The 271,379-nt window shown below is 30.8% G+C and overlaps 8 protein-coding genes across 10 annotated transcripts in view; 3 read left to right on the forward strand and 5 right to left on the reverse strand.

Annotated features, from left to right (window-relative positions):
- LOC129618687 (uncharacterized) overlaps positions 1-4,099 on the reverse strand; it is a 12,105-nt gene extending 8,006 nt beyond the window's left edge. Inside the window, exons 1-2 of the mRNA XM_055533593.1 lie at positions 4,027-4,099; positions 2,364-3,380 (exon numbers count right to left, since the gene is read on the reverse strand). Coding sequence (XP_055389568.1) covers positions 2,364-3,380; positions 4,027-4,099 — 1,090 coding nt within the window. The remainder of the gene's footprint in view (positions 1-2,363; positions 3,381-4,026) is intronic.
- An 8,312-nt stretch (positions 4,100-12,411) lies between these two features.
- On the reverse strand, positions 12,412-15,263 carry LOC129619315 (V-type proton ATPase catalytic subunit A). The gene is made up of 5 exons (XM_055534557.1): positions 15,118-15,263; positions 14,650-14,742; positions 13,696-14,598; positions 12,868-13,640; positions 12,412-12,785 (listed from the first exon to the last, which is right to left on the reverse strand). Exons 2-5 carry the CDS (start codon positions 14,723-14,725, stop codon positions 12,693-12,695), a joined length of 1,845 nt encoding a protein of 614 aa, XP_055390532.1. The 5' UTR covers positions 14,726-14,742; positions 15,118-15,263; the 3' UTR covers positions 12,412-12,692.
- Positions 15,264-49,273: 34,010 nt separating this feature from the next.
- Positions 49,274-52,399, forward strand: LOC129608395 (small nuclear ribonucleoprotein F). Of its 2 annotated transcripts, XR_008696892.1 has the most exons (3): positions 49,274-49,691; positions 49,750-50,085; positions 51,369-52,388. XR_008696892.1 is itself a non-coding variant. In XM_055519916.1 (2 exons), exon 1 carries the CDS (start codon positions 49,376-49,378, stop codon positions 49,640-49,642), a length of 267 nt encoding a protein of 88 aa, XP_055375891.1. In that variant the 5' UTR covers positions 49,274-49,375; the 3' UTR covers positions 49,643-49,691; positions 49,750-52,399. The 2 variants fall into 2 exon arrangements, 1 of the variants encoding a protein (XP_055375891.1); XM_055519916.1 differs by having other exon boundaries at positions 49,750-52,399.
- On the reverse strand, positions 51,454-59,158 carry LOC129618693 (uncharacterized). The gene is made up of 2 exons (XM_055533607.1): positions 58,520-59,158; positions 51,454-51,582 (listed from the first exon to the last, which is right to left on the reverse strand). The coding sequence occupies exons 1-2, from the start codon at positions 59,156-59,158 to the stop codon at positions 51,454-51,456; spliced, it is 768 nt and encodes a 255-aa protein (XP_055389582.1).
- Positions 59,159-96,392: 37,234 nt separating this feature from the next.
- LOC129612386 (uncharacterized) lies at positions 96,393-125,024 on the forward strand. Its single transcript, XM_055525986.1, has 5 exons — positions 96,393-96,727; positions 115,139-115,187; positions 123,643-123,787; positions 123,841-124,531; positions 124,602-125,024. Exons 1-5 carry the CDS (start codon positions 96,601-96,603, stop codon positions 124,877-124,879), a joined length of 1,290 nt encoding a protein of 429 aa, XP_055381961.1. The 5' UTR covers positions 96,393-96,600; the 3' UTR covers positions 124,880-125,024.
- A 3,021-nt stretch (positions 125,025-128,045) lies between these two features.
- Positions 128,046-231,780, reverse strand: LOC129608301 (guanylate kinase). 2 transcript variants are annotated; one of them, XR_008696891.1, is made up of 5 exons: positions 231,519-231,780; positions 204,595-204,715; positions 204,344-204,490; positions 192,018-192,532; positions 128,046-128,579 (listed from the first exon to the last, which is right to left on the reverse strand). XR_008696891.1 is itself a non-coding variant. In XM_055519762.1 (4 exons), the coding sequence occupies exons 1-4, from the start codon at positions 231,547-231,549 to the stop codon at positions 192,151-192,153; spliced, it is 681 nt and encodes a 226-aa protein (XP_055375737.1). In that variant the 5' UTR covers positions 231,550-231,780; the 3' UTR covers positions 191,872-192,150. The 2 variants fall into 2 exon arrangements, 1 of the variants encoding a protein (XP_055375737.1); XM_055519762.1 differs by lacking the exon at positions 128,046-128,579 and having other exon boundaries at positions 191,872-192,532.
- On the forward strand, positions 129,305-134,820 carry LOC129618706 (uncharacterized). Its single transcript, XM_055533645.1, has 6 exons — positions 129,305-129,314; positions 129,694-129,856; positions 130,307-130,357; positions 131,112-131,301; positions 131,487-133,215; positions 133,691-134,820. The coding sequence occupies exons 1-5, from the start codon at positions 129,305-129,307 to the stop codon at positions 132,495-132,497; spliced, it is 1,425 nt and encodes a 474-aa protein (XP_055389620.1). The 3' UTR covers positions 132,498-133,215; positions 133,691-134,820.
- Positions 151,025-153,207, reverse strand: LOC129608228 (uncharacterized). The gene is made up of 3 exons (XM_055519631.1): positions 151,829-153,207; positions 151,680-151,769; positions 151,025-151,598 (listed from the first exon to the last, which is right to left on the reverse strand). Exons 1-3 carry the CDS (start codon positions 152,169-152,171, stop codon positions 151,156-151,158), a joined length of 876 nt encoding a protein of 291 aa, XP_055375606.1. The 5' UTR covers positions 152,172-153,207; the 3' UTR covers positions 151,025-151,155.
- Positions 231,781-271,379: the final 39,599 nt, after the last annotated feature.

Here is a 271,379-nt window from a genome sequence, read left to right on the forward strand (position 1 = left end):
ATGAAAATCGTTTAAACCATTCCATAAAAATTTCTAAACTGCCAAGTTTCATGAATTTAATTTTATTATTTTTCCGATTATTTAAAATTATTTTTTGGAATTATATGTAAGCTACCCAAATCTGTCAAATCATGCTAAAAGAACTCAAAGGATATGTGTGCCTTATGAAGCCTTATGAATTTAACCTCATTATTTTTCCGAATATATAAAATTTGTTTTGGAGTAGTATATTTAAAATTTGTTTTCTGATAGCTGAATCTGTCAAGCCATTTCACAAAAATTTCAAGAATATAATATCTGCGCCATAATCGGACACACCACTGCCAAATTTCTTCACAATTAGTTTTATTTTTTCAAAAATTTAATATTAAGATTCACTCACAAATATTTGTATACAAAAAACTCCCTCAGTTAAAAGAGTTAAACGGTATGTCGTCTTATTTTAATTTTTATACACATGCGAATTTTTGGAAGAGAGAAAGACTGCGCACAGTAGATGTCTTCCTGTTTTTTTATAATGTATTTTTAGACGCGCACAAAACCATTTTTTTCGTAATTAATTTTGCGTAAGACGCAAAAAACCTTTTCAGTAGTTAATTCCAGCACAAGGTAGCAAGAATGGTGTATCCATATTATTAAAACGAAAAGATAAAAAAAATGAGTATTAAAATTCACGTAATATGTTTATAATTTTTAATAAAGTTGGATCAAACCAATGGTTTGTATTGTAGCACTTTTGCTTTCAACAAGTGAAAATACTGTTTTTAAATACAGTATATGTATACCTACCATATTGTTAAAATTATTTTCATTCAAATGCGAAATTATTTCTAGGATTAGAATGAACGATTTATGCAGTCTTTGAAATAAATCAAAAGCTAATTTAAAGAGAGGTTAACATAATGTTCGATTTTATGGATTAATTGTGTGAGTTAAGAAAAATAGTTATATTTTTTAATGTCATGGAATTTACCTTTAGCTTTCAAAAATTAAAATTTTACAAATTTCGAGAGGTAATAACTTAAGAGGGGGTGAAGATGGAAAAAATGTTTTTTCTAACGAAATGAATTATTTATTAGTTTCTAAAAGCTGCTAAAATTTGAGGCTCCTACAACCTAGGATCTAGAAGAGAAATGACATCAAAAATTTGGAAAAAACGAATTTTATATAACCGTATATTTGAACGACAATTCTGTTTTTTTAAAGTTTGACTATAGTATGCGGCGATAGGGAAAGCAAGCCACTGCCTTCCTGCAAAATTTGAAAAGTGCTTATGGTTTCACTGCAATAAATAGTCAAAAAATGACATTTTTAGAGTTTTGGGGGGAATACTTTCTAGAGGGGGGAGATAGGTAAAAATTTTCTTCTACGGAAATAATTTTCTAGTAAAGATCTATTAAATTTCATCTTTCTATATTCAAGAATGTAGAAGTTTTGTAGTTCAGCCTTCTTTGAAGGGTGTATTAATTTTGGTATGGAATTTGTAATAACTTGAAGGAGTCTGCTGCGGTATAGATTTGTATTTTTGTTCAGCGTAAAATTCTGCGTTGATTTAAGCATGTTCGTCCATCCGATAACTCAAAAACGAATAATTCAATCGACACCAAACTTTTACAAGTTTTTTTCTCCCAGGGACTGCTCTTGTAATTGGACTAATTTGGACAATGGGTATGATACCCGAACCCATTATGTTAAATAACCATTATGTTAAATAATATAAAAGACTAATGTAGTTATTAATATCGAATTAGGTAAGGGTGTGTCCAATTACATTTTACATTTTTCCGAAAATTTTAATGAAGTAGCTGCACTGATTCAATACAATTATAAAATCAGTTTCATGAAAGTTTACAGTTGTGTATCCAGTTATAGGTCACATATATATCTGAAGTTTATGTGATTACCACACAACACTTAATTTCTAATAGCATTAGCACAACACTAAATATTCGAGTAATTATCACAATTCGAAATATTTCAAAATAAGTTTTTAATATTTATGATTACCCTTTTAAGACAACTAGTTTATCATAGTTTATCATTGATATAATATTATCAATTTCGTAATTCAACAATAGAAATGCTTTCTTGCGATTTAATTTTATTAATACTGCTTTTCTTTCGCTATTATCGGAAATTTGCGACATTCGCAAGATTTACATAGAAAGCGCAACCTGAACACGGAACGTTTTATAAAAAATTTTTGAATAGAATAGTTTTAATAGTCTTGTAATAGTTTTAGTTTTCACATAACAAATATGATACTCAATGTTTTCAATAAACTTTTGGTCGTTAAGGTGCGTTACAAATTAAATTTTTACGGCAAAACAGAGGAATCAATTTTCAAAATATTAAAATTTTACCTTCGTTGTTGTAATCGGTTATTATCCCAAATTCATTCAAGTCTGTTGATTTGTTGAATGGTGGCTGTAAGGTAATTGATGGTTTGTTAAAAGTTACGGCTGGAAAAAAAGAATTGTTTGACGGTCTCCAAAATATGTTGGCATTTGTTGCAATTGTTGGTAGAGAGAGTGAATTTTGCGCTGTTTCTCTGGATAAAATAGGAGGTGCCACAGCAACAAGTGTATAATTTATTCTTGGTGTAATTAATGAGTCCCGAATTGTATTAATTTTTGATTGTATCTGCGGGTTTGGTCTAATAATATATGGAACTTGAAGTGACACAATCAACCTGCTTGGAAGTAAAAAAGGTAGAGATGCATCCGAGTTTCCCGGTGCAATAGGAATTTGCGTCAAAGTTTTTCCAATTTGCTCTAGAGGAAATGCAGACGACAGTGGAACTGGAACAGTTGTCTGAGAATTAAAATGAACTTGCCCTCTTAATGGCGCTTGTAAAGTAGAAAATATTTGAACAGGTCTAGCTATTGATATAACAAGAGGATTATTTAAGTTCAATGGTATTTGCTGATTGACTTCTTCATCATATTTTGCATATACCTGTTTGGGTAGGTAAAATTGTGGATAGTTTGCAGAATAAGTGGAGATTCCTCCGGGGTGAATAAAATTATGTAATGGAGTTGGAAATAAAATTTGTGATGTACTTTCAGGAATAAATTGCAACTGTTCCCTGAATAATCCATTGTCTGGATAAGATTCGAATGCTTTGTATCCATGATTATAGTAATCAGTATGAATTTTATTGTTGTGAAATCTTGAACGTTCTTTGATTGCTTCGCCTGTCAGAAAAAAACTTCGTTGTTTACCGTATTCTATCTTACTAGTTTGCCTTGTGTTTACAACAAAAAAAATGGCACTTAATGTTAATAAAATTTTCATTGTTTTATCACCACGTGTAAGTTCAATTAAATTAAAATTATGATCCAATATCCAATCTTGTTGAGTTAATGTTGTATAATATACTGAAATTGTTTAAGCAAGAGAAAGCGTTTTTATTAAACTAATAAAAAGTAAGAGAATACGCATAACTCAAATATATGTATGTACATAGTATGATTGTCAATAATTAATTAGTTTCTTTCACCAAAACTTGCAAAGAAATTCGATAAATTAAAGAGAATGTTACGTTCTTTACAAAATTACGGAAATGCATTTATCTCAAAAGATTTTTTTGTTAAATTAAGAAAAAATTTTCCTTTAAATCTGAAAACACACATTGTTGTAATATACCGAAATACATATATTCTGTTCGCAACATCCACATCTAATCAAAGCTGATTTTCTTTTACTTCTGATATGACAGTATGTGAGAAATTTTGGAGCACATAAAAAAAATACAAAAAAAAAACATCTTAAAGCTAATTAAAAAATAAAAAATACCATATATTCTCAGTATATTTTGAATAAATAAGGCTTCTAACTTATGTTGATTATGTACATGTATTTTACCTTATCTTTTATTTTACAGAAATTTTTGTAAATTAAAAAAAATGTAAATAAATGAATAAATTTACAACATGTAAATTAAAAAAAAATTAAATAAATAAATAAATAAATTTTATACTAACTATAAATTGCATGATTTAACTTTTACTAATGTTAACTTACCAATGTTTTTACCAAGTATTACTGTAAATTTACCAATGTCTTTCATTTTTGAAAGTTGCAGGTTAACGAACATTTTCTGCTGTCAAGTCATATATTCATTAACATAAATAAAGTCCTCATTCAATTAGAAAGAAAAATGTTGCTTAAAAACATACATATACATATAGTTTTCATTCTTATTATTTTATTTCAAATCAAACTTAAATTTTTTCGAAGCCGCACGAAAATGACTTAATCAAAGAAAACTACATTTTAGCAAAAAAAAATATATTAATTTTTTTAGCTCAAAAAAATTGGCGAAGGAACAGTCAAATCATTTTAGTGTTGCATTTGTACATACACATGTATATTATGTCGAAGTTTTTGATTAGTTAGAAATTTTGATCAATGTCTTATAAACTATGTCTTCATTTTGAGGATGTTGTTGCATGTAAACTTTTTAACAAAATCTTAATAACAATCCAAAAATATCAATTGATGTCATTTATCATAATCCTGGTTCAACAAATTATATTAAGTTCTATCACAAAATAAACTTCAAAGAGTGGTGAAAATTGATAAAAAAGCTATTATATAATTTATTAGATTTGTGATCCAAAAACATGCAATTATATTTGGCACTAGGGTGAAATTAATTACATATATTCTATGATGTATGAATAGTCAAATTTTGAGAATACTATTGCAAATGTCGTTGTTCACATACAATTTTAGCATATTATACTTTAAAACTTTTGTATGTACTCTGTATTAGAAATTCGAAAAAAAAAACTGTTCCTTTCATTTTTTTCATGTTTTCTTTCCAGCTGGAATTTTCTAATAACAAATAATTAACATTCACCTCACAACTTCAACTTTTAATTTTTCATTACTGTATTACATACATAAATAGTTTTTAAGCTCTTTTCCAAAAAATTTTTGAAAAAAAAGTGCTTATTACTTTCACTGTGTCCGTTCGTCCGTCGGTCCGTCTGTCCACCCGTGGACATGTTTACAAAACTTCTGCAAGCTTGAAGATAGAAAACTGAAATTTAACATTTTGTAAAGAACATTTTGAAAGAACAAAATTTACATTTTATAAATTTGGCATTTTTTAACTATTTGTTGCAGTGAAACCATAAGCATTTTTCAAATTTTGCAAACGCAGAAATATAGTAGTAGGCTTCTTCTACTGCGGCATACTAAATTTGAACTTTAAAATAACAAAATGGCCATTAAAATTTACCGTTATCAAATATCAGTTTTCTCCATGTTCCTGATGTGTTTTCAAATTTATATAAACGCAGGAATTATATTATAACAGAAAAATTACATTAAAAAATATGTTTATATTTCTTAACTCACGTTCTTAATCCTTAAAATCGAGTATTATTTTACCTCTTTAAATTCATGTGTGCCTTACTTATAAGACTAGATAAATCGATCATCCTAAATATAAGCAATCCCTAATGAAATAGTTTCGCATATGAATAAAAGTAATTTTAATAGTGTAGTACGTACATATAGATTGATTAATACTGCTTCTAGGTTTTTACACTTTTTGAAAGGAAAAGTGCTACAATTCAAAGCATTGGTTTGAACCAACTTTATTTTATTTTTAAACGTATGTAATGTTTTGCTCAAAACGCCATTATGTACATACTATGAATAATAAAAGAAAGCCGTTTGTAAAAGATTGTAATATTTATACAAAATATATTATTAGTTTATAATCTTCAAATATTTTTGAAAATAAGCGATCTCTTAAAAGGTAAGAAATTCTGTTGGTTTTATGGGGTTTCTTATGCAAAACTAATGATTTTGAAAGTGGTTTGGAAATTGGGGATTCAAAAAAGTGACGATGATCCAGAAACCTCAGTCACCTCAATTCACAATAAATAACAATAATTGTGGTTGTGTAAACGACCATTTTCAAACTACAAAAAAGGACTTTTTATCTAAAGAAGCAATGTTTTTAGTGTTTATTTCTTCATAAAATATTATATATAGTTTTATTTCTTATAAATTGTATTTCATAAGTTACTTCACTGTTCCAGCATATGAAATACGTATATGTATAATACATTGCGCTCTGTGACGATAAATAGTTTTAACAAAATGCGACGCAAACAAAATTCCTTTTTCAATGCAGGTGTACTAAAATATTAAAAATTCTTTTAAATGCTAATTAAAAAAAGTTTTTTAATGCTTTTCAATGCTAATTTAAAAACTTTATCAAAGGGCAATTTCCAGTTCCTAAAAAATTTATTTATTTAAACAGAAAATAAAACGTAATAATCCATTGAAATTATAATTTAACGAAAAAAGTCAATATTTTTACATACATATAGACAGAGTGACTCAAAAAGATATAAAAAATATACCATTGCTTAGAGGCTCAAAAAATGGGTGAAACTTTTGTTCCGGACTAAGCGCCAAATTTCAAGAGTTCCCGAATTAAAAGGATTTTAACGAATTTTCATGAAATTTCTGCTTATCCGATTTTTTTTGTTTCAAACTTACAATTCGAAAAAGATGAAAGCTTCAAACAAACAGTTTTTGAAAAGGTAAAGTAAACTTCTTTACACTAATTAGCTTTTAGTTAATATGCCTAGAAAAATGTAATTTTGCCTCTTAGCAGAGTTTCAATTTGTACCGGCGGAATTATACGAAAAGTTCGTCAGAAACTTATGATAACAAACTTGAAACAGAACTTAAATACTAAATTTCAGGAAATTCCATCAATTCGTTCTGTAAATATAGTAAAAAATCTAAAATCGGCACCCAGATCAGATTCCAAGCCCTGATTTTTTAATTTAAATATTAAATTTCAATGAAATCGGTTAACTATTTCTCTTTATATATGCAAAATTTTATATTTGGCCAGTAATAAACGACCCGTTGGTCACGCCTGATTTCTTCAAAAGTTAGGAGATTTCGCGTACGGTCAAATGAAGCTTATATATGAAATTGCAAATAAATCTGTTGATCAAAAATGTAAAACAGACCCGTTAAAAGATCCAATTCCCGAGGCCTGATATATCTCAAAAGTTGATCAATCCGTGACATAGTCGAAATAATATAAAATTTCACTAAAATTGGTTCAGCCCAAATTGAGATACACGCGAGTTATGTCAGCAAACTCAAATGAAGTTAATTCGAAAAACGACACTTCAATTCCGTCGCCTTTTTCTTATAAAATTTATTAAAATTTTCCTTTAAATCAAAATAAAATTCCTTCCCATAAGTTTCGCAACTCTTATTTTTCTTACTCTTGTTATTCTTTATTCATTTATTTTATTAAATTTGCATAACAAAAAGAAGATCGTCCTGCAAAATTTTTTTTACCTTACATGCATACATAGCAATATATGTAACGTATGTACATACAGTTAAAGGCACATTACTATGTAAGCAAATATCAGTATGTACATACGATTAACATATACATTTTTAAAAGCAAAATAACTACGTACATTATGTGTATTTACGTACATACATTATACAGATATACATTTTATATTAAATGAACATTTGCCTACACATAACCTAGGTGACAAGACTTGTGAGACCTGCGTGCCAAATTTTTCAAAATTATATATTTTATTATGCAAATGTGCCGAAAAGTTTTTATAAGGAAATTAAACTAAAAAATAACTTTATATATGCTTAAAACAGTTAAAACTAGTAATATTTGATGAGAAAGCCTATAAAGTTTGTCATGTAAATTTGCCTGTGTATTCACCTAAATAAAACAAAATTATTCATTTTCTTTCATCAGAGATTCAACTACTTACGTATTTAAATTGTTAAAATCTTAACATTAGTAGTCAATTGATTAAATTATATTTGCACAGGCAACCAAATAAAATTTAAAGCTCTTACAAACTAAAGTTCGTTGGTGTCGAATCCCTTTTTCCTAATTCTTATCCATTTATCACTGATAACCTCGTTCTCTAAAGAGTAAATGTAGGTTCAGCGACACAGCCTTCTCGTACGAAATGTGTATGTAATATGAACTAAAGACATGCCATAGTTTTTTTGCAAAACCTAATTCTACAGCCACAAATCCAAAAATAATAACATTTCTTGTACATTATATGAGTTTATGTTATTACGGAGTCTTATATAAAGATGTCATATTCATATACATACTCCTATAATCTGCAAACAAAAATCAAAGAATATCTACGCAAAAAGTAGTTGGACTCTCCGTTTACATCACTCACCAATTTTGGAATGATTCGTATACTTTATTTTTTCCTAAATAAAGTATACGAATCATTTCTGTAATTAATTTCAGTACAAAGGAGCAAAAATGGTGTTATAAAAGCGAAGTGATTTAAAAATTTTAGTGTTAAAATAACCCTAATGAGATCTTTATAAGAAAAAAAGAGCACAATTACTAGAGTTATTAAGAGATTTAAGCTCCCATTAAAAGAGTTTTTAAAGTATAGAACTCTCATACCAAAACTCTTATAAGCCATTTATAAAAGTGTTACTAGAAAGAAAAAGCAATACATTGTAGAATAAATATTTCGGTCTTTCTTCGAACCTTATAAAAAATATATCTATTCTATATCTATTATATATCCATTCTATTTTTAATAATTATTTTCTTAACAAAAATGAAACAAAATATACATATGTTTACGTATATAATATGTAACCAATAAATATTTGTATTCAAAAATTTAATATAATAAAATTATAAATATGGCAAATTAAAATAATTTTTTTTGTCATGATTATAAATTAAAAGTTCCTATTAAAATTTCATTGATAAAAGTTGATATTGTACATCGTAAAAATAATTAAAATTTAAAAAATTTTTATACATATTTTTTAACCCTATAATATCTTATTTCTTTTACATAAATTTTAAAATTTAAGAATTGTTAAGCAAAAGATAAATATACTAATATGCATAAATTCCAACTAAAGCTTTATTATATTCATATAAAACTATAATTTTGCATTTCATTAACTTTAATTTAATAATTTCTGTACAATTAATATTTTTCGGACTTTTTTTCCAAAAAAAAGAATTCTCAGTACCATTAGGGTTAAAATTTAGATAAGGAAAAATTACAACACTAAAATGGCCGTGCCTAACAACTAGATTTATAAAGGAATTCTTTTAAGAACAAAATTCTATAAGAGTTGACATCTTATAAAGTATACTTTTTGACAGTTAAAAATTTTTTAAGGCTTGCTGAAAGTGCTGAAAGAAATTTTTAACACTACAAGTGCTAAGTCTTTATTATAAGAACCTTACGAGAGTTGCATAAAAACAAAAAAAGAAAAAAAATTATGAGAGTATTGGAGTATGATATGAGAGTTTTTTGAGAGTTTTGGTCAATTTTTTAGGGTATTACTTTTGGAAATTGTTACTTGGGATGTCCAATGTCTATCAATTTAAATAATATTTTTTCAAAAATTTTTTAAATTAAAAAAAAAAAATAAATTCTGTTTCTATATGTTTCTGTTTTTATATTAAATCATACTATATGTATGATTTAATGTAAAAGAAACTGACATAAATAATAATATTGATAACACAGCATTACGTTATGAGACGTAAGTGCTTCCTAAAAACAAAAGTTCTGGTTCAGAATTAGTTTTTAAAGAAAAAATAAAAAATTCTTCATGTTATCAATTTTTGTTTCACCTATAAATTAAAGAAGAAATTAGAAAATTTAATTATTATTCAACAATCAGACATTAGAACTGCATATATTATGAATAATATATAAATAAAAAAAATGGAGAGTATAATAATGACAAGGAGGGACAGCGAGTCCAGTTGTAGCAGCGATTATAGCACAACAGATTTTGAGATATCGACAGTTTAGCTCGTTAGAACTTCGAGTTAAATATCAAATTCTGGAGTTGTCTAAGCAAATATCCTCATACAAGGACTCGGAGGGCAAAAGCAAAGAAAACAGTAAAAATTTGGGAGCTTTATAGATTTGGGAGCGAAAAAAAAAAACAATTTCTATTGTTTTTTAAAAAACAATCATTTAATTTTTAATATGTTTTACTATCCATTGATATTATAAAATTCATTTTAGTATTTTTATTAGATGTTTTGCTTGCTGATTGATCTCCTTTTTTAATATCTTGTTTCCACCCCTTTGTTTTTTTTTCCAAGGTGAGTAACACCCTAAGTGTTACTTTTCTTGGAAAAATAATTTTTAATTTTGTCCATATTTTTTTTTAATTTATAAATGCGTGAAAAAATATTATTTAAGTAAATAGACATTGGACATAGTGAATAATGATGATAAGATTCACATTATTGTATTAATTATCTTATTTAATTCTAAAAAAAGACTAATTCTAACCCTAACCTTTTGTTGGTTAAATATATTTGAAGCAAATACGCCTCGTTACATGGTGCTGTGTTATCAATGTTTAAAAAATAATTCTAAAACCTACCTTTCAAGCTTTAAGAACTTTTTTAAATTTAAAAAGATTTTAAATTTTTAACGGCTTTCCTTTACCTCCCAATATAAAAAACTTAAAATATTTACACTTTTAAATTTAAAAAAAATTAAATTTAACGGTTTTCCTTTTAATCAAGACAAAAAGCTTAAAATATTACATGAATCTTTTCAAATTTCAAAAAGATTTTAAATTTAACGTCTTTTTTAAAAACTTATAATTTTGCCTTTAAAAAACTTATAATTTAACCAAGGCAACCACCTCCTCTAATAGTTATTTTTAACATTGCATACTTCAAAAAGCTTTCTTCGATTTTCATCATCGCATACGGTAATACTCCGCTTACTTTTACCCAAAACAACAACCATATCACATCGTTGCATACACCTAGGATGACACTTCCGGTCTAGAACCCCCATATTCTAACATAGTTGTGTAGGTAAGAAAGAAACAAAATATTGTAAACAAACGAGTGTATCAAAAACATTGAACTGAAATAAAATTAAATTAAGTTAGGTAAAAATTTTGTTATTTTTATTTTGATAATAACAAAATTTATTTTCGTTTTAATAAAGTTAGGTAAAAAATTCGAATGTATGAAAGCAAAAGAGTATGAAATTTCATGTATGAATGTACACATGCATATACCTGGTACAGTAAATGCACAGTATCAGGTAGTGACACAGATATAAAGTAATTTATTAAGAAAAAAAGGTGTATGCATACTGATTAATACTTTATGAAAAATAATTATTACCGATTCATAAGAAATATGTTTTAAATTTATTAAGATTGAAATGAAAATAAAAAATTTAAAGATAATTTATTTATTTATTGATAATTATTAATTACAAATGCTTAACACTAAATATTTAAAATATTTTCAAAATTACATATTTACCCCTCCACATCTTTTGGCAAAAAAATGAAATTTTCGTGTCGGCTTTTTTTCCTCACTCACAAAATTACATCCCAAACACTTCAAATAATGTTTACCCATTATTTAAAAAAATATTTATTTCACAACTATTTAAATTTTTTTTAATATTATACTCGTACGTCTTTTCAAAATTTATTTTTATTATTTTCCAAAATTATATTATATAAATTATAATAATTTTTTTTAAACACTTTTTTTCCGCTTCGCTTTTATAATATGAATACACATTTTTTTCCACCTTGTGCTGGAATAAGTTACAAAAATAAAAGTCCCGCTTTTAAAATTCTTAATTTTTTTTCCTATACTTTATGCAGGGAAAAATAAATAACTCCCGCTTTTAAAAATACATTATAAAAAAACATCTGTTGCGTACTCTTTCCCTCTCCTAAAAATTCTTGTGTATAAAAATGAAAATAAGAAAGTATACTACTTAACTCTTTTAGCTAAGGGAATTTTTTGTATACAAATATTGGTGAGTGATTGCATTAGTGTGATGTAAACGGAAAGTCGAACTACTTATTAATAGATATACTTTGATTTTAAGAATTTGGAAGCAAAATGCAAACGGATACTAACGGAATGGAACGAGTGGAACTGCTTCTTAAGTAAATGTACTTTGGCATAAACTCCTGTAATATAAAAATGTGTGCGGTGGGAACGCACATAATGCAAAAAAAATTAAGATGTCTTGTACATTATAGAACTTTATGGTCCAGACCTTGATATTTTTGTTGTCAGATTACGACAATAATAAGCCGTATAATAAAAACAGCAAAAACAAAATGCCAAAATAAAATTGACATCTCAAAAACAGATTGTTGCAGCGAAACGTTCTTGTTTTCAGAACTGTTTTTTCAAGGTTTTTGGATTTTCTGTTGCAGAATAACGCTGAAAACATAAGAACTACTTTTCAAGACCTGCAATCTTTAACTAAACCAATGCGACTCCAACTAAAGTAACTTGAAAAAATTTATTAATTCTGTTTACATGGGAAAGTGCCCAAATTTAAAACATGAAAATTACTTTGAATTTAAATGATAATTCTTTTTGATTCCTTTCAACTTTTATTAATAACTTTTAATTTAAATTACACAAACGAATTACAATTCTATTTCACTTTTATACAACAAAGCAAAATATTATAATTAGATTTAAACAAATTTCGCTAAGAAGCTACATTCGGTAAACACACATTTAATATTTTTATTTAAATTTCAGATAAATATACATATCAACAAATAATACTATTAAGATTGTGTGCTTATTTATACACATAATGTTTTAAAAACTCTTAGATTAATTAATCTTCCAAATTTCTGAATGTTTGTTGCATATCTTCATGAAGCTGGTCAAAATCAGCTTTAATTTTTAACTCGCCGTCTTTAACTGGATCCTATAATTTTAAATATAGTTATAAATAAACATTGTTTTTACAACCTTTGTAATTTAAAATAAGCCAAGAAAAAATATTTTACCTTGAATTTCATTGACGATAGTTGATACATAATATTGCCCATTGAGTCTCTAATAACGTTCCAAGTTATCTTGTTTTCCGATTGTGCAGTAGATTCAACAGCATGACGAGCTAAATCATAAAATGCGATTATATTTTTTAACATACCTACTGTTTTGTAAAAAGGGCAAAAACGATCATAAGATGAATAAGAATTTTGTTGTAAAAAATCATCTTTTAATAATTTTGCGACTTCAAGAGTTATCTTATCAGTTTCAGCCAAAGAAGCTTTTCCAACAAGTTGAACAATTTCAGAAAGATCTTCCTCTTCCTGCAAAATTTCTTTTACCTTTGTGCGTAGAGGGACAAATTCCGGAAAATTCTTATCATAAAAATCATCTAAGGCACGCATATACTTGCTGTAAGAAATTAACCAGTTTATCGATGGAAAATGTTTACGCTGTGCCAACTTCTTATCCAAGCCCCAAAAAACTTGAACAATACCAAGTGTTGCAGATGTCACAGGATCGGAAAAATCGCCTCCAGGTGGTGATACAGCACCTACAATAGAAACAGACCCCTCACGTTCCGGATTTCCTAAACATTTCACACGACCAGCACGCTCATAAAATGAGGCAAGACGGGCCCCTAAATATGCTGGATAACCAGAATCAGCGGGCATTTCAGCTAATCGACCCGAAATTTCACGAAGAGCTTCTGCCCAACGCGAAGTTGAATCAGCCATCATAGACACATTGTAGCCCATATCTCGGAAGTATTCCGATAGGGTAATTCCTTAAAAAAAAAACTCATTATTTCTAAATCCTATACATAAAAAATGAAAATTTACCCGTGTATATAGACGCCTCTCGGGCAGCAACTGGCATATTTGATGTGTTTGCGACTAACGCAGTTCGTTTCATAATACTTTCTGTTACTCCATCGATTTCAACAGACAATTCAGGAAAATCTCTCAATACTTCAGACATCTCATTTCCACGTTCACCACACCCAACATATATTATTACGTCAGAATTAGAATATTTGGACAAAGCTTGTGAAATGACAGTTTTTCCACAACCAAAAGCTCCAGGTATGGCGGTGGTTCCCCCTTGAACACATGGAAAAAGTGAATCAAGAACTCTTTGACCTGTTAAGAGCGGGTAATTAGCAGGCAGTTTTTCTGTTACTGGTCGCGGTTGACGAACAGGCCATACTTGCAACATAGTATGTTTGGTTTTTTCGCCGTCAAATTCTGTTTCTAGAACTACATCTTCCACGGTATAATTTCCTGGTGGTGCAATAAATTTGACAGTACCTTTCGCTTTTGGCGAAACTATCATTTTATGTTTCACTAAAGTATTTTCATGTACAATTCCGAACAAGTCACCACCTGTTATGTGAGAACCAACCTTTACATTCAGAGGATTGAACTCCCAATGTTGAGTACGCGACAAACAAGGAACATTAATTCCTTTTGGTATATATATTGATTCTGTTTTTTCATTTATATCCTTCAGGGGTCGCTGAATACCATCAAATATACTTCCCATAATACCTGGACCAAGCTCAACAGACAAGGGCTTTCCGGTACGAAGTACCGGATCACCTACTGTCACTCCTGACGTTTCTTCGTACACTTGAATTGTAGCCATATCGCCTTCTAAGCGAATAATTTCACCAACGAGTTCGTAATATCCTACGCGAACCAATTCATACATAGCTGATCCTGACATTCTCTCAGCAGTTACGACTAATAAAGAAAAACTTTAGTTTCTTCATTATTTTGAAAATTTATTTTTACCAGGTCCAGAAACTGCATAAACACGTCCATATCTATTTTCATTATCTTCATCGTCAAATTTTTTTAAGCCTGTCATTTTTGCAATTTGGGTATCTACAGAAATTTAAAAAAATATATTTGTAATTCAATTTCAAACAATCAGTTTTTCACTATCGCAGGTCATGTGACTCTTATGAGAAAACTAAATGTAAATTACACAAATTAAAATTTTCACCTCATAGCTTCCATTCTCTATGTTTAGTAATTTTTGCATTTATATTTAAGTAATTCTATATAAGAAATTTCAATAATTTCATGCAATTTTTAGTTTTTTTCAAAAAATCAATAATATGAAAAAATTTTTAATAACATGCATGGAAGACTAAAACGCTAATATATTTTTCTACTTGTAAGATATTTTTTATGTATATTATCTACAAAATAGATTTAAGAGTTACAAATAAAATATTATGAAAAAATAATACTTACTTTTTTACTAAAAAATTAAATTTCTCCTTATCAGCCAACCACGTAATGTTCAAATGATTTCCAAATTAATTTTTCAATAACTATGAAGTATTTGGAAAATTGAATCATAAGACTAAACTTAAATGACAGCAAAAGTGTCAGCTGACATTTCGTTATTCAACTCTTGTTCTATTACATTCTGTTCACAACAAGAGTTTGTGTAATCTTCAATACAGTATAACACCAAAAAATTCTCAGAAAAGCGAATTGATTGTTCATTGCATATATACGATAGGGCCTTTTAAAACACTCGTATTTAATTTGTAAAATAAATTCATCTGACGCACATTTTCCTACGGTTTTTAATATAAAAAAAATAATGTATATTAAATAAAAAAAATTTTATTCTTTATTTTCATCTGAAAAATAACGGATCTAATATTAGAAATTAATAATGAATTAGAATATTAATAAATAATAGCCCTCGAGACTAGTTCAAAATTATGTAACTTATTAATTACATAATTAAAAATTTATTCACATAATTTTTGACAACGTCAAAATATGTGTTGAAATGAAAACAATTTGTCAAAAAATTAAATAATAATATATTGTGAAAAAAAACACACTCACGAGACAAAACTTACTTTTTACTACTGCTAAAATTTAATACAGTCTTAAAAGAGAATTTTACTATTAGCAAAAAGTACACATAATTAAACTATCAATCCAGTGTAAAATTTTAGATATGAAAAATTTGTACGAGTTTCTCATTTTTCCCATAGCCATCTACACAACTTTTTTAAGTATCGCTATTCTAAATTAATATGCCTAATCCAAGATCCGTCGTAATGCTTACTTTAAATACAAAATAATACAAAAATGGAACTCTAAAATATTAATTTGGTATTTTAAGATCCATTTTTAATAAATGTTAAGAGAGAAATGAAAATAATAACATTCTTCGTAAATAATTCGTAACTAGTTATAGCTTTAATATAGGTAACCATTTTCAGTTAAGTTTTAAAATAAATAATTCAAAGTAGTATTAAAAATTATTAAAAAGTAAATTACTGTAATTTATAATAAAATGTGTGTAATTCACACAAAAAGTTACTGCATCTAAATCAACTTATTCTAAATCAAAATGAAGTTTATTTAAAATATATTAAAAGCTGATTTGTTCACTATAGTTTTTTTTCATCTGAAAAGTAATTTTTTTTGTATAATGTAAATGTAAATATAAGCATTATGCAAAATTTTATTTACATCAAAATTCATCGTTTTTCTAATGGATATTTTATTTTTCCAATAAGATTACTGATTTTCTCAAAAGTATTTTTAAATTACTATTAAAAAATTTGGTATAAAACGTTTGGTATAAGAATGCTTCTAATATTTTGAAGCCCTTGTACTAACCTTAGAAATAAATGTTGAATTAAAATGGAATCGAAATGAACGTTGTTCTATTTACATTCTATTTACGTTCAATTCGTTCCTTAGATGTGATAAGAAATGTTAAATCGACTCCTGGTTCAGTTTTCGGAGTATATTTGATTTGTCTATAAAAAATATCTAAAATTTTTTTAAAAGTACTAAAATACGAAATGTTAGTTTCTACATTGCTATGTAAGTTTCAAGTTTTATTAAACATTTTCCTTGAAGCTCTTAATTACCTTTTTATTTAATTCTCTAAAGTTACTCATTACTCAATAAACCTGTTGGCAAAGTACTATAGAAATAATTAAAAACATTTACAAAATTATATTTTTCATGTAACGTTGTAGTACTTTCAACAATTGTATATTATGTTTTAAAATAAACTACATATTAAGCTCTTGCAACAGAAAACTTACTCATTTATAATTCTTCTACACTTAACTTAATAAGGTTATACCGATATTTAAAATAAATTACTTGTATTTGACTTTCTTTCTTATAAAACGAGTTCACGACAAATTTATAATCTCTTACAACATTAGGAAAAGTTACAATTTTTTACATTTTTTTATATACCTTAAGCAAAATTTAATTTATATTAATGTTTAATTTAAATAAAATTGAACAAAATTGTCATTAAAAACTTTTTGGCTTTTGCTTCTGATCAAAATTATTGCAACAAAAATCATTATTTGCAACTTACTTGCAACAAAACCCAACACTTGCATATACTAGCAACAAAACCCAATATGTCTTGTTTATCTTTAATATTTCATTATAGAAAGGCTTAAGCTCATTTTTTTATCGAGTATACGAGTAAATAATATAAATTGAAATATGAGTGCTGAATTACTATAGACAGTGATTACGGAGTCTTGAGAATAAAGATGCCTGTGACAGAATATTATAATATATATACATATTATATCCTATTATATATATTATATATATATATGTATATATTCTTTTTCAAATATACATATATATATGAAAAAAAGTGAACGAAATGAACGATGAACGAGATTTCATAATCAGTCAATTAAAATGAATAGTTCGTTCAGAACAAATCAATGAGATGAACGATATTTCCAATCGCTAATATCGATACTACACAAATGATTGTCATGCAATTTACAGAAACTTTCAAACTGTGTTTCAATGTCAAAAATGATGAAATAAAAAATTACAAATCTTCAAAGAAGGATAAATTTTGAAAACTTTGGATTGATGAAAAGTGTTTACAGTTAACAAGCGCAAAAAATTATTGGCATAGAAAACATAAAAGTTTTGAATATGGATTATTTTCGAAATAAATATCGTTATTGGCGCAATAAAGTAACCAAATCAAACGTAATAAAACAACAGCGATATGACTATTACCATTTTAAAAAAATATAAAACTACTGCTCAAAAAACATGGAACTACTTACATATATAAATAGAATCATATCCAAACGGACATGCAGAAAATGAAAACGAATTTTTTGAAAATGAATTGTCGCATGAAAGGTTAATTGAAATTAATAAATTTAATGAATTGTATTGCAATATAGGTGCAGAAATGGTAAAAAACTATGATTCCTTTTATTTTCCGCAAATTAGAACAGGTTCAAAATTCTGTCTAAACAAAATTGGTGTCAAAAAGGCGCTTTAACTAATTAATTCAATGCCTATATCTAAAAGTGCAGGAGCAGACACTATTTCTTCTTTTGTAATAAAACATTGCAAGAATGAAATAGCGGTTCCCATTATGGAATTCATAAATGCACTGGCATGTATTATGCCAGATGAGCTAAAGATTAGTAAAGTGATTTCTATTTACAAAAGAACTGGTGATAAAACAGATATTAATAAATTTGGCCCAATTTCTTTAACATTAAGCATAAGAGAACTAAATGAATATCTGAAGAAAAACTTACTTCGGTTAGGTAATAAAATTGCAATAGAAAATCCAATACAGATTCGGCTCTTTTTGATGTGGTTTCTCATATCCAAAACCAAATATCGAACAAAAAAAGGTGTGTTTAGTGAAATACTTTATTATGAATTTTATTTAACTGATTGGTGTAACAGGTCGAGAGGTCGTTTTGTTTTAAAATTATTTCAAAAACCGGAAACGGTACACCGAATGCGAACAAATCAAAAGTAAATAAGCTCTGTTGAATTTGGCGTAATACATTGTAGTTCGATGGGCCGGGGCTATTCTCATGTTATATGAGTAAACCGCAATTAATTGGGAAAATGTATATGTATGCAGACGACATTATATTAGTATATTCTGAAGATAACTATGATAATTTACAAAAAAAGGCTAATGAAGATATGTCAAAAATTGCAGTTTGGATGAAATTGCATAAGCTCAAAGTTGTTACTAAAAAACTAAGTACATGCTGCTCTAATCAGAAACAAGAACAATTAATATTAAACAAAACAGAACGCCATTAGAAAAGGTAACGTTATATAAATACCTCGCAGTAATTGTTGATCAAGATTTTGTCTGGAGTACACAAACCAATGAAGTTATTAAGAAAGCTTGTAGAATTGCGGGTATGTTTAGAAAGATCAGCAATAGAATACCAGAAAACTTAAAAATGCAGATTTGTTTTAGTTTATTTTATAGCAAAATTTTTCTATGGTATACCAATTTGGAGTAACCCTTTTGCGAAAAATTTAGATATACTTGCTGCATGAGGTGCAAAATAAAGCATTGAAAAATCTACATAGACTGCATCCTAGAACACCTACTAACCAGATACATAAAAAGTATAACATTTTGAAAATAAAAGATCTAATATACATGCTACAAGCTATTCATATATTCAATATTCAAAAACAAAACATCAAGTCAAATGTTAAATTACACTCAACTGATGACATTCATAATTACTATTTACGTAACGCAAAGAATAATCGTTTCGAAGTTGGACTATAATTACAGGGGTTGTAGCCTCTTTTAAATACAGATGCACTATTTTATAACAGTCATCAGTTGGAATAAGAGTATGTCAACAATAACGAAAAACATTTTTCTGGATGGATATTTAAAATACCGCTAATGTCTTTATATTTAACAAGTCCCAATGATAAGAGGGAAACTTGAAAGCACGTCCTTATTTTTATATAGGCTTTTTTAAATCGAAGGGGCTATTTTTTTGAGAAGAAATATTAAAATAAATTCACACATATTAGAAAGCTGGTAAAATTCGGAAAATATATTTTAAAAATAAATAAAATCTAATAATATAATCACAATTATTTTAAAATTCATGAAATACATGGAAAAAAAGCGGAAAAACAACAAGCACAACCTTCGCTTTCGACGTTTTATATGTTACTGAAAGCATTTCATTATTTTTAAGTGAACAGCTTTTTTTTCTCATAGGGTAAGTTCACTCAAGATATGGGAAGTAACTGTGGTGACAAGTTGAAAATATAGTTAATGAAAGATAATTACCAAATATTGATATGAATACATAGTAAAAAAAAAATTTGAAGAGGAAATTAGAAAATAATAACTTAAATACAATCAAATATTATTTTTTAAATACAAATATTATATACAGTTCTAAATTTTACCTTTATTTTTATTTGAGAAAAATTTTTAAAACTTAATATATTACCTAAGTAAAAAAATATTTAAAAGGTTTTGGAAAAGACAATAATATATTTTTATGACCGGATTCGAATATCTTTTTTATTTTTGAAATAAATAGTATCTTACGAATAGCAAATGACTCAAAAACTCCGATTGCAAAATGACAGGTAGTAGGTACTGATGTAAATTTTTGTCCGTTTACTGTTAAGATTCATACACAGGCAGGGTCATTTTATAAATTGATTGCTCTTGTTTACCTGCTAATAAAATATGAAAGAAGTGCACAACAAAATTTTTAAAGCACCCAATATAACATGTTTGAAATAGTTTTAAAATAATTATTTAAAAAAAAATCTGATGTGGTCAGCACATAACCGACCGCATTGTGTATTGTCTAGTTAAATGAAAGTGTTACAAAATATTATAAAAATGTCTGTTAAATACTTCTTTCCAACTTTTAGGGCATTAGTAAGCTTGTAGTTAACATACTTAGAAAAATGTAAATTTGGCTCTTAGTAGAGTTTCGCTTTGTGCTACCCGAATTCCCTGAAATGCTCGCCAGTTAGTTTCGGTAACAACCAGAACTCAAATATCAAATTTCAAGAAATTCCATCAACTTGTTCTGTGGATATGGTGAAAAATGTAAAATCGGCCCGCAAATCAGTTCTCGAGCCCTGATCTTTCCAAAAAAGTTATATGTTCATTGCTTTAATATGAGGAATTCATATATTAAATTTCAATGAAATCGGTTGATTATTTCTCTTTATATACACAAAAGTGTATGTTTGGCCCGTAGTAAACGTCTAGTTGTCGATGCCTGATCTTTCCAAGAAACTTACATGTTCATTGTTTTAATACGAGGAGTTCATATATTAAATTTCAATGAAATCGGTTGATTATTTCTCTTTATATACACAAAAATGTATATTTGGCCCGTAGTAAACGTCTAGTTGCCGATGCCTGATTTCTTCCAAAACATACGAATTTTTGCGGACGTTCGAGCTGAGCTTATATATAAGATTTCAAGTAAATCGGTTGAATATTTTCTTCAAAATGTTCAAAAATGTAAAACCGGCCCGCTAAAAAGTGCAGTTCCCGAGACCTGATATATACCAAAAGGTGATCGATCCGTGCCATGGTGGAAACAAACTTACATATAAAATTTCATCAAAATCGGTTCAGCCGAACTTGAGATACACGCGTGCACACACAGACCGACAGGTTGCTAAACATAGTTTATTTACACTTCCCTACTATGGAGAAGTATGTTCCCACCGAAAACTCGATATGTAAAATTTGTTGCCATCACATAACCTATCTATTGTTTACACAATACGGTCGGTAAAAATTGATTGGAAGTAGTTACACATATTTTTTTTAATAACTAACTAAAATTATTTGAAACAATTCTATAAGTAACGTATAAATAACCGAAAGTAGATAATTCAAATTGTTGAAATGTGTCAACCTATATTACTTTTATTAATATTTTATGTTAGCCGGCACTAATCAACTTACCTTATCGGGAAATACAAAATGTGCATGAAAAATCATACATCCTTCCTCATTAACATTTGAAACCATACTGAAATATGACTTTGAAATTTGTTTTAATTTTTTCTTTCCTCCTACCATTCTTTCTATTTCGTGCAATAGAATTTAAATGGGAAGCTTTTAAAAAAAAATTTTTAATTTTTCAAATATATTTTCTAAATTTTACCTGCTTTATAATAAGTGTGAATTTATTTTAATATTTCTTCCCAAAAAATAGCTACTTCGATTTAAAAAAAATAAGGTCGTGCTTTCAAGTTTCTCTCTGAGCATTGGGACTTGTTAAAAAAGATTTTTTAAAATGTTAAACTATTTTTTACGTAAAAAAAGAAAAAAATGATAAGAAATATGACACGAACAGTAGCATTTAAAGAAAAAAACTGGAACGAAGCCAAAAATTCGTAATATTTCGACAAAAAATTGAGTATTGGGACTTGTGAGATAATGTTGCTAAGATACTATTTGCTAAGATACTATTTATTTCAAAAACAAAAAAAATATACAAATCGGGTTTTAAAAATATGAATGTTTTTCAAAAATCATTTTAAATATTTTTTTACTTAGGTAATTAATATATTAAATTTTAAAATTATTCTCAAATAAAATTAAATTTTAAAGTATATTTAAAATTTGTATTGGCAAAATAATATTTAATTGTATTTTAGACAATATTTTCTAGTTCATACTTGATATATTTACTATATATTCAACAATATTTAATAATTATCATTTCATTAATTATATTTTTAACTTGACATTACAGTTACTTCCCATATCGTGAGTTAACTTACCCTGTAAGAAAAAATAGCTGTTCACTTAAAAATAATGATATCAGTACAAAAAAAATGTTGAAGGTGAAGATTGTGCTTGTTGTTTTTCCGGTTTTTTCCATGTATTTTATGAATTTTAAAATAATTGTGATTATATTATTATATTTTACAGATTTTTTAAACATTTTTTCGGAATTTTATCTGTTTTGTAGTAAGTATGAATTTATTTTGTTATGTCTTTCGATTTAAAAAAAAACTCATGCTTTAAAGTTTTTCTCTTAGCATTGGCACTTGTTAGAAGACATTAACATATATTATATCTATTTTATAAATTTTTCATGTGTATACTATATTAATTAAATCGATATACTTCATAATTCATAAAAGTTATTTCATACGCGCATTCTTTTTATCTTAAAAGTCCATATAGTTCTTTTCAGTTATGTATGTGATTTTAGTTATATTGGGAAATATTTTCACATTGTTAGTAAGTAATTCACTGATTTACCTGAACTACCACATTGGGAGCTTTAAAACTTATAGAATTGTTTTAATAATATATTCATTACGTTGTTTTTATATAGGGGAACTTATTATGAGAGAGCTTAATGACGTATTTTTTATAATGATTATAAAATTATAAAATCGCTATCATAATTATAAAACTTAAAATCAAATATGTATAGGCTTAAATTTTAAATTAAAATCTAATAAAATTTTTATTAATTTTATTTTAAGTCGCGTATTCTAGATTAATACATATACATAACACTATTTTTTTTTATTCAGTGTACAATCATTTTTTATTCTCATTTCTCTCACATATGTTGTCTGATTTACTAACTTTAAACAAAGCTAGTAGGTCAGACTGGAACTAGCTTTGAAAAAAAACTTACAAGAAAGAGTAAATTCGGATATGAATCTTGACACGGAAGAAGATTTGGGGGCAGCAACTCAGCAGATAATGAAGGATATCAAAATGCCGCATGGGAAAATACGAAGTAATGTGTAAAGCGAAGAACTTGTTACAATTTACCTAGAAATATGCTGTCGGTGATTAAACAAAAGCGTTCAGCTAGAAGAAAGTGGCAACATTCACGAGATCCGGTAGATAAAAACATATTAAAAACCAGAACACAAAGTCTGAGGAGATTAATCAAGAATGCGAAGGACGAATTTGTGCAAAAGTATCTACAAAAGTTTTCTGCAAACAAAGAAACAAAACACTCATTGCGGAAAACAACGAGCAAAATAAAAAGACAAATTCAGCATTCAGCGTCAATCAAAAAAATCGATGGAACGTGGGAACGTAGCGACAAGGAGAAGGAGAATACTTTTGCTGATTACCCTTACAATACATTCACACCCAATAACATCGAAACAGATTCAAAGAATTAAAAAAAGAAATAAAACCATTAAAGACAATAAAACCATAAAAGTCCAGGTTTTGACTTAATCAAGGCCGAGGTCCTACAACATGTTCCAGAAATATTGCAAATTTTTCTGGTAAAAATTTTAAATGCGGTTCTTAGATTCAGATATTTCCCCGAGATTTGAAAAGTAGCCAAAATAATAACGATATCACCGGGAAAGCAATTAAATAAATTATAGGCCAAATTCTTTGTTTTCAGTCATCTCAAAGTTATTTGGAAAATTATTCCTGAGACTGCAACCAATAATTGATAGTAGAAACATTATACCAAGACATCAGTTTGGATTTAGAAACCAGCATTCAACAGTTGAACAAGTTCATAGAATAACTGACGTCACAGAAAAAACTCTGGATGAAAATGCACCTGCTCTTCGGTTTTCCTGGATGTTGCGAAAGCATTCAACAAAGTATGACATGAAGGACTTATATACAAACGGCAGGCCATGTTACAAAAAAATTATGTTGAATTAATCATTACATATCTGAGGGAACAGCTATTTTAAACCAAACAGGTGAAGATACATCAGAATTATGAAACATACAAGCCTCAAGGCAGTATTTTGGGGCCGGTGCTTTAGTTGCTTTATACCGGCGATATTCCGGAAAATCTGTATACAGTTGTATACAGATTTACTTGCCGGCGCGAAAAACCTAGAGGAAGCAGTTGATAAACTACAAAGAGCTAACAACAAAATTTCCCAATGGTGTAAAGATTAGAAGATCAAATTGAATGAAATTAAGTCTTCAAAGGTAAATTTCACTTATAAAAAAATTTGTTCACCTTAGCCAGTTACAATTAATAACATTATTATACCGCACGCGAACTCTGCAAAATATTTGGGAATCACACCAGATGCAAAGCTGAAATAGAAGGAGTACGTAAAGATAAAGAAGGAGAAACTGGACATCAAATGCACTAAGTTGAATTGGCTGATTTGTAGAAAATCTTCGCTTTCACCGTATAACAAAACTTTGGTTTACAATCAAATATTAAAGCCAGTGTAGGCATACGGCATTCAAATATGAGGCTGTGCCAAATAAACCCATCTCAAAACTATTCAAATGTTACAAAATAACGTATTGCGCAACATCGTCGGCGCCCTTTGGTAAGTTCGTAATACAGACATTCATAAGGATCCCTTTTATAAAGGATGAGATAAAGAAGAAGGCTTCACGCCATAGGTTTCGCTTATCTCATCATGTCAATAACGAAGTAGCGCGATTAGCTGACGATCAAAATTTTGTTTATCTTCAAATACGACATAAACGGACGAAATCGTTTGAACTGTGTTAGGTTTAGATTTATTATTCATAAAGTTTCTAAATGTTCCTATTGGAATTTTGTGAATCATAGAGCTCTACAAAAGCTTTCGACCGCCAAATTTGTATTAATAGTTAGTCTTTAGTACTAGTTTTAATTTGTAAAATCTGATAGGAAGTTTTAGTGCTTTCGAATGGTACATTCGAGATTGAATGTATCATTTCGGTGATTTCCTCCTATCAAAAAAAAAAAAATTGTCTCACATGGTGGTACGAAAACAACGGAAAAAACTCGAAAATATATTTAATCAAAATTATAGTTAAAATTTAGGGTTGAAATTTGAATTTACGAAATGTTGCTAAAAACATTCCAAACTAAATTTTCATATAAAAATTATTAGGCTTTATTAAATTTTTTCTATAGAAACAAAAAGACATTGATTCTTTAGAAATTTCATTTCGCCAAAAGTACATAGAAAAAGAACAAAAGGATTTAGTACCGGAAGTGGTAATACAATTACGTTGGAGAATCCACCATCTTCGTTTAGGAGGAACGCGAAAACTCGGGATTCGCCACGTATCTGATGTACGTATTTTAGGAAACAATTAAGCTATGGAAGGTGGATTACTCAAGCGCCATAAACCAAGAAGGAAATAAACATAAGTGAAGCTCAAGCCAAAAAAAGCGATGATTAGAATGCTGACATGTACAAAAAAATTAACCAACTAGAACAGCTCTGTGCTGCTTTGAAAAACAAGGTTCTTCAAATGAGGACAGAATGAGAAGCTTAAGAAAGAGAAACATGGTCAAATTACAAGCAATAAGTCTAATGGTAGTAGTCATAAAGAAAAAGACGTTACACCACAAGCAAAGCAGGTGAGGTCAATCTCAGTCGCCTACTCAACAGATGAGGAAGAACTCGCCAGAGATACGGATTGCATCCTAAAGGAAAAGAGGTCCAGTGAAAAAAGAAAAGCGATCATCGCTGAGAAGACGGATGTTCGTGATTTTAAAAATCAATGTGATGTAACGAAAAACTCTTGGCTGCCATAAGTAAATATAATCACATAGGGTCAACATTAAAAAATAAGGACATCAATTATAAAGTTGAAATGATGAATTATAATTAATTTAAGCTCATTGTAAACTCCGGGAAATCTTCACCCCAGTTGTAAACGGGAAGATATAAAAGAACGTTTAAACTCTACTGGTTACAAGATGTAACCAATGAAATTAAAAAAATAAAAGAAAATGTGAAAAACATTATGGTGCCTCTACTGCTGTTTATGTTAATGTCCTAAATGACGAGGAGATGAAAGAAAATTTATGAAAGCGATCACATAAACAGGGTGAAAGTTAGGTTAAAGGCACTATTCCGAAATGTAAAAGGTGTCAAACGGGTATACACTAAAATTTTTGGCAGAGAGAATGAAATTGTGTTAAATATTGCAGATTGTAGTAAACTAAGGAGTACTACAGCAAAGTGCTTCAATTGTCAAAGAGGCCCACCTAGCAAACTATAGGCGATGCCTTGTAGCTAAGGAACTGTAAAAACGTAGCAATACCAACAACAACAACAATTTGAAGAAGAATCCGGACCGGCTGCCAAGGCAATTCACTTCAGAAATAGTATCAAAAGATGTAACATACAAGAACGTTCTCCAAACGAAAACAGATGACATGTTTTGTATAAAATGCAAAATATGGTGTAAAACATGGTAGATATGACAGACAAAATCTCTCAGAGGTTGATTTTAGAGAGCGAGAGAAAAAATTTAATACTAAAAAACCTGGTAAATGATGACACGAGGTAATTTTAAAATAGCAACATGGAATTGCGATGGTATTACAAATAAAAAGGACATGCTTGAAGTTTTTCTACATACACAGAATACAGACGTGTACCTCTTAACTGAAACACATATGACTTTAAAAGGCAGGATTCAGTTTCGAGGTTATAGAACTTGCAACTCTAACCACCCTGGAAATATACCGAAGGGCGGAACAGCGATAATAATAAAAGAAAATATAGTGCATTGTGATCTGCAGCACATACAAGCCGAGGGAATGCAAATGACGGCGGTTCAGATCACTTCGACTAAGCAAAAATATAAAGTGGCTGCATTCTCAAGTAACAATTTCCAAGAGTAATACCCAAAAAAATTGACCAAAAATCTCAGAAAACTCGCATACCACACTCGAATACTCTCATAATTTGTTTTTCTTTTTTTGTTTTTCTCATAAAAAATTTTAATTCTCATAAAGTACATATGTCAACTCTTACAGAATTTTGTTCTTAAAAGAATTCCTTTATAAACAAATGTTAGAATATGACTAATAAAATACGCAAAAAGGGACGAAAAAAATATGTTTATAAATTATACACTGCTTTAAGCATTAAGTTCGTTTTCATAAAATGGAAAAATTCAATTGGAGAAATCTAAAGAGATCATGTAGCTTTCGAAAAAAGTCCAGAAAAAATATCTAGAGTTGAAAGCATCATCGAATTTTAAAAACCTGATGTAAATATAAAAGGTTCTAATTGCTATCAATCAGACATAATCATGCCTGACGATTCTACAAATTCACAACAAAATAACAGCCTTTTTGAGCTGAGAATTATTAGTGCCAACTTCATTTTATGTGTTACAAACGGAAACGAATAATGATATACCTGTAAACACTATTCGTTTAGGAATCCATCATTCTCATAACAGGAATTTAATTCTCATAAGTTTAGTTGTTAGGCACGGCTATTTTAGTATTGTGATTTTCCTTACCTAAATTGTAATCGTAATGAGACTGAGAATTCTTCTTTTGAAAATAAGTCCGAAAATTATTTATTGTACAGAAATTATTAAAATTAATGAAATGCAAAATTATAGATTTATTTGAATATAATAAAACTTTAGTTGGAAATTATGCACATTAGTATATTTATTTTTTGCTTAACAATTCTTCTTTATATTTATTTTTTGCTTAACAAATTTCAAAATTTATGTAAAAAAAAGGAATAAGATATTATAGGATTAAAAAATATGTATAAAAATTTTTTAAATTTTAATTATTTTTAGTTGGCGTTGTTGTGTGATTATAACGAAACATAGAATGAATAAAATAAGTATATAAATAAAATTTTTGAAAAATATGTTATCAACTATAATTAGACTTATCAACGGCTTACACAGGCATAAAATTAACTATAAATATTTTTTTATTTAATAAACATTTTTTTTTAGTTGACTTCCCATTCTTTATTTTACCGATGAAAAATCGTTTGTTGCTTGGAACTAACCATAAATCCTTTAATGTACAAGTCATCTTAATATTTTTGCATTTGTGTGTATAGGACAAGTTTTTAAAAATAAACAGACTATAACTTTTCTTTAGTTCAGACATAAATTTCGTACGGCAGGGCTATATCGCTGAGCGGTAGAATAATTTATTTGTTATTTAAAATTTAACTTTACTTTAAATTTAGTGAATTATTCGTTTTATTAAATAAAATTTTAATTAGTTATTTATGTTATTAAATAAAATGAAGATTTATAATTTATATTAATGCAATTTTTTTTTTCGTAATATTTACGTTAGTATGGAGCAAATTTTGTATAAAACAAAAAATTTACGTAATAAATTGGTAAAATTTGGTGTATTTTTTTTTAAGCTTTTATTGCATGGATATTTAAATAAAATATAATAATATATTTGATTACGTTTATGTAAATAGAAATGCTCCGAAGGTGGTGCGTCGAAGGATGCGGAAGCTATAGTCTACGAGGAAAGGAGAAGGTAAATGCTATGTCTACAATTATTTTTCCAAAGGACGAAGTTGTCAGGGATAAATGGATACCAGCATTACGAAAAAGGAACTCGACACCAACAAGGTATTTTTAATTTGTAAGAGCTTCAAATTTTATTTTGTTGTTTGTTGCAAATACAATTTAATCAATTATCTACTAATGTTTAGATTTTAACAATTTAAATAAGTATGTAATTTAATCTCCAATGGCGCATTGTACTTAAGTATGTAATTGATCTGACCAATGGTGCAGTGGTTATTACACTAGTTCTTTAAGGCCTCTAGTCTTCGGGACTAGAAGGGTCTCGAGTTCAAAGCCCCAGGTCACTATAAAAACTATACATATTCAGTATTATACACTTTTATACACATTACATATAAAAATAAAAAAATTAAAATTATCTAATTACCATATTTCAATAATATCCAATATTAAAAAATACCACCAAAATAAAGCAATAAATATCAATAACCTTATATATTTAATATAAAGAAAAAACTACGATATGCTATGATTTTACTCAATGACGTGAGAAACTGGATAATGGTTATCTACAATGTTGTGCACCAGTCCTACGCTCCTCCCAAGAGGGAAGTAGGATAAAAAAATAAATGTTATTTAATCTCCAATAAAGAAAAATAAAAAAAAAATGTGTTATTTTAGGTAAATACATAGGTACATTTATGTGATAAAATTTATAACTTTTTCATCAAATATTAATAGTTTTAAGGAAAATGGATTAAAAAAATTATTTTTTTATGTAAATATGTTATGTTGTTAATAAAAAAAGTGAATTCAAACATTTTTTTGAAAACAATTTTTTTTATTCGCTGTTTTTGTTTTACCTGAAAAATGTTTTGTTATCTGTAGTGTATTATTCTAGTTTGTAAGAACATGAAATTTCATTTTGTTATTACTTAACGGAAAAAAATAATTTCTGCATATATTTCGTATTTAATCGTATATTATTATGATGATCAATTTTGAATATACCGTATGTATGGATTAGTATATTGTGTATTGCGAAATCTTATATACATATCTGTATAAGATATTTGTATATATCTTATTTGTATTATAGATATCTGTATAGATATTTTTGTTGTCAGTTTATTGATTACAAACATTAAAAACATACGCAACAAATAAATTTTCAATACAGGCATATATTTACTGATTTATTCTCAAAAGAATCGAAAAGGGAAGACTAATTTATGAATTGAGATAAGATAATATGTATATTATATAATATTAATAGACAAATTCAAGCCATACATATTCGAATTACAGAATCTGCATTCAATACACATTCATTTTCTGCTTTTTACTGCTTTTGAAATTGTAAAAGGGTGAGTACGTATATCTATAAACACCATTAATGAATGTCATTTATAAAATTAGTAAGATATCATCAATCCATTTAAAACCTTCTAGATAATGAATGTACAATAAAATATAGATGTGCCCCCGGATCCCTCCCACCTCCTCCACTAGAACCAGCCCGAGTTCTTCAGAAACTGGACAAGGTCGCATTTACATTCGCTAGGTTCGTAGCCCCTTAAAAAATTAAGACGCAAAAAATCTACGCCTGGAGTTCGTCAACGCTGGACGCGAGTATAGCAAGCGGGTCACCGTTTCTTCCTCCTCCATGTTACAGCAGCTCTGTTTGCGGGCGACCCATCCTCCTGGTATGATCGTCAATCAGAGAGTGTCCAGTTAAAACGCCTATCACCGCGCTAAAATCCTCCCGCCGGACAGATATCAGATCCCTTATGCAACGCAAGCCTCGTTTTGGCCACAACTTCCTTGTCGCATTATATGTTGTTACATTCGCCCATCTGAGGTTGGTACGTTCTACCGCTGCATTGGAAGCCACCAGCCTGTTGGCTCTTAGAGGCATGCCGAGGTTCTCCTATCCAGGTAGAATTCCGAGGGATGTTCCATGTCTCGCGAGTTTATCCGCCTTACAGTTCCCTGAAATTCCACTGTATCCAGGGGACAAAACCAAGTTTAACTCGAACTACCCCGCCATAAAAAAGATTTCAACTCCAAATTGCTCGTAGTAAACCTCCACACTTACCCTTCTGTCAAGCTTCGATCCATCCCTGTAAAAATGGATGGAACCATCCTCGATATCAGCTGCTTACCACCAGCTTTCCATCTGCAGGGTCGAGGTCACAAAGTTTTTCCCTGCTAAAGGATTGGCGTATTCCACCAAATTTCGAAGGAGTAACGCTTGGAACCGTTTATCTCCTACTGAAAATAACTAGCTCTGTCTTTTGTAGGTTAACGGTTAGCCCACAGCCGGCGACCCTGTTCGAAACGACATTAAGGGCCCTCTGCATCAACACATTTACGGCATAAAAGTGCTTTCCAGATACGGCCACTGCCAAGTACTCTGCGTAGGCTACCACTTTATAGCCCTCGCCCTCCAGGAGTATCTACCAGAAATTAATAAACAAATCTATAATAATTTTTTTTTCTACTAGGTGGAAAAATCTCGAAAGACGAAGAAGGACGGCTCTATCTGCCTTTTTCCTCCGACAGTGGGGGAGCGTGACTCCTACCCTAAAAAATCACCTAAATTCTGAACGGATAAAACTGGTCCTACATACCAACTATTACCTCCGCGCTAACTTGGTTTTTCCGTGCAGGAATTAAATACCTTCCATAAGGAAATTGGTATTTCGTGTTAAATCGAATGGTCTTGTTTGTTTAAGTCTTTCTGTCATAACGCCATTGTCTAGTAGCCGGGCTGCTTCCATATTTACATGCTGCTCTAGACCAGCCCTATGCCTTGTAGCACAACTCCTAATTTCATCCACAGCCAAAGGAATTCCTAAGTCCCTGTGGATATCACTATTACGTATATACCATGGCGCATTTACCATGTCCCGTAGAACTTTATTCTGGAAGGTTTGAATTTTGTTAATGTGAGTTTTCTTGGCATAACCCCATAGTTGAATGCCATATCGAAATATTGGTTAAATGATTTGGTTATAAATTAATATCTTATTATCAATTGCCAAAGTGGACTTACGACCTAGGAGCCAATAATTTTCTTTATTTTTATTTTCTAATTCTATGTGTTTCTTTTTTATTTGCTCTTTCCACATTAGCTTGACATATAAAGTCATTCCTAAGTATTTTACTGAGTTATGGATCGCTACGTTCGTTCTATTTAAGTTAATTTGTGGTGGGTTCACTATTTTCCGATTGGTGAAGCGATTTTGCTTCATTCAACTTCATCCTCCAATCGCTAGTCCACTGGCTTATTTTGTTAATTGACTCCTGTAATTTTTTTGTCGAATTGTCAATGTTCGCTCCTACTGCTAATATTTAAGTATCGTCAGCAAAAGTGGCTATCGTAGCATTTTCTATTTGTGGCAAATCACTCGTGTAAAGCAGGTACAACGTTGGGCCTAATATACTGCCTTGAGGCACACCTCAAGAGGCATATCTTGTTTAATTCTAAATAATCTATCAGCTAAGTGAGATTTCAAAATTTCTACAAATGACGATGGTAACATTTGCCCTAACTTAGGTATAAGGCCCTTGTGCCACACCTTGTCGAATTCCTGTGCTACGTCTAGAAACATAGAATAGCAGATTTCCTTATTTTCCAAGCTTTTTTCTATAATATTACTTATTCTATGGACCTGGTTTATTGTAGAATGGTTTCTTATAAAACCAAATTGATGGTTTGGTATTACGCCCCTATTTTCTATTATTAGCTTCAATTTCCTTAATAGCAGCTTTTCAAAAAGTTTAGACATCATTGGTAACAGTGAAATGGGCCTGTAAGACATTATTTCCCTCAAGGATTTCCCGGGTTTCGGCACCATGATTACCTCCGCGACTTTCCAAATACAAGAAACATACCTTAAATCCACAGCTGCATTCATGATTTTCGTCAGATGTTCCGATGCCCCGTCTGGTAGCTCTCTCAGTACCTCCGCAGTAATAAGATCAAAACCTGGCGATTTTTTCAACTTCAGGGATTTTATCTCTTCCACAACCTCTAATTGAGTAAGTGGAGCCATGCTGTCTGCTTCATTTGCGATAGATTCTACCAAACCCACATCTGAGGTTATTCCGTTTGGCGTGAATATGTTTTCCAAGTGATCAGCAAACAATTCGGCCTTCTCTATATTGCTCCTCACCCAACTGCCATTTGCTTTCATCAGTGGCGGAGCGTGCCTAATCGGCCTCTTTTAACTCCCTACCGCCTTCCGTAAGGAATAATTCGTATCCCTCGTAGCTGACAAGTTCTTTATATAATTTTCGTATGTTGCCGATTTAAATTCTTGGATTTTTCTTTTAAGCACCTGGGAAAGTCTGTTTAAAATAGTTTTATCATCAGGGTGACGCGAACGTTGACATCTACGTCTGGCCCGTCTCTTTTCACCTACTAAATCAGTTATTTCTCGAAGATAGCTATTTGCTGTCGGTTTGTACTTTGACATTTTTGTATTGTTCCATGCAGCTATTTGCATGATTTTAATAAATCCTTCTAACTCCACATCTAATTGCTCTCTTGATTGTATATTAATATTTACGTCAATATTGTTTATTATTTCGTATCTAAAGCTCACCCAATCTGTAGTGCTATTTGTTAAACTGGGCCTAAATAATGTTTTAGTTATTTTTTCACTTTGTTTTAATATGGCACCAGAGTGATCCGAATTAAAATTATAGTTATCTTCAAGGCTTAGAAAGTTTTCTGATATTTTTTTGGTTATAAAAAAGTCAATAACATCAGGAATCTTGTTAGTGTCAGTAGGCCAATAAGTAGGAATGCCAGTTGAGTGATAGCAACAACCTAGATCTTGAATAGCTTTTCTTAGCTCTCTACCTAGTTGAGGTGATTCTAGAACGCCAATCTGTATGTTTGGCATTATAGTCACCTCCTTTTAGATATCTGTGTCCATCTGTACAGAAGATCTTTAAAAGTATTTTTCTCAATGCTGCAATTTGGTGGACAGTATGCAGCACCAACACTAAAGTCCTGTTTAGTCGATTTAATTTTTATCGAAATAAGCTAAATTTCAGCCGTTTCTATCTTGAATTCTTCATTATGTTCTATACTTTCGTTTATTAGTATTGCACTACCTCCTCTTGGCTATTTACTGGGATGTACCGCTTTATAGCAATCATAGCCCCTTATTTTAAGGATCGTGTAATATGTCAAATGAGCCTCCGACTGCAAACAAATATCTATATTTCTCGTTTTGAGAAAGTCCTCCAATTCTTGTTTCTTATTAAGAACATCATTAGCATTCCAAGTAACTATACGTACCTCATTTACTTACATCTTTTCTTAACTTCTTTGGTGTCCCCGTATACATCTCAGTGTATGCATTTTCTAATTTACACTTGTGAATAAGACACTCCTTTTAACACTTTACTAGGTGCCGCTATTCTGTCTATTTTTGGAGTTCTGTGTTCATTAAATTTAACTTGGTTTTGTTTGGTTTTATTCTTTTTCAATCTTTTTTTTTGCAATTCTCTTGCAACCAAACAGCCTCGATAGCTATGAGGGTGTGCCTCATTGCAGTTCGCACATTTGGCTGAACATGATTACCAGCACATTTTACTAGCCTCTCTTTGGCAAAACTTTTGTGTGTGTCCAAATCTAATATAATAATTATATAAAACGTTTTTATAATAATTATTATTAATAATTAAGTTTGTTTTATATAATTATTATATTATATAATAATTATATACATAAAACAAACAAAATAAAAAAATAACAATTAATATGAAAATTGTGTTTTAATAAATCGAAAAAAAAATTAACAAAAAGTAACAGGAACTTTTTTGTGATTTGTTAAAATAGCAATTAATGCTCCATATGATAGAATAAAAATAACAAATCGAAATACAGTTAAAAATTAAACCAAAAAAATGGTTCGTGAAAACAATATTTTATTAACTTTGAAAAAAAAAAAAATAATAAATAAAAAAAATAAGTAGTGAATGCCAAAAAAGGAATTAATTTACTATACTGTATTCGAGTTATTAACATTATTATAAAATTGCATTAACACTTCAACAATTAAATATACAAAATAATAATCATAAAATAGTACTCTCAGGCTTTACCCTAAGTGATGTGGTAAGGGAAGCCAGAAGTGTCCCAGAATTCACCGGTACTGGACACTACAAGGTATCTAGCTTCATCAACGGAGTTAAGTCGTTAACAGGGATGTTAACCGACGCAGAACACAAAAAATATGTACTGAGGATATTGCCCGGAAAAATCCAAGGGCAAGCATAATAACAGTAACAACTTTCAAAATAATAGAAATTTTTTTTCGAATAATAGCCGAAGTTCTCGAAATTTTTTTTCCAAATGACACAAATGCAAATAGAAATACTAATTTTGATAATAATAGAGGGCGAAATAGTAATCGAAATTATGAACCAATGGAAGTCGATTACAATACAACCAACCGCAATAAAAACTCAAGCAGACGTAATAATAATACGGAAAACTTGTGTAACATAGAAAATTTTCGAACTTCACGCCTCCCCACCCATAGCAGAACTTACCATAGAAAATATGAAAATTGATTGTCTTGTAGATACGGGTGCTGCTACGTCAGTAAATATTTTTCCAGTAGAAAGGCAATCGAAATTAAAAGTACCCATTTGTTTAACTACCTTAATAGAATAGAATTATACAGTGCGAAATTATCACGAATTTAACGAAAATACAACGATGAGTTGGAAAGTTTTTAATTTAAAGAATATGAATTTCGATGACATTTTAGGCCAAAATGTACTTACACCAATTGGTGCTAGGATCGATTTATTAGAAAATACAATCGAAGTTAATGGTATTTAAACCAAATTTAAATATGCTTGTTTTTCAATTAGAAATTTTAAATATAAACCATTGTGATTTATTTGAAAATTTAAAAACTGAACATATGAACACTGAAGAATGAAAAATTTTAAAGAGGATACAATAATTTATTTTATAAAGAGGGAGATACTCTTACACATATAAACGAAGTAAAACAAAAAATTATAACAGAACATTCACGACCAATATATTCGAAAACATATCGTTTTCCTAAAATACACGAAACTGAAGTGGAGAGATAAGTAAAAGAAATGATCACTCAAGGTATAGTCCAACCTAGTAATTCCGCATATAACTCTCCAATCTGGGTGGTTCCAAAGAAAATGGATAACTCAGGTAAATCTAAGTGGAGAATCGTAGTTGATTATAGGAAATTGAAGAAAATTACAACGGAAGACAAATTTCCTATTCCGAATATGGACTCCCTTTTTGATAAGTTGGGTAGAGCTCAATATTTTTTTCCTCTTTGGACTTGGTGAAAGCGTTCTTTTTCCAATTTTAGTAGATGAAAAAGATATCTAAAAGATATCGTATGCTCTTTGGGCTGAAAAATGCCCCCGCTACCTTTCAACGCGTCATGAACCATGTTTTAAGAGATTTAATAAGTAAAATTTGCGTCGTTTACCTGGACGACATATTGATTTTTTCAACTTCTCTACAGGAAAAGTTGGAAGCAATAAACATTATACTTAAACGACTACAGTACAATTTAAGACAGTACAATTTAAAAATACAGATTGACAAATGCAACTTTTTTTCAAAAAATACTGACTATTTAGGTCATACGCTCACACCTAATGGTATAGGGCCTAATGACAATAAAGTAAAGGTTATCAAAGAACTCAAACTACCTACGACTAGAAAACAGATAAAAAGTTTTCTTGGAATCGCAGGGTACTACCGCAAAATCATAAAAGATTAGGCTGCGGTAGCTAATAACTAATTATTTGAAAAAAGATAAAAAATTGACATTCATAACCAAAATTACGTTTTGTCTTTTGAGAAATTAAAAGAACTTATAACGAACTTATAACGACTTTAAGGTATCCAGATTTTAAAAAACAATCAATACTAATAACGAATGCTTCAAACTTCGCAATTGGTGCCGTCTTGTCACAAGATGGACACCCAATTTGCTTTGCAAGTCGAACTCTTAACGAGCATGAAACTCGTTAATCTGCGATAGAAACGGAACTTTTCGCAATCATTTGGGCAACCAAATATTTTCGCCCATACTTATGTGGCACTAAATTTATTATTAGAACGGACCATCAACCACTTACGTGGTTACATTCACTCAAGGAACCCAATTCCAAATTGCAACGTTGAAAAATCAGGTTAAATGAATATGAGTTCGACATAGAATATTTAAGAGGCAGCAGAATTAATACAAATAAACAAGAAATGAATCTAAATGATATATCTGAAAATGTAAATAACGAAAATGACACTGACATGGCTATAATTCATGGTGGCGTCGAAAATTTGGGCAACCATATAGTTAATAAATAGTTTACACAAATTCACATCATTCCTCAAAAGGAACGTGAAACAGGAAAATTATATGACAAGTATAAATTAATATATATCAGAAAATGAATTAAACGACAATAATTACTTGAACGACCTATTACGTCGTGTAATAAAAAAGGGAAAAATTGGTATTTTTTCAAAGTTGGGTAACGAAAAATATAATATACTACAACAAAATTTAATCGAGCTATTTGGAAATAATAATAATATAAAATTCTATAACTCCAGCAGAAAATATAACTCAAGCAGAAATAATAGAAAAAATTTTACAACGACTCAAACCACCGGAGTATAATTGAAAATTTCAATCAAATTAGAAAAAAATGGTTCTTACCAAAAATTAAAGAAATAATCCATAAATTTATAAACAGTTGCAATAAATGCAATAAAGCAAAATGTGATCGTCACCCACAAAAAACTAAACTACAAATAAGTGAAACTCCTGACCAACCTAATGTTATTGTTTGCGACGATGTTTTTTATTGCTACAAACTGACCTTTTTAACAACTTTCGACGAATTTTCGAAGCACTTACTGGTTCAACATTTACCTGACAGAAATGCTTTAACTGTTATAGATCCTTTTAGAACTAGATTTGCTATATTTGGAAAACCCAATAAACTTGTACTAGATAACGAATTTAATTGCCTTAATATGAGAGATTTTTGTAGGGAAGGAAATATCGAAGTTCATTTCACATCACCTAGATCCCACACGGGCAACTCGGACATTGAGAGAGTTCATGGTACTCTTAACGAACATCTTGGAATATTTGAAACAACAAAAGGCAAACTAAATACAATTCATAAAGTTTTTTTTGCGGTGGAAAAATATAATAACTCAAACCACTCAACAATTGAAGTTAGACTCTGTTTTACCAGAAGACTCTGGTAAAATTAGAACATATACATCTAAATAGAATTAGAATTAAATAGTCAAGAACCTTGAAACAGAAAGGTACAAAACCGCCCCAAGGTATATTCAGATCGAAGGTCGACGGGAAGACAATAAGTAATATTCATCCTTCTAGAATTAAAAGGAAATTTAAATTCATTTTAGGTCAAAATACAACACCACAAGATCAAACCTCAAATACAAGCCCACAAGTATAAAATTTTTATTTTAACATTTTTGCTCCTTTTTATAAACTCTACACAAGCAATTTTGCGGTTAGAAAAACTTGACACTCAGGGGAGGTTTCAAACCCTTCAGTTACACGAAACTCCTTTAATACCAAATTACACGAAAATACTTCACGTAGTAGACACAAATAACTTGCAAGAGACGCTAATAAAAATCAAACAATCTATCAACACATTTTTCAAAGGTCCTGAGGACTAATATATTATTAAACAATTACAAACCCAAGTAAACAAAACATCTCATAACATAAAAACACTTATCATACATAGAAAGAAACGAGGTTTGATTAATTTTGGAGGTTCTACATTAAAATGGTTATTTGGCACTATGCATAACGATGATCGAGCTGAAATCGAATTACATCTTCACCAGGTGGATCTAAGTAACCATAATTCAATAGCAGCAATAAACCACCAAGTCAAAATTAAACCGCCAATATATTAAACAAATTCGATTCTTACAAATCTTAAATAATATTAATATCCTAAATCAAGGAATTAATACAATACAAGGTAACCTAGCATTCGCGAAACACGGAATTATGGCTAATTCGATACTAACATCAGATGAAATAGAACATTATGAAATAGGCTCATTTAAATATCAAGAGATTAAAAGTTCAATATTTCAAAAGGATGGGAAACTAATTTTCGTTATCTCAATCCCAAATTTATCTGACCAATTAGCATAAAAAATTAAAATTTTACAAATACCTAACGATAAATTTGAAGAATAAATAAGAGATAAATTCGAATTTCATTACACACAAAAATAAAATTTTTATCGATGAAAATAATTTGTACGTAAAAAATTTAAAAATTGCCGACAAATGTATTTAAAATTTAGTTAAATCTAATGTACTAAAGAAATGTACTAAAGAAATTGAAACAAGTAAAAACGTTTCACTCGGTATAAACCGATTGAATTATACCCTGCACCTTCCGTTATTGTATAGCAATTACTTGAACCTGTGAAATTATTCTATAGAAACTTCACGGACATGTCTGACCTATAATTGGACATCCGACTGCCAAGTTTCATGAATCTGACTATAATTTTTCCAAATATTAAAATTTAGCTTTTGGAGTTGTATGGCACGTACCTGAACCTGTCAAGCAATTCCATCAAAACTTCACAAATACACCTGATCTATAATCAGACACACGACTGCCAAAGCTCACGAATCTGACTTTATTATTTTTCCAAATATTTAAAATAAGCTTTTAGACTTGTATGGGAGCTACTCGAACCTGCCAAGCAATTTCACCAAAACTTTAGATATATATCTGACCTATAACTCGACACACAACTGCCAAGTTTCATGAATCTGACTTTATTATTTTTCCAAATATTTAAAATAAGCTTTTGGAATTGTATGGCAAGTACCCGAACCTGTCAAGCAATTCCATCAAAACTTCAGAAATATATTTGACCTATAATTGGACACATGACTGCCAAGTTTCATGAATCTGACTTTATTATTTTTCTCAATATAAAAAATTTGCTGTTGGAGTTGTATGGCAGCCACCCGAACCGGTGCAGCTATCCCATTATAATTTTTAAAGCATGTGTAGAATATAATTGGACACATGTATACAAAATTTTAAATTTATAGCTTTATTAGTTTTTGAAATATTTAAAATAAACTCTTTGAGTTGTATGGCAGCTACCCGAACCCGTCGTCCGAATTAGTCCAATAACAATAGGGCTCGTCCTTGGCACAAAAGAAAAAACTTGTGAAAGTTTGGTGTCGATTGCATTATTCTTTTTTGAGTTATCGTGCGATCGGACGGACGGACGGACGGACGGACGGACAGACGGACATGTCTAAATCGACGCAGAATTTTACGCTGAGCAAGAATATATATATGTCCATACCGCAGATGACTCCTTCAAGTAGTTACAAACTCCATACCAAAGTTAATATACCCTTCACGAAGTGCAGGGTATAAAAACTTTAAAAATTATCTAAATATCTTCAAACAATATATTAGTAAAAAACGCAGAGAACCTCATATTAAAAATCTCTGTTAATAATATTACTTACATTTTAAACAAAAATTATCTAATTACATTTAGTAACTATTCTACTGTATTTACAATTAAAGAAAATTATATATTTGAGCATATCATGTTACCAAGCTATCTAAATATAGAAGAATTAAAAGCAAACTTAAATGATATCCGCTTAAAACAAATTGAAAACATAAAAAAAATTGAAGAAATCAAAATGTCATTTGAAAATAATAACAAAATTTTATATATACTAATTGTAATTTTGCTGACTATAGCATTAACTATACCAATTTAATATTTTGTAAAACAAGGGAAATCAAAATGCATGTAAACCCAAGTAAACAAAACATTAAATTAAAAGTTCAAGAAAATGCTCTAGGATTAAATACTAACCAATTACCAACCCCATCAGGAAATCCAGGAGGACATAACTTTTTCCTGATGTGGAAGCTTAAGAAGGGGGAAGTTATATATCCTTTTCCAGTATAGACAAAATTTCAATACTAATTAAGCAAAATTTTTTATTTTCTTTACTTTGTTTTTCTAATTATATATAGCATTTCAATATAACTCAAAATATACTTTTTTTTTTCTTGTCTTGTTTTTTTTATTATTTAAATCACACATGTTGACTTAAGCTGTCGTACTAAGAGTTATGTTGCGTAAATAATGAAAATAGAATGTAATATCGTAGATTGTAGATTTTAAGGGAACCGAGTGGGACAGGAGTAACCCCCCAAGCCACCGCAGCCATTCTTGATTTATTCTAGCCTCCCCACGCTCCTGCCTATAATATCCCCGTCCCAACCACAAAGCCGGAGATATCCCTAAGGGAGTTAGACAACAGTTCCCGAACACTTAGGGACCCATGTCCAAGACAATTGCGGCGCCGAACAGTCTGTGCAGGACAGTCGCAGAGAATGTGCACTGCGGTGTCATCGCCACCCCTACAAAATCTGCACAGGGGGAGCCCGACTTCCCAAGCCTATGCAGGTGGTACTTCAATGGGCACTGCCCCGTGAAGAAATTCGCAATAGTGCGAACCCGGCTCCTGCTCATCCCAGCAACTCTGCGGTGAATCCGCTGGAGCACGCTGGAAGAAACACCTTCGCATGACGGCACCCCTTCGTGTCTCGCCAGTGACGGCCACATTCCGCCGCGAGCAGGCAGACAAGCCTGGCCCCCACGGCGGAGGAAGGCAGACCGCAGAAAGGCAGCGGCTGCACAAAGTCAGCAGCAGATCCCCTCCGCGCCAGCTCATCGGCAATTTCGTTTCCCGCACTGCCACTATGGCCCGGCACCCAAATGAGCGTGACTTTGTTCTCCGATGCCAATTCCATAAGTGCAGCCAGGCAGCCCCAGACCAGCTTGGATGTAAACTGAGCTGAACGAAGCGCCAGCAGTGCAACCCTGCTATCCGAGAACACATAGATAGTGCGGTTTCTATACCCCCTTTCTAAATTGATTCTCAGACAGATCTATATTGCATGTATTTCGGCCTGGAACACCGTGCAACACGAGTAAAGGGTTGCACATACAGGCGTGTCCGGGCGGACACCGTATACGCCCGAACTCACACCCGACTCCGTTTTGGACCCATCCGCATACCACACGCTCGAACCCGACCCAAGTAACGGGCCACCCCTATCCCACGTCCATCGAACGGGAAACAGAACCCTGTACTTGTGGTCGAAGTTATACCGCGATAGATAGGTATCCGACATGGTTATTCTTAGATTCGGATCGCCCTCAACGAAGTTTCTGTAAGTCCTGTGGACCAACTTTAGCCCTGCCCTGCCCTGTATGGGGTGTTGTCAAAAGCTCCCTCTATATCAAGGAAGCAGCCAACTGCCACCTCCCGCACTTCCAGTGAGTTTTCAAGAACCCCCACCAGACTCTGCAGAGCGAGCACAGTAGACCTTCCTGACTGATAGGCATACTGAGATTCATGCAAGGGATTGCTTCCCAGTGCATCGTCCCGTATAAATCAATCAATCACTTTTTCCATTGCTTTCAATAGAAAAGAAGTAAGGCTGATTGGACGGAAAGACCTTGCGTGGTTGCTTGGTCGCTTACCTGCCTTATGATTATACGTCACTTTAGCCACCCTCCAGGTCTGAGGAATGTAACCCCACGCATAGCCCCGTCATCACCTAGATTTGAAGGACCTGAAAAAGAAAGTAGCCTATCTAATCCAGCCCATCGTGAAGACCAGATGGGATCGTTGCCAGTCATCCCTCCTGGGCCAGGATGCCCTCGGTTCAATGACCGCATTTGAGTGATTCCGAAGAATCTCCGAGTCAGGAAAGTGCGTTGAAGCCATCAGCTCCAACGTCTGCTTCACGTTCTTAGTCATGGAGCTATCAAGCCGTTCCATTAGGCCCAACACGCTGGTATACTTTTTGGGAAGCACCTTGTGAAGACGCGCAATGTTGGAGAATTCATCAATGCCCTTGCAGAACGCCCTCCACGAAATTTTCTTCGCTTTCCTAATTTCCTTATTGTATTTCGTGAGTGAGCTTTTATACTCTTCTCACGAACCCGACGCCTTGGCCTTATTGAATAGCTGTCTGGTCTTTAGTTTAGGTCTTGAAAGCTCTTTGTTCCACCACGGGCACTTCCTATTGCTCCACCTCGGCTTAGCGCGGCAGTTCCCATGGTAGGCACTAGTAATATCCGCCGTCAGAGCCTTGCTGGCCAGTTCGATATCCATCACCGTTCTGACAGAAGCAGGAATGGATCCAATCCTATCCATGAAGAGTGTTTCGAATTGACTCCAATCTGTGGATTGGGGTACCCGATACATTTCTTCTGCCAGGCCCCCGGAGACCATGATATCATACCTGATCTACCTATGATCGAACATGGATGTCTCATTTGAGATTTGCCATCCACTAACCCTTCTACCGATAAACTCAGTGCAAAGGGTGATGTCAAGGACCTCTTCCCTAATTGCATTTATGAATGTCGGCCTATTGCCCTCTTTCATAACCATTAATTTATTGCTATATATAAATTCAAGTAGGCATTCACCTCTTTTGTTTATATTACTGCTTCCCCAGACGGTGTGGTGGGCATCGGCATCACTTCCTATTACCAGTTGGAAGTTCCTCCTTCCACAAAAGTCCACTAGATCTTTCAACTGTTTGTCTGGGTGGGCACAGTCTCCCGGGAGGTAGGATGAGCACACAATGAACTCTGTCAAACCCCCGGAAGACTTCACCTTCACCAACGCAGCTACCTGATCCTTAGAACAGTAATCTGCAATGGGAAAATACGTTAGCCTTTTACTATACAAAATGCAAGCCCTGGGCCTGCCCCCAATTGTATTATCATACTATAGCTCACCTGTTAGGCCCTTAACCTGATCCTTCACTATGTAAGGCTCTTGGATAAGGGCGATATCGAGGTGATCCTTTATAAATCTATGAGCTAAAACATCAGTAGATGTCCTAGCATGCTGTAGATTTATTTTGATGCCCCTCACAGCCATATCATTTAGCCCCTCCAACACCACATGCCGAAGCTTCCCAATGGGCTTGGGCCCTTTTCGTTCACCCGGGACGCTTGTATCCGGCGCGCTGGTCGATGGTCCTTCCGTTTCTAATGACTTTCCAATGGGTTTTGGCTCTTTTGGTTGGCCTGAAGTGCTCGTCGTTATCGCGGTGGTCGTTGGTTTTTTAATTTGTCCTGCCCTGCCGCTAGCACCCTGAGAGGATTTTCTTCCTTTTACCCGAACGGTAACACGGAAGAAGTTCAAAAAAAGTCGGAACTCCGCTTTTCATAGATCTTCCAGTTCGGAATCATCCACGCAAAAGGTGATGGAGCAGCCCCCGTCCTTTTTCTTATCCATCCTCAGCATCCTCCAGGAACTCATCTTGAGGCTATAATTTTGCTTCCCTATCCTACTAATATATTTGTCCCTGGAGAGACTGACGGTTGTCTCGTCCTTTGGCACGTAGGTGACGCAGACATGCTGTTTGGGCATATCGTCGCCAACCAGTACCACGACGTTTCAACCGTCCCAAGGCTTTCTCTTCCTGCAGACACTGGTTATCCACTCCTTGGTGTTTTGATTATTGCATGTTACGAATATCCATCCATCCTTTTGCAACGCTGCAGTGAATTGTGGATGAGAATCCACAACTTTATCCATTTCATCCATGATGGCTACTTTGATTTTCCCCATCTGGTATTCGGATAACCTTTCCTCAGGGTGCAGTTTATGAGTGATGGCCACCTTGACCTGTGCTACTGCATCCCAATAAGAAGTCATTTTCGCGTTTTGTTGAGGAATATTCCCAGGGATCTTTTCCTCAACATTGCCCTTCATCGACCTCTTTTTTGAGGGCCCTGCATCAGGGGTGTTGCTTTCCGACCTTTCCCTCTTCTGGTGATGGTCAGCCACAACACCCGATCCGCAGGCCTTCAGCTTTTCTAGCCTTTCCTTCTCATATCTGCGAGCTTGCTCTGGGGACATGCCATCCCTGATATAAACCGCGATACGCCGCTTGGATGCACCAGAGAAAAATTGTTTTTTTTCCCTGATGTCCAATCTTTTCAAGTCCTCCTCAGTTTATTGGATAATAGGTCCAAGAGGATCCTGATTATCCGTCTTCAACGGTGACGCCGCCTTTTCCTCTACTGGCGTAAGAAGGAGCTCCTCTTCTGCGTCAGTCGAGAGAAGCTCTGGTTCCGCAGACCCTTGAGCACTAACTGTGTTTGTATTACTGTTGTCCTTAGTATTGTTGTTGTTGTAATTTTCACTGTTGTTATTGTTGTATTTGTCACAGTTGTTGTTCTTTTTGTTGCTGTTGCTGTTGTTGTTATTGTTTACGTTCTCCATTTTTCTTCCCACGAGTAGCGCGGGAAAGTATAGTCACACATGGCAGAGCCCGGCATACTATGGGAAGACTCGTTTAAACTGGAGGGCGCCTGGTATTCAGAGTCCGCATACTAACGACTAAGCTCCCCCTTAGCCACGCAGTCATCGGCATATGCTGTTCCACCTTAACTTGGGACGCCTGTCGTCAGCTGACGTATAGATATAGGGCTGAAACTCACAAAGCAAGAGGTTCGCCGCGAAATATGACCACGATACGAACGTAACTTTGATCGTTTCAATCACCCCTTTATCCTCCGCCATTACCGGCGCCCACAACTAGGAGATGACAGTGCGGTTTTGGGCCCCAGAATATAATATTACAAACATTTAAAATAATATTTTTTTTTTGTTTCTTGTATAAAATTTTTGCATTGAAATTGTCGCCTAATAAATTATTCCGTGTGAAAATATTTCTAAAAAAAATAAAAATCTAATAATTTCGTGTGAAAATATTTTTAAAAAAATAAAAATCTAAAAAATAATTCTTTTCAGCAAATTGGTTAATTTAAAATAAAAAAAATAAAAACAAATTTTGTTTTTAAATATTTTTTTTTTGTAAAAGCAAGGAAAAATTATAACTTGGTTTAATTTTTCATTTCTTAAATCAGAAGAAAAAGAAATTAATAAACAAATCTATAATAATTACATAAAACAAACAGAATAAAAAAATAACAATTAATATTAAAATTGTGTTTTAATAAATCGAAAAAAAAATAATAAAAAGCAATAGGAACTTTTTTGTGATTTGTAAAAATAACAAATAATACAAAAGTTGTATTTGCTGCAATTAAGGAAACTTCAATGTAATGTATACCCTTCCGATACGCATGTTGTGCTGGCATAAGTATACGTTTATCAATTTTTCCAATATCTTTAGCAGAAACGATTTTAGACTGATTAGTCTAAATCTTTTGGGCAACTGTGAGTCCTTCTCCCAGTTTTAGGAATGAAGACCACCTTGGCAACATTCAATGATTTTGGAATGTAGGTTAGATCTATGCAACATTCGTCACTATATCGTTCGCACCCGTCGACTTGAAAAGATCAAAACTGCGGATAGTCTAAAGAATTCTTCTTTCGGAGACCACTTCCGAAATAAGGATTCGCAAGCGTAACTATTCGTAATAGACTCCCCCAAGGATCGGCAGAACTGGCTCACTTACCAAGACCTTTCTAAGTGTGGAGGCCTCCGCAGCCCCGCCAATCTTTCATCAAAACTTTTTGCAAGAATATCTCTGCGGCCTTCTCAGTTGGCGCTTGTATTTCCTGAGGACATCCTTATATGCGCCCAAATCAGATGACACCTGCTGATCTCTGCTAGGTTGAATTGATTTCTGTATTTTTTTGAACAGCATTTAACTCATAGGACTTCCACTGCGGGTTTTTTTTACCTCTCAACCGAGTTAGTGGACACGTCACCTTAGAGGCGCCATTTATGAGCCCGATAAGCGTGTAGACCACACTGTTCAGGTCCCCGTTGTCTCAGGAGAAGATAGGACCCCAGATCCCAAGAGATCGCTTAACGAATCTCTGAACTTTTATGAAAGTCAAGGGAGCCTCTTGAATGTTCAAGGCAAGGATTATATCTATAACTTTTTGTCAATTTTTAGTAATAACGGGTAGTAAAGAAGGGATCTAAGCCTCCATTACATAATGTAAGGTTAGTACTAAAAATAAATTCTAAAAGTGACCAAACCAAATAAGATTATATAGACTTAAAAAATAACCTCTCAAATCATTGTTCGAGCTTCCTCAGATCTCGTGATGCGCATTGACATCGCTCCCAATAATCAGGTCGGTCGAAGACTTATCCTTCTCCACCAAGTCCTTCAAATTTTCGAGCGCAAGAGAAGTTGGAGGGCATGATGCCACCACCTTCAAGACTGTCTCTCGATGTCAATCGAAATCGACGACCACTTTAAGGGTTACAGAAGAGAACCCGTAATGAAGGACGAATCCCTGCTTCTCCAAAATTGCCAGAGATTCTCTATTTATTATTATGGGGGCCTGTCGGCAAAGTTGATTGTTGGCAAGTTGGGATTGCCCAATCTGATCATTTCTAGGATGATATCCGAGTCCGACGGCTCAGCCGAAACCCAAGCACGAGATCGTGAGACAGGACTCCAGATCCCAAGAGATCGCCATACTGATCACACGTGTTACGAAGAAAGGGCGTCAATCTAGGCAGAGATCCGCTGTACCTAGACAAGCTTAAATAATCCGGAGGGCGCCGGATATCCAGATGCTCCATTAGTCACTAAGCTATTTGTCTGGGCCGCCAGCCAAGCTACATATCGGCACGGGTTGCATAACACCTTAATCCGGGCCAGGGGGGATTGGGAGCGATAGGATATAAAGGACAGATAGGTCCTAGAAAAAAGTTTGATTATCTTTTGTTTTCAGGCCTCATAGTTTAGTACAATATTTTCCGTACTAAAAACCACGTAAATTATTCAAAGCTGAAAAAACTAACAGAGTTAAGTAGATATTACCAGATAAGATTATATAGACTTAAAAAATAATAAGCTTGACGAAGTATTTTTTGCCTATATCTGGCATTATTAGTTTACCTTCATGATATGTACAGAATAATTATTGCGAATCCAGCTGTTGCTTTTATCATTAGTAGTGCATGACGCTGTTTAACATGCGAATGTCTTAAATTTTGAAAGCTTTAAATTAAGAATATGCATTTAAAAAAAAACAGTATTTTCACAATATTTACTTATGAAACGAAATCATAATCTGAATTTTTGAGTTTTTAGTGAAGCTTTCATATCCTTCAAGATAATAGAATTTAGGTATTTTTCAGGAATTAAATCTTATTCCTACTTTAATCTGAAAATATTTATCACTTATATTTATTTGTATTAAACTTATTTTTAAAGTATTAAAAAACGTCATTGAATGTAAAAATACAAAAATACAAAAAAAAATTTTTTTTTATATTAAGGCCAAACTTTGTTAATTACAAAGTTAAACAAAGCAAACCAATTTTTAACTTCAGACAGCGTTTACGATATTATAATTCAAAATTATACGATTGAAAAGAATAAAATTTGAAACATATCAAAAACAACTAAAGTTGACAGAATATCTGACTTAATCAAATTTAATTTGTAAACACTATTTAAATTGGTTGCACGATTTAGTTGTCCAATTTGTAATCGGAGTAGAGTTTGAAACAGAACATAATTAGTTTTCATTAGTAAACAATTCAAATTTTTCAGATTTTTAATGAATTACATAACGAATAAACAAAAACCATCAATTTTATTGAAATTTTAACAATTTTTGCTTATAAAATGTCACAAAAAAATGACCACGAAGGAAAAAAATTATTATGGTGTGGTTTAAGCTGTGAGCAATTTTTTATGTTGCGTCATAGTTTTAGCGTTTGTATATCAACAAAATGTAGGCATTCATAATTGAGATTTTCATCAAACTTTTGATTGGCCAAATAGTAGAAATTGCCGATTTCAAATATTGTTTACCACTATACTTTCCTATATTATATTATATGTATGAGCTTAACATAATAATTGTCGAAAGAATTCCAAAACACTAACAGAGACGAATTTTCTATCAATTCCCAACGAATATCTGCCAATTTAACAGACATTGAAGTGACAAATTTTAATATAAAAACATATTAAATTGAAAAATTGTTCTGAAATAACCCGTATCAAAATTTTTTAACCTAAAATTTTTCCTTAGCTTCCTTAAAAAACATTTTCTATTTGCCATTTTTTACAAAGGAATTTTCAGAAATCGTAAAAGTTATATCGACCTTCAAAAAAATTAAAGAAACCCACATCCCTATTATATTGTAAAATAGATAACTTGCTAACCCTGAAATTCTATATTGTATGTGCATATGTGTGAATACGTTTGGAATTAAGACATTTCAGCAAGTATTATTAAACACAAATATTTTAAAATTTTTTCCGAAGAATAACTTAACAACTGCATAAACATGAGTACAGCAATGCCCATAAATCCCAAACCTTTTTTAAATGGTTTAACTGGTAAGCCTGTATTAATAAAATTAAAGTGGGGTCATGAGTATCGTGGTTATTTGGTATCTGTTGATGGGTATATGAACATGCAATTAGCTAATACAGAAGAGCATATTGGAACTCAAATTACGGGAAATTTAGGAGAAGTTCTCATACGTTGCAACAATGTTTTGTATATTAAAGGAGTTGATGATGACGATGAAGAAGGAGAGATGAAAGACTAAAAATTTGTTCATTCTGTAATCATTACGTACATGTTTAATTAATATAAATGTGATTAAAATTATAAGAAATAATGGAATTATTTATTTAAATTTATTTCATATTATAGTGACCAGCTTTTTAACAATATTGAGTACATTTATGAAACTTCAACAATTATTATTACCTATTAGTTTACGTTGGGATTATTAACACTACAATCTAAAGATTGATGTTTTATGATGTGAGCGAAAACAATAACTGAGTCAGATAATCTAATTGGGAATATTGAATAGTTAGGTTTTTATAGGAAGTGTGCAATTATGTCGCCTTGTGTATTTTCGGAATAATAAACACCCACGTGCATATATACATGGATGTCTATGAAAATTTCAATAGATTTATTAGTTTCCCGAGAGCGTTACATGTTATGAGAAAAGTACATACTAGTGCTATGAGCCATACGGTAGGTACATACACTAAGTTTTCGAGATACGACATTTCGAGTTACGAATTGGTATAAATTTAGATCATTTTTATTCGGCTTGCTACGTTATTCCTGATACGACAAAAATTTAAATATTTTTTTTTGTTTTTGATAGATTTAACCTTTTTTGAATAAAAATCTATACCAAATTTAGTTATAAGACAAGATCAAAACACATACTTCAATAATGAACTCTTTCTAGTTAAAAATGGTAGTTAGTAGTTAAAACTATGATTTGAAGTGATATACATACATACTTACATACATATATCAACCTAATTAAATTTTATTTTATTCATTATTGTCACAAAATTGAGCTTTTTGGTTTCGTTATTATATTTTGTTTAAACTTTGTTATCTTTTTTTAAAAAACAGGTCAATTGTATCATAAAATAGTATGTCTAATTCACTTTTTGTTTCCACACATTTTTTTTCCTCCCCAAACGACATATCGAATTGCGAAATAAATTTCTGGTCCTCTGCTCGAGGACTTAGTATATTAATTACCGCGTCGGTAGGGAATGCATAATTGGTGAAAATACCAAAGCATATTGGCAGTGATAAAAATAAATAAGCTCCGCAAATAATGCGATGTATCTTCTGAATGATCTTAAGACTTCTACGGGTGGTTTTTGAAGTAATAACCTAAAAATCAATGCAAGTAAATGTGCACAAATGTGCTACTCCATACAAAAGCGGCCACTTTTTACAAGCTATACTTTGAATAGCCAAGCTTTTAGTCGAGTTGATTCAATAATGGACATGGGTGTTTGCTTCGATAACAAGTTATCATTCATAAACCACTACAATCATATCATATGCAGATCATAGGTATCATTAAACACTGGTCAAAGGAGTTTAAAGATCCTTATGTCTTAATTAATTTTTCAGCTTATGAAAACTGACTTAATCTCTCCCTAACTCTAACTTTAGGTCCCGTTCCCCTGATCTTTTCATGGTTCCTTTTCATAGGACCAATTATGAGGATGCTGCGTTTATGCAACAAACACGAACACAGACTTGAGTTTTCACTAAAGAATGATACATTGAAAAAGCTTCTATTTACTTATAGCTAAGTATAACCCTTTTTTTATACAACGCAGTAATAATACTAATAATAATACTAATAAATTTTATTTTGTATAATTTTTAAATTTAATTTTTAAGTCGAAAATTTTTTCCGTCTAAAAAATATGTACATATATGCACTCTTTAATTTTAAGTTATGTAAAATCTTTGAGCTAAACATAAATATCTTGCAGAAAATTCTGGCTCAATGCGTAGACAACAAAGCAGGCTATTGGGATGTTGGTTGATTTTTGAATGTACTATCCTTAGATTTTTATTTTAAATACACATATGTATATTAGATTTTGTAACATGATGTTCAGCTGCTTTCGAATTTGTTAAAATACATTTTGTAACAAATTCGGACGCGAAAAATGATATAGCTATGGGTAAAACCCTCTTGGTACTCTATAAAACAAAATTTACATGAAATTCATATTGTTCAAGAGTTGATGACTTGGGAATTCCAACTTTTCAATAGACCCAATAAGCTAAAAAATTGCTCAATCAAAAACCATTTACCGTAGGTTGGTTGACATGTATAATAAATTAAAGCTTATCTAGCAGAATTAAAAAAAATATGTGCCTAGGCACTTGAATTAAAAATTTTCTAAAATGCAGAGTTACAATTTATAACAATATAAATTTGAAAAAATAATTTTTAATTATTGTAGTATTAAGTTAAGTATCGTATCCACGTTAACTAAAATATTGCACGCAATATAAGTACATTTATGTATTCATATAAGTGTTTTTACAAAAATAATCTGCGGAAAAATGTTTTAACTTAATAATATGTAGATATGTATATATGTATTTGCAAATATTCTAAAAAATGTTTATGATATACTGCATGATTTTCTGCAATTTTAAATAAAATAAAAGTATAAGTGTTAGGTTTTTATAAACATGTATTTAACTTTTTAATAATTAATAAAAAATCTGGTAATAAACTAAATTAAACATAAATTTGCAATAATTCAGTTGAAAAAAAAAATACAGAATTTTATTTTCTTATATTGTAATTTTTCGAATCGTCAGCTAACGGATTTTTTTCTGTTGTCTGGCTGAAAATGTTGCATTTTTTGACTTAAAATTAGCGGTGTCTATCCTCTATATGTTTTGCCAAACATTTAAAAAAAAATACCCGTTTTCTGAACAGATAATGATTTCTAAAATAAGAACGCAATTTTCTGTTGTGTCCCATTTTAATAGTTTTTTTTTAAAGTCTTTACATCTAACAAGTCCCAATACTCAATTTTTTTTACGAAATATTACGAATTTTTGGCTTCGTTCCTGTTTTTTTCTTTAAATACCACTGATCGTGTCATATTTCTTATTAATTTTTTCTTTTTTCTTACCTAAAAAAAGAATTTAATATTTTAAAAAATCTCAGGATATTATACACATTTTTTAAAAAACTTCCCATTTAAATTATATTGCACGAAAAAGAAAGAAAGGTACGAGGAAAGAAAAAATGATAAAAAATTTCAAATTCATATTTCAGTATGGTTTCAAATGTTAATGAGGAAGGATGTATGATTTTTCATCCACATTTTGTATTTCCCAATAAGGTAATTTGAGTAGTGTCGGCTAACAAAAATGTTAGTTAAAGTAATATAGGTTGACACATTTCAATTATATTATATTAACAATTTGAATTATCTCATTTCGGTTATTTATACGCTACTTATAAAGTTGTTTCAAATAGTTTCAGTTAGTTTTTAAGTTATTAAAAATAAATGTGTATGTGCCTACTTCCAATAATTTTTTTTTTTAAATAATTATTTTAAAACTTTTTCAAATATGTTATATTGAGTGCTTCAAAAATTTTGTTGTGCTCTTCTTTCATATTTTATTAGCAGGTAAACAAGAGCAATCTATTTATTAAATGACCCTGCCTGTGTATGAATCTTAATAGTAAACGCAAACGGACAAAAATTTACGGATATATGTACCTACTACTTGTCATTTTACAATCGGAGTTTTTAAGTCATTTTCTAAGGTACTATTAATTTCAAAAATAAAAAAGATATTCGAATCCGGTCATAAAAATATATTATTGTCTTTTCCAAAACCTTTTAAATATTTTTTTACTCAGGTAATATATAAAGTTTTAAAAATTTTTCTCAAATAAAAATAGAGGTAAAATTTAGAAGTGTATATAAAATTTGTATTTAAAAAATAATATTTAATTATATTTTAGATATTATTTTCTTATTTCCTCTTCAAATTTTTTCTTTACTATGTATTCATATCAATATTTAATAATTATCTTTCGTTAATTATATTTTCAACTTGACACCACAGTTACTTCCCATATCTTGAGTTAACTTACCCTATGAGATAAAAATAATGAAATGCTTTCAGTAACATATAAAACGTTGAAGGCGAAGGTTGTGCTTGTTGTTTTTCCGCTGTTTCAAGAATTTTAAAATAATTATGAATGAAAATAGTAAAATATTTTTTTTTGTTTTTTTTTTCAAATATATTTTCGAAATTTTACCTGCTTTATAATAAGTTTGAATTTATTTTAATATTTTTTCTCAAAAAATAGCCACTTCGATTAAAAAAACCCATATAAAATAAGGTCGTGCTTTCAAGTTTCTCTCTTAGCATCGGGACTTGTTAGATATAGACATTAGTTTTTTTGTTCCAAAAACAATTGAACAAAACTTTTATTTTTTCCCAAGCAAATGACATTGAGCATTTTCTACATTTTTCATCAGATGTAATGCTTTTCAATTCAAAGCTTTTTCTTCTCATAGGGTCAAAGTATATCTACTAATAAGTAGTTCGACTCTCCGTTTACATCACACTAATGCAATCACTCAACAATATGTGTGTTCAAAAAATTCCCTTAGGTAAAAGAGTTAAGCAGTATACCTTTTTATTTTCATTTTTCTACACATAAGAATTTTTGGGAGAGGGAAAGAGTACGCAATTGTTGTTTTTTTATAATCTGTTACCTGTTTTTTTATAATGTATATTTAAAAGCGGGAGTTATTTATTTTTTCCCTATATAAAGTATAGAAAAAAATATTAAGAATTTTAAAGGCGGGAGTTTTATTTTTGTAGCTTATTACAGTACAAGGTGGCAAAACAGGTGTATTCATATTATAAAAGCGAAGCGGAAAAAAATGTTTAAAAAAATTATTATAATTTATATAATATAATTTTGAAAAATAATAAAAATAAATTTTAAATAGTTGTGAAAAAAAATATTTTACAGTTTTTTATAAACCATCCAAGAATTTAATGGATAATTTAAAGAATTTAAAAAATACTTTTATTAAACTTTTTAATGATATTTGTACAGACAAAATTTTAGAATGTTAAACATATGAACACTTAAAAAATAATTTTAACTGTTAATGTTGTGAAAAGTCCGACAAAACATATTTCATTTAACTGTATATTAGCATAAGAATTTGCCACATAATAAAAAGTTTTAATAAAACTATAAAACAATTTGATATAAAACAAAAAATTTTTAGTGTTAACCAATGGTAAATAATAATTATTAATAAATAAAATAAATAAATTATCTTTAAATTTTTTATTTCAATCTTAATAAATTTAGAACATATTTCCCCATGAATCGGTCGGTAATAATTATATTTCAAAAAGTATTAATCAGTATGCATATACTTTTTTTTTTCTTTATAAATCACTTTACTTCTATGTCATTACCTGTTACTGTGTATCTACTGTACCAGGTACATGCATGTATGTACATGAAATTTCAAATTCTTTTGCTTTTATACATTCGAATTTATTACCTAACTTTAATAAAATGAAAAATAAATTTTGTTATTATTAAAATAAAAATAAAAAAAATTTTACCTAACTTAATTTAATTTTATTTCAGTTCAATGTTTTTGATACACTCGTTTGTTTACAATATTTTGTTTCTTTCTTGCCTACACAACTCTTATTACCATCTATTTCTAAAAAAAAATGGAATATTTTAAGAATTTGGAAGCAAGATGCAAATGAAAACTAACGGAATGGAACGAGTCCAATTACTTATTAATAGATATACTTTGTCATAGGGTAAATTAAGATATGGGAAGTAACTGCAGTCTCAAGTTGAAAATGTAATTATTGAAAGAATAATTAATAAATATTGATATAAATACGTAGTAAAGAAAAAATTTGAAGAGGGAATTAGAAAATAATATCTAAAATACCACTAAATATTATTTTACCAATACAAACTTTATATACAATTCAAAATTTTGCCTCTATTTTTATTTGAGCAAAATTTTTAAAACTTCATATATTACCTAAGTAAAAAAATGATTAAAAGGTTTTTTTATGGCCGGATTTGAATATTTTTGAAATAAATAGTATTTCAGTAAATTACTCAAAAATTTTGATTGTAAAATCACAGGTAATAGGAACTTATTTGAATTTTTTTCCGTTTGCGTTTGCTATTAAGACAGAGCAATCATACACGGGCAAATCCATTTTTAAATAGATTACTCTTGTTTACCTGGTAATAAAATATGAAAAAAGAGCATAAATAAATTTTGGAACCACTCAATATAACACGTTTGAACTAGTTTTAAAATTATTATGTACAAAAAAAATTGTTTGGAAATAGGTACATTTTTAATAACTTAAAAAGTAATTGAAATTATTTGAAACAATTCTATAAGTACCTTTAACCGAAACGATACCGGGTGAGTCTTTAGGACCGACGCATTTCTCCTCCTACATAAGCAGTTTCCCCAAAATAAATATGCGCGGAACTCTTTTTTTGTATGCGAATGATCTAGTCATCGTTTTTGCCGAAGATACTTCACTACAAACAAATATAAACTCAGACTTAGTAAAAGTAAGCCAATGGATGAGTTATCATAAACTAACGGTTAACATAAAAAAAACTAAGTATATGAATATTAAAAAATCTTATGTATCAAATCTCAAGCTTTTTTTTAATGGTATTGAAATTGATGATACTAAAAACTTTAAATATTTGGGTATCATAATTGACTCTAAGTTAAAATGGGAACATCAATCAATAACGCAAATTAAAAAGGGTAGAAGCATCGCAGGAGTCCTTAAAGTAGCATAGGGAAGGGTACCTAATGAGGTAAAAAATCAATGTATTATAGTTTGTTTCACTTCACAATCACTTACGGTATTAATATATGGGAAAATACATTTTCAAAGAATATCAGCATGCTACAAAAAATACAAAATTGTGCAATCAAAAATCTTCTTGGAATAAGAAAAAAACGTCGACGGAGAAAATACATAAAGAGCTACAAATCTTGCCAATAGAAATTTATATAAAAATGGTACAAGCAATGCAAATTTATAATCTAAAAAACCGATTTGTACATCATAATACCAGTTTAACATGCAACAACGAAATGCACTCACACAATTCAAGAGGTGCTAGCTTGATGCACATTAAGAACCTACAATATAAGTTACACGGCCTAGATGGAATATTTTCAAGTTCAGGAAAAACATTCAATTCATTACCAGAAAAACTTGAAACATACTTGCGAAATAACATTAAAACTAAATTAAAAACGTACTTTATGTCACCAATTTCTTAAATGATTACTTAAATTAATTTGAATTAATTAATCGATATTGGGATAAATTTTAATTTTTTAAAATTAATGATATATTACAAAAAGCTACTTTTTATACAAAACAAATTCTTTTTTTCATTGTATTTAGCTCTAATTAAGTAACTATATTCACTATGATTTCTTTGCTCCTTAACATTATGTAATTTAGTTTTAAATTTAAAATTTTTTTTTCATAATATCTATGGTATGTTATTACGAAAAATTGTTATATACTCTACATGAGCTGATTGCTCTTAAGAGAGAGAATGAATTAATAAAGATAATAATAACTAAAAGTGTTGAAATGTATCACATTATATTACTTTTATTATTTTTTTTGTTAGCCGTCACTACTCAACTTACCTTATTAAGAAATACAAAATGTACATGAAAAATCATACATCCTTCCCCATTAACATTTGAAATCATACTGACATATGAATTTTAAAAATTTTTTCATGTTTTTCTTTCCTCCTATCTTTCTTTCTTTTTTGTTCTATAGAATTTCAATGGGAAGCTTTTTAAAAAATGTATATAATAACCTGAGATTTTTTAAAATATTAAACTCTTTTTTACGAAAAAAAAAAGAAAAAAAATAATAAGAAATACGACACAATCAGTGGAATTTAAAAAACAAAACATATTTCGTGAAAAAAGTTGGCTAAGAAAAAAATTACTTACTTACTTACTAGGCCTTATGAAGGTTCTGAGTTATCATTTTTTTCAATCCGCCGCGATCCTGGGCAGCTCTCCTCCAATTGGAGACACGAAGTCTTTCATTACCTCTCAAATCCGCCGAAGTTTCGTCTTTCCAACGAAGATGCGGCCTACCTCGACGTCTCATTCCTTCTGGTCTAGATTCGAACACTCTCCTTGCTGGGGCGCTTTCGGACATCCGCGCAATGTGGCCCAACCAGTGTAGCCTCTTTATCTTGATTTTGCTGACTACATCAATGTCCTGATACAGCTCGTAGAGTTCGACGTTATATCTTGTCCTCCAGACACCCTGCTCATTCACAGGACCAAATATGCGACGAAGAATCTTTCGCTCAAAAACACCAAAGCATTGCTCACTTGTCCTAGACAGTGTCCAAGCTTCCGAGCCATAAAGTAAGACCGGAAGAACGAGCGTCTTGTACTGCTGCAGCTTAGTGTTTCTGGATAGGAGTTTTGAACCCAGTTGTTTTCGCAAACCGAAATAGCACCGATTTGCCAGGGCTATTCTACGTCACACCTCCCTCGCACCTCGATGACCGCTCGTCGCCAGCGAGCGACTATGTCGATGTCATCAGCAAAACCCAACAGCTGCACGGATTTAAAGAAGATAGTGCCTTCGGTGTTAACACCCTCGCGACGCACTATTTGTTCCAGCACAAGATTGAAAAAGTCGCATGACAGCGCGTCCCCTGGCAAAAACCGGAACGCGTCCGAAATACTTCCGATGTATTTTTCCTAATTGCCACCGAACATTTAGTATTTTCTAGCGTCATCCGAGATAGGCGAATAATTTTGCTCGGGAACCCAAATTTTGCCATCGCCTCATATAGTGCGGCGCGATGTATGCTGTCATAGGCAGATTTAAAATCGATAAATAGGTGGCGAGTATCACCTATAATTTGAAATTCGTCTGTCTTCTCCAGGATTTGACGAAGTGCGAAAATCTGGTCGGTATTAGATTTTCCAGGTCTAAAACCACATTGATAGTTTCCTATCGCGTTGTTGCAGAGTGGTTTTAGTCGTTCGCACAATACGTTGGGTAGAATCTTGTATCCGATATTAATTAGGGATATTCCACGATAGATGTTGCAGGAAGTGGTATCATCTTTTTTGTGGATTGGCCTTATGATGCTAACACTCCATTCGTCGGGCATGCTTTCCTCCATCCAAATGCGGTATATGATCTGATGCATGCTCCTAACCAGTACATCACCCCCAGCTTTGAACAGGCCATCAGAACCAGCCGCCTTATTGTTCTTGAGCTTTTGAATGGCGTTGTTAACTTCTTCGAGGCTAGGTGGAATTACCTCTTCGTTGTTAACAGGAGTGTTTCTTGTGGATGCATCGCTTTCGGTGTTTTCCGAATTCAGCAGCCGCTCGAAATGCTGCTTCCACGCCCGCAATATTCCTTCCTCATCGGTCACCAAATTTCCCGCACCATCGTCCAGAGCACATGTGTAGGGCTTGAATCCAGCTGAGAGCTGTTTTCTTTTTCTATAAAAGCTCCTTACTTCCGCTCTGTCTCTATGTTTCTCTATATCCAAGAGCCGAGATCTCGCGTGGTCCCGTTTTTTTCTCTTAACGACCTTCTTTTCTTCTCGTCTCTTTGCCCTATATTCCTCTTGTGAGGCCCTAGTTTTCCGTTCCAGGGTTCCTTGGAAATGGTGGTTCATAACCCAAGGTGATAACGTCTGCGTACTGTTTCCATTGCTCAAGAAAAAAAAAAAAAAAAAAAAAAAAAAAAAACAGGCCTGGTCTGGGAGCAACAGGATAGCAACTGATCGGTTGCTGACCCAGTTGTGTACCTGTTTGGGTTCCTGGGAAAGTGCTTACTCTACCTGCACGTGGTGGCTCCTGGCAACTTTTCTTCCAGCACCCGCTGGCAGAACTGACCGAAACTGTAAGCGCGAGCTTTGGCGTAAGGTTAACTACCTTACCTGTAAAACTCGTCAAACATGGGAGACTTAAGTGAAGCCTCGGATTCTTCGTTGCTGTTGATCTTGAGATCAGGCTGAGGCCGATTCGCGCAGCTTCAGCGGCTATCTGTATTTTAGCCTGCATATATATCTGTATATGTGTGGTCTAAAAGGCAAATATCGTCGGCATACTCAGTGTCTTCCAGCCTGCTGGTCAACTCCCATCTGATGCCTCTCAGAGTCTTATTGATTCTTCTCATTACGCCATCAACCACGACTATGAAGCCCTTCCTGACACCCGAACTTATTTGCATAGGTGCACCTAGCGTGTAACACTCTGGAGGATGTGTTTTCGTATATGGCCATAATGATTATCACCATTTTTCTGGGGACACCATTGTAATGCAACGTATTCCAGATAGCTTCATGTTTTACTTTGTCGAATACCCTCTCGAAATCGACGAAAGTGCAGTAAAGAAGACTACTCCACTCATTGGATTGTTCTATTATGATTTTGAGTGTATTCGAGAGATCTATGCAGACCCTGTTGGAACCCGACCTACTCTTTCCTGAGTACTATGTCCATCTTCGACCTGATTCTGCGCAGAACATTTATGGCCAGCACTTTAAGTATCTTATTGAGAAGGGTTATATCGCTCTTATTCCCGCACTACTGCAGATTACCCGCCCTCGGCTATTTTACAAGTACTCCTTCCTTCTATTTATCATCTATTTTTTCTTCTTGCCAAATCTTTTCTATTATAGGCCTGATTAGTGCAGCTGCAAGACCAGGGTCGGTCGTAAGCAGTTCAACCGGCACCCCACCCGCACCTGCAGCTTTATTATCTTTCAATCCCGCGACTATGTCCTTAAGCTCTTTCTGGGTTGAAGGTCTGGTGTAAAAGTAACTAATGTTGCTATAATCCTCTGCTTCTCTTAATGAGGTACTTATTACTTTTATTAATTACTTTTATTAATTTTTTTCTTAAAAAAAAAACAAAACCAGGTAAAACAAAGAATAAACACTATGAAAAATACGCCCTTTTCAACTAGGCGACAAGCATATTGAAAACGAGTGTGGCCTTTGACCGGCTGTTTCACTTGTGGAAGTTGTCAAAGAACACGAAGATCAGAATATTCAACGCACATGTGAAACTGGTATATTGTACGGCTGTGAACCATGGATGATGGACACAGTGTATATCAACAAGGCCCAAGCATACGTCAATAAGGGTCTAAGGTATATATGTAGAATATTCTGGCCCAGAACAATCGGCGATCTATGAGTGACAACGAACCAGAGGCCTATAAATGTGGCAATAAAGGAAAGAAATGGATTTGTGGAAGCCCTATGTTCCCCCCGGGAATGAACAAAGGAGAAAAAAAGGTGTATATTGATCCTACTTCATGAAATTTAAATATTACCATGTGTGTATATTCACAGAAAATGTGTGTTTTAAATTTATAAAAACAAGATTGAAATAAAAAAAATCATAATTTATTTATACAAATTTAATATTTTTTAAATATTATTTATTTTTTTATAATTTTAAAATTATATCATATAAATATTATATAAATTATAACTATTTTTTTATTTTAACACTCGCTTTGTTATTACTTATAATCTTTATATATCATTTTTGCCACCTTGCTCTGGAATAAATAACAGAAATGATTTCGCGCGCCTTTAAAATACTTAATATTTTTATTTATACTTTAAAATACGAAAATAATGCTTTTTTACACTTTTAAAAATACATAATAAAAAGACAGGTACACATCTATTGTGTCATAAACTGCTATGATCTACTCCTATAAGCCATCTTAATATTTTTGAATTTGTGTGTAGAATATAAGTTTTTACAAATAAAAAGACTGCTGAATTTTTTTAGTCCACTATTTATTAATTATTTTTTTTTAGTCCACTATTAATTAATTTATTTATTGTTTAAAATTTAATTTCGATTTAAATTTAGTGATATATATATATATATTATTATTCTCTCTCTAATCTGTCTATCCACTTCTGAATGTTAGCGGTCATATGTCGTTGGCGATTGCTGTTGTTGTTATATTCTTGCAACAATGTTAGTGTACTCTTCACGGTTCGTCGCCTTATGTATTAAGTCGAGTATGTTTGAAATGCAAGTCCAATTCCTGATGTTTCTCAACCATGATAAGTGTTTTCTTCCAATACCTCTGTTGCTTTCAATTCTCCCTTGAACTATCGGTTGTAGAAGCTCGTATTTTTCGCCACGATTTATATGTCCAAAATACGCCCTTTTTCTTCTTTTTACATTTGATAATAGTTCTAGTTGAGTGTTGATACTTTGCAGGACTTCAATGTCCGTAACATGATCCACATACGAAATTTTTAACATTCACATACATTTACATAACATTCGATATAGCCACATACATTTCGAAAGCCTCCAATTCGTTCATTTGCGATACCTTCAACGTCCAGGACTCAACGCCAAATATAATAAAATAGACCAAATGTAACATTTCATGAAGCGTAAACGTAATTCTAGATTTAAATTTCTGCAGCATAAAACCTTTTCGAACTTGCAAAATGCACTTCTTGCAATCTCGATTCGGCACGGTATTTCTTGTTCACAGGTCCATTTTTCCGTCAACCAGCACCTGAGATATCTAAAGCTGGTAACGCTTTCCACAGGAATGTGGTCTATGTTAATTGTTGCCGTTGGATATGGTGTCCCGTCTCGGCTAATTATAATCAATTTAGTCTTGTTTACATTCATTTTTAGGCCGTAATTTTTCTTCTGTCGATTTATTATATCCACCAAATATTGAAGAATTAAAAAAATGTAGTAAATATATATTTAAGTAAAAATTTCAAAGTATATATAATATATATAGGTTTTCGTTCCCTTGCCACTTTCTCTATTCTCAAAATATTCCATTCATTAAGAAAATTACGTAAATCATAGGCTCAGCAACTGTCACGAGTTAATATTGGATTTTTCTTAATTAGTAATAAAGGTGAGTAAATATTTTCATTCCGCTATGCCAAACAAAAAATGTTGTACATATATTTTTTCTTTGTGTGTTTCTGTAATTTATAATTAATAATATGTATGAAAAAACCACAAACTTCCTCTCAACCTGTGAAATTTTTTATTACCTAATTTATAATACCTTATAAAGTGTAAAAATATTCTAAAAAGTAGTTGATAACACTGATGCTAGCCTGCCTCCTACACATAATCAAATAAAACACTCCGAAATTCCTAATAGTACAATAAGATGTTGTATGAACTAGAAACTTCGATTTAAAAATTCCACTAGAAAACACGCCAATACCAATAAATCAAATCATATCAAGTAAAAAAAATTTTTGATATTTGTACAGACTCAATAGTCCGTAATTCAATCTCAATAGTTATTCTCAATAGTCCGTAATACAAATTCACTAAAACATCCATACGGTGTATTCAAAATTGATCATAATACTTTTTGTTACGAAATATATTCTTATATTTGGTATTTTCGAATAAATTAGAAATATTCATGGGGATTTGGGATATTTGAAAAATAAAAAATGATTAAATACAAAAATTATACTGAAATTATTTTATTTCGTTTAAATATTAACAAAATGAAATTTTATGTTCTTACAAACTAGAATAATAAATTACACGTAACAAAATATTTTTCAGGTAAAACCAAAATAGTAAACACATAAAAAAAGAAGATGTAAATGGATAAGAGGGTTAACTAACATTTTGAGAAAATCGATTTGCTCGGGTAGAACATCATTATCACTATTTAACTTATTATTTCTCCCATAGAAATATGCAAATGGGACCTCAACATTTTCGCCATTTAAATAACAGACGACAAAATATTTTTCAACGTATCGAAGGCACACTGCGCCTTACCATTCCAATGGAATACCTTAGACCTCTTAAGCTGATTAGTCAAAGAAGCAGTCACTGATGCAAAGTTTTGAGCAAAACACAGTATACATACAATGGTCGACTAGGAACAGTAAAACACGTCCAATCGCAAGAATCTTCTTCCAAAGAAATTTGTCAGAAAACCTTAAGTGAATGCAAGGAACTTATAAATTCAATACGCGGCAAACGACTTAATACACTCTCGATATGCGGATGCGGATACTATTTACTTTCCACCCTAAACATAAACTAGTCTTATTGAATTTACGAACCAATACAACAAGCTCGACCAGGGGCTATTCCACGGCTCCTTAATCACGCCTAATCGCAACATTTCATCAATTTCGCGATACACGAGCTTTTCTACTGCGGGCGAGATGGGAAAATACTTTTGCTTATTGGACGGGGAACTGGTTCAACTGGTTCAATTTTATGCTCCATTAAAAACGTCTTTCCCGAGCCCTCAATGTTATAGGACGACAACAAGCCTCTTACAGCTTTCAAGCGGCGTCACTGAACAAAAGAAAGGGTATGCGGGACTGACGCAGGGTCACCAATTTCTGAAATCAGTTGGGGCGCAAGTTGAAACCTATACCAAAAATCGATACCTAAAATCGATTTCTGAGTCAAGCTAGAGACAATATAAAATTTATTCCATTCAGACCTACCTTTAAAGGTTACCAAAAGTTTAAAAGCACCAAATATGCTTTGTTCACGTCCATTGGCGATGCTAACGGAACCACGAATTTCTCTTGTAAGATCGCCCCCAATACACGAAACATGTTTAAACTTGGAAAAAAAGAGTCAAATAAGTATTATTCAAGATGCCAACGTAAGGTCACATATCGCATAGACAAGCAAACATTTTTACGGAGGGACGCAATCTTATTCCAAAAATTACGAATTCGAACGGACGAACATTTAAACTTATTAATGAAATGGACTTCATAAACACATCCAAACTGAATGGGCGACACAAACCAGAAAACAGTGTCTTCCCGCGGCCTGCCAGAACTGTATGTAGCCAGATCTGTACCAATAAATCCAGCGAAAGCAGACACATTCTTCAGATCGAGTACTGAAATACGATGTCCAATTCGAAATATTTGTAGATACTATCAATTCTAACTAAAATAAATCTACTACTGGTCTGTAAAATCCCGGAGCTTGAAATTACCAAAACCAGAAAAAAAAATCATAACCAGAAAAAAAAATTTGGTACTCATAAATGTTAAAACAAGAAAAAAATCAGTGCGATTATAAAACGACTGAGAGGCGAAACACCACTGTCCCGAACCCTACCCTTCTATGAATCTTAGAACTAATTGAGACTCCCAATCTATACTCGAAAATCCTACATTTCAGACGCCCAAAGGCAAATAGGCCTACAACTCCATCACAGTTAAAGCACAAATTTTAATGCAAATTGCATACACTACAACCGTGGGAAGAGAGGAAAAAAAACATTTATATGAAAAAAAAATTTTATTATTTCCTCCCTTCTTTTTATTCTTTACATTTTTTATTTTTTTTTTTATTTTATTTTGGTACCAAAAGTAAATTAATTTAAAAAAAATTTTAGGACTGGACCCAGTACTTAATGATGTAGCTCGGGATCCTGTAAAGTCTTTCCTTTCCTCCTCCTTTTTTTCTCTGTTTTTGTCCTTTTCTTCTTATATTTATTTATTTTTTTTCTGATCCATTCAAATCAATTTCATTTCTTAAAAAAGGTTTTTATTAAAATATTTTATTTCATTTTCAAATAAATTCATGGTTTATATTCTTGCAAAGATTTTTGATTACTTTAAGTCAATGAACGTTAAGGTTTACAAGTTTAAAATAAATAAAGTTGGGTCAAACCAATGGTTTGTATTGTAGCACTTTTCCCTTCAACAAGTGAAAATTCTGCTTTTAAATACAGTCTATGTATACCTATCACTCTAAAAATTATTTTCATTCATATACAAAACTATTTCTAGGATTGCATATATTTAGGATGATGCATACATCTTTGAAATAAAGCAAAAATTAATATAAAGGGGGGTTAACATAATGCTCGATTTTAAGGGTTAATTGTGTGAGTTAAGAAAAATAATTCTATTTTTAATGACATGGAATTTACTGCTAGCTTTTTGTGTTTATAGAAATTTGAAAACGTTTGCGGTTTCGGAAATATAAGGCGCCAAAAATTCAAATTTTAGAAATTTCAAGAGGCGATAACTTAAGAAGGGATAGAGATGGAAAAAACTTTTCTTCTAACGAAATGAACTAGTTGTTAATGTCTATAAGCTCCTAAAATTTCAAGCTTCTACAGGCTGGGGTCCAGAAGAAAAACGAAATCAAAAATTTGGAGAAAAAAGACTTTAGATAACGGTAAATTTGAACGGCCATTTTGTTTTTCTAAAGTTTAACTATAGTACACCACGCTAGAGGAAGCAAGCCGCTGCCTTTCTGCGTTTGCAAAATTTCAAAAATGCTTATGGTTTCATTGCAATAAATAGTTAAAAAAGGCCATTTTTAAGGTTTTGCGGGAGTATAACTTCTAGAGGGGGGAGATAGGTAAAAATTTTGTTCTACGGAAATAAGTTTCTAGTGAAGATCTATGTACATACAAAATTTCAGCTTTCTATCTTCAAGGGTGCAGAAGTTTTGTAAACAGACACGGACAGACGGACGGACAGAGTGAAACTAATAAGCACTTTTTTTCAAAAATTTTTTGGAGAAGTGCTAAAAAAAACAGTAATGTCAATTTGAATAATAATAATAAAATTTTTATAAAAAAGAAAAGGTTTATAGCAAATAACCTTTAATAATAATAAATAGAGTTAATAACTCTTTATAGCAAAGAGCTATTAACTCTATAATATTTTAAATTAGCTATTAACTCTATAATATTTTTATTATTTTGGTTTTTTTTCTTTACGGCACTTTCATTTAATTAATTATTTATTTTTTTTCTCAAGTTAACATTATTACATGAATATTTTAATGTACGAATACCTTTTTACTATTTCCTACCGCACCATATTTTTGTTTTTGATTAAAAAAAAAAACAAAATTCAAAAACTAAATATTACATAATTTTATATTTTATATGAATTTTATATTTCATAATTAAAGTATACACATGAATTATACTTTAATTATGAAAAAATTAAATATATTTTATAATATACTTACATATATGTATATATATCAGTGACAATTCTACATTTTTATATTTTATATTAAAACATTAAGAAAGTAAACATTTAATGTTTACTAGATGGTGTAAAACACTACATACTCATCGCTTCGGCAAAAAAATTAGTTTTCTTATATTAAAATTTTTTTTTTCATTTTGTACACAAAAATTTTTTTTCTCTGGCAATTTTCCTTTTTTTTTCATTTTTTTTAACCTTTTTTTATGAATATTTTTCTATCTGACCTTAATTTAATTAGATAAATATATAAAAATTAATTTTTTTTTATTTTAATTGATTCTATGAGAATATTTTATACCATTTTTTTTTCAAATATATTTCTATATTTTTAAAATTAAAATCATTTTTTTTTAATATTTGTCGTGTATAATTTTAAAAGTTTCATTCACAAGATATTTGCCCGTAAGTTTCATTTTTCTTCCTAATTAGCAATTTATTTAAATACAAATTCACAAAATTCGTTTAACTTTTATTTTATTTTCGCCCTTTTTTTCTTCCAAGTATGTGTGCCTAGTTTTCAATTCATCTCCTCACTAACTGACCTTGCTCCTTTTTTTCCAACAGAGAAATTACAATCAAGAAAATATTTCATAACTCAATACATAAACATAATCAAATAAGTCACTCCAAAATTTCTACAATCGGATGACGTATGAACTATAAACTTCGATTTAAAAATTGTAATAGAAAGAAAACTAACAACAATAAATCAAAAAAAGTTATATGATTTTTAAAAATATTCTTTATCCCATATTTAACCATAGGCGGGATTTTCATGATATTTCATACAATCAGCCCCGGATTTATCATACATGCAAAGTATGCATTTGCAATGGGCGATAAAAAATAGGGGCGCCATTGAAAACTTAAAAAACCCCTAAATTTAAAAAAAAAAAATTTTCACCCAAAAAAAAGGATTCCAAATTTTTTTTTATACATCAATTTATAGCGAAATTAACTTAATAAAATCTACCTACATGCAAACATAATATTTTGTTCCTACACATATTTTCTATTTGCACCATATAACAAAAAATGTTCATAGAATTAAAATTACTCATACATTTCTTTACTCTACACTACTCTTTCATTCTTATTTCTTAAGTACTGTATATGCCTATAAACACAGAATATTATTTCACACAGCTGTATACATGCAATCGTTCATATATATAAGTGAAATCGTCTCATATAATATACATACATATATAGAAGCAATGTACGCAACAAATAAAAATATTCAAAAATACACATGTACACATAATTTATATTGTCTAATATGAATAAGATCAACACTCATGCGTACACATATAATTATCTCAAAAAGCAAAATTTTTATTTTGCTGAGATTGCTCCCTATCAACACTCGCTCGTACACATATAATTATATCACAAAGCAATGTTTTTATTATGCTTAGTGGCTACACTCGTTCGTACACATTATATTTAAATTGTTTCATACATGCAAAATTTTATTTTTGCTTAGTGGTCGCCCACTCACCAAACAAACAAACACATTATTATAATGTATTAATTTTCTGTATACTATTGCATTAGTAAACAACAAGAACAAAACAAAAAAAACACAAACTAAGAATGAGAATAGAAAGAAATTAGAAAAAGAGAATGAGAGCAATATTCTTAAATGATGGAAAGCATAGCTTGATATTGAGATTGTGTATACCAATATTTTGTTTTTGTTTAACAACAAAAAATTTTAAATGAATTTTAAAATTACATAATCGTTATGAATTTCTACTACTATGTTCTGCTTTCGTTTTTGAAAAAACTGTTATCAATCACAGAATTAAATTTTAATTGATAAAATCTACTATTTATATTGAATTGAAAAAATGTTGTTTAATAATCAAGTGAATGTTAAGAATTTTTATGCTAAATTGATGTAGTGTAAGTCATCCAAAAAATAAGAGTAAAATGAAATGGCGCATAATTTGCTTCACACATTTATCTCCAAAATTAAAACAGTTAAGCAAAACGACATTCTGAAATTTCAAAACCACGAGCCTATAAATACCAGTAAATGCATTTATTTTAATAAAATCTAAAAAATATAATGAACAGTATAAAAGCTTATAGCTATGTACATGAAAAGCTTAGTTTTTAAGTCACAAATTTTAGAACGAAACTTTGATTTTCCTTAAATTTTTGAATGCAAGTCGAAACTTTTTTTATACGCTGCTTCATTTCTCAGGCGATTTGTGAAATAAAAAGCCAAATTTTACGAATAAAAATAAAAATAATTATAAAAATAAAAATAAAATTACGAATAAAAATAAAAATAATTTTTTACTTTTTTTCATATTCAAATAAGCTTTGAAAAAGTTCATTTGATATAATTTTCATAGAACCTTTTACAAAAAGTTTCACTTACGTCAAAAAGTAAATTTTTTGGTTGTTAAAATTAAAAAATCAAGTTTAAGTGATTGATATAAATCTGATCATAGCTTCATAAAAAAACGTACAGTTAATTAAATTACCTTGTTTTTGAATTTATAAAACAAAAAATTGAAAGTTTAGTTCCAGACTTTAATTCTATAATTCAGCACAATAAGGTTACAAGAAACTGCTTTATGATGCACAATGTGCAATGCCTATTAAATTTTGTTCACAGTAATAAAATAGGTGAAAAGGGGGGGGGGGCGCACTTTTTAGGAACCGCTTAGGGCGACGAATACATCAGAACCGCGCCTGCATACAATACATTCCTATCTAACACCAAAATGATCATTCACAATTCTACATTCAGCAAAACCCAATAAACTCCTATAATGTACAAAACGTCTTAAAATTTTTGTATATTTGTGTATCCAAAAGTTTTTTTTTTCAAAAAAAAAAGAACTATTTATTCCTTTATTACGTTACACATAATGTCCTTATATCTAATAAGTCCCAATATTAAATTTTTTTACGAAGCATTCCGATATATGGCCTTCGTTCCTGTTTTTTTGTTTAAATTTCATTGATCGCGTCATATTACTTATTATTTTTTCCTAATGTTTTTATTTATTTATTTATTTTATTTATTTATTTATTTTATTTTATTCTCAGTAGAGCAATAATAGCTCGTATAGAGTATATGTTTTAACAATTTACAGTATATTAAATTTATTTAAATAATATCAACTTAAACTGTCAATATTCAGATGATAGAAAAATTATAATCATAGTAATATATAAATTTAATATAGTAATATATAAATATATAAATTATTTATATATAAATAATATAAATTGATAATATATATAATATATAAATTGATAATATAGTAATATATAAATTATTTAGTAACGAATTCAAAATTTAAAAAAGAAAAAATATGCCTATAGTATATTTATTTATAATTTCATCACAAATTTCACAAATAGCTATGTACTCAGTCTTAATTCATTATATCAAAATAGCAATAAGAAATCAAATATAATAACAATAGAAGAAAGAAACTGCAAAAGAAAAAAAAAATATATATATATACATATATGTATACAATCGTATATGTTATATAATATAAATATTCAAAATTATCAGTATTTCTCCATTAACATATTCTTGCATTTTTGTTTAAACTGGTTTCCATTTAGCTGTTTTACATGAGCAGGTAGATCATTGTATGCTTTAATTGCTGTTTTCATTATTGATTCTAAACCATTTAAATTTTTAGTGATAGGAAACCGTAAGTGACTAGCATATCTAGTTGGATAATCATGTATTTGATTACTACTTACAATAATTGAATTTGATTTAATAAGATTTGCGTTCATGTTGTAAATTTGAAGCATCTGCATTAGGTTCTTTTGGTCTTCAATTTTTAGAATGTTAAATTTACGGTGCAGTTCATTCGTAGGCGTTCTCCAATTTAACTTAAATAGGTTCTTTAATGCTTTGTTTTGTGTTCTTTGCAGCATGTCAATATTTTTCACGAAAGTGTTACCCCATATACAGTCATAGCCACAATTATTTTCACAAGGCAAAATTTTTGTAAAATAAAAGTTTAAATTCATATAACTTCTACAATTATTAATATTTTAAGTCCATATTTATTTTTTAAATTCATTAATGGTTTACATATCAATACATAAAAACAAAAGCAAAACAAAAAAACACAACAAAAAATAAAAGCAAAAATCTAATAGCCAAAATTATTTTCACATATCGTCAATGGCGCCACAATTATTTTCAGAGGTCTTCAAATAACTGTTACTGATTTGTTGTTGTAAATTTGAACACAATTCATCATAATAAATGAAAAAATATTAATTTGCAATCATTAGAGCTAAAGTTGCGTTCCAGTGAAGTGCATATAAATTTTCAAAATGCCTAAAAAAGCAGAATTAAAAATCGAAACGCGTGCTACAATAATTGCTGAGTTTAATTGCGGTGTTTCAGCTTCAGAAATAGCTAAAAAATATAATTGTGATCGGCGAACTGTTTATTACCTTGTAGACAAATATAAAAATCATCATAATTGTGAGAACCTACCAGGGAGAGGGAGAAAAAGAGTGACAAATAAAAAAGATGATACACTTATATGTCGGTCTTTTAAAATATATCCACGCCAAACTTTTAAATCAGCGTTGTCTAACTTCAACGACAACCGGAAAAATAAAGTAAGTATGACAACAGTTCGCAGGAGACTTAAGGAGAACGGATTTAAATCTTACGTCATTCGCAAGCAACCCTATATTACTCCTAAAAATCGAGAGGCTAGATTGCAATTTGCTTTGGAATATAAAGATAAGTCTTTAGAGTATTGGAAGCAAATATTATGGACCGATGAGACTACGATTTCATTAGACGGCACCTATGGGCGACATTATTATCATTCTGAGACAATACATAAAAAAACTAGAGCAGTTACTGCCCCTACACGTCATTCTAATGGAGGAAAAATTATGTTATGGGGATGTGTTTCATATTATGGTAAAGGACCCATTGTTTTATGTCCCAATAAAATGACTGCATCTAGTTATTTAGAAATTTTGAATAATGTTGCAATTGTTGCTGGCGATGTACTTATTGGTACTAATTTTATTTTGCAACAAGACAATGCGCCTATTCATACTGCCCACATGATTAAACAATTTTTGTCAGATATTGAACAAAATACTCTTAAATGGCCCCCGCAGAGTCCTGATTTAAATATAATTGAAAACATCTGGCACATCCTTAAATCACTGATTCCTGCTAGAATTGGGAAATGTCAGGACGAGGCTTGGCAGGACACTTTAAATGCTTGGGAATCGATTTCTTCTGAAATGGAGCGAGTACTTATAGAATCAATGCCGAGAAGACTCCAGGCGGTCATTGATGCTAAGGGAGGAAACACCAAATATTAGGTTAAAGTCTGATTATTCTTTTTTCAAAATAAAAAAAAATTAAAAATTAATTTCTAGGTTTTCAATCCTTTTGAAGCTGTGTGAAAATAATTTTGGACGCTATGAGAATGTGTGAAAATAATTTTGGCTATTACATTTTTGTTTTTATTTTTTGTTGTGTTTTTTTGTTTTGCTTTTTGTTTTTATGTATTGATATGTAAACCATTAATGAATTTAAAAAATAAATATGGACTTAAAATATTAATAATTGTAGAAATTATGTGAATTTAAACTTTAATTTCACAAAAATTTTGCCTTGTGAAAATAATTGTGGCTATGACTGTACCTAACCCGTATGTTAAAGTGCTATGAAAAATGCTATAGAATACAGCCATCTTTTTCTCATACGGAATTCGTTTCCCCAGGCTTCTAAACATACCTGCTATTTTACTTGTTTTCAATTTCAGCTCTTTTGTATGTTCATTCCAGGTCATCTCTTCATCTATAACAACTCCAAGATATTTATATTTGTTTACTTTTTCTATTTTGTGTCCCCTATATCTAATTTCTAAGGTTTCAGATTTACTTTTTATCAGCATGTATTTGGTTTTTAACGGATTGACACTTAGTTTATGTGAGCACATCCAGTGCTCAATTAACCTCAAATCCAAGCTGATTATGTTTTGTAGTTCTGCATAGCTTATTCCCTTATAGATTATAACTAGATCATCGGCATATAAATATGATTTACCCTTTAATTTTATTGATGTAAAGTTACTGATGTAACACGAGAACAGCGTCGGACCTAAAGAACTACCCTGAATTACTCCATAGTCAATCTTCCTAGTTTTACTTTTTATTGCATCACATTCAGTATATTGTCTTCTATTTTCAAAGTAATTTCCAAACCACATTAACTCCCTGCCAGTAATTCCACATTCGTATAAGATTTTTAACAGTATTTTACGATCCACTGAATCAAACGCCTTAGTTAAATCAAAGAATACCAATCCAACCTTGTAGTTATTGCTAATTGAGTCTTGAATTTCAGTGATAACATCAAATAAGGTCGCATTAGTATTAGAGTTCTTAGTAAATCCGTATTGTCTATCGCAAATCAAGTTGTTATTGGTTACATATTTTGTTATCTGTGTGTTAACAAACGTTTCTAATATTTTACTGAAGATAGAAGACAGCGAGATCGGTCTGAAATTATTAACATCATTTTTATCTCCAGATTTATATATAGGTATAACTTTTGTAATTTTGAGTGCATCTGGCACCATACTTTCATTAATAGATGTGTTAATAAGTTCGGTTATAGGTTTAACTAATTCATTCCTACATGTTTTAACTAAATTATTCGATATTCCGTCACATCCTGCACTGTTTGTATTTGACAAAGATCCAATTAATTCCAATGTTTTTTTTCTGTGATGTATTCAAATCTAAATCTACTGGATGTTTTTATTCTGGGGTAGTAATTAACCGAATCAAAGTTATTAGCCATTTCTTTTCCAATAGTGCTGTATAAATAATTAAATCTATTAATTTTTTTTGTTTTATCCTTTATATTTTTGCACCCATTGTAGAATTCATTTTCTTTTTCAATAATAATATCATCATTAATTACTTCCTTTATAGTTTTCCAAATTTTTTGTGGGTTATTCAAACATTTAGAAAATTTCTTACTATCGTATTCTTTTTGTTTTTTTCTTTTAGTAGCAGTGAATTTATTCAGCCAGTACCTATATTTGTGTTTATTCATTTCATTAACTTCGTTTTGTAACAGCTTTTTATGCCAATAATTCTTTTTTTTTATCAATTCTCTGCATTCACTATCTATCCAAGGCTTACTATAAATTTTGTTTTTATTATTATTTTTCATAGTACTTTTGATGGATGTGTTTTCTTTTATCAAATTTGTTAATTTTTCTACTATATTTCCATATAGGTCAACGGCAGCACTAGATGAGAAATCAATGTTACGTAGAGCCAGCTGTTTTTTTATTTCAGTGACGTTTATTTTTTTATTTACCTTGACATTGTTTTCTTTGTTTACTTTCATCACCTGATTAAGTTCTAATAAGAAAATATTATGATCTGATAAATTTGAATTAATCATATTTATAATAATTTTTTGTGATATGTTATTTTTAAGTACATGATCAATACAAGTTCCTGATGAAGGTCTAGTTGGAAGTATGTTACAAAACTTATAACCATTGGATAGAACTATATTACGATACATATTGGTGAAATTGTCATCTTCATTAAGTATATTGAAATTGAAATCACCTAATATAATTGAATTTTTTTTATTTATGTTTTCTAGATAATTATCAAGAACGTTTAGGAAGTTTTTATATCTAACAAGTCCCAATCAAAGTATATCTACTAATAAGTAATTCGACTCGTTCCATTCCATAAGTTTTCGTTTGCATCTTGTAGATGGTAATAAGAGTTGTATAGGCAAGAAAGAAACAAAATATTGTAAACAAACAAGTGTATCAAAAACATTGAACTGAAATAAAATTAAATTAAGTTAGGTAAAAATTTTCTTATTCTTATTTTGATAATAACAAAATTTATTTTTCATTTTATAAAATTTAGAAAAAATTCGAATGTATGAAAGCAAAAGAGTTTGAAATTTCATGTATGAATGTACACATGCATGTACCTGGTACAGTAGATACACAGTATCAGGTAGTGACATAGAAATAAAGTAATTTATAAAGAAAAAAGGTGTATGCATACTGATTACTTTATGAAATATAATTATTACCGATTCATGGGAAATATGTTCTAAATTTATTAAGATTGAAATAAAAATAAAAAATTTAAAGATAATTTATTTATTTTATTTATTAAATAATTATCAATTACAAATGCTTACCACTAAATATTTAAAATATTTTCAAAAGTACATATTTACATCTCCACATCTTTTGGCAACAATTTTAGAAAAGAAATTTTCGTGTCGGCTTTTTTCATCCCAAACACTTCAAATAATGTTTATCTATTACTATAAAAATTTTTTTGCACAACTACTTAAAATTGTTTTTAATATTATACGTGTTTTTAAAATTTATTTTTATTATTTTTCATATAAATTATAATAATTTTTTTTAAACACTTTTTTTCCGTTTCGCTTTTATAATATGAATACACCTTTTTTGCCACCTTGTACTGGAATGAATTACAGAAGGAATTGTGTCGCTTTTAAAATTCTTAATATTTTTCCCTATATGTACTTTATATACGAGTAAATAATAGAGTGTCGCCTTTTAAAATACGTTATAAAAAAACAGGTTGACATCTATTGCGTACTCTTTCCCTCTCCTAAAAATTCTTATGTGTATAAAAATTAAAATAAGAAGGTATACTGCTTAACTATTTTAACTAAGGGAATTTTTTGTATGCAAAAATTAGTGAGTGATTGCATTAGTGTGATGTAAACAGAGAGTCGAACTACTTATTAGTAGATATACTTATTAGAATTGAGTATTGGTCCCAATACTCAATTTTTTTTACGAAATATTACGACTTGTTGCCTTCGTTCCAGTTTTTTTCTTTGAATTCCACCGATGTTGTCATATTTCTTATTATTTTTTTCTCTTTTTACGTAAGGAGGGCTTAATATTTCAAAAAAATTTAGAATATTTTGCACATTTTTTTAAAAAGCTTCCCATTTGAATTTTGTTGAAAGAAAAAGAAAGAAAAAAAAATTTTTCAAATTTATATTTCAGTATGGTTTCAAATATTATAATGAGGAAGATTTATGATTTTTTCATGTACATTTTGTATTTTCAATAAGGTAAGTTTTGAATTAATAGTGATGAAAATAATATAATGTGAACACTTCAACAATTTGAGGTATTATCTCATTTCGGTTATTTATAAAATTGTTTCAAATAATTTCAATTAATTTTTAAGTTATTAAAAATAAATATGTATGTATGTACCTACTTCCATTTTTTTTGTAAATAATTATTTTAAAACTAGTTCAAATATGTTATATTAAGTGCTTAATAATTAATTTTTGCTCTTGTTTCATATTTCAATAACAGGTAAATAAGAGTAATCTATTTATAAAATGGTTCTGACTGTGAAAAATCTTAATAGTAAACGCAAATGGACAAAAATTTACATAAGTACCTACAAGTACTACTTGTCATTATACATTGGGAATTTTTGAGTCATTTGCTAAGATACCATTTATTTCAAAAACAAAAAAAATATACAAATCCGATCATAAAAATATGTGATTGACTTTTCCAAAACCTTTTAAACATTTTTCTTAGGTAATATATGAAGTTCAAAAAAAATTTTTCTCAAATAAAAATAGAGGTAAAATTTTGAAGTGAACATAAAATTTGTATTGGTAAAATAATATATAATTGTATTTTAGATATTATTTTCTAATTCCCTCTTCATATTTTATCTTTACTATGTGATCATATCAATATTTAATATTATTTTATTCTTTTATTAATTCTATTTTCAATTTAACATCACAGTTTCTTCCCATATCTTGACTTAACTTAACCCAACGAATTAGAAATGCTAATTAGAAATTAGAAGGAAGGAGCATCTTGAAAACGCAATGAAGTCAAATTTTTTCTGTTGGTTTTTTTCTTTGCTATTTATTTTATTTTCTTGACTGGCCTCTGCTATAAAATATTTGTAATTTGTAGGAAGGATAAGTAAAAAATTTCTTTTAAAGAAAAACTAAAAAATATTTCAAAATATTTTTTTGTTTTAGATATCTGTGAAAAGAAAAGCTTAAACAAAACTCATTATTTTTTTTTCTCTTTGAATAAATTTATTTTATAAATTGCAAATATTTATAAGTGCTTGAATATCACAACATTTTATGACCCTCGAAGATGAGCATATTTTGTTAAAAAATTTTTATATTATCAGTTTTGTTTGACAATTTTACTGAAAAACTCCAAACAATATCAATAACAATAAATAAAAATACATATAAATTTTAATAACTCTAAAACAGTATAATTTTTAATAGATTTTAATTAATATGATGTTTATTGCTCACTGAAGTAGATGGTATGTTGCTTATTCTTCCTTATTTATTAATTGAGCTTCACGTACTTATTTATTCTAACACGAAATTAATAATTTAGAATACAAATAATTCACGCTAATATTTTAATTTACGTACCGAATTCAACGGCATCATTTCGTCTTCATATAATTTTTTTATGACCAAACCTTCACTCTATACTCAACTTATTCAGGAGAAAACAAGAGGATTTAGTACCACAGGTGGTAAACCAACCACGTTGGAAAATCCACCCCTTCGGAGGTCGGCTCTACGGATTTTGGGGAGAGCCATTTATTGCATTTGATCGATCCGTTCAGGAGGAACGAGAAAACCCGGCGCTTACCACCTACATCTGATGTGCGTATTTTAGAAAATAATAAAAATATAGAAGGTGGACTACCGAGCACTCAAGCTCCACAGACCAATAAGGATATAAATATGAGCAAAGCATTTTTTTTTTCTACTAGGTGAAAAAATTTCGAAAGACGATGAAGGACGGCTCTATCTGCCTTTTTCCTCCGACAGTGGGGGAGCGTGACTCCTAACCTAAAAAATCACCTAAATTCTGAACGGATAAAACTGGTCCTACAGACCAACTATTACCTCCGCGCTAACTTGGTTTTTACGTGCAGGAATTAAGTACCTTCCATAAGGAAATTGGTATTTCGTGTTAAATCAAATGGTCTTGTTCGTTTAAGTCTTTCTGTCATAACGCCATTGTCTAGCAGCCGAGCTTCTTCCATATTTACATGCTGTTCTAGACGAGCCCTATGCCTTGTAGCACAACTCCTAATTTCATCCACAACCAAAGGAATTCCCAAGTCCCTGTGAATATCATCGTTACGTATATATCATGGCACATTTACCATGCCATAGCTTGGCATCTAAAATCATTCCTAGGTATTTTGCTGAATTATGGATCACTACGTTCGTTCCATTTACGTTAATTTGTGGTGGATTCACTATTTTCCGATTGGTGAAGTTTCTATGAACCGTATTGCAGTATCGTCAGCAAAAGTGGTTATCGTAGCATTTTCTATTTGTGGGAAATCACTCGTGTAAAGCAGGTACAACGTTGGGTCCAATATACTGCCTTTATTTCTCTTAACGTGGAGTATTCAGCATCTTGTTTAATTCTAAATAATCTATCAGCTAAGTAAGATTTTAAAATTTCTACAAATGACGATGGTAACATTTACCCCAACTTAAGTATAAGGCCCCTGTGCCATACCCTGTCGAATGCCTGTGCTACGTCTAGAAACATAGAAGAGCAGATTTCCTTATTTTCCAAGCTTTTTTCTATAATATTAGTTATTCTATGGACCAGGTCTATTGTAGAATGGTTTCTTCTAAAACCAAAGTAATGGTTCGGTATTAGGCCTCTATTTTCTACTATAGGCTTCAATCTCCTTAATAGCAGCTTTTCAAAAAGCTTAGACATCATTGGTAACAGTGAAATGGGCCTGTAAGACTTTGTTTCCCTCAAGGATTTCTCGGGTTTCGGCACCATGATTACCTCCGCGACTTTCCAAGCACAAGGAGCATACCTTAAATCCACAGCTGCATTCATGATTTTCGTCAGATGTTCCAATGCCCCGTCTGGTAGCTCTCTCAGTACCTCCGCAGTAATAATATCAAAACCTGGCGATTTTTTCAACTTCAGGGATCTTATCTCTTCCACAACCTCTAATTGAGTAAGTGGAGCCATGCTGTCTGCTTCATTTGCGATAGATTCTACCAAACCCACATCTGAGGTTATTCCGTTCTGCGTGAATATGCTTTCCAAGTGAACAGTAAACAATTCGGCCTTCTCTATATTGCTTCTCGCCCAACTGCCATTTGCTTTCATCAGTGGCGGAGCGTGCCTGATCGGCCTCTTTTTACTCCCTGCCGCCTTCCATAAGGAATAATTTGTATCACTCGTAGCTGACAAGTTCTTTATATAATTTTCGTATGTTGCCGATTTAAATTCTTGTGTTTTTCTATTAAGCACCTGGGAAAGTCTGTTTAAAACAGTTTTATCATCAGGGTGACGCGAACATTGCCATCTACGTCTGGCCCTTCTCTTTTCACCTACTAAATCAGTTATTTCTCGAGGATAGCTATTTGCTGTTGGTTTGTACTTTGACATTTTTGTATTGTCCCATGCAGCTCTTTGTATGATTTTAATAAATCCGTCTAACTCCACATCTAATTGCTCCTTTGATTGTATATTAATATTTACGTCAATATTGTTTATTATTTCGTATCTAAAGCTCAGCCAATCTGTAGTGCTAAACTGGGCCTAAATAATGTTTTAGTTATTTTTTCACTTAATTTTAATATGACAGCAGAGTGATCCGAATTAAAATCATAGTTATCTTCAAGGCTTAGAAAGTTTTCTGATATTTTTTTGGTTATAAAAAATATTAGATTGACTTTTGTTAAAAGTCAATAACATCAGGAAGCTTGTTAGTGTTAGTAGGCCAATAGGTAGGAGTGCCAGTGGAGTGAGATCAACAACCTAGCTCTTGAATAGCTTTTCTTAGCTCTCTTCCTCTAGTTGAGGTGATTCTAGAACCCCAATCTGTATGTTTGGCATTATAGTCACCTCCTATTAGATATCTGTGTCCATGCTTGTACAGGAGATCTTTAAAAGTATTTTTCTTAATGCTACAATTTGGTGGACAGTATACAGCACCAACACTAAAGTTCTGTTTAGTCGATTTAATTTTTATCGAAATAAGCTGAATTTCAGCCGTTTCCATCTTGAATTCTTCATTATGTTCTATACTTTCTTTTATTAGTATTGCACTCCCTCCTCTTGGCTGATTGCCAGGATGTACAGCTTTATAGCAATCATATTTTAAGGCTCGTATAGTATGTCAAATGAGCCTCCGACAGCAAGCAAATATCTAAATTTCTCGTTTTTTTAGAATGACGGAAATATCTATATTTCCGTCATTCTGTCTATTTTTGGAGTTCTTTTTCATTAAATTTAACTTGGTTTTGTTTGGTCTTATTCTTTTTCAATCTTCTTTTTTGCAATTCTTTTGCAACCAAACAGCCTCGATAGCTAGCAGGGTGTGCTTCATTGCAGTTTCGCACATTTGGGCTGAAAATTATCCTTCTTGTTGCACTCCGCTGTCATGTGATTACCAGCACATTTTACACATCTACCCTCTCTTTGGCAAAACTTTTGTGTGTGTCCAAATCTCTGGCATCTCTTGCATTGAGGAATGGATTTGCTGCTTCTAAGAGCTTCAATTTTTACTCTCTTGTGCTGTAAGTATTCTATTTTATAGATCTTGGTTATCTCTTCCAAATGGTCAAAAGATAACATAAGGAGTGGAAGTATACTGAAATATATTTTTCATTTTCCTTCTTCCTTTTGATTTTATTTACAACATCTAGACATTTAAAGCCTTTGCTAATAAGCTCGTTTTTTATATCCTCTGGCTCACACGATGGATGGAGATTTCTAGCCATAACTTTAAGTGACCTCGTCAGTTTATTCTCATACGTGTCGCCACTCCAGTCTAGCCTTATTTATAGCTTTTGTTAGTAATCTGTATTCATTTTCATTTTCCACATTTATTTTTAATTGGTCATTATTCATCATATTGACCTTAACGTTTATTCTTCCTTCTTTTAATATCTAAACTATGTGGGAGTAGTTCTTAATGTTGCTCAATATAGCCGGAGGATAGTTGTGCTTTTTTGAATTTTCAGCCTTCATTTTAGGGCTGCTTTCATTATTTTTCTTAACTGTCGTCTCTGAATTTATTTCAGGAAACTTTTCCATTTTCGCTTCTTTGCATTATTCTGTTTTAGGATCCAGTCAGTTTCTCTTGCCAATTCTTCCTCGTCGGTTTCATATACGATAACTTCTGCATCTTTGTTTTTCTTTTCTGTTGATGCAGATTTTATTTGATTTTTTAAATCTACATTCTCTGCCTGTAATTTGCAGATATCGTTTTGTAGCACCTTACAAAGACTCTCCAACTCGGTTATTCTCGAGTCCTGAGTATCGAATTTATTCTCCTGTATAGGATGCCTTTTCATATTACCCTCTTGGGTTTCATTTTTTTATCTTCCGCAAACTTATTAGACTTTTTCTCAGAGTTATCATCCTTAACTCTGTCCTTTTTCTCTGCAATCACCAATGGGGGTGATCACATGACCAACGATCTCCTTCTAAATGGGTCCATCAACGCCGATCTACTATGCAATAAGTGGTCTCCCCCAGAATCCATGAGACCAGCCTCAAAAGAATGTGAAATTTCCAGCATTCAATCCTTGTGTTTTGTTCATTGCATTTGTTTGTTTTATTTCGGAGTTTTCTTCTCCTAGGCTTTGAGAATAATTTCCTCGTGCAAGGCAGCACATTTAATTTCTGCCACCCCTCAGGGATTAGTCGCAGACCAGAGAGCAGCTCATTGTGAGTCCGTCGCGTCTGGATTTTCATTTGGATTTTAGTGGACTCTTACCACAAGCGGATATTTCGTAGCCCAATCCGCCTGGAAAGCCAAATGAAAAGTGGGGATCAGAAATTTTGACATACATAAAAGGAGCCAACTAGAACAGATATGTGTGACTTTGAAAAACGAGGTTTGAAAAACGAGGTTTGAAAAACTGAGGACTGAGAAGATAAAGAAAGAGAAACAGGTCAAATTACAAACAATAAGTCTAATGATAGTTGTCATAAAGAAAAAGACGTTACACCACAAGCAAAGCAAGTGAGGTCAATCTTAGACGCCTACTCAATAGCTGAGTAAGAACTCGCCAGAGACATAGATTGGATCCTAAAGCAAAAGAGGTCCAGTAAAAAAAGAAAAGCGGAATCATCTCCGGAAGTGGTCCAAGCGACGATCAACGCTGAGAAAGCGAATGTTCCTGATTCTAAAAGTCGAGGCGATGTCACAAAAAACTCTAGGCCGCCTCCAGTGGTAATAAGTAATCTGGTTGACTATGATCAAATAGAGTCAACATTAAAAAATAAGGACATCAATTATAAGATGAAAATGATGAATAACAATCAATTATAAGATTAAAATGATGAATAACAGTTAATTTAAGCTTATTGTAAATTCCGAAATGGATTTCAGGAATCTTACCAGAGCCATGAATGGATCTGGACTAGAATGGCATACCTATGTAAACAAGCAGGCCAGATCAATAAAAGTCATGGTAAGAAATCTTCACCCCAGTTGTAAATCGGAAGATATAAAAGGAGACTTTAGCTCTAGGGGTAACAAGATCTTAGATGTTACGAATAAAATTAAAAAAATAAAAGAAAATGGGAAAACATTTTGGTGCCTCTACCGCTGTTTATGTTAACGTTCTCAAATGACGAGATGAAGAAAATTTATGAAATCGATCACATAAACACGATGAATGTTAGGGTAGAAGCACTTTGAAAGGATCGGACCATTCCATAGGTCCTAAAAGGTGTCAAAGGTAAAATTTTTCCAGAGAGAACCAAATTGTGTTAAATGTGCAGGCAGGTACTTAACATCAGATAGTAGTAAGCCAAAGAGTACTGCAGCAAAGTGTTCCAATTGTTTGGAGGCCCACCCAGCAAACTATAGGGGCAAACTATATACCTTGTAGCTAAGGAACTGCAAAAACGTAGAAATAAGAACAGCAACAACAACTTGAAGAAGAATTCGGACCGGCAACCGAAGCAATTTACCTCGAGAATAGTCTCAAAAGATGTAACATACAAATACGTTCTCCAAACGAAAACTGATGACGGTGATACGAGCAATAAAACAAGGGCCAGTGACGTGAATGTCTTGTATAAAATGCAAAATATGATGCAGAACATGCTAGATTTGATGGACAAAACCTCTCAGAGATTGACCATTTTAGAGAGTGAATGAAAAAATCGAATACAAAAAGACATGATGGCATAAGGTAATTTTAAAATAGCAACATAGAATTGCAATACGATAAGGTTTGCAACCTTCGATAAGGTTTGGCATTGGGGATTAATGAAAAAACTTAGGGAATTACTACCAAGGCAGAAATGCAAATGAATCTACACAAAAATTACAAAAAGTCAGTAACAAGGTCTCAAAATGGAGTAGAAAGTGGAATATAAAACTTCACGCTGTCAAGGGAAATATATTTCATTTCTCATTTCATATCATCATTTCTAAGAAAACTGTAGTTATACAAGTTAAAAAAAAAAAGATTATAAAAAATATTTGTTTGTATGCTACATTTTATCAAACTCATTTTGTTTAAAAAAAAATCCAGTCCTGGTAAAATTATTTTATCCGAAGCAATTCTAATTTACTAACAAAACAAAAATGTTTTTTTTTTGCAAAAATAAAAACTTAATAAAATTACAAATTATGAATTAATCAAAGCACCATGTAATAAATATTTCTTTTAATTACTGAAATGAGTAATATTCACATGTGTATTGTGTAAAAAAAAACTATTTGTTTTCGCAATTGGGAACAACAATTAAGAACTATACACCGTTTTCTTTTTCAACAAACTTTTTTCTTTTTTTCAATTATTATAATTTTTAGCAACCGCGTTATGTATACAATAAGGTAGGTAATATGATAGCACCATGTTTTCAATGTCGAGTTTTCGGTGGAAACGCATTTCTCCATGGTAGAGAAGTGTAAATAAACTATTTTTAGCAAACTGTGAACATCAATTTAGCAATTGAACAACTTTTGGAATATATCAGGCCTCGGATACTGGACCTTTAAACGGGCCTGATTTACATTTTTGATCATTTTGAAAAAATGCTCAACAGATTAACTTGAAATTTCATATATAAGATTCATTTGACCGTACACGAAACCTACTAACTTCTGAAAGAAATCGGGTGTCAGCAACTGGACGTTTACTACGGCCTAAATATCATTTTTGCCTAGCAATAAATTCAGTAACATAACAAAATTTTTTTTTTCATATTTTATACCAACTTTTTAGCATTTTTTCAAAAAATTATTGAAAAAAAGTGCTTATTAGTTTTACCCTGTCCTCCATCCGACCGTGTAGCTGTTTACAAAACTTCTACACCCTTGAAGATAGAAAGCTGAAATTTCATATGTACATAGATCTTTACTAGAAACTTATTTTAATAGCAGAAAATTTTTACCTATCTCCCCCCCTTTAGAAGTTATACCCCCTCAAAACCCTAAAAATGCCATTTTTCAACTGTTTACTAAAGTAGAACCGCATGCATTTTTCAAATTTTTCAAACGTGGAAAAGCAGTGGGATACTTCTTATATCACGGCATACTACACTTGAACCTTAAAAAAACAAAATGGCTGTTAAAATTTACCGTTACATAAAATTCGTTTTTTCCAAATTTTTGATCTTGTTTTTCTTCTAAACCCCAGGTTGTTGGAGCCTGAAATTTTAGTAGCTTTTAGGCACTAGCAAAAAGTTAATTTCGTTAGAAGAAAATTTTTTTCCATCGCCACCCCCGCTCAAGTTATTGAAATTTGTAAAATTTGTATTTTTGACGCCTTATACAGTAATACCCCGTGTTACGTACGGTCGTTTTACGTACCCTCGCACTTACGTACATCTCATTTTTGTCCCCAATTGCCCATTATACGTACAATGATTCACACTTACGTACAAGTACATTTTTTCTGGTTTTGAAATTTATGGAAAAAAAAATTATGTATACCAAATTGAGAATGTACACTTGTAACAACGTGTTTTTATTATTTATATTTAAATTATGTATTGGTGAATTTTGAAGTTTATGTTTTATATTTCAGTTTTGTTTGATATTTATATATGTATATGAATTTGTTTTTTGTTTTGTTTTTTTAATACACGTTAAGTGTTAAATATAGTATAAAAACGTATGAAATAAAAGTATAAAACTGCATACATAATATCCCTCTTTTTCTTTTTATTTATATATTTATTGTTTTAGTTTGTTTCAAACATATTATTCATCAATAAAGTAGTAGATTCATTCTACGTACATTTTGGTTTTACGTACACGCTCCGGTCCCAAATGGTACGTAAGTGCGGGGTATTACTGTATTTCCGAAACGGCAAGCTTTTTCAAATTTCTATGTTTTTTTTTTTAATTTCTATAATATTAAGAAACCTTTATAAGTTTCTTTATAAAATTTTTATATGTAGTTACCTGAAGCGGAATTTTAGGTAAATTAGTAAATTAGACTTACTAACAATGTGAAAATATTTTCTAATATAACGAAGATCACATACATACCTAAAAAGAATTATATGGACTTTTAATATAAAAAGGACACACATATGCAATCATTTTTATGAATTATGGAGCATATTAATTTATACACATGAAAAATATATAATATAGATATATATGTGTGTGTTTATATAAGAAGCATGCATTGTGGGAGACATTTCATACATAATTAGCAAACTTGTTAATATCAAATGTACATTTTCTCACATTTGAAAAAAATTCACAAAAATCAACTAAATACTTCGAAGAAAAAAATTGCACTATTTTTTTTCCTTGTAAAGTAGCTTTTATTGAAATCTTATAAAAATTAAATGAGCCTGTAGGGTTTTTTTAAATAAATTTTTTAATGCCTCAATAACAAGAACTACTTTAAGAATGTAAGCACCAGTATAATAGAAAAAGATTGAATTTTAACTTTTTCTAACTAAAAATTTTAAAAAAAGTTGATTTTGTGGTAGATAGAAGATGTTAAAAAGGGCCCCCGATAGCTCCCATAAGATTCGTAATTTCGTCAGTCGTAAGCTGTTCCTCACTTTTAGTTTCCAGGGCACGGCTGACAAAAACGCAGGCCTTTTTTTAAAATCAATATGTTCGTCCGTCCATTTATAGACATGTTCACAAAACTGCTACAGCTTTAAAGATAGAAAGCTGGAATTTTATATGTATATAGATTTTTACTAGAAACTTATCTCGATAGAAGAAAATTTTTGCTCTCACCCCCTCAAAAAGTTATACCTCCCAAAACCTTAAATATGCTATTTTTTGACTATTTATTGCAATGAAACCAGAAGCACTTTTGAAATTTTGCAAACGCATAAAAATGGTGGCTGGCTTCATATTTGAACTTTGAAAAAACATATTGGCCGTTGAAATTTGTCATTGTCTAAAATACGTTTTCCATATATTTGATGTCGTTTTTTCTTTCTAGACCTTCAAAGGTTATAAAAATCTGAAATTTTAACAGCTTCTAGACACTAATAGATAGTTCATTTTGTTAGAAGAAAATTTTTTTCCACCTCCACCTCTCGTCTCTCGAAATTTGAAAAATTTGAATTTTTGGCGCCGTATATTTCCAAAACTGCAAGATTTTTTCAAGTTTTTATAAACACAAAAAACTAAATATTAAATTCCAGCCATTAAAAAACATAATTATTTTTCTTAACGAGCATTATATTAACACATTTTTAAATTATTTTTGCTTTATTTCAAAGACTGCATAAATCGACCATTTTAAATGTATATAATCCTTAATGAAATTGTTCCGTATATGAACAAAATTAATTTTAATAGAGTAGTTAGGCATACCTAGACTGTTTTTAGAAGCAATATTTTCACTTGTAGAAAGGAAAAGTGCTTCAATACAAACCTTTGGTTTTGGCCCAATTTTATTATATTTTAACAGCTTGATGTACACTACGTCGCGTATTTCGGTACACATTAAAATATTCAAGTTTAGTACTCAATACGTAGTACACGTTCTTTAGGATGCACACTTAATGTAGTTGTAGTGTAGCGTATTTTGATTGACATTTAGATAGTAATTAGTACTAATGCTTACGTCACATAATAATATCTAGCCTACCAACACAACGCTATATATGTTTTTTTTTTGAAAAATTTATTATTAAAAAGAAATCAGTGTTGACGCATATAATTTTTTTGAATCATTTTTGTAAAATTGCGGTACAATAGTTTATTTGTTGAATTTGGTGAATTTTGTGATATGAGCGGTACAATAGTTTATTTGTTGTTTAAAATGTAAGTTTAATTTAAATTTAGTGAATAAATAATAATTATATTAATTAATTGTGTTATTAAATAAAATGAAGATTTATAATTAATATTAATTAAATTTTTTTTGTCGTAATATTTAGTATGAAACAAAGGTGGATTTTAAGGACTAAAGTTTTGTAAGATTTCGTGTACTTTTTAACGTTTTTATTGTAATCACATTTAAATAAAGTCAAAACATTAAAAATACTAAGATAGTTCAACAGGAGCAAAAAAAATTTTTTCAATATTTATAATCGGGGACCAAACATTGGCAGAACATAAATTATTACACGTAAAAACACTAACAAAAATAATTTACTCTCTCTTTACTTAGTTCTCTTTCTTTTTTTTTTTTGCTTTTTACAAAAGTATATCTACGCAAGAAGTAGTTCGACTCTTCATTTACATCACACTAATGCAATGACTACCCTATATTTGCATACGAAAAATTCCGTAAGCTACAATGGTTAATACCTTACTTTTTATAAAAATATTATAAAAGCTAAATGCTTTTATTTTATTTAAATGCTTAAATAAAAAAAATAATTATAATTTAAATAATAATATAATTTTAAAAAATAAATTTTAAAAAGACAATAATATTAAAAAAAATTAAATTTGTAATTAATAATATTATCAATTAATAGTATAAATATTATTATGGATTTTTATTAAAAAATAATAGTATGAATAATATTATAGATTTTTTTTATGCATTATCTTGTATTTATGACAAGATAATGTATAGTTATTACCCATACCGGTAATAACTATATTTCATAAAGTTATTACCGGTTATATTTATCAGTATGCATACACATTTTCATATATACAATACATGAAATTTTGAGCTCATATCTATTGCTTTCATACATTCGAATTTTTTTAACTTAATGAAATGAAAAATAAAATATTATGAAAAATAAATTTTATTGTTATCAACATAAAAATAACCTAATTTTTGGTTAATTTAATATTATTTCAGTTCGATTTTTTTAATACAATAGTTTGTTTACAATATTTTGTTTCTTTCTTGCCTACACAATTCTTATTACCATCTATTTTTAAACAAAAATGGAATATTTTGAGAATTTGGGAAGAAAAATGCCAAAGAAAACTAACGACTTGGATCAAGTCGAATTATTTCTTAAATAGATATACTTACATCTTGATTTAAAAAATTTTTTAATTGAAGTAAGTAAAGTTATAATAGGCCGCATTTCATTCGTCCGCTCAACAGCAGTCACGAGTTATGGCTTTTTCTTAGTTAAGAATGAAGGTGGATAAAAAATTTCATTCCTATTTAATATTTACACTAACAAAAAATGCTGTATGTTTTGTAATTACAATTGATTATTAATAATATGTATGAAAAAGCCGCAAACTTTTATTTTTTAGAAAACTTTTAAATTTTAGAAGACGTAGTAAAGTTTAAAAATATATTAAAAAATAGCTGATAGCAATGATGATAGGTAAATTTTTCCTCAAAAGTTTCAGAATAATATTATGTTCAGTGCATAATGTGTAAATGATTTTTATTTTGCTTTACCAAACTCTTAATACAAACTGTGACCCTAAATAGCTTGAGCTTTAGTTTGCGAGATATGAAAATACTTTTTGGATCTATGTATATGGCAACTATTTAAAAACTTGTAATAGCATAACAAAATTTTAATGGAATATAGAGCCACTTAAAAAAATTTTTTATGAAAATATTGAGCACTTATATTATGAACATATTTAAGGTTTTATACTTTTCGGAATAATATGGAGATGGTATACTTTAAGTATTGTAAAAATTATTGTAAACGATTGATTGTAATATATAGAAACAAAAATTACATTTTATTGGAATAAGCGATAACGCAAAATTTGAAAACTGTAGGCTTTTTATTTTCTAGAATAATTTCAAATTATTTTAAGTCATGAAAATTTTTGAGTTATATTGCAGATTTTATAGGTGTTTTGTTTTTATTGGAGCAGCGACCTTATCATAATTTTTTTAATTAAAATTGTATAATTTACGAGATCTGTCGGGTGGTAAAGGGATAACAAGCAACAAATATATCTATATATGTATGCATGTAAATACAGTTATACAAAAAGAGCAAAATAAATGTTCATGCATACATATATGTACATATGTATGTATTCATCATTTTTAAATGGTAAAATAAGTATTACGTCTTAAATTTTTTTCAAACTAAAATTTTTATACCCTACTTGCATCTAGAAGAATTGCGAATATGTATAAAATGGAAAATTGAGCAAGTTTGAAAAATTGATCTAAAGTTAAAAACACGTTAGAAGACTTGTAAGTTCATTACTTTTTTTAAGTTAAACTGTGCACATGTATGCGAATTAATTTTTAATTTTTATTATAGATATTTTATCTTTGTATAGCTACAAAATATTTTATATCCAAAAAATATTAGAATTGCAATTGATGAAAATTCTTAGTATGTGTAGAGAGTTTAACATTGTCAATTTTACTGAATTAAATTCACGGTTTTGATTTTTATATGATTTAAATGTTTGAATTTGTTTTAAAAGTTTTAAATTTGTTCTAAATCTTATTAAAATGAAAATATCTTCAATATAATTCTTTTCTGATTATAAATAATTTCTAAGATTAATATTTGGTCTAAGCCTTAGTAAAAAATTACATTTAAATAAAGCAAAGTTGATTTTTATAAGCAACAAGTAACTATTGATGTCAGTAAGACTATGCATACATACATACATACTTATGTACATATAACGCTCGTTTTCTAGAGGCGAATGAATATTGAAAAATTGTACATCCACATTCTGTTAGTCACATCAATTTATTTCTTGGGTTGTTATTGAAAAATTATGTAATTTTCTGGAAAAATAAAATCGGCAATACAAAATTCTATACAAAAAACCAAATCCTTTTCAGTAATATCGCATCACTTGAAGTGATGTTAGAACTCTTAAGGTTACCAAGAAAAACATTCTAAGCCATTCCGATGGAAAAAGCAATCCAAATCTTAGGAAAATAATCCATTTTAGCAGGAGCTAATATTTTACAACTACCTATAATAAAGGCCAATTAACTAAGTGTACTCCACCTGCACTTATAACACAACAATTTACAGTTACAACATATTGTAAACACGAGCGTAAACTTATACGCTTTTTCAGTGGGAATGACCATATAAGGATTATCCAATGGAATGAAAACTATTTGAAAAAGCACTTCTAGAATAAGCAAATATTTTTGGCAAGGTGTTATTTAGGTTCTGAATGTCAAAATAAAATTTCAAAAAGAAAAATCAAAATGAAAATTGTGTTTCGCGAAGCGAATGAAATTATTTCTAAAGAAATGACAGAACGAGGTAAGTGAAAATTATATGTGACTAGAAGTAGCTAATTTTTAAAACCTTGTTCTTAAGTTATACTATATATTATTTTAACCCTTTATGTAAAATAATTTATAATTTTTAAATATCTACAATAAGGTAAGTGTAAATAAAAAAACTTTTTTTAATAAGTAATAGGTCTGTCTGACATAAAACTTGAAAAAAACTTTGAAAAGAAAACAGTGATGTAATTTCCCGCAAAAAGAAAAAAAAATTTCATTTACAAAAAAAAAACCAGACGGAAAACTTGAAAAAATTTTTAAAAACTTTATATAATAAACGTCAGATTTTAAACAATTTATCCAACATAAACAAATATTCTTTGTTATGCCAAAAACCGAAAATATTGATAAAAGTGTGAAATTTAGAAAAAACATTTTATGAATCCATTTTATTTATTACGTCCTAGAGAAATTTCGTCAGAAATTTCTCTTTTTTAAAAAACTTTTAATAAACTTGAAAAATTTCCAAACATTGCGAAAATAATAACGTCATCATTTTCTCTCATTTTTTTTTTCAGAATGTATAATACATCAGACGGTTTGAAAACAAAAACTTTATAAGTTTTTTCAAATTTTATAAAGTTTTTAAAAAGTTTTTTATACGAGACAGACCTAATATCTATGTACATAGCATCCATTAATTGTAATGAATGTATTTTTTTGATGGCAAAATAAAAGTCGAATTTTTTTATACTACTGTGCATTAAACTATAAGTTTATATGCAAAACATGTGCCTCCTACCAAAAGAACCAAACAAAATGTGACGCAAAATTTGCTACATAATAAACCAAATTGAGAAAGATTTCTAATCCAAAATTCCAGATACAAGAGAATTCAAATTCAAAGTCGAAACAACAGCCCTAGGAACATTTTCAAAACTTGAACAAGTTCTTAAATAAAATGGGCTATGAATAGCTGCTTTACCATTTGACAATGGAATGGCAGTTTTTTAAGTTTTTAAATTTAAATTGCATATAGAAATATTGACGAAGATTGATTGCTATGGAAACAGGAACTCTCATCAATCTTCATCAACCTCAATCATGATTGTAAATCTTTGATAGACATTCGCTGCCACATACATATGTACATAGTTATGTCGTTCCAGATAGTATAGAATGTACCGTGTCTTTTTACACCCATCGATATTGGTGGAAACTATTGGTTTGATTGGCTATGTGATCGATTGGATTGATCTCATAGATGATCGTAATTATATACATATGTATGTACAAACAACATATATACATAATTTCCTAAAAACAAGTTTGGTTAAGTTAATGTTTTCGAAGGTATGATTTATTTCTGTTTTGTATTAAAGCCTCATTTTTTTAGAATATCCAATCCATATCCGATAATAATAGTAACGCCATGGTCAACGTGCAAGTTAAAAAATAAACTTAAACTCTGCAAATTATGTTTACATTGATTTGTTAAATTACTAGTAAAGTATATATGAATGTTTTTGCTGAATTTGTGATTTAACTGCGATTCGTAAGCAAATCAGACTTTTCCCATCAATATTCCAATACCAACCACTATTATTTTGCAAACGACGTCATGCGATTAGTGTCACTTGAGCGATGTTTTATTATTCTGCAAAAAATCTTCTACGACACGTTAGATAATTCGTAATATTCTAATTGCTATGTAATAATCTAGATTTAAAATCTTATTCACGACTGACAGAAATACATGCCTGGGCTCTTAGGGAGAGAGACAGTTTATCACTGACGAATTTACAAGTATTCTTATGTGATCTGTAGAGGACCCTTTTTAACTTCATAAATCTTCATAAGATCAACTTTTTCAAATTTTTAATTAGAAAATGTTAAAATTCAATCTTCTACTTTATTAGTGCTTACATTCTTAAAGTCCTGTGCTATTAAAATAATTAAAAATTTATTTTAAAAAAACCTTTCAGGCTCGGTACTTTTTCTAACATTTTGATAAATGCTACACTACAAGAAAGAAATACTGTAATTTTTTTCGTAGTATTAAGTTTGAAAAAAATGTACATTTGATATTAACGATTTGCTAATTTTGTATGATATGCCTCCCAAAATGCATACTTATGATATAATCACATATACATATATCCATATATTTTTCACATGTATACTATATTAATTAAATTTATATGCTTCATAATTCATAAAAATTATTGCATATGTGAATTCTTTTTATATTAAAAATTCATATACATAATTCTTTTTAGGTATGTATGTATATAACTTTAATTTTATTAAGAAATATTTTCACATTCTTAGTAAGGCTAATGCACTGGTTTACCTAAACTACCTCATTATAAACTTTAAAAAATATACAAGTTTTTATTATGTTTGTTATAGACTTGTTATTATGTTGTAGGTTGTTCTTATACAAAATATTTATTATTGATTTTTTATTGATTTTATTTTAAGTCGTGTATTCTAAACTAAAAAATATAGCACCAAATGTTTTTTTATTCACTGTATTATCATTTTGTACTCTCAATTTTCTCAGATAAGTTGTCTGATATGGCGGTACAAAAAATGCTGAAAAAACTCGAAAATATATTTAATAAAAAATTATAGTTAAAGTTTTCAGTCGAAATTCGAATTTTTGTAATGTTGGTCAAAAAGCTCCAAATTACATTTTTGGGTAAATATTTTTAGGTTTTAATTAACTTTTCGCATAGTAAACTCAAAATGGAAATTGGCAAAAATCATAATTTTTCCAAAAAAGCAACAAAAAAAATGATTTTTTAGAAACGTCATTTCGCCCCAAATTCATATGCAATTTTACAAAAACATTCACAGAAAAAACCAGGGCCCAGGCACAAACATTCGCAATACACAATTTACTTAAACATACATACGGTGTATTGAAAGCTGATCAACGTACTTTTTTTAAGAAATATATTTTATATTAGGTATTTTTTATTAAATAAATTGGAAATGTTCATGGTGATTTGGGATGTTTAGAAAATAAAACTGATTAAATGCAAAGTATATACAGAATTTATCTTTATTCATTTAAATAATAAAAAAATCAAATTTCATGTCCTCACAAACTAGAATAAATAACAGGTAATAAATTACAGGCAGTAGGTAACAAAACATTTTTGGTAAAATAAAAATAGTAAATACATAAAACAATTCTTTTAAAAAAATTTAAATTCTTTTTTTTTATTATCTACATAAAATATTTACATAAAAAAATAAAATTTTTATTCCATTTTTTTTAAAACCAGTAATATTTGATGAGAAAACCTACAAATTTTATCATATAAATAACTATGTATGTACTAACTTAAATTAAACAAAATTATTGAATTATCTTTTATTAGAGATTAAATTGCATACTTATTTAAATTGTTAAAATCTTAATATTAGTAGGTAATTGATTAAATAATATAAATAACAGAATAAAATTTAAAGCTCTTACAAATTAAAAATACTTCGTTGGTGCCATTTATCCCTGATGATCTCGTTCTTTGGAAAAGTAAATGAAGGTATAACATTTACGTTCTGCTTTTCTCGTAGAGTATTGCTTCTGCATTATAAAAACTTTTAAAAATGCACCAAATCTTACTAATTTATTAAGTCATTTTTTTCTTTTTAAATAAACTTTAGTACTATATTTTCAAAATCCACCTTTGTTTCATAAATAAGGAACTAGAAATTACGAACAAATGAAAAAAAATTATTTATATAAATCATAAATCATCATTTTGTTTAATAACACAAAAAATTAATATATTTGTTCATTAAATTTAAATTAAAATTAAATTTTAAACAGTAAATAAATTATTTTACCGCTCAACGACACAGCCTTTCCGTATGAAATTTATATATGGGCTAAAGAAATACTATAGTCTCAATTTTTGTAATACCAGTAAAACCTTATTCTATAGAATCAAATACAAAAATATTAATGTATGTCTTAATTTTTTGTAATGTCAAGGCCTTATTGCATACAGAAATCGCTATTGACAACAGCATAACCAAACATATTATGTAGTCCAATATTTAGTGATATTATAACACTTCACTAAGTTAATATGGGTGGGATGTCTACTTTTCTTCACACTTTAGAATAAGAATATGGCCTCTAATCTCTAGTGAAAATTTTGGGTATATCACGTTAACACAAAAAAAAATCTGATGTGGTCAGCACATAACCGACCGCATTGTGTATTGTCTAGTTAAATGAAAGTGTTACAGAATATTATAAAAATGTCTGTTAAATACTTCTTTCCAATTTTTGGGACATTAGTAAGCTTATAGTTAACATACTTAGAAAAATGTAAATTTGGCTCTTAGAAGAGTTTCGTTTTGTGCTACCCGAATTCCCTGAAATGCTCGCCAGTTAGTTTCGGTAACAACCAGAACTCAAATATCAAATTTCAAGAAATTCCATCAATTTGTTCTGTGGTGAAAAATGTAAAATCGGCCCGCAAATCAGTTCTCGAGCCCTGATCTTTCCAAAAAAAGTTATATGTTCATTGATTTAATATGAGGAGTTCATATATTAAATTTCAATGAAATCGGTTGATTATTTCTCTTTATATACACAAAAATGTATGTTTGGCCCGTAGTAAACGTCTAGTTGCCGATGCCTGATCTTTCCAAAAAATTTACATGTTCATTGTTTTAATACGGGGAATTCATATATTAAATTTCAATGAAATCGGTTGATTATTTCTCTTTATATACACAAAAATGTATATTTGGCCCGTAGTAAACGCCCAGTTGCTGATGCCTGATTTCTTCCAAAAGTTAGGAATTTTTGCGTAGAATCGAGCAAAGCTTATATATGAAATTTCAAGTAAATCGGTTGAATACTTTCTTCAAAATGGTGAAAAATGTAAAATAGGCCCGCAAATCCGTTTTCGAGCCCTGATCTTTCCAAAAAATCTATATGTTCATTGTTTTAATACGAGGAGTTCATATATTAAATTTCAATGAAATCGGTTGATTATTTCTCTTTATATACACAAAAATGTATATTTGGCCCGTAGTAAACGTCTAGTTGCCGATGCCTGATTTCTTCCAAAACATACGAATTTTTGCGGACGGTTGAGCTGAGCTTATATATAAAATTTCAAGTAAATCGGTTGAATACTTTCTTCAAAATGTTCAAAAAAGTAAAACAGGCCCGCTGAAAAGTGCAGTTCCCGAGGCCTGATACATACCAAAAGTTGATCGATCCGTGCCATGGTGGAAACAAACTTACATATAAAATTTCATCAAAATCGGTTCAGCCGAACTTGAGATACACGCGTGCACACACAGACCGACAGACCGACAGACCGACAGACCGACAGGTTGCTAAAAATAGTTTATTTACACTTCCCTACCATGGAGAAGTACGTTCCCACCGAAAACTCGATATGCAAAATTTGTTGCCATCACATAACCTACCTATTGTTTACACAATACGGTCGGTAAAAAGGTCAAAATATACATGCATATACGTACATATAGCCAATGTGAAGATTTTACATCATAAAAATCTGATGTTAACACATGTTTTTATTCAGCCAAACCTTAAAGAATAAAATAAATTTTCTAGAGCTCACATGAAACTTTGTGTTTTTGTGTATAGTGTAAGCGCAATTTAGTCTCTTTTGAAATATAATTTATTTTGCTATTACAAATAGTCCGTTCGTTTGTTATTTTTTATAAGCTTTCAATTTAAATCAGATTACTTTCCAAGAACATGAAATTGTACTGAAATCGTAAGAAAACCGCTGAATTTGTATAATTACATAATATCTTCTACAAAAAACTGAATTGTCAAAATAAAGAAATAAAGAAAGCAAAAATTAGTATTTTACATCAATTTTTTTTTGGTAATTTGCAATAGGAGACATCATAAGACATTGTGTTCTATGAGGTAGGGTACATCTTAAAAAACTGATATAAAAACTATTATTTTTCAAAACTTCAGTGTTCTTAGAATAGCTGAACAGATATTACACATTTTGTTTTTTTAAATTGCACTAGTTTAACAAAATAAAGTTTAGTTTGCGTCATCTCACATATTTTAAATACATATTTCTACAAACCTACATACATGGTAGAAGTACAAATAGTGAACAATTCTTTATAAAAATTAACAATAATTATTAAACAAAGAAATTTAACGGAATATAAAAATTGTTGTTAGTTTAAAATTATAATATATGATTAAATTTGTTTAACATTTTTTTTTAAAATCCAGAGAAATTTTGCATTTCAGACGTAGTGATATTGAATAAATTGTATAAAACTTATAAAAATTTTGAAGTTAAACTAATTCTGATTCCAATTATGTCGAAAGCTGTAATTCAGCTTTCAAATTTCTTGAAGAAAAAAAAGAAGGGAATGTATTGCACAAATAATACCATGATTTTGAGGCTAATTGGTTTATTTTTAATCTGGAAATATTCGGTTCCAGGTAATTTTTATATGTACATAAATAATTTATTATTGTCAGAATGTTGAATTTATGACTGAAGTGAGTTTGCTCTTGAAAACATGTCATTGATATAAACTATGAAATATAAAAAATTTAAAAAATTTTATTTTAATATCTTTTTCTAAATTATTGCAATGAATTTTTAAAAAATTACTTCCAAATTTATTTTTAATAAATTACTTTTTAAACCACATTTTTAATTTATTGATATTAGTTTAATTTTGGTGTCAGAAAGGTACACAATAATTATATAGTTATTGCTTAGGTGCATCAAAAATTAGTAAAATTTTCAGTCCGGAGTGAAATAGGGTTTTCCGAATCTGGTGCTCCCTAAAGCTCTCGGATAGTAATTTCTTTAAATTTCTTAGGAAAAAATTCGGTCTGGCGAATATTTATGATAACTTCGAAATTAGTTAAAGGTAAAGCAATATGTTTTTTGCAATAGATCTACATAACCGATAATATAAATTAAACATAAAATTTTGAGTTCGCAAGCTAAAAATTAAAAAAAAAACATTACTTAAAAGACCTTGCTGTTTTATTTTTCAATGCGCTATATTTTTTCTGATATTTTTTTAAATAGAAGTTATTTTTACATAAGTAAAACATGAATAAAACTAAATTACCACATGTGCAAATGTTTGTATAAAAGAAAAAACCGGTATATGCAAAATACATAAAATATATACACCTAGATACTAGATTTACATCCTAGAAGCGTTTCAAAACTTAGGGCAAAATAGAAATATTTGCAATAAAAATCTATTACATATAGAACATAATGTATTTATAATATACTATATTGAAATTAAAATTGCCACCAGCATTTTATTTTTTCAAAAAAATATATTTTTACTTTCCGTGTACCAAATAAAAAAAATGAGCTTCGAAATTTTTAATAACTAATGTACCTATTGACCATTAAGAGGAGCAGCATGTGATTTTATCATTAGTTCTGTAACTTTTAATTTATATACATACATACATACATGCTTTGTGGTGGTCTTATACTTACTAGGGCAGTAAACATACATATATATACTGGGTGATTCAGAAAGGTATACAACAACCATTGGTTAGAGGGTCGAAAATGGGTAAAACTTTTGTTCGGGCGTAGGTGCGAAATTTCAAGGGTTTTCGAAATACAGGGATTTTAGCGAATTTTCACGAAATTTTTGGTTATCTAAGCTTTTTTGATTATAACTTCCGTTCCGAAAAAGATAGGGTCATCAAACAAACAGTTTCTGAAAGGTCTAGTGAAGGGCTTAAAACAAACACATTACTTGATTATGTATTTTGTGTACTTTCGGAATACCAATCATTCGAACTTTAGGAAAAATCAAATTTTTCCCTTTTTTAATTTTTTCAATTTTTTATTTCCAAATAACTTGCGAGGGGATTGAGTTGGTAAAGTTTTTTAATTAGTATTACATAGAGGTGGAGAACTATCGATGACACTATCGATAGTTTTCAACTATCGATGGTTTTAAAGTCGATATAATATTATCGTCCAATCATCGATTTTTGTCAAGTATTAATAAATTGATATAAATAAATGAGCAAAAAGGGAAAAATATATTTTTGAATTTTATGAATTTCATAACATTATTTTCCTAAATATAAAAATTAATTTGAAAATTAGTGAAATTTGAAAATTTTTCTTTTTGTTTCTATATCCTATTTTTTCATTCAAAATATTTCGTGAAAACGTGATGTACATTGAAGACATGAAACAACACAATATAAGTAAAAGTATTGTTCATATAAACAATACTTATACTTATATTCAAAAATAATATCTCAACTTGCCAGTTTATTCGCAACCGTCAAAAATGTTTTTTCGCTTAAGCATGTGAAACTCAAGAAGTTAGAAACAATAAACGATATTTTATTGATAAAATATGAAAAGTTAACAAAATAAAAATATTTATTAAATAATAAAAATATTGAAAATATAATAAAGTTGGGTCAAACCAATGGTTTGTATTGTAGCACTTTTCCCTTCAACAAATGAAAATTTTGCTTTTAAATACAGTCTATGTAGTCTATGTACCTATCACACTATTAAAATTATTTTCATTCATATACAAAACTATTTCTAGGGTTGCATATATTTAGGATGAATGATTTATGCAGTCTTTGAAATGAAGCAAAAATTAATATAAAGTGGGGTTAACATAATGCTCGATTTTAAGGTTTAATTTTGTGAGTTAAGAAAAATAATTATATTTTTTAATTTCATGGAATTTACCGTTAACTTTTTGCGTTAATAGAAATTTGAAAAAGCTTGCGGTTTCGGAAATATAAGGTGTCAAAAATTCAAATTTTACAAATTTCAAGAGGCGATAACTTGAGAGGGGGTGGAGATGGAAAAAAATTTTCTTCTAGCGAAATGAACTATTTGATAATGTCTAAAAGCACCTAAAATTTCAAGCTTCTACAGGCTGTAGCTTGGAAAAAAACGACATCAAAAATTTGCAAAAAAAGGACTTTAGATAACGGTAAATTTGAACGGCCATTTTGTTTTTCTAAAGTTCAAATATAGTATGCCGCGCTAGGGGAAGCAAGCCGCTGCTTTTCTGCGTTTGCAAAATTTCAAAAATGCTTATGGTTTCATTGCAACAAATAGTTAAAAAAGGCCATTTTTAGGGTTTTGGGGGGGTATAACTTCTAGAGGGGAGGAGATAGGTAAAAATTTTGTTCTACAGAAATAAGTTTCTAGTAAAGATCTATGTACATATAAAATTTCAGCTTTCTATCTTCAAGGGTATAGAAGTTTTGTAAACAGACACACGGACGGACGGACGGACGGACGGACGGACAGACGGACGGACGGACGGACGGACGGACGGACGGACGGACGGACAGAGTGAAACTAATAAGCACTTTTTTTCAAAAAATTTTTGGAAAAGTGCTAAAAAGTTGATATGATGCACATTACAATTCCTGTGTGCCGCTGATATGTGTAATTGCAGTAGATATTTTTCAAATAATATTTATACAACGTTTTCTTCATTTCATGTTTGGTTATAATAACACTATCATGTATATATATAACACAATTACATGCATCACATATTATATCAAAGGCGTTAAAAATTTAAGATAATTCAACGCGAACAAAAAAAAAAAACAATTTTTATAATCGGGGAACTAACATTGGCTGCGCAAATATTATTACATGTAAAAATTTTAACAAAAATAATTTACTCTCTGTGAGTTATGAGTACTGGAGCATAAAAAAATATAGTTGACCCCGTCAACTCTGTGATATCCGTACGAATTTGTTATCCTATGTGCGAATAAATATATGACTATGGGACAAGCTATAACTTTAAATTGTCGTATTACCATATTAATTTATGCAAAATTTCAGTACCATGTTTTTAATATTTTCTAAGATATGGCCAAATTACAATTAAAGTTATGTGGCAGTCACCATAAGGAGCCAATCAATTTTAACTACTTTTATCAACCACATTTACCCTACTAATATATCCACTTGTGTGAAATTTCAATATCACAGCTTTTATAGTTTCTGAGATGCAGTCAAATAACTTTTGAAGCTACCAGAAGAAGCCAGGAAATTTCGACGACGTTTATCAAACACATTGGCCCTACTATTATATTAACTTGTGTGAAATTTCAATATCACAGCTTTTATTGTTTCTGAGATAATATAGCCAAATAAATTTTGAAGTTGAATGGCAGCCACCATAAGGAGCCAAGCAATTTCAACAGGTTTTATCAAGCACATTGGCCCTACTAATATATTCAGTTGTGTGAAATTTAAATATCACAGCTTTTATAGTTTCTGAGACACAGTCAAATAACTTTTGAAGTTGTATGGTAGATACCAGAAGAAGCCAATCAATTTCAACAAGTTTTATCAATCACAATGGCCGTACTAATATATTCACATGTGTGAAATTTCAATATCACAGCTTTTATAGTTTCTAAGATACAGTCAAATAACTTTTGAAGTTGTATGATAGCTACCAGAAGAAGCCAAGTAATTTCGACGACGTTTATCAAACACATTGGCCCTACTATTATATTCACTTGTGTGAAATTTCAATATCACAGCTTTTATAGTTTTTGAGATATAGCCAAATAACTTTTGAAGTTGTGTGGCAGCCACCACAAGGAGCCAATCAATTTCGACAATTTTTATCAGTCACCTTGGCCCTACTACTATATTCATTTGTGTGAAATTTCAATATCACAGCTTTTATATTTTCTAAGATACAGTCAAATAACTTTTGAAGTTGTATGGTAGCTACCAGAAGAAGCCAAGCAATTTCGACGACGTTTATCAAACACATTGGCCCTACTATTATATTCACTTGGGTGAAATTTCAATATCACAGCTTTTATTGTTTCAGAGATAATACAGTCAAATAAATTTTGAAGTTGCATGGCTTTCTGCCGATTTAAACAAGAAGACGACAAATCGCAACAATTTTATTTTAAGTTAAAATGTTCTTTTATTATTAATTTATTATTATTTATTAATTCATTTATAATTATTATTTTTATACACAACTTATTTTTAATGTTCAACTTAAAACACTTATAATTATTTTTATTACACTTAAAGAACACATGCTTATTTTAAATCAACTTAACTGCACTATGACCATTTATAGAATAGAATCTATGTTAAGTATAGAATTTCAAATCATTTATACATATTATAATGAGAGAAAAATGAATTTTACAGTTAATTCATTTTTCGAAATTAAACTAAATTATTAATGTGTAAGTGAATCATTATGTAGGTAATTTAAATATACAAAATTAAGCCAAGTTTAAGAGAGTATGTTAATATTTAAGAAAGTGTCTGAAAGTGTTTTTTCAATAATTTAAAAATCAAGTCAGGCGTGTAGAACCTTTTGTGAGAAAGATCTCAACTTCAGGGTGATTTATTTAAAATGAGATTTAACGTTTTTAAAATAAGATAAAAAAATTTAATATGACTCGAATTAAAAATTGTAGTATGAAATATGAAAATTGCAAGTAAAAAAAATGAAAAAGGTAAGAAAAATTTATCTATCTACAAGAATTATTTAAACTCAAAGTAACGTGGACCCTTATGACTATTTGATTCTGACGCCAGAATGCTAAATGCAGGCTTCAAACGGTCAATTGAAATAGAAGAATTTCGTCCGTTAATATCTATCACAAAATGTTTTCTAAATCTTCTAATGACCCTGAATGGTCCGTCATAAGGAGGTGTTAATCCCGTTTTTACTTTATCAACCCGAACGAAAACGTGTTGGCAATTATGTAAATCTTTTGGAATGAAAACTTTTTGTTCGGTTTCTCTCGGTGCCGCTGGAATTAGATTACACATAGTTTCGTGAAGTCGCGTTATGACAGTGTCGCAGTCGTTAACATCTGGTTTTCGTCGGCAAAAATCTCACCAGATAAACGAAGATTTTGTCTGTATACCATTTCTGCCGGGGAACATCCTAAATCCTCTTTGATTGCGGCCCAAATACTAAAAGCACGATTGGGAGCTCGGAACTCCAATGCACCGTGTTACCACGAGCACGTAACGCGGATTTATGTTGTCGGTGAAACCGTTCTACCATTCCGTTCGACTGAGGATGGTAAGGGGTCGTGTGGATCTTGTGGATACCGGGTAAACTCGTTAGTTCTGCAAATAACTTAGATTCAAATTGTGAATCCTGGTCCGTGGTTATTCAAGATGGAGTTCCGAATCGTGGAATGTAATTCTCGGCGAAAGTGCGCGCGACTGTCGACGCAGTCATGCTCCTGATACCATAAGCCTCAGGCCATCGCGGAAAACGATCGACAATTGTTAAGATGTATGATTGCCAGCGGAAATCGGTAAAAGGCCTACCAGATTCATATGGATATGTTCGAATTAGCCCGAAGGTAGGTCACATTCCCCGAATTGTGATTTTGTGTGTCGTTGAATTTTCGATCTTTGGCAAGCTAAACAAGCTCTAGTCCATTTCGCGACGTCAACATTCATCCTCGGCCAAAAATACTTATCCGTTGCAAGCTTACGCGAAGCACGAATTCCCGGGTGAGAAAAACTATGTAAGTGTTCGAAAATACTGCGACGCAAAGGGTTTGGAATGTAAGGGCGATATCGCGAGGTAGAGACCTCGCAATACACGTCCAAACCAGGGAGCGAAATTTTTTGAAGTTTGAAACTCGATGACAAGTCAGAGAGAAGGTTTTTTAGCTCCTCGTCAGTCTCCTGAGCTTTGGAAACTTTTCCAAGATTGACAATGAATTTGCCGGAAGAAGAATCCAAACTATCTATTCGCGCTAAACCATCAGCGACAACGTTATCACTATAACGAATGTGACGTATATTAGTCCTGAACTGCGAAATATAATCTAAGTGTCTGGCTTGCCGCGGGCTTCGCTCGGGTTTGGTGAAAAGAGCCGTTACTAAAGGTTTGAGGTCGGCAAGTATTGAAAATTCACGTCCTTCTACGAAATACCGAAAATGTTTTATAGCTAAATAAATAGGCAGTAGCTCGCGATCAAAGGCTGAGTATTTTTGCTCGGCGGGGGTGAGTTTTCTCGAAAAGAATTAGAGTGCGCCGACGGTAATATCAGAAGCATCCGTAGCGATACTAGACGTTCCATTCGAAAGTGATCTTGACAAGAGCGTCCTTAACTACCATAAACGCGTCATTGAGACTTTCAGGCCAACTAAAGTTTTTGGCAGTCCTTGGCCTCCTAAGTAACTCAGAGATATGAGTGTAAATAGGAGAAAATAATGTAACAAGATCGGTTACGAACCGATGGTAATAGTTAACCATACCTATAAAGCGTTGTATTTGGCGGACTGAATTAGGTACCGCGAAATTAAACTGAATTAGGTACGCGATCCTGTGAAGGAAATATACCAGCACTAGAAATCTTGTGACTCAAGAAATCCAATTCCGAAACACCGAAAGCGTACTTAGAACTGTTAATCTTAATATCATATTCGGACAGACGTTTTGAAAAGGTTTTGCAGGTGTTGCTTATGCTCGGATGGAGTAGAACTGGCGAACAAAATGTCGTCGATATATACAAATATGAAATCGCGACCGCGAGTGACCTCCTCCATAAATCGTTGGAAGGTTTGAGCGGCATTTCGAAGTCCGAAAGGCATACGACTAAACTCGACCATGCCGAAAGGAGTAGTTATTGCCGTTTTATGCGTGTCGTCTTGGGAAACAGGGATCAAGTGATATGCCCAAACAAGATCGACGAAACGGATGACGAAGAAGGTCTACATATCCCGATACTGGCCATATATTCGAATTCTGTTTTAGCCGTTTTATGACGTACTGAATCAAGTCTACGTGGAGAGGAAAAAGGAAGTTGTCCCTTGGTTACGATGTGATGAACCACCGAATGTTTAACAGGTGCGGAATAATCTGAATCCTGAGTAAGGGTTGGATAATTTTTAAGAATTTCTCCGTATTCACTTTCCACGACGTAATGCAAAGATGTAATAACGTCAACCTTAGCCTGCAAAACCTCATCCGACATATTTGTGCTTGAATCTACCAATCTCCTGTTCTTAAGATCTACCAATAGCCCGAAACGTTCCAAAAAGTCAGTCCCCATTATAGGTCTACCTACTGACGCGATGATAAAAGCGAGTGAAAATTGTCTACGCAAACTGATGTTTAGTTGAAGTAGTTTAGTACCGCAAGTTTGTATAGGAGTGCCGTTTGCAGTAGAAAGCAAGAAGACCGAAGGCCGATTTTTGCATCCAATGTTTTCCCGACTTGGTATAACAGAGACGTCAGCGCCCGTGTCAACAAGAAATAAAATGTCGTTGTTAACGTCTCTTACGAATAAGCGGCGTGAAGAGTAATTCCCGTTATTAGCCGCGACAATAACGGGGCGCTTTAGTTTGGGGAATTCGTTTTTTTAGTGATGAAAGTAGAGTTTGCCTTATGAAAGGAGGCAGAGAATCTACACCACCCTACACATTTTAGCGCGTCACGCCCGAATTTTTGGTGGTATCAACACATGGGTTGCCTAAAGGCGGACTGGAATTCCGACTTCTAGAACGACTTCGAAAAGTTAATCACGTATTGAGTTTTGCTAACATTTCTTTGATTCTCGACAAACGATCTTCTAAATTAGATGAAGTGTCGGTAATTTGACCCGAAACTGGGGAGCTAGCGCATATCTTCGCGTATATATTTGTTCTCGAAACTGCATTTAAAAACCCGGATTAAGAAGCCTCATAAATTTTATCTGCCAGATAAAACAAAGAAAAATTTGTATCAAATTAAAATGAAATGTTTAAATGAAAACAAAATTTCGGCAAGTGTATAAAATGGTAAAATAGTTAAAATTGAAATCAAAAAATTTAATAGTATCGATGCAAAAATAGCTATTGCGAATTCAAGAATCTCCTCAAAATAATTTCATATAAATATATGAATCCTCGAATCATATATTTAAAAAAAATTTTTAAAATGAAAAGAAAAACTTGGTTTAATTTAATATTATTTTCATTTAAAATTCATTAATTAAATTAGCGTTCAATAAAAAATAGTTTAACTGTATTCACCAAAAAATAAAAAAATAAATGTATGATCACTTCAGGTAAAAAAAAAATATATCAATATGAAAGGTCACAATGCACTTAAATTTTGACAATGTATATGTGCATACCCCAATGTACATATATGCGTCTTAAATTTGAAAAATTAAGTTTCAATATATCAATATTAAAAAAAAAAAATATAAAGATCATTAAATACAATTCCTATATATGCATGCCCCGAATATGTAAAAAAAATTTAAAGATGTAATTTATATTATATAATGCTTTTTATTTTCAATATCTAAGAAAAATTAATATTGAAAAATTTTAAATTTTTAGAAGTTAAAATTATAATGTATATATTATTTTAAAATTTAATTAATTAAATAAAATAATATTTGTATTGCTAATTAAAAAAATTAATTAATAAACCGAAAATTATAATTGAAAAATTATGATATAATGCCTTTATAGATGAAAAAAAATCCAAATTTTGAAAAACTTTATGCATATGTATATATAGCCCCAATATACACACAATATTTTTATGTTAACACAACATTGAAATTAAATTCAATAATTATATGATGACTATGTTTTTTTTTGTTGTAATTGTTTTATTTATAAATTTTATATTAACGTTTTGATTACTATTAACATTAGTGAACTTTTATTTTAATTACAAAATTTTATTGTAATTCATTTAAAATTCTTTTTGAATGTTTAATAAAACATATATTACAATTTTAGTTTTAATAAAAACTTTTAACACATTGTTCAGTAGGGGTCACCAATATGGCTTCCTGCCGATTTAAACAAGAAGACCATTTTATATTGTTATTTTATTAAACAAATACCACAAGAAGCCAAGCAATTTCAACAATTTTTATCAAGCACATTGGCCGTATTAATATATTCTCTTGTGTGAAATTTCAATATCACAGCTTTTATAGTTTCTGAGATATAGTCAAATAACTTTTGAAGTTGTATGGTAGCTACCAGAAGAAGCCAAGCAATTTCGATGACGTTTATCAAACACATTGGCCCGACTATTATATTCACTTGTGTGAAATTTCAATATCACAGCTTTTATTGTTTCTGAGATAATACAGTCAAATAAATTAGGAAGTTGTATGGCAGCCACCATAAGGAGCCAAACAATTTCAACAACTTTTATCAAGCGCATTGGCCCTACTAATATATTCACTTGTGTGAAATTTCAATATCACAGCTTTTATAGTTTCTGAGATACAGTCAAATAACTTTTGAAGTTGTATGGTAGCTACCAGAAGAAGCCTAGCAATTTCAACAACTCTCATCAGACGCATTCTCCTACTAATATATTTACTTGTGCGAAATTTCAATACCACGATTTTCATAGATTCTAAGATATAGCCCAATAAATTTTGAAGCTGTATGGCAGCTATCCGAACCAGTATGTCGATCCTTTCCAATTTAAATAGGGTTCTGGCACTTACTACAATAAATCATTTGTGAAAATTTGATGAACTTAGCTCAATTAATTTTTAAGTCATCGCTGGGACAGACGGATGGGCGGACAAAGCTGAATCGACTCATAATTCGACGCTAATCAAAAACATACACTTGAGTCTATATCTCAGATCATTATTTCCTAGCGTTACAAACGGTAAGGTAAATTTAGTGTACCCTTCAAATATAGGTTCATATGAGTATAAATATAAATTTAGTTAAATATTAACTAAAGAAAAATTTAATAAAATATAAAACAAAATTTTAAATGTAAAATATGTTTAAAACCTAAGAATAATTGTAATTGAGAAATTTGGTGATGTCTTTTTGAATTTTGGTCCAATTAGAGTCAAAATTTAATAGAGAGGCGCAAATGTTAAATAAACGTTGTGAAGCAACTATAGGCTACCAAAAACCATAGTTATTGCTCTGCGAGATAAAGAAAACGACGATTTCTGACAGTGTGTACTGGTACATAAATATTAAATAAATATATGATAACGCAACGTAACGTCTACATCTCAGTGTTAGAATATCAATTAGCGTACACTGGGAAGTGTAACCAATTGTATTTAACTCCCAATTAAATTCACGTAATGAAAATCTAACCATATTCTTTTGAACAGACCCAATACGCTTTATATGCTTTTCATACGATGACCTCCAAATAAGAGCAACATATTCAAGGAGAGGACGAACCTTGACTAAAAAGTAAATTTTATCGGTAACTATGGCTTCAAATATTTTTGATATAGCGCATGACTTAGCTACCGATCTATAATTTTTAATATTCAACTTAGAACCATTTTTTAAAACAGGAAAAATTTTCGAAAATTTTCGCTCACCAAGAAAATTTGCTTCTTTCTAAGATCTATCAAAAATTAACATAAAAGGTCCAGATAGAGTAGAAATGCAATTCTTTAGGAGAGCATTTGGAATCTGGGCGAACACTCAAGTTATGATCAGATTGAAAAATCTTATCATAAACTTCAGTATAAGTCAATTGCAAACATCCTACATCCAAAACCTGACCAATAGTGTTATTGTAATTCAATGGCAGAGAATGAATTGATTTCTCGTAAACTGACTCAAAGTTTTGAGCGAAAAAAGTACATGTCGATAGAACATTGAACGCAATAGAATCATTATAAAAAACGCCAATAGGAAAACCAGAAGATCGTTTATACATGTTAATATAAGCCCAAAGAGACTTACAGACCTGACCAATGGTGTAGTGGTTATTGCACTGGTCTTTTAACAGAAGGTTCTCGATTCAGGTCACCCTAAAAATTATATTGAATATTATTATATAGCTTTATACACATTACATTATACATGTTAGACATATTACATAATTGCTATATTTCAATAATATCCAATATTAAAAATACTAGCAAAATAAAATAGTAAATATGTATCAAAAACCTTAAATATTTAAAAAAAAATACGATAGGCTCGCATCTACCTAAATTGATGACGTAAGAAATTGGTGTTCATGGTTTTCGTGCACCAGCCCTATGAGACATAGGAATTAAAAAAAAATCTGATGTGGTCAGCACATAACCGACCGCAATGTGTATTGTCTAGTTAAGTGAAAGTGATGCAGGATATTATAAAAATGTCTGTTAAATACTTCTTTCCAATTTTTGGGACTATAGCTAACATACCTAGATAAATGTAAATTTGGCTCTTGGTAGAGTTTCGCTTTGTGCTACCCGAATTTCCTGAAATGCTCGCCAATTAGTTTCGGTAACAACGAGAACTCAAATACCAAATTTCAAGAAATTCCATCAATTCGTTCCGTAGATATGGTGCAAAATGTAAAATCGGCCCGCAGATCAGTTTTCGAGCCCTGATCTTTCCAAAAAAATTTATATGTTCATTGTTTTAAAATTTATATGTTTAAGAATTTAAATATTAAATTTCAATGAAATCGGTCGATTATTTCTCTTTATATACGCAAACATGTATATTTGGCCCGTAGTAAATGTCCAGTTACTGACACCTGATTTCTACCAAAAGTGTGCGGGTCTCGCGGGCGGTCAGGCTGAGCTTATATATAAAATTTCAAGTAAATCGATTGAATATTTTCTTCAAAATAGTCAAAAATGTAAAACAGGACCGCTAAAAAGTGCAGTTCCCGAGGCTGATATATCCCAAAAGTTGATCAGTCCGTGTCATATACACATCAGTCCGTGTTGAGATACACGCGTGCACACACAGACCGACAGGTTGTTAAAAATAGTTTATTTACACTTCCCTACTATGGAGAAGTGCATTCCCATCGAAAACTCGATATGCAAAATTTGTTGCCATCACATAACCTTCCTATTGTATATACAATACGGTCGGTAAAAAGAGACTTGTGGTTAGATTTCATATCTGATTCACAAGTCGGAACAGAAAATCAAATTCCTTATACAACCTTTCAAAAAATTGTTTTATTTGCAAGAAGTGAGCTCCGCCTAAATTTTTTGAAATCATTGTTTTTTTCATTTTTCAAAGCAAGAAGCCTTTTATTATATCAAGGTGAATACCTAGAATCCAATACACTTTTCATTGCCTAAAAATAAAATTTAAAAAAAATAATTATAAGATTTATTTAATCTAAATTTTTCATTTAAAATTTCATGCTAATTATAAGAGATAAAAATTTATTTAACGAGGAGAAATCACCAAAATTAAAATTGAATTGATGAATATTTACAATTTCAACAGGTAAATCGTTAGCAAATTTAAACTTAATTAATAAAGGTGGGTGATATAAATCTTTTTTTACTATAGGAATATCAAATTTATTAAAATAATCTATTTAATATATTAAAAATGTTGTTGATTTGGACTAAAACAAACGAAAATAATGACTCTACAAAATATGAATAACAAAAATTAGCGTTAAATGGCATTAAAAATTTATTTACGCTATTAACGAAATATTGCTACGAAATTGAGGGTAAATTGAAATCACCCAATATAATATTGAATATGTAACTTATAAACTTCAAATCCACTATTTGGAGGAATATAAATAAATTCTTTTTACTAGAAACATTAATACAAGAAGTGTTGGAGTTATTAAATGTAAATCTTAGACATAATTGTTCAATGAAGTTGTCTTTATTGAAAAGTGTAATAAGCTGACTGCGGTATGATAATTTCGTTTCTTATAGCACTCCACCACAAAGCCGCCGACTTCTAGTTAATGAGCTTCTGTTTTTTCGATAAACATGATAAACAGATTCGTCGAAAAATTCAGAAGAAAAAATTTCGTTGTGCAGTCATGTTTTAGAACGAGCAACAACAGAAAAAAATTGCATGCTGTTCTGTAGAATTCATTAATTTTAATGCATAATCCTAAACAATTATAAACATAATCAAAACAAATTATTAAAAGGGAAAGTTGAATTCGCCGTATTAAATAAAAATTCAGACGAGAAAGATGCATTAGAATCATAATAAGAGTTATTGTGTGCGTAATAATATAACGGTGATGATGAATTCAATGAGAACGATGCAGTCAGCACCAAAGTATTATGTGTTACATTGGAAATTTTGTTTTATTTCGCATGTGTTAAATAATTTGTTTTACATGAACTAATGATAAGGTTTTTTGAAAAATAAAATCTGTAATTTAAATTCCTGATGGCCAAAATTTATCTTAAGCATCTTTTCTTACCAATTTGGAACATTTTATGAGAGATTCGTCAATTTTTAGTGTAGAGGAAACATAATTCATTAAGTTCTGAGATAGAGTGTTTCTTTCAAAAGGAGAGATATGTAGCCATTTCTTACGCTGTACAACAACTAATTCATATAAGTTTCCGTCTTTACCAGGAATAGACTGAAGATCGCATTGTTCAATTACATTATTAACATTCATATCCGTAGATACTGAATTTCGAGCATTTTAGTCAACAAATAGATTCACAAAATGAACTTAAATTCACATTTAAATTAATATTTATTGAAACGCTACATTTAGAACAAATTACCACTGTTTTGATAAAAACAGTTCTTTGAATAAAGAAGAAAAATTTTTAATGTTAACGCAATGAGATGAGAATAAAATATGTATGTATATCTTTATTATATGTAGATAAATATACATAATGTATGTAGATATTCTGCTTTTAAAAATTGAAATCATGTCAATCGTATGTAGATATTGGTATTTGCTTACATAGTAATGTACCTTTAACATTACTATTTAAGCATTATAGTTATACATTATATTGCTATGTATGCATGTCTAACCATGTATATCTCCTACATGTGCTAATTATGTGAATAGTTCAATGCATATACTTATCAAAATAAAACTAAAAAACCAACAGAAGTAAAACAAATCCAATCTAACAAGTCCCAATACTCAATTTTTTTTACGAAATATTACGAATTTTTGGCTTCGTTGCTGGTTTTTTCTTTAAACGCCATTGATCGTGTCATATTTTTTATTATTTTTTTCTTTTTTTACCTAAAAAAGAGTTTAATATTTTAAAAAATCTCAGGATATTATACACATTTTTTAAAAAGCTTCCCATTTAAATTCTATTGCACGAAAAAGAAAGAAAGGTAGGAGGAAAGAAAAAATGATAAAAAATTTCAAATTCATAATTCAGTATGGTTTCAAATGTTAATGAAGAAGGATGTATGATTTTTCATGCACATTTTGTATTTCTCAATAAGGTAAGTTGAATAGTGTCGGGTAACAAAAATGTTAGTAAAAGTAATATCTATAGGTTGACACATTTCAACAATTTGAATTATCTCGTTTCGGTGATTTATACGTTACTTAAAAAATTGTTTCAAATAATTTCAGTTAGTTTTTAAGTTATTAAAAATAAATATGTATCTACCTACTTCCAATCAATTTTTTTTTAAATAATTATTTTAAAACTATTTCAAACATGTCATATTGACTGCTTCAAAAATTTTGTTGTTCTCTGCTTTCATATTTTATTACCAGGTAAACAAGAGCAATCTATTTACAAAATGGCCCTGCCTGTTTATGAATCTTAATAGTAAACGCAAACGGACAAAAATTTACATCAGTACTTACTACCTGTCATTTTACAATCGGAGTTTTTGAGTCATTTGCTATTCGTAAGATATTATTTATTTTAAAAATAAAAAAGATATTCGAATCCGGTCATAAAAATATATTATTGTCTTTTCCAAAACCTTTCAAATATTTTTTTACTTAGGTAATATATTAAGTTTTAAAAATTTTTCTCAAAAATAGAGGTAACTTTTAGTAGTGTATATAAAATTTGTATTTAAAAAATAATATTTGATTGTATTTTAGATATTATTTTCTAATTCCCTCTTAAAACTTTTTTTTTACTATGTATTTACATCAATATTCAATAATTATCTTTCATTAATTATATTTTCAACTTGACACCACAGTTACTTCCCATATCTTGAGTTAACGTACCCTATGAGAAAAAAAAAGCTGTTCACTTAAAAATAATGAAATGCTTTGAGTAACATTTAAACATTGAAGGCGAAGGTTGTGCTTGTTGTTTTTCCGCTGTTTCAAGAATTTTAAAATAATTATAAATGAAAATATTAATATATTTTCTTGATTTTTCAAATATATTTTAGAAATTTTACCTGCTTTATAATAAGTGTGAATTTATTTTAATATTTCTTCTCAAAAAATAGCCACTTCGATTTAAAAAAAACTTGCTTTCAAGTTTCTCTCTTAGCATTGGGACTTCTTAGATGTAAAGACATTAATTAAGAAATGAGAAAGGACTAACAAAAAAGGGAATAACAAAATAAAGATAAAACTAGAAATATACTTCTGCTCCGCCAATGTGGTATTCCAGAATTGTTTTTTTAAGTAGATTTATCTTGTTGGTACACCTGAGCTTTTATTATACTGCACAGGAAGTTGCGTTACAAAACTATCGATATATCACAAATACCGATGATGCAATATATCGATAGTTCTCCAAAACTGGTATTGCAAAAGTTTCAGACTTCTACAACCTATTTTATACAAGAAAGTCGATATCAAAAATTTCAAAAAACGGGCTTTAGGTAACGGTTAATTTGCAGTCATTTCTTTTTAATATACAGTTATGTTGTGCCGCTGTAAAAAAAAAGCTAGTAGTAATGTTTGAAAAGTTTTAAATATGTTTATGGTTTCTTTGAAATTGGTCTTTGATGGGTTACAATTTTTAGAGGGGTTACAACTTTGAAGGGTGGGGCAGAAATAGCTCTTCTACGGAAATAAGTTTCTAGTAAAGCTCCATTTATATATTATGAAATTTCAGCCCTCTTTCTCCAACTTTTGCAAACGGGTCCAAAGACTGATCGACGGACAGAGAGAAACTACAAGCACTTATTTTCAAAATTTTTAAGGAATCCTAAAAAAATTAAAGAAGAAATAATCAACATCATTAGCATCAAATTCATCAACATCATTTTTAAAATTGTTTAAACATTTCTTGAAATCCTGAAAATATTAAAATTTCAATTTTTATTCAATGTTTATGTTGTGCCAAAAGAAAAAGTCCCTTTTTAATTTTAAGTTTCCGAAAAATTTTATTTCGGTGTACGTAGCGATATCTTACCCAAAAAATGTTTCGATTCGGTATCGCTTTCTTATTTCTGGTTGTGTATATACAAAAGTGTAACCAATAACAAGAAATTGTTATTCTTGTGCTTTGATTTTCTCAAACTTGAAATATATTTTGTTGTATGCACTCGTATAAGCAAAATTTTTAAAAATGATTTAGAAATTTAGACATGCTATAAATCCAAACATCCTATTTTTGCAGGTTTAAATTTTTAATTTGCCGAGATATTTTGTATTAATTTTACGTTAGAACTGATTATTTAAAATACCCAATATTTTCTTCAATATACATACGTATATAAGGATTTTTCAGTAAAATTTTTTAAATACATACATGCCTGCTCAGCGTAAAATTCTGCGTTGAATTAGTCATGTGCGCCCGTCCGTCCGATCGAAAGATAACTCGAAAACGAATAACCGGACCAATTCGAACAACAAGTTCAGGTACCTGCCATACCACTCAAAGAGGTTTTTTTAAATATTTCAAAAACTAACAAAGATATTTATATCAAAATTTGCAAAGATGTGTCTTACAATTTACATATGTTCTAAATATTTTAATGAAATGACTGCACTGGTTCGAGTAGCTACAACTCCAAAAATAAATTTTAAATATTCGGAAAAATAATAAAATCAGATTCATGAAACTTGTCAGTCATGTGCCCAATTATAGTTCACATATATACCTAAAGTTTTGGTGGAAAACCTTAACAGGTTCGGGTGGTTGCCATACAACTCCAAAAGCTAATTTTAAAAATTCGGAAAAATAAAATCAGATTCAAGAAACTTGATAGTTCGGTGTACAATTATAGTTCACATAATGCCTGAAGTTTTGGTGGAATATCTTGACAGGTTCGGGTAACTGCCATACAGCTCCAAAAACTCTTTTTAAATATTCGGAAAAATAATAAAGTAAGATTCATGTAACGTCGCATTAATGTGTCCAATTTCAGGTCAGATATATCCCTGAAATATTGATGGGATGGTTTGACAGGTGCGAGTAGTTGGCATGGAACTCCTAATATAAAATACTCAAAAAAATAATAAAGTTAAATTCATGAAACTTAGCAGTTGTTGTCCAATTTCAGGGCAGATAATATCCTTGAAGTTTTGACGGAATAGCTTGACCGGTTTGGGTAGCTGGCACACAACATCAAAAGCAAATCTAAAATATTCGAAAAAATAATAAAGTTAGATTCATGAAATTTGGCAGTCGTGCGTCCAATCATAGGTTAGACATATTCGTGAAGTTTCTATAGAGTGGTTTGACAGGTTTGAGAAATTAGTATACAACAATGAAAGCCAATTCTAGATATTTCAAAAACAAATTTTTAAATTCAGATTGTCTAGGTACAGGGTATAAATCCCTGAATATTCTCGTTTGTTTTATTTGTTTTCAAAAGCCATCTGGAAATTGTATAAGTATTTTATTTTATTTTTTCTAATTAGATAAAAGTTAAAAAGAAATTGAAGTTGATTTGAATTTTTTTTTTAATTTTTAATTAAAGTTTTTCTGTCTAATGCAGTGCCTTTCCACTGCCCTGATTGGTATCAGAGTAGCCACTCAAATTAAAATTAAAAAAAAATTAAACAATTGATAGGCCAAATATTCAAGAAGAAAAGAGCAAAATGTAAGTAAAAAGACCGGAATTGATGAAACTCTTAGCTTTTGTAACCAAATACTAATTTTTGCACTCTGATTTTAAAAAATTTAAAAAAATAAAAGAAAATAAAAAGAAGAAAAACAAAATTTTTTTTATTTCAGATACCATAGCAAATAAAATAAGTGTAGCAACAGCTAGTTTTCAGGAACAGTAAGTATAATATTTTATATTTAAAACCTAAAACCTAATCTATTTTAAACCGAACTAAAATTCTATATTCAGAGAACATAATTTCTTATATTAAATACTACTTCTGGAAAATACTAAAAATAAATATGTATAATCTACAACTTTTGAAAGTACTATACCGTTACATGAAAAATAGTCTACAGCGCTTTGGGAACAGGATCATTGAGTAATTAGTAATTTTAGAGAATTCAGTAGAAAGCTGATAAGAGCTTCAAGGAAAATGTTCAATAAAAAATTTGAAACTCCACATAATACTCTATTTCGTCTTTATAAAAATGTTATCTTATTAAAATTTTATACTTATAAAATTTTTAGGGATTTTTCGTAAAAAAATCAAAATACTGCGAAAACTGAACTCGGCCGACTTCACATTTTTTCACATCTAAGAAAGTAATTAAACGTAAATAGAAAGTAAATAGGACAACGTTCATTCTGATTCCATTGCGGTTCAAGATTTATTTAAGATTTTACGGTTAGTAAAAAAGACTTCAAAAATATTAAATGCATTCTTATACCAATCGTGTTTTTAGCTTTTTTTCACGCTAAGATTCTAAAATAATCTAAATTTTATAATACAGAAAAATCATTTGCAAAATCCATTGCTAAAGTAGCGTTATTTGAATTGCTGAATAAAATTCAAATTTTTTCCCTGAGTTTGCCTTAGCTGTCTCTCTATATCTTTTTTTATCAGATAAGCCCTTTAAAATTAAGCATTTAGTTTTCAATTTCATAGTTATTATGAGTATTATTATGATTATTATGTTAATGTTGCAAAATTCATACCATTGTTCCCATACGCTTTTCTATAAACATAAAACTATCGAACTGTTCTTAATTATTAACAATTTTACGTTTAATCACATTCAATCGATTAATCACAAATTCGAAAGCTTTTCAAAATATTAATTTATCCTGCAGACTTTGCAAATAATTGCTAAATTTTCTTACTGCTAATATTTACTTAATTGTTTTAGCTGTTTAAAACTAGAAATAGCATAAGATTCGTAGATTCGTAGATTCTAAGGGAACCGAGTGGGACAGGAGCATCCCCCCAAGCCACCGCAGCCATTTTTGACTTATTGTAGCCACCCCACTCTCCCGTCTATAATATCCCCGTCCCAATCACAAAGCCGGCGATATCCCTAAGGGAGTTGGACAATAGTTCCCGAACACTTAGGGACCCATGTCCAAGACAATTGCGGCGCCGAACAGCCAGTGCCGGACAGTCGCAGAGAATGTGCACGGCGGTCTCATCGCCACCCCCACAAAATCTGCACAGGGGGGAGCCCGACTTCCCCAGCCTGTGCAGGCGGTATTTCACCGGGCAGTGCCCCGTGAAGAAATTCGCAATAGTGCGAACCCGGCTCCTGCTCATCCCCAGCAACTCCGCAGCGAATCCGCCGGAGCACGCCGGAACAAACACCTTCGCATGACGGCACCCTTTCGTGTCCCGCCAGTGACGACTGCATTCCGCCGCGAGTAGGCAGGCAAGCCTGGCCCCCACGGCGGAAGAAGGCAGACCACAGAAAGGCAGCGGCTGCACAATGGCAGCCCCAGATCCCCTCCGCGCCAACTCATCGGCAACTTCGTTGCCCGCATGGCCACTATGGCCCGGCACCCAAATGAGCATCACTCTGTTTTCCGATGCCAATTCCATAAGTGCAGCAAGGCAGCTCCAGACCAGCTTGGATGTAACCTGAGCTGAACGGAGCGCCAGCAGTGCAGCCCTGCTGTCTGAGAACACATAGATGGTGCGGTTTCTATACCCCCTTTCCAAATTGATTCTCAGACAGATTTCTATTGCATGTATTTCGGCCTGGAACACTGTGCAATACGGGTCAAGGGTTGCATATACACGCGTGTCCGGGCGGACACCGTATACGCCCGAGCCCAACCCCGACTCCGTTTTGGACCCGTCCGCATACCACACGCTCGAACCCGACCTAAGTACCGGACCACCCCGATCCCACGTCCATCGATCAGGAAACAGAACCCTGTACTTGTGGTCGAAGTTGTACCGCGGCAGACAGGTATCTGACATGGTTATCCTAAGAATCGGATCGCCCTCAATGAAGTCTCTGTGAGTTCTGTAGGCCAACTTTAGCCCTGCCCCGTCCTCGCCAGAGAGAAGTCGGTAAGTCACCAGCCGAGCTTCCTTCAATATATGGAGGTGCAGTGGCGGCAATCCGATCATCACCTCCAATGCAGCGGTGGGAGCCGTCCGCATCGCCCCGGTCACTCCCAGGCAGGCCAGCCTCTGTAGCTTTTCCAGCTTGGCCCGCACACCCGCCTGCTGAGCCTTACGGCACCATACAATCGACGCATAGGTGACGATGGGCCTAGCAAGGGCCGTATATAGCCACAGTGCTATTCTGGGACTAATTCCCCAGGTCCCCCCGATAAAACTCCTACACGTCCACAAGGCCGCCGTAGCTCTCCCGATAACTCTATCGATATGGGTATTCCAAGAGAGACGATCATCCAGGGTTACCCCCAGATACTTCACCTCCCTCGAGTAACTAATACGTTCACCAAACAGAATTGGGCTCGTTAATCTGTCCCTGCTTCTGCGTCTGGTGAAGGCGACCAAGGTGCTCTTGCTTGGATTTATATTTAACTCAACGCCTTTGCACCACCTTTCCACAACACGTAAATTTTGCTGTAGAAGATCAGAAATAGTGCTCTCAAATTTTCCCCGCACGACGAAGGCCACATCGTCAGCGTATCCCCAGACACGCGCCCCGGAGCCCCTGAGAGCAGCTATTAGATCATCCACTACAATGGACCACAGGAGGGGCGAAAGAACCCCGCCCTGCGGACATCCTTTTGCAGCGGAGATGAAGAGTATATCGTCAGCTATGGTGGACTTAATAATCCTATCCTGTAGCATCCGATTGACCCATCTGCTAGTCGTCGCATCAATCCCTCGTTTGTGCAACGACTCACAGATGACATGATATGGGGTGTTGTCAAAAGCTCCCTCTATATCAAGGAAGCAGCCAACTGCTACCTCCCGCACCTCCAGTGAGTTTTCAAGGACCCCCACCAGACTCTGCAGAGCGAGTACAGTAGACCTTCCCGACTGATAGGCGTATTGAGATTCATGCAAGGGATTGCTTCCCAGTGCATCGTCCCGTATAAATCTATCAATCACTTTTTCCATTGCTTTCAATAGAAAAGAAGTAAGGCTGATTGGACGGAAAGACCTTGGGTGGTTGCTTGGTCGCTTATCCACCTTCGGAATATACGTCACTTTAGCCACCCTCCATGCCTGAGGGATGTAACCCCACGCATAGCTGGCGCGAAAAATTCCCAACAGTGCTCTAGCGATATGTTGGAAACCCCTCTGCAAAAATGCAGGATATATCCCGTCATCACCTGGAGATTTGAAGGGCCTGAAAGAGAAAACAGCCCATCTAATCCTGCCCATCGTGAAGACTAGACGGGATCGTTGCCAGTCATCCCTCCTGGGACAGGGTGCCCCCGGTTCAATGACTGCATTTGAGTGATTCCGAAGAATCTCCGAGTCAGGAAAGTGCGTTGACGCCATAAGCTCCAACGTCTGCCTTCCGTTCTCAGTCATGGAGCCATCAGGACGTTCCATTAGGCCCAACCTGCTAGCATACTTTTTGGAAAGCACCCTGTGAAGACGCGCACTGCTGGGGAGTTCATCAATGCCCTTGCAGAACGCCCTCCACGAGATTCTCTTCGCTTTCCTAATTTCTTTATTGTATTTTGTGAGTGAGTCCTTATACTCTTCCCACGAACCTGACGCTTTGGCCCTATTGAATAGCTTCCTGGTCTTTAGTCTAAGCCTTGAAAGCTCCTCATTCCACCACGGGCACTTCCTATTGCTCCGCCTCGGCTTAGCACGGCAGCTCCCGTGATAGGCATTAGTAATAGCCGCCGTCAGGGCCTCGCTGGATAGTTCGATATCCATCACCGTTCTGACAGAAGCAGGAACGGATCTAATCCCATCCATGAGGAGCGTTTCGAATTGACTCCAATCTGTGGATTGGGGCACCCGATAAATTTCTTCCTGGTCCTTAGAACAGTAATCTGGAATGGGAAAATACGTTAGCTTTTTACTAAACAAGATGCAAGCCCTAGGCCTGGCTCCAATTGTATTATCATACAATAGCTCACCTGTTAGGCCCTTAACCTGATCCTTCACTATGTAAGGCTCTTGGATAAGGGCGATATCGAGGTGATCCTTCATAAATCTATGAGCCAGAACATCAGTAGATGCCCTAGCATGCTGTAGATTTATTTGGATGCACCTCACAGCCATATTATTTCCTCCGGCTCTTGTCTATGGGCTTTGGCCCTTTAGACAAAGGCTTTACATGAGCCTTACCTCCCATTGTCGCCTTTTTACACATCTTGGTGGGCGCCTGCCCTGCCACAGCCTCTGCTGCCGCCCCAGGTGCCACGCTAGCCCCTCCAACAGCAAATACCGAAGCATTTCCGGGCTTCACAATGGGCTTGAACCCTTTTGGTTCCCCCGGGACGCTTGTATTTGGCGTGCTGGTCGATGGTCCTTCCGTTTCCCTTGCCGCCATTTTCGGAGCGACTTCAGACTTTCCAATGAGCTTTGGCTCTTTTGGTTGGCCTGAAGTGCTCGTTGTCGCGGTGGGCACTGGTTTTTTATTTTGTCCTGCCCTGCCGCCAGCACCTTGAGAGGATTTTCTTCCTTTAACCCGAACGGTAACACGGAAGAAATTCAGGAAAAGTCGGAACTCCGCTTTCCGTAGATCTTCCAATCCGGAATCATCCACGGAAAAGGTGATGGAGCAGCCCCCGTCCTTTTCCTTATCCATCCTCAGCACCCTCCAGGAACCTATCTTGAGGCTGGGATTTTGCTTCCCTATCCTACTTAGAAATTTGTCCCTGGAGAGACTGACGGTTGTCTCGTCCTTTGGTACGTAGGTGACGCAGACATGCTGTTTGGGCATGCTGTCGCCATCCAGTACCACGACATCGCAACCGTCCCAAGGCTTTATCTTCCTGCAGACACTGGTTATCCACTCCCTGCTGTTTTGATTGTTGCATGTTACGGATATCCATCCGTCCCTTTGCAACGCTGCAGTGAATTGTGGATGAGAGTCCACAACCCTATCCATTTCATCCATGATGGCTACTTTGATTTTCCCCATCTGGACTTCGGATAGCCTTTCCTCTGGATGCAGTCTATGAGTGATGGCCACCTTGACCTGTGCTACTGCATCCCGATAAGAAGTCATTTTCGGGTTTTGTTGAGGAATGTTCCCAGGGACCTTTTCCTCAACATTGCCCTTCATCGACCTCTTCTTTGAGGGCCCTGCATCAGGGGTGTTGCTTTCCGACCTTTCCCTCTTTTGGGGATGGTCGGCCACAACAACCGATCCGCAGGCCTTCAGCTTTTCCAGCCTTTCCTTCTCGTATCTGCGAGCTTCCTCTGGGGACATGCCATCCCTGATATAAGCCGCGATACGCCGCTTGGATGCACCAGAGAAATATTGTTTTTTTCCCCTGATGTCCAACCTTTTCAGGTCCTACTCAGTTTTTTGGATAATAGGTCCAAGAGGATCCTGATTATCCGTCTCCATCGGAGGCGCCGCCTTTTCCTCCACTGGCGTGAGAAGGAGTTCCTCCTCTGCGTCAGTCAAGAGAAGCTCTGGTTCCGAAGACCCTTGAGCACTAAGTGGTTATTTTTGGCAATCAGTCCGATAAAGGACTAGCCGTCCCTGGCCTAGTCTATTCGACTCGCCTAGCCATTCGTTTCGCCGATCATAATAAGGGTAATAATGCCTACTTTATAATAAATAGTATACAGCTGACTACCTAAATACTCATTGTATATAGGTAGTACCTAAAAACAATTAGTACACGTTTATTATTCGTTCATCGCGAAATTGCTCTAAGCTCAGTATAATAGCTAAACAATACGTACATACATATATAATAAAATAGCAAAAGTCGAATTCATCGACTACTTAATATAATACAAAATAAGAAAAAATTATTTTATGTCTTTGAAGATTTAAAAACAATATTTTCAAGGCTAAAGGATAAAATATTTTCAGTAATGGAATAAATTTGATCAACGATGCAGTGTTAATGGCATCGATTTTCTCTAAGCGGAGAGACACGTGTTCAAATGTTGATCAGATCACTATAAAAGCTATGCTCAATATCATAATATATAGCTTAGTATACAAGACTATAAAATAAAAAATTATAAATACAAAAAAAAAGTTAACAAATATCCATTATATTCAATATTTGAAAAAAAAAACAATAATGAAAACATAATTTTGTTTTTTTTTTATACAAAAGTTACATCAAAAGTAATTTTTTTTCGCTGAAGTACACAAAAACTTAATAAATCTACTGAGATTAATGTTTTCAGAAATCCTAGCCCTGAAATAATTTCGTGAAGGTAATACTCGATTAGATAACTCGAAAACTTTACATTTTTGTATAATTAACATACGCGTCATAGAAAAGAATGCTCTTTCGTCTGTGACAAATATTTATACAGTTACCTCAAAAAGTATTAAATATCTCAAAATGATAATGACAAAACTAAATATCTTCAAGGTAGGTTATTGCTATAGCTAGATAACTTTTCGTGTCTATTTTTTCCGTTTCGAAAATCAAATATATACTTGAAGTTATGTGTAATTTTGTCAATGTGTTTTATTACTTTTGTTTTAATTCCTTGTTCAATGTTCGATAAATTGAAATTATTATAAGTTATGAGCTCCAAACAATTCTCAAATAATTCTATTTAGTTGCGTTAAGTCTTCTGTAAATCGAAGCAGTTTTTTTATATAAGGAATTTTATAGGTTTGGCTGGAATGGAGTTCAAGAGTTGGGGCAAAGGGATCGGAATCGTCTTTTCGCGGAAATCCTGCTCCTGGCGCTGCCGGAGGACGACATAGTAAGGAGGTGCAGCTTCGAGAAAAGGTTTACCTTGTTGCTTGGCAATTAAAAGAGTCGAGACGATGAATTTATTTTCAGTACCCTCCACAGCACTCTGGGTCGCCTTAAGAAGCTCAATTAATTGGGTAGACACAACCAGGTCAAAACAAAAGGAATCAGAGGAGAAGCGGCCGGAGCTCTTAAAAAGTGTTGTGGGGCTGCGGTAGGTAAAGGAGCTTCTGGGAGATTATGACTAAAAGCCATGTAAAAAGATTATAGGTATGGGCAACAACCAGGTGAAAATTTTCACTGTGGTCTTTCCGGATCAATGCAGGAACTTGCATATTATAGTGGCAAGAAGGGGAGACCCCAGTACAGCCTCTTGGTGACTGTGCTGCTCTGTTCTTAGGAGAAAAGAAATACTGAGGAACTTTGCTCTCACAAGTTGACCTTTTATAAGTAACATGAAGGCGGGGGATCTCGAGCGGGTTTTTCGTTATCGTTATTAAGCTGAGGTCTTCAAAATTGATCTTTCTGAAAATCGTCCGATGTACACCTTCCTTCGTAATTCGGAAATATTTTCGTTTCATAGCCATGTTGTTTTAACATTTTTGCTTAATTTTTGGTATTAAAAGTAAAGAGAAAGTGTTAAGTTTCACGCAAAAAAGAGCTTAAATTATATTTCCTAAATTAAAAAATTCTTTGCTTCCAATTTAAAATTGCATAGAAGGAAAATCCCATGTGAACTTCAAAATAAATAATCGTAAAAATTATTGTGCCTGCCACATTTTCCTTAAACCCGGATAAGTGTACAAATTGGACGCCTTTGTGAGGACCAGCGATAAGGAGAAATTGCTAAGTATTTTACAAAACTTTGTAATCACAAAACAAATCCTTATTTTCTTATTTTAAATGTTAGCAATAATTTTTTAATTCCATATACATATGTACGTTATGAACTATTATTTAAATTTGATTTATAATGGAATTTACATAAGAGCGTTTAAATTACATTAAGTGACATCTTCGTTGTGTATTTTTATCAACGGAGATGTTATTTAATTGAACTAAACATTGACAAAAATGCACAACGGAGATGTTATTTAATTAAATTAAACATTAAAACTTTAAAAAAACATTATGAAAAGGGTGAATTTAGCTCAAAAAATAAATTTTTTTAAGAATATTAAAATGATGCTAAGGTCGGATAGATATTTCAAAATTTATCTGTCTTGTTTTAATATCTGAAGATACTCTTCATTAATTAGTTTTTTTTTAAATTTTTATTTTCATAAAAAGTTGTTATATTAATAAAATAACTAGTAAATTATTAAAATTAATTCCGTAATCCAAATTGTAATTTGGAAAACAATTAACGTATCAAAACATATTTTGATACAAATTTTATTTTCATAATTTTGTTTGAGAACGGCAAACTTTTGAAATTTTTTTGTTTAAACAGGTTTTTAATTATAACAAAAATTGAATTAAATAATTTTACAATTTTTAGAATACGTACAAACAATAGTGAAGACTATGGTATTCAAACAATATATACATCATCCGCAAACATACCAGTGAATCAAAATAAATCAGTTAATACCATTGTGAAAGATCAAAAAACTCAATACTTTTTTATTATTTCTAAAAAAAATGTAAGGTGTAAATGATAAATTTTTGCAAGCTAAAAACATCATTGTCTTTCTAGGACACAGCTTTACCAATGAAAATATTAACAACAAAGTTTAAGTCAAAACATTCTAAAAATTTGAGCCAAAAAAGTTATGAAAAACAAAGTGGAATTCATGATGAACGTTATGACAAAAATTCCTTAATGCAAAATCTCGACTCGAAAATTCAAAACAACTATTCTAAAACCAGTTTTATTAAAAATGATAACAATAAACATGTTCTTTTTTTCGACCAGCATCAAACAAATCTTCAACCACAGCGTCGAAGTGAAACGAATTTTGACTGCGTCAAATGTCCTCCGGAAAAAATATTTATCGCCCCAAAAGGATTTGATAGCGTCATAGTTGATCAGCCCAAATTATTTTCCTGCAATAACAAAGCCATTTTAAATAAAGCTTATTTTGTTGAAACTTTGTATGGACCAAGATTCAAATTTTTATTACCACAAGGTACTCACAGAATATATGGGAGAATTAAAAATAAAATGACTGAGAAAGCTGTACAAACATGTATGCTCCGGTATAAAGTAGTTGTTAGACAATGTGAAAAAATTGTTTTGTCATCAAAAAACATAAATGTGAACTGCGATCTCGGCCAAATATGGGGGTCGAAATGCACTTTTATTTGCCACCGGGGATACTTAAGCGTGAACACTTCCGTAATTTGTAATGACAGCTTGCAATGGGAGGGTGAGCAACCAAAATGTTGTAAGTATATTAAACGCATTCTAAAATCTTACTTCTTAATTAAATTTATATTTTTTAATTGCTGTCTCAGTACTACAACCATCATCTAAGAAAAATCAGTCTTGCAATTTTCTACCTGTCCCCAAATATGCAAGGTTTTCCTGTCAATATCCAAACTACGCAAAGACACATCACTTTGAAAATCCTACGATGAAAGCCCCAGCTGGAACAATGTGCCATATCAAATGTAATCGAAATTTTGAAATTATTCCAGATTTAAAATTTAGTGCTAATTTGAAATGTATAGACGGTAAGTGGAATGCAACTGTATCAAATATATGCCAACCCAAAGGAATTGGTAACCTCTAAAAATACGGTCCATGGCCTCGCTCCAAAATAAAATATAAATTTTAAGTTCGCTGTTTCAATTGTGTAAGATCTTTGATGGTCTATGTATTAAATCTTCTAGAGATAAAATATATTAAAACTAAAAGATGTTTTCATCATTGCAGAATCTGTTTAGTTTTTTCTATGTGGCAGATTAAAAATTTTATCTTATTTTATTTTTCTGAAGTAATATTAAAAAAAAGGGCCAAAAAAATTTCCTGTTGTTCAATATATTTGTTGTACATGGTCTGAAAAATAATGGAACTCACATTTTTTATGGAACATCATGAGTTTATCTTACATTCATGAACTCGTATTTGTTTCAAATGTCTTGTAAAATGCGATTCAAAATCAATGCACTTTTTAAAATCTTTATACATATAACATTTTCTTTGCATTTCGACCCCCATTTTCTTACAATTACTTGACGACTAAAGTTTTTAAACCATATAACTCTCATACCAAAACTAGTATGAGAGTTACGAAAACTCTTATATTATAAGCCATTTATAATAGTGTTACTAGAAAGAGAAAGCAATACATTGTAGAAAAAATATATCGGTCTTAAAAATTTTTTTAAGAAAAATGAAACAAAATGTACATATGTTTACGTTTATGATATGTAATTAATAAATATTTGTATTCAAAAATTTAATATTATAAAATTATAAATATGGGAAATTAAAATATTTTTTTTGCCATGGTAAAAAAATTATTTGCTGGCATTAAAATGTTATTGATAAAAGTTGATATTGTACTTCGAAAAAAAGCAACGCCAACAAAAAATAATTAAAATTTAAAAAATTTTTATACATATTTTTTAGCCCTGTAATATCTTATTTTTTTTTTTTACATAAATTTTAAAATTTAAGAATTGTTAAGCAAAAAATAAATATACTAATATGCATAAATTCCAACTAAAGCTCAATAATAATATTCAAGTAAAACTATAATTTTGTATTTCATTAATTTTAATTTAATAATTTTTATACAACAAATATTTTGCGGACTTCTTTCCAAAAAAAGAATTCTTATTAGGGTTAAAATTTAGATAAGGAAAAATGGTAATACTAACTAAAATGGCCTTGCCCAAAAACTAGACTTATAAAGAAATTCTTTTAAGAGCAGAACTCTATAAGAATTGAAATCTTATAAAAAATACTTTATGAGAATTAAAATATTTTATGGTTTGCTGAAAGCAGTTCTGCTATGAGAGTAATTAGAATTTTTAACACTGCAAGTTCTAAGTCTTTATTGTAAGAACTTTATTGTAAAAAAATTATGAGATTATTCGAGGGTGGTATGAGAGTTTTATGAGATTTTTGATAAATTTTTTTGGGTATTACTCTTGGAAACTGTTACTTGGGTTAGAGCCTACGTGTAGATTATTCGCAAATCGATATATGTATGTAACAATAATACACTTGGAGTTCGTTTTCTTTAAATGACATTTAAATTATTGCAGAATGTGTTTTTATGCTACAGCATCATTGTCACTTTTATGAATTCCGTGGTGTGGACTCTGTTTCAAAGAGTTCCTGTCAATAAAGTCTTTTTTGCCGAACCTTTTATATATATTAATATAATATATTCAACTGGCTTTCGAAATTATGTGGCTCATAAGTTGTAGATTGTACGCCGCGTGACTGCATGTTATAACCTTAAACCGTAATGCTTTTTCATGCTTATATGTTTGTAAACTTTTTATAGGCTTTTCTTGAAATTTTTTGGAAGTTTATAGATTCATTTACATATATGTATATGCATGTTTTCAAAAGTGGAATGAATAAAAGCATATTATATTATAATTCATAATGAAGTAATCGTTTTTGAGTGGGGCCAGCATCTCTCTTGAGAATTATAGTGTTTCTAATCTTTCTCCACCTTGGCCACCGTCAAGGGTAGTTCCTCCAGTTGATGTAGGCAGGTTTGTATGGCCAAGCTTGATCATCTCCAAGGTAGTTTTTACATTCGATAACTTCACCGGAATCCATGAAGAGCTCGCGACCTGCTTGGGATTGAATTCCTTGACTAGCTTCACGTATCCCTTATGTCAATCATGGTCTCTACATGAGAAGTGTAGTGAGTACCGAACCTACTTGGATATCTTACAAAATTTAACTTCTCCATTGCTGATCTCACGAGTTGTTGAGAATTGATGTCCATCTAAGCAGAGGTCCGCCGCACTTAGATTATTCTAATACTTCGTTCGCGACTGTGCTATTTATCTTGACCCCGAGCTAAGCTGATTATCGGCACTGGTCGTTAATTCAGCCCGGGGAGTTTGGAATGATGGGATGTTCTGGGGAGGTTATAAAAGGAACTAATTATCTCTTGGATAATCAGTCTCTGATCTAATCTGGGGCAAGTCTGGAGAATCCTTGATCCTATTTCACTTCTACATCGTGACAAGGCAGGTCATCAAGTAGAAGAAATATGTTATTACTATTTATATATACATGGCTAATGATCTCATATTATATTTGCGATTTTTGTTTCTTTGTCTCTCAGTAGGCTTTCCACATAAATTATACTAAAAATTCCATTTATTATATTTTAATCAAAAAAAGGGTGCAAACATAGAAATGGAAAAGAGTATAAAGAAGAGCATATTTTGTTCATTTTTGTATAACCATGGCTTTATTTTCGAAAATGGTCGTGAGTTTTAAGAGGTATCGTATGAGTAAATTTTTTGTACACCGACATGTTGAAGTGTTTTAAGGAGACGGTGTCTATACTTTAACTAAATTATAATTACGAAGAATTAATATTTGTTTTGTAAAATAAGTAAAAGTTGTTATTGTATATTTTATTTAAATTTTTTGAGTAAAAATTAAATGGCTAAAAATTTGTGAGTAATAAAAAATAAAAATAAGGAAAGAATAACAAATCAATTTTTTTCAATTGTAATATTGCTGGCACAAATTAAAACTCAACGCATAAAAGAAAAAAGTTAATTTTTTTAACCCTACAACCGGGTATGAAACTGAATTTTTCCAGAAAGCGGAAAAAAGAGCGTCGTGTTTACAAATTGTTAATACAATGCTTTGCACAAATTTTCACTCAAACCTTACAAAATTAGAATCACGTACTTTATTTAATAATATTTGCTTCGTAACATAAATATTAATTTTTTTAAAATCCAAAATGTATCAAAACACAATGTATAATTAAAACTTTTTTGATTATATTACATTAAAAAAAATTAACATTGTATCGGGTATAAGTTTTTTTTTGAGACATTAACGATGTCACGAAAATGCATAAGTGGCAACTTTAAGAAGCAGATAAGTGAAACATCATCTTTACTCAAAACATTTTTCGCTATCCGTTTTCGACTGCATGTAATAAAAAGTTCTTCATTACTGGAGCCGTCCCTCAACTCTTTTGCAAAATTCTTTTGAAATTTTTTGTCTTGCTGTTGACCAACATAGGAGTGATAATTTCATTTATAGAGTAAAATCAGCGATCAGTAATTTAACGAGATTTGTCTACGAAACTATCACATCACAAAACGAAGTAGTCTGGTTGATGTTGTATTTACTGATATTAGTAAGACTTTTAGCTACAGTTTTCGATATAGTGTTTCACTTTGTGGGTCCATTATCATTAGCAATGTCAAAGAATGAGTGGCAGTTATGTTTCTTGCCAAGTTCTGGATCTTACAGTCTTACTGATGGCACTGTGAGAAATGAAAATTAAAAAAAAAGGTTAGAAAATTTTTGTATTTACAAACATTGTCATTTAAAAAATATTTTAATTAATATATGTTATGTCTGGTTTACGTATGAAATGTGGAATATAAAAATTTATTTCTAAAAAGATAATTTTAATTAGATGGACATAAAATAAAGTCGCATAATACAAACAGGTAAGTATGTCGTTTTGAACTTTGGTTTCTTCCTTACAACAATATAATAAATTCTCGATTTTTTATTTTTTCAACAGGTGGTTCAAAATAATATAATTATGCCAAAAAGGATAAGCGTATGGAAACATAATTTTAAAAATACCGTAATAAAGCTCTGATCTGTCGAATTAAAAGTCGAACATACATGATTCAAAACAGATATTCCTGGATTTTTCCAGGAATCTGGATCTTAGATATTCCAAAAAAGTTTGTTAAGTACTGCTGGTCAACCTATTTCAAAAAAAAAAAGGCGGGCCGCGGAACAGAAATGCCCCAAAACATGTAAAACACTTTGCATTTTTTTTAGACGTTTTTAATTTTTGTTTTATTTTTTTCGGCATCCATCACAGAATCGGAAAGAACATTTGTGAACATAAAATATTAATGGTCAAAAAGTTCCAAAAGGATTTTCGACATGCACTTTTTTTTTAACTTTTCACTGAATTTTAATAAAATAAGTACCAAAATTAATTAAAATAAATATAAGATTAAAAAAAATGGCGGAAAGTAACTTAACATCGATTTGTAGTAAATGTAATAAAATTTGTAAATTAACCGGAACTAATTTTTTAATTTGTGATGGTGATTGTAAAAAACCTTTTCACAAAAACTGCACTGGTTTATCCAATCAGAAATTTGCGGATGTGTTAAAAAACAAACTAATTTTTTAATTTGCGATGGTGATTGTAAAAAACCTTTTCACAAAAACTGCACTGGTTTATCCAATCAGAAATTTGCGGATATGTTAAAAAACAAACTAATTTTTTAATTTGCGATGGTGATTGTAAAAAACCTTTTCACAAAAACTGCACTGGTTTATCCAATCAGAAATTTGTGGATGTGTTAAAAAACAAACTTATTTGGTTTTGTATAAAATGCACATTAGAACGTGATCGGCGTCGTAGTACGATATTTTCTACACAAAATATTAGAGAAAATATTAATGGAACAACTCCTCAAAATTCAATGAAAACTAATGCTACAAGTGAAAATCTAAATGATTCTATATTTAACATATCAGAAAAGGATAATTTAAACATGAAAATGCTGTAGATATATTGATACAAAAAAATACAAATATGAAGAATGAAATTAAAATCCTCAGAGAAAATGTAGATGATTATAAAAATATATGCGAAAATTTGATTTCAGAAAATATGAATTTAAGTAATGAAGTTGACATATTAAAAAATAAAATAAATAATATTGAATCAAAAATATATAAAAATAATTAAGAGAAACATAATAAAGTCATAAAAGTGTGTGGTATTAAAGAGGAGCCAAATGAAAATTTACATGATATTGGATTAAATATTTTAAAAATATTTGATTTGGATCCTAAGGATCATGTAATTAAAGATATTTCTAGAGTTAATTACATTGATAATAAATCAAGTGGTCCAACACCAATTGAAATAAAATTTTCCAAAATGTCCACCAAATTAAAACTAAGATAAATATAAAGAATATAAAAAAAATAAAAAAAGTTTTCTTCATAGTGGTATGGTAGCTAATAACAACAGTACTCATCCAGTTTATATAAATGAAAGGTTATGTAAATATTATAGTTTCTTGTTCAAAAAAAAAAGAGACTTGAAAAAACAAGATAAAATTGCGTTTGCTTGGGTAAACAATGGAAAATTTTTTATCCGTAAGGATTTTAAAGGTAAAATTTTTCATATAAAAAACTTAAATAGCCTAAATGAGTTTGACAGATAATTTTAATTCATTTTTGTTTAACCCAAGTAACAAATTTTTCAATACTATGTCAGAAATTAAACTTGAAAACAACAAAAAACTAAACATTCTATACTTAAAGGCACAAAGTATAAAAAACAAATTAGAAGAAATAGAAATCATGCTAGAAATCTTAGAAAATAATATTGACGTAATATGCATAACTGAAACCTAGATTAAGGCAAATGAAACATATTACTTTAATCTATTGAATTATAACTCCATATTTTCTTGTTGAACTTATAAAACTGGTGGTGGTTGTGGCATTTATATTAACAAGAACTTAACTTACCTACAAAATTTTCCTTTCAGTAATAACTTCAACAGCTTTTTGAGTATTAATATCAATAAGAATAGTGATAAATGTTGCATCATAAATATTTACAGAGCACCTAGTGAAAATCTATCTGAATTCAAAGAATTTCTGAATATTTTAGATGATTGTATAAATAATACGAATTGCGTTTTGGACACATACATAACACATGATTTTAATATTAATTTATTTGATAACACCAATAGAACCAACAATTATACTAATTTTTTAAATATGAATTATTTCTATAGTTGCAATAATAAATTAGCTACTAGAATTTTATCTAATACACTTATTGATCACCTATTCACAAATAATTTAAACGAACAAATAACTTTATCACATGTTTACATTAATTTATTTGATCATAATGTTATTATAATAGAAATAGATAAAAACAATGTCATAATTACATGTGTTGATGATATAGGATCTGACAGGGTTGGCTCATTTAAATGTACACATATGGTCAAAATGACTCACTTATTGTGTCAAGAGCAAATTTGCCTTGATAACACAAAAAACTGCGAAGAAATATTTTCCGATTATATATCAGAATTTAAAGAAAAAATAAAGCAAAAATAATAAAAAAATGTAGAAAAAAGCCTTTACGTAATAATAAAAAGTGGGTTGATAAAGAATTAATCAATGCAGTTGAATGTAAAAATTATTGGTTCTCTAAATTCAAACATGATAAAAATAACATACATTTAGAACGTAATTTTAAATTCTATAGAAATCTGGTAACTAAATTGAGAAGAGAAAAGAAAAAAAAATATTTTGAAACTGTGTTTAATGAATGTAGTAATAATCCTGCAGAAACTTGGAATTGTAATAATATGATTATTTACAATAAAGATAAAGAAGATAAAGCAGTAGATTTTTTGTATGGGCTAAGCAACACTGAAGCAGAAAGCAAAATTAATGAGCTAAATATGCATTTTGCTACGATTGGGGAAAAATTTGCAGCTAAAATTGAAAGTAATATATACTATGAAGCATCTAGAACAAACAAACTATTTAATTTCGAAATTGTGAACGAATATGAAATAAATCGTGCGATTATTAGTTTGAATAAATTCAAAGCGATTGATATTCATAATATGTCATATAACATGCTCAAGTCTAGCCAAAAATACATTTGTGAACAGCTTACAATAATTACAAAAAAGTCGCTAGTTGAGGGTATTGTTCCAAAGGACGTAAAAACTGGAAGAATTGTGCCAGTATTTAAGACTGGTGTGAAAAGTGTTCTTGACAACTATAGACCAATATGCATTACTCCTGTGTTATCTAAAGTAATAGAGAAAATAGTCCACAACCAGTTATCAGCATATTTGGAAAAACACAACCTACTCTTCGTAAAACAATATGATTTCAAAAAAAAATCTTGCACTGAAACTGCTATTGTTGATTTGATTAGTAAAGTTCAAAGCTTAAAAGACAATAGAAAAATAGTGTCACTTGTGTTTATTGACCTCAATAAGGCATTTGATATGGTAAACCATAATATATTACTAAAAAAGTTGTATGGATTTGGAGCTAATGGGAAAGAATTCAACTGGTTCGAGTCGTATCTAAAAAATCGTTCTCAATTCATCAAAATTGATAACCTCGAAAGCGGAAGGGTTAAATAAAAATTGGAGTACCACAAGGTAGCACCTTAGGACCACTTCTGTTTAATTTGTATATCGATAGCATACGACAGCTAGAAACTAACAACGTAGATATATATTTATACGCAGACGATATTTGTTTAGTTTTTCAAGCAGAGAATTATAATCAATTAGAAATTACAATAAATATTCAAATTAAAAAAATATTTGAATGGATGTCGACGCATAAACTTGTCATTAATATAAGAAAAACCAGGGTTGTGGATCGATCAAGAACTAAAATGGAACACACACACAACTAAACTTAGTAAAAAACTCGCTGTTGTAGCTGGAGTATTTAAAAGAATCTCATTGTCAATTCCAAAAACTGTCAAAAAATCGATTTTTTATTCTTTATTTCACAGTCACATAAGCTATGGAATTAAAATATGGGGTTCTGCTACTAAAGAAACAATTGGTATGCTCCAGACAATCCAAAATAGAGCGTTAAAGAATTTATTTAATTACCATTGGAGAGAACCTACCAAATTCATTCATCAGGCTAATGATATTCTGCTTATAGATGATTTGTTCAAAATAAAATTAATACTTCATATCCATGATTTAAGGTACCTTAATATTCATTCTTCAGCCGTTTTAACAAAAAGAAGTGACGTACATTCAGTAAATACGAGAGATATAAAGATTTGTTACATGTAAACAAAAAAAATACCTCGCAGTTTGGAACATCAACTTCTATGTATATTGCCATAAAACTATATAACGAGCTTAATAATTGCTTAAAACATCTCGATGCATTTATGTTAAATTAAGAAAAGAGTTACAGCTTGACACCATAATAAAACATATTATTGTTTTCTATTTTTCTATTCTTTGTTTTCTTAAAAATTCGTAATTCAGTTTTTTGTTTTTAATTTTTTTGATTTTGTTTTTAATTTTATAATTTTTGATTAGTAATTTTTGTTTTTTATACCTTTCATTACAATTTCAATTTTGCTTTATACTTACACAGATAAGTACTTACTTATTTTTGTTATCTTTATAATCTTTAAAATCTTGTACATATTTGATTTGTATACATATAATCATTTTTATTTTTTCTATTTTTTCTACCATTTTCATGAAATTTAATATTAAATAGATAGTCAATCATTTTATATTACATTGTAAATTTACAAAGTAATTCATAACTTATGTACAGGTTTTATTTACAGGTTGTTGCAGCAAGTAGAGATAAACTGTTTATAAAAAGGAAAAAACTACGTTTAACAATATTGCTAACGCCACATTAAACAATATGATTGCGATTTTTACCTTTTTATAAGTAGAACACAACTTGCTTTACTACATTCAATTATAGTTCAGCAGCGTTCAATGTACATATTTGGCAATGAAGGAATTTTAACAAGATGTTAAAAATTATGTAAATAGTGATCACTTACTATAAGGTATTATTCCAAACCACCAATTTGGTTTTCGAGAGCAAAATTCCACTATTGAGCAAACGCATCGAGTGGTTCGTAAAAATAGACAAGCAATGAAGAACAGAGAGTATTGTTTTGCTGCTTTCTTGAATGTAGAGCAAGCATTCAATAATGGCTGGCATGATGATCTGCTGCACAAAATGGAAAATTTGTTTCGAAATTCGTATTTATGGTTAAGTGCAAAGAGGATTATTCCAAGATAAGTATATGAAATGAGAGCTTCAGTTCCACAAGGTTCTGTTATATGGCTCGGTTCGTACTCAATATATACAGTAGATTTGTCAGTAACTAATGAAGTTTAAACCGCCAAGTATGCTAATGATACCGCATTCTTAATCCATGATAAAAACCCTGATCAAACATCAAAAATTTTACAAGCGCTTTCAATAAAACTGACCAGTGGATAAAAAAATGGCGAATAAAACACAGTTCAAATAAATCGGTTCACAATGCACCGATGGTAATTTGCACCTTGGTTTGCTAGAAGTACTGGAATGCACCTTGGTTTGCTAGAAGTACTGGAATACACGGTTACTTGAATACAATTAAAGAAGAAATAAGGAATCGTATTGCTAAACATAAAATTGAGTTAAAAGAATAAAGGAAACTATTATGCAAAGACGGAGACATCTTTAGATGACATCGGAGACGGATATCTGAAACGACGGGATATTTTAAGCCTTGATAAGAGATTTTGACAATTTGAACTAATTTAATATTTAGCAGGGATATTTAAATTAACTTGAAATAGAAACTAACTTAATCTCAGAAAATATGTGTTTACTGGAACATTTCTCAATAATGTCAGTGGCCTAATAACAAACGCTTTAATTATTGTTCTTTTTACGCATTGTAAATAGATAAATAAATAAAAAAAAATCATCTAAGGTGAAAGGATATTTTTCATTTTCCGGAGTCGAATTTTCTTTTTTCATAATCTTATTATAATTAAGAGTTTAATTTAATTTTGGCGGAGTCCAAATATTTTTGTTTTTGTAAATTGCTAATGTCATAAATATTGATTAATTTTAACCAAAACTACAAAAAAAAGAAAAAACTTACTCTAGTAAATCTATACCATCTTTCTCCATCATGTTTGAAATTAAATTAAGTTTTTGCAATTACGGAAATTATCGTCGTCACCTTGAAATTATTTTGTCGTATATCCTGAAAATACAATTTTGGGAGTTTGAGGTTTAAACTAAAAAACAAAACATTGAGCCGCAAAATTGCCTAATTTTCAATATTAATCTTGTTGTATGATCAATTAGCTTTAAAATGATAGTGTAGAATTAAGATAGCCTGAACAAAAATTTCCAGATTCAATAATGCGCTTACGACTTCAATAATGCGCTTACGACGTAAATTTTACAGAGTATCAAATTCCAAAAAGTTTAGTAGAAGCTCTTGGAATTGTACACTTTTTCTAAATGCGTTTTATTACTTTATATTACCATTTATTTTCAGCAATTAAGTGCTAGTTATATCAAAATAAAAAATTTTTTTAAATTTTTTCCTAAAATACAGTATAACAAGTAAAAACGTTTCAGTCAGTATAAACCGATTGAATTATACCCTGCATCTTTCGTTGTTGTATAGCAATTACTCAAACCTGTGAAACCATTCTATAGAAATTTCACGGAAATGTCTGATTTATAACTGGACACACAACCGCCAAGTTTCATGAATCTGACTTTATTTTTCTAAATATTTAAACTTTTGAACTTGTATGGGAGCTACTCGTAGCTGTAGAGCTATTCAACCAAAACTTCAGAAATATATCTGACCTATAACTTGACACACAACTGCCAAGTTTCATGAATCTGACTTTATTATTTTTCCAAATATTTAAAATAAGCTTCTGGAGTTGTATGGCATGTACCCGAACCTGTCAAGCAATTCCCCTAAAACTGCAGAAATATATTTGACCTATAATTGGACACATGACTGCCAAGTTTCATGAATCTGACTTTATTATTTTTCCGAATATAAAAAATTTGCTGTTGGAGTTGTATGGCAGCCACCCGAACCGGCGCAGTTATCCCATTATAATTTTTAGAGCATGTGTAGAATATAATTGGACACATGTATACAAAATTTTATATTTACAGCTTTATTAGTTTTTGAAATATTTAAAAAAAACTCTTTGAGTTGTATGGCAGTTACCCGAACCCGTTGTGCGAATTAGTCCAATAACAATAGGGCTCGTCCTTGGCACAAAAGAAAAAACTTGTGAAAGTTTGGTGTCGATTGCACTATTCGTTTTTGAGTTATCGTGCGATCGGACGGACGGACGGACGGACGGACGGACGGACGGACGGACGGACGGACGGACATGTCTAAATCGACGCAGAATTTTACGCTGAGCAAGAATATATATATATGTCCATACCGCAGGTGACTCCTTCAAGTAGTTACAAACTCCATACCAAAGTTAATATACCCTTCACGAAGTGCAGGGTATAAAAATGCAATGTTTTTAATGACTTGGTAACGTTTGTTAAAAATTAACATTTGCACAAAACTTTAAATTGAACTTTTCAAACAAACGTCAAAGTATATAATAATATTGTAAAAATTGTATCCCAAAATGTACGAAAAGCTTTAGTAGTTTTTTTTACAATATTAAGGTACTGAAAGCTTTGAGACGGTACTACTACCGTATTAATACTGTACTTCAGTCTTTTTTACAGCATTATTGAAGTCACGGATTGTGAACGTTTCTCTATAAACCATCTTGTCTTAAAGGCCACGCTTTACGTTTTTTTTCATTTCCGCACGTACGACAAACAATGTGTGGATATATTATGTACGAAAATGCATCAATATGATAATACTTTAAAGTTTAGTATCCAAAAATGTCAAATACGCATCGCATGAGTATCATATTACATCAGCTGTGCATCAATTTTTTTTGTGATTTTGTATTGACACAAAGTTTTTTAAAAGCTGAGAAATAAATAATTTATTATTTTAACTCAATAACTAATAATAGAGTTAATTATTTCTTCATGCACGGTATTCATATTTTTAAATGTTTCATTATATTAAAATCTCCAAAACTTAATTGAAATTGAAAGAGTTTTTAATAGACTTTCAGTTATTAATAATTTCAATACTTATACACAAAACCTTTTCAAAATAAACGCCAAAAAACATACGATTTGGAAAGTGTCAAAAAATGTCAAAATAGTATTGCATCAGCAAGGTAAACGCATTACATAGGTATAGGCATCAGCATTTTTTTTTTGCTTCGACGCTACATTGATGCAAATTTTTTATTACTTTCCGACTATACTCATAATTACAAATACTGAATATCAAAGTATACAATGTAAATTTAAAGTTATCTTATAGTGCTTTGATTTTGGGGTTTATGATTCCGATTTAAGAATGATTTGTCAAAAATAACTTACTCTATTTCAAATAACCCACGAGAGAGAGAATTACAAAATGAAACAAAAATTTAAATTAAATTTTTTCTATTTAAATATAATATAAACAATTGCGTATTTTAATATTTTAACAAATAAAATAAAAATTTGTACTTCCTAACTCCGTTAAATTTTTCTTCTTGGTCTATTAAACAAAACGGTTTTACCTTATATTACAATTTTTCTTAAACGCCCAATTCGTATAACTTTTCATTTCTTTTTAAATAAGTTTAAATTTGTTTATGAAAATATACTTTATATATATAATTTTTCATTAAATTTGTAAATGAAAAATTATATATAAAGTATTCAAAATAAAACAGCTCGCTCAAAAAGCTACAATGATCTTACAATTTCGATTGTAAAAACTAAAAATGAATTGAATATGTACTTTAGTAATAAATATTTTTAAATACTCAACAAACTTCAGTATCAAAAGTATTAAAAAATTTGAACTCTCTGTCCCACAATTTTTTAAAATATATATTCTTACCCAGCATTTACACGTACAAGTTACTTGCAAGAAAGTTGCAATACGTACAAAAATTTTACTAACACATTGAAATATTTCTACTTGCTTGTTTACTTGCAGTTCAACTTGCAAGAAAATTTTGCTGCCAGTAATTTGAGCAAGTAATTTGACATATTGAGAAATTCACAAAAAAAAATTTGTTGTTTTGATTTTTTTTTTTTTTTAATTTAAAATTTTTGAATTTTGTTTTGAAAAAATTAAACTTAGCAAACTTAGCTAGTTGTTTTCTTCTCAAAGACATTTTCAAAAATTAACTTGCTAAACCCAGCATTTACACGTACAAGTTACTTGCAAGAAAGTTGCAATAAATACAAAAATTTTACTAACACATTGAAATATTACTACTTGCTTGTTTACTTGCAGTTCAACTTGCAAGAAAATTTTGCTGCCAGTAATTTGAGCGAGAAATTTGACATATTGAGAAATTCACAAAAAAAAATTTGTTGTTTTGATTTTTATTTTTTTTTAATTTAAAATTTTTGAATTTTGTTTTGAAAAAATTAAACTTAGCAAACTTATGGTTTCTAAAATTTATAAACAATTACAAAATGTAAAGAAAGTCTTTTCAAAATGAAAAAATTTTAAAAAATTTACTTTCAGTCTTTAATAAGTTGCATGGCATGCATTGATTTTGATTTTTTTTTGTAAATGTCAGTTTATTAATCCTTTATAGAACCTAATTGCGTTAAAATAATTTTCTAATGGAGAAACCACAAAAGAAAAGGGACAAAAACGAAGAAGTTCGACATATCACAATGTAAATAAAGTCTTTTCAAAATTAGTTTTTTTAATTTAATATTAGGAAAAAAAATAAAATGCAGCTACAATTGTTAAATTTAATACTTTACGTGGTAGCCCGTAGATTTGGAACAGCCCAAAGTCATCGTTTTATAGAAGAAGTCAATTTTTCCATATCAATTTAATCCGAAATTTTGGACAATTCTTCTATAATATGTTTTATACGGTCACTTTTGGATTTTAGTATACTTTTCGCCAAACTTTACTTCAAGTGGGCCCAAAAATCCTCAATTGGATTGAGGTCTGGACTTTAGGGGAGTGTTTCGAACACTTTTGGGCAGTCATGAAGCAAACAGCTTCTTACCAAATAAGATTTATACTGCAAGCGGTTATACCAATAGAATTTATAATAACCAACAAGACCAAATTTTTCGACTTTGTTTACCAGGTTCGTTTTTAAAATGTCTAGATATTGTTGCTTATCTACATGACCATCTTTAAAAAACAAGTTTAACACCCCGCGACAACATATACAACTCCAAAACATTACAGATAATTTTCCAAATTTAACGATTGGTATAATATTTTTGTTGTTTGGAGCCTATAACGGATTTCCTCACACTAGTTGATCCTTGCTTGTTATATAGCATAATTTTAAATTCATCACAGAATATAACATCGTTGCAATAACGTTCTGATTCATCCTTATAAGTTTCGGCAAAACAAATATTATACCAATCATTAAATTAGGAAAATTATTTGTAATGTTTTGGAGTTGTATATGTTGTCACGGGGTGTTACACTTGTTTTTTTAAGATGGTCATATAGATAAGCAACAATATCTAGACATTTTAAAAACGAACCTGGTAAACAAAGTCGAAAAATTTGGTCTTGTTGGTTATTATAAATTCTATTGGTATAACCGCTTGCAGTATAAATCTTATTTGGTAAGAAGCTGTTTGCTTCATGACTGCCCAAAAGTGTTCGAAACACTCCCCTAAAGTCCAGACCTCAATCCAATTGAGAATTTTTGGGCCCACTTGAAGTAAAGTTTGGCGAAAAGTATACTAAAATCCAAAAGTGACCGTATAAAACATATTATAGAAGAATTGTCCAAAATTTCGGATTAAATTGATATGGAAAAATTGACTTCTTCTATAAAACGATGACTTTGGGCTGTTCCAAATCTACGGGCTACCACGTAAAGTATTAAATTTAACAATTGTAGCTGCATTTTATTTTTTTTTCCTAATATTAAATTAAAAAAACTAATTTTGAAAAGACTTTATTTACATTGTGATATGTCGAACTTCTTCGTTTTTGTCCCTTTTCTTTTGTGGTTTCTCCATTAGAAAATTATTTTAACGCAATTAGGTTCTATAAAGGATTAATAAACTGACATTTACAAAAAAAAATCAAAATCAATGCATGCCATGCAACTTATTAAAGACTGAAAGTAAATTTTTTAAAATTTTTTCATTTTGAAAAGACTTTCTTTACATTTTGTATATATTATATTGCTAGTTGTTTTCTTCTCAAAGACATTTTCAAAAATTAACTTGCTAAACGCCTACGTCATAATAGCAAGTAATTTGACATTTCGAAAAACTAATTGACAATTAATATTATACAAACTTGCTTGCAAGTAACTTGCATGTGTAAATGCTGGGAAACGCCTACGTCATAATAGCAAGTAATTTGACATTTCGAAAAACTAATTGACAATTAATATTATACAAACTTGCATGCAAGTAACTTGTATGTGTAAATGCTGGGTTACATAATGTTTCAGTTATTCCTTCATTTTCAGAGATAATTTATTTGAGTAGCAATCTAATTGTCTCTGAAAATGACCTAATCATCGGAAAAAATAGTTAAAATTCTTATTCTTTTTATATTAAATATTTTTTGTAATATCAAAAACTTTATTAGTATATTTAAAAAGAGCATAGACAATAATCCGAATTATGAAATAGTTGAAAAATAGAATATAGTGTCTAGCTCTAGATGGATTTACAAAGAATTCAGTACAAGAGTTTCAAATTTCCGAAGATAAGTATCAGAAAATCTTTGAGCATAGGAAGCAAGGTTTAATAATAACACCTTGATGTTTCAGGAGTTGATTGGCGAATTATTCCAATTTCCAAAAATTCATAAGGCCATAGCTACGAATTTTAGAAATTTGATAGGTTGTGATCTTGAGTTGTGTGCTTTTTACTGGTTATGAGCAAACTTGATCATGATTCTCAAGATAGGTGAGAAAACCCTGTAGATTTTTCAAATTTGTTGAGCTGGCAAGACGGTTCCAAGGTACTTAACAAAAGATGTGAATTTTTGGAATGCAGAGAGGCAAAACAATTATCACTAAACCCCATTTCGAAACTTCAAACCAAATCGCTCTCGCGTAATGTACTCAAGCTACCATAAAATCGAGAACAGCCAATTTGGACATGTTTGTTCTACAGTACATTCCTGGGCTCATGACAGATTCATCTATGTCGGTTAAGAACTGGAATAAACCAAAAATCTTGACAATTTTTTATTCAGCGGAGAGTGAGTGATTTAATTGAGTCTGCAGTATTTTTGATGTATGTCGGACAAATTAAATTAGGTGAAAATATGCCGATTATCCAAAAAACTTTACTTGGATGGATTGTATCTGGCAAATATAATTCCAATTTAAAACGAAACATTGGTTAAACTATAACAGCCTCTGTAACAGATAATGACGTCAAATCTTTTCAGAGCTTGCATGATCTGGTTAAGGGATTTTGGTAAATTGAATCTCCAGAATCCAACACTTTTAATAAACTTATTGAAGAGCAATCGAGATATGATTAAGATTGAATTTCTTCAATTCTTCAATTCACAGAGCACTATCTGGAACAATTTTAGTCATATTGCCATTTAAACATCTTCCTTCTGAATTGGGTTTATCGCGTGAGATTGCAAAAAGGCGGTTTTATTCCCTCAAGGCAAGATTAGATAGGAATTAAAATCTGAAACAATAATATTCTAAGGGTATAGACGAATTTCAGAAGTTAAATCATCTTGAACGTGTACCTATAGAAAAGGAACATTTAGTGAAGTATAATATTTCATATCACTGTGTTTTCAAATTTGATTCATTAAGTACGAAGTTGCGCGTTGTTTTTGAAAGTAGCTGTAAAGGCAAAAATCTAACATATGCAAAATGTATAGACAGTTTGTAGTAAACGATGATGATTCTTACTCTTCCGAAAATCTTCAAACATCACGACTTAAAACAGTTAGATATAGAACTTCTGCAGCTCCTTATCTTGCAACAAAATTACTCTCATACTCGGCAACATTAAATTCTGAAATTTATCCAATTGAATCGCAAAAACTTTTAAGAGATATATACGTTGATGATCTTCTCATTAGAAGGTCTTTTAACTATCAACGGATCGTCAGTTATCAAGACTTTAGGGATATGTTGACAACCCACTTCATATAATTTCAAATTTTGCATAAATTGCAATTTTTTTTTGCAAAACAAGATTACCAATTGTACAGTTTCTGATATGGCAAGGTTTCTTGATCCAATTGGATTTGTAAATCCCATCATCGTAAGATCCAAAATATTTTTACAAAAACTCTGGCTCTTAAAATTAGATTGGGATGAATCGCTTCCTTTGGACCTGTATTCTAAATGAAAAAAATTCGAAAATTATCTTGACCAATCAACCATTCCTCGTTTTGTAATACCCCACAAATAAAACATGTAAACTCTAAGGCTAACGCTTCAGATATCTTATCCAGGGTGCACCTGTAACGGATCTTCTTGAAAAAAATAATAAGAAATATGACCCGATCAGTGGTATTTATAGAAAAAAACAGAAACGAAGCCAAAAATTCGTAATATTTCGTTAAAAAAATTGAGTATTGGGACTTGTTAGATGTAAAGACATTATAAAGACATTAGTGTCATATTTCTTATTATTTTTTTCTTTTTTTACGTAAAAAAGAGTTTAATATTTTAAAAAATCTCAGGATATTATACACATTTTTTAAAAAGCTTCCCATTTAAATTCTATTGAACGAAAAAGAAAGAAAGGTAGGAGGAAAAAAAAAAAAAGAAAATATATTTCAATATGGTTTCAAATGTTAATGAGGTAGGGTGTACGATTTTTCATGTACATTTTTTATTTTTCAATAAGGTAAGAGTAATATATTTATAAAATGACCCTGCCTGTGTATGAATTTTAATAGTAAACACAAACGGACAAAAATTTACTTGGATATCCACTACCTGTAATTATACATTCGGAATTTTTGAGTCATTTTCTCTGATACTATTTATTTCAAAAATAAAAAAGATATTAAAATCCGATCATAAAAAGAAATTATTGTCTTTTCCGAAACCTTTTAAATATTTTTTTACTCAGGTAATATATTAAGTTTTAAAAAGTTTTAGAATAAATAAAAATAGAGGTAAAATTTTGAAGTGTATATAAAATTTGTATCGGAAAAGTAATATTTAATTGTATTTTAGATGTTATTTTCTAATTTCCTCTTCAAATTTTTATTACTATGTATTCATGTCAACATTTAATAATTATCTTTAATTAATTATATTTTCAACTTGTCATCACAGTTACGTCCCATATCTTGAGTTAACTTACGCTATGAAAAAAAAAGCTGTTCACTTAAAAATAATGAAATGCTTTCAGTACCATATAAAACTAGTCGTGTGTGCTTGGATTGCAAACCTTGCAAGTATTATGCCTGTAGTTTTGAAATTGTGTTGCATTCTGTGGCTGAGATATTTTAAGTTCACTTTATTTCTTCAAAAACACACCCGTAATATGCATATAGGTATGTTTTTCCTAATAAATAATAAGATAAAACTAAAAATAAGAAAAGTTCTGAAAAATAATTACCAAAAACCTTGGAGATCTAATACCTTTTGAGTAATTTATTTTAGAACCTCGCTTTGTGTTATGTCGCATAAAATCGTAAAATACCTTTTGCAATAAACACTTTATGCGATAAATTACTGTATACGCATGAAATAATTCGCTAAAATCAATAAAATTCATGCACGTCTGTATTTGGAGTTTATAATACATGCGAATAAAACGCGTGACTGTAGAATGAGTTAACACCAATACTAGCGTATATAGGGTAATACATATAGCAGACGATTTCTATGCAAAGTCTCAGGTTCGAACCATGAAAAATGCGATTTGCCAGATGAACTTTTTTTTATTGATAATTTTATTTTTTTTTTAAATTAAATTAAAAAAGCTTCACCCTTACAAATCAATACCAGCGAGTTCCCGTTCTAAATGTTTTTTTGAAAATACCCTACTTGTAAAAAGTTAAATGCAATAGAATAACATTTTCTTATAAAATTTTGCCCCAAAAATATATTGTCAAGAAGTTTAGTGTAAACTTATGTTTTGCTTTCTGATATATTTTGCAACAGACCGCAAAAAGAATACATATTACACATAACTAAATGCGTACGTACATACTTATTATAAAACAATGTAGATTTTATTAAAACAGTACAATTTTCTTAAGAAAGTGATCACTTTTTGTTATAACTCACACTTCCAAATATGAATTTACATACAATATTTATACCACCAAAAGTAAATAAAAATTTACCCCTAGACGATGTAGTACCATTCTGCAAAAAACAGTTACAAAGCATCTTGGGAGGGGTCAGAAGGGGGAGGGTGGGTGGAATTCTTGCTTTTTCTGGGACCCTAAAGGCAAAACCCTATCTAATGCCTTTTGTCCCATGTCTCTAGCCCTTCTAGAAGTACCCGTACTTTTTGGCACCTGAGAAGTAGCTATATATGTATAATGTAAAATAAGATGGTTTTTGAAGAGTTACACGAAATATGAATAACATATAGAATTATAAAGGGAAATTCAAGGTACTGCGTAGCCTAGGGGGTAGCGTGGTAGTCTGATAGCTAGAAGGTTATTGAATCAATGCTTGCCTGGGATGTTGTCGTGATTTTCTCTTTTTGGATTATTTTAAAATTTTTTTTTTATTTTGCTTAAATTTTTTGTTTTGTGTTTTTTAATATATAACAGATAAACATTATTATAAAAGTTTAAAAAAAATTTCCAAAAAAAATATTGTTATAATAGTTAAGTACATAAAAATGTACATATGTATATTATTTTTTAAAGCTTCCTAATTATTTTTGTTTAAGCTTTCTATATGAATTGAATAATATTCAAAACCGTGGTTTGGCATATTGAAACACATAATTATTAAATCATTGGGGTAACATACAGAAATAAAATTTTTAAATAAAGAAAAGGTTTAGGCATAAATAAAATAATATTTTTATTCAAATATATGTACGTACATGAATGTATTAGAATTGAATATATTAAAATTTTTGGTTCAAAAAATTAGAAATAAAATTTTAAGCACAAACATACATAATTATGAATGTATACCTATTTTTTTAAAACTGCGGGTGAACATATAGAAATAAATTTTTCAAATAAAGAAAAGGTTTAGGCAAAAATAAAATAATAATAGTATTCAAATATATATATTTATGTACATATGAATGTAATTTTTCAAATAAAGAAAAGGTTTAGGTAAAAACAAAATAATAATTTTATTCAAATATATGTATGTTCATATGAATGTAATAAAATTTAGCATTTCACAGTTTTCGCTTGGGTCAATAAAAATAAAATTCCAACTACATACGTACATATATTCTGTATGTATATTTTTTTAAAGCTTGCTGACGAAACAATGTTCAAAACAATAACAAATGAAGCATTAATATTCAGATGCCACAAAACATCTGATGTCTAATAAAAGCTGACATTTATTTACGTTAAGATTAATTCGATTTTCCGAACCAAAAATATGTGAGATCATTATACATATTTTCAAATATTATTTATTTCTCGGTTTGTGCTTCTAATAATAAAAAGTATAAAACGAAAACGTGCTTTTGTTATGCAAAATTTTTTTCAGAAAATCTTAAAATAGAGCTATTTCGGGGCTAAAAAGTTTTAATGTCAGATTTTTCTGGGACCCTAGAGGCAATACCCTATCTAATGCCTTTTGTCCCATGTCTCTAGCCGTTCTAGAAGAACCCGTACTTTTTGGCACCTGAGAAGTAGCTACATATATATATACATATATAATATTGAAGGTGAAAAGTGTGCTTTTTGTTTTTCCGCTTTTTTCCATGTATTGATTTGAAGTTTCTCTCTTAGCATTGGGACTTGTTAGATATAAAGACATTAGTTAAGCGCATAAAATTTGCGAGAGGTAAAAATTAATTCTATAATTAAAAATAAAATTATTAGGAGATCGACATACAAAAGACGCGTAAATAATATTTTAAATAAACAGTATAAGGAAATAGAATAAATAAAACATTCAAATCTTTAGAAATATTTAATGAGAATAATACTAGTGAAAGTGAATCTGAAAGTGAAAGTGAAAAGAGCAATTTGATAAAACGTAATACAACACAATTAAATATTTTTAGTTTCAAATCCAGCAGCAAATGTCACGAAAAATGTGATTTGCAATTTTCATTATTCGTCTTCAACTGATGAGGAAGGAGACTTAAGCCTTAGTTCATGTCTTAAAAAATGGTGCATTAAATGTAACACAACAAGTTTTAAACATTTATCCACAATCAAGTTTTAAATATTTATTAAAAACTTAACGTCGTTTTTACCCTCACCTTCCATCGGATTCTCGTACAGTATTAGGAACAAATATGCAATTAAATATAATTGCACCTAGAAAATATTGGCATTTCGGATTACTTCGTGCAATGAATTTAATTATTGAAAAATTAAATAACTGCCTTTCAAATTTGAGAATCGACTACAATATTTAAAACGTCTTATTCGTTGTGGTAACAGACCTTTTGAGCAAATTGCAAATAGAATTTGCGAAGATTTTCAGCAAATGACTGGAATGAAAATACAAATCCTCGTTTATGTCGAAAGGATAGTGATGATTGTTCATTAAGTAATTGTAAACAAGATCCAAATTGAATAATTGGCAACAAGATCCAAAGATATTGAGAATATGCTACATATTTGAATAATTGTGGGACAATTTATGGGCCAGTTTATTGCAAAAATAAAATTTTTATGAGAAGCCATTTCACTCGAAATTTTTAAATGTCTTTAAATCAAACGAGATTGAAAACCCCGCTCCTTTTGGAATATCAATGATATTGTTTACAAGTTATTTATAGAATTAAAATTAATGAGTTTCCTTTGGTTTTCTTCCCATTAGCATACACATGTATACATTAACATATCTTCAATTAAAATAAAATTTATCAAAACAAAATTATGTTTTGTGTAGTAGAAACAATAGAAAATGGTTTAAAACTCATTAGCGCTGCTCTACAAAAATGGGTTAAAGGCAACATATAGATGTGGCCACTTAAAAGAAGTGAGTGGCAGAATAAAAGAAGGAATTGCTTATCACGAGCAACGAATTGGCAACAACTGCCTTGCAAGATTTTAACTAGAAACATACATATGTAGGTAGGTTAATATTTTTCTTTTTTTATTTGCAATTAACAAAAATGTATTGATAAATATTTTAGATATTCAGTTTTGTTAACATTTCATTAGTTTTTATAAAGATATCTGATGTATTTCAGTTTTTTGTGAATTATTAATACGTTTTCAAATTTACAATTTAATTTTCATTTCATATAATTTTAATTTTAATTGAAATTACTTTATACTATGGTCGAAATAAGTTTGTGTTATGTAAATTATGTCATTTGGCTTTTTGAGTTTGTTGGTTTAAATGATTTACATATGTACATATATATGTACATGCAAGTTATTTTTGTTCAAATTACAAAAATATGTTGATGGAATACATCGATAAAAAAAGCAACGCTTTATCCTCAATTATTAAAACTAAGTTGTGATTTTTAAGAGCGTATCAGTAACTTAACCTTAGAAAAAAAAGGAGGAGGAAAGAAAAAAGAGCTGAAATATTATGACAAATATATATGTACATAGGTAATTAGAAAACAAAAAAATTTTACTTCATTAAATGAACTTAAATGGATAAAATTGATAATTAACAAATTATATTTTCTTCCTATACTGAATCTAAAAATTTATTTAAGTTGATTGGAAACCGCTGTTGAGCAAGAAAGCACATATCAACATCAACATTTTTCAACAACATCGAACGACAGTTCAGAAGTGCCAATGATTGACAAGAAACAAACCAGTATTGAGGATTTATATTTAAACGAAATAATGATAGAAATCGCCGCTGAAAGTAAGATTGGTCGCTGTCTTTATCAACAGAATTTTTAGACACCAAACTTTTGTTTTAAAAACCAATTATTTTTGAAAGGTTCTTCTCTCGCAAGAAGTGTTTTACACAAATTAAGATCTAGTAAACATCAGAATATAACTAGAAAACATGAGAATATTCCACTAAAAGAAGGTAAAACTTTTATCATTAAAAAATATCTGATGTGATCAGCACACAACCGACTGCAATGTGTATTGTCTAGTTAAGTTAAAGTGTTACAAGAATATTATAAAAATAACTGTTAAATATTTCTTTCCAATTTTTAGGAAAGAAATATTTAATACTTGTAAGCTTATTTTTAACATACCTAGAAAAATGTAAGTTTGGCTCTTCGTAGAGTTTCGCTTTGTGCTGCCTGAACTCCCTGAAATGCTCGCCAGTTAGTTTCGATAACAACCAGAACTCAAATATGAAATTTCAAAAAATCCCATCAATTCGTTCCGTTGATATTGTAGAAAATGTAAAATTCGCCCGCAGATCAGTTTTCGAGCCCATATTTTTCCAAACAATTTACATATTCATTGTTTTAATACGCAGAATTTATATATTAAATTTCAATAACATCGGTCGATTATTTCTCCTTATATACGCAAAAATGTATATTTGACCTGTAGTAAACGTCCAGTTGCTGACGCCTGATTTCTTCCAAAAGTTAGGAGGTTTCGCGGACGGTCGAGCGAAGCTTATACATGAAATTTTTATTTATTTTTAAATATTGTATTCAATTTTAAATATTGGCTCGTACAGAGCCTGTTTATAACACATTTTTTATAAAATTTTTTTTTTTTTTTTAATAATTAGCGGATATAATTTTAAGTTAAACTGGAAAGTGCAAAAGATTTGTATAGCGCAGTTAACTGTATTGTGGTATATGGAGTAATATACCGTCCTTTTCTGTGCATCTGGTATACGTTTTCCAACAATTTTAAATCCCCTAATTTTATTCGCCTTTTTAAGCTGATTGTCGACTTGATTTTTCCATGATAATTTGGAGTCTACAATGATTCGTAAGTGATTATATGTATCTACTTTGTCAATTATATTTCCTTTGTAAGTAACTTGTATACTAGTGTCGTTAGAGCCTTTTATTAGCATATACTTTGTTTTTATAATATTTACATTCTGTTGTTATTTTATTGCCTGGTTAATTTTGAATTCTAAATTTTTATAATCCACGGCAGAATATAATGGCCAAGTCGTCAGCATACATAAATTTTTCTTCAAAAGTTTTTAGTTCAAGTAAACTATTCACATACTTGTAACAAGCAAACAGGGTGGGATCAAGAGAGCTTCCTTGGATTACACCATAACTTACATCTGATACGTCACTTTTAATATTATTGCACTGACCAAATTGTTTTCTGTTTTCTAAATAACTCCTAAACCATTTGTGTTCAATTCCTTCGACTTCATTTTCATACAGTAAAGTCAAAAAATACGATCGCTACCTTTTCTTTATTATTTAACTTGAATTGAAACGAAGTTATTAAGTCCAATATTGCAGTATGTGTACTAGATTGTTTTTTAAATTCATATCGAAATGTATTTGCTAGCATATTATGTTACAAATAATGGACAAATTGATAATTTACATATGTTTCTATTATCTTGCTGAATATTGAAGGTATTGCTATAGGCCTAAAATCTTCGATTTTGTCTAATTCTCCGTCTCGTTTGTAGATCGAAACGACTTTGCTAATTTTTAACATATCTGGCATTTTATGCTGTTTAATTGATACATTAATTAAATTTGCGATGATATTTGCTAGCTCGTCACGACAATTTTTTACTAATTTTGTTGAAATTTCATCAGTTCCACTTGCATTTATATTTTTCAATTTATTGATAATATGTATTGCATTTAGTTTACTAATTGTATTGAGTTTAAACCCGTAATTGGTTTTATTTTTTATTTTAAAAATTATTGAAGTTGCCAATTTATTGTTTTTTTTTCGTCATTATTCATATCTTCGTCAAAAAAATTATATTGTGTGTATCTAGTTTTGTGTAATATTTTATTTATAACGTCCCAATTTTTTTTTTATTACCTGCTGCCTCTTGCCATTGCTTTTTATCGTACTTTTCTCTCTTTTTTCTTTTTAAACTCGTTAATTTGTTTAACTAGAAACGATTTTTATTTTTTATGGTAATAGAGTTAATATTTTTTCTATGCTTGTCGCGCCAATAATTTTTTCTTTCAATTAACTCTATTGGTAAATTCTTAAACGTCAAATTTTACAAAATCTGAGTTGTCTGAGTTTACGAATACTCTACTGCGTTTTTACCTTCAGTCAAAGTTTAAATTCTTAAACGTTTAAAAAAAGTCAATTAACCCTGTCAAGATTTCATAATTTACTGTCAATTACCTCGTTTATATGGCAGCTTGAGTACTTGACTTGAAATCAGCTTGAAACTCAAGCAGCGTTTTTAATATGTCAGCTTCAAAGCTTGAAAATGACATTTAGCTTGAAATCAGCTTGAGTTTGACAGTCTTTGAAGTAATAGAAAACAAAGTAATTCAAAAAAAAAGAAGTTGTAATTAATATTAGAAAATATGGATTGTAAAAACAAACAAAAACTCTTAATAAAGTGCATGGAAAATTATAAAATCCATCAGGAAAATATAATCAAAGTTTTTATAAAAAAAAATAATAGAAATAGAGTGAAATTTTTAAGAAGATTTAAAAATAGAATAAATATCAATTTTAAAAGACATAGTGATAACATGAAGAAAAATATTGAAATTTTACAAAATTCTCAGAAAAGAAGCAGAAAATTATGGATGAAGACACGGTCGAAAGATTGGTGGAATAACATTTTTGCTTCAGATAATTATTCGGAAATATTTGAAAACTTCCGAATGGATAAAGAAACCCTCAATTTTATATGTGAAAAATTAGACGAAAAATTAAAGCCTCATCCACTTCATGTACGGGAATCCTTATCAACTAAATGCAAGGTTGCAATTAGTATTTATAAACTTGTTTCTTCTGCCGAATACAGAGTTGTTGGCAATCAATTTGGTGTACATAAAAGCACTGTCAAAAAGTGTGTTTATGAATTTTGTGATGCTATGCTAACCTATATCAAAGAAGAAGCCGAAGAAGTAATAAAAAAATGCCAGAAAATGAGGAAGCCGAAGAAGTAATAAAAAATTTTAAAGAAAAATCTGGTATTCCTCAAGTGCTAGGAGCAATTGACGGAACACATATTCCAATAACTCCGATAATATAGTCTCTGTATTATAATTACTCGTTTCAATGTTTTCCTTTTTTGTAATTAAATTTATAGTCTCTACGCTATGATTATCACTTTTATTATTTTCCTTATTGCTATCTAAATTTATAGTATCTATGCTACGATTATCATTGAAAATATCTTTGATTGCACACAAGAAATTATCACTGCTTTCCTTTAGCAAACTTTTCATTTGCATGTGACTTTCCTTTTCTTGCTGTGAATATAATTTGTATTCATAGTCTATAAGTTCTTTTTGTTTCTTCAGAAAATCTTCATTGATATCTTTCTGCATTTTATTAATTTTTTCTAACAACCCATCAGATGTTGATTTTCGTTTACGTTTGGAATTATTTTGTAAACCTGAAAAATATTATATTTAATGAATTTTCATATTCATAATATTTTACACTAATATATGTATTTGTATTATATAAAACAAACCACTTGGACTTGGTAACGGCTGCAGCTCATCCGAATCTTCTTGGTTTATATTTGTGTTAGAGGAGTCATTTGTTGAGGGAGTTACTACATCTGAAAATGCAAATAGTATAAGTATTTAATATATCTGTATGTAATCTCCAAAATTCTACCGCAAGAAGTGTCTACTCCTGTTTCCAATGTTGTTATTGAGGGTCTCATACCCATCAGCTCGTCCATTTCCTCGAAAAACAGAAAGTCGTTGGCACTATTTCCACTTTTGTTTTTTTCTTTTTTAATGTTTATGTACATATATTTTAAATTTTTCCACCTAATTTCAATTTGTTTGGCGCTTTTATTTTCAATTTTTTTATTTTTTAAACAGTTTTCTACCATTTCGTAGATTTCGCTGTTGCGATATTTTTTGCCATCGATTTTTTCTATAATTTTTTGTTCCTTAAAAAGCTCCAGCATAACCCGCATCTCCTCATTGCTCCAAATATTTCTTTTCGACATATTCTACAAAAAATTATAAGTTTATAATACTAAATATCAAAATAAAAATACAAAATATCATGTACATATGTTCAAAAATTAACTTACCTTTCATTTGTATTGACACTTAATAGTTTCAAATTCATAAAGCACTCTATTTCTACTGTCATTTTAGGATAAAAAATTAAATTCTGTCATTTTCAAGCTCTCAAGCTTTCAAGCGGTGCTTTTACTTCAACATTTCAAGTCAAGTAGGCAAAATTTTTTGATTGACTTGAGTGAAGCCGATTTCAAGTCAAGCAGTGTTTATATGTACATAAAATAGGCTTCAAGTAAGCTTGAAGCTGCCATATAAACGAGGTAAATGTCATTCACCGATTTTTATATGTTGTCATAATTTAATATTGTCATTGTTTTTGTTTATTTTGATATTGCAAGTGTTGGTATTTTTTGTTTTTAGCAGTATTTCTAAGTGGTCCGATAAATCGTTGTTGAAGATAAATATATTGTAATTAGAGTTCAAGTTTCTAAATAAAATATGGTCAATACATGTTTTACTTATAGATCTGGTGATTTCATTCATCATAAACGTAAAGCCACTTAGTGAATTTTAGCTTTATACTCATTTACATGTCGCTTAGCTTAATCTCTAACATTAATTAAATCAATTAAAATCTCTTAAAATTAAGCTGTTTTTTGCGGGTAGTGAATCCATATGTGTTTCTAATCGATCAAAGAAATTGTTTATTTGGTGGATTGAATTTTCCGGTGGTCTATATATTGCAACGATACTATAGGAAATTTTGTTAATTATTATATTAAAGCTAAACTATTGTATTCGTCACAAAATGCATTTGCTGATTTATATGCAACATTTTCATGTACAAATGCGCATACACCCCCATCTATACGATTCTTAGTGCTTCGAAGTTTCAGTCAAAATTAGAATATGAAAAATGGATTCTAACGTATCTAATATGTAAGTTATACTATCTAATTTATATTTTAGGCTTCTAATATTTAGGTTAATTTAGTGGCTATTTTTTGAAAAGAAATATTAAAATAAATTCACACTTATTATAAAGCAGGTAAAATTTAGAACATATATTTGAAAAATCAAGAAAATATATTAATATTTTCATTTATAATTATTTTAAAATTCTTGAAACAGCGGAAAAACAACAAGCACAATCTTCGCCTTCAGCGTTTTATATGTTACTGAAAGCATTTCATTATTTTTAAGTGAACAGTTTTTTTTCTCATTGGGTAAGTTAACTCAAGATATGGGAAGTAACTGTGGTGTCAAGTTGAAAATATAATTAATGAAAGATAATTATTAAATATTGATGTAAATACATAGTAAAAAAAAAGTTTTATTTAAGAATGAATTAGAAAATAATATCTAAAATACAATCAAATATTATTTTTTAAATACAAATTTTATATACACTACTAAAAGTTACCTCTATTTTTGAGAAAAATTTTTAAAACTTAATATCTACGGTTTTGGAAAAGACAATAATATATTTTTATGATCAGATTCGAATATCTTTTTTGTTTTTGAAATAAACAGTGTCTTAGCAAAAGACTCAAAATATCCGTAAATTTTTGTCCGTTTGCGTTTACTATTAAGATTCATACACAGGCAGGGCCATTTTATAAATAGATTGCTCTTGTTTACCTGCTAATAAAATATGAAAGAAGAGCACAACAAAATTTTTGAAGCACTCAATATAACATATTTGAAAAAGTTTAAAATAATTATTTTAAAAAAAAATTGATTGGAAGTAGGTACATACATATTTATTTTTAATAACTTAAAAACTAACTGAAATTATTTGAAACAATTTTATAAGTAACGTATAAATAACCGAAATGAGATAATTCAAATTGTTAATATAATATAATTGAAATGTGTCAACCTATATTACTTTTACTAACATTTTTGTTAGCCGACACTACTCGAATTACCTTATTGCGAAATACAAAATGTGCATGAAAAATCACACATCCTTCTTCATTAACATTTGCAACCATACTGAAATATGAATTTGAAATTTTTTATCTTTAAATTAAAATCGACATTTTATTTCCATTTTATTTGCAATACAATGCGCTTACAATTTCAGACTCTATTTGTATTGTGTTATAAACAATTATATAGAATATTAATCAATGTTTCATTAGATAAATTACATTTTAAGAATGATAAAAAAATGCAATGATAAAAAAAAAAAAAAAAATAAAAAAGTTATTGAATTTAAAATTTTAATTTTAAAGTTATTTACAAAATTTGAAGTTTTTTTTTTCTTCTTTTTTAAAATTGAAAAAAAAAAAAAAAAAAAAATGAAATAAAAAAGAAAAGAATTATTCAAGCAAGGCTTGAATCAATGGATTTGAAGACATTTCATAAGAGTGCATAAAGATTTCTTATCTGCAACATATTATTTCCTGGAGCGTTTGCATTCCACTTATTTTGTGTAGCCTACTTGTACTATAGCAAAATGGTTTATGATAAATTAATTTTAAACATTTATTCTGTTGTATTTGTAATTTATTTAAATGTGTAGCAGCACAAGTTCCCCAACACTGACAGCCGTATAGTATAATCGGTAAAATAATTGTTTTGTATAATAACAGCTTTTTTTGTAGTATTAACACTGAATTTCTGCTAAGAAGTGGATATAAAAGTTTGATAAAATTTCTAATTTTCGTTATTGTTTTATTTGTATGCTGTTTAAATATTAGACGTTGATCTAAAACAACACCGAGGTATTTAAAATCATTTTGCCAAAAAATCTCCGAATTTCCCAAAAACAAATTTCGCTGAGGTAGAAATCGAAAAGCTCTTTTACGTGTAAAAAATATTGCTTGAGTTTTTGATTCATTAATTTGAATTTTCCATTTTTTAAAATAACTTCTGACAATATTATAGCCATTTTCTAAAGTTAATAGGACATTATTTGTCAGTAAGGCAGAAGTAAAAATTGCAGTGTCATCAGCAAAACGTGCAATATTGCAATTATTTGGCACAGGAATGTCCGATAAGAATATTTAAAATAATGTTGAGCAAGAGCCTTGCGGCACACCAGCTAACATTTCCAACTGCTCTGAAGAATTGCATTTTACCTGGACATAAAATTTGCGTTTGAATAAAAAATTCCTTATAATATTTATTATACAAGCAGGAAATTTTAGTAATGACATTTTATAAATTAGTCCTTCATGAAACACGGTATCGAACGCTTTTTCGATATCTAAGCAAATCATACCAGTAGAATGTTGGTTATCTCGTTTTTCCTTGACGTATTTAACTATTCGTTGTATTTGATGTGAACAGAAATGTTTGTGCCTAAATCCGAACTGGTCGTTAGGTATTATTATATTATTATTTTGCTCAATAAAATTCTCTTCTCTTCTTATAGTGCTTGTCCGTTTCGAAGTTTAGTTAGCATCATCTTGACTTTCGATCTTGATTGTACATCCCTCAGTAGCCTGTTTGGTGTAGTATCGAACCATGAAACCAAATTGCACAACCATGAAGTTCTTCTGCGGCCTCTACTTCTCTTACCATTAATTTTACCCTGTAGAACTAATTGGAGCAATCTGTACTTGGTAGCATTTCTCATTATATGACCCAAATAGCTTAATTTCCGACTTTTCACTATGTATAGTAATTGAGGCAACGTGTTCATTCTTTGCAGGATAGACACATTGGTAACACTGTCCGACCATTTTACTTTTAATATACGCCTGAAACACCACATTTCGAAGGCTTCTATTCTTTTTTCTTCTTTTCTGGTTAGCGTCCAGGTTTCTACACCGTACAATAAAGTTGACCAAACATAACATTTTAAAATTCTCATTTTCAGCGCCAAGTTTATATTGTTCTTGCAAAAGATATTTTGCATTTTTCTGAAAGTGCATCTCGCCTGCTCGATTCTTGCATTGATTTCATTACTATTTTGAATATTGCAATTAATTATCGTACCGAGATATTTTATTTAATTTACTCGGTCAATATTTTTACTGCGCAATTTTATGGTGTTATTTAAGTTTGAAGAGTTACCTATTACCATGTACTTGGTTTTCTTTACATTTATACTGAGGCCATATTTGATGCATTTTTCGTCCAATTTTGTAAGCAATATCTGTAAATCAGGTGCCGACTCGGCAAATAGTACTGCATCATCCGCAAACCTTAAGTTATTGATAGTCTCACCGTTTACCTTTATGCCCAAGTTCAAATCATTTAGAGTTTCATTAAAGACTGACTCTGCATATACATTGAACAATAGAGGTGAGAGAATACAGCCTTGCCTTACGCCTTTTTTAATGCTGATATTTTGTTCGATCCCATTCTCGATTCTAATGTCTGCTATTTGGTCCCAGTATAGGTTTTTGATTATTCTTATATCTTTCGAGTCGATTTGTTTTTGGTTTAATATTTCTATCAGCTTGGTGTGGTTCACCTTGTCAAAAGCCTTTTCGAAATCAATAAAGCAGCTATGTACAGGTAGATTTACGTCATTACATCTTTGCAGTAACGTGTTTAGCATGAACAAAGCGTCTCTGGTGCCCAAACTATTTCTGAAACCAAATTGCGTCTCGCTAATGTCACATTCCAGTTTCCTGTAGTTCCGCTCATGTATGATTTTCAGAAACAATTTCAGGGTATGGCTCATCAGGCTAATCATGCGATAATCACTGCACGTTTTTGCTTTTGTCTTCTTGGGTAGAGTGATGAAGGTAGATCTTAACCATTCCGACGGGATTATTCCAGAGTTATAAATTTTGTTGAACAACTCTGTCAACATTTTCGTACCTTCCTCGTCCAGCAACTTCAGTAACTCGTTTGGAATCTCATCAGGACCCGTAGCAAGGCGATTTCTAGATTTTTGAATAACTGCACGGACTTCAGATTCTAATATAGACGGGCCTTCTGAAACGGAATCTATTTCTATATCTGTTCTGTTGTCGTTGAACAGTTCGGTAACATACTGTTTCCATAAATTCAATTTCTCAGCTGGGTTGGTGAGTATATTTCCATGATTGTCTACCAAGGTACCATGATGCTTTTTCCTTGCTGAATTAGTAACCATTTTGATTTTTTTGTGCATGTGGAAGTGGTCATGTTTCTCGCTTAGCTCTTCTATTTCTTTACATTGTGCTTCCCACAGCTTGTTTTTCGCTTGCCTTATTTCTTTTCTTACTGCTATGTTAAGTTCCTTGTACTTCTCCGGGTTGATGTTCTTACACTTTCGTCTTTCATCAAATAGTCTGAGGATCACGTTTGTCATCCATTCCTCCTTTTTCACACTGTTGTTGCATTCTTTTAACATCGTTGATGCTTCAACCAGAGGTTTTTTGAAAATCTCCCATTTTCGGTTTGCATTCTCTTCGTATATGAAAGAACTACGAATTTGTATGTGTGAGTCCTTTATTTTTTGACAAACTCTGTTTTTTATTTCTGGATCCGCCAATTTGGTGAAGTTCATTTTCTGCTTGACTTTTCTCCGGCACAACTTTTTAAGAGTTATTTTTATTTTCACCATTAAAAGAGTGTGATCCGATGCTATGTCAGCTCCTGGGTATGTTTTGGCCACTTTAATACAATTTTTAAAACGTGTGTTGATAAGTATATAATCGATCTGGTTTCTTATAGTTCTTTCGTTGTTGCTTCTGGGGGATGTCCAAGTGTAAAGTCTCCGTTTTGGCATTTGAAAAAGAGTGTTGGTGATACACAAATTATTGTCTATGCAAAATTCGACTAATCTCATGCCCCTATTATTTCTTACTCCAAGTCCATATTCGCCAGTTACATTTTCAACTTGCTCTTTTCCTACTTTGGCGTTGAAATCGCCCATGATTAACGTAACATGCTCTCTTTTGACGTTTTTTAGTAGAACTTCAATTTCGTTATAGAATTCTTCACATTCCTCATCTGTACTATCTGCCGTTGGAGCATATACCTGGACGAGGTTAATGAAATTTTCCTTGGTTTTTAATTGTATCATCATTATTCTCTCGGATTTGTGGACGATATTGCTGAGTGACTTTTTTAGTTTCTTGCTTAGCAAAAATCCAACCCCTTTCCTGCAATGTTCGTCTTCTTGAGTACCTGAGTATAGGAAGTAGTTGTTTTCCGTATTGATCTCGCCGCTGTTTTTCCAGTGTACTTCGCTTACCCCGACTATATCTAAATCCAGCCTTTCCTTCTCGATTTCCAAGTTCTGTAGTTTTCCATCTTGTCTCAAACTACGAACATTCCATGTTGCTATCTTCATTCCGTTGTTGAAGTTTGTATTTATTTGTGCTGTATTTGTGTTTATTATTTCTACCGTGTTTGTTACATATTGCGTGTGCTTTGCATGTTGATGTGCGTGTTGTTTAATTCCGATGCTATTTTACTATGGATAGATATATATAAAGAGGTGGTTTCCCGTTGCCTTCCTCTTTCTCCTTTAAGTAATTTTCCTAATTAGTTAATCGAGTCCAGTCCAATTACAATCCGTGTTGTTATCAATAATCGGCAAATATTCAGAAGATGTTCAGAATCTCCAATAGTCGAGTTTTGGGTCGCTGAGTTGCTTTGGCCTCTGCTCTTCTGTTTTTTAACCTCGGCCTCAGGTGATTCCTCCGTAGATCTGTTTCTTTTCTGGTTCTCTGGATTAGAAGTTGTTTCAGCAACAGCATCTACAACCAATTTGCCTTGTTTTAGTTCAACTTTTTTGCCTTTTTTTTCTAATTCGGCTTTTATTTTGATTAAGTGAGCCCTTTTGGATCTTTGTTTGAATGTATAATCACCTTTAATATAGTATTTGCTACCTTCTAATTGCTTGATGTTATTAAAGATTTCTTGTTTTTTTAGTTGGGAAACTAAGGCTACAAGGATTGGCCTGTTATACCCAACGCCTTCAGGTTTGTGACCTATTCTTCTGGCGTAGTTAATATCAGTTAACGTTACCGGTACCTTGAGCGACTCTTTTATAAATTTGATGGTAATATCTGGTACGTTTTCTTCTGGTTGTTCTTGAATATTTCCAATAATTATATTGTTCCTACGTGACCTTATTTCGTACGCTTCCTTGTCACTTTCTTTATCTTTTACTAATTTGGCTATGTTGTTTTTCAGTGTTGCAACTTCTAACTCCAACTGTTTTATTCTGGTATTGGCTTGCTCGATACCTTTATTTACCTCTTGGACAATTTCTTCTTTATTTTTCTGCAATCTTTCTTCTAAATTGACATTTAATTCTTGACTAAAAGCACTAAATTCTTTTTTGAGTAATATTTTAATATCTTCATACAGTTTTGTACTCATTATAAAGCTCTTATTCTTAGCACACGGTAATACTAATTTGACAATTCGAAAACTGCTACCAGCCTTAATGAAACTTGACGAAATTCACCTATACCAAGAAAAAGCCTCTCAGTTCACCAATACCAAAAACGGCAATTGCACAGTGTGAGTGCACTGTCTATTAAACTTGACGAAACTCACTAACGCTACGAAAAGAAATTTCTCAGTTTATCACATTCACTACTAAAGCAGCAATTTAACAGTTGCAGAAATTCTTCTTCAGATGTGGCAATTACAAGTCGATCAAATATGGTGTTCAAATTTTTAGAAGTTTTGAAGATTATTTCTTCCCAAACCCTCAGTGCCAGCTCCCCTTTTCCAATCAAAATGAACAGCTCCTCTATTATGTTCAGCACTTTTCAAACAATAAATCAGCAATTCTTACTAGAAATATTTTAAATTTAATAATCAAAATGCGCTACTTAAAAAAAATGACCCATCGACTCGAGAGCAACAACCCCTTTTTTTAAATAAAATTGTTGATTTGATTTAATAACATTTTTTCAAATAATTTACCAATATTTGAGAGTAAACTAATTGGCCTGTAATTTGCTGAATATGCAGGATCCTTTCCTATTTTAGGTATAGGAGTAACTCTCGCCAATTTCCAAAATTTAGGAAAATGACCCAATCTAATTATGGCATTTAACAAGTAAACTAGTGCTATCAACATTCTAACGGGCAGTTGTTTATGTTCGCAATTTGCAATTTTGTCTGGACCTGAAGCCTTTTTATTTTTAAAACGGCGAATATGACTATATATTTCACTAGGTGTTGTATAGTATTTTGTGTGTTCTTTTGCTATTGTAGATAAATTGATGTTATTGTTGAGAACAAGCATTTCATTTTGAATAAGATTTTCTGTTTCTTGATCTTGTAGGTTTAAAGTTAATTCATAAGCTTTCTTGAAAGTTATTGAAAGTTCATCAGCCTTTTCCTGATTCGTAAGCAGTTTTATATAATTTCTATTGTCATCTATGCCATTGAAGATGGGTATTTGGTTACCATGTTTCTTTTTTAAAATTTTTGAAAATTTATAAAGCTTACTATTATTTTCATGTTTTTCTCTTGAATTAATATCCAAAAGTAAAGTCGACCATCTGTTATTAATCTGAATTCTATTTTTGATTTCTTTATCTATGGCTCTGATATTAATTTTGTCTCTATCATCAAAATATATGCGATACCTTCGCCTAAGTCGATTTCTTGCAGTTTTTTGCCGCAATATGTCATCAGGCAAAATAATTTGTTCAGGCATGGTATTTTTTACGGGTTTTCTAGGTATACTTTCTTGCTTCGCATTGTTGATAATATTGGTTACGTGACTCGCTAAATCATCAATTTTGCTTAAATTATTACAATCAACGTCTTCGAGTTCTGATTTGAAAGTTATCAGGTCCAGACCTTCATTGATAGTATTCTTAAATTTCTTCCAATTTGCTTTCTTATAATCTAAAAAAGACTTTATACGTATATAAAAATTTATCAAATTTTGTGTAAATTTGGAACAATACAGGTAAATGATCCGAATTGAAATGATTTACCACTTTTGGTTGAGAAAGACTAGTATATTGATTTGTGATAATAATATCAAGAGTTGAAGGCTGACATTGTTTAACAGGAACATAAGTTGGAGAATCAGGAAAGGCAAAATTTATATGAGATTTATGAGAGACAATATCGTAAAGAAGTCGGCCACTTTTGTTAGTTCTTGTGCGACTCCAGAGAGAGTGTTTACAATTCAAATCACCACATATGATCATAGGACAATCAAAATTAATTAAATTTTGAATATCCTTTTTGAAAATATTTAAAATACTTCGCTTGGTAGAGTCATTGAGCCGTTTTTCACACCTTAATTTAGTAATTTTTGAGTATGTTCCAGGAAAGTATACACAGCATAATTTAATAAAACCTTCACTTGTAAATACTTAGATTCTAATATGTTCAATTGCTCCTGTCCCACTCGGTTCCCTTAGAATCTACAATATGTTCAATTAAAAATACGTTGCGCAAATTACTTAAAAATTCATGTTTTACACTATTATGTATTGCTATTGCAACACCTCCACTGTTAGTTTTATCATCGGTCCTATCGTTCCGATATATTTTATAATAAGAGTAAACGTAGAACGTAGCTTATGATTACTTTTAAGCCAAGTCTCAGTTATTAAAGCAATATGTATGTTATTATGTATCAGAATATTACTTAATTCTAAAGATTTATTTTGGAGCCAATTAGAATTCCAATAAAGTAAATTGAAGTTGTCAATTGTATTGACGATAAAAGTATTGCTAGGAACAGACTCACCCATCATAGCTCATGTAATTTAATGTAATTTGAGTTATTACCTTAAGTTGTTCACTTCTTGATTTGCAGGAAGATAAACCAATAATTTCATGCACTATATTTGCTATTTCACTAAAGCTGAACAAATTTTGATTAATATTAGATATTTTGTCTCTTTTTGTGGACTCTGAAAATCTGGCTTCATTATGATATGTTGAGGTAAACTTTTATGTAGTTGTATGATTAGTTCTTGATTTAGGCAGTGCAGGAAATTCTTGTTCAAAATTAGAAAATATTGGTCCATTTGAATTTTTAGGTAAACCACGTTGTTTTAATTTTATGTAATTATTATGTTGCTTACGACTTATTTTCATTTGAATATTTACATATTCTTCTCTTTTGGCAATCTCGTTCAATTGGTCTGTGATTGCCGTTTGCGCATTTTGGACGACTGTCAATGTCTTGTTTTTGGGAACATTCCTGAAAAGAATGATTTTCGCCACAAAAAGAACATCTCACTTTTAAATGGCAACTTACTGCAACATGTCCAACGCAAAATTTTGACAACGTGAACATAATGTTGGTCCTAAATTTTTTCGTTTGTAGGTGTCCCATGTGACAATAACATTAAAAATTGCTTTAGATCCTTTAAGTTTTTTCAAATTAAGCTCGGATTTTCGTTCAAATTTTACAATATAAACAGATTGTTCGTCATATCTTTTATTTTTAAGAGAAATTGGTGTAACTTCCAAAACTGGTTTTAAACCAATTTGTTCTAGTTCAGCTTTGATTTCTTCAGGTTTCAATGTGGGCAAACCAGTTAAAACAAATTTTAGAGGTTTTTGATCTCTTAGTTGATACGAAAAATGCTTAATCTGTTTTTCGATTAAATATTTCAGAAAAAATTCGTGGTCATTAGAATCTTTCATTTGAACCCTTATTCCAAAAGATGTCAATTTGATTTTGTAAACGTCTTTAAGTTTTTCCTTTTTGAAAACATCAGCAACATTTTTAAAGGACAAATCCTTAATTATAATCGGTGGACAATATTTAACAACATTGTTTTCAGTTTTTTCGTTGATATGAATTACATCATCTTCATCAATATTTTTCAATAGGTCGAAGCGATTTTGTGTTGAATTTAAACTGGGTTCTCCCATGTTAATTCTTTTATTATTGTTGTTGTTGGATGCATCGGATGATGCTCTTTTGTTGTTTTGTTTTTGTACCCAAGGTACTATCACATTGTTCTTGCAAAAATAGACAATGTGAGTCAATAAAGAGAGAAAAAAAAATTATAACCATTATAAACAAATTAGAAGAACAAAGAAATAATTAAAATAATGTTAAGTGTATATTTGTATATACACTCCTATGTACAAAACAAATCAAAATTATAATTAATATTATAATAAACAAAGCTTAACAGCATCAATACACAACTGTGAAATTTTTTATCATTTTTTCTTTCCTCCTACCTTTCTTTCTTTTTCGTGCAATAGAATTTAAATGGGAAGCTTTTTAAAAAATGTGTATAATATCCTGAGATTTTTTAAAATATTAAACTCTTTTTTTAATAAAAAACAAGACAAAAAAAAATTATAAGAAATATGACACGATCAGTGGCATTTAAAGAAAAAAACAGGAACGAAGCCAATTCGTAATATTTCGTAAAAGAAATTGAGTATTAGGACTTGTTAGATGTAAAGACATTATTTAGGTACATAATTTTAAGCGAGAAATCATCATCAAATTGTATTTCCTTAACATTACCTATATTTGTTTTTATTTGGGTTTCAAATGGCATTATAATATCATCAATATCTATTTCAAATGACATCGCTAAATTGTTTTTCATGCAAAATCCTAATTATTTTGCCCTCTGAAAATTTTCTAATCAATAATTTGCCATTCTTTACTCACACATATTGTATAATTCCTTCTTTTTTATAATCTCTAGCCTTTTAATATAATAAAGAAAAGTAGCCTGTCAATTTTTCATTAATGTAGCTCGGTGTATTGAGTTTGGCGCGTTAAAAATTTTTGTAGTTATTTTTTTTGTTTTTATAGCTTTCAAAAAATTATTTTTACTTTTTAAATCTTTAAATTTTACATTAATTTTACTTGGTTCACCTGGTTTTATATATTTTATTTCTGTTTTTGTAGCATATTTAAGATCATTATGATCCAAATCAATATCTGCCTCTTTTACTATCTTCATTACAATATCTATCTGTATTTCAATTTCTGTATTGTTATTATTACGCATTTTATCTTGAAGTAGGTTGTTCTCATTTCTAAGGTTTAAGTTTTCATCAATTAAATTATCAATATAAGCCTTAAGCTCAGTAACTTCCCTTTTTAAATTTTGCATGTCGATTTTACATGTTTCTTGGAAATTTAATATTTTATCCAATTTACTTGAGATAGAAGCGGTATCATTCTGGATCTGGAATGACTTAGAATCCGATTTTGGTGTTTCACTACTTCCAGTAATGTTTATAGATTTTCTTTTATGGCGCTTTATTTTGCAATTTTGGCAAAACCATATATTTTCAACATCTGCTGCAAATTCCTTGATACTATCAATGTCCATTGAAGCACATTGATTGCAGTAGAACTTTTTGCACTCTGCATCGCACTGTATTCCAGTATAATTTTTTAAACTAATTTTTTTCCTGCACGAATTACAAGTTATGTTGAACATTTTTGACGTTTTTAAACACTTTTCCAGAAACGAAAATACTCAAAAAAATCGTTTGAATATTTTCTTCAAAATGGTCAAAAATGTAAAAGAGGCCCGCTAAAAAGTGCAGTTCCCGAGACCTGATATATCCCAAAAGTTGATCAATCCTATGGTCGAAATAAACTTACATATAAAATTTCATCAAAATCGGTTTAGCCGAACTTGAGATACACGCGTGCGCACACTCCCCGATAGACCAATAGACTGACAGACCGACAGGTTGCTAAAAATAGGTTATTTACACTTCCCTACCATGGAGAAGTGCACTACCACAGAAAACTCGATATGCAAAATTTGTTGCCATAATATAACCTATCTATTTTATACACAATACAAATTTGAAATAAGACAATTACAAAATTTTGCTAAGAGGATTTAGACGTCCATAAGCAAAATTTTGAAAAGTATGTGGTAGACAATAAGGTGGCACTTTATACTATTATTGATATGCTTTTAGCAGCTAAAAATAATTCGGGACACGGTTTCGATTTAAATTTAGGTGTAATAAATATGAGTTTTCCCTTACATACAAAGGATGATTTTGAAATCCTAGAAAAAATTCAAAAATAATTTGGTAATATTATTAATTTAATTCAGTCAATAAATCAATTCAATAATTTTACTCAACAGATTTTAAAACTATCAAATTTTAAAGGACTGGATGGGCTAAAAACTTTACGAATTATTTCAAAAAACCTTTTTGGTGACTTGGTGCTTTGTTTATTTTCTTGGGGAGGTACTACAAACAAATACAATTTTAGTGCCTACAAGGAGGTATTCGCAATAAGAATTGAAGCAGTTAGACGTCGTCATAAAAGTTTTTCAGATTTTGATGGATCTATGTTTTTTAAGGAGTATATTAAGCGAGCTAAATTCAGATTAAAAAGGTAATAAGATTTTAAATTATTTTACTTTATTTTTGATCTTTATTTATTATTTTAAAAATGAAAATAAGAACTCTTTAAAATTTAAAGGTTTCATTATTTTGAAATTGATTTGATATTTTGAGTTTTATTAATTTAATGACAAACGTAATAATGCACTTTATTTCATTTTCATCATTTCTTCAACACCAGAGAAACCAGTACCACCAAAATTAATTGTAACAGCATCCACTTCCACAGATCTAACTAAAACTGCCGCCGTAAGGACAAAATCAATAGAAGTGACTTTTAAACAGTAATATTTCTAATTTAACATTCTCCTAATTTTCTCTACTCTTTCGAATTTAACATAGTTTAAATTTGTATACGTGTTTCTTATTTCAAAGTATAATATTTAATTATGTTTTAATTCAATTTAAATAAAGTTGGGTCAAACCAATGGTTTGTATTGTAGCACTTTTCCCTTCAACAAGTGAAAGTTCTGCTTTTAAATACACTCTATGTATAGCTATCACACTGTTAAAATTATTTTCATTCATATACAAAACTATTTCTAGGATTGCATATATTTAGGATGACGCATATATGCAGTCATTGAAATAAAGCAAAAATTAATATAAAAAGGGGTTAACATAATGCTCGATTTTAAGGGTTAATTGTGTGAGTTAAGAAAAATAATTATATTTCTTAATTTCATGGAATTTACCGTTAGCTTTTTGCGTTTATAAAAATTTGGAAAAGCTTGCGGTTTCGGAAATATAAGGTGTCAAAAATTCAAATTTTATAAATTTCAAGAGGCGATAACTTGAGAGGGGGTGGAGATGGAAAAAAATTTTCTTCTAACAAAATGGAGTATTTATTAATATCTAATAGCTCCTAAAATTTCAAGCTTCTACAGTCTGGGGTCTAGAAGAAAAACGAGATTAAAAATTTGGAAAAAAAGGACTTTAAATAACGGTAAATTTGAATGGCCATTTTGTTTTTCTTAAGTTGAACTATAGTATACCCTGCAAGGGGAAGCAAGCCACTGCTTTTCTGCGTTTGCAAAATTTCAAAAATGCTTATGGTTTCATTGCAACAAATATTTAAAAAAGGCCATTTTTAGGGTTTTGGGGGGTATAACTTCTACAGGGGGGGGAGATAGATAAAAATTTTGTTCTACGGAAATAAGTTTCTAGTGAAGATCTATGTACGTATTAAATTTCAGCTTTCTATCTTCAAAGGTGTAGAAGTTTTGTAAACAGACACACGGACAGACGGACGGACGGACGGACAGAGTGAAACTAATAAGCACTTTTTTCAAAAATTTTTTTGGAAAAGTGCTAAAAAGCTGGAAAAATTAGTTTTTCGTTAAATTTTTAAAATTAAGCAAAATGGACATTTGTACAATTTACAGTAAAATAAATTTTTTGCGATTTAAAATTTAAGAAATGTGTGTATTTATCAAAAATAGTATCTTATTGTGAAGTATTTTAGATATGAAGTTTTTTATATGAGGTTAAAGCGAAATTTCGCTAATAATAGCAGATTCACAATTAAACTTACATTAATTGCATCTTATGAATTGTAAAACATTCCTGGTGTGTTAAATTTTTAAACTCACCTTTCGCGTGAGCTCGTATTCCGTGTGAAAAAACCGTTCATACGATGTATTTTAAAAACTTCAAAGAAACGTGTTATAGATGCATTACTGCAATGTTATTTTTAAGCAGAGAATTGAGGTTTTTCCGCAACGTTATTTACAAGCATAAAAATTTCATTATAATAACGTTAAATTTACGCGTTTTGCAGAGGATTAAAAATATCGTTATTATTGGAATAAATCCAAACGTTGTATTATAGTTTTGAAATATCGTCATTATAACGTTTCGCATTTACATAGTGTTTGAAGCTTTTTAGAATACAGTCAGACTCATTCATATTTGGAAAAAATAATACAGTCGTATGTCCAGTTATAGGTCGGATATATCAGTGAAGTTTTTATAGAATGGTTTCACAGGTTCGAGTAATTGCTATACAACAATGAAAGATACAGTGTATAATTCAATCGGTTTATATCGACTGAAACTTTTTTATTTATTATAATTATTAATGTCATTGGTTTTCTCTTCCTATTGGTAGATTTAAATTTAAAGACCTTGGCATGATTTTCTATGACATCTGCAGTTACGTCAAAATTGATACTACTTTTAATTATCACGTCTACGACTACTGCATAAACGTGATAGGTTTATATTATTATACGTGATAATTTTCGATTATTTATACGTGATATTTTCGATTTGTTTTATGTTCAAAAAATTTCGGTTGTTAATTCAAATGTACATTAAATATAAACAGTAAAAAAATATTTTTTTTTGTGAAATAGTAAGACAACCAGTTTATAAGTTCGAAAAAATTTTTCTAAAAAAATGAAAGCGCCTACCAAATTAAGGATTTTATCTAAACTTCGCTCTTTTTAACTTCGGTATATTCTACTGGAGGTAGAATTAATTTAATTAGTGTATACCAAAATGCGAAAATAAAGTCGAATTCATGTCAACTTTATCAATTTATAGAGAATAAATTTATAGTTCTTTTGATGTTTTTTAGTTCTTTTGATTTTTTTCTTTTTGATATAAATGATAGTAAGTTTTTAATATTTTTCTCAAATAAAAATAGAGGTAAAGTTTTGAAGTTTATATAAAATTTGTATTTAAAAAATAATATTTGATTGCATTTTAGATATTATTTTCTAATTCCCTCTTCAAATTTTTTCTTTACTATGTATTCATATCAATATTTAATAATTATCTTTTCATTAATTATATTTTCAACTTGACACCACAGTTACTTCCCATATCTTAAGTTAACTTACCCAATGAGAAAAAAAAGCTGTTCACTTAAAAGTAATGAAATGCTTTCAGTAACATATAAAACGTTGAAGGCGAAGGTTGTGCTTGTTGTTTTCCCGCTATTTCAAGAATTTTAAAGTAGTTATGAATGAAAACATTAATATATTTTCTTGATTTTTCAAATATATTTTCTAAATTTTACCTACTTTATGATAAGTGTGAATTTATTTTAATATTTCTTCTCAAAAAATAGCCACTTCGATTTAAAAAAACCCATATAAAATAAGGTCGTGCTTTCAAGTTTCTCTCTGAGCATTGGGACTTGTTACATATAAAGACATTAATATTATACATATTTTTTAAAAAACTTCCCATTTAAATTCTGTTGCACGAAAAAGAAAGAAAGGCAGGAGAAAAGAAAAAATGAAAAAAAATTTCAAATTCATATTTCAGTATGGTTGCAAATGTTAATGAGGAAGGATGTATGATTTTTCATGCACATTTTGTATTTCCCAATAAGGTAAGTTGAGTAGTGTCGGCTAACAAAAATGTTAGTAAAAGTAATATAGGTTGACACATTTCAACAATTTGAATTATCTCATTTAACCATGCATATTACAAGTATTATTTAGAACATTTTAGGGTATTAATAAAATTTGATCGTTAGTGCACCTAAATGTGCAATATCAAAGATGTCGCAGATTGAGAAAATTCTTTGAAAAATTTAATAAAAAAAGAAAACTTAGAAACTGACGTGAATCTGCTATTGTTTCTGAAGCCAATCCAAAAATTGTATTGCAAGACAGAGAAGAAGAAGCATTAAAAAACATTAGACATTTTCAAATGCCAAATGCTGCAATAGAAACAATTTGTTCTGATAGTATTAACTGCAGCACAAGAGCTTGTCATACATTATTATCTGGAAGAGGAATTTATCATAACAAAAGGGGTCATCAAAAAACGAAATCTGTGTTTGCAAATTGTTTCTTTTTATTGGCTTTTGATTTAACCCCAGATGTATCAGGTAATGAAGTATGTCAAAGTTTACTTCAAGGAACTGTACGAATTAAGGCAAGATTATCGAAATCAACTTCATCAACACTTACAGCTTCAGTTTATGGGGAATTTGAAGAAATGTTTACACAAATCTATAAATAGCTCAACATTTATGTATTATGAAACAATCAAATATTATCCTTTGGATAGCAAATATGTCTAAATAAGCTTTTGCATTCATTGAATTAACATTTTGTTCCGATGATAAAGACTTCGTTTTTGTTAAAATGTTACGCTAGCAAGAAAGAAAGAAAATTGTAAAGTACTCGCTAAAGAAATACAATACAAATTTCTCATAAAAACCTTAAATCAAGTGCTACTGAAAGCTATAAAATTGGAAGCGCTTATAATAACCAAGCAGATAAGGCACTTCCCGCATTAATGCAAAAATTTGTTATTATTTTAACAAATAGTCGTGTTAACAAAGATTTATTAAAACACTTCTTTTGGTTAAGACAACTAAATAACTCTTATGTATACTTTCAAAAATCTCAACTTTAATGACAAAACGGTTGAGAAATTGATATCAAAAATTTAGACGCCAAAAACAATCAAAGAAGTATTTACAAATACGGAAGAAACCGATTTTGCAACAGTAATAAAGTTTTAGTCAAGAATATAAATACAAATTTCTGAGCTTGGAAACCATTTTTAAGTTAAACATTCTTATTGTACAATGCCGTTAAAAAGCAAAACATCTCCATCGAAAATGTCAAAAAAAAAAGGACAATATCATCCAAAAAGGAAAATTTAGTACTTTCTTACATAAACTTTCTAAACATGTAAGATTCGACTACTAGACTTTCCAGTCAAAAATAATATTTCATCGAAATGGCAAAAGATCGTTTCATGTGCTATATAATGAGTGGCACTCGTTTTACGACAAAGTCAAAATGTTAGAGGTTGCTCGGATCGCTAACGAAAATCAGCAACAAAGTGAGTCTCATGGCAACATTTAGGAATTCAACTAACAAGATAAAATCAATTTTGATATTCAATAAAGAGTATTGGAAATTGGAACGAAATGTTGGATTACATACAAGCTGTAATGTCATATAATAACAATGCTGTGAAACTGTCGTCTTAGCAATGCAGTAATAGTCGATTATGGAGTGTCAATATTTATGGCAGAACAAATATTTAATTACTTATATGATTTGGATTTATTTATTGATTCTACAATATGGGTATTGCGTCGACGATGCATCAGACATATTGTATCATCTTCTGAAATATCAATAACAAAATTTGACGATGCGTTATACATATATGTTCAGAATTTATTTGATGTTGTGTCTGCGACGTTGTTAACACTGAAATATTTGTCAAATTGTGTATTCAAAATTTTTTCGATACATATGTTTTTTATACACTTTTTTCAGTTCTAAATAGAAATTTTTAAATTAACTAAATTGAAACAAAAAAATTTTTTATGAAAGTAAGCAATGGAATGGAATAATCAAAGCATCAAGATTTTTAAGTTTTCAAATGTAAAATAATATAATGAGTTTGAAAAAAAGGATAAATTGTATTAAAATTTAAATTGAAATTTTTTTTTTTCGATTTTGACAAAATCATACATAATTTAACAATTTTAATTTTATTTAAAACAATAATTAAACATTTTTCATAATTAAATTTTATATGTTTTTAATAAATACATATAAGTAGATATTTATATAATTACCGACCGTATTGTGTAAACAATAGGTAGGTTATGTGATGGCAACAAATTTTGCATATCGAGTTTTCGGTGGGAATGCACTTCTCCATAGTAGGGAAGAGTAAGTAAACTATTTTTAGCAACCTGCAGGTCCGTCGGTCTGTGTGTGCACGCGTGTATCTCAAGTTCTGCTGAACCGATTTTGATGAAATTTTATATGTAGGTTTATTTCGACTATGGCACGATTGATCCTTTGAACGAAATTTTTGATCAAAATTGGTAAATCCTTAAACGTCAAATTTTACAAAATCTGAGTTGTCTGAGCTTACGAATATTCTACAGCGTTTTTACTTTCAGTCAAAGTTTAAATTCTTAAACGTTTAAAAAAAGTCAATTAAGCGTCAAAATTGTATATTTTTTTTCTACATGCAGTCTGACGTAGTAATTCAGTAAATAAATTTGATGTATTGAGTGACTATCATTACGTTAAAAATAATATAAAAAATATTTTTTTTGTTAATTTTTACTGTGTAAGTATAAAATTATTTTAAATCTAAAAAAAATTTTTTTTTTGTTTTGACGTTTACGGATGATCAAAATTCAAAGTCAATTACGGGTAAAAAGTTTACTAGATTTCTGTCCGTAAAAGTTTTATACGTCAGACAGTTTGCAGACTGAAAACAAAATTTTGACGTTAAAGAATTTGCGGAATATACAACAGATTTACTTGAAATTTCATATATAATCTTATTCGATCATGCGCTAAATCTCCTAACTTTTAAAAGTTTATTACTGGCCAAATATACATTTTTGCGTATATAACGAAAAATAAAATAATTAATCGATTTCATTGAAATTTAAAATTTAAATTGGAGGTGTTACAACAATGAATCTATAAATTTTCTGCAAAGATCAGGCCTCGCAAACTGATCTGGGGGCGGATTTTACTTTCTTTACCATATCTACGGAACGAATTAATGCATATTCTTGAAATTAAATATTTGAATTATGGTTGTTAACAGAAGTTACTGAGGAACTTTTCGTATAATTTTGACGGTAGAAAATAAAACTATCCTAAGAGCCAAATTCACATTTTTCTAAGTATGCTAACTAAAAGCTTATTAGTGTCGTTAAAATTGGAAAGAAGTGTTTAAAACGGATTTTCATAATCTTCTTGAATACTTTTAGTAATCTAGACAATATACATCGATTATGGACTGATCACATCAGATTTTTTTTAAAGTCATTATATTATTGTTGAATTTTGTATAAAATCACGTATTTCGCAAATTATAAATTTTCCTATTATAAATTCGACAGTCCATTCATAATTCGATTCAAATATCGTAGGTCCATTTTTAATTATGTAGAGAAATGGTCTATTCAGAATTGACGATTACTACTTGTATTAGTATGTAAGTAACTGAATATATTTAATACTATAAATCAATATTATAGTTCTAACATAAGTTATAACATTTAAGAAGGCTTTATTGTGATAAAAACAAAAAAGAACACACGTAAAAAACTTACATTAATTTTTATTTATTAATTAAGCAATATATGATCAAGCAACAGAATTTATGGTTCTGTATATTTTTTACTTCTTGCTCTATCTGTTCAGATAGAACAAGAAGTAGACAATTGAATCTAGTCCAATTAATCTGATACTCCTTTGGACTCTTAATTGATTAGCTGATATGGTGTTGTAACGATGAATGTCATAATTGCGAATTACTCGTATTTAGTCGCTATTTGTCTTGACTTCCTTATTTTCTATGATGTGAATATGTACGACTTGTGTTAATATTTTGAAATCTGTTAGTTTTAATAAGGTCGAATAAAACAGATAAAGTAATAAATCTAAGCGAAGTTTTTAAGGATACATAGTTGATTGTATATATTATATTATTACCGTACCGCAAATAACTCGGCCTGACCTTGGATTTTGATTTTGATTAAATAATAATAGGAGATGAGTAAGGCAACGGGAAACCACCTCATCAGTTCTTTCCCTAGTATAATATCATCGAAAAATAGTAACAACATCGAGCAACACGCAAACGCCGTTAATTTGTATAACAACACAAACAGCAAGTCATTGAACAATGAAGCAGCAATCTACAAAAATAATGAAATTAGAATAGCTACCTGGAATGTTAGGGGTTTGTTACAATCTGGAAAAGTTGAAAACCTTGAACAAGAGAAGAAGAGAATGGAGATACACGTCCTTGGAATAAGTGAAACTCACTGGATTGATTGTAGTGAATTTAACACCTCAGAGAATTTTGTTATATATTCTGGTTCTACACATAGTAACAATCACAGAAATGGAGTAGGTTTTTTTGTCTCATCAAAACTGAAAGCAATGATAACTACATCGATTCAAACGTCAGACAGAATTATGCTCATTCAACATAAGGCCAAAAATAACATGTTGAATCTTATTCAGGTTTACGCACCAACTTCTGATAGCACCATCGATGAGTATAATGAATTTTATAACGAGTTAGAAGCTACGCTTAGTATTTTGAAAAAAGAAGATACAACAATCATTATGGGGAACTTTAATGCAAAAGTTGGAAGCGGTGAAGTTGAAAATACTGTTGGAAAATTTGGTCTTGGTAAGAGAAACGAACGTGGCGACAAGCTGGTAGAATTCAGTATTGATAATGATTTTGTAATAACCAATACCTGGTTCAAATTACCACGCAGAAGATTATACACATGGACATCACCTAAAAGTTCTTCAAAATCAATAATAAAAAACCAAATAGACTATATTTTGGTCAACAGACGATTTAGAAACGCCATCAAAAATGCTAAAACCTACCCTGGAGCAGATGTTAATTCGGATCACAATCCAGTGGTTGTCAATCTGAAAATAGTATTCAAAAAATGTCCCAAAAAAAGTGATAATGTCAAGCTGAATCTCCATCGTCTAAATAATCCGGATGTGAGAAAAACCTATGCCGAAAAGCTCAACAGTGACTTGTATTGAAATAGGTTTACTATCAATAGCCAAGTGAATGTGGATGATCAGTGGAGCCAATTCAAAAGACCTTTTAATAGTGTATTATCCGATTTATCAAAAAGAGAAACATATAAAGCCAGGAAAGCTTGGATGTCTGAAGAAATTCTCCGGTTAATGGAGAAAAGAAGAAAATATAAGGCAATTGATGAGTATAAATTTAAATTAATAAATAAAGATATAAAGTATAAAATAAGATTAGCGAAACAAAAATATTGGGAGATGCAATGTACTGAGATAGAAAACTTAGACAAGCAGCACAACCTCTTGCAACTTCACAAAAAAATAAAACAGGTCACACGGATTAGTAAGAAGAATAATTGTGGAAATCTAAAAGATAAAAATGGATCTATAATATTTGACCCCGAAGACAGGCTCAAAAGATGGAAAGAGTATGTGGAGGATCTATTTGATGACGTTAGAGTTTGTACACCAGATCCATTGGAAACAAGTGGTCCAGTTATAATTAAGTCTGAAGTCCAGGCAGCAATCAACCAGTCAAAAAATAGATTAGCAAATGGCCCAGACAACATTCCAAACGAACTGTATAAGCTGTTAGATGATAATAGAATAGAACAAATGACTGCACTATTCAACAGAATATACAATGAAGGAAAAATTCCTCAAGAATGGTTGAACTCTATTTCTACTACATTGCCGAAGAAAAGTAGAGCTTCAAAATGCAGTGACTATCGCACTATCAGCCTTATGAACCACTCAATCAAGCTATTCCTTAAAATCATTCTCAAAAGGATATTCAGCAAACTGGAAATAGACATTAAGGAAACTCAGTTTGGTTTTAGAAACGGGCTTGGCACCAGAGATGCTCTTTTTGTGGTGAATACACTGATCCAGAGATGTAGAGATTCTAATGTGGAGGTACATGCATGTTTCATTGACTTTGAAAAAGCTTTCGATAAGGTAAAGCATGACAAACTCTTCGAAATTCTAGAAAGTAAAAACATAGATAGCAAAGACATCAGAATAATTAAAAATCTGTATTGGAATCAAACTGCACAAATAAGAACAAATGATGGGATCTCACAAAAAGTTGAGATAAAAAGAGGAGTACGTCAGGGATGTATCTTGTCACCTTTGCTATTTAATGCATACTCTGAGGCAATATTTGATGAGGCGTTGGAAGAAATGGAATTTGGAATAAAAGTCAATGGCGAAATAATCAATAACGTGAGATACGCAGATGATGCTATAATTGTTGCAGACAACGCAGAGGACTTGCAGCTTATGATGATGTCGTTGAGTGATTGCGCAGGAAAATATGGGTTAAAAATGAATTTAGACAAAACCAAATACATGGTACTGGGTAAAAATCCGTCAGCAAGGCATAGTCTTAGGATTCACGGTCGAGTAATCGAAAGCATAAATAGAACCAAATACCTGGGATCGACCGTAGTAGCTGATGTCACCAATTTCGCAGAAATTTCGAGCAGAATTGAAATTGCAAGGACAACTTTCAACAAAATGAGAAATCTTTTCTGTAGGGGTGAAATTGGTCTTGACATAAGAAAGAGGATGTTGAAATGCTACGTGTGGCCAGTCCTACTATATGGAGCCGAAACGTGGACATTCAATAAGGCAATCCAGAAAAAAATCGACGCATTCGAGATGTGGACCTACAGGCGTATGCTGCGAATCAAATGGACAGACCGGATCAGTAACGTTGAAGTTCTGAGACGTATGAAGGTGAAGAAACAGTTACTTAACACCATTAAAATTAAGAAATTGAGTTACTTGGGACATATCATGCGCGACAACAAATACAGACTTCCCCAACTTGTACTGCAGGGCAAAATAATTGGCACAAGACCAGAGGGAGAAAACGAAAATCATGGTTAAAAAATCTTGAAGAGTGGTTTGACTGTTCCAGCACTACATTGTTAAGAGATGTTTGCTCAAGATCTACCGTCAAAACGATGATAACCAACCTCCATGGCACTCTAAGAAGAAGAAGAAGTTTTAATAGATTGAATTTATGGTGTATTTTATTAGTTCTTCTTGGAAACATGTATAAATATTTGATTGGCTTATTTTGAATATTCTAAAGTTCACTAATATTTTTAGCAAAAATTTCTCACTACACTCCTATACGCTGCGAAATATGCTAAAATATACTGACAATTTGATACTATTCGTTACTCTGCAACCTAACTTTTTAAATAACCTAACGATTCGTCTGGTTTTTCACATGGCAGTTCTAGTTCAACTCAGCATCAATTGTTAATCCCAGGTACTTGTATTTGTCCATTGAGATAATTCTTTTGCCATCATAACTACAAATAGATTAACATTTTTAGTTTTTATTAACATTATTTTTGTTTTGTTGACATTCAGTCAAGTTAGTGTCCAGTTCCAGTGTACATCATCGCTATGTTATCAGCGTATATGTACGACTTTGCAATTTTGTGTACATTTGAGAAACTGCTAATGTATCTTGAAAATAAGGATGGACAAAGTGCAACAAAATTGATACTTTTGCAGTTCGTGGAATTACTTGAATTATATTTATCTGACAGATTTTTTCGAATCAAACTGGACGAGGAGTACTCTACGCTTAGGGAAATTGGCCTACTATGTAAAAATGCGAAAGTCGCAAATTTGTGTAAGTTGACTGGCAAGCAAGTGGTTTGCTACTATGTAACAGAATCGCATTGCAAAAAATTTAAACTGGCAGCATTTTCTTCAATTTTTTAAATTTGTAACAGTTTTTTCAAAGTAAACATTTGAACTATTTTAAAATAGTTAGGTTTTTTTTGATTTAATAAAGTAAAATAAATGTAACACTTACATTTCTTACAATTTTATTTTTTCAAAAACTTTGACTTTCGCAATGAGATACAAAACAATATGGCAAGTGAAATTAAAAGTAACATTCCGTAGTTACCACTTTTGCTACTTTCGTATACGAAAATGTACGATATTCAATTTTCAACGTGTCGAAATTTCAGATGCGAAAATCCTTTAACGAAAATAGCGCTACAAAATAGACAACTTGATGTGCTTCAAGGTAGTATCTTGGTTCTTACATTATATGTGCTTCATACAAGCAATTTGCCAGATTTAGAGGATGTTATTGTGGTTACTCAAAACTCTATGTGACTACACTTGCGGACGATATGGAAATATTGGAAGTGGGATCAAATGTTATAGAATCGACAAAAAAATTATGGAAAGTAACTAATAATATAAGTAAATCTATACAAATAAATTTCACAAACAAAAGTTTAGTAACAATTGAATTTGAATGGTGTTATGGTATGAATCCAAAGCATACCGAAATACCTAGGTGTGATTTGGATGTCAAATTCAGTTGGAAAGAGCATGTTATGAAGAAAAGAATAGAATTAGAAAACAAATATAGAGAAAACTATTGGCTTCTAGGTCGACAATGGCAACATAAGATGTTGATATATAATCAAATGGTAAAGCATATGTGTACGTATAAGTTGTGCCAAGCAAACATACATTAGATAGAAATAGTATGTCCGCAATAATGACTTTTATAAGGAAATTAGGCAATGTGACATTAAACACAGGGCGCGTTTGGAAAGAAAAAGACTGAAGCGAACGAGACCTCTCAATTTAGCCTAAAGAGCATAACTAATGGTTAGCCAAGAAGTTCCAGGTGACCATCCAGGTGCATTTTTGTTGGGATAAAGTCCTATTAGTTGGTCTGATGACAATTTCGGTTCACCTATCTTTGTCTCTCGATGCTTTTTAAAACTTGCATTAAAAAATCCGATGTAGTCAGCACATAATCGACCGCAATGTGTGTTTTATAGTTAGGTGAAAGGGTTGCAGAGTGCTATAAAATGCCTGTTAAATACTTCTTTCCATTTTTTGGGGCATTTGTAAGCTTATAGTTAACATACATAGAAAAATGTAAAATTGAGCCTTATTCTAGTTGTCGCGTCACTTACGTGACATTTGTCGTTGTCGCTGTCACATCGTTTGAAATGTGGTATTCTGGTTGTCGAGTGACGTGAGTGCGAGAAATAATCGAAAATGAAACGTTTCAAGTGAAATTGATACATTTTAAAAAGAAATTTCGGCGAGTAAAGTTCAAACAAAAAAAATTTTTAGTGTATATATTTATATTTTTAAATAATAAAAAATGTCATTTGCATTATGGTTTACGAATTCATCTCATTCCGGTAGTGATGCAATTAAAAAAAAACAACAATTAAGGATCGAAAGATTTAAGATTAGCGACAGCTCTAATCCATTGGATTTGCCATTTATATTGCCATTTTCTCGAAATTTTTTCTAGTAAATTAGTTGCAAATATTTTATTTTATTCACAGATTTATAAACTACTACAGACTTCCAAAGGAGGCCTTTGAATATTTACGGAATATATTTGAGGGAAAAACAAGTTCCCGTAAAAGGCGTTCCCTGTCATGAAATTCCCAATTCTTCAAATTTATAAATACTTTCACGCTAAAAACAAAAATTAAGTTATGTATAAAATTAATTTTTTTATGATTTTGTTAAATTCTTTTGTTTTAACTTGCATTTTTGGTGTATCCTTCTTTCTTGTCACTTGTAAATACTTTTCGACAAAAAACGTCGTTTCACTACGACATATCTCGTATCAGAACGACAACTGGAATATGGCTGTCGCTCGACACGTCGCTCTACAATTACGACAATTGTCGCTCTACTTCGACAACTAGAATAAGGCTCATTGGCTCTTAGTACAGTTTCGCTTTTCGCTATTTTTTGCTACCCGAATTCTCTAAAATGCTCGCCAGTTAGTTTCAGTAACAACAAGAACTCAAATATCAAATTTCAAGAAATTCCATCAATTCGTTCCACAATTATGGTAAAAAATGTAAAATCGGCCCTCAGATCAGTTTCCGAACCCTCATCTGTCCAAAAATTTATATTTTGGATAGATATTGTTTTAATACGAAGAACTTCAATATTAAATTTCAAGTAAATTGATTGATTATTTTTTTTTATATACGAAAAATGTATATTTCGCCCGTAGTAAATCTAGTTGCTGACACCTGATTTCTTCCAAAAATTAGGAGGTTCCGCGTACGGTCGAATGAAGCTAATATATGAAATTTCAAGTGAATTGGTTGAATATCTTCTTCAAAATGGGCAAAAATGAAAAACAGGCCCGCTAAAAAGTGCAATTTCCGAGGTATATCCTAAAAGTTGATGAAACCGTGCCATATTCGAAATAAACTTACATGTAAAATTTCATCAAAATCGGTTCTGCCAAGCTTGAGATAGACGCGTACACACAGACAGACCGACTGGTAGCTAAAAATAATTTATTTACACTTCCCTACCATGGAGAAGTGCGTTCCCACCGAAAACTCGATATGGAAAAATTTGTTGCCATCACGTAACCTACCTGTTGTATTTTAGTACTTATTTATTTATTTATTTATTTATGTTTAGCTCAAACATTTTACATAACTTAAAATTAAAGAATGAATATACAGATACATACTTTTTAGACAGAACAAATTTTTGACTTAAAAATTAAATTTAAAAATTATACAAAATAAAACTTATTAGTAATAATATGCCATTAAATATGAATATAGACATTGAAAAGCTAAAACAAGAATTTGTTAAAATAAAGCTAAGGGTTATACTTATTTATAAGTAAATAGAAGCTTTTTCATCGTGTATTTCTTCAGTGAAAAATCAAGTTTGTGTTTGTGTTTGTTGCATAAACGCAGCATTCTGCTGACATGTTTCCCATAATTAGTCCTATGAAAAGGAACCATGAAAAGATCCCGGGAACGAGACCTAAGGTTGGAATTAAACACAATTTTATTTAACATGTCGGGGGAGATTAAGTCAGATTTCATAGGCTGAAAAATGAATAACAAATCCGCGACGTCACGTCTTTTACCCAGTGTGGGTAGGTCAATTAATTTGAGTCTGTGCTCGTAAGGTGGAAGAATGATGGGGTCCGCCCAAGGAAGAAGGCGCAGTGCGAACCGTAAAAAATTTGTTTGAATAGACTCAATCCTATTAATATGTATATCATAAAAGGTGACCATACTTGTGAAGCATATTCAAGATGAGAACGGAGCAGGCATGTGTAGAGTGATTTTAAGACATAAGGATCATTAAACTCCTTTGACCAGCTTTTAATGAAACCTAACATCGAGCTTGATCTGTATATGATATGATTATAGTGGTTTATAAATGATAACTTGCTATCGAAGCAAACACCCTATCGAGTTGATTCAATAATGGACCTAAACAGGTCCATTATTGATCCAGGTCCATTATAAGAAGGCGCAATGAGAACCTCAAAAAAATTTTTTTAATAGACTCAATCCTATTAATATGTATATCATAATAGGGTGACCATACTTGTGAAGCATATTCAAGATGAGGACGGACTAGCCATGTGTACAGTGATTTTAAGACATAAGGATCATTAAACTCCTTTGACCAGCGTTCAATGAAACCTAACATCGAGCTTGATCTGCATATGATATGATTATAGTGGTTTATAAATGATAACTTGCTATCAAAGCAAACACCCTATCGAGTTGATTCAATAATGAACCTAACAGGTCTATTATAGAATCAACTAGACTAAGAGCTTGGCCATTCAAAGTATAGTTTGTAAAAAATGGCCGTTTTTGCCTAGAGTAGCACATTTACTTACATTGATTTTTAGGTTGTTACTTGAGCACCAGCCGTAGAAACGGTTAAGACCAGTCTGAAGAGACAACGCATCATTTGTAGAGCTTATTTTTTTTAAAATTTTCATGTCATCAGCATATATTAATACCTCACTGTGCGTTAGTATCGAAACAACATTATTAATTGAAATTATGAACAGCAATGGACCTAAGTGACTACTCTGGGGTACACCAGAATTAGACGAAAGAGGCGAGGAAATTGCTGAACGAAAGAGGACTCTGTATGATGCTAAGAAGTTGTCAGAGAATCCTAAGAGTTTCAATTTTAAAATAATAATTTCATGTGGTAGTATGTCAAATGCTTTGCTAAAGTCTGTGTAAATCACGACCGTCTGATACCCATTTTCCATATTATATGAGAAAACTGTCGTGGCTTCCACTAGATTAGTCACCGTGGATTTTTTTTTCAAGAAGCCATGCTGACGCGTACTAATGAATAACATACAATGGAAATAAATATTGTCATATACCATCAACTCAAAAACCTTAGGAATTGCCGACAGTTTGGCTATAGGACGATAGTTTGACAAGATATTTTTATTGTTTTTCTTATGCATTGGCCTAATGAAAGCTTCCTTCCACACGGACGGGAAAATACCCGAAGAATAAGACTTATTAAAAATTAAGGTTAAGATGGGCGCCAGAGAAGAGCAGCACCTGCTTAAAATAATCTCAGGAACTCCATCTGGTCCAGGAGAAGGACTAGAACCCAAATTAGAAAGATATTTTTCAACCGCAAAACAGTTCGTGACAAAATTTGTAAAGGTAGTTTTAGGATAGTTCTCAATGTGCCGAAAGTTGTCGACATTTAATTGAAAAGATGAAAAAGAGTAAGATTCGGCGAAAAAGTTACGAAAAAATTCAGAAATAATTTGGGAATTATTACTTGTATTCCCGTCAAATTTCAAGAAGGTTGGATAGCTATCACTTTTCCTCTTATGGTTTATGAACTTCCAAAAGACTTTGGGATTACATATTAAGTTATCCGAAGTTTTATAGATATAGTAGTCGTAACGTTCTTTTGCTGCTTATTTAAGTTGATCATACGACAATCGGAAATATTCATAGTCCCTGTCGCCTTTAGTGGAGAGATATTTGCGCCACAGCTTATTCTTTTTGTTGCGAAGTATCTTCAACTCTTGTGAAAGCCATGGAGGGCCAGGATCTTTAGTTTTCAACACTGGAATAAACAATTCAAATGCAGCAAAAATGATTTCGTAAAACTTACCAGTCATAGACTCAATATAAGTAAAGTTAAATACTGAAGAGAAGTCGTAAGTAGAAAAGAAATCATTTAGCAATGCGAAATTCGCCCTTTTAAAATCAAAACGATAGAAAAGGGGCTCGGAAATAGATGGTTGGTCGCCAATGCAATAAGAGAAAGATGTCGGAGGATGATAGATATCAACGTTAACCAACGGATCCGGAACAGTTGTAGGTAAACAATTGTACCAATTGGAAGTAAAAACTAGATCCACTTGCCTCGATTGATGGTTTGTTATCGAATGATGATATTTGTTGCAAATTATTTAGATGAAAGGTATCTATAAAGGACAACTCCAACTCACTGGAACAGTCAATTGATATCAAAAATGGTTCCTCATCATGAGTCTTCCACCTAATTTTGGGGAGATTAAAATCTCCGAAAACAAAAACCTCATCCTCAGAGTTAAAAGAATTGCATAAATAATCAATTGCCGAAGAAAAATTTCGTATAAACTCTCATAACTCTTATAAATAAAAAATAACTCATTACTTGAGTTAGGCGGTATATAGCAATTGACTACGAAAAGCGTTTTGGATTTCAGCTCAATTTTAACTGTGATGATTTCAAGGTCATCTGAGTCTTAAATGTCAATAATACTAGCTGATAACGAGTTTTTAACGGCGATTAATACCACACCTCCCTTTGGTGTGCATCCCTGCAAGTGCATGTCCGTCCTTTCTAAAAACAGAAAAAGAAGAGTCGAATAATTCAAGATTATTGATGGAGGGGGACAACGAAGTTTCCGTTAGAACATAAATATCACAGTCAAGAAGAGAAGAGTTAAACAGAACGGTGCTAGTTTTAGTTCTTAGTCCACGGACATTTTGATAGTACAAAGAAAGTTGTTTTACAGTCCTTGTCATACTATTTCCAAAACCAGTTAATTGGACCAAGTTATTGTTGTTACGAAAGCTACTTGAACCATTTAGACGATTGGGCTGAAATTGTTGGAAGAAAAAACTTTTGTTTGCTTCCCTCATCTCTGCAAATAATCAGTCCATTTACTTTTCATATGCCTCCAAAATGTTTGTAAATCTTTATCGACACTTTCGACAGATATATTGAAAGTGTCATGAAATTTTTTGAATAAGCTATATAAAATAATAAAGTCAGAGGGAAGGCCCTCACTTTCAATAAAAACCTTAACACTTAATCTAGTTTTACCATCGTGGTGGACATTCTCAATTTAACATTATCATATACAGTCCCATCTCTGAAGCGAGATATTACACAAGCCATCTTCAACGGACCTTTTGCTCATACGAACGATCGGAGGAGTCAGCGGATCTACAAAGTTAGCAGGCGGATATGTTTGCAATAAGCGAGCATAGGGTAGGTTGTGAGGGTTGGGTATAGATATAGAATATTGGGTGTTAGCTGTGAATGTTTCACCCTGAATGAAATTTTGGTATTTGGTTCCATTGTCAATATTATTGTTCTTGTTATTATTTGTATTTTCGCTATGGTCTTTTTCATTAATTTCATCGTTATTAATATTATTGCTATGAAGATTTATGTGAGTATCTGTGACTTCAAAAATGCAGTACAAAAAGTTTTAAAACAGTTTTAATACAGTTTTACTACCGCCGCAAAGCTTTTAATACCACTGCGTTGTATTAAAAATACGAAAGCTTTTACTACCTTTTTGAACATGAATTTGACGATCTATAAACTTTTTGACGTTTAGTAATTTTCAAAAACAGTTTTCTAAAAACTAATAATATTTGAATATTTATCTGTAAAGAAAATTATTAAAGCTTACCCTGCTTCTTCCATTTTCAAAGAACAAATCCAAATGTAACAAAAGTTGTTGAAAACTTTCAATTAGAATATAAAAATGTAATGTCACACACAAAAATATTACTTTTGCTTTTACATAATGAACGTTACCAAAGTTTAAAAAAAAATAGCTCATTATACTAAATTTTAGAAAAAAACTGGACGGCTTACAATTTTCTGTCAAAAATTAGCTTTTGTTTATTTATTATTTAACACTGGTAACATATTTATGACATGTATATAAAATGCAGCCTAAATTTTTTCGCTACTCTCTCTGCTTTTATTTTACGTATCCACTACATTTATTTTACATTTTTGAATATGATACAACGTCAAGAGCTTTTATAATACATTTTTGAATATGATACATTGTAGCAAATACGTTTTTACTGCATTTTTGAAGTCACAATATTACTACGATTATTATTATTATTATCATTATTATTATTATTATTATTATTATTGTTATCATTATTATTGATATCATTATTATTGTTAACGTTATAGATGTTGCTATTATTATTACTATTATCGTTGTTATGATTATTATTACCGACCGTATTGTGTATACAATAGGTGGTTATATGATGGCAACAAATTTTGCATATCGAATTTTCGGTGGCAATGCACTTCTCCATAGTAGCGAAGTGTAAGTAAACTATTTTTAGCAACCTGTCGGTCCGTCGGTCTGTGTGTGCACGTGTGTATCTCATGTTCGGCTGAACCGATTTTAATGAAATTTTATATGCAAGTTTATTTCGGCCATGGCACGGATTGATCAACTTTTGGGATATATCAGGCCTCGGGAACTGCACTTTTTAGCGGGCCTGTTTTACATTTGTGACTTGAAATTTCATATATAAGCTTTGCTCGACCGTCCGCGAAAATTCCTATGTTCTGGAAGAAATCAGGCATCGGCAACTAGACGTTTACTACGGGCCAAACATACATTTTTGTGTATATAAAGTGAAATAACCAACCGATTTCATTGAAATTTAATATATGAATTCCTCGTATTAAAGCAATGAACATATAAATTTTTTGGAAAGATCAGGGCTCGAAAACTGGCTCGATTTCACATTTTTCACCATTTTGAAGAAAATATTTAACCGATTTACTTGAAATTTCATATATGAGCCTTGCTCGACCGTCCGCGAAAATTCCCCCGAAAGATCGGGGCTCGAAAACTGATTTGCGGACCGATTTTACATTTTTCATCATATCTACGGAACGAATTGATAGAATTTCTTGAAATTGATATTTGAGTTCTGGTTGTTACCAGAACTAACTGGTGAGCATTTCAGGAAATTCGGGTAGCACAAAACGAAACTGTAGTAAGAGCCAAATTTACATTTTTCTAGGTATGTTAACTATAAGCTTACTAATGTCCTAAAAATTGGAAAGAAGTACTTAACAGACATTTTTTAAATATTCTGTAACACTTTCTTTAAACTAGGCAATACACAATGTGGTCGGTTATGTGCTGACCACATCAGATTTTTACTATTATTATTATTATCCTTATTATTATTTTTATTATTATTGTTATTATTATTATTATTGTTATCAACATTGTTACTTTTATTATTACTATTACTTTTAAAATTTTTTATTTTCCCTTATTATTGTTATTGTTCCCTTTAAGTTCATTGTTACGGGAACCAACCTGTCTAGTCTTGCCTATGCGAGAAGAATCTGTGCGTGAGGAGTTGTTTCCTGTTCCTCTTATTATTAAATGGGTTAGTAAGTATTGGTTTAAGTTTAGAGTGCATTGAAGCATTAGCTTTCTCGTAGCCAACATCACTCCCAATTGAGCCATAATCCCTGAAATACTGAATCACCGTACCCACATGCCAAAACTTATGACCAATTATGTCATCAGCTATGGAAGAAGGTACAGTAGCTTTGAAAGACTTGTATTTGGGCTTATATTTTAAGTTATTTGGGGTGATATTAGCTACGGTTACATTATCGCACTTAAATTTTTTAGATAATAACAACTTAAGGCTACTTACTGTGGTGGTCACTGGGAATCTTGAAAAAAATAGGTTCGAACATCGAGGCGAAGAGTTGAAGGAAGATCGCTTGGAAAGCCTGATGCAAGTAGTGCAAGATTTTTCACTTGAACAATTAGTTTCAGCAGTGACGGACATATTGGAACTTGCAGGAGGCTCAGAACAGGTCAATTCATCCTGCAACGGTGCACTATTAGCAACTGTTGGCTTGAAAATAGCATGTCATGGAGTAACTGTTGATCCCAGAAAAGACTCATAGCTCCATGGTTAGTTGGTCTGACACTAGGCATCTTTTGTGTTTAACTTATATAAGTCTGCTTGAACTTATATGTGTCGAAAGATGTATCAAGACTGGCATCTACCTTAACGCATAATTTGTTCGCGTCGCCCTTAAGAGACTCCATGCAAGTGCTTTTAGAGTTCATTAGTTTTTGAAGTTTATCATTAAGAGAAAATTCCAATCTTTTTCGTAACTCCTCTAGATCTACTGATGATGCCTGCTCGTTTCTGGGTAGTTTGCTTAAAGTGCAGTTGAGGGCTTCTTAATCCTTGGCCATTTCATTAAAGGATGTCGAATTGCTTCTAATAACGTCCATACATTTCGCGGCCAGTCCCATGTAATCATTTTCTTGCTTGTTGAGGGATACGTTAATTTCTTTGATCAAGTTGCCCAGTTTAGAATGATTGTCCATGCATCCCTCACACACAAAATATTGCACCAGAAAAGAGGAGTACCACCCTCTAGGAGCACTGAAACAGATCCCATGGAATCTTTTGTTGCAAAATCCGTTGCAAGTAAACAATTCACTTTTAGCGTCTGATACAGAGCATATTGAACTATCGCATCTGTAGATCGAACTCATCTCGATAATTATATTACTCTTTTAACTTTTAATTACTATAAATTTTAAGTACAAAATAATTTAAGTGGTAAGGCAACTTTTATTGTATACACAGTGCGATCGGTAAAAAATCAAGAAGATTATCCAATATTACCAAAAAAAATCTCCTCCAGAGATCTACCTCTTCTTGGCGGCCTATATTTAACAGAGATATGCAAGTTCTTGTGCTCAGTATTAATGTAAATGTGAGTTATAATTATCACAATATATTCTATGATTTCGAAGTTAAATGAGTCATGTATTGGTATACCCAAACCATTGCTTTTTGAATTTTCACGACATGAAGATTGTGCTATTCTTGGTATTTAGAAGATTAGTTTAACTTACTATGAGTTAACTCGGTTACTTTTAGGAAGATCTGGTATTCCAGAAATCTCTGTATATTTTCCCATTTTTTTTTCCCTGCTTTACTTTCTCAATTTCTTTTTTATTTATGTTGACGAGTTTTTTAAGGTCTGAGTTTCATTTCGCAGTTACATATTTTCATCTATTCAAGTTTAATATAATTTGAGCTCTGATTTTTCAAAATTGTTTCAAGTTTCTGCAGCATCAGAGGATCAATCTGACGATATGTTAAATGAAGATTCAAAATCTTCATTTAACAATGTTGAGCAACTACTATAATAATAGTTTTTACATTCTCCTTCACATTGTATGTGACTATTATTCCTTAAATTTATGTTTTTTTGCACTGAAAACAATTGTTTTTTTATGTTTTTTATGACATTTTGATAATACTTTGCAAGAAACTACGTAGTTTAATTTACTTTTAAGGCAAAAAGTTAAAACGCGCGTATAGTCACATAGAAGCAGAATAGTCTTTTCGACAATGAAAAACACTTTCTGAAAGTGTTTAACATTTGATGAAAAGTTATATATTTTCAGATAGTACTTAGATTTTACAAGATCTTTCATAAATATGAATAACGCAAACTCTACAAATGTGGGTTCCGTCGCATACCATCAGTTTTTTCCGCTTGCAATATTGGCCCTTATTATGAAAAAATGAGATATACGATATGGGAAAACAATGTCGTATCGTTAATGTTTTACCGTTCTATAATGAACCAATAACCGACAAAGCCGATAAGTTAATGGAAAACGATAAATAAAAAAAACCTTTAATGATGTGTATACTATTTTGTTTGACAGATTCAAAGATTTTAAATTTATATGATACACTCATATGGAAAATTTGAAAATAAAGAAAAAGTTTGCGACAGATAAGTTTTGTTTTAAATAAAATAAAATAATTATACAATGTTGTCAGCGGAATTTTTTTTTGAAGACCAAGAAGAAGGACGACATCAAGAAGAAAGAATCGCACGGAGAAAGATTAGAGATTCTTCAAATCCATTGGAAATTAATAATCAGCAAATCCATTCCTCAATGCTAGAGATGCCAGAGATTTGGACGCACACAAAAGTTTTGCCAAAGAGAGGCTAGATGTGTAAAATGTGCTGGTAATCATATGACAGCGGAGTGCAACAAGAAGGATAATTTTCAGCCCAAATGTGCGAACTGCAATGAGGCTGTTTTGTTGCAAAAGAATTGCAAAAAAGAAGATTGAAAAAGAATAAAACCAAACAAAACCAAGTTAAATTTGATGAACAAAGAACTCCAAAAATAGACAGAATGACGGCACCTAGTAAGGTGTTAAAGGGAGTGTCATATTCAAAACCCCACAAATAAAAAGAATTGACGCAGACATTATGCAAATGATGCATAGTATGTTGATTAGAATTGACGAGATCTCTAAAAGATTATTAAAAATAGAAAATGCATACACTGAGATGTATACGGGGACACCAAAGAAGTTAAGAAAAGATGTACGTAAATGAGGTACGTATAGTAACTTGGAATGCTAATGGTGTTCTTAATATGAAACAAGAATTGGAGGTCTTTCTCAAAACGAGAAATATAGATATTTGTTTGCTGTCGGAGGCTCATTTGACATATTATACGAGCCTTAAAATAAAGGGCTATGATTGCTATAAAGCGGTACATCCCAGCAATCAGCCAACAGGAGGTAGTGCAATACTAATAAAAGAAAGTATAGAACATAATGAAGAATTCAAGATAGAAACGGTTGAAATTCAGCTTATTTCGATAAAAATTAAATCGACTAAACAGGACTTTAGTGTTGGTGCTGTATACTGTCCACCAAATTGCAGCATTAAGAAAAATACTTTTAAAGATCTCCTGTACAAGCATGGACACAGATATCTAATAGGTGGTGATTATAATGCCAAACATACAGATTGGGGTTCTAGAATCACCTCAACTAGAGGAAGAGAGCTAAGAAAAGCCATTCAAGAGCTAGGTTAATGCTATCACTCCACTAGCACTTCTACTTATTGGCTTACTGACACTAACAAGATTCCTGATGTTATTGACTTTTTTATAACTAAAAAAATATCAGAAAACTTTCTAAGCCTTGAAGATAACTACGATTTTAATTCGGATCACCCTGCTGTCATATTAAAACTAAGTGAAAAAATAATTAAAACATTATTTAGGCCCAGTTTAACAGATAGCATTACAGATTTGGTGAACTTTATATACGAAATAATAAACAATGTTGACGTAAATATTAATATACAATCAAGAGAGCAATTAGATGTGGAGTTAGAACGATTTATTAAAATCATACAAAGAGCTTCATGGAACAATACAAAAATGTCAAAGTACAAACCGACAGCAAAAAGCTTTCCTCGAGAAAAAACTGATTTAGTAGGTGAAAAGAGAAGGGTCAGACGTGGATGGCAACATTCGCGTCACCCTAATGATAAAACTGTTTTAAACAGACTTTCACAGGTGCTTAAAACAAAAATCCAAGAATTATACGAAACATACGAAAATTATATAAAGAACTTGTCAGCTGCGAGGGAAACAAATTATTCCTTATGGAAGGCGGCAAGGAGCAAAAAGAGACCAATTAGGCACGCTTCGCCAATGATGAAAGCAAATGGCTGTTGGGCGAAGAGCAATATGGAGAAAGCCGAATTGTTTGCTGATCACTTGGAAAACATATTCACGCCAAACGGAATAACCTCAGATGTGGGTTTGGCAGAATCTATCGCTAATGAAGCAAACAGCATAGCTCCACTTACTCAATTACAGGTTGCGGAAGAGATAGGATCCCTGAAGTTGAAAAAATCGCCAGGTTTTGATCTTATTACTGCGGAAGTACTGATAGAGCTACCGGACCAGGTATTGGAACATCTGACGAAAATCATGAATGCAGCTATGGATTTAAGGTATGTTCCTTTTGCTTGGAAAGTCGCGGAGGTAATTATGGTGCCCAAACCCGGGAAATTCTTGAGGGAAACAAAGTCTTACAGGCCCATTTCACTGTTACCAATGATGTCTAAGCTTTTTGAAAAGCTGCTATTAAGGAGATTGAAGCCAATAATAGAAAGAAGGGGCCTAATATCGAACCATCAATTTGGTTTTAGAAGAAACCATTCTACAATAGACCAGGTCCATAGAATAACTAATATTATAGAAAAAATCTTGGAAAATAAGGAAATCTGCTCTTCTATGTTTCTAGACATAGAAGAGCAGATACCTGTTCCGACAAGGTGTGGAACAGGGGTCTTATACCTTAATTAGGGCAAATGTTACCATCGTCATTTGTAGAAATTTTGAAATCTTACTTAGAATGATAGATTTAGAATTAAACAAGATGCTGAATACTCCACGCTAAGAGAAATAAAGGCAGATGTGCCTCAAGGCAGTATAGTGGGCCCAACGTTGTACCTGCTTTACACGAGTGATTTGCCACAAATAGAAAATGCTACGATAGCCACTTCTGCTGACGATACTGCAATATTGGCAGTAGGAGCGAATATTGACGATTCGACAAAAAAATGACAGGAGGCAATTAACAAAATAAGCCCGTGGACTAGGGATTGGAGGGTAAAGTTGAATGAAGCAAAATCGGTTCACATAAACTTCACCAATCGGAAAATAGTGAATCCACCACAAATTAATGTAAATGGAACGGACGTAGCGATCCATAATTCAGCAAAATACCTAGGAATGACTTTAGATGTCAAGCTAAGGTGGAAAGAGCATATAAAGAAGAAACACATAGAATTAGAAAATAAATATAGAGAAAATTATTGGCTCCTAGGTCGTAAGTCCAATTTGGCAATAGATAATAAGATATTAATTTATAACCAAATCATTAAACCAATATGGCGATATGGCATTGAGCTGTGGGGTTGTGTCAAGAAGATTCACATTAACAAAATTCAAACCTTCCAGAATAAAGTTCTACGGGACATGGTAAATGCGCCATGGTATATACGTAACAGTGATATCCACAGGGACTTAGGAATTCCTTTGGTTATAGATGAAATTAGGAGTTGTGCTACAAAGCATAGAGCTCGTCTAGAACAGCATGTAAATATGGAAGCAGCTCGGCTGCTACACAATGGCGTTATGACAGAAAGACTTAAACGAACAAGACCATTCGATTTAACACGAAATACCAATTTCCTTATGGAAGGCATTTAATTCCTGCACGGACAAACCAAGTTAGCGCGGAGGTAATAGTTGGTCTGTAGGAACAGTCTTATCCGTTCAGAATTTAGGAATTTTTAGGGCAGGAGTCACGCTCCCCCACTTTCGGAGGAATAAGGCAGATAGAGCCGTCCTTCTTCGTCTTTCGAGATTTTTTCACCTATTAGAGAAAAAAAAACTACTTGTAAAATCACTATCGTGTGCTATCGTATACTTAAAATTACCCGATAAAATCTATCGGGAAATCCCAAAAATAAATTTTTCATAATACGATAAACGCTAGTTTACATGCAAATTTATATAAAAAAAAAGCTCTTTTGAAATACGATAAATCGTTCGATATAATACCGGTAAATAAATTTCATAATACTAGCACTACAAAAACTATCAGAAATATCGTATGTCGTACGATATATTTTTTTCATAATAAGGTCCATTATATTAGTTTGATTTTAGTATTATAATAAGATACAGATTTAGTTATTAGAATTTTAACCAGAATTATAATGTTTTCAAAAATAAAAGAAAAATTATTTTTCAAACCTACAAGGTTGTTTTATCTATATAAATTCGCAAAAATAAACTTTCTTGCGCGAACACAATTTCGAAAACTTTGTCAACTTTGACACTAAAAATTATTAAAATTTCTTTTCTATGTATACTAACTTCCATTTTTCGTATTGTTGTAACGAATATTGTGATGAAAGTTTTTCTTTTATTTTATTAAAACCATTCATATTCATCGAAATCTTTAAATGAACAAATGGATAACAATTAAAACAGATATTTTGTTCTTACAATACCTTTCTTTTTCTTTCTTTTAAAAAACTTTGTGTTTGTGAAGGAACCACTTTATATGTATAAGCATGTACTCTCAATAAACAACGAAATGTTTATCTTTTGTATATTTTTACTTTATAGGCTTCATCTTAGATTTTAATTTATTTCTGAAGAATTTATCTGTCTTAAGTTTAAAGCTATTCCATTTCGTTGCTGTTCTTCCAATTCTTGCAAAATGAATTTTTTCAATTCTCTGTACGCCCTTTCAATGTCATCATTATGAATGATTGTATGAAAATTTCCTGGAGTACGACCATACTCAATTTCTCGCCGTGCGGTGTCTAAACGTTTTTGCAAACTTTCTTCTGTTTCAGTATTACGTCCTCGTAATCTTCTTTCCAATTCTTCGATTGAGGGTGGGTTATTAAATATTAGTATCGGATTCAAGTTAGAATTACGGATTTGCTCAACTCCCTGAATTTCAATATCAAGAACACATACTTTTCCTTGTGATTGAACAGTGCGTACGGCCTGTATACTGAAAATATAATTTTAAGTTACGTTTTACAGTTTTACATTTATCATTATATAAAACAATATCAATGATGCTTATCAATTATTGAGGTTTTCAATGGTCATTAGTTTAGTACAACATAATAGTAAAGTAAAATATAGAATACGAACAGAAAGTGGGTACATTTTCCTATTTCGCAATGAAAGATTTCAAACATGGGTTGAATTTTCACATATTTGTAATATACATACATGTAATTACATTCCTCAGATGACATTGTAAGGTAAAATTAGAAATCAAAATGTAATATTTCTCTCGCTGTCAATTAAAATGTACCGCTCGATGTTTTTATAAATATAGGGAGATAAATGTACTAACGCAGTTTGCCTCGTAAAACGTCCACAAAACGAACTCGCGCTAAACATTCAGTTTAAAATTAACGTTTTGGATAAGAATTTAAAAATGAATTAAATTTCTAGGTTTCGTAGGAGATCTTTTTTAATAAAGTAGGCTCCCATCTCGCGCAAATAGTTGATGAAACCTATATTGTTTGACGTTAGATTAACGAATATTACTTAGGCTTACAAGAACGCTTTTTTTTCTCCTAATATATGTACACGTTCTTTATTCTTGCAGGTACACGAATTACCTAAATTTTAAAAATGTGGTTTTTATGTGATTAATCCTTTTTACTCAATTATGACGTCGTTTAAATAAAAATTGAAAAATTGTACAAAAAAACAAGTAAAAACGTTTCGGTCGATATAAACCGATTGAATTATACCCTGCACCTTTCGTTGTTGTATAGCAATTACTCAAACCTGTGAAACCATTCTATAGAAATTTCACGGATATGTCTGATTTATAACTCGACACACAACTGCCAAGTTTCATAAATCTGACTAAAATAAGCTAGTTGTATGGCAGGTACCCGAACCTGTCAAGCAATTCCACCAAAACTTCAGAAATATATCTGGCCTAAAACTCGACACACAACTGTCAAGTTTCATGTATCTGACTATATTATTTTTCCAAATATTTCAAATTAGCTTCTGGAGTTGTACGGCAGGTACCTGAACCTGTCAAGCAATTCCTCTAAAACTTCAGAAATATATTTGACCTATAATTGGACACATGACTGCCAAGTTTCATGAATCTGACTTTATTATTTTTCCGAATATAAAAAATTTGCTGTTAGAGTTGTATGGCAGCCACCCGAACCGGTGCAGCTATCCCATTATAATTTTTAGGGCATGTGTAGAATATAATTGGACATATGTATATAAAATTTTATATTTATAGCTTTATTACTTTTTGAAATATTTAAAATAAACTTTTTGAGTTGTATGGCAGCTACCCGAACCCGTTGTCCGAATTAGTCCAATAATAATAGGGCTCGTCCTTGGCACAAAAGAAAAAACTTGTGAAAGTTTGGTGTCGGTTGCATTATACGTTTTTGAGTTATCGTGCGATCGGACGGACGGACGGACAGACGGACATGTCCAAATCGACGCAGAATTTTACGCTGAGCAAGAATATGTATATATGTCCATACCGCAGATGACTCCTTCAAGTAGTTACAAACTCCATACCAAAGTTAATATACCCTTCACGAAGTGCAGGGTATAAAAAGCAGGGTCCAGAGTCTGGACTCCAGACATAGGCTCCTATAATGTACAAGACATGTTAATATTTTTGTATTTGTGTCTATTAATTAATGCACAAAAAATGAGACTATAGTATTCTTTAGTCAATATACAAATTTCGCACGGAAGGCTGCGTCGCTCTGCGGTAAAATAATTTATTTGCTGTTTAAAATTCAATTTTAATTTAAATTTAGTGAATAATTATATTAATTTTTCGTGTTATTAAATAAAATGAAGATTTATAATAGTTATAAATAAATATTTTCTTTTGTTTGTCATATTTTGTATGAAACAAAGGTGGATTTTGAAAAAATAGTACTAAAATTTATTTAAAAAGAAGAATCACTTAATAATTTAGTAAGACTTGGTGGTGGTTTATTTGTAATCATATTTAAATAAAATATAATAGTATATTTGATTAGGTTCATATAAATAGAAATGCCCCGAAAGTGTTGCGTCGAAGGATGCAGAAGCAATAGTCTAGGAGAAAAGAAGAACGTAAATGCCATGCCTACATTTACTTACGAAGTCATCAGGGACGAAGTCATCAGGAACAAATGGATACAAGCATTAGGAAAAAGGAATTCTGCACCACCGAAGTGCTTTTAATTTGTAAGAACTTTAAATTTTATTTTGTTGCCTGTGGCAAATATAATTTAATCAAGTACCTACTAATGTTAAGATTTTAACAATTCATATAAGTATCTAATTTAATCTCTTATAAAAAAAATTAAAAAATTTTGTGAATTTAGTTGAATACATACGTAGGTACATTTATGTCATAAAATGAATTGCTTTTCTCATCAAATATTACTAGTAGTTTTATTAAAAATTTTATTTTTTTATGTCATGCAGTTTTTTCAAAAACAATTTTGTTATACATATGTATTTATTATTTTGGTTTTAACTGAAAAATATTTTGTTACCTGTAATTTATTGTAATGTAATTTGTTACCTGTAATAAGTAACTAATTTCTAAGAATAAGAAATTTAATTTTGTTAATATTTAAATGAAGTAAAATAATTTCTGCATATTTTTTGTATTTAATCGTTTTTTATTTTACGAGCATTCTAAATCACCATATGAACATTTCTAATTTATTCGAAAATACCCAGTATAAAATATATTTTTTAACAAAAAGTTCGATGATCAATTTTCAATACACCGTATGAATGTATTAGTAAATTGTATTGTCAAGTCTTAAATAAAGATGTCTGTGGTCCGGTCCTGGATTTTTTGAAATGTGAAGATTGTAGTTAATATAATATGTGTATTTATTTTTTTTCAGTTATGAAAGTGTTTTTGCTTTTGTTTTTTGTTTATTAAGAATACAAAATTTCCTAATTCAAATTATCAAAAAAAAAATAATTAAAAAATTTCGTATAAATAGAATTTTAATTTCAATAATTATTTTAATTTTGTTCTCCTAATAAAAAAAAGAACACTTTTGTAAATAAGAAGAAAACAAAATTTTTAATCTATACCTGAACATCATTAATTGCATTTTTGGAATAATAACATAATACGCATAAAAGGCAACATAACTAATACCGTGTTATAAAAAAGCTTATTTTTGTTGTTTTTTTTTTGTAAGCACGATATTAGTGTATTAAAAATTTAAATTTTTTGCACGGCTTTTACGATTAGTTATATCACTTTAAAATATTAAACTTTTGATAATATTGCTCACAAAACTATTAAATTCGATTACAAAAAAAAAATTTGTTTTGTTGTAATTTCAAACTTTAACACTTTTAGATCCTATTTAATCTTATTTTATTTAAAGCAAAAAAAACCGTAATTTATTTTAAGATGAAAAAATTTTAATTACTTACATTTAAGTTATAAGAGAAGTATATTGGAGCACACGTGTTTTATATTAAATAACATTGTGTGATACATGTACGGAAAGAAAAAGAATCGATACATTTTTTGGTTATACGTCACACGGGTATACCGCAATCAAATAAACAGTACAATAATCAAATGACTTAAAATAATAAAAACAAAGATTAAAAAATATCAAAAACCATATTGTATTCTAATACGTTTTTGTTGTAAATAATGATTTGATTTGATTTGAGATGTAAATAATGATTTGAGATGATTTTGATTTGAATAATATAACTAATTGCAATATTCTTAATTGAAACGAGAAAAATTTTTGCTTTCCACAGATAAAATGCTAAACTTATTTACGGATATAATGTTAAACTTATTTCAGGTTTAATTAGTGCAGAAACATAATTGAATTCTGCTTGTTGTGAGATCTTAATATTAAAATCACAGATTCGGATGTAAACACATCTTTGAATATCATTGCTGAACATGGCTTAGTTTCATTCATTAATGAGCCTCATCTGGCAAATGTATAGATCATTTTTATATACATAGGTTTGCGAAATATAGCTATTAAGGAGTATCATTCATTAATTTTGATTTACAATAGGAAAATTGGAAAAAGTACGATTAGAATTTAGAGAAAAATTTACGATTAGAATTAATATCAGATGAGAAATTTTCATAAACCCAATACTGCAAAACCAAAATGTGATACATAAGCAATATATTTTTGACAGTTGTATAAAAACTTTTGCTATTTTGAATTTGCAATATTATGTTAATGAGCAAAAATTTTCGTTATCAAAAACAAAAAAAGTATTTATTTTGGGCCAAACAATGCAAAACTCTATTTTAGGAAAAATAAAAATTAAGAAAAGCAAAAAAAGAAAACTGAAACAAAAAGAAATTTTGTTATTTTTAAATACAATAATTAACAATTAAAAATGTAAATTCAAACTGCAAAAACTAATAAAAAAAATCTGATGTCGTCAGCACATAAACGACTGCAATGTGTATTGTCCAGCTAAGTGAAAATGTTACAGAATACTATAAAAATGTCTATTAAATATTGCTTTCCACTTTTTAGGACATTAGTAAGCTTATAGTTAACATACCTAGAAAAACGTGAATTTGGCTCTTAGTAGAATTTCGCTTTGTGCTACCCGAATTCCCTGAAGTGCTAGTTAGTCTAGGTAAAAACTAGAACTGTAAAATCAAATTTCAAGAAATTCCATCAATTCGCTCCGTAGATATGGTGAAAAATGTAAAATCGTCCTACAAATCAGGTTTCGAGTCCTGATCTTTCCAAAAAATGTTCATTGTTTTAATACGAAGAATTTATATATTAAATTTCAATGAAATTGGTTGATTATTTCACTTTATATACACAAAAATGTATATTTGGCCCGTAGTAAACGTCTAGTTGCCGATGCCTGATTTCTTCCAAAAGTTAGGAGGTTTCGCGGACGGTCGAGCGAAGCTTATTTATGAAATTGCAAGCAAATCGGTTGAATATTTTTTTTTAAATGGTCAAAAATGTAAAACAGGCCCACTAAAAAGTGCAGTTCCCGAGGCCTGATATATCTCAAAAGTGAGATATATCAGGCGAGATATGTATATATATTGATCAATCCGTGCCATGGTCGAAATAAACTTACATATAAAATTTCATCAAAATCTGTTCAGCCGAACTTGAGATACACGCGTGAACACACAGACCGACAGACCGACAGGTGAAAACTCGATATGCAAAATTACGGTTAAACTAGGACAGCTGATTTCACTGCGCTAGCTATGATAATTTAGATATTCTAGCAATGTTTATGAATAAAATTGATTAGTAACATTTTTTTATGAACACAGATATAGCGCAGTTCTCGTTTATATCGCGATATACTGTGTTTATTAAAAGGCCTATATTATTTATGATTTAAGTAATTTAAGAGAATGTTTTGCATATCGCAGACTGTTGGTGAGCTGCAAACCAGAATTAGTGTTTTTTAGTTTAAGTCAAACGGATCTACGAGATGTGAGTTTTATTTTTGCTGCTGGAAGCTGTCAAGATATTATCATCGTTTCAAGCTATTCGTCTGCTTATTTTAATCAACAATTCGTGTGTTTATTTTAAGGGATACTTTTGTTATAAATCTTTTATGTAGTAATGTTTTCTTATTCAAGTCGTGTGTATGTAACTGTTTTGATATTATAGTTATTGATAGTTGGGCTTATTATACTGATTCTAGGTATTTGAGATATTCTTTAAGAATTATCAATTCGTGAGCATTGTTCTTGTAGAATTCGGTAGCATGTATTCTACTAGAGTACTTAAAATGATGTATGATGGTATTTTTCCCTCAAAATTGTGTGTAATTGAAAAAATAAAATTAACATTTTTCTGATGTCAGAAAATTTTTGAATTGAAATCTGATGACAATCGGACATCTTTTTCCGCAGTTTCAACACATATATTCACAAAAAAAGAAGGGTCATCATGTTTTTGTTATGTCAAAAATAGTGCTCGCAGTTTTTGTAGGGTTATAGATATCTATTTCCCCAAATCAAATAAAATTGAATTGAATTGAAAATTGAATAACTTAAATGTTAAAAATTCAAAAAAAAAAAAAAACTGTCCCCATTCGGTACTTACATTTGTTACTTATTTAACAAAAAAGCGTTATGTCCATTAGCATAAATATCGCTGAAACATCCAAATAATGGCGAATATTTCACAAAGTTGAGATGACGTGTTGACAAGCGTTCTCGTGTTTGTGCATTCACATTCACGAGTGTCGATATGCATACATATGTACTACCAAGTCTACTGAGTCTTTAACATGTACAGATTAACTTGAATTGAAAGTGAAGCAAAACTTGAAATTACCAAAAAATTATATACCAATGTTGACCTTTTTAATGATTCTGCATTAAGGATAAAATATGTACCTAATGCTTGGAAGATGGCAGAAGTTGTAATGATACCAAAACCTAGTAAACCTTTAAATGAGACCAAGACTTATAGACCAATTTCTCTGCTACCAATTTCGACGAAAGTTTTGAAAAGTTATTACTAAAAAGAATGGGACCTATAATTGAGGAGAGGTCATTGATTCCGAACCACCAATTTGGGTTTAGAGCAGAACATTCAAGTACAAGTAAGTTCAGCAAGCCCTAGAGGAAAAGCAAATTTGTGCAACAATTTTTGTAGACGTGGCACAGACCTTTGATATTAATCTTTTTAATATTTGATATTAATCAAATATTAATCAAAATATCACCAAAGCAATATGTAAATATTCTCTCTTCTTTTTTAACCGACAGAATATTTAGAGTCAAACAGGAGGGGGACTATTCCACACTTAGAGAAATAAGAGCAGACGTGTCTCAGGGCAGTATTTTGGGTCCAATACTCAAATAGAAAATACAATTGTGGCTACATATGCTGACGATACTGCAATTATGGCAGTAGCATCATATATTGACGACGCCACAAAAAAGTTGCAGCCGGCAAGCAATAGTTTTGATGCTTGGACCAAGAAATGGAAATTAAATGTAAATGAAACTAAGTCTGCACAAGTAAATTTTATAAATAAAGTTCTTGTAAACCCCCCCCCCCCCCCCTTGTTAATTTAAATGGGGTAAATGTTGCGCAGGAAAATTCGACAAAATATCTAGGAATGACACTGGATGTTAAGCTAAAATGGAAGGAACATGTTAAGAAGAAAAAGCCAGAGTTAGAATTAAAATATAAAGAAATGTATTGGCTCCTATAACCAAATTATTGAACCAGTTTGGTTGTATGGTATTCAGTTGTTGGGATGTGCACCAAACAAATACATGTTCAGCGAATAAAAACTTTCTAGAATAGGATTCTGCAGAATATGATGGATGCCCCTTTTGCTGTCAACTACAAATGGAGATTGCATGTGTAGTTGACGAAATTAACGAAAGTGAGCATAGAACTCGTCTGGAGCAACATGCCAATGTAGAGGCCCCTCGGTTCCTTGTTATCCGGGATTCTCCTAGAAAGCTAAAGAGGACTTTGCCTTCTGATTTAGCGCAAAATGCGCTTCGCCAAATCGGGGAGCGTTTAATCACTTTCAATCCATATTAACGAAAATTTGATGGTTGGTCTAAGAGAACTAGTATCAGAATATATGGTGGAGATTTTTTTGGTAAAACACATAACTAACTAAGGGTTGCCAGGGAATGGCATATTAGTAGCATTCATGCTTTCCTCCTTCCTTCGATGACAAAAAAAAAAAATCTGATGTGGTCAGCACATAACCGACCGCATTGTGTATTGTCTAGTTAAATGAAAGTGTTTCAGAATATTATAAAAATGTCTGTTAAATACTTCTTTCAAATTTTTAGGACATCAGTAAGCTTATAGTTAACATACTTAGAAAAATGTAAATTTGGCTCTTAGTAGAGTTTCGCTTTGTGCTACCCGAATTCCCTGAAATGCTCGCCAGCTAGTTTCGGTAACAACCAGAACTCAAATATCAAATTTCAAGAAATTCCATCAATTTGTTCTGTGGATATGGTGAAAAATGTAAAATCGGCCCGCAAATCAGTTCTCGAGCCCTGATCTTTCCAAAAAAGTTATATGTTCATTGCTTTAATATGAGGAATTCATATATTAAATTTCAATGAAATCGGTTGATTATTTCTCTTTATATACACAAAAATGTATATTTGGCCCGTAGTAAACGTCTAGTTGCCGATGCCTGATTTCTTCCAAAACATACGAATATTTGCGAACGGTCGAGCTGAGCTTATATATAAAATTTCAAGTAAATCGGTTGAATATTTTCTTCAAAATGTTCAAAAATGTAAAACAGGCCCGCTAAAAAGTGCAGTTTCCGAGGCCTGATATATACCAAAAGTTGATCGATCCGTGCCATGGTGGAAACAAACTTACATATAAAATTTCATCAAAATCGGTTCAGCCGAACTTGAGATACACGCGTGCACACACAGACCGACAGACCGACAGACGGACAGACCGACAGGTTGCTAAAAATAGTTTATTTACACTTCCCTACTATGGAGAAGTACGTTCCCACCGAAAACTCGATATGCAAAATTTGTTGCCATCACATAACCTACCTATTGTTTACACAATACGGTCGGTAAAAAATTTAAATAAGACTGAAAATATAATTCTTACACTTTTTAAATAGACAAACTGGGAATTTTTGGGAAGGAAACGGTAAATAAACGAAAAAAAACACTTGAGAATACTATTTTGTACCATAAACAAAATCATAATTTACCAATACTTCTTACATTCTATTTCTTTCTAATTTTTAGGTAAATATTAAGTTTTACCTCATTAAATTCTGCCAACTTTATTCTAAAATAAACAAACGAGTTGACGCGATACAGTTTCGAAGGAAAACTTTCAAGTGATAGTTAATATTCATCACTGAATCCAAAAAGTTTAGCAGAACAAAAACATTCGATGATTTTGACATTAAGTTCATAACAGAGAGAGGCGGAACAAGCAATATCTGTTTTGCAAAGACCTAACTGATAAAATAATGAGAGAAAGTTCAGTATTTTAAAGAGAAGACCCCTCGGTCGACCAAGAAGAATTACGATTTAACTCACATATACATTCTATAACTTTCATATTCTACTCGCTTATCACATTTGCCTAATCTATAAGCTCTTATGAAATATTAAAAACTAACTTACTTTTACACGAAAAAGGTATTTTGGCTGTAGTTATTTGACTGAAAGTCACGAAAAGTTGTTTTGATTGATTATGTTTTTACTTGTTATATCTTAGAATTTGAAAGCTTTCATGTTAGTTTTATATTAATATTTCTTGACAATATTTAATTTCAATACATATACATATTTTTTTTCTTTTTCAAATCCTAGGAGGACCATAGGGATATTGCATAACATCATACACTATGTCATGCTCAAGTTTCAGTGCGTCATAGAGTTTTAACTAGGTAGGTGACTAGCCTGCCATAGTTTTTCTTTTTATGAAATCTTTAAGCTTATTAATATTTATTGTTTATTTTTCTTGGTTTTTTTAATATCGAATTAATTATGAACATATGAAAATTACTTGTATACTAATTTGTTATTTCAAAAGTATTGTATATTAAAGCTATAATATTGAATATAATTTTTATAGTGACCTGACCGGGGTTTGAACCCAAGACCCTTCGATTAAATTACCGGTGGCATAACCACTGCGTCAATGATCAGGTCGATTTCAATATAATAATATTTTTATCGTTACTGATTTCAATGTATTAGTAACGATAAAAATATTTAACAGTTAACGTTTACTTAACAGCAAATAATAATTGAACTGATTACAAATATTAATACATAAAGGTTCAACATTGCATTAGAGCATGTTTATTAAAACAAAATTAACACATTACGTCCCGTGTGCACACATTTGTGCTTTAAATTGAACTTCAAGAAAATCCCGTGTACACATATATGTGCATTTTGTTGAATTTGAACTCAAACATCTTTATAAAATAAGAGAAAACGCCTTTATAAAATAATTTTCAGCGATAAGGCCAAAAAATTTGTTAGAAGGAATTGTCGCGTCTGTTCTGCGCATAAAATAAGAAAACCAAGTGCTTATATGTGTAAATCTTGTAAAGTAGCATTACATGTTGGAGAATGCTTTCAAAAATATCATATCAATAAAGAATACTAAAATGTTTAATTATCCATGTACCAAAATTTTTAAAATATATTATCATTTTAAAAACTTTTGAATTATATTATTACATAATTTCTAATTGGTTACAATTTTGATAATTCGAAGTTATTTTGTTCAAGTTTCTGAATCTAAAAAGCATTTCAAATGAAATAGTTTTTTTTTTAATTTGCCCCGGTACCAGAGGAAAATTTTTTAGAAACAACGCCGGGAGATAATGTGTTAAGAATATTTTTTCTTATATCATATTACTTTCATTTCCGCTATACATATGTGTAACATTCTTTTTAGCTGTGCAAAATCGTGCTGTCACTTCCACGTTGTGCACTCTGGTAACGACGGAGAGTAAAAAGGTGAGTGGAATGTGAAGCAACGGTGGTTCAGTCAGATCTGACAGCTCGCTGGAAAGGCAGCAGGCAGATCTGAAAAGGTTTAAGTTAGAGATGAAACTGGGGAATAAAGGTTCCCAGGATAGACCGAAATCGTCTACACAGCGGAGGGCCTGTCCAAAAGATAAAACTTCCAAAGGAGGTACTTGTAGGGGGCCAACACGGTTAGAGGGCAATAGGTCATATAACTTGGCAACCGACAAGAGCAAGTTAATGGCACGGGGCAAGGGGTTTCTTCCTCATTCTGCCGAAACATCGGTTGAGAAAGTCCTGGGCTACGTCAGAAGTCAGAGCTCCGAGCTGCGGGCGGACCAGAGGAGGATCATTGGGAAGAACGCGGTCGTGACTGGAGCCCTGCTGAAGATCTCAGTCGATCCTCTTTCGGCAACCAAGTTACGGCAGCTGGACTACACCATAAGCTACCTTTTGGAAAGGTCCACTGGGGACATCAACGGCTTACACGACATGGGAATGTCCGGGGACTTTGAGAGAGAGAAACATCTAGATCTAGTTGAAAGGCAGATCTGGGATGGCAGATGGGAGGGATGAGTCCACAACTTGGTTCTGGGGGCGTGATCTTCTACAAGGATGGATCCAAAACCAATGAGAGGCGGGCCTGGGTGTGTACGTGACGGCGTAATCATAACAAGGGCTCTTGACACTGTCCGTCGATATTTGAGGCTGAGACATATGCCAGAGAGTTTTGTGTTCTGGAATGTATCAGCAGGAACATTAAAAGCAGCAGGATATTTATTATGTCAAACAGTAAGACCGTTCTTACGACCTAGACTGCTGAAGAAATGCATTGACACCCTTGGCGCAACAAAACCTTGATGTGGGTGCAAGCACAGTACGGTGTGGACGGAAATGAGAGAGCTGATGGTCTTGCCAGAGAGGAAGCAGCGGCTCTTTCCATTGGGCCGGTACCATGCTTTGGGGTGCCCAGGACAACGGTCTTGCGTGCGCTGAATGTATGAGAGGAGTGGGCCAGGTTTGAATACTGGAACGTCTGCCTGGGCCTGTCGCAGTCTAACAAATTGTTGCCTCCCTTGAGACTGAGGTCTGGCCATTCTCGGTCATCCAGATTTGAGGCTATTGGTGGGGTTCTCATTGGACACTGCCTCTCGAGAGTTTGTCTGCCGGAAAGCTAAGGGCCTTCGTCACCGGGAGGAAAAAAAAAAAACTCTTTTTATTTACTAACATTCGAAGAAGCTTACTATTTCTTAAAATTATATTAATGTAAAAGTATATACATACCTTGTTCCGTACAAATTACCACTAAAGCATGCAGTTTCAATGAATTCCCCGTTCGAAATGGAATCGTGCATTTCTTGTCGTGTTACAAAATGATAATGAATTCCATGTTGCTCACCAGGTCTTGGATTACGTGTTGTATGCGAAATGCTAAATTAAATATAAGTAAATGCGGCTTAATGAACCATATAAATATAGTCAATAAAATAAAAAAAAATTAAATAGAGATAAATTAGAAAGTACTACTAACACACCTAAAACCGAAAGTATCCGGGAATTCTTCAAATAATTTTTTTAATAGTGTACTTTTACCAGAACCTGATGGGCCACAAATGACAAGTGGACGTGGACCTTCGTTGGACATACTGCTGAATGCTACGAATAAAAATAATGGCTTTAATTGTTTAATGCCTTCTGTTTTACATTTTTATTTAAAAAGGCTGGACGTTTAACACACTTATACTTTGTGATATCATACAAGAAGATACTTTTGTTATACCTAGTGTACAGAAAGATTTGGACTGTCGAATGTTTGAATGTTGAATAGCTGTCACTATCGAATAAACAAATAACGCATTGAATATACTTCAGTATCAAATATATCGAATAATATTCGTATTCAGTTTAAAGTTTTTTTATGACTAGCATGTTTGAGGGGGCCAGAGGCATCTGCTCTCCATATTTATGTAATCGAATATTTTATGTAATTTTTTTGCTGATTATTTAACCGTTTTCCAAATGATTATTCTTAAACAATAATACATTGAACATATACTGCAGCATCTTAAAAAGTAAGCAAATCAAAAAACTTACCACAAGCCTCTCTATCAGAGATAAAGTCCTTAATTTCAAAAACAATTATTAATTAAAAAAGCTCTAAAATATTAAGTTTTGTTTTCTTCAAAAGAAATCAAACTTATCTTTTTGTTATAAAGCTATTCAACTTTAAAAAAAATTGATGTTTAAAAAATGTTCATATTGGAATTCAACATCCATATACCAGCAGTAATCAACCAATAAGTAATAATTTTAAATTAACTTAAATTTTAGAATAAAATTGCAAAGTTCATATGCAGAATCTATTCTACATCTACAAACCATAGTACTGAACGACAACCAAGGAAGATTTTCGTTGTTAGCCCAGAACAACAGCAGAACGGGAAAATCACATGTTCAGTATTTTGCATATAAAGCAGGACGCCTATGGAAACGTATTATGTCAAAAAATGGGATTTATTTTCGGCAATTTCAACGCGAACGGTAAAATCCGCAGTGGAAAATTTCGCTTCGTTCTAGGCAGTCCCATTTATATGTATTCTATATGAATTTTGACATTTCGTCGTAGGAAATCGTCGTTGTTTTGCTTTCAACTTAAATCAAGACTTAATTCAACTTTAATTAAGATTTAAGTTGAAAAACAAAACAATGGAACACAATAATTGCAGCAGATAAATATGTTATTGCCTAATAATGTAGTTACAGCACACATTCAACGGTATGTAGGAAGGAATTCAGTTCATGTAATAAATTATAACCTTGCGTTCACTACATCTGTAAACAAAATAAAAGGTTTTAAATTTGTGTAGCATGAGATATTGAATTTTTTGTTGCTTTTAATCTATTTGAGAATTTTTAAAAATTTTAAGTTCACATATTCTGCACACGAATTAAATTTTAATTACTTGCTAGGTATCATATTAACAGTAGGCTAAGTAAGATCTCCAATGCTTGCAAAAGAAAACGAGAAAAGTATATATTCCCAATTCTGTATATGTTATATGGTATTCGTATCGTATAAAATTTATACCGATTTTTTCACAATGTATTAATTTTCATTTTATTTTCATATTCTCATAAGCAGAATAAGCCTTAGTTTGCTTTATTATGCAGCATAAGTAATTACATGTGGGTAGATATGATATAATTATTCCTATTATTGTTATTGATTGTTATAATATAGTTGCCTAATACTACGCATAGTAATTTTCCGCAAAAAAAATATAGTGAAATATTTCTATTACTATTAATTTTTATTGTTGTTTTTATTTATGAACTTAAATAACCAAAATGATTCTGGTGTGAAAGTGTTACAGAATATTATAAAAATGTCTGTTAAATACTTCTTTTCAATTTTTAGGACATTAGTAAGTTTATAGTTAACACATCTAGGAAAATGTAAATTTGGCTCTTAGTAGAGTTCAAATATCAAATTTCAAGAAATTTCATCAATTCGTTCCGCAGATATGGTGAAAAATGTAAAAATGGCCCGCAGATCATTTTTCAAGCCCCGATCTTTCCAAAAAAATTATACATATGTTCATCGTCTTAATACGAAGAACCTAAATATTAAATTTCAATGAAATCGGTTGATTATTTCTCTTTACATACGCAAAAAATTATATTTGGCCCGTAGTAAAGTAAGTTGCTGATGCCTCATTTCTTTCAAAAGTTAGGAGGTTTCGTGGACGATCGAGCAAAGCTTACATATGAAATTTCAAGTAAATCGTTTGAATATTTTCTTCAAATATGTCAAAAATGTAAAACAGGCCCGCTAACAAGTGCAGTTTCTGAGGCCTCATATATCCCAAAAGTTGACCAATCCGTGCTATGGTCGAAATAAACTTACATATAAAATTTCATCAAAATCGGTTCAACCGAACTTGAGATACACGCGTCCACACACAGATCGACAGGTTGCTTAACATAATTTATTTACACTTCCCTACCATGGAAAAGTGCATTCCCACCGAAAACTCGATATGCAAAATTTGTTGCCATCACATAACCTAATAACAATAACAATAACAATAACAATAACAATAACAATAACAATAACAATAACAATAACAATAACAATAACAATAACAATAACAATAACAATAACAATAACAATAACAATAACAATAACAATAACAATAACAATAACAATAACAATAACAATAACAATAACAATAACAATAACAATAACAATAACAATAACAATAACAATAACAATAACAATAACAATAACAATAACAATAACAATAACAATAACAATAACAATAACAATAACAATAACAATAACAATAACAATAACAATAACAATAACAATAACAATAACAATAACAATAACAATAACAATAACAATAACAATAACAATAACAATAACAATAACAATAACAATAACAATAACAATAACAATAACAATAACAATAACAATAACAATAACAATAACAATAACAATAACAATAACAATAACAATAACAATAACAATAACAATAACAATAACAATAACAATAACAATAACAATAACAATAACAATAACAATAACAATAACAATAACAATAACAATAACAATAACAATAACAATAACAATAACAATAACAATAACAATAACAATAACAATAACAATAACAATAACAATAACAATAACAATAACAATAACAATAACAATAACAATAACAATAACAATAACAATAACAATAACAATAACAATAACAATAACAATAACAATAACAATAACAATAACAATAACAATAACAATAACAATAACAATAACAATAACAATAACAATAACAATAACAATAACAATAACAATAACAATAACAATAACAATAACAATAACAATAACAATAACAATAACAATAACAATAACAATAACAATAACAATAACAATAACAATAACAATAACAATAACAATAACAATAACAATAACAATAACAATAACAATAACAATAACAATAACAATAACAATAACAATAACAATAACAATAACAATAACAATAACAATAACAATAACAATAACAATAACAATAACAATAACAATAACAATAACAATAACAATAACAATAACAATAACAATAACAATAACAATAACAATAACAATAACAATAACAATAACAATAACAATAACAATAACAATAACAATAACAATAACAATAACAATAACAATAACAATAACAATAACAATAACAATAACAATAACAATAACAATAACAATAACAATAACAATAACAATAACAATAACAATAACAATAACAATAACAATAACAATAACAATAACAATAACAATAACAATAACAATAACAATAACAATAACAATAACAATAACAATAACAATAACAATAACAATAACAATAACAATAACAATAACAATAACAATAACAATAACAATAACAATAACAATAACAATAACAATAACAATAACAATAACAATAACAATAACAATAACAATAACAATAACAATAACAATAACAATAACAATAACAATAACAATAACAATAACAATAACAATAACAATAACAATAACAATAACAATAACAATAACAATAACAATAACAATAACAATAACAATAACAATAACAATAACAATAACAATAACAATAACAATAACAATAACAATAACAATAACAATAACAATAACAATAACAATAACAATAACAATAACAATAACAATAACAATAACAATAACAATAACAATAACAATAACAATAACAATAACAATAACAATAACAATAACAATAACAATAACAATAACAATAACAATAACAATAACAATAACAATAACAATAACAATAACAATAACAATAACAATAACAATAACAATAACAATAACAATAACAATAACAATAACAATAACAATAACAATAACAATAACAATAACAATAACAATAACAATAACAATAACAATAACAATAACAATAACAATAACAATAACAATAACAATAACAATAACAATAACAATAACAATAACAATAACAATAACAATAACAATAACAATAACAATAACAATAACAATAACAATAACAATAACAATAACAATAACAATAACAATAACAATAACAATAACAATAACAATAACAATAACAATAACAATAACAATAACAATAACAATAACAATAACAATAACAATAACAATAACAATAACAATAACAATAACAATAACAATAACAATAACAATAACAATAACAATAACAATAACAATAACAATAACAATAACAATAACAATAACAATAACAATAACAATAACAATAACAATAACAATAACAATAACAATAACAATAACAATAACAATAACAATAACAATAACAATAACAATAACAATAACAATAACAATAACAATAACAATAACAATAACAATAACAATAACAATAACAATAACAATAACAATAACAATAACAATAACAATAACAATAACAATAACAATAACAATAACAATAACAATAACAATAACAATAACAATAACAATAACAATAACAATAATATTGAATATAAAAATTATATTCAATATTATTATAACTTAATATACAATACTAATTATACAAATAATTTTCAAATATTCCTAATATTTGATATTAAAAAAAAATAAAGTTGGGTCAAACCAATGGTTTGTATTGTAGCACTTTTCCCTTCAACAAGTGAAAATTCTGCTTTTAAATACAGTCTATGTATACCTATCACACTATTAAAATTATTTTCATTCATATACAAAACTATTTCTAGGATTGCATATATTTAGGATGACACATATATGCAGTCTTTGAAATAAAGCAAAAATTAATATAAAAAGGGGTTAACATAATGCTCGATTTTAAGGGTTAATTGTGTGAGTTAAGAAAAATAATTATATTTTTTAATTTCATGGAATTTACCATTAGCTTTTTGCGTTTATAAAAATTTGGAAAAGTTTGCGGTTTCGGAAATATAAGGTGTCAAAAATTCAAATTTTACGAATTTCAAGAGGTGATAACTTGAGAGGGGGTGGAGATGGAAAAAAATTTTCTTCTAACAAAATGAACTATTTATTAATATCTAAAAGCTCCTAAAATTTCAAGCTTCTACAGGCTGGGGTCTAGAAGGAAATCAAAAATTTGGAAAAAACGGACTTTAAATAACGGTAAATTTGAACGGCCATTTTGTTTTTCTTAAGTTGAACTATAGTATACCGCGCAAGGGGAAGCAAGCCACTGCCTTTCTGCGTTTGCACAATTTTAAAAATGCTTATGGTTTCATTGCAACAAATATTTAAAAAAGGCCACTTTTAGGGTTTTGGGGTGGTGTAACTTCTAGAGGGGGGGGAGATAGGTAAAAATTTTGTTCTACGGAAATAAGTTTCTAGTGAAGATCTATGTACGTATTAAATTTCAGCTTTCTATCTTCAAAGGTGTAGAAGTTTTGTAAACAGACACACGGACAGACGGACGGACGGACAGAGTAAAACTAATAAGCACTTTTTTCAAAAAATTTTTTGAAAAAGTGCTAAAAACCAAGAAAAATAAACAGTAAATATTAATAACCTCAAATAATTAATAATACCTATAAATAAAACTACGGCAAGCTAGTTAACTCTATAATGCTATGAAACCAGTGCACGATATCATGCACTAGCCGTATGCTCACTTCTTCTAGGAGTGAATAAGGAAAAAAAAAATGCATTGCATAGAGTAAAATGTACATATAGAGCAGGGATGGGGAGCCTAAGGCACGCGTACCCAAGGTGGCACTCGTCTCTACTTTCTCTGGCACGCGTTAATAAATACTTTAGTGCAAAATTTTTTATATTTACGATATTATATTTGCTTAAAATATAAAAATTATATTTGCTAAAAATTGTTTCCAAAAATTTTTTAAGTGAAGCCTGCATTTCCTTTAAAAACAACTAATTATCATCCTGATATTGATAACTTAGCGGCAGCAATTCAACAACAAAAATCTCATTAATTCTATAGTTATAATGTATGTATAAATAAGATTATGTCAGTTATAAATAAATCGACATATATGTGTAAATGACAAATATATTTTGTTTATTTTAAGGCACGCGAGTTTTTTCATTTTTCTAAAATAATTATATAGATATAGAGTAAATGTAAGATAGAGTAAAAAAATGATAGAGTAAATGTAGATAGAGTAAAATGTCAAAGAAACTAAAAAAAATAAAATCACTTTTGTTATCTAGATAGAGTAAAATGTCAAAGAAACTAAAAAAAATAAAATCACCAAGAAAAACCAAAAAAACAGTTTTAAATCACTTAAATAACTAATTTCAAACAAATGAGAATTTAAATGCAACGATATTAAAAACAAGTAAAAACGCTTCAGTCGGTATAAACCGATTGAATTATACCCTGCACCTTTCGTTATTGTGTAGCAATTACTCGAAGCTCTGAAATCATTCTATAGAAACTTCTCAGACACGTCTGACCTATAATTGGACATCCGACTGCCAAGTTTCATGAATCTGACCTTATAATTTTTCCAAATATTTAAAATTAGCTTTTGGAGTTGTATGGTAAGTACCTGAACCTGCCAGGCAATTCCATTAAAACTTCACAAATATATCTGATCTATAATCGGAAACAAATATGTAAAATAAGCTTTTGGAGTTGTATGGCAAGTACCCGAACCTGTCAAGCAATTCCACTAAAACTTCACAAATATATCTGATCTATAATCGGACACACAACTTCCAAGTTTCATGAATCTGACTTTATTATTTTTCCAAATATGTTTTTTTTTTTTTTTTTTTTTTTATTATTTAATATTGCAACTAAGAAATTAATTCCTATCTAGCAATCCTTCTGGCTTTAAATGGGGTTTATGGGCGCATCATCCATTGATGGGTTCCCAGTTACAAGTATTGTTTCGTTTAGCTGATGAGTTCAAGTGGCCTCGTGCGTTTGAGGCGTCTTGGCCCTTGACTAACATTCAAAAGTTGCAGCATCTCAGGGTTGTCGTGCTGGAGTAATCTTGATTGATGGTTGATTGCGTGCTTTCTTATTTCATCTTTAACTGTATGCACATTCAGGTCCCGATGTAGAGTGTCGTTACTTACGTACCATGGCGCATTGGCAATGATTCTGAGAACCTTGTTTTGAAAGGTCTGTATAATTTTGATGTTGCTTTCTTTGGTACAGCCCCATAGCTGTATACCGTAAGTCCACACAGGCTTAAGAACCTGGTTGTAGAGCAGGAGTTTATTATGAATATTGAGCTCGGAGTGTCTTCCTAGCAGCCAATACATTTTTGTGAGTTTGATATTCAGCTCAGTCTTCTTTTTTTAACGTGCTCCTTCCATTTCAGTTTCGCATCCAGAGTCATACCAAGGTACTTTGCTTCGTTGGCATATGGAATTTCTAAGCCGTTTAATAGCACCCTAATCGGTTCGCCTTTTTTATTTGTGTAGTTTACATGAACAGACTTAGACTCGTTGAGCTGAAACCTCCATTTTTTGGTCCAAGTAGAAATTTTGTTTAAGGATTCTTGTAACTTGCATGTAGCTTCGCTAACAGTTTTACCAGTGGCCAGTATCGCTGTATCATCTGCAAATGTTGCTAGAAAAGTTTCAACACTTTGTGGTATGTCTCTGGTGTAAATAAGGTAGAGCAGAGGTCCTAGGACACTTCCTTGAGGTACTCCAGCCCCCAAATTTTTAAAGTCTGAGTACTCCCCCTCAAATTTGACTCTGAACAGTCTGTCTGTAAGATACGATTTCAATATTTCCGGAAATGGCTCTGGCAGATTTTCTTTTATTTTAAAGTTGAGACCCCTGTGCCAAACCTTGTCGAATGCCTGGGCCACGTCCAAAAAGACTGCAGAGCAATACTCTTTATTTTCTAACGCATTTTCAATTACATTCGTCAGCCTGTGAATCTGATCAATAGTGGAATGCTTGCACCTAAATCCAAACTGGTGATCAGGAATCAAGTTTCTGTTTTCAATTACTGGTTTCAGGCGATTTAATAAGACTCTCTCAAACAGCTTTGATAAAACTGGCAAAAGAGAGATTGGTCTATACGACTTCATCTCGTTGGCTGGTTTACCAGGTTTGGGTACCATGATAATTTCTGCAACCTTCCACTGGGATGGCACATGATTTAATCTCAGTGATGCATTAAATAGGAAAAGCAATTTCTTCACAGCAATCTCTGGTGCAATCGTAGCCCGGGGCCTTATTATTTTTCAGGTTCTTGATTTCAGCTTTTAGTTCACCCATTTTGATTTTCGGAATTTGTATTGCGTCCATTCGGTTCGCGTTAACTGCAGTTAGATTTTCTTCCAAGGTTTGTCTGGGAAGAGGCACAAAAATTTTTTCGAGATGTTTTGCAAACCCATTCGCTTTATCAATATCGTTTACTATCCAGGAACCGTCGTCTTTTCTAATTGGGGGTACTTGATACTTAGGTCTTTTGATATTTTTAACAGCTTTCCATAGGGAGTAATCATTTTCTCTGTCAGCTGATAAATTGTTTAAGTAGTTGGCTATAGTCGCATTTTTTATTTCTTTTAATAGGTTTTTTAGTTTGTTTGCCAGTTGGTTGACACGAGTTTTATCCTCAGGAAATCTGGTAGTTTGCCATATTTTACGTGCTCTTCTTTTTTCAGCTACTAGATTTCTCACTTGAAGGGGATAATTTACATTTCTTTCTTTTGTTTTGGTTTCTGAGGAGCTATTCCAGGCAGCATTTTGTACGTTAGTAATAAATGTTTCTAACTCATCTTCAAGTTGATACTTATTTCTAAGGGGTACGTTTAGAATTGTGTTGTTTTCAACTATGTCCCTGAATAAATTCCATTTGGTTGTTTTGTTTGTCAATTTGGGTATATCTGCTTTAAGTATCACTGTTTCTGAGATCGTCAAAATAACTGGAGAATGGTCAGAGTTCAAATCATAGCTTTCGCTTACATGTATATAATTTTCAGAGACTCCTCTACTTATGAAGAAATCCAGAAGGTCTGGAATTCTGTTCCTATCTGTCGGCCAGTAAGTGGGTTTTCTCGTGGAATGAAAATCACAACCTATTCCGACTGCAGCTTCGTATAGGGCTCTGCCTTTTGGAGTGGTAAGTCTTGAGCCCCAAAAAGTATTCTTAGCGTTAAAATCACCACCAAGCAGAAAATCTTTGCCCATATAAGTCAGCATTGACTTGTAGTCCTCTATTTTTAAATTATATCTTGGGGGACAGTAGATGGAGGAAATTATCAAATCTCTATTCTTGATATAAATTTTAACTATAGCTGCTTGCATCGTTTGTTTTTCAATACCGAGTTGTCTTTGGTGTTTAATATTATTTTTAACAAAAATTGATGAGCCGCCTCTGGCTTTATTCTCTGGGTGAACTGCGTTATAGCACTTATAACCATAAATTTCTAGGTTGGTTTCTTTTTAAAGTGAGTTTCTGTAACTAAACAAACGTCAATTTTTTCTCTTTTAAGAAAGATATCAAGTTCTTGGATATGTTGCTGAAGACCATCAGCATTCCACGTCATAATTCTTAGATTTTGCGTCATTTTTTATTTAATCTAGAGTTTATTTTATTTTCTAGTCAATTTAATCTATCATTAAGTTGTCTTTCTGAGACTCTTTGATCGTCAAGTTTTTTTAATATCAATTCTAAAATTTCGTCTGTTGTAGGTTTTGCCGCTACTTGGGCATAAGTTTTTCTCTTTGAAGTTTTGGTACTTGTTGTTTTTTCAGCGATTTGAGGCGTCAAAAGCACATTGGTGTTCTTTGGTTGGATTTGATGTATCGGAGGAATCTTTGTAGGAGCTATTGTTTTATGTTTTGAACTTAAGGCCAAATTTCTTTTGCGCTGGAGTTCCTTAGCAACTTCACATCCCCGATAGTTTGCAGGATGAGCTCCACCACAATTGGAACATTTTGGTGGAGTGTTGCGGCCTTTCGGGCACACCGAAGTGTGATGATTCCCACCACATTTCACGCATTTGGGATTTTTTTTACAATAAGATTTGGTGTGATTATATTCTTGACAACGCGTACACTGCGGTATAGCTTTTGAGTTTTTCCTTATTGGTTCTATTTTAACTCTTAGCTTGAGTATATGTTTAATATCATAAATTTTTTGGGTGCTTTGATTTTTGTCGAAAGTTAGCATAAACAGGAACAACTTTTTATGACTGACGACAATTTCTCCTCTATCGTTTTCCGACCTTTCTTTTTTGACAATGTTAGTGGCATCTTTGATTTCAAGACCCTGTTGTTTAAGATCATTGATGATATCACCTTTTTCACATGACCAGTGTAACCCTCTGGCCATGACTTTGATTGGTCTATCATTCTTGTCCTCGTATGAAAACCACTGGATCTTGTCTTCTTCTAGTTTTTTAACTAATGTCCGACAACTGGAAGGACTCTCAGTGTTAACTTTAAACACATTGTTACCCAATGCAGTTATCCTATAATCGGAGATGACAGCGTTCAGCATTTTGCATAACTGTGGGTAATCAGCTATCCCGACAATATTAACAGGGGGTGGCCTGTGCACATACGTTTTATCACTACTGGCTTGTTGATTTGTACTGCTGTTATTCTCTGTATTGGTTAACAAGTCGGACATAATCGGCTGATTAATTGTTTTTGGCTGTTGGACTATATTTACCTCGGGTGATGATTTTGTTTTCCTCTTTTTACAGGGTCTTTTCTCCCTAGGTTTAATCACGGGTTCCATATCTGAATCATATCCCGTAAGATCACTTTTCTCACTTGAGCTTGCTGCAGCTCTTGGATTGATGGTATGTTTTTCGCCTCTTGCTCCTGTGATTTTGGATTTTAGCACCTCATTTTCAGACTTGATTTGATCTAATTCTTTTCTCATGGTAAGAAGAATTTCTTCCATGGACATCAATTTTTGACGAAGTATTTCATTTTCCTCTTCAAGTGAAGGTTTGCGCTTATCCGGAACATCTTTATCTAGAATCGAAAGTGAGGAACAAGCTTTAATGGTTCCGTTTTCGACATTACTGGTCGATTCCGATACACTCGTGAAACTTGTTGAAGGTGTATCACTCAATGGCGTTTGTGGCGGAGTCCTTGGTGTTAGTTTACTCCTGCGTGAAATATCAAAAGAAAGCAATGTTCGGCCCCCCCCCAGAATCCTTGGGACCGGTCTCCGAAGAGAGTGGATTTTCCAGTTCAACTGGTCTGCCACCTGGGGTAATAAATCCTTTTGTTTTTGACATTGCATATTTTGTGGTAATATAATATTTTATGATGCACATTTATAAAGCGAGCCGCTTGCTGCAAGACAGACACCCGCTCGGAGCCGCCAATTATTGGAACAGACGCTCCCAATTAAGTTTTGATGCTATCTCCACTTAACCGCCAATCTCGTTTGCTAGCTGACCCAAACTACACCACCTGGGTTGGAACCAGGTCTTTCATTAGGGTTACTCAGCGTAACAGGAGGGACCACTTGTAGGTGAGATTTGGCGTTGAGTAGTTGAAGCTAGGCTGAAGTAACAGGAAACCCATCAGCTGTGTTGCGCAATACTACCCCATTTCCCCCTTTCCAAATATGTAAAATAAGCTTTTAGACTTGCATGGGAGCTACTCGAACCTGTCAAGCAATCGCCCCAAAACTTTAGAAATATGTCTGACCTATAATTGGACACACGACTGCCAAGTCTCATGAATTTGACTTTATTATTTTTCCAAATATTTAAAATAAGCTTTTAGACTTGTATGGGAGCTACTCGAACCTGTCGAGCAATTCCACCAAAACTTCAGAAATATATTTGAGCCATAATTGGACACATGACTGCCAAGTTTCATGAATCTGACTTTATTATTTTTCCAAATATTTAAAATTAGCTTCTGGAGTTGTATGGCAGACACCCGAACCTGTCAAGCAATTCCACTAAAACTTCACAAATATATCTGATCTATAATCGGACACACAACTGCCAAGTTTCATGAATCTGACTTTATTATTTTGCCGAATATAAAAAATTTGCTATTGGAGTTGTATGGCAGCCACCCGAACCGGTGCAGCTATTCCATTATAATTTTTAGAGCATGTGTAGAATATAATTGGACACATGTATACAAAATTTTATATTTATAGCTTTATTAGTTTTTGAAATATTTAAAATAAACTCTTGGAGTTGTATGGTAGCTACCCGAACCCGTTGTCCGACTTAGTCCAATAACAATAGGGTTCGTCCTTGGCACAAAAAAAAAAACTTGTGAAAGTTTGGTGTCGATTGCATTATTCGTTTTTGAGTTATCGTGCGATCGGACGGACGGACGGACGGACGGACGGACAGACGGACATGTCTAAATCGACGCAGAATTTTACGCTGAGCAAGAATATATATATATGTCCATACCGCAGATGACTCCTTTAAGTAGTTACAAACTCCATACCAAAGTTAATATACCCTTCACGAAGTGCAGGGTATAATAAAGTTGGATCAAACTAATGGTTTGTATTGTAGCACTTTTTCCTTCAACCACACTATTACCAATTTTTTTTTTCAAAATTTTTTGTTATTGTTTTTCTTCTAAACACCAGGTTGTAGGCGCCTGCAATTTTAGTAGCTTTTAGGCACTAATAAATGCTTCATTTCGTTAGAAGAAAATTTTTTCCCTTCACCACCCCCTCTCAAGCTATCGCCTCTTGAAATTTGTAAAATTTGATTTTTTGACACTTTATATTTCCGAAATCGCAAGCTTTTTCAAATATCTATAAACGCAAAAAACTAACGTTAATTCCATGACATTAAAAAATATAATCATTTTTAACTCACGCAATTGACCCTTAAAATCGAGCATTATGTTAACCCATCTTTAAATTAATTTTTTTCTTTATTTCAAAGACTGCATAAATCGTTCAACCTAAATATATGCAATCTTAGAAATAGTTTCGTATATAAACAAATATAATTTTAATAGTGTGGTAGGTATACATAGACTATTTAAAAGCAGTATTTTCACTTAAAGTGAAAAGTGGTATAATAAAAACCATTGGTTTGACCCAACTTTATTGTTTTAGTGTTTACCTACGGCGTATTTAAGTCAGAGTCACAACGTGCGAAATACGTAACGTACTGCGTGTTTAAGTTCTAAAACGTGAAAACATTATGAAACATAAATAACAAATGATAAATGATAAGTTTTTATCATTTATCATTTGTTATTTATGTTTCATGTGCACACGTATCAATTTAAGAATTTTATTTAAGAAGAGTTACGTTTGAGTTGGCAACTATTATCTCTTTATGTTGTTTATATGTTAATTATATTATCGTGTGGTTTCGTCAAAGTTTAATAAAGAAAATTAAAAATATTTAAAGAAAAAACCTTTTTCAAAAAAAAAATTCCAATAAAAAAAGGAGTATCAAATATATTGAATAAATTCCATCTTACCCATTAGAATATCTAAAATGAATAAATTTTTCGTAACAGAGCGGATTGTTCAATAGTGCACATTTGATTGAAAACAAACACTAGTTATACCCCTCCTCAAGGCAGGAACGGTCACTTTCATTGTAAAAGCTTGACAATAACTGAATCAATTTGATTTATGCATTTTTCAAATTATCGTCATTGTGACCCTTTCGAACAAAATATAACAAAAATAACATGATATGTTATGAAAGAAAACTATAAAAATGTTTGTGCTAATAAATATTTGATGAATTTTTCATCTCACGATCCCCACAATATATGAAGAAAAAAAAATTGTTTTGTATGGAAAAATAACAAATTAATTAACAAAAAATTTAAAATAAGCAGTTTATGGCTGAAAAATATAAAATTAGTCACATGTACTAACAACTTCCAACACTGTTTTTTGAAAATTTACAAAGTATGAAAACTTTTTCCAAGGCTCTCTCTATTTTGAATATGGAGTTCGTCAAAATGCGTGCGTATATAATTTAGAAAGTGATCCGTCGCCTTAGACAAAGCAGTTTTTACAATATGGAAATTATCAATTTAAATATAACATAACATAACAATTTTTATAATTTTTTTATTATTACTGAGTTTTTTCTTAATTAAAAAACTAAAAAAGAGTCTTTTTTAGAAAATTAGTACAGGGATATTTATTTAAGAAAACTATATTTATCTGAATTTAAGGTACTTATTATTAGTCTCATAATTTTAATTTTATATATTTTTTTAAACTTTAAAGCTTTCAAACAAAGCTAAAACTGTGTTTCGGTGATTTAATTTATATGTTAAGTGTTTAGATTCGGCAAAATTAAAACAGAGAAAATATTTTACAATGTTATTTATTTTCAAAATTCGCATTATAAATAACCTTGTAAGTTAATTATAACCATCCTTTTTGTAATCAATCAGGACAACCAAATTAGTAAATAAGTGAGTCAATTTGGTTTTTACTTTGAAAGTATTAAGTTCAAAGTTTAATGAGGTGGTGAAGCCAAATTAAATGAGGGTTGCTTCATTCATTGAAAAAATATGAATTGGAAAAATAATAAAATAAAGTTGACTCAAACCAATGGTTTGTAAATCAGCACTTTTCACTTCAAAAAATTAAAATACTGCTTTTAAGAACAATCAGCTTATAATTATTTAAATTACTTTCATTCATATAACAATATATGTACAAAATTGCATACCTTTAGGATAAACAATGTATTCAATCTTCGAAATAAACCAAAAAAATTGAAGGGGCGTTCACATAATGCTCGAATTTAAGGGATATTTGCGTGAGTTAAGAAAAACAACAATATTTTTTAGAGGTATGGAATTTAACGTTAGCTTTCTGAATTTATAAAAATTTAGAAAAGCTTACGGTTTCGGAAATATAAGGGGCCAAAAATTCAAATTTCGTGGGACAATGACTTGAGAGGGGTGGAGGTAGAAAAAATTTTTCTCCTAACGAAATTACTTAGTTATTAGTGTCTGTAAGCTACTAAAATTTCAGAGCCCAAAATCCTTCGGTCTAGAAGAAAAATGATCAAAAATTTGGTAAAAACGGATTTTAGGTAACGGTAAGTTTTAACGGCCATATTGTTTTTTAAAATTCACGTGTGGTATGGCGAGGTAGAAGAAGAAGCCAGCCACTATTTTTCTGCGTTTGTAAATTTTAAAAAATGCTTATGGTTTCGCTGTAATAAATTGTTAAAAAATGGCATTTTTTGTAGTTTGAGGGGCTATAACTTTTAGTGGGGGGAGGGGGGGTGAATATAGATAAAAATGTTGTTCTACGGAAATAAGTGGAAATGTAATTTCAGCTTTTTATCTTCAAGACTGTAGAAGTTTTGTTAGCATGTCCACAGACGGACAGAGTAAAACTAATAAGCACTTTTTTTGAAAAAGTGCTAAAAATGAAATCTTACGAAAAAAAAAATTTTAAGTGAGGTGAAAAAATTAAAGCATTATAGGTATGACAATTCAATTGAAATTTGTTCCTAAATTAAAATATAATGCAATGGAGATTAGTAAGAAAGTATTCCAAATGTAAAATATTAAACATAATATAGATAGAATAGAAAGTGTTTAGATTAAGAAAAATAACATTTACCTTATTCAAGCAATGAAAAAGAAAAATTGTAGTAAGCCTTGAAAGAAAATTAATACCTTCACCATAGTTATAAAAAATCTTAAAAATTCCTTTAGAAATTTGAGCACATCTGCTATTTTTAAACATACGTTTTATGTAGCAGAAATTTGTCAAGCATGCTATTTTGAAGATTTTACAGTTTTTTTCTTTTTTATTCGTTTTCTCTTTATGTACGTTATTTCTTTTATTATACATATATGTATTATATTTGTTTTTTATATATGTATAAGATTTTTGAGCAAACATAACACTTCCAAAGCGTAATATAAAAATATATTGGTAACGTTTACATAGGAGTAGAATAATAGGTTGATTTCAATATGAATGGGCGGTATGTGAATATATATTTTTATATTTTGCGAGTCAACGGCAACCTAAACTAGTTTTAAATTTTTCTTCCTAAATTAAATTAATTAATTATGTGGGGTGATATACATGTAGATTCATGTCTTAATTTTATTAACATATTGGAACTTAGTGCAATTTCAAGTTGCAAAATAAAAGATCAAAATGTTTTATTTTATGAAAACAAAGTTTCATTCAATTGAAAAAAGGTTTAATTTATTTAGCAAAAGCTTTCATTTAACCCCTTGCCTTACAATTAAGTCTCGAAGAATAGTACGCGTGCAGACAATTAAATTTAGCGCAATTCTATTTTTTTTAAAACCGGTCAATTGTATTATAAAATAGTTTGCCTAATTCAGTTTTTGTTTTCATACATTTTTTTCTTCCTCAAACGATAATTCGAGTTACGACTTTCTGGATCCAAAAATGTCGTATCTCGAGTAGTTAGTGACGCTATAGCTAAAGAACTAAAGTAAACTTATAATATTTCAAATAGACAAACTCTTAAAACAAATCAAAACTCTTAAAACCGTTCTCAATATTAAGATCAATTTAGCTAGAATATAAAATAAACCATGTGCAACAATATTAATATTTTTATTTTTACAAGTTTAAAGAAATTCATATGATTTTAAACATTAAAATATACTGCGGGCGACGTCCGTCAAATTTGAAATTAGTACAGAAAATACTGACGGTTGAGGCCATTAAACACATAATAGTCCTAAAAATAATGCCAAAAAAAAAAACAAAAATGTTGCATTTCGTAGCATGTTGTTACAAAACAATGGTTTTTTAGCATTAAAAATTCTAGTCAGCTTCACTGGCTTCAATTCGTGTATTATATATAAAATATATTTATAATGTATATTCATTTATTTTTACTAATAATACGTTCTTATATCACTTCTCCTTTTACATAGGTTGCCAGAAGTGTTTGTAATTTGACCTTATGGCCACCACAACATAAAATTCCATAATTTAGTTTTGAATCAAAAACGGACTATGAATATACATATATATGTATGTGTTTCAAAAAGATGAAACGAACAATATTTTTTAAAGTGCCAAATATTTTTAATAACATTCAAAAATATGGAATTGTCGGAGTTCAAAACAAAGATAGGATTGAAGATAAAGATTTAAGAAAAATGACAAAAAATATAGTTGACTATGTCAACTCTGTGACAACAAACTTGTTATTCTATATGCGAGTGAATATGCCATAACTGACTATGGGACGGGCTATGACTTCAAAGTGTCGTATTACCATATTAATTTATGCAAAATTCCAGTACTGTGATTTGAAAATTTTCTAAGATATTGCCAAACTATAATTGAAGTTGATATTTTAAAATAAAAATAAAAAATTAATATTAACTAATCTCCATATTTCAATAATATTCAATATTAAAAAAAAATACCAGCAAAATAAAGCAATGAATATCAATAACCTTAAAGAATGAATATCAATGAATATCACCTACCTAGTAAACTCAATAACGTCAGAAACTGGTTCATGGTTATTCACAATAATCATGCACTAGCCCTATGTTCCTCCTAGGAGCGAAGTAGGATAAAAAAAAAGAGCTTATTGAAGTTGTATGGCAGCTACCACAAGCAGTTGAAAAGTTTCAACGATTTTTTTCACACATAACATCCTTAATAATACAGTTGTTCTCACGAAATTTCTATATTATAGCTTCAATAATTTCTGAGATAACGGCAAATAACTGTTCGACTTTTACGTTTAACGATAAATACATAGTATGTATGTATTTATCGTTAGACGTAAGTAGTAATTACATATTTGTTTGCCTAATAGAATTAAAATTTGCTGAACATAAATAAAAATTGCTGATGTTACTCATAAAGCTGAATGCAATAGTGAACCTAAGAGCACTTTTTTTTTAATAGAAAAAGAAAAAGCATACTTTTCCTAGAAAAAGTATGTTAATATACAAGTGATCGATAATTATTTCTGCAAGAAACTATGAGCTATTAAATGCTACAATAATTTAGGTCTATCTGGTATAAGAAAGTTTATTAAAAGTTTATTTAACTTGAAAAAACTTTATAATACTTTTGATATAACGTTTGATATATAACGTTAGCATTTCCCCAATGTTTAAATTTTTTCAAGTTTTCTAATTCAAACTTCGTTGTTTAAAAAAATTTAAAATCACAAACATGTCAAAACATACATACAATGGTTGGTATACTTTAGTCGTCGTAATATAGCATAATTTTAGTTTAATCACAGAATGTAACATCGTTCCAGTAATCTTCTGGTTTCTCGTTATAAGTTTCGGCAAAACAAATATTATACCAATCGTCAAATTTGGAAAATTTTTTCTAATGGTTCAGGTTTGTATGTTGCTACCTGATTTTTATAGATGATCACATGGATAACCAGCAATATCTTGACATTTCCAAAACAAACCTGATAAATAGTATCGAAAAATTTGATTTTGTTGGTCGTTATGGATATTATCGGGATACCGACCAAAATCATAAATCTTATTTTGTAAAAAATGTTTTTCTTATAGCTGCCCAAAAATACTCAACAAACTACCACGAAGTTCAGACCTCAATCCAATGAGAATTTATGGACCCACTTAAAGTTGAATGTGGTTAAAAGCCTACCTAAATCCAAAAGAGAAATATAGAACAGAAAAAGGGTCAAAAAATCCGGAATGAATTGATATGGAAAAATTGATTACTTTTATGAAGCGAAGGCTTTGGACTGTACCAAATATAAGGGTTACCACACAAAATATTAAATTTAATTATCGTAGCAGGGTTTTATTTCTTTGCATAATATTTGATTGAAAAAAAAATTAATTTTGAAAAGACTTTCTTTACATTTTAATTTGTTGAACTTCTTTGTTTTTGTCCCTTTTCTTATGTGGTTTCTTCATTAAAAAAATTATTTTAATGCAATTATGTTTTTTAAAATGAGTAATAAATTGACATTTACAAAAACAATCAAAATCAATGTATGTCATGCATCTATATTAAAGACTAAAAGTAGAATTTTTAAATTTTTTTTTATTTTGAAAAGACTTTCTTTATATTTTATATATGATTTTCTAAATTATGGAAGGTTTATAAAATTGCAACAATGTAATTTAAAATATGTTCTTCGTTTGTCTTTTTCTAATTTTCACACTTTTATAATTCAAAACCCAAATTTTCTCTTTTTTATATAACTAGAAAATATTTATGTTTGATCACACATATTAATGTGTGGTTTATTTTTTTCGAAATGAAAACTTTTTATTTCTTTGCGACAAATGGCGTTACATTTTTCTCTTTTTAAGTTTTTTCAAGTTTTATACCAGACAAACCTTGGTAACCAAAAAGTTTTTCAAGTTTTGTAATGATGCAAAAAATGTTTCCCACTAAAACATATATCTTATATAATCACATATATATCTACATACATATTTTTACGCGTTTACTATATTAATTCTTATAATTCTTTTTAGTATTTGATTTTAAGTTATATTAGGAAATATTTTCACAATGTTTTTAATTGAAAATATTACCTATGTCACTGATTTATCTAAACTACCGCATCAGGAACCTTAAAACCTTATATATTTTTATTATGTTTATAAAAATGAACATAATTTTCATAGGAGACAATTTGAAACGATTCATTTTTTATAATGATTATAGGATTATAAAGACTATAATAATTATAAAACTTAATACAATAATAACAAATTTTAACTTAAAATCTAAAAAAAATGTTATTAACTTTATTTTATGTCGTGTATTCTATACAAAAATATAGCACTAAATTTTTTTTACTCAGTGTATTATCACTTTTTACTCTTAGTTCTCTAAGATATGTTGCCTGACATGGTGGTTCAAAAAAGAATCTGGAAAAAACTCGACAATATATTTGATGAAGTTATAGTTATAAATTTGAGCTGCCGTGACGAGGAGGAAGAGGCGGTTGCCCAGCTCCTGTGTTCATGTTTGGCTTTGGCTGGGAGGAGGCGGAGATTCCTCGGGTCATTTTTTTGTTACGCACTACGGATCTGGCAAATGTAAATGCTAGAAGCCTTAGCCAGTTTCTGAAAAGCTCGAGATGGTTCTCGTAAAGGCGGGGGATTTTGCGAATCCGGCGGTATCACAACGAGCCTTACTGGCCTATGTGTACCTTGCGGTAGCCGAGTTGACGTAGCCTAACTAGAATTTATATGGAACAATAAATTTATTTTCAGAAGATTGGGTATAATCAATCAGAAAGCAATCAATGCAGCATCGTTGTGTAATCATGTAAAAATCATGTACAAAAATGCGTCAATACAATAATACTTTAAAGTTTGGTGTCCAAAAATGTCAAAAATACACATAGTATGCGTTCCATATTAAATCAGCTGTGCATCAATTTTTTTGTGATTTTGCATAGATTCAAAGTTTTTAATTAAAAGAAAGAACTACATAATTGACTATTTTAACTCAATAACTAATAAAGTTAATTATTTCTTTATGCACGATATTAATATTTTTAAACGTTCAATTATATTAAAATCTCCAAGGCTTAATTGAAATTAAAAAATTGTTTTAATAGATTTTCAGTTGTTATAATTATTTTAATACTTTTACATAAAACCTTTTCAAAATAAACGCCAAAAAACATATGATTTAGAAAGTGTCCAAAAATATTGCATCAGCAAGGTAAAGGCATTACATCGGTATAACATTAGCAACTTTTTTTGCATCGACGCTGCATTTATGCACATTACTTTTGATTATTTTTACATTATACATATTGTCTGATTTATATTCAATTAACAGTAGAGGCAAATTAATTTCTGGGTTTAGGAAAAACTAAGTTTTTTCCAAATAGAAAAAAATTAATAAAAAATTTCTAACGAATAAGAGAGTTTGACTGTATTTCAACTGCAACATATTAAATCAAAGACTCAAACATTTAACATACATCAAATCCAGTGTAAAATTTTGCGCCAGAAAAGAAACAGTCCGTGACTTCAATAATGCTTTAAAAAAGATTTAAGTACGGTATTAATACGGTTGAAGTACCGTCTCAGAGCTTTCAATACCTTTACATTGTAAAAAAAAAAACTACTAAAGCTTTTCGGACATTTTCGAATACAATTTTTACCATATCAATACAACTTTGACATTTATTTGGAAATTTCAATTTAAAGTGCTGTGCAAATGTTCATTTTTATAAAACGTTACCACATCATTAAAAATTTAGCATTTTTATGCTGCATTTTAAGAAAAAAACTTAATAACTAGAACTTTATTGCTGAAAATATATGCTAGTTCATTTTATCGGTTGTTTCGGGCAACATTTATATGACAAGGTATAAGAAAAGCGTGCTCGATTTTTTCGATACCCGATTTACTTTTATTTTACGTCTCCACTACGTATAAAACGCATTTAGGATAAGTGTAAAATGTCAAGAGCTTTTACTAAACTTTTGGAATTTGATACTTTGTAAAATTTACGTCGTAAGCGCATTATTGAAGTCACGGAGTATTATGTGTTTCCCGCTTTTACAGCGTCATCAACTGAGCTTAAATGAAACAAATATATCAATTAACTAATTGTTGTTATACCATTTATTCTTAAAGAGGAAATGAAAAGGAAAATGAAATAAAATATAAACAAAAAAAATAAATAATGAAATTATTAAAAAAAAATTTTTCTTTCTAATAATCTAGTTTTTATGTTATATTTGCCTATATATGATTAGTATTTATGCTTTAGAAATTTATAAAGAGGAATAATCAACAATGTGTTTGTAAATTTTGAACAAGTGTTGATTCTATTTTTTAATCTTCAATATTCAATTTTCAACTTTGCTGAAAAATTTACTTTTTTAAGAACATGAAAAAGGTTATGTTAATTCTTCAACCGCTTGGTTCATGTCATTTCAGTGCTATGCAGTGGTTATGCACATATAAAACAGAATTTTCAAAAACAAAATATTAAGACTTCTGTATGTAAGGTTTTTGAAGAATTTTAAGAAACCTTTGTTAAAAAATGTCAAGCTTTGATTTTTAAATGAATGATTAATTTAGAAAAATATAATGTTATTCTTCCTAGAAATTAAATAATTTAAAAAATTTAGTTTTTGTTGTGAATTACGTATTCACAATAAAATTATGAAATATAATTGCGAAATAACGTTTTGTGTTAATTAAAAATTTGTATTTGGTGCCTTAGTTATTACCAACCGTAAAAATGTACATATACAAAAAATTGATTAAACTATTATTTTTATTTTTACGAATGTGATACTACAGAAGGATGGATTTAAAGCAAAATACATATGTGCACATATGCATCAAAACTAACTAAGTTTTAACGTTATTGCTTCTTTTCAAAGAGAAAAAGAAGAGTAGGAAAGATATATACATACGTACAAATATAGGTATTTCAATTATATGTATAGCTGCCACAGACATCTTTATTCTTAAGTTACTTATTACAGGTAGCAAATTGAATTTTTAATAAATTACAAGTAACAAAATGTTTTTCAGGTAAAACCAAAATAGTAAATACATAACAAAATTGTTTTTGAATAAACTACATAACATATTTACATAAAAAAATAAAATTTTTAATCAATTTTTCTTAAAACTAGTAAATTTTATGACAAATGTATTCAACTAAATTCACAAAATTTTTTAATTTTCTTTCGTTTGTTAGAGATTAAATTATTTAAATTGTTCAAATCTTGACATTACTAAGTAATTGATTAAATGATATTTGCCACCGGCGGAAAAATAGAATTTAAAGTTCTTAAAAATTAAAAATGCTTCGGTGGCGTCGAATTCGTTTTTCCTAATGCTTGTATATATTTATCCCAGATGACCTCGTTCTTTGGCAAAGTAAATGTAAATATAGCATTTACGTTCTCCTTTTCTCCTTCTTCTACTTTCCTCATCCTTCTACGTAACACCCTCGGAGCATTTATATGACACAAAACCTATTTATGTGAACGTAATCAAATATATTATTATATTTTATTTAAATACGATTACAATAAAAACTTTAAAAAGTACACCGAATCTTACTAATTTATTAAGTCATTTTTTCTTTTTAAATAAACTTTAGTACTATTTTTTTTCAAATTCACCTTTGTTTTGTGCTACATATTATGAACAAAAGACAAAATTTAGTTAATATAAATTATAAATCTTCATTTTATATACTAACACAAAAAATTAATATAATTATTCACTAAATTTAAATTAAAATTAAATTTTAAACAGCAAATAAATTATTTTACCGCGACACAGCCTTCCCGTACGAAATTTATGTATGGACTAAAGAAATGAATAGTCTTTTTTCTGAACAAAAAACTTTGGATACACACATACGCAAAAATATCAAAACGTCGGGGGTTTTCGTTTATTCAGTTCTAGAACAGTTCTAGTTTGTAGCACGTTCGTAAATTCACGCTACATACACTAAAAATATAGATCGTTCGGAAATTACTGGTTGCAATAAAGTGCGTTCGAAAATTCAATATTATTCGCAGACTTCTAGTTTAGTTTGAAATGAAGCGCAGACTTCTAGTTTAAATTTTGTCACTTCCTCCTGAAACTTTTTTTTTCAAATTTAAAATTCAAAAAAATTTTAAATTTCAAAATGGCAGATTCAGATATAGAAGGATTATTACAGTGTTTTCTTTAAGTCTTCAATCTTGTTAAAATTTCCATATTTTGCAGTGAATTGGAGGGCGAAAAATATTGCGGTACTATTTCATAAAAAATGTCATTTCTGTTATTTTCGAACGGACTGATTATTTAGAAGTTTCAGAATTTGTAGACTGCGTAAACTAGATATGTATTTCAGTTCTAATGTAGAATTTTCAGCGCAGCGTGCATAAACGAAAACCCCCGTCTTGTACATTATAAGAGTCTATGATAGCCAAGCATATCCAACGAAGAAAAAATTGTCATAACATTCTTGAAAGAAAAATGAAAACAAAACTAATAACTACCAACTGTATAGGGTTGAACAATAAAATATAATAAAATCATAATTTTTCTATATGATTAATAAAATCATAATTTTTCTACATATATTTGATGATTTCTCTACTGTTTTTTCTGTAAGCTTATTTTTTTTATACTTTTCTACCAATAATTAAACGAGTAAATTGAATATCAAATATGAAATTTCCCTTTCTTAGACTTACTTATTTACATTTATTTCATTTAATTTTTTTCTAACAAATGTTAAACAATTTTAGGTACATATTATGTGAATGTGTAATAATTTTTGAGTTTTTAAAATTCTTTTGAAACAAAAAAATAACACATACTACTCCAAAGTAGAATTTTAAAAAACTTTCGAACCAGAACATTGAACATAAAAGCCAATAAAAGTTCTTGTTTAGAATGTTAAACACACACATTTGTAAAAATATTTTATTCTTGCAAAACTAAGCACGCACATTTAGTTATTCCTAATAATTTTTGTATTTTATTTGTACGTTTTTGTTCTATTTATATATCAATCAATTATCACATATCAATTAATTATCATATACATACATATCTAAATACACAACATAAATATGTACATGAACGCATGATACAGCATATTATATTCAAAACCAGATCGTACAAAAGGTTGCCGCACGAAGGGAAAAAAATTACAATTTACGTTTTGAAAAGTTACCCAGTTAAGAAAATGTTACCAAAATAAGAGCGTGCTATATAGTCAAAAGTACAAAAACTGATCTGGTGACCGCAAAGTTTATTTCTTTCATTGTTGCTCAAAATTTCAAGAAATTCTTTCAAAAAATTTTCCTTTTGAAAATTAAGAAAATTAGTAAGCCTTTAGGTTAGTTTTTTGGACAATTAAAACTCCCATTTACAATATTTACCAACGACATCTGAAAGCAATAACTTTTTTCTTATTAGGGTCTTTAACAGGAAAAACGTTATTTTCAGTATTAAGAAGAACATGGTCTGCTTTTGTTTCAAAAAATAACAATTATTTAAGAACTCTAGCATTAAGAATTTAAAAATTTATGGAAAACCTATATACCAAATTAGAGTTAGGTAGAAATCTACCAGAATGGCAAACCAGCAGATCCTAAGAAAAAAATTTTTGTAAATTTCTGCACCTTCGCATTCATATATTTGCGATTTCTTTTGTATATTTTGCCTTTTCTTTTTTGTTTTTATATTTCGAGAAATAACAGAAATTAAAATGTGGTACAGGTTTCAACGAAGCTAAATAGATGGTTCTGACAAAAATGGACAGATCGTAAAATTATTCATATCTAAAAATTTTTAACTGGATTGGATCTCTTGTAAATAATGGATTTTTGATTAAACTCAATTGCTATCATGAACCAAATTGCAAGTAGTTAAAGGCTTTTATGTTATATATAAGCTAGTATTAAAACATAATTAAGGTTCAGAAAAATTCTAAGAAATTCGACTGAAGGCCGGACATTCTTCCAATAGTGCTAGGTACTTTAAATCACAAAGGCAGGTGACTTAAAAACATTAATTCAGTTTTTTTTAAATGATAACTCATATTAACTTTTGCAATATTAAAAATACTACGTAGGTATACCTATCTTTCGTACTTCAGTCTTGAAAAACACTCAACTGTTTGCTTTAAAAAAAATAAAACCATATTACACTTTTCTTTTCACGTTCTGTAGAACCTAAAATGTTGTAACTTATAATTGAAATACTGAATGAAATGAAAGCGTCATTTAAGTAAAAATATATCATAAGCAAACTTACAACACACACATCACAATGGCGGGCATTCTTCCAATAGTGCTAGGTATTTTAAATCACAAAGGCCGGTGACTTAAAAACATTAATTCAGTTTTTTTTAAATGATAACTCATATTAACTTTTGCAATATTAAAAATACTACGTAGGTATACCTACCCATATGAATTTCATTTTTAAATTTAAAAAAAAAAATCGATTTTTTGGGGCTTTGTGCAAAGCCCAATGAGAGCATATGACGGTTCATCATGTCTATTACGGACCGCTTTGCCAATTTTTTGTTATGTCAAGTTACACACTAAGTGATGTACCTGCATATATTATGTATCAACACACCAACAATTGGATAACTTTGAAATGTTATTTATCCAAAATATGCACAAGGTATATACGTACATACATATTATTGTTCTAATGCTTTGTATCCGCACTATTATTATTTTTTGTCCTAAATAGATACAATTGATGCCGAATTTTTTATGAGTCTTGAATAAAACTTTATTTTTTAATTTGTTCATATTTTGTAGTATTGGACAGCTCTTCATCTGTTTATCAAGTTGGAAAACATTTTTTTAAATACTTACAGTAACACTTTAATAAAATTTAAACTTATTGTTTCAAGTAGAAGTCAAAATCCTTGTAGAATAATAATTTGTTTATTATCTTTACTCAAACGAAAATAATCAAAAGCAAACTAAATTGAATTCAAACATTTTTTTCTTTTTATAGTAATTTTGAATTCTAAAAAAACTCACCCCTTGCAATTAAAGCCATTAAAGTAAGCATTTTTTAACACGCAATCCAAAATGTTTTCTTAATTAAATGCTATAATTTAACTGCTTACAAACGTATATGCACATATAATTATTAGCTAAAATTGGTTGATGGCTTTCCAAATTTTTTTCCAATGACCAAAAATATGAACATACATATGTACGTACATGTGAGTATAATAATACACACTGTGTATACTTTGTTTTTAAAGTACGCAAATGAAAAAACCCTATCAGTATTTTCACTATTTAATTCTGGCTTCAAATGTATTTCAATACCACAGAATTACCAATTAGGAAGAACATCATTTGTTCAGTCATTGTTGCCAAAGCCGAATATTTTATTCAAAAGTAGAATTTTTTTTTCGAATAATGCATATATTTTTTCAGAGAAATATTCCACTTTATTAGGGAATATTTTACTTTTAAAGTGAAATTGAAAAGCATATTTTTTTCGAAAATTATTCCACTAAAAATTAAATTACTCTACAAGGAACCGACAACTCTTTTTGTCCAAATAATGTTGTTATCTTTAAAAAATGTCATAATGTCATAATTCACTCTTTAAAAGAAATGTATCAGGCCGTACCTTAGACAACTTTTACTTTTGCAATTACTGCCTGAATTCAAAATCGCTGCACGTTCATCTACACAACTAAATCATTGCATAAAATAAATCGAGTACGCTAACTAAAAATTGCATACAGTTTGTAAAAACTTATAAACCTCTTGATTGCTTAAATGCATGCGTTTATACGGTTGCATGTGTCAAGCTTGAATGTAAGCCTTTGGAATATAAATAAGCAATCTCCAAAACTAATTGATGTATTTTGGATAGACAACTGCTTCAATTAACACCTGAATCTAGTCAAAAATTAAAAATTGTTCTATTGGTTTAGGAAATGATTCCTCGATATATTCAAATTTCCTATGAAAAAATTTTATAACTTATTAAAAATATTTCAAATTTAGTATTATTATTTTAATTTAACATTAAAAATATATATTTAATTTTATATAATGCGTTCATATGGAACCTTATAAAATATTGTTGTTTTATTCATATAGCGCTGACAGAAGTTATTTTTATTTTTTACAAATAAACATATAAAAGTTTATTTTTTGTGCAAAATTAGCATATTTTTTCAGAAAATTTTGGCAATACCACTCGTAGTTAAAGATTTATTTTCTTGACAGTGATAATTCCTTTCTGTCAAAAAAGCTGGATTCATTGGTTCGTCAGTTAAACGACGAGCTGATGTATTTTACATAAAAATTTGGATTTGACATTCATTTTAATTTTAGTACAGCTTTTTTTCTCCCTCTTAAAAAGTTGAATCAACTACAACTTTAGTACGAAAGTTTTTTTAAAAACGTCAAATTGATATATACTGAAATATTACAATTATATATATGTAATTGTTGTCAAAAAGTAGTAAATTCATTAAGCTGGATTCACTGGTTCGTCGCTCTCGAAGTCAGTGGTTCCGCTCGATGACCGCAACTTTTTCATAACGTATACTGAACTATTCCAATTACATATAATTCCTGTCAAGAACGTAATAAATGCATCATAATAAAAAAGAAGATCTGCTTTTTTCAAAAGAACCAATGAACAAGCAAGAGAAAAAATAATTCGACCACAAATAGCTCAGCTCAAAAACCACGAACAAATGAATCCTACTTAAGAGACAAAATAGTGGGATTTTACAATTTCTATCATAGTTCACTTTTATTTAAAATATTTAGGACCTGATCGTCTGTTTATCTTGCTATTTTACTCGGCCAGTAAGAACAAAGTGAGTGAATTATTCGGTATTGCGTATCTCGTTCTTTTCTAAAATTAATAGTAAATTTATTTACTTTATTTTTGAAAGTACAACGTTCAGTTGGTAATTTGAGAAAAAAAAGCACACATGCAGTTGAAAAAATTAGTAATCTTATTGGAAAAACGAAGTTACATTAGAAGAGCGGGAATTCTGATTTGAAAGTGAAGAAAAAGTGAGTAAATAAAACGAGATACACGATTAGGCTGTTAAAATATTAGGTCAATGACGAAGGTTGGTTACAGATTCAATGTTATGTCATTCGTGTAGCACTGGCATAGTGGCAGACTATTACACCCAAGTCTTCCATCAATCTTCCATCACCAAGTCTTCCATCCATCAAGGGAACTGGTTAGATATATAAGTCTTAAGTTATAATTTTTGCAACAAAATTTTTAAATTTTTTGTGTTAGGTCTATGGCTATTAGATAATATCAATCTGAATAAAATAGCAGGATATACGATCGGGTTCTTAATATGTATTAGATTTGGTCGCATATGTAAACTCTACCATAACAAAGTTTTTTCGTAGGGTGAATAGCTGATAATATCATTTAAGTTTAAAAAAGAACAAGACAGATATGCTAAGGTGAATTGTCAAAATTCATATGAATACGAATATTATGTGTATAAATGGGACTTCCCAAAATAAAGCGAATTTCGTTTAACGCTGGGGTTTTTTTTTGACATTTTTTTTTTGGATGTCTATGTAAGATATTACATGCAAGATACTGAACAGTTCATTTTGCCGTCGGCTGTTGCTCTGTTTTAACAAATGGAAATCATCCTCGTTGTCTTTCACTGATTTAATTTTACTCTTATAATTAGCAAAATGGAAGTGAATCTTGCATTATCAAATTAATTTTTTTCTCAAAAATGCACTTCAAAATCTGGCAAAGACAAAATTTTCCCTAGTTACACCGATTAAAATATATTCAAGGTGCAAAGCAGAACCAGAAATAAGAAAGAGTTTTTGGTAAAATGTCGCTACGTGCACCGAAATCAAATTTTTCAGAAACTGAAAATTAAGAAATGCCTTTTTTTTTGGGCACAAAATAAACATAAAAACAAAACGTAAAAAAAAAATAAAAAATTTAAATTTTAATATTCTGAGAATTTTAAAATATATTCAAATAATTTTAAAAATGATGTTGATGAATTTGATGTTAATGATGTTGATTATTTTGTCTTCCATTTATTTCTATTTCATTTTTTTTTAGAAATCTTGAAAATTTTTTGGATATAAAGTTTCTCTTTGTCCGTTCATTCGTCTTTGGAACCGTTTGCAAAACTTCTTGAAACACAATTAAAAATATAAAGCTGAAATTTCATAGCATATAAATAGATCTTTACTAGAAACTTACTTTCGCAGAAGAAAAGTTTTAGCTATTTCCTCTTTCTTCTGAAAGTTATAGCCCCTGAAAGAGCCTTTTTAAAGAAAGGTTAAACATTCAAATGCGAAAAAAATTGCGGCTGGCATTTTTTGCAGCGGTACAGTATAATTGAATATTAAAAAGAAATGTCTGCTAAAATTAACCGTCACCTAAAGCCCGTTTCTTTTCAAGTTTTTGAAATCGGTTTTATTTCTGTAAAAATAGATTGTGGAAGTCCGAAACTTTTCTAGCTTTTAGATACTTATAAAAAATTTTTCAAACTCCACCTCCTCGCAAGTTTCCGCCTCTTCAAATTTATAAAAGTCGCATCTTTGGCAGCACATATTTTCGAAACTGTAAGCTTTTTCAAATTTCTATGAATGAAAGCTAACAATAAATCACGGAATCAACCGTTTAATTCGAGCAATATGTTACCGCCTCCAGTTTTTTTTAATAGCAGTATTCTCGCTTGAAAAATTGCGTGATTTAAATTTTTAAACAACTTTAACAATTTTATTAGTTACTTTTAATAAGATATCTTTTCGAGTTGTAAATACATAATTTATTTTGTTCATAAAAAACGAATATCTATGTGTTAGTGTCTACACATTTTTTTTTTTCCTTCTTCACTCCTAGGAGGAGTATAGGGCTAGTGCTTGATATCTATCATGCCCTAGTTTCTATAGTCATAGAGTGTTAGCTAGGTAGGTGACTAGCCTACCGTAGTTTTTATTTATATTAAATATTTCAGTTTATTAATATTTTACTGTTTACTTTTTCTTAGTCTTTAGTATCGAATATTATGAATATTTGAAAATTACTTGTATAATATTTATTAGTATTGCATACTAAGTTATATAATATTGAATATAATTTTTATAGTGACCTGACCGGGGTTTGAACCCGAAACCCTTTGTTTAAAGGGCCGGTGCAATAACCGCTGCACCAATGGTCAGATAGTGTCTACACATACTATAACAAAATGTGTACTTAATAACGCAGTCAGCACTTTTAATAATAAAAAATAAATATAGTGGTCTTTTGAAAAAAAAATTTGAAAATCAAATCATATGAACTGAATAATCTCAAGATTTTAAAAATGTGTAAATTTTTGAAAAATTTTTGAATTATACATATATTATGAGCATGTTGTGATGTGTATTTCTAACCCAGCATTTACACATACAAGTTACTTGCAAGCAAGTTTGTATAATATTAATTGTCAATTAGTTTTTCGAAATGTCAAATTACTTGCTATTATGACGTAGGCGTTTAGCAAGTTAATTTTTGAAAATGTCTTTGAGAAGAAAACAACTAGCAATATATATAATTGTTTATAAATTTTAGAAACCATAAGTTTGCTAAGTTTAATTTTTTCAAAACAAAATTGAAAAATTTTAAATTAAAAAAAAAAAAAATCAAAACAACAAATTTTTTTTTGTGAATTTCTCAATATGTCAAATTACTTGCTCAAATTACTGGCAGCAAAATTTTCTTGCAAGTTGAACTGCAAGTAAACAAGCAAGTAGAAATATTTCAATGTGTTAGTAAAATTTTTGTATGTATTGCAACTTTCTTGCAAGTAACTTGTACGTGTAAATGCAGGGTAACAAAAATATTTGTATATGTTTTTGTATTTTTGACAACTATACGCACACATAAAAACGCTTTTTAATAAAGTTTTAAGAAAAATTTCTATTTTTCAGTTTTTTAAAAAGAACATTGGGTGAAGTCATGAATTATAATTTTAATATTTGGTTTTTGTACCTACTTGAATATTTTGTATATATTTTGTAATTTTCAGTAGATTTTTCTTAGAAACTGAAAAGTAAAAATTTCCCATCCAAAGAAAATGAAAAGTAGAATTTGAAAACCTGAAGAGTAGAAAAATAAAATGTTCACGTTTTTTTGTATGAATTTCTAATAAGACTAAAATAACTTCTGGCAGCACATTAAATTTGACAGTTTAAAAATTTAGCACAAATAAATGACTTCGACGACTTAAATCTACTGTCATGTGATATGTTATAACCACGGCTGACAAAAATACAAGCCTGGACTCTAAGTGAAAGTGGCAGTTTACAGCTGAAGAATTTGCACGTATCATCTTATGGAATATAAAGAGGGCCCTTTTTAATACTATAAATCTTTCACAAAAATAATGGGTAAGAATATATAAAAAAAAAAGGAAAAGATGGAGAAATTACAGTAGTCAAACAGATATTTTAAGAGAGACAAAACAAGATATATTAACGAAATATATTTGAAACGTATTGAAAACGAAACGTTATTTAGAATTTCCTTTTCGTTCCATATTTGATCAGCTGTTAAGAAAAATTATAACGATTCCGGTTATAATTTTATAATCATAAAAATCGTTATAATTTTTTTGAACAGCTTTTCAGTCGATCGGAAGATTTCAATTGCGAAATTTTATACAAATGTAAAAAGCTAAATGAAAAAAAAAAATAATAATATTATGAAAAAATTTTGAAAAAAGGTGCTTCTTAGTTTCATTTTGTTCGTCCGTCCGTCCGTCTATCCGTGTGTCTGTTTACAAAACTTTATATACATATATCTTTACTAGAAACTTATTTCCGTAGAATAAAATTTTTACCTATCTTCCCCCCTCTAAAAGTTATACCCTCCCAAAACCCTAAAAATTCCATTTTTCAAATATTTACTGTAGTAGAACCATATGCATTTTTCAAATTTTACAAACGCAAAAAAGCAGTGGGTTGGTTCTTCTATCACGGCATACTATAGTTAAACTTAAAAAAAAACCAAAATGGCCGTTAAAATTTACCGTTAAATAAAATACGTTTTTTTCTAATTTTTGATATTGTTTTTTTTCTAGACGCTAGGTTGTGGGAGCCTGAAAGTTTAATAGCTTTTATGCACTCTTTCTCAAGTTATCACCTCTTGAAATTTGTAAAATTTGAATATTTGGCACCTTATTTTTCGAAACCGCAAGCTATTTCAAATTTCTATGCAGAAAGCTAACAGTAAATTCCACGCTATTAAAAATTGAGCCTTATTCTAGTTATCGCGTCACGTATGTGACACTTTTCGTTGTCGCTGTCACATCATTTGCAATCTGATATTCTGGTCGAGTGTCGTGTGATGTAAACGAAAATGAAACGTTTCAAGTGAAATTTTGAAAAGTTTAATTTTAAAATTTGGCGAATAAAGTTCAAACTAAAAAAAAAATTCAGTGTATATATTTATATTTTTAAATAATAAAGAATGTCCCCATTTGCATTATGGTTTACTTATTCATCAGATTCCGAGAATGATGAAATTGAAAAAAAAAAACAACAATAAAGGATCAAAAGATTTAAGATGAGGGACAGCTCTAACCCATTGGATTTGCCAAATGGAGCGCAAGATAATTTTTTCAAATACATTAGTTACAAACATTTTATTTTATTCACAGATTTAAAAGCTATTACACACTTTCAAAGGAGGCCTTTTATTTACTGAATATATTCAAGAAAAAAACGAGTACCCCTAAAAGGTGTTTTTGAGTTTCACCTATAAGTAAATTAGGAGCTGTTTTACGCTTCCTACCTGAGGGCAGCTATCAAAAAGGTGTTGCTAACGATTTATATACAGGTTAGCACAGCCTACGTTCTTCAAAATATTAAAAGAAGTTCTAACAACCTTAGAAGCTAAAAATTGCAACAGTTTGATGAAGTTTCCAGAAGACAATGAAAGAAATTAAATTATATTAGCATTCCATGAAAAATTTGGGTTTCCTGGAGTGATCGGTTGTGTAAACGGAACACACGTTAGAATTATAACTCCATCAAAAAACCATCAGCATTTATATTATAACCGGAAGGGTTATCATAACTTAAACGTTATGTTGGTATGTATAACATTGTTTAAATTGCGTTAATTGATGATTCCTTCATCCATGGCAGTTAGTTGCGCCAACTCAAATATCGCCAGTTGAATTTAGCTCCTTTTTATTGTGCGCCAAGTTTTTTTTTAACTTCAATTTGTAGTCACACCAAACCTGAAATTTACATAAATTAATTAAATTTTACATGAAACTTAAGTTAAAATTACCTTCTCCTGTAGCACTCCTAATGGGCGGACCCAAGCTATTAAACTTTTCTATTAGCTGGTTCCACTTTGCTTCAAACTCGCATTTGCTAATGCAGCTATCCTCTGCAAATTTTAGGCCATTTTAAATGGCCTAAAATTTTTGCCAATTAAGCCAAATTTTTTCAAGTTGTCTCTTTCTTTCTCCGAGAATTCTCTAAGCCGTAACAGAAGCGTATTTATTTTATTTCCTTCTCTGGCCCTTGTGTAATTTGTAAGAAGGATAAGTTTAAAATATTTTTCAAAGTAAAACAAATATTTTAAAATACTTTTCCATTTCAGATATCTGTGAAAAAATTAAATAAAACACATTATAATTTTTTCTCTCTTTGAATAAATTTATTTTATAAATTGCAAATATTTATAAGTGTTTAATATCATTATATCTTATGACCCTCGAAAATTAACATACTATGTTAAAAATTTCTTACATTATCAGTTTTGTTTTATAATTTTACTGAATAACTCTAAACAATATTAATAATAATAAATAAAGATACGTATAAATTTTAATAACTCTAAAACCGTATAATTTTTAACAATTTTTAATTAATATAATAGTTATTACTCACTGCATGGTATGTTGTCGTATTCTTCCTTATTCATTAATTAAGCTTGATAGACTAATTCATTCTAAAACAAAATACATATTTTAGAATACAGATAATTTTTTGTCTAATAGTTAATTTTACTTACTGAATTCAACGTCATCGGGACGTCTTCATTTATTTTTTTTTTGACCAAATCTTCACTCCATAAAGGGAAATATATCTCATCTCATCATTTCTAAGAAAACTGTAATTACACAAAAAAAAGTCATTTAAAATATTTATTTACATGATACATTTTATCAAACACAAACTAGCAAAGCACTATTGAATAAATATTTCTTTTAATGAAATGAATAATATTTACATGTATGTATATGGTGTAAAAAAAATATTTGTTTTTGCAAACGGGAAGAACAATTTAAAACTACACACCTTTTTCTTTTTCAACAATTTTTTTTTCTTTTTTTCACGTGTTATAATTTTTTTATAAGTTTTTATAAAATAACATTCTTTTTTTTAATACTTATTATTAAATATATTAAGATTGTTTATTTAAACTTCACTAACTTTAAAAATTAAAATAAAATTTTCATTGTTTACACTTTATATGGCGGCGCGTAATTTTTTGAGAAAAAAACATTTGGCATTCAATATTAATTTCAGTTTGACAATACTCGGAGCTAAGAAAGAAACTTACCTGTAGCTTTTGGCTTCACTATGTTGTTTGCAAGTTACGATTTTTTTGGGAGTGTAAGAATAAATCAAAAAGTTAAAATGAAATTCTCAGTCTGGTTGACAAAAGCACATAAGTCAAAAAACTACAATTTCTGATTTTAGAACAGCTGAATAGTATTTTTTCTGGAACACATTCTGACAAAAATTTATAAGTTGGTATATATGATTTTTTTTCTTTAACTAAGTAATAAAACTAAGTAATAATCAACCTCAAAAAATTTCAAATTGTTCTACCCGATAAAAACACATAAGTCGACTTATGTGATTTTTACGGAAAAAATTTCATGTAAGAATAAGACTTATTTTAAATTTTTTTGAACAAGTGTAATTCAAATTGTGGTTCTAGTTTTAAATAACGGTACTTTATATGATTATTTTACTTTGTGTAATAAAACTTGTTGAAATTTCTGTTTAGTTTGATATATAAATTTGGCGTGATTAATTCGCTTTACTTGTTAGTATTATAATTTAAAATAAATTAACATATTGAAAAGATAAGCATTAATTGAAAATAATAGTTATTAAAGTTACTTTTTAATAATTTCAAAGTGAATACTAAAATGTCTCTTAGCCTTGGTAAATTTTTTGTAAAATTAGTGCAGGAAAATCAACACAAAGCTGATAAAACTGCTAAAACTGCTCAAAATTATGATTTGGTATTTCTTTATTATAAAATAATATGTATAGAGAATTATACAAATTTTAAGTGATACAAATAATTTTTGTTTTAAAATTTAGAAAATATTATTCAAACTACTTCCAATATTAGATTATCTGAAAATTCAGAGGACGAGATACTTTCCGATGATGACTATATACGAGACCCCAACTACAGTGCTTCTCTAGATCAACAAAATGAAAATACTGAGAATGAAACGGCATCGAATTTATTATTAGACATAACTGAAAGCATGCAAGATAAAGATAACATACAAGATCCTAAAATCAAATCCCCAAAACAAGAAGAGCTGCTAAAAAGGTGTCCCCGTTGAAAAGTTGTCGAGCTATGTATAATACACGATTTTCTTTTGAAATACCAAAATTAATTTTCGACGAATATTGGAATTTAGGAAATTATGATAAACGCGCAGCATTTATTTCATCCATGATTTCAATTTCAGATAAAAAATCAAGTCGCTAGTGGAAAGTCAACTCACTATATGTGGCACGAGATCATTTCGGGAAGAGGAAGTGGAAACTCAACTCACTATATGTGGCTCGAGGCCATTTCGGGAAGATGAGCAAATCAGATAGCCTCATGTTTATATAAACATTTGAAAAATTTGCCAGCTGAAGTGGAAAAAGTTATACTCTATTCTGACACTTGTGGTGGTCAGAATAAAATCTCTCACATTTCTGCCATGTTTTCTTTTTTGTTAGAAGAAAAATCAACCAATCTTAAGTTAATTGAACATAAGTTTATGGTTCCTGGTCATAGCCATATGGAAGTTGATGCAGACCATAGCATCATTGAAAAAAAGAAATTAAATATGCAAATATTTCACCCTCATGATTGGATGCAGCTTGTAAGATCGAGTAGTCCTAAATTCACAGTGATTGAAATGAAATCAAAAGATTTCTTGAATTTTGCTTCTCTTCTAAAAGGTCCTCTAGTAATACGGAAAAAAAATTCTTTGGGCGATGTTTTTAAATGGCACGATGTAAAATGGTTTCGTTAAGATGCAAACAATGAATTTGGGGAGATTTTCTACAAAAATAATATGAACAGATATGATGAACATTTTACGAAACTTGATTTAAGCAGAAGAGGGGAAAAAAGTAAAACTAAAACGGTTTCCACTATATGTAACAATTTAATTCCTATAAGTTCTGAAAAGAAAAAGGATATTATTTCTATGTTCGACTTGATTCCTGAAACTTTTCACCAATTTAATCTTAGTCTTCCAGAAACGGGTAATCAAAATGTGAATATTGATCCTGATTTGATTGAATTTTATGAAGACAATAATATTAATTAAAAGAATTTGATAATTAAAAATAATAATGATTAATTAAAAATAGTATGTAAAATTTTGCAAGAAAATTTTAATTTGTTTTAAATTTTGTTTTTTTTTTGTTAGCTGAATTACGAAGAAAAATGATTAACTTTGGAATTTAATTGAGAAAAATGTTTAAGTTTTTTAATGTTTTCTATTTTAAACTGAATAAAAATAAATTAAACAAAAAATAAAAATTCTGAATTGTTTTCTATTGATTTTTTGTTATACATAAGTAAGTCCAATTTTTTTTTTGGCAAAATCACTTAAGTCACTTATTAACCATATTATTTCCAATTTCATAATTTTTCTTTAATGTTACGGAAACCGTTGTAAAATATAGTTATGTTACACAAAACAAGGTATTTTTATGAAATATTGGAAAAAATAAACATAAAAAACCATCTCCTGTAAAGTAGTATAAAATGATTTATGTGCTTTTGTCGACCAGACTGAGAATTGTCTTTCAATTAGAATAAATCAAAAATTGAGAAATTGTCTTTCAATTAGAATTACAAATCATAGATTTTATCTCAAATATTTTTATAATTATCGACAAAAACAAAACATAGATTTAATCTCAAATATTGTTATAATTATCGACAGAAGTCGAAAATTTTCCTACATTTTATGGATCCATAGATTTTTCATTATACACAGGTATTTCTGAACTAAAAATTTTAGTAAGCACTCATTTCTTTAATTAGTGCTTCACCAAGAATTATACTGCTCCTGTACTTCCAATGGCGAAAACTGGGCATTAAAACACAGGTTCTAGGTAGGTACTATTTGCTGCGATATACTAAATCATCATGCGTTAACTCTGATCATTATACACTATCACTGATAGACAAATCTCTGCTTTGTTTTCCTTATATCCAGGATTCTTGGATATCTCAATTTTCTCGAAGCATGCGATTATAAGAGCAGCAATCAATTGCTTTAAATTTTACTTTTTGAAAACAAAACGAAGGTTTATAATTCTTAATCAAATTTAATGGACATAAACTTGGGGTTACCGCAAGAATTCTTGATACACTGTTATACAGTTTATACATAACTGGCATTGACAAATCTGTTGAATGTTCAATATTCGCTCTGTTTGCAGATAACACATTTTAATACATACGTAGTATACACGTTCACATATCTACGTACACATAGTGACACAAGATTAAATTTTGATTTAGCTGAACTAAGTAATTGGTAGAAAGAACATAAGTGAAAATTACATATATGAAAATTACATTAATGGAAAAGATGACATCGAATTAGTGATAGATGGCGGAAAAAATGCAATAGTAACCTAAATTAAATACTTAGGCATTATTTTGACCATAAACTTAAATTCGCTGAGCGTATTGTATACTTGCAAAAAAAATATTCAAAAACGATAAATTATTGCGAAATGATTAGAAAAAGAGTGACAATTCCAAATTCTACACATAAAATAAAGATTGAGTCTCACAAAGACAAAATCAAAATTCAAAACAAAGCGATGTGGATAATATAACAATTGAATCGAAACCAAAACCAAGAACAGAATGTACGAAGTATGTATTGTTTTATTCTTTTCATTCATTTATTTCAATAGTATGAATATAAGTTCTACCGCGTAAATTGCTGTTACTGGAAAAAAATCAAACTGGCAAATTTAACAAATAATATTATCAATCGCAAAATTATATCTTCATTAAACTTATTGCACCAGATTTTCAGATTAAAGTAACAACTGCCTCACCTGTGACTTCCAAACTCAAAGTAAGCAGGAGAGCTCAATTTATTGAGCTTCTCAAGCCTCATACGCGAAGGATACTTAAAACGAATTCAACGCTCCGATAGCAGCCCAACTATCTGACAAAATCGTTATTTCCTGTTCCCGATTACAATTCCCGTACGCACAATTCAATGGAACGCACAATTCAGAGAATTTGGTTCTTGGCTCAAACATCCCCGCACCTGTCCCCTTACTGGTTTTGACACGTTAGGGTACCATCTGATATTAGTCCTTCCTGTTGCTTAGCAACGAGTTCAAATTTTTCTCAAAGTTGTACCTACTTACCATGTCGCGCCTAGTAATTGATAGGAGCGGAACCTCCCCAATAAAACGATCGCGATCCCTTGCTCTGATCATTTCGACTCCATTTCTTCTAAACCTAAAAATGGCAACCTTCGCTGTCATCTCGACAACGAAGTGTAAATGGGCTAGTCCCAAATACATTCTATTATCATTCTCATAATCATAATATATAAATTCCAGGTAAATGCTTTGGTATTTTTTTTTTTTTTTTTTTCCTTCTTCACTCCTAGGAGGAGTATAGGGCTAGTGCATGATATCTATCATGACCTAGTTTCTACAGTCATAGAGTGTTAGCTAGGTAGGTGACTAGCCTACCGTAGTTGTGGTTTTTTATAATTAGTTTTGTGTAATTAGTTAAAATACGATTTCACTATCCATACCACACTCCCTTGCATAACTATTTCATTTATTGCCTTAATTCAACAGAAATTGTAATTTTGCATATAAAATTATATTCTTTTTCATATTATTCTTCAAGAATTAACTTTATTATCGTTATATTGATCTTTTATTTTTCGTTGTATTCCTACTCTTGAGTCTTTTACCACATAAGAAAAAGAATTTTTTGCTTTTGCTTAAGTTTTTTTTCTTCCTTAAAAGTAAAACAAAATAAAGATAAGGATAATAATGAACTTTGAGAGAAATACATGAACATTCAATAATTTTTTTCTAATAGTAAGTAAGATATTAATCGTATAGGCTTAATGAAAACTTTATTCATTTAGAAATAAAGAAATCCTTTATTTGTTAGTTTTAAAAAACTTGCAAAATTACCTAACTTAATGTCACTTATTTAATTTAATATGCATATAAACTATACTTGTATTTTTAAGTCTATTATTTCTAGTATCCCTATTTTTCACGAATTGCACGCCAAAAAAAACATACATAAAGTCACATATATATTAAATCGGCTCTCGAATTATTACATGTGTGATTTATGAATGCATTGTCTGATTTAAATATTTCTCTATTGTCGCCTATTGTAAATTTTTTTTTTTTTTTAATCTTTATTTATTATCCCGACCAACTCATGTTACAAATTGACTAAGGATTTATTAATCTCTGATTCCTTGAATCCTCTTAATCTAAGTTTTGATCAGCCAGATACAGGGGCTTCGTCCTTTGTCGTAAGTCACTGCTATAATTGTTAATTAATCTCTGGATTTCCATGTTGTTATGGGAGGAGATCCTATTTTTATGTTTGATTACCGATTTGGTTATTTCGTCTCCGACCAATTCAATTTTTAAATCTTTATGTATATCGTAATTTCTCACGTACCAAGGTGCATTGACAATGTTTCGAAGCACCTTGTTCTGGAATCTTTGTATAATGTTAGTGTTAGTCTTTTTTGCACACCCCCAAAGTTGTATGCCGTATAGTCACACAGGTTTTAGCACTTGTTTGTATATTAAAGTTTTATTGTTGATTAACAATTCTGAGTTCTTGCCTAAAAGCCAATGCAATTTTCTGTACTTTATGTTAAGTTCATCTTTTTTAATTTTTATATGTTCCTTCCACCTCAATTTGGCGCCCAGAGTCATTCCCAAGTATTTGGCACTATTTGAGTAAGGTACTATTGCATCATTAACCCGAATAGGTAATTGGATTACTTTTCTATTCGTGAAATTAACAAGTGTAGATCTAGCCTCATTCAGCTTTATCCGCCACTTCCTCTCCCAATTTTCAACTTTATTTGTTGATTTTTGTAGATTACAGGCTACAACATTTGAATTTGCGTTTCTGGAAATGAGGGCGGTATCGTCAGCAAATGTTGCCGTTAATACACTGCTTGCTTCAGGGATATCCTTTGTATAAATAAGGTACAGTGTAGGCCCAAGTACACTTCCTTGAGGTACTCCTGCTGCTATGTTAACCAGTTCGGAATATTCACATCCATAGCGCACCCTGAATTTTCTATCTGTTAGATATGAACCTAGTATTTGATATTGTTGCATCGGTAGGTCCCTATGGAGTTCGTATTTTAATCCTTCCAGCCAAACCTTATCAAATACTTGCGCTATATCCAGGAAGACAGCGGTTCAAACTTGTTTTTCTTTAAGCGAGTTTTCTATAATGTCTGTTAAGCGGTGTACTTGCTGAATCGTAGAATGATTATTTCTGAATCCAAATTGATGTGATGGGATCAAGTTACGTTCTTGTATAATGTTACATAATCTTTTATGAAGATTTTTTTCAGAAACTTTTGACAGTGTTGGCAAAAGTGAAATTGGACGATATGACGTTGCTTCACTAGGATTTTTTCCAGGTTTTAATATCAATATTACTTCTGCAATCTTTCACAATTTGGGTACATATTTTAATAAACATTTTCTTGAATCAGGAATAGTTCTAATTCATTAAGGCGGGACTGCAGTCTATTTGCGTTCCATATTACTATTTATATACTATTCATTTTCTGTTGTTTTTATTTTTTTAAATTTTTTCTTTAATTTCATTTAATTCATGTTCTATCTTCTTGTCAAAGTTTTCCTGGGCATCTAATTTGCCTGTCATAATTTTTAGCTGCTCTAATATATTGTCTTCTTTTTGCTGTCTTCTATTTCTAACTACTTCAGCATATGTATCAGATATTTTATTTTGTTGGTGTGTTTCAGATTGAGCGGATATGTTGTTTTTTGTTATTTCTCTTACTCTAAGATCTTGCAGACTTTTTTTGTTGTTCACTTTTGACTTTCTTTATTCCTGGTATGTTTTTGCTATTTTACATCCTCTGTAGCTTGCTTTCCTTTTTTTGGACATTTTGCGGTAGGGTGATTTTCAGGACATTTAACGCACGTATATTCCCTGTTACAATAGCGTTGTGTTTGGCTAAAAATTTGGCATCTTTTACATTGAGGAACCACTTTTGTACTATTACGTAACGGCTCAATTTTAACTTTAATTCCGATTATTTGGTTGATTTTGTATATTGCACTAACATTACTACTGTTGTCGAACGTTAATGTAAATATTGGCATTGGATGTCTTTTCGTTATTCGAATACCACTTTCTAAAACCTGTGTAGCTCTTTTCATTAGGTTTTTAGCCGAGAGGATTTTGTATTCCTTCAAATCTTCAATGATATTATTTTCACTGCAAGTATGGTCAAGTCCTCTTGCAATGACTCTAATTGGTCTATTATTTTTATCTTCGTATGTGTGCCATTCGATTTTCAAGTCATTTAATTTTTCCGTGAGTGCTCTGTAGATATCACTATTGGGAACATTTATTTTCCATTTTTTATTTGATATGAGTGTGAACTTACACTTCTCTTTTGTAATTTGTTGAACAATATCCCTAATATAGTTAATTTCACTAATATTATACACATTTACAGGTGGAGGTTCATATGATCTTTCAGTTGTTGATTTGAGGTGGGTTGATGTTTCTTCATTTTTTTTATGTTGTTTGGACTTTTCATGGTCTGTTTTACGAGGACTAGCGCTGGTACTTGGGTTTATAGGCCTTTCATTTTCTCCTGGTTTTGTGTTTTGATTTGTTGTGTTTGTATCTCCTGTAGCTGTATGTAGTAATTTGATTTTTCTATGTTTTTTACTTACAGGTCTTCTAGTGTAAGCAGTCCATCCTGAGCTGCTGGATTCGAAACCAGATAAATCATCTTTCTCTTCACTGATGCTGATATCATTTTTCTTTTTGGGTTGTCTTTAGGTTTGCTGATTTCATTATTAAGTGCAACTTTTAGAGCTTGGTTTTCTTGTTTAAGGGAATCCATATCTTTTTCTCGCTTTTTCATTAGTTGTTCAATTTCTCTTAATTTATTCGCCAATTTCTCATTTTCCTTTTTCAATTCTTCTTGAATCCTCATAAATTCATCGTGTTTATATTTACTCGTATTTGTATTAGTAGTATTTTTCAAATCAGGTGATCTGGCAATCTTGCTTTTCAAAAAGGGATTAGATTTATCTTCACAACCTCCGTTGTTTATGTCAACCGTAGCATTATCTAGCACCAGAGCCTGTGACATCACTATGCGTGCAAAGCGGTCGCATTTTGACGATCCGTGATCGTTTTTATAGTTTTCCGTTCGCTTTAGTTATATTAGCTACGTTCTAGGATGTATTGACCAGCTGAAACACTTGAACTACGTAAGCCAGAACCGCTAACCCTAGAAAGCTTTGGCTCTCTTACGCAACTCTATTCAGCCCTATTGTAAATAAAAACAAAAAAAAACTTCCTCTTTTTCACTGAATACATACGATACATACTCTCTGTCTCTATCTACATACCGACTGTACATATCTAGTTATGCATTCGTGATGCTCTTGATTTTAATTTTGTTCTTATTTATTTAACCAACAGCAGCGTCTAATTTACTTATTTTATTCTAATGAAAAGAAAGTGGAAAAAATGAGAGGATATGAAAGCGATCAAGGCAAAACAACTTTTGATAATTTTTTTGTATGAAAATGGCTTTATTTTAGAAAAAGTTCGTGAGTTTTAGAATGTTGAACGATGTTATATTTCCAATATTTCTTGAATGAAATATTGATTTTCAACTTTTGCTATGAAATTATGTGTAATGTTCAACTAATATTTTAGGAAAAAACCCAATATTTCTGGAAATTTTTCTATCAACTTATCGACCAAAAACGCACCAAGTGTCCGTGACTTCACAAATACATTTCATTAAAATCGTAATGGTTTGTTTCTAATTATAAAATTTTTCACAATCTTACGTTTTATTTTTTTACGAGTAACTAATTTTAAACCTAAAATTCAGAGTTCATAATTTTTTTTCTTTTTATCAATATTTACACCCGCCGGATTGGGCCCCGAAATATCCAAAGGCTAGGAGAATTCTCAAAGGCTAGGAGAAGAAAACTCCAACATAAAATAAAACAGATGCATAAACCAAATTCAAGGACTGTATACCCCTGGTGGTAATCGAGTAATGCTGGAAAATCGACACTCTTCGGAGGCTGGTGTAATGGATTCTCGGGGAAAACACTTATTGAATAGCAGATTGGCGTTGATGGACCGAATTAGATGGAGATCGGATGTCATGCGATAACCCCCTTTGGTGATTACCGAAAAAATGACAGAGTTAAGGATGAAGAGAGTCTTTGTAAGGTGCTACAAACGAGATCAGATAAAAAATCAAATAAAATCTGCGTCAACAGAAAAAAAGAACAAAGATGCGGGAGTTATTGTATATGAAATTGATGAGGGAAGAACTGGCTAGAGAAACTGGATCCTAAAACAGAATAATGCAAAGAACGACAAATGGGAAAATCTCCTAAAATAAACTCAGAGAAGACATTTAAAAAAAAAATAAAGAAACCAGCCTTAAAATGAAGGCTGGAAAGAAGCACAAGCCCAATCCAGTTATATTGAGCAATATTGAGCAAAACTGCTCCCGCAATGTTTAAGATATTAAAAGAAGAAAAAATAAACATCAGGATCAACACGATTAAAAATGAATGTGCAGAATGAAAATGAATACACATTGCTCATAAAAGCTATAAATAAGGCTAGACTGGAGTGACACACGTATGAGAATAAACTGGCAGAAGTAATTATGGTGCCCAAACCCGGGAACTCCTTGAGGAAAACAAAGTCTTACAAACCCATTTAACTGTTACCAACGATGTCTAAGCTTTCTAGAATAACGAATATTATAGAAAAAACGTTAGAAAATAAAGAAATCTGCTCTTCTATATTTCTAGACGTAGCACAGGCATTCGACAAGGTATGGCCCAAGTTAGGACAAGTTAGGTACCATCACCATTTGTAGCAGTTTTAGAATCTCGCTAAGCTGACAGATTATTTAGAATTAAACAAAAAGTTGAATATTCCACGTTACGAGAAATAAGAGCACGTGGCCTAAAGGCAGTATATGGGCCCAACGATGTACTTCCTTTACGCGAATGATATACCACAAATACGGTAGCCACTTTTGCTGTCGATACTGCAATACTGGCACTGATCTAAAAATTTAAAAATGAAGTTAGAAAATGAACCAAAATCGATTCACATAAAATTCACTAATGGAAAAACAGTGAATCCACCACAAATTAACTTAAATGGAACGAACGTAGCAATGCATAACTCAGCAAAATACCTTGGAATGATTTTAGATGTCAAGCTAAGGTTGAAAGAGCATATAAAGAAGAAACACATAGAATTAGAAAATAAATATAGAGAAAATTATTGGCTCCTAGGTTGTAAGTCCAATTGGGCAATTGATAATAATGTATTGATTTATAGCCAAATCATTAAACCAATATGGCTATATGGCATTCAACTGTGGGGTTGTGCCAAGGAGACAATTTCACATTAACAAAATTCAAATTTTACCAGAATAAAGTTATACTGGGCATGGTAAATGCGCCATGGTATATACGTGACGGTGACAGGGACTTTGGTTGTAGATGAAATTAGAAGTTGTGCTACAAAGCATAGGGCTCGCCTGGAACAGCAAGTAAATATGGAAGCTGCTGAGCTTTGTAAATAATTCAAGGAAAAGCAGATGTTAGCACTAATCGATTAGAAAGCGCAACGTGGGACGAAAGTAAAACCCAACTAAAAAAATTGTTTGGTGCCCCAGAGTTGTTCTTATTTAAAATAAAAGGATATGGCCGTCACTTAAAAATTTATATATGTAAGTCAACTTCATTCTGAACTAACAATAATTTTAGATAAATTAAATTTAAAATATAAGTTAGATCCAGATAGCCCAACAGATTTTAAGCCTAGCAACAACGTACGTGGTACATTAGAAAAATTTTTAAATAAGCTTCCTCGATCAGATAATATGTACTTAAGAATAGAAAATGTAGTAAGTTTAGAAGAAGGCTATTCTGAACTATGCTAAACTGATATTACGTATAATTCAAATTATAGTAATATAAATTAAAACTATACGGTGAAAAGAATCAAAACAGAAATCAGAAAACTAACCCAAATATATTTCACAGTAATAACAACCATAACTTTTCTAACAATAATAAACAAAATAATTTAAATAATTAATAGATGTTGATGCAAATACAATAACGCAAAATAAAGCACAAAATAACTCTGAGCCTCGGAATATCTTTACCCGTAGTTGAACTTACCATTTATAATAAAAAGGTTAATTATCTAATTCTCACTGGTTATATTCTCATAAATGACAGAGCCTTACAACAATATTACCTTATTTGGAAGCAGTAAAATATGTTTTACCTTGATTACCAACGTTCCTGTTGAAGTCAATCATAAAGCTCAGGTACTTTGGAAATTATAGAAAACTAAATGAAATTACCGTGGAAGGTATATTTTCGGTTGCTAACATAGAATCTTTTTCGATAGCTCAATACTCTTCTACTATTTTTCTCCCTAAAAGATTTCACCAAATCTTTGTAAATGAAAAAGATCAACCTAATATGAATTCACCAGGATGGCATTCGGTTTAAAGAATGTTGCTGCAACATTTCAAAAAATGTTCAACTATGTGTTGTGTGATTTATAAATAACTTTTTAACTGTGTTGTATATCCTGACTTAGGAGCATGAAGATGCTATTAGAAAATTTTTTCAAAAACTTAGAGCTTTCAATTTGAAAATTTCACTCATTCAACACAATTCATAATTATTAACGCTTATTTTTTTTTTTCAAATAATCGTTATATTTAAGACATCTTCTCATTAGCAAAGGAATCAAAGGGATAACAGGATACTATAGCAAATTTATAGAGGACTACGCAAAAATTGAGCAGCCTCTAAAATATTGACTTGAAAAGAATAAAAAAATTTACATTAGCAATCTGCAATATATTGCTGCCTTTGAAAACTAAAGGAATTGATCATAAGTAATCCAATTTTAAGATACCCAAATTTCAATAACAAATTTACATTAAGTACTGATATGATCGGGGCCGTTTTATCGCAAAACGAACATCAAACTGCTATGCAAGTAAAATATTAAATGACCAGGAGATTCACTGCAGAACTATTGAAAAGGAGCTGTTAGCAATCGTATGGTCTACAAAATATTTTAGATCGTATTTTTATGGTGTTAGATTTGCCATTCCAACGGATCATAGGGCTTTGGTGTGGCTGAATTCTTTCAAAGAGCCGAATTCCAAACTCCAAAGAAGGAAAATAAAAATAGATGAGTTTAATTTTGATATTGAATTTTTGAAATTAAGTGAATGGCAAGGAAATAAAGTAGCCGATTTTTTTAGTAGAATTAGTGTTAAAAATAATGAAATTAATGTTAAGTCAGAAAATCAAAGCGATGTACCAACAATTCATAATGGCGCCGAAAATTACGACTACCATATTCAAAATATACAAATCATCGGAAATAAATATTTAAATCAGATTCATCTTGTAGAAAATAAGCCTAGTGAACTAGTAATGAAATGCAATAAATGCAAAAAACTTTTTATCTCTGAACATGGTCTAAGTAGTAATAATTATTTAAATGACATTTGATTATTCAAATGACATTAAGATTATAATATATTTAACATTTTTCAAAGAAAATTAGTTGAACTATTTGCCAATGATAGATAAATAAAATTTGTAAAATATACTAAATTAGCATAGAAAATTGAAAATGAAGACGATATAATAAAACCGATACAAGATGTTCGCGTAAAAGTCAATCTTTGTGGAATTTTAGAAAGCTTTAACGAATAAAAGGATAAATATTATTTTTCCAAAATTAAAGATTTTATTTATAAATTCATAAATAATTGTGACACTTGTAGTATGGCAAAGTACAATCGCAGTCCAACCCTATACAAATTTAATATGCTTGAAATACCTTTTGAACCTAACCAAATAGTTCATCCTGACACCTTTTATCCAAAAAAACAAGTGTTTTGTCAATAAGTTCTCCACATATTTTCAATTTTCAAGCTAAGCGATAGAATTTTGTAAGATTAAGAAACTCCATGTTTGGTAAATCAAAAAATGATAACGAATTTGAAAGTCTACATATGAAGAATTTTTGTAGTTTAAAGAATAAAGAACTGCATTTTACTGCGCCAGAAGTCATACGGGTAAATCAGACATGGAAAGGATTCACGGTACTATCCTAGAACATATAAACCATCCGACCTGAATTAAGTATATAATGGAAGAGTTTGAAAACGTCCTCGGGGGATCCTGCAACCCCTAGAGGACGCGTCCCCAGGTGGCGGATAGGGGAATGCCCGTAACTGGGTAGGAGGGAAATAAAATACCTCCCGCGGACCAAACAGGAAGGAGAAGTAAACTTCTTTAACAAAACCTCATCGACAGGCTCCTTCGGAATAAATACGAAGCAGAGGTTGTGGGTGATGCTGCACAATGGGCAGGATTATGCAGAAGGGATGGCGGCGGATGAACTATTTGAGTGGTCAACGGCGGCGCCCGGGCCTAAAGGTAGGTCACTGTCTTGACGTCAGGTGGCAACCGGTCATAAAAAATTTAAAGCCAATACATTTTCTCCAGTACAAAAAGAAAAATGAAACAAGCCAAAATAAAGAAAGTTGTAAATACTAGGGCGTCCCCCAAAAGCGACGGTTCTGAAAAAGAAATAAATGCAAGAAATGAAAATAAGAGAAACGCAAAAATATTATTTGGAAAAAAGAGAAAAAACAACAAAATTTCGAACAAAATTGAAAAATTGCAAAATAAAATATCTAAAATTAGATTGGCTACATGGAACGTAGGATCTCTTACGGGACGTAGTAACGAACTAAGTTCCATCCTTAAGGAACGGGAAATAAATATATGCTGTCTACAAGAAACGAAATGGAAGGGGTCTAAGTCACGAGATATTGGGAATGGGTATCAGCTCATATACTACGGCTGTGAAAGCAAAAGAAATGGTGTCGCTATTATTATTGATAAAATATTTCAGGAAAGGCTAATAAAAGTAGAAAGAAAAACTGACCGCCTTATGTCAATCAAACTTGCAGTGGAAAACCAATCTCCTATAAATATAGTATCCGCATATGCACCACAGTCGGGATGCTCAAATGAAGAAAAGCAGGAATTTTGGGAAGACTTCAATGGTCTTTTACAGGGGATCCCTATAGAAGAGGCGAAATATGTTGGAGGTGATCTAAATGGTCATGTTGGCGCAACTAGTGACACGTATAAAGAAATCCATGGTTGTTTTGGATACGGTTCCTTGAATGCCCAAGGAGAAGATATTCTTAATTTCGCTATATCCCATAATTTTGCTATTATAAACACGTTCTTCAAAAAGAAGGATGAGCATCTCATAACATATAAAAGTGGCAACACCTCGACTCAAATAGATTTTATATTAGCCGATAGAAAGCTTGTAAAAAGTTTCACCGACTGCAAGGTTATACCAGGAGAAGCTTTAACAAATCAACATAGATTACTAGTATCTGTATTTAAACTAGTAAAACCTTTCCGAACAACATCAGATAAGACGGCGAGAATCAAATGGAAAAAATTAAAGAATCTAGAGGGAAGGGTTTTAATAGAAAAAACAGAACGGTATCTCTCCGGAAATATGGAAGGTGATCAGAACGCAGAGGAGATGTGGTCGAATTTTGAAAGCTTTTGTGTCAATGAGGCGAGGAAAAGCTTGGGAGTTGCAAAAGGTGGAATCAGTACTAACAAGGACACCACTTGGTGGAATGAAGAAATAAAAGTTATATTAAAAACGAAAAAGAGGTTGTTTAAAAAATGGCAAAGGACAAAATCTGAAGAGGATTTGCAAGAATATAAAGCAGCTAAAACTCTCGCCAAAAGAAAAGTTGCCGAATCCAAGGCCAAGTCCAGAAATGAGTTTTATGAAAATATTGATAGTGCATCAAATAAAAATGAGATCTACAAAATAGTCAAAAATAGACATCGATCAACTATAGATATAAAAAGAAGCAAATACATAAAAGATGAAAGTGGGCGCATCCTAACATCTAATGAGGATATTAACCTACGTTGGCGTGAATACTACGAGAGTCTCCTAAATCAAGAATTCCCAAGTGAAGAGCTGCCAATAGAACAGATTTCAAAGGCAGAAGTCGAAATAGCTGTTATGAAAATGAAGAACCACAAAGCGGTTGGTCCAGACGAGATACCGGCTGAAATCTGGAAAGCAATAGGTGCAGTAGGCACTGCATGGCTAACTAAATTATTTAATACCATCATAGAGACAGGCAAAATTCCAAACAGTTGGCGAAACAGTTTTCTTATTCCGTTTTACAAGAATAAGGGAGATGTGGGCGAATGTGGAAATTATAGAGCAATAAAACTTACGTCACACACCTTGAAAATATGGGAGCGAATTATAAACAACAGACTTTCGCAAATAACAGCAGTCACAGAAAATCAATTTGGTTTCGTGCCAGGAAAATCAACAACTGACGCCATTCAAGCAATTAGAATATTAATGGAAAAACATCGATCGAACAACGAAAATTTATATCTTCTATTTATAGATCTTGAAAAGGCTTTTGACCGAGTTCCGAGGAGACTTGTGTGGCAAGCAGCTAGGGCCCATAATATACCTGAAGTTTACATCAATATATTAAGTGACATGTATGCAGAAATAAGTACGAAAATAAAGAGTGATGCAGGTATAAGTGAAGCTTTCGAAGTGAAAGTAGGAGTACACCAAGGCTCGGCTATAAGCCCGTTTCTATTCAATCTCGTAATGGACTATCTTACCAAGGAAATACAGATGCCGACACCATGGTGCATATTATATGCAGATGATGTTGTTCTTGCTGCTGATAATGTAGGAAAACTACAAGAAAATTTTGACAAATGGGTAAAAGCTTTGGAAAATAATGGTTTACGAATCAGTAGGAGCAAAACAGAATTCATGGTTTGTAAATTTGAAAAAGATGTAGAAAACGGAGAAGAAAGCGAGCAAGAAATTTACATTCAAGGAGATATGGTGAACAAGGTTGATCGTTTCAAGTATCTTGGTTCAGTGCTTCAATCAAAAGCTGAGATTGATGACGATGTTACCAGTAGAATCAACAGTGCCTGGCTGAAGTGGCGATCTGTATCTGGAGTAATGTGCGATGCAAGAATGCCAATCAGAACTAAGGGTAAAATATACAAATCTGTGGTAAGACCTACTATGATGTACGGTTCGGAATGCTGGACAATAAAGAAAACTCATGAACAAAAGATGAGCACAAATGAAATGAGAATGCTTAGATGGGCAGGCGGAGTTACAAGGCTGGATAAAGTTAAAAATACTCACGTCAGGGGCAGTTTCAAGGTTGCACCCATAAGCGAAAAACTTCGAGAAACGCGTCTTCGATGGTATGGCCATGTTATGAGAAGATCAGAAGATCACATTGTTAAAAAGGTGCTTAACATTCCAACGAAACCCAAAGGAAGAGGTCGCCCACTGGCTACATGGTTATCCAATATAACAAAGGAAATGCAACGAGACGAACTAGAGCAATTGACAACCCAAAATAGAACAACCTGGCGATTGCGTACTAGGAGGGCCGACCCCAGATAGGTGGGAAAAGGCAAAGAAGAAGAAGAAGAATGGAAGAGTTTGAAACTCCAGATGACAAAATATTAATATAAAACAATATTTCAATATCTTCTTTGCTTTTTTTCCTTCATGCACGGTGAATTGGGCCACGAAATATCCGCAGTAAGGTATGCTTGTGGTAAGAGTCCACCAAAATCCAAATAAAAATCCAGACGCGACGGACTCACATTGAGCGGCTCACGAGGGAATTACTCTCAAAGGCTAGGAGAAGAAAACTCCGAAACAAAACAAACAAATGCAATGAACAAAACACAAGGATTGAATACCCCAGGTGGTAATCCAGTAATGTTTGAAAATCCAGATCCTTCGAAGGTTGGTCTCATGGATTCTGAGGGAGACCACTTATTGCAGAGTAGATCGGCGCTGATGGACCTATTTAGAAGGAGATCGGGGGTCATGCGATCACCCCCATTGATGATTGCCGAGAAAAATGTCAGAGTTAAGGATGATTACTCTGAGAAAAAGTCTGATAAGTTTGCAGAAGACAAAAAAATGAAAATCCAAGAGGGAAATATGAAAAGGCATCTTATACAGAAGAGTAAATTGGAAAAGTTAAAGAAAGTTAGAGTTTCTTTGTAAGGTACTACAAAACGAGATCTGCAAATTACAGGCAGACAATGTAAATTTAAAAAATTAAATAAAATCTGCATCAACAGGAAAAAAAAAACAAAGCTGCGGAATTTATTGTATATTGAATCCACGAAGAAGAACTAGCTAGAGAAAGTAACTAAAGTGGATCCTAAAACAGAATAATGCAAAGAAGCGAAAAATGGAAAAGTCTCTTGAAATAAATTCAGAGAAGACAGTTAAAAAAAATAATGAAAGCCAGCCCTAAAATGAAGGCAAAAAATCCAAAAAGCACAAGCCTGGCCCGGTTGTATTGAGCAACATTAAAAAGTACTCCCACATAGTTTTTTTTTTTTTCTACTGGTGAAAAAATCCCGAAAGAAGAAGAAGGACGGCTCTATCTGCCTTTATCCTCCGACAGTGGGAGAGCGTGAATTCTACCCTAAAAAATCACCTAAATTCTGAACGGATAAAACTGGTCCTACAGACCAAATATTACCTCCGCGCTAACTTGGTTTTTCCGTGTAGGAATTAAATACCTTCCATAAAGTGGTATTTCGTGTTAAATCGAATGGTCTAGTTCGTTTAAGTCTTTCTGTCATAACGCCATTGTCTAGCAGCCGAGCTGCTTCCATATTTACATGCATTTCTAGACGAGCTCTATGTTTTGTAGCACAACTCCTAATTTTATCCACAACCAAAGGGATTCCTAAGTCCCTGTGGACATCACTGTTACGTATATACCATGGCGCATTTACCATGCGCCGTAGAACTTTATTCTGGAAGGTTTGAATTTTGTTAATGTGAGTCTTCTTGGCGCAACCCCACAGTTGAATGCCATATCGCTATATTGGTTTAATGATTTGGTTATAAATTAAGATCTTATTATCAATTGCCAAATTAGACTTACGACCTAGGAGCCAATAATTTTCTCTATCTTAATAATTCTCTCTATATTTCTAATTGTATGTGTTTCTTCTTTATGTGCTCTTTCCATCTTAGTTTGACATCTAAAGTCATTCTTAGGTATTTTGCTGAGTTATGGATCGCCACGTTCGTTCCATTTAAGTTAATTTGTGGTGGATTCACTATTTTCCGATTGGTGAAGTTTATGTGAACCAATTTTGCTTCATTCAACTTCACCCTCCAATCTCTAGTCCACTGGCTTATTTTGTTAATTGCCTCCTGTAATTTTTTTGTCGGATCGTCAATTTTCGTTCCTACTGCCGTCAAATGAGCAGTATCGTCAGCAAAAGTGGCTATCGTAGCATTTTCTATTTGTGGCAAATCACTCGTATAAAGCAGGAACAACGTTGGGCCCAATATACTGCCTTGAGGCACACCTGCCTTTATTTCTCTTAGCGTGGAGTATTCAGCGTCTTCTTAAATTCTAAATAATCTATCAGATAAGTAAGATTTCAAAATTTCTACAATTGACGATGGTAACATTTGCCCTAACTTAAGTATAAGGCCCCTGTGCCACACCTTGTCGAATGCCTGTGCTACGTCTAGACATATAGAACAGCAGATTTCCTTATTTTCCAAGCTTTTTTCTATAATATTAGTTATTCTATGGACCTGGTCTATTGTAGAATGGTTTCTTCTAAAACCAAATTGATGATTCGGTATTGAGCACCTATTTTCTACTATTGGCTTCAATCTCCTTAATAACAGCTTTTCAAAAAGCTTAGACATCATTGGTAACAGTGAAATGGGCCTGTAAGACTTTGTTTCCCTCAAGGATTTCCCGGGTCTCGGCACCATAATTACCTCCGCGACTTTCCAAGCACAAGGAATATACCTTAAATCCATAGCTGCATTCATGATTTTCGTCAGATGTTCCAATGCTTCGTCTGGTAGCTCTCTCAGTACTGCCGCAAAAATAAGATCAAAACCTGGCGATTTTTTCAACTTCAGGGATCTTATCTCTTCCGCAACCTCTAATTGAGTAAGTGGAGTTATGCTGTCTGCTTCATTTGCGATAGATTCTACCAAACCCACATCTGAGGTTGTTCCGTTTGGTGTGAATATGTTTCCCAAGTGATTAGAAACAATTCGGCTTTCTCTCTAGTGCTCCTCGCCTAACTGCCATTTGGTTTCATCAGTGGCGGAGCGTGCCTAATCGGTCTCTTTTTACTCCTTGCCGCCTTCCATAAGGAATAATTCATTTCCCTCGTAGCAGACAAGTTCTTTATATAATTTTCGTATGTTGCCGATTTAAATTCTTGGATTTTTCTTTTACGCACCTGGGAAAGTCTGTTTAAAACAGTTTTTTAATAAATCCTTCTGACTCCATATCTAATTGCTCTCTTGATTGTATATTAATATTTACGTCAATATTGTTTATTATTTCGTATATAAAGCTTACAATCTGTAGTGTTATTTGTCAAACTGGGCCTAAATATTTTAGTTATTTTTTCACTTAATTTTAATATGACAGCAGAGTGATCCGAATCACTCGGTCTCTTTTCACTCCTTCCATAAGGAACAATTCGTTTCCATCGTAGCTGACAAGTTCTTTATATAATTTTCGTATGTTGTCAATCTGTATGTTTGGCATTATAGTTACATCCTATTAGATATCTGTGTCCATGCTTGTACAGGAGATCTTTAAAAGTATTTTTCTTAATGCTGCAATTTGGTGAACAGTATACAGCACCAACACTAAAGTCCTGTTTAGTCGATTTAGGTAGTGCAATACTAATAAAAGAAAGTGTAGAACATAATGAGGAATTCAAGATAGAAACAGTTTAAATTCAACTAATTTTGATAAAAACTAAATCGACTAAACAGGACTTTAGTGTTGGTGCTGTATACTGTGCACCAAATTGCAGCGTTAAGAAAAATACTTCTAAAAATCTCCTGAACAAGCATGGACACAGATATCTAATAGCAGGTGACTATAATGCCAAACAAACAGATTGGGAGCTAAGAAAAGCTATTCAAGAGCTAGGTTGTTGCTATCACTCCACTGGCACTCCTACTTATTGGCCTACTGACACTAACAAGATTCCTGATGTTATTGACTGTTTTATAACCAAAAAAAAATATTAGAAAACTTTCTAAGCCTTGAAGATAATTATGATTTTAATTCGGATCACTCTGCTGTCATATTAAAATTAAGTGAAAAAATAACTAAAATATTTAGGCCCAGTTTGACAAATAACACTACAGATTGTAAGCTTTATATACGAAATAATAAACAATATTGACGTAAATATTAATATACAATCAAGAGAGCAATTAGATATGGAGTCAGAAGGATTTATTAAAAAACTGTTTTAAACAGACTTTCCCAGGTGCGTAAAAGAAAAATCCAAGAATTTAAATCGGCAACATACGAAAATTATATAAAGAACTTGTCAGCTACGAGGGAAATGAATTATTCCTTATGGAAGGCGGCAAGGAGTAAAAAGAGACCGATTAGGCACGCTCCGCCACTGATGAAACCAAATGGCAGTTAGGCGAGGAGCACTAGAGAGAAAGCCGAATTGTTTCTAATCACTTGGGAAACATATTCACACCAAACGGAACAACCTCAGATGTGGGTTTGGTAGAATCTATCGCAAATGAAGCAGACAGCATAACTCCACTTACTCAATTAGAGGTTGCGGAAGAGATAAGATCCCTGAAGTTGAAAAAATCGCCAGGTTTTGATCTTATTTTTGCGGCAGTACTGAGAGAGCTACCAGACGAGGCATTGGAACATCTGACGAAAATCATGAATGCAGCTATGGATTTAAGGTATATTCCTTGTGCTTGGAAAGTCGCGGAGGTAATTATGGTGCCGAGACCCGGGAAATCCTTGAGGGAAACAAAGTCTTACAGGCCCATTTCACTGTTACCAATGATGTCTAAGCTTTTTGAAAAGCTGTTATTAAGGAGATTGAAGCCAATAGTAGAAAATAGGTGCTCAATACCGAATCATCAATTTGGTTTTAGAAGAAACCATTCTACAATAGACCAGGTCCATAGAATAACTAATATTATAGAAAAAAGCTTGGAAAATAAGGAAATCTGCTGTTCTATATGTCTAGACGTAGCACAGGCATTCGACAAGGTGTGGCACAGGGGCCTTATACTTAAGTTAGGGCAAATGTTACCATCATCAATTGTAGAAATTTTGAAATCTTACTTATCTGATAGATTATTTAGATTTTAAGAAGACGCTGAATACTCCACGCTAAGAGAAATAAAGGCAGGTGTGCCTCAAGGCAGTATATTGGGCCCAACGTTTTTCCTGCTTTATACGAGTGATTTGCCAAAAATAGAAAATGCTACGATAGCCACTTTTGCTGACGATACTGCTCATTTGACGGCAGTAGGAACGAAAATTGACGATCCGACAAAAAAATTACAGGAGGCAATTAACAAAATAAGCCAGTTGACTAGAGATTGGAGGGTGAAGTTGAATGAAGCAAAATTGGTTCACATAAACTTCACCAATCGGAAAATAGTGAATCCACCACAAATTAACTTAAATGGAACGAACGTGGCGATCCATAACTCAGCAAAATACCTAAGAATGACTTTAGATGTCAAACTAAAATGGAAAGAGCACATAAAGAAGAAACACATAGAATTAGAAAATAAATATAGAGAAAATTATTGCTTCCTAGATCGAAAGTCCAATTTGGCTATTGATAATAAGATATTAATTTATAGCCAAATCATTAAACCAATATGGCTATATGACATTCAACTGTGGGGTTGTACCAAGGAGACTCACATTAACAAAATTCAAACCTTCCAGAATAAAGTTCTACGGGGCATGGTAAATGCGCCATGGTATATACGTAACAGTGATATCCACGAAACTTAGGAATTCCTTTGGTTGTAGATGAAATTTTGAGTTGTGCTACAAAGCATAGAGCTCGTCTAAAACAGCATGTAAATATGAAAGCACCTCGGCTGCTAGACAATGGCTGTATGACAGAAAGACTTAAACGAACAAGACCTTTCTATTTAAAACGAAATACCACCTTATGAAAGGTATTTAATTCCTGTACGGAAAAACCAAGTTAGCGCGGAGGTAATATTTGGTCTGTAGGACCAGTTTTATCCGTTCAGAATTTAGGTGATTTTTTAGGGTAGAAGTCACGCTCCCTCACTGTCGGAAGAAAAAGGCAGATAGAGCTATCAAAAAATCTCGTCTTTCGAGATTTTTTCACCTACTTGGAAAAAAAAAATTTTCATTTCAAAAAATACTAAGGCAGCAATTTTAGTAGAAAAACTGGAAATTGAATCTGGCTACATCTTAATTCAACAAAAGCGAATCCCCATTATAGAAAGTTATGTTAAAATTCTTCACATTGTAAGTTTGTATAATATCAACTATGTAATAACTTTGATGAAGTCTAGCATTAACACTTCGCTTTACTTGTCGGAAAACGATCCAACTTTAAAATATTGAACGACCAAATTAATAAACTAAAACATACTTTTAAGACGTAGATACAAGATATCACTAATTAATGTTTATGTATGGAGGTCATTAAAATGATCACCATATTATTTTTTCTTTTTGTTTTTAGAATATGTTCTTGTTTTTTTTTTAATTTCAGTTTTTAATTGCTTTATTTTGTTTCATTCTTCTTAAATTCTAATTTTATATTGCTTTACGTTATATCACACTTTTGTTTCTTTAATATTATACATAATCTTGTTTATAAAAACTTTCTAGGTTGAATACTTCACTACTCTTTTCTTTGAAGTTAACGGGACTATTTTTAGGGTGAATTCAATATATGTAAGTGTTAGCGTTTTTAAGAAATCTCAATTTTATGTAGTATGGTCACTACATTACCCCCTTCCCAGTGGAACATTATTGGTGAACAAGTGACCCAAAAAAGAAATTTTTTTCGATGCAAAATTGATGATTAAACAACATGTATCAAATTGTTGCACAAATGAAATTACAAAGAAACAATATTGTTATTGTATTGCATCAAAAAGTATTTGATAATAATATGAAATTTTTAAATGAAAAGTTAACAGTTTTATGAAAATTCTAATGGAGAAACTCCAAAGGCGAGCTTCAACCTGTCAATAGATATTGATAATTGTTTTTTACCCCTAACAACCACAAAAAACTTTTTAGTCTTTTTATAATCTGCAACGGCCCATCGTGAATTGGTGCAGAATTTGGTTTTATTTTATCATCCCTGACGAAAACGAAATCAGGTGATTCTAAATTTTTTGGTATGAAAATGTTGTTTTTGTCGGACATTCGAGTCGGTGTGGGAATTAAATTTTACATACATAGTCTCACATAATTTTGTTACTAATGCGTTTACGTCGATAAAATCCCATAATTCTATAAATAATCAAAACAATCAAATAAAAATTAATAATAAAATTCAAAATAATATCAAAATTTTACAGGAAAATATTAAGAAAAATCACTTAAATATAAATAAAATTTTAAAAGATATAACAATAGGAAACCGAAATGTAACTAAACGATTGCAATATTTAGAAATATTGATTAACATTAACCTTTTAAATGAGAAAATCGAAAAAATACAGGAAAATATTATATTTGCGAAACACCAAATTATTACAAATACCAATGTAATGCCATAAATACCTATCAGGCCTCCAAGCTGAAAATATTTTCCGAAATTTTGAATCGGAAAACAATCCAAAAACAATTCTTAATGTTTTATGTATTCGAAATACTATGCCGATTGAAATATTTCTTTTTTTTTTTTTTTTAATTTTTGAGAATCTCGTTTTATTTAGTATAGTTTTAAAAGCCATCTAGATTATTATTATTTTTTTGCTTTTTTCTTCAATTTATTTTTAAATTCTATTTTTTACTCAAAAGTTTTACTGTGTAATTTAGTACCCTTCCATTCGGAAGACAAGAAAGGTTGTCTGCGCTTAATATTTGCATTTGTTTTTTTTTAAATGCATTTTTCAGATGGAACTTGCCAACCGATTGTTTTGATATTTAAATTTTAAATTTAAAAAAATATGTTGAATCAGTAGAGCGGAAAATACTGATGAATTGTCGTAACACAAATAAATTCCGACACACCTTCGATTTAAACTCCATATAAATTTGGAATTTATTTTTGATTTGCTCTCTGAGCTTGATGGCCTGTAGATATATGTGGCATTATACCAACTATACGTGGAGAGAAGGCTACTAAGTTGAAAATTATCGATGATTTTAAAATTTTGAAATAACCGATACCGAATTCAAAATTTGAAGATATATATATTTCAATTTCAAATGACATATTATTCCAAAACGTCTGGAAAGACATAAAAACAAATTAAAAGGAACGTCAGACAGTGTAAAAAAATCTTTTTGTAAAATCTTTCGCAAGTAATTCGCGCAAAACAATTGAGAAAAATTTAAAAATTTAAATTTAAAAATTTAAAAATAATACATGGAACAATATTAATAAAAACTGCTTTAAATGAAAAATTGCTAAATAATTGTAATAATAAAATAATTGCTAAATAATTGTTAAATAAAAGCTATATAATATTCAATAATTGAATGATCCATTGAAATTAATAATGTTATATTTTAAAATTAGAATTGAATTAGAGTAATATCGTTATTCCAATTTATTTTTGTATGGAAAATATAACAAATAGTATTAAGTTAGAAACTTTAGATTTAAAACAAATAAAAAATAATAAAGAAATGGAGAATTACATTATATGAGATAAAGTAGCGATAATGATTTACATCATTAATCCAATTTTTATCATCAATTTAGTTATAATTTTATGTGTCGTAATATATTTTCAAATAAATACAAGAAAAGGAAAAAACAATTTATTATCAACAATGTTGATTTGATAGAAATAAAAAAGCTGTTCAGAGGTAGAAAAATCTTAATGATGGGGGTCATATATCCAACAAACCAAGTTCTTGAAAATGTAATTGAACCTACTTCTAAAAATTGCAATCCAGAAAAAACACAAATACATTTAATTTAAATCGTAACAGTTTTTTTCTAATTCAGTCTAATTTCTTTTTAAGTTCTTCTAACTAAAATCTTGAAAATAATTTTTTCCTTAATTATTGTTTATCTTTAATAATCAAAAATTTTACTTTTGGTTAAATGATATTAGTTATATGCATATACAAAAATGTAAGCAATAAAAACAAATTATTATTTAATTGCTATGATATTTTTCAAACTTGAAATATTTTTGTTGCATAATATGCATATAATCAAAATTTTTAAGAAATTCGAACAAACGAAATTCGATTTTCGAACAAATTTTTTTTTAATTCTAAGTTAGCACTAATTACTTAAAATATCCAATATTTTCTTCAATATAAAGATGTTTTCAGTAAAGTTTTGTTACAAAAGGAAAATATGCTTAGAGTTTGGTGAATTTACTCTAGGAAAATTTTTCAATTTAAATTTTATTTTAATTTAACATTTATTTTGATTCATAATTTAATTCAGTACCCATTTAAATGGCAATTGATTTTGTATCAATTTTAGGAAATATATTTTTTATTAATTTGCAAAGAAATTTTCTTTTGGAAAAATTTTTTGCAGACGTGAAAAAAAAACTCCAAAATTTATTTATATATAAATATTTTTAGGTATTTTTAGATGTAAATGACTTAAAATATAAAAGAACGGTAATAATTTTTTTTTCTTCATATAAACTCTATACATTTTTTTAAAATGACCTCCATTGCTGGCGTTGGGCAGGTTCTCATGGCACCCGTAATGAATTCGCACGTTAATCTTTGCAGTTTCTCCAAGTTTCTCTTTATACTTTCGAGCGTGGTCCCTTTTCTTCACAACACCGCCCCATATGTTAGTCGCGGCACTATCATTATGGTACACATCCACCTCATGATAAATGGGCTACATCCCTAAAACTTACCTTGATAGCCCTGGTAGCCCTTGTTAGGACCACCCCTTCGTGCTTGTTTCACCGAAGCCCCTTGTCAAACGTTAAACCTAAATATTTGACGTCCTCCTTTAGTTGGACTGTTTCTCCATGCAACGTTATTGCACGCAGACGTCCCAGACTTCTCTTTCTAGTGAAAGGCACCACCGTGGTTTTGGTCTGGTTGAATCTGAGCCCCACCGTAAAGCACGATATGATGAGTCCCACCCTCTGTATGATACAGAACCTCTTCGAACTTCCCCCTGGCAATAATGACAATGTCATCCGCATATGTTTGGCACTCAAAGCCCCGCCCAGGGAGCCTCGTGAGAAGTCCGTCGACAACTAAGCTCCACATCAAGGGTGATAGTACTGCTCCTTATTTGCATCCCTTGGTTGGAAGAACGGTCATGGTCTTTTGTCCCATGGCTGTCTCAGCTTTTCTTGATGTGAGCATGTTACACATCAAGATGTAGTGCTTTCTACGCCCCTGTCTCGCAAGGCATGCGCAATCGCAGTGTTCGAGGTATCTGGGAAAGCACGCATCGCTATTTATTTGTGCTCCAGCGATCAAGCTATGACATCGGTCAATTTACACAAAGGTGTCTGTTGATTTTCTCGCTTGGTGCGCGTGCTGGCTGCCGCTGACTTCTAGTTAGTGTCTTCTAACACCGTCGTCCTGAGACACCGATCAATCACCTTCTCTATTGTCTTCAGAAGAAAGGATTTCATTCTCCGTGTAACCCTCTCTGTGCCTTTCCCAATTTGCGTCTCGAGGGTTTCTTGAGAAGAAAATCTCCTCAGCGATTCCTCAAAGGCTAAACCGGACAATTCTGTGGTCCGGTTCTGATGGAAGTCTCTTCAGATACCCTCCAGTCTCGCACGAGGTTACGCACACTCGAGCTGCTGAATGTGATGTCTAGGTTTTCTCTAAACAAAAATTCTAGCAAGCACTCACCTCTGGGATTAATGTTACTGCTCCCCCAAGAGCTGTAAGACTCCCACTGATGAGAGGTAGTCCCTTCCTGTTACAGTATTTTATTAGCTCCTGTACTTCGAGTGGCGCCACCTGTTGTACTTTTCTTGCGAAATTGGCTGACGCCAGAACAATATCCAGAACTCTGCTCCTGCGTTAGCACGGGTTCTGACGGATGTCAAGTCCCTCGTCATGAATTCTGAAAGTAGAATATAATTAATATTGTTTCTTATTACAATGCACGTCCTAGGTAGATCCTGCGCAAAATCGTAAACTACCTGTGCTCCTCTAATAGATGAACCCCTGATGTGTCCACTATGTATCCAAGGCTCTTGGATGAGTGCCAGCCCCAGCTATTGATTGGTGAACATTCTTGCCATTACTGCCTTGCTTGTAGCTGGCTTTGACGTGGTGGAGGTTCACCTGGGCGACCCCGGTTCCCTCTTGCGTTCTCAATGGAAGGTCCCTTAATTGGAAGGATTCTTTCCCCATAATTTAACGATATGATTTCAGACGAACCCGCGGTTCGTCTTGAAGGTTGAGGAGGGTGAGATCAAGGACCTTTTCCATCTCCTCAACCGTACGTAATGGGGGTCTTCCTTCCTCATCCTCCGCGTCCTTTTTTGCCTTTGAGTGGTCCACCTCCCTTTTTTCTTTTCGCACGCGAACGTAAGATCCACCCACTCCTTGAGTAACCTTTTGGGTCCTTTTAAGCGCTATCACGGTGATCTTATCGAATCGGTACATGATTTGGATCCTTCTCCTTCTATGGCAACTGCTGAAGTTCTGCCAATACCAACTTTCAACAACTGCCCCCTTCCTTCTTCTTTTTGTCCCAGCAACTTCCAAGCTGGGATGTGTATTCCTCTGTTTTGAGCATGAAGAATTACCAGCGTCCTCTCCCATTTCAGGTTGGTGCTTCTGGGCAAGTATAGGGTGATAATGTGTGGCTCAGGGATATCATCTCCTCTCTTTGCAACCAACGTCGTCCACTTCTACGCCTTTAATATAGGTGGCCGTCTCCTCATCGGAACACTCGATGAAAACCAAACCCGACTTGAAGTGTATACCTTCAAACTGAATGATGATATCCCATCCACTGGCTAATTCGTCGACAATAGCCTTCTCAAGGTGGGTGGTACTTACTCCCGCTGCCCTCTGCATTGCCGTTCTTCTCCTTTTCGCCTCCTCTTCTTACGGAGTCAAGGCATCGCGCCTCTTTTTCTTCGCCTGTTCTAGCGGGGTGCTTTTCGTGTTTCTCCCCACCGTTGCCTCTCTCTGCTCGGCAATTTCCTGGTCTCATCGGGTGATTTTCCATGTTCCAAGAACCGCAGGAACCATCTTACGCCCTCGCCACTTAACCTCCGTCCTCTCGGGTTGTCTTCGCTTCCAGACTGTCGACGCTGTCAAACGTCGTTTTAGCGGTGTTATTCCGCTTGGACGTTTTTATTGTTGTTGTTGTGGTTGTTGTTTCTTTGTTTTGTTTTTTATCATTGTTTGGTCCCACGAGTAGCTAGGGAAGAGGTGTCAAAATACTCTCGCATCAGAGAGACTCCGTTCGTGGCAGCCAGTATACCTCCCGACCACCATCTAATCTACTAGGCACGGGTCGTATAACACCATTGGATTTGGGAGGGGCGGGAGTTGTTGAAGGTAAGTTGTTACCGTTATTTCACGCCCACCTTATACTTACCAGGGAAGTGCCATAAGTATTTTCTTTTGTGTTATTAAGTAAACTAATTAGTTCATAAGAAATTTTATTATTATAAAACAGATTTATAAAATTGTAAAATTTTGTTTAAGTTAAAATGTTGAAGAATTTGCTTCGGAAAATAAATTTTATGAAAATAAAATTTTCTGTTTTTATTTTTTTTTGCTATTTACAATTATTTAAATTATCAATTATTAAAACTTGCATGCTGTACACACATACTATACATATATACAATGATTTCCGAAACGCAGTATAAAAAGTTTTTAGTACAGTTAAAATATCGCCTAAGTTAAATGGTAAATATAGGTAAAATTGAATACAATTTTACGGTTTTACAAATACACGAAAAGCTTTTGCAACTGCAGTGTTGTTTGCATGTTTTCGGTACATTTTGGAATAGTATCAATGTAACGATAAAAAAACTTTGTTTTTCAAATTTGCTGGTAATAAACCAAAAATACTATTTCTTTGGACCAAAAAAATAATATTTTTGCATTTAAAACTTTCGAAATAAGAACCCGTGTAAATAAATAATTATAATAAAAAAATACTAAACGTTTTCTTAAAAAAACTTAGCAATACAATTTTAATTATTTGTTTTTCTTGCCTTTGTGTTTCCGCGCATTTCTTTGTTGTTTAATAAAAAAATTTAAAATATTTTACTAATATTTACAATGTTAAAAACATTTAATAAACAATTTTGAATATGTTACATTGCAATTTTTACCTTTTCACTGCGTTTTGGAAATGAAGGATTGTTACATATTTATGAACTATTTACAATATGTGTTTACACCTGGAATCACGAGATCCAGGTGTAAACACATGTTGTTTTTTTTCTTTTTAATACACAGTTTACATATATAAAGAATATGGTTATTAGGGTTCGCGAAGCAAATGTTATTTTTCTTGAGTTCTCCTAAATAGTATTACGATTCGAGAAACGAATAAAATTAGTTCGAAGGAAATGTCAAAATTAGGCGAATAAAAATTGTGTCTGATTAGATGTAATTTTCAAAACTTTGCGTGATTTTCATTTTTTAGTTGATAGTATATATTATTTTAAGACTATGATGGAAGTAATTATAAAAAAAACCTAAAACATTAGCATTATTTTTAAATATCTATAATGAGTTAAATGTAATTAAAAAAGAAGTTTTATTAAATAATGTCCATGTAGCAACTATTTCATGTGATAAAAAAATTTGTTTTTTTTTTTATGGCAAAGCAAAAAGTAGCGTTCGTATATGCATAATATACTAATTCATAAATTTTTAGTTTAAAATAACGAATTGGGAGCAGTTCGCAAAAATAGTAGAACTAATGGAAAGCACTTCGGAGGTAGCTCGTGGTGGAGTTAAGCTCTGGCTGAACGAATGTACACTAAAGGAAATATGGGCGAACTTGGCTATGGAGCTAAACTATCTGGAACCTGCTATAAAAAATCTATTATAACTGCCTCAGTTTCCGGTAAATTCAATAGATTGGATTGATCTTCGTATCCTTCCAATTTTCGCATTTTTCTCTTCTGCGCTACTATTATTGGTGTGTTCATCACAGTAGAAGATATCGGTACTTGATAAAAGCATATTTTCATTTATTTTATCAAGTGAAAATGTTAAAATAATAATTAAATATAAAATTTTTCGAAAAACATTATTACCTAAATTATTCAATTTATTTACTCTTTTAAAAATATTCAAAATTGATTTTTTTCAAATCTCAGCAATGATTTTTTCCGAGCGAATTTGGTTGTTCGTAAACCATAATATCATTTCGATGAATATTTGAATAAGTCATTCGCTTCGAGTACATATTCATTTAGCAAACCATAATAATTCTAAAAATCCTAAAAGAACTAGATCCGTGGTAAAGTCTGATGGCTGTTTACATATCAAACTGTTACATATCATTCTGCCAAAATTTCGTTTTCATATGAAAATAATCAAAATAAAAATCAGCTGAACGCTGTTCCAAACTTCTAAAAAAAAACTATTCGACAATACTTTGAAAAAATGTGGCAGAATTTATGTGTTATGAATTAATAGTCTGCTAAAAGAAAGTTTTTCAATACTTTATAAAATTTGAAAAAACTTCATGAAGTTTGTTCCGGTTGTAGTATATAAAGCGACTGATATAATGCCTTTTTGAGAAAAAATGAGAGAAGCTAAGAAAAAATGAGAACTCAAGCATTTTGTCAATATTTTTTCAAGTTTAGATTTAGTGCTTTAAAGAGTTTTAAAAATATAAAGCTGTCAAAATATATAAATTTATGTCATAAGGTTTTTTTTCAAAAAAAACTTTTTCATCGACATAACATTTTTTGTTTGATAAAATTGTAATTATGAAATTATATGTTGCTTGTCAACATTCAAAATTTTCACTTTTTTTTATAACCAAAAAATGTTTTTTATGTTTAATAAGTATTTGTTATTTGATGTTTATTATATATTTTATAAAGTCTTTTCAAATTCTCTATCAGGTTTATTTTTTTTTAAATGAGAAGTTTTTAATCTTTTTGAGGAAAGTGAC

The sequence above is a fragment of the Condylostylus longicornis genome, unplaced genomic scaffold, assembly GCF_029603195.1.
Source record: "Condylostylus longicornis isolate FDR11 unplaced genomic scaffold, ASM2960319v2 ptg000001l, whole genome shotgun sequence".
Classification (NCBI taxonomy): domain Eukaryota; kingdom Metazoa; phylum Arthropoda; class Insecta; order Diptera; family Dolichopodidae; genus Condylostylus; species Condylostylus longicornis.

Excerpts from the sequence above, each read along its gene's own strand:
- LOC129612386 (XM_055525986.1), top strand. The coding sequence starts at position 96,601 with ATGTCGAAAGCTGTAATTCAGCTTTCAAATTTCTTGAAGAAAAAAAAG. Across the intron at positions 96,728-115,138 it reads CTGGAAATATTCGGTTCCAG|ATACCATAGCAAATAAAATA; the intron begins GTAATTTTTATA and ends TTTTTATTTCAG. Across the intron at positions 115,188-123,642 it reads ACAGCTAGTTTTCAGGAACA|AATACGTACAAACAATAGTG; the intron begins GTAAGTATAATA and ends TACAATTTTTAG.
- LOC129608395 (XM_055519916.1), top strand. The coding sequence starts at position 49,376 with ATGAGTACAGCAATGCCCATAAATCCCAAACCTTTTTTAAATGGTTTA.
- LOC129619315 (XM_055534557.1), bottom strand. The coding sequence starts at position 14,725 with ATGACAGGCTTAAAAAAATTTGACGATGAAGATAATGAAAATAGATAT. Across the intron at positions 13,641-13,695 it reads AGAGGCGTCTATATACACGG|GAATTACCCTATCGGAATAC; the intron begins GTAAATTTTCAT and ends TTTTTTTTTAAG. Across the intron at positions 12,786-12,867 it reads TATCGTCAATGAAATTCAAG|GATCCAGTTAAAGACGGCGA; the intron begins GTAAAATATTTT and ends TTAAAATTATAG.
- LOC129608301 (XM_055519762.1), bottom strand. The coding sequence starts at position 231,549 with ATGCTTACTTTAATGGCTTTAATTGCAAGGG. Across the intron at positions 204,716-231,518 it reads AATGGCTTTAATTGCAAGGG|CATTCAGCAGTATGTCCAAC; the intron begins GTGAGTTTTTTT and ends TTTTATTCGTAG. Across the intron at positions 192,533-204,343 it reads GGTAATTTGTACGGAACAAG|TATACAGGCCGTACGCACTG; the intron begins GTATGTATATAC and ends TTATATTTTCAG.
- LOC129608228 (XM_055519631.1), bottom strand. The coding sequence starts at position 152,171 with ATGTCGAAAAGAAATATTTGGAGCAATGAGGAGATGCGGGTTATGCTG. Across the intron at positions 151,770-151,828 it reads AGGAGTAGACACTTCTTGCG|ATGTAGTAACTCCCTCAACA; the intron begins GTAGAATTTTGG and ends TTGCATTTTCAG. Across the intron at positions 151,599-151,679 it reads GCCGTTACCAAGTCCAAGTG|GTTTACAAAATAATTCCAAA; the intron begins GTTTGTTTTATA and ends AATATTTTTCAG.
- LOC129618706 (XM_055533645.1), top strand. Across the intron at positions 129,857-130,306 it reads AATTTAAACATGAAAATGCT|TGGTATGGTAGCTAATAACA; the intron begins GTAGATATATTG and ends TTTTCTTCATAG. Across the intron at positions 131,302-131,486 it reads ATGATATAGGATCTGACAGG|TGGGTTGATAAAGAATTAAT; the intron begins GTTGGCTCATTT and ends AATAATAAAAAG.
- LOC129618693 (XM_055533607.1), bottom strand. The coding sequence starts at position 59,158 with ATGAACCACCATTTCCAAGGAACCCTGGAACGGAAAACTAGGGCCTCA. Across the intron at positions 51,583-58,519 it reads GATACAAGATTCTACCCAAC|AGTACCAAGAGGGTTTTACC; the intron begins GTATTGTGCGAA and ends TTTGTTTTATAG.